Source organism: Channa argus, chromosome 24 (assembly GCF_033026475.1).
Source record: "Channa argus isolate prfri chromosome 24, Channa argus male v1.0, whole genome shotgun sequence".
NCBI classification, from domain to species: domain Eukaryota; kingdom Metazoa; phylum Chordata; class Actinopteri; order Anabantiformes; family Channidae; genus Channa; species Channa argus.
In genome coordinates, this window is record NC_090220.1 from 5,343,906 (window position 1) to 5,595,998 (window position 252,093).

General features: G+C 40.1%; 8 protein-coding genes across 21 annotated transcripts; 1 reads left to right on the top strand and 7 right to left on the bottom strand.

Annotated features, from left to right (window-relative positions):
* Positions 1-4,340: 4,340 nt before the first annotated feature.
* On the bottom strand, positions 4,341-7,989 carry hspb1 (heat shock protein, alpha-crystallin-related, 1). Its single transcript, XM_067494241.1, has 3 exons — positions 7,484-7,989; positions 5,526-5,589; positions 4,341-5,007 (listed from the first exon to the last, which is right to left on the bottom strand). Exons 1-3 carry the CDS (start codon positions 7,869-7,871, stop codon positions 4,851-4,853), a joined length of 609 nt encoding a protein of 202 aa, XP_067350342.1. The 5' UTR covers positions 7,872-7,989; the 3' UTR covers positions 4,341-4,850.
* A 1,834-nt stretch (positions 7,990-9,823) lies between these two features.
* srrm3 (serine/arginine repetitive matrix 3) lies at positions 9,824-82,226 on the bottom strand. 3 transcript variants are annotated; one of them, XR_010912267.1, is made up of 15 exons: positions 82,032-82,226; positions 43,261-43,557; positions 34,497-34,598; positions 29,601-29,702; positions 27,938-28,018; positions 27,338-27,406; positions 25,079-25,114; positions 24,751-24,801; positions 24,095-24,196; positions 22,766-22,928; positions 14,572-14,867; positions 14,179-14,430; positions 13,956-14,081; positions 12,663-12,812; positions 11,795-11,934 (listed from the first exon to the last, which is right to left on the bottom strand). XR_010912267.1 is itself a non-coding variant. In XM_067494451.1 (14 exons), exons 2-14 carry the CDS (start codon positions 43,545-43,547, stop codon positions 11,667-11,669), a joined length of 1,932 nt encoding a protein of 643 aa, XP_067350552.1. In that variant the 5' UTR covers positions 43,548-43,557; positions 82,032-82,225; the 3' UTR covers positions 9,824-11,666. The 3 variants fall into 3 exon arrangements, 2 of the variants coding, with proteins under 2 accessions (XP_067350552.1, XP_067350551.1); XM_067494451.1 differs by lacking the exon at positions 12,663-12,812 and having other exon boundaries at positions 9,824-11,934; positions 14,572-14,864; positions 82,032-82,225; XM_067494450.1 differs by lacking the exon at positions 12,663-12,812 and having other exon boundaries at positions 9,824-11,934; positions 82,032-82,224.
* A 372-nt stretch (positions 82,227-82,598) lies between these two features.
* LOC137109073 (carbohydrate-responsive element-binding protein-like) lies at positions 82,599-97,405 on the bottom strand. Of its 3 annotated transcripts, none has more exons than XM_067494449.1 (17): positions 96,893-97,405; positions 95,562-95,668; positions 95,311-95,393; positions 94,726-94,815; positions 94,129-94,170; positions 91,856-92,030; positions 91,028-91,108; positions 89,037-89,188; positions 88,333-88,945; positions 88,156-88,229; positions 87,138-87,396; positions 86,291-86,406; positions 86,009-86,131; positions 85,746-85,873; positions 85,421-85,544; positions 83,492-83,621; positions 82,599-83,384 (listed from the first exon to the last, which is right to left on the bottom strand). In XM_067494449.1, exons 1-17 carry the CDS (start codon positions 97,237-97,239, stop codon positions 83,221-83,223), a joined length of 2,808 nt encoding a protein of 935 aa, XP_067350550.1. In that variant the 5' UTR covers positions 97,240-97,405; the 3' UTR covers positions 82,599-83,220. The 3 variants fall into 3 exon arrangements, 2 of the variants coding, with proteins under 2 accessions (XP_067350550.1, XP_067350549.1); XM_067494448.1 differs by having other exon boundaries at positions 87,138-87,399; XR_010912266.1 differs by having other exon boundaries at positions 83,243-83,384; positions 83,492-83,616; positions 87,138-87,399.
* A 1,487-nt stretch (positions 97,406-98,892) lies between these two features.
* c1qbp (complement component 1, q subcomponent binding protein) lies at positions 98,893-101,914 on the bottom strand. Its single transcript, XM_067494732.1, has 6 exons — positions 101,515-101,914; positions 100,408-100,558; positions 100,211-100,301; positions 100,000-100,095; positions 99,746-99,871; positions 98,893-99,619 (listed from the first exon to the last, which is right to left on the bottom strand). Exons 1-6 carry the CDS (start codon positions 101,765-101,767, stop codon positions 99,470-99,472), a joined length of 867 nt encoding a protein of 288 aa, XP_067350833.1. The 5' UTR covers positions 101,768-101,914; the 3' UTR covers positions 98,893-99,469.
* Positions 101,915-104,076: 2,162 nt separating this feature from the next.
* On the bottom strand, positions 104,077-111,539 carry dhx33 (DEAH (Asp-Glu-Ala-His) box polypeptide 33). Of its 2 annotated transcripts, XM_067493960.1 has the most exons (12): positions 111,173-111,539; positions 110,798-110,958; positions 110,382-110,609; positions 110,076-110,246; positions 109,586-109,771; positions 109,213-109,324; positions 108,646-108,805; positions 108,426-108,514; positions 108,210-108,337; positions 107,900-108,103; positions 107,719-107,805; positions 104,077-106,345 (listed from the first exon to the last, which is right to left on the bottom strand). In XM_067493960.1, exons 1-12 carry the CDS (start codon positions 111,381-111,383, stop codon positions 106,037-106,039), a joined length of 2,046 nt encoding a protein of 681 aa, XP_067350061.1. In that variant the 5' UTR covers positions 111,384-111,539; the 3' UTR covers positions 104,077-106,036. The 2 variants fall into 2 exon arrangements, with proteins under 2 accessions (XP_067350061.1, XP_067350062.1); XM_067493961.1 differs by lacking the exon at positions 111,173-111,539 and having other exon boundaries at positions 110,781-110,929.
* A 3,631-nt stretch (positions 111,540-115,170) lies between these two features.
* Positions 115,171-125,737, top strand: p2rx1 (purinergic receptor P2X, ligand-gated ion channel, 1). Of its 7 annotated transcripts, none has more exons than XM_067493965.1 (14): positions 115,171-115,628; positions 118,383-118,527; positions 119,749-119,820; positions 120,139-120,208; positions 121,385-121,472; positions 121,594-121,674; positions 122,662-122,803; positions 122,961-123,106; positions 124,137-124,227; positions 124,309-124,374; positions 124,462-124,557; positions 124,908-124,991; positions 125,119-125,154; positions 125,257-125,737. In XM_067493965.1, the coding sequence occupies exons 1-14, from the start codon at positions 115,492-115,494 to the stop codon at positions 125,260-125,262; spliced, it is 1,260 nt and encodes a 419-aa protein (XP_067350066.1). In that variant the 5' UTR covers positions 115,171-115,491; the 3' UTR covers positions 125,263-125,737. The 7 variants fall into 7 exon arrangements, 6 of the variants coding, with proteins under 6 accessions (XP_067350066.1, XP_067350065.1, XP_067350067.1 ...); XM_067493964.1 differs by having other exon boundaries at positions 115,172-115,628; positions 125,119-125,163; XM_067493966.1 differs by having other exon boundaries at positions 115,173-115,628; positions 120,139-120,196; positions 125,119-125,163.
* An 804-nt stretch (positions 125,738-126,541) lies between these two features.
* Positions 126,542-178,614, bottom strand: camkk1a (calcium/calmodulin-dependent protein kinase kinase 1, alpha a). Of its 2 annotated transcripts, XM_067493962.1 has the most exons (17): positions 178,195-178,614; positions 158,841-159,294; positions 152,897-152,944; positions 151,030-151,083; positions 145,945-145,996; positions 143,833-143,966; positions 141,377-141,413; positions 140,997-141,018; positions 138,674-138,762; positions 136,747-136,946; positions 135,442-135,495; positions 135,063-135,136; positions 133,286-133,373; positions 131,988-132,116; positions 131,542-131,645; positions 129,655-129,702; positions 126,542-129,257 (listed from the first exon to the last, which is right to left on the bottom strand). In XM_067493962.1, exons 2-17 carry the CDS (start codon positions 159,171-159,173, stop codon positions 129,185-129,187), a joined length of 1,539 nt encoding a protein of 512 aa, XP_067350063.1. In that variant the 5' UTR covers positions 159,174-159,294; positions 178,195-178,614; the 3' UTR covers positions 126,542-129,184. The 2 variants fall into 2 exon arrangements, with proteins under 2 accessions (XP_067350063.1, XP_067350064.1); XM_067493963.1 differs by lacking the exon at positions 129,655-129,702.
* Positions 178,615-183,891: 5,277 nt separating this feature from the next.
* Positions 183,892-228,006, bottom strand: atp2a3 (ATPase sarcoplasmic/endoplasmic reticulum Ca2+ transporting 3). Of its 2 annotated transcripts, XM_067494313.1 has the most exons (22): positions 227,609-228,006; positions 216,873-216,890; positions 216,451-216,533; positions 212,550-212,654; positions 211,458-211,596; positions 205,809-205,889; positions 205,479-205,564; positions 204,755-205,219; positions 198,290-198,378; positions 197,560-197,662; positions 196,551-196,682; positions 193,943-194,059; positions 193,615-193,833; positions 192,704-193,039; positions 191,635-191,855; positions 191,314-191,516; positions 190,476-190,561; positions 189,728-189,861; positions 189,104-189,221; positions 188,249-188,366; positions 187,724-187,756; positions 183,892-187,615 (listed from the first exon to the last, which is right to left on the bottom strand). In XM_067494313.1, the coding sequence occupies exons 1-21, from the start codon at positions 227,724-227,726 to the stop codon at positions 187,752-187,754; spliced, it is 2,976 nt and encodes a 991-aa protein (XP_067350414.1). In that variant the 5' UTR covers positions 227,727-228,006; the 3' UTR covers positions 183,892-187,615; positions 187,724-187,751. The 2 variants fall into 2 exon arrangements, with proteins under 2 accessions (XP_067350414.1, XP_067350413.1); XM_067494312.1 differs by lacking the exon at positions 187,724-187,756 and having other exon boundaries at positions 227,609-228,005.
* Between the last annotated feature and the right edge of the window lie 24,087 nt (positions 228,007-252,093).

Sequence of the window (252,093 nt, forward strand, 5' to 3'; positions counted from 1 at the left end):
GTTTTTGTTCCTTTTGGTTGTGCTTTCAATAATTTCTGATAATCTGGACTAGACTTAATCATGTTATAGTGCAGTACTTGTGCTTTTGTTCCTTAAGTGCATGTTAGAGCTTGTACTTAGTGCTTTATGTTAAGTAAAAAAAAAAAAGCACCAATAATTCCTGAGTGCTGATTTTTTACTTTTTAAAAAACCTCACTTATTTACAACCAGTCTTATTTGTGACCACCAAGCAGCTCAATTGGAGCGAATGTGGATATGGACCAGAGCCACAGTTATGTTGATAGGGGAGGGGCAACACTTGTGTCCACTTTGAAGTCACATTTTCAACACACCTCTCATCTACAGTGACCATCTAGAGGGGATCATTTCAGAGCTGTATTCCTTCCATAGTGTCTGATTTGTTTGTTTCTCCATGTTGTTCAAACTTACAAACTAACTCTACATACTAATGCAAAAATATAGACAAATAAAAGAAACCAAATATAACCTAAAAATTTAAATGAAGATTTTTTGCGACTTGAAATAAGCAAAATACAAATTATTTCACATGTAGTCCATCTGCATGTTCCTGTCTACATCAGTGTCAGGGTTTGAGATTGGACCCAAGTTTAGACAACGTGAGATCGATTGTTGTATTAAAGCAGAACACAGAAAGAAAAGGAATAATCAACTAACTCAACTTAACAAGGACTAGGCTGACAAACTGTAGGTTCGGAAAAAAATATATACCTGAACTAAGGGAACCAAGCATAAAACATGAAAAAATATAAACAGAAAGCCTGGACTAGTGACGTTAGGGATCCGAACAAGATTAATGGAGATATTCCAGGGTGTCAAGGTTTTGGTTAAGGGAGGACCCAAGTGAGGAGACTGAGGGGAACTGCAAACAACGAGGGGCTTTTATTGACAAAGACTTAAATGGCGAACAGAAGTCGCTCCTAACAGAAGGATACTAGAAACCAGATTCAGAACAGACACAGACTAAGACAGCTACCCACAGGGCCAGCACACGAGGGGAGTAAACTTAATGGAATCTAAGATAACACAAACTAACGGAGACAACAAATGGGAACTTAATTTGCCCAAAATAAACAAAGACTCAGGGATAAATAAGACCGGGAAAATGACCGATTAAAACCTAAATGATCACACGGGAAGAGACTCAGATAACAAAACCTACTAAACAGGAGAGATAAACTAAAACAAATGACGCGTTTAACGATAACTACTTAACAGGTAAACACAAGGGGAAGTACATAAAGTAACACAGACTAAAAGAAAGGCAGACATGAACAAAAGGCACTGATAAATGAAGAATGCTAAAGTACAAAAACCAGGACTAAACAAGCAGAGAAAACTGGAGACTAAACCAGTGAATACAACAGAAGACAAACCTCAGACCAAAGATTACAGGTGCACAGAGTCCAGGATACAAGACTCCACAAAACAGGAGTCCAAGAAATTCAGGTTTTACCGTTCTGTCTACTGTGGGTTGGTGACGGTAACAACGGCGGAAATGACGACAAGGATCTGGCAGGGGAGTGAAGGAAGGACTGAACTTAAACAGAAGAGGGAACAGGTGCAAACAATGAGGGACAACGAGGGTAAAGCTGGGCAAAAGAACCAGGCACAGGAAGTAGGAAGAAGGGGCGACAAAATAAAAGTCCAAAAACAGGAAGTGCACTGGGACCATGACTAAGGGCCAGTGAAACTAAAAGTCGAAATATAAGTGTGAGATCTAAACTGATTTATTTATCTGTCAACGGAGGTAAACTAAAAATCACTCCAGAAAGGGGGACACACGCTGCCTTGAGGCTAGAGAGTTCCATTACAAATTGCGAGGAAAAAACACAAACCAGAAGGGAACTACACACAAGACGGGGGGGTCAGAATTACTGGGGTGGCGAACTCGAATCTGAGTTGGGACCCCTAAAGAATTAACATAAGAAAAGGGGGCAGAACACAAACAGACGGTAACAGTTTTAAACAAAGCCTACAGGTGGGCACCAACTGAGCAGGTATTAGACACGTGACATCCAGCTAACAGAGTTAAATAAAGAACCCAACAACTAAACCTCAGACCAAGATAAACAGGTAAGAGAGTCCAAATGACACGGGACAGGCAAACTGGAAGACCGGGCTTTGCATGTGGTAACGAAGACAAGGATCTGACAGGGAACTGTGGGGAGAGCTGGGTACAAGTAGCCAGAGGAACAGATGAAAACAACCGAGTGGTAAAGGAACCTTGGAGTTATTTTTGATCAGGATTTGTCCTTTAACTCACATATAAAACAAATCTCTAGAACAGCCTTCTTCCACCTATGGAACATTGCCAAAATTAGAAGCATCCTGTCTCAAAGTGATGCCGACAAACTGGTCCATGCATTTGTTACCTCTAGGTTGGACTACTGTAATTCCCTACTTTCAGGATGCCCCAGTAACTCCCTAAAGAGCCTGCTAACTAATCCAAAATGCTGCAGCAAGAGTGCTGACTGGAACTAGCAAGAGAGATCGTATTTGACATTCACTAGCTTCTCTCCAATGGCTTCCAATTAAATCTAGAATAGAATTTAAAACCCTGCTTCTTACATATAAAGCTCTGAATGGTCAGGCTCCATCATATATAGAAGACCTCATAGCACCATATCATCCCAGTAGACCACTTCACTCTCAGAATGTAGGCCTACTTGTGGTTCCCAGAATTTCCAAAGGTAGAATGGGAGGCAGAGCCTTTAGCTATCAAGCTCCTCTCTTGTGGAACCAGCTCCCAGTTCAAATTAGGGAGGCAGACACCCTCTCTACTTTTAAGTCTAGGCTTAAAACCGTCCTCTTTTATGAAGCTTATACTTAGTTATAGTTATGCTGCCATAGGCTTAGACTGCTGGGGGACCCACCCCCCGATGCACTGAGCTCCTTTCCTCCTTTTCACCCTCTCTCCCTCCTCTCACCCCGCAATTGTCACCACTGTATGTCATTAACTCTGTGTGTTCTCTCCCGTAGTTGTGTTTGTCCTTCTCTGTCCCCCTCTCTCTGTTCCTTTCTGCAGGTGTCCCTGGCTTTGAAGCTGTGTGTCTTCCAGCGTGCAGCTACAGGTCCTACCAATCTGCCCAATGTTTTGCTGTGGCTTTTTGTTGTTCTGTTCTTTTCTCTCTCCACTTTCCACTCACCCCAACCGGTCGAGGAAGATGGCCGTCCACCCAGAGCCTAGTTCTGCTGGAGGTTTCTTCCGTTAAAGGGAGTTTTTCCTCTCCATTGTTGCCTATGCCTTGCTCCAGGGGGAATTGTTGGATTCTCTTTATACATCTTTATAATCTTGACTTTATTCTATAAAGTGCCCTGAGATGACTTTGTTGTGAATTGGCGCTATATAAATAAAGTTGAATTAAATTGAATTAATGGAGATGATGGGAAAGAGTGACTCCAAAATAAGAGTCCAGAACAGGAAGTGAAGCTAGCAAAAAGCAAAACGAAGTCCAGGAGATGAACATAGAGGGATAAGAACTGATCACAGGTGTACATACAGTAGGGGAAAAAAACAGTTTGATACCAATGGAATTGCATTAACACATTTGCCTGAGAAGATTTCTGTTGTGCTAAGATGGTGATGATGAACGACAATTGGATCCCAGTGTCATTAAATGCATCTTAGCAGTTAAGAAAACTACTCTAACTTGACCACCCAGGTTAAATCCTTCAGTCCAGGGATTAAATCCGTCAACTTCTTCGTATCTCTACCACCTCTAATTATTCAGAAACGTTATAGACCAAAGGACTAACAAGGACCAACATGAGAGTCTACAGTTGTGCTGGCAGCTCTGTGAGACCCCACGCAGGAACCTCAGAGCTTTAAATACAGCATGAGCACACTACCATGTTCACAATGACAATATTAACATGACTTACCATTTTGTACTGATTGGCCTCACAGTGGCACTGTGATTAAATTTAATTAAGTGGCTTTGTTTAAGTAGTATTTTACACACTACTGAAATTTTATTGGAACCTGCTCCTGGCAGTGTGGAGGGACATTTAAAAACTAGGCTACCACTGGTAAAAGACAACAGCAATGAAGCCTCTTGCTGGGCATAGGCTGCCTGCTTTGCTCATGGGGGCTGACATGTTTCACTTGCTCCCTTTTGCATGACTGATTATTCGATGTATAATTTAGCATAAGATTAAGAAGCCCAACATTTCCACTTATCTTCCTGCTCCCAGACTTCTAACACACACAGGTCACATGGCTGCTTCAGGATGCTTTCTTCATGAAGAGGAAAACCACAGATGTCATGCCAACAGCATGCAAACAAACAGCATCTTAGAGAGGAAAAGGAGACTCAATATGTTGTTTATTCTTTATTCTCTGTTTGCAAGACGGAAGAGTTTGTTTCCAAAGGCAACTACAGATGAAACCAGTGCATTTTCAGTCCACAGGGACTTCAGTGTGATTGCTAACAGGCATTATTCTGCAAAAAGTGGTTTTACTCTCCTGGAACCTCGCTTTCCTATTTTAAAAGATCACTGCTATTACAGCCCAGGTTTTTGATCTTTAGTGTGTCTATAGAGGCAGCATAAAGCGATTTACTCAGTAGAAATGAGAAAGGTGTGTGTAAGCGAAGGCAAAGAAAGAAAGCTGTGAGCGGAGCTAAGCTGAGATTTACTTCATTCAGATCCAAATTGTAATTACAGGAGAAAGAACAGCTCTGTGTTTACACCGTGCACCCAGCTAGGATTGGGCCATTAGCAGAGACAGAGGGGAGAGAGAAGAGCTGTGGCAAGAATTCCCCTTTGTAGAAGCAGTTCTGTGAAATAAAGTGCTTTATTAAATTTGTGCCACTTTGCTATCCTTCTTCCTACTTCTTCACCACGCCACCTTTGTTGTCAACATGCACAGGTATTGTGGTCTCTGAGGACTCTATGACCGGTTTGATGAAAGGAGCCTCAACGGTCAGCACCCCCTCAGGAGACAGGGAGGACGTCACTTTTTCAACGTTGGCTGATGGGGGAAGGCTAGTGGGGAGAAATACAACTCAGTTAGGTTATGATTCTAAGGAAACACCCTAGAAAATGTACAAATAGCACCAGTCTTGATTAAAAAAATAATAAAATAAAAGGTTTCCTGTCTTTACCGACACACAAGCTCTGAATGGAGCAAAATCTGAGTGAAACCAGCTCACTTGGTCTGCTCAGTGTATGTTATGGCCACTAGATGGCAGCACAGGCCTATAAAGCTAAAAACTGCTGCTGCTTTTCAGAGCATGAAATCCAGCTGTTAGCAGCAGCCAGCCCTCTACTGGCCAAACCAAGCCCAAACTACAGGGACTCACAGCCGAAAGGCCATGATTAGAGAATCCCAGGAATCTCAGCCCAGGGTGACAAATGAATTTCCTCTGTGTACCATCACCACAAAGCCACAGTGTGTTTTCGACAGCTTCCTTTTGTTAACTCGGCTAAATTCATCTACTGCAAAGTGATCGACAACAAAGTCTACATTCTACGAATGACACCTACATGAATGAGCCACTTACGTATATTTCCTGGTAAAACTTCTGGACACAAAACCATGCTCGTCCTTCCTCTCCTCATGTTTGCCTGTAGACAAAACATCAGCACTAAAATTAAAGATGCATTTAAGTGTTATGGTCCACTGCTGGGGGATCAGAAGACACTTGGGTTGGGTTATAAAGGTCAGGTTTGGTTCACATTCAGGAAAACAAACTTTGACATAATGGAATTTGCCTTCTGCTCCCAGTCTGTGAAGGTAAGTATGGAGCTACAGGCAGCAGACAGTCACAGGAGCTCAGTGTTCAGACAAACATTACTGAAGATCAGTGGCAGACTGTCAGAGGGACAGAGGCCAAAACATCTAAAGGGCACCTGATATCAGCCCAGGATATTTCACTATCTCACATATGTTGCCCTGTGCAGCCACATTTTGGGGCACCCATACATGTTTTCTCTACTGCAAAGGAACTTTATCCTATTTGTGCTACTGTAGCTTTAAATTATTGAGCCTTTTGTGTTACGCTACTGTACTTACAGTGTAGGGATACAGATAAATGATGTTTTAGGAAATAAACGCAATTGAAATTTCTTGGCACGAGTTCGATCTCTTTCAAAACTACACTGAATATGAAGTTACTGCTCCATCGTAGAAGCACCGTTCCCTCGTCAGCTACATTCACCTGCTCGTCATGAAGTTTTTGTACAAATCAATAAATAAAATAAAAAATAAAATGTTAGTGATCTAATACTTGCCAAGAAAATATATTGGAAACTATATTTTCCCAGAATATTATGACGTGTTTGATTATTCAATATTATGGTAGATGTGTAGTAATACACATGACATTTCATAGAGAACAGTGACGTTTGGTGTTTGGAAAGGCTACAGAAGAACCCTCATCCTAATCACGTCTCTTCTCGGCACTGCAATGCCGGGCTCTACAGTGATATGTTTGTTATGACAACAAGCTGATAAAGGTCGCTTACCTTTGGGAGCTGTCCTCTTTTCAACAGGAGGACACTGTCTGTGTGAACTTGTGTCCGACTGGGACAAGCAGACAGTTTTTCAGCAGCTACATGAAGGATCATTAGCTCTGAATATGCATGAGAAGAGGGCTCCAGCATAAGGAGGCTGCATTCAAGTGTGTGTGTGTGTGTGTGTGTGTGTGTGTGTGTGTGTTGACATCATCTTTAAGCATATCCTTGTTCTCTGGTGACATATTAGAAACATGAGATGTGCATTGTTTATCTTTGTTGTTTCTGAATGTCCAGAATTTCACCAGTGGGACACTGGCTGTACTCAGCCCCTGGACCCTGGACTTGGACAAGAGCCAGCAGTCCATATAAAGTAGCAAACACAGCTGAGTCAGTTGTGTGAGTCACAGCTGAATCCCCTACTCTAAGAATATGATTCTTTGTAATGTGTCACACAAAGAGGCTGAGACTTACTGAGAGAAAGGGGGAGCTCAGGTGGTTCAGAGGCTAACGCGCTCCATGCAACACATTCTTGAGGTTTGCACATTTTGCTCGGATCTTTCACGAGCATGAAGGACAGACAGTGAAAACGTTTCACGCGAGAGTTGACTCCCACCTGTTCACTTGTGTGCTGTTGCTCTTTTAGCAGGAATGCATCCAGAGGCCCTACCCTCCTGCTTACTGGAACTCTGCACATTGTCTCATATTGTCTCATATTATGTAAGTCTGAGTTATGCAGCAAAACGTTTTCCTGCCTTTGTATCTTTGTGTTCAGTACTGTACTGCAGTTCCCTTTAACCTGAACACAGAACACCAAGCAAAGCATTGTGTTATATCTCTGCCGGTGCTCTGTTCTGCATATAAACATGTGAAGAGTTACATTGCTGCCAGATTGGAGTGGAAATTGCCTTCACCACCTCAGGTTTTAACCTATGAGGTTATGTCAGCACTCGGTACATAAGAGGACAGCACAAATGCCATCAGTGGAGGAGAAATGAGGACCTACCAGAGATTTCCACCACACCATCCTTGGTCTTCACCACCAGATCCTCAGGGGAGAAGTGGTTGACATCAAGAGACACCTTCCAGTTGTCTTGGGTCTGCTTGATCTCTGACATGCCGCTGCTCATCTGGCGGAACAGGGCAGCCTGTTGGGCCATCATGGCACCTGGGTACATGGTAGGAGTGTGGGGCACCATGGTGCCAAAGTCCGGGGCCAGGATGGAGGGCCGCAGGTACCCAGGCCAGTGGGTGCTAGGGAATGTGGCTAAGTCCTCAGGTAGGGCCGGCATTCCGAAGGCCTGGTCGAAGATGCGGCTGCTCTGGTGCCAGTCACGGAATGGGTCCCAGCTCGGGGTGCGGAGCAGGGTGAAAGGAATACGTCTCTCAGCCATAGTTGCTGTGTTTAGGCGGCAGAGGAGTGCTGCTGTAATGGACACCTGCTGGCTGCAGTTAAAGAGCCCTTTGGCCTCTCTAAAAGTGTTTTCCCAATGTGCTGTCTGTGTCTCAGCCGAGAGCTTTTATACACACTAACACCACCCCTGTCAGAAGAGCCCTCCCTTCTGACTCAAGCCCCCTGGGTCACACCCCCAACAAGTTTATGGAAAGCACTAGAATATCTATTTGTGGCAGACGTAACACTGGAATGGAATCCAACAGAAGGGCCCTTCCCATAGCAGCTGCCCAGTGCACTGTTAAACCTCCCCCCTCTTTTGCAGTGTGCAGTCCCCCCTCCCCTCTCTGGATGTCACAAAGAACCAGAAGAATCTAGGTGGCTGCTGAAAGTAAACCAGGCCTAGCAGAACCCATACAAACAGATGATAAGATTAATAAGCTATTTCTAACATCCGTATGGCTCCGTATGACGATAAACATTGCACACATATCTCTATAGGTGAGAGTGTCCAACTTCACCACAATTAAGATTCATCCTGTTGTCATTTGGGAAATGACACTAAGGAAGTGTAGTAATCTTCTCTCTCTCTATATATATATCTTTATATACACACACACGCATGTGTATATATATATATATATATATATATATATATATATATATATATATATATATATATATATATATATATGCGTGTGTGTGTGTGTGTGTGTATATATATATATAATAGTATATATATATATATATATATATATATATATATAGAGAGAGAGAGAGAGAGAGAGAGAGAGAGAGAGAGAGAGAGAGAGTGCACCTAAACGCAGCAACTATGGCTGAGAGACGTATTCCTTTCACCCTGCTGCTCTGCACCCCGAGCTGGGACCCATTCCGTGACTGGCATCAGAGCAGCCACATCTCCGACCAGGCCTTCGGAATGCCGGCCCTACCTACAGGCATCTGGTTTCATTGTATCTCACATAAATGCTGCATAAATGCTCTTAGCTTCTCACTGGCACTTTCCTAACGTGTATTTGTAAAAAGGCACTTCAGCACTTGTGTACAAAATTGAACTTGCTATTATGGTTTTAAATTAGGGTGAATGAATGGTAATAACGCTCCTTCTGACCTCCCTTATGTCTCTTTGCTGCAAGTTAAGATCATTTCATCTGGAGGAGTCATTTGATGCCTTTGCAGCAGTGGTCATTGTCTTGGCCAACCTATTATCCTCCAGAACTCCTCCATATGACATCATCTGAATTGTAAAGCTCCTCTAGATGACAATATCTGAAAGAAATGTTCAGCTACATGTTAGTAAAGGAAAACAAAGTTTAATACCATTCACATCTGAATCTTGTTTCACTTATCCAGCTTTGACAAGTCGAATTGTCTGCTGTAAAATGAGATTTATGCAAAACCATCAGTGGACACTTGTAACAGGGGTGTGTTTTAAACCTGAAAGTAAATAAGAAAGGAGCATTGAAAGTAGAGACTATTGCACTTAAATGGGGCAAACATGTATAATAGTCTTAAAGGTTTTACTTTTATGAGCATTTTATGTTTTGTTATGTATTAATTCACAGTCTTTTCAGCTATTTTTGATTCTGCAAAGTTTAACCTGAGAAATTATCACATATCATAAAACTGTGAGTGACCTTAATTTGTAAAGTGCCTTGAAATGACCTTGTTGTGATCAAGTGTTATTGAAATGCGAATATCTGCACAGGCCCTAACTCAGATCAACCTCCCCCCCTTTAGTCAGACCATTACTGTTTTGAGAAGAGGTTGCAGTAGTTCAAAAAAAGATGGAGAACATTCTAGTGCAATTTTGTGAGGTTTTCAGTCTTAGGTGCCAGGAACTGGAAGGTTCCCATCAGTGCCACCTGTAGGCAAATACACGCACTGGATGTGATTTAACCAGAGCACTCGATGGTAAAAGCAAGTACACATGTATCATTCTTCCCCCATTTGTTTCTGTTTATTGTCAGCTATAATAACTTGTACAATACAAAGAATGAATTGTAGAACCAAAGGGGCAATGCTATACTTGAATAAATTAACAGGTTTGCAGAGTATCATAGTTGGATTATGCCTGGTTACACTGGGAATGAGATTGGACAAATGGTAAGGAAGACTTAGGGTGATCCCTGATTGTATCGCCAGTTTGTTTACTGAACTACTAAAAATAGAGACAAGAGGAGGCATTACACAGCCTGCATGTGTCCCTGCTATGCTAACTTACATCACATACTTTATATCCTCCTTCTGAAGATGCTAAACAGTGGTGGTTGGAAACAGAGAGCAGTGAAGAGATGTTTTGGTTCTGTTCAAAGCTTATCACTTTCTCTTCAGTACAGACAGATGGCTTGCATTAAAATAGAATCTTTACAATATTCCGAGATGCCATGATGACAGTTGGGGAGTAACTGAGCAAAAATCAGTACCACTGGGTAAATTCCGAGCATCTTAAACATACAGCAGTGAGTCTATACACTGCTACAGGCCTTCCACACGATAAGAAATATTTTGTATAAAACGTTAAGATATCAAGCACATTTTTGAAAGGGATTGCAGTGATCTCACCTTCGAAACGTGTTCCAGCTGCTTTACAGCTCATTTTGAAATAATAAATAAACAACAACGATAATAAATAGCCAAATAAATAAACCAATAAATAGAGTAGATCCTTAAATAGTGGTGCTCAACACAATGTGCATGGAGATGTTTTGCAGAGTTATTCTGTACAGTACCTTACAGCAGCCCTGGATACAGGCTGCGGAGGACTTAAACAGTAAGCTCACTGCTGATTGCAGTGGAGGTACACACACACCCACACACACACAGACACTAACAAACATACAAACAAACACACACACATACACACACAGGATTAGCAGACTCAACATAATAATTTTAAGAGGGAATGGAGGAAAAGCACATAATACATAGTTCTTTACACGCCGCCCTGTTGACCCCTGTATGCAGGTCTTTGACATGCTGTACAGGTCAGGGGCTCCCTGACAGTACTTTCAGCCAGATACTCTCTTATGAGCAGCAAGTCTCTCCTGATGCATCATGCTAAACAAACCTCCTCACACTATATGGAATATACAGTGCATAGTTTACAAAGCCAGAACTTAAGAGTTTACATCTATACAGAGAAACCTATACAATACAGTTTTTAATCATATAAAAAGTTCCTTTCTTTTTGCTTCCTATTTCTTCTGTTTTACTTTTCTTTGTTCTTACTTCTGTTGATCTCTGCGCTCTGGTGAAATGATGTCTTTGGGAGATGAGTACATGATAAGGGAAAAAAAAAACATCTCTAAATGTACAGCAAGCCGTCAGTGTGTCCTCTCTTTGCCTTCTACTTAGCTCCTATATTTATGATATATATATATATATATATTTATATATAGTATATAGTTGTAATTATTTCCTTTTTGGTTGTTTTATGGAGGAAGAGAAAGTGCTAACATACAGCAAGATTTGATCTTTGAGCTCTGCCAAATTCATTCTTGACAAATGGTAACCCATTTCCTTGAATACCTTGGATATGTGAAGATATGAACGGTGACAGCCAATTTCATAATAATGTGCTATATCAAAATACATTTCTCCTCTTTGATCCAGGCTCTGTATTAGAGAGGGATAATGGTCACGGGTTGAAGAGTGTGAGCCCTGGACGGTACAGCAGTGTGGGAATTGTTGAAGGAGGTACATCATTCCTGAACTGATGCTCAGCAAATTTAACAGGACTTCTCCTCTGTTTTCCATCCAGTGCTGTCTGTTGTGTTCAGAAGCCAGGGCTGTCATAGCTGCTGTGGCTGTAGTAACTGTGGTGACTGCGGGAGCGGCTTCTGCTGCGGCTCCAGCTCTGGCTCTGGCTGCGGCTCCAGCTCCGGCTTCGATTGCGGCTCCTGCTGCGGCTCCGGCTGTGGCTTCTGCTGCGGCTGTAGCTGCTGTAGCTTCGGCTACGGCTGCGGCTGGACCGCGATGGGCTGCTGTCGTAGCTGGACGAGGAAGGACTGGGCCGGTAGTACGGAATAGGACGCTTCCGAGCGCTGGGCAGAGGAGAGAGAAGAGAATGGAGTATTAACAGTTACATAAAATAAATAGTTAACATCAGTAAGATTTTACACACATATGTTAAACTATTCACATTTGATGCTGATGTAAAACACATGATGTATTTAGACAAGAGAAAGTCAGTATAAGGTTACAGACGTGCTAGATTTGTGATCAGTACAGGATCTGAAAGAGAGCAGCTAGATGGGTAAAAAAAAACAATGCTGGTGAACCACACACACACACACACACTCTACAGTGCCGTTAGTTTAAGCTGAAGCGTAGATTGCCTTGTTAATAGCCACCCTGGAAGTATTTCCTGTAAGGTAATTAGCTGTTAGTTCCCAAAAGAACACCTTCTCAGTGGAGGCCAACACCAAGAAAAATCAAGAGTCAACAGTGCAGGGAGAGACAACCACTATCAAGGTATCCCCACTGCTGCAAGGTGGGTTTCACCTTGTCATTGGAGCTGTGTCGTAGATACTGTAACTATCTTAGCTTTGTTTAAGCTATCTGACATGGGAAGCCACAGTGAGTGCAATAGGGGGTATTTACTTATATGAACCTTGATAGTGTTTTAATCTCTTTATCCCTGTGTTGCAACATTAGTGCATAGCCTCAGTGGGGTGCGGTATTAAAGTTGGTGTGAGTTTCTTTGTGCACATTTCTGGAAGGAGAGGAAGGAGCAGTAAGCAGACAGAAAAGAACAGAAGGCCAGGTTTACTCAGGGGAGATCTGATGCTTTGCTGTTCAGCCGAGCTTCAGGAGTCAGACTAGCGGGGTCCTGCTGCACGGCAACTGTTACCAGGGTAACTAGCCTGCAGGCAGCTCAGTTCAGCAGCATCCCGTTGTCTTGGCATCACGACCTTTAGGACTGGAGTGAAAGATGACAAGATACACACGTTTCACGTTTTCTAATGTCTATTTACATTTGATTGAGAAGGTGCAGAGGTGACACCATAGAAACCTCTGTCACCCCTTTTTGCTTTATGTTTTAATGAGCAAATACAAAGCCATATGCCTCAAGAAGCTTTTGAGGGGAAAGAATAAATGAATGAAATGATAAATCTAACTCAAACATGGCTTCATTATCAGACAGAAAACAAAGTACAAATCTGTTCTCAGTATGAAGGAGCATTGTAAGCAATTACAAAGCAATTAACAGATTTGTGTTTATCTGAAAAATACTTACAGATACAGGAAATCACATAATTCACTGGAGATGGGGCTGGCAAATATTTCCATTCATCATTTACATCATACTTAATTTGTGTAATTTATGTTCTGTCTATATGCCGTAGCAAAAAGCTGTGAGGGCAACAGGAAGTGGCTTGCAGACTATTTCAGCCTGTTTCATCATAGCACTCGATGGTTTTGGGACTAAAAAAATTATGGACTAACTGACCTTCATGTCTTAAAGTAATGGCAAACTTTATACTTTGTTAAGCTGTTCTATGAATTCATACTATAGAAGAATAGTGCTATGTGCTCTATACCAACATCACCTGGGTGCAACACAACAGAATGTCTCAAACACATTAAAAAGACAAAAAAATTCCACCAGTTAAATTTTGACAAGTAAAACTTGTTAAGTGAAAACAATTTGAGGTGACTGCTCCATGACTTTACCAATCGATGTGAGGTCATCAAGGCAAACAGAGGACACTTTAGGGCATCGAAACTTTTAAATCCGTTTTGCTTGTTACATGATTCTGTGTGCGTTAAAGAGTGTTCACTTTTTGTGTTTTGTGTATTTCTTTCTTTATTAAGGATTCAAAGAGTCTGAATGCGATATTACATTTTGTGTTAAAAAGGAACAACTTCCCTAATATTTAGTCCTCTGACTTGTTGTTGTTATTTGCAGTGTGTCATGTTTTAATGCTGTTAAATCCAGACATATAAAAGCTGTAAATAAAATTCAAAGGGTTAACTGTCGCATTGGAGCCTGGATTGTTCTGGGGTATAAAAGTCCACACAGATAAGTTATAAATTATTCTGTGAAGCTGGATGCTGTTACCTGGTGATCCTCCGAGCTTCCATGAAGCTTGGTGAATCTCTTCTCCTTTTTCGAATGGGTGAGTAACTACGTGAGCGGCGGCGGGCTCGGCTGTCGGTATCAGAGCGGTTAGCACTGTCCTTCTCTCTGCGTGACACATAAAGTACAGGACAAAGCAACAACATGTGAGAATAAACTAAAACCATGAGCTGACAGAGAGGTGTTATAGAGGGCGACGTTTCACCTGGAGTTGTTCTGTCTGGTGTGTGGGGACTTGGCCTTACTGGGGCCTCTGTCTCTGGGGGCAGAGTGTGAGGATGAATGCCCGCTGCTCCAGGAGCTGCCGCGCTGTCTGACATTGGGTTTGTTTCGCGACTCCTCTTTCTTCCTGCCTGATGTGTGGGAGTGTCGTCCTGGGGTTGCTGATGGGCCCCGAGGGTGTGGTTGACCCCGACTGGAGCGATGGTGACGCTTGGAAGAGTGGCCACCTTTTGTCCTAGTGTAAATGGCAGTGCAATACAGAAAATGTGAGGTGATTGTCTCTCAATGGCAAAGCTAATGTCGAAGGTTCCAGCAGTGATGAGAGCCTGAAATGTTTGTTAAAGGTTCTACAGTGCGAGACAAATGGAAGGCTTACTTTCTCTGGTGACGAGAGGTCCTCCCTCTGTGAGCGTGGTTGTGCTGGGAGTGGTCTGAGTCGCTGCTGTTAGCAGGGGAGTGGGAGCTCTTGTTCTGGCCTCTGTGGCTATCTCTCCTCCCCGACGTGTGGGTGATGGTGTTACCTACAGCTGCGTTCCTGCCGTCCACACTCCCAGCCTCTCCTGCTGCACATATCAGTCCTGCCTGGCTCCTGCTGGGGGTGCTGTGGAGCTTGTGCTCTTTCAGCAGAGTGGATTGGATGCTTGCAGAGCTAGCAGTCAGCAGGTGGAGCTTCTGTGAAAAAAATGATGACCAACAAAGGAAAAAAAAGAAACAAAAAGAAAAGGACAAAAAAGAGCATTAGTGTGTTTTCAGGTTGGTGGTTAGGTGCTACGGTGTACTTGCCAAAAGAAGGTAAACATCTTAAAAGAAAAGATCTAGATTCTCTCCATATGGCTTATAGATAGTCCTCTATGGTGCAGCGCATGCAATACTTGGCATGCAAAACCATAATGAGTTGAAGAAATCATAATTGCAAAAACAAACAAACAAACAAAAAAAAATAGGAAGAGGAGGAAGAGAGGGGGAAAAAAATAAACAAAACTGTGAACCAAATAAGTTTAAGAGCAGAGGCAGAAAGTACAGAACTACAGATTTTGTAAAGTAGAAAAAGAGGACTTCTTCAGTAATTTTTTTAATGGTTAAAAAAATGAAACAAAACAGAAAGAGAAGACAACTTGACGGAACATCACAGAAATGGAAGGAACAAAATAAATATCACAATTATTGAATCAATTGAATCAGAAAACAAATCGTCTGCTACTCAATTTTCTCTTTCTGGATTTTTTTTTTTCCTGAGGACAATTGCTGAGATGTGAACAGCGACCCATTTTCTTTCTTTTTTTATGGTTACTCTTGTTTAACTCCCTTCTGGTTAACATCCACTTACCAATAAAGTGGTATTCCCTCCTTTAGTAGGTAAGGTATGAAGAAAAGGGAAAAGTGGGGCAACATAAGTGCATCATTAGATTCACAAAATGCAAGAGAAAAAGACACAAAACCCTTCCCTGCCAGTGACTCATGAGACAATGCATGGAAATCAATGGAAAAGAACTCAAAAGAGGAAAACCACAATGTGCAGGGAATCCCTCACACAGAGAGTAAATCCTCTGGGCCCAGTCACCATCCTAAACGTCGGAGAACAACTGGCTGGCGAGAGTTCAAGGTATTATCATTACCTTTTTCTCTCAACATACTGTGTCTGCATACCACAGGGAAGGTGTGCTTTTACTGCCTGACACGTTTCCAAGATAACTGCTTTCACTGCTTATAATCAGTGTTTGTATCCTTGTTAAAGGACACATATCACTAGTTATCACTAAAAGCATTTCTGTCAGTGTAGTTCCAGGGGTTGGTGCTACATTACACACACTATTATGTGTTTACTGAAACTAACTTGGCAACTTACTAATAGGACCTTTAATGAAAACCACCAGAAGCATTCAGTCATCGGAAGATTAGAGAATCATAAAACAATAAGCATTGAAGGAATTATTTAGGATTTTTACGTAAAGTACAGAATCAGCTCAAAGATAGTGCTTTACCAATATTCAAATACCACTGCAGTAAAGAAAAAGGCTGACAATGTATTTACAATATTGTCTATAAACCCAATGAAGCAGACCAAAATCTACAATGAATGACAAACCCACCATGGCGTTATGATATTATATTATTTCAGGTCTACGTTTGTCTGTCACTGACATATTCATTAGCATAAAGTGCCCCGTCGTTTTTGTTTTTTGTTTTTTTTGGCAGACATTCTTGTTTCCCAAACTGAATAATGATTTTGGTGCAGCACTGACTTTTCCTCTGGCACCACTGTGACATTCACTTTTTTTGTCATTCAGTCATGCACATGGTGAAATCCCCCTCAGAACAAATGCTAATTACACTGTCGTGGTTCCTTGACTTTGCATCAGCTGCCATCATCTGATCTAAATTGTACTTTTGTTGAACTTAGATCAAATTCCTGCATAACTGGTGACATTCCCTTTAGCCTCAGCTGTATATTGTGTTTGGTGTTAAGGCTACAAGAGTCACCTTATGCTACTGCAAGCGAGACTCCAAATAAACCTGCTCTTTTCAAGTAAAGAAATATTCAAGGTACATAATGTACTGTACCTTTAATTAGAACCTGTTAGCATGCTAGACCTAGATGAACACAGTAAACATTACATTTGCTGTACGTGAGCATGTTACCATGTCACCTTGAATATAGCTTTATGCTCACATTAGTATTTATCTCCTAGCATGACTTCCCCCTAGTAAGGAGGGGACAGCTGCCCCCTTGTAGATCCACCCGTGCAGGATAGGAAAGCCAGATGGTACCGACCAACTTAAACACTGTTGATTTAGGTCTTTGCATGGGATTTGATAGTAGAGTATGTCAGCCTTATCCTTAAGTGTGTACTGTGGAATGTGATTTAAAATATATTCCGAATCTCAACTTTAAACAGTCAACAAAAACAGAGGTTGAATAAGTAATTCAATGGGAGGTTTGGCAATGAAATTTGTGATGCACAGTTATACGCTGCTATTGCAAGCAGGTCATAAAAAGAGTGTAAATCCCCAAAGGTGTTTTGTACGAAATCAAATACAGCTGGCTCTTCTGCATGCATTATTGTGTGCTGTCTCAACTGCTACATAATCTAAGATACAGAAAAAGCACAGACTGATCTTTGCAGAAAGAAGAGCCATTCTCCACTAGAGAGAAGACAGCTAAGCCGTATAATAAGAAAACACACAACCACTGGTGCTTATGACAGTTGTTAGAAACAGGAAATCAATATGGTGGAAATCATAGGACGAATGTACTAATTCACCAACAAACAGAAAGATGCTGGACAAACAGGAATGCATTCTACCAAAACAGAAAATAAAGAGAAATGGAAAGAAATGGACCTGGAAGATAGAGCGGGATATTGGACTTCAGAATGAAGTTAAGGAGGAAAGAGAAAAACCAGAGCTCTATGTAATCCAATCTTTAAAATAGTCAAATCATAAGAGATGAAGTCAAATTAATTTGGTTAAATACCACTGGTAAACAACAGAAAGAGAGAAAGAGAAAGAGAGAGAGAAACATTGACGTCACTCAGGCTAGGGTGCTTGTCACATTCTCATCTGCATAAAGATCGTGCGTAGGCAAAGCATTACCTACCTTCCATTTCAATCAGTGACACGTATGCAATATCAACAAAAAAGGAAAGAAAGAAAAAAGAAAAAAGGGAGAAAGGAATGTTCTCCGCAGCGAAATGGGAAAAAGACAATGACCTCTTTTAGTATCAAAACTACATATTTAGTCCAGAGACTGAGGAGAAATGAACCAAAGTCAAAACAAAGATAGAGGGGAGAAAAGTAAAAAATAAAATCCAGATGGATTTCAAAATCAAACTGAAATTAGAAACAAAGGATGAAACTATATACTACGTGACTTGCTTTGTCTTTTTCGCTTGTACAAATGCAACCATATTTGTGTCAAACTGGAGTGGGGTGGGGACACAGGTGAGCGGATAGAGTTAATTGTCATATTAGTGGACATCCACGTAGCGTTGGGGAGCTGAAGGGAGGAAATGGGGATGGGGGGGAAGGAAGGGGAGCATGCAGAGCTGGCAGATGTGAAAGATATGTGGGAAGAAAAAATGCCAGGACACCAAGAGTGAAACGTGAGTCACACAGGACACAGATAAACAGGTAGGAGAGGAGGGAGGAGAAAGAAGAGTGTTGGGGGGACAGTCACTGCTAAGATGGACAACTAATAGATTCAGCACATTTGAAAGGGACCCCAGTCACATTTTGGCCTGGGTCTTCTTCAGCAGCAGCTTTCTGAGCATCCGCCCTACTTTTTGCCAGGCCAACATAGTTTTATTTATTAATAACCATAAACACAGGACTGGAGAGAGGGAGCCTTTTGTCAAACCTGCTATTTAAACTGCTAATGTGTTGAGGGAGTTTATGTTCAAAATGGCTTGGGTCCCTTTAAAATAACAATCACATTGATAAATGTGAGAGCTGTCCTAGATTTTTTTTCAAGAGCCCGTGTATTTGTGTTTGAAGTGTTTCAATATATCTATTAATAATGCGCCAGAGGACAAGCGGCCCCATTTGGGTCTATCTCAACAACTGTGTGGGAGACGCACTTTTTGATGCTTCCCAAAGAGAAACTGCTCTTCATCAGTGATGGGGAAGTAAAACAGAGCCGCATTTTCAAAACCCAACAGATAATCTTCATCCTTGAAGCTTCATTGTGTGGTTCCTCATCCCTGTTGTTGCCCATCCTCCTCCCTGGCTGCCGTTGAGATGCTCGTGATTGGAGAAGTGCCTAGTCTAACTCTCAAATGCAGGACTAGAAATCACACAGCCCACAGCACAACTTCTTATGCACTTATGTGCTGTGATTTGAAGCTGCTGCAATTTTGTGTAAGCAGATAACTGCAGTGTTTCTCACATGCACAATACTCTCTGCATAACCGATGTAATTTTGAGGCCCTCGTTTAGCTACCTGTGAACTGGGCCTGGTCCAGCTCACTGTAAAAACTACACTTACACAGCAATTTGATGTTGGATGATGGATCACTAGAGAGTGGGGGTGTTTGATTTATTTGTGTTTTGCTTTAAAAATGCAGAGTTTTCCTGCGGTGTTGCTTTCTTAGTTGGATAGTGCAACACCATGATTGTCTTTAAGGGGGAGAAAATCTAGTGTTACCACCATATTGTAATAAGCACTGTGTCTCCCCCTTCTTAATGATGGAGGTTTTCACTCTGACAGCATTGCAGTTTGGAACACATATAAATACTGGTGATTTCTGATGTCGTTGGACAACACATTTTATGTCCAGTCCTAACAGGTTGGTAAGGCAAACATGTCTGTTAAACTTTCCCACTTCTAATACATTGTGGCTAAAGCTTTTCTGTGGAAAGCATCCAGGACTGTCTCCGTTGTAGTGGATGAGACAGTCCCAACCAGGGCTCAAAGACAACTACAGGAACACAAACTGAGATTACAGTTAGAGAACCAGAGATGCTATATAGCACATTTGCTAAACCAAACAACAACTTCAGTAACATACATTTTAGTTAGATCCAGAATCTGTCGCACATAACCATCATCCTGCACAAAGATTTCAGTTTCAGGATTATTAGGAGCTATTTTAGCTTTTGGTGGAGATTAACAAGAGTGGCAACATCACCTTAGATTAAAATGGTGCCGCTTGAAAATGTGAGCCAATTAAATGAACCTCTTACACCACTAACTATCTGAATGGCTGCACAGTACAGGACCTAATAGACCCCCCTTGCCATTCTCCACTCCCCTGAACAGATTGAAACAAAACATCAGGGACGGAAGAGATACTGCCGCCTCGGGGCATCATGCACATCAATAAAGTAAAACAGTAGAGAAGCATGTGTTTAACCCCTGGTGCTTTGGCAGGAGCTGCTGGATGCCTGGAGGAGAAGAGGATCTATCACTGAGCAGAGCATATGCTTAAGAAGAAAGACAACGGTATTGACAAGTAGAAACTATTACACATACCCAGTTAACCTACTTGGTCCAGTTCCAAAGCATTTGAGTGCTTTTTATATAAATGAGACAGAAAAATTTGGGCATTTATTCATGGGAAAATACCACTTAAATTGATATGGTAAAAAAAGAAACAATAATGAAGGAAATAAGCAGAGACAGGACGAGATCAGATGGGACCTCATAGATACATGCAAGCTGGAGTAGAAAATAAGAGACATCAGCTCTCTGGAGGGAGTGTATGCAGCCCATTCACAGTACATCAGGAGAAGAGAGCTTCACAAACAATACTTTTGTCTTTTGTTTGACTCCAACATAATGACTGTTACCCTACCGCAGCTCTAATGAACCATTTACAGGATGGAAGAGGAAGCTTGGTTTGACAATGGCAAAATCCCATTTAAAAATCATCACAGATGGTGTCTTTAGTTAATCAGAGACTAACATTAATAGTTGTTTTCGAAGATGCCAGAACAAACGGGAGAGGTTCCAAATTGACCTGGTAGAAATGAAAATGTGGATGATTTTTAACACCCAGGGCTCTGCCAGTGTATTTTGGCCAGTTTTCATTGATAAAAATTACCTAAAGCGTCCATCCTGTGACACCTAATATGGATAGTGGAACTACAGAACTTAGGGACACTGCTCACTCCTATGGAAGACATTAAAGACCTAAAGAAAAGAGATCTAACAAAGGATAAGTTAAACTTTTACTGTAAGTATTTATAAATGTTGTACTGTAATTGTAAAACAAACACGACTGTTATTTATGTTTTACGATTGAATTCACCTCAGTTACATTTGATAGAGTGTGTACAGTAAATGTACTGTATATGCATTTTGACTTTCCAGTACAACACACAAAGACAAGTGGATATGATGAAGTGGTGTGCGTACGTTGTTCAGTGGTGATGTTTCTGACAACATGTCAAACTTACTAATATAAATCTCCACCATACGAATGTCTATTTCACTGCAGCAGGAAAAAAATGAACATAATACAAAAGCTGCATCCTTCATCAGTTTATGCTGCTTATTCAGATCAGGCAAAAGCAACAGCTGTGTTTTTAAAGCAGAGAATTTACAACCATATTCAGCTGCAGAGGAGACAAGTTTTAAACTATTAACAGAACTATTAAGCGCTACTTATAAGAAAAGGGCCATGACTCCAATTTAGCTTTTTATATATATTATTTTAATTTAAATGGTGTTAATTTTTTTAAATATTAATTATTATGAATAAAAATTCATAATAAGTAAGACGCTATTTTGTGTGTAGTATTTATTATGCATGATTGAGTTACATTACTACTTGAAGCACTGTTGGATTATTAAAACTATATATTTTTTTGTAGTTGTGACCTAAAAACTATTATATCTGTTAAAGGGGTGTTTGCAGTAATAATTTTTATAGACTCAATTCTCAGATTTGGCTTGGATCAGTGGAGCAACAGGCTACAATACATTATTTCCCACACATACAAGATTTTTCTTTGTGTGTGCCATAGTATATTTTGAATAATTACCAAATTATTAAATTTAACTTGAATGAAAACAACAAATGAATATAAAAGAATATACTGTAAGAGTATTGTGTGTATGCTGTACAATGCGAGTGGCTAGCTTTCCATTGTCTTTGTGATGGTCACTTTGGAGTGATCTAATCACCTCTGAAGCATAAAAAGCATCAATTTCATTGCATCTTTAAATTGAAAATATATATTACAATAAAGAAGAATTGATTAAAGACAAAAACCTAAGTAACAATTTTTTTCGTTTAATAAAATAAATATACAAAAGGAAATAAATCTTACGGTGTGTAATAATAAATGTTTAGCTTTATTTCTTTGTTTGATTTGTTTTCATTTAGGCATTTAAAATCTTCCATCGCCGACGGGATACAGCTGATACCTGGTACACGGAGCTGCACAATTCAGACTTTCCACTAAGTTAGTTCAAGAACCTGACCAGATTCTGGCAACACTGGCTCATAAAAACTTTATCTATAGAAATTTTCGTTTCTTTGACATTTCTTCATAGCTAGGGACATATTTTAAGGGAGCAAATGTTTCAAGTAGTTATACCTGTCCCTATTTTTTATTTGTATTATTCCTTAGCATCACCTGCTCAGAGAAAACAACGCATCTTTTTGCTGATTCAGTTGGAAACATTGTGTGCCACTGCTGTTCATTTTTCCATCTGAGATGCAGTATGCTGATGTTAAGCTCTCAGATGATGTGTGCTGAACAGAAACAATAGATCCTTTCCTAACTTTGCTCCCTCTTTCTTTTGCCGGCAAACAACAAGAACAAACAAAATAAAATAGATGGCAGAGGAGTTATAGAGAGCCAGAAACAAAGAAGCAGGAGCGGCAAGTTTTAGACAGGACAGGAAAGACTTTTACATGTCAAAAATAATAATATTAATATTAGTCTCTAAAATTATTGATAAAAGAATGAAAAATAAACTTTCAATATAAAAGGAGATGAGACTTTATGTGAACTAATACAAAGACCAAGACAAAAGTCATTTGTACAGACTGCAGTAGATACTGTTGCAGTTGGTGGAAAGAGGGTGGGGGTGTGGGAGCAAAATAGAGGAGATTACATACATCGTTCCCTTTCTCGCTCTCGGAGTGGTTCAGTCTGCCGGGCTTGCCATTGCGGCTTCGCTGGGTGCGGTCCCCGTTGTGCCATGTTGTGGGACTGGTGGGGCACGGGGACAGCAAAGGGCCGGATGCTTTTAGTCCATCTGTCTTGTGCTTAGAGTTCAATCTGGAAGAGCAGAGCCACACAGCAACACACTAAAGTAAAGGTAAAGTATAACTCAGCTTCATGGGGAATAACACTGTAAAAGCAGATTAGCAGTGACAAATAAATTATTGTCACACTCGTAAATTGTGACTTTGTTGATCGAATTAAAGGCCCAATTGCTAAAACTAAAGTAAACACTGCTCCAGTGGTCTGTAAAGCTGGTTAAGAGTAAACACTAGGTCAGACGTAGACTGCAATGCAGTAACAGAGTTGAACACACACCTTCTGAAACTTGTTTGAGTGATGCAAAAGGCTATTTTTCATGATGAAGAATAACTTCACTGAATCAATGGGTATAGTTCAGAATAGCCTCTTTGTATATGGCAGAATGTTACACTACCTTTTGCATTTATTAGGGAAGCAAGCTTCAGCCAAAGAGTTACGTTTCCCACCCTTTCCCGTGCATCTTGATTGTCCGATGTCTTTCTTTCCTGAAACGCTTTCGTTTTCTTTTGTTTCACCTCATTATTATTTCATCAGTATTTGTGTAGAAATTGTGTTGTTGATTTTCTTGCTAGTGGGAAGTTAAAAAGGTTTTCAGAAAAATATATTTTAAAAAGAATAATGGGATAAATCCTTCATTCTGCTATTTTTACTCTGCGTCATCACTTCAGATTTGCTCGTAAAGGCTAATCTTGGACTTTGCCATAAGTAAGAGTTATTCACTTGATAAATGTATTATTCTTTGGGCTTTGTGAAGAAAAGAAAGTAGTGTTGCAAGTAAGTTTTTTTTTTCATTATTGATTAATCAACAATTATTTTAATCATATTTTTATTATTTATCAGATTTTTAAAGGCCAACCACTGTGGCCTGTGCCCTAACTAAAAACAATGATAGAACACCCAAAACCAGAAAGCAGGACCTACCAGCTGATATACAGCATATTCAGCTTCAAAAGGAGAAAACTACATGAGTGCAGAGTGAGATATCGCATTCATTTAATGGGGTTATTGTGAGACATGCTGTGACGCCCCGTTTGTATCCTAATCTATTCCCCGAGGGCCATGAGCAAATGAGACAGAGACTGACAGTCACCAGGGAAACCATCAGTGGAGCATTATCATTGTGTAACAAAACAAATTGTATCTGTGAATGTGTGCGCAAGTGTGTGAGATGAGGGGCCTACCTGGTGGGAGAGGTGCTCCGAGTGGATGACAGTGAGGCGCTACGGGAGCTGAAGCAGCTGCCCTGACGCTGCGAACTCCTGCTGGGGGTCTCACCAGGGGACCTGATGGGTGACAACGAATGGGCGAACACACATCACACACACAAACATACATATACATACACAAAGCCATGTGTATGTATATATGATGGGGAAATACACATGCCACAGCAAGCTCAGTAGTCAGTCTCAATGTAAAACAGTTCATGCACTGCCAACTATTTTCAATATATATTCTAATCAAAAGACAGGATCCAATGCATGGTATGGAAATTGTGTTGAACTCATACTCACACATAATGCTTAGAAGTTACTCATTAACATTCTCTGTGAGTAAGAGCCTGAGATAATGGATGTAAAATACCAATATAAATTTATGAGACACTCAACTCAATCCCCATTGTTAAGGGCTGAGACTATTGTTCATTGTTTGTTTTACTTTGTGCCGAATACAAATTGTAGTAAAATTATCCTATACACACTGCATACTATATGTGTACATCCCATTTTACAGATAATGACATTTTACAAAAAAAAAAGCAGCCATACGCTGTAGGTGTTTCTGTCATCTCAACAAGAACATGCAAACAGTATTAGAGTGATTCTCTATGTCTCACCTCTTCTTCTGTTTATTCTTGTCTCTGTGTTTGCTCTTTGGGCTGCCCGATCTGAAACAAATATCACACGTGAGATAAGGAACCTGTATACAGTAAAACAATGGAAACACACCTTCCCTTTGTAAAACACAGAACTCACTTTACTGCTCATCCATATGGATTGCATTGTCTTTTGAACAAACAGTAATCAATAGGCAGAAACAACAACACACATAGTGAACGAGACAATTAATTTTCAACATATTGCTTAGATGCACACAGTCACAAACAAGATTGTTAACAATGGTGGTCATGTCATAATGGATTGGTTTCTTTCTTACATACACACCTGTATCTTCTCTTTTTTCTGGAGCCAGATGCAGATCTGACAAAAACAAAAACATAATATTTTTTATTTAAGATCGTATCACAATACTCAGTGGAATACTTCCTATACAATATGGTACAACTGTGGACCAGAGACCTGTACCAAGAAATAGGTGTATTTCAGACAAATGCTGGGGGCGTAACCCAAAATCTAACATGCACTCTCACTTATCAGTGCACTTTCATCTCATCATTGATGTTTTTCATCAGTTTTAACATTGTAACTCACACTGCACACATCTGAGCTCCGACCTTCCTCACAAATATATAGCACATTCATACTGTATCTGCAGAGAAGTCCCCTGAGACGCTTACTCTTGGTACTGTTCTCAATGTCACCAATATTTTATTCATTTATTTTGTTTAATTTCACATCTGCCTGTGTAAGATGCTGCTTCCTGCGATGCAGCAGGAATAAGAAACAGATTCAGTTTGACTTTAACCACATACTGAGTGTAATGAGAGTAAGCCGGCCATTCCTCAGTCCTCAGTGTTGGGATCACACATCACCTCAGTATCACTTTCACCCGCAATGTGGTTTCCATGGTGATTAGTCAGACTAGTCCATGAGAGTTGATGCTATTTTCCTGAAGAGCCCTACATCTCCCCTGCTGTTTTACACACCTTCAGCATGCAGCATGTGGAGTGGGAGGGGGGAGCAACAGGACAAAGTGTGTTGATTCACTGAAAGGGGAGTAATAAAACTGTCACAGTAATGTATGTGCCTGACATGTGATTCAGAGCTGTGGCCCAAGTAGCAGCCCACGTTTTCCCACTAGAGGGAATCAACTGGAGACAGAGCTGATATTTCAGAGAGCTCATTGCTCTTCTCTCACACACTCTGGTCACAGCCAAATCTCTCACCTTCTACAACAAAAGCATGGATATTATATGCCCCACAAATATGTATCCCAATGGAGAAGCCCAACGTGGAGCTATTATTTCAAAGTAAGCTGTATATTACAAACAACCAAGAGTGAATTTAGGCAGAAGAGAATGGGACTAATATCTCACCCTCTCCTCTTAAAGTGCACCTTAAAAAAGCAGCATTGGAGGAAGCTGACTCTTGGGAGGAACCCTGCATGTTGCGCCCCCCCTACCTCATCTTTACATTATTCATATATCAACAGCACCTGCAATGCAGCGCTGCTTTGGTGTGAGGCTGGGAGGGGTGTGTGGGGATGATTGGGTGGGGAGGGGGGACGACAAGGGGGACTCGAATGTCTGTGGATGGATGAGAGGTGGGAAACAAGAGCGGGGCAGTGCAGTGATGCTCAGCAATTTGGTGAGGTGCTCATTTTTCTTGTGTTGGGTGCCCACATACAGGCTGGGTTATTAGAGCAACACATTTAGTCCCGCTAGCCCTCGAGTCAGCGCAGAACGAGGAGGACACTCTGCAATTGCTTATTGTCGTTATGATATCCCAGGGCACTGCACAAGTATCTGTTGATGAGCTCTTACTCTTTTTCTAGCTTTACTTCCCTTCCATCTTTTGTGTTACTGTCTTTTCAATCTGCTCCTCTTCCCTCTCTTTCTTCCATTCGCTTTCATATTCTTCGTTCATCGTTCTTACTGAAATCTTTTCTTCCTTTTCCCAGCTTTCCTTCTTTTTACTCTTCTCTTACTGTAAAACGAATCTTTATTACTGTTTCACTAGTCCATCTTTTCTTTCTTCTCAACCTTTCTCTTCATTTGTTCCATCACAATAATATCCTGTCTTTCCAACTTACTTTTTTATTTCTTTTTCATCTTGTCTTTCCCTTTTTCATCGTTCACCAAATCCTGGAACCCAGTCTTTCTTATTTTCCTTGTTTCCTCTACTCTTTTCTTTCCATCTTTCCTCCATTTGTTCATTCTGTCATTCTTTCCTTTCTTAGTATATGTATTCTTCCTGTCCCTGGTTCTATCTTCTTGCACAGAAATGGTAAACTGCTGCACCAAGAGACAAATGCAAGTTACCAACATAGTGTAGAAAAAACATGAAATACTAGCCACAATAAAATAAAATAATGTTTATACGTCCCTCATTCTTTACTTTCTCTTCTTTATGTTTCCAGTAAGTGAAACTTCAAACAAGTAACTACATCCCTGAACACCCATCACTAACACCAACCGCTGACAAACCCGTGAAAAGCACAAGTCACATTCTTACGAGTCTCTTTCTTATGATGACATGTTGTTGATGATCCTCACACACACTATGCACAGTACACACACTCACCTTTCTCGCTTGTGTTTCTTCCCACTCTTTTTCTTCTTCTCTCTGCGTGTGGGTGAGGAGCTGCCAAACCTATCGATGGAGAGAATGGAAATATGTGTATGCCATGACTGCAAAATCAGCCTCAGATGCTAAAATCTGGCCTTTTCCTCATCATTGTGTTACACTGTATTAAACCTTAAAGAGGATCTTTGTTAACAAAGGTGTCATCCTTTACTAGCACAGCTGTTTTTTCTTACTGAGGGTCTCTTTGTCGTCAGCTCTATTCATCCCCCTGCCTCTCCTCTTTTTCTTGCTTCTCTTTCGCACCAATGCACTTTTTCCTTTGCACACTCTCTTTTGGTCTCACCCTCTCTTCTTCTTTTGCTGACCTTGTCAAAGGAAAATGGAAAATGAGACTGCCTTTTGCTAATCACTCGCTACAGATATTTTCCCCCAACTTCACAATTGCAGCATTCGATGGCTCGTTCACAGCATTCACACCAAAATAATTAGAATACCGTCTCAAAAATCCACTGTGTAATTATTCTGTCAATGAGGCTAGAAAAAAAGAAAATGGAGAAAAACGGAACCACTTCATCAGTGGAAATCACTTTCACTCACCGGCTCCTTCGACGACCAGATTTCTTCTTCTTCCTTTTCTTTGGACGGGGGGATGGAGAGCTGCTTGATTTTCTCTTCACCCTGAATTGGCCACAGAAAAAAAAGGATATGAAGAGTGAGAAAGGCAGAAGTAATTCACAAGTGATGTTATTATAATCATCACAAAGAATATTGTTCTGATTATAGTTATTTGCCTTGATAACAAGGCAATGTGGTTCTCTTTTATCATTTCCTCAATAAATTCTGTTATAAAACTCAATATTTCTGAAACTTAGCTGGTGTTGATTCAACTAGATGGTGATTTTGGAGGATGTGGTTATTGCTTCTGTTAAACTCTGATTATGCAGAGATGTGTTTCTATTTAGTGCAAAATAAATTCAGCAGCATCACAAGCTACAGGCTCCAAAATGATAATGAAGGTAATTTAAACAGCTTTAACAAAAATGTATATATACAAGTTTTAGTTTAATTTATCTTACAATGTACAGCGTTGGTCATGAATGAACTCCTGTTAGTTCACTCAGCTCATTAAACTCAATGTTTAGAGAGAAACCCATTTATGATGGAAACATGGTGTTGAAAATGTTAAATAAACTCATAATCATTTCTTTTTACAAAACCATAAACAAGATATTGCAAATGTTGGTACTGAATTCAAGCCCCTCTACACTCAGTTTTTAACAGTGGGAGAAGTGCATGTACAATTACTTTGACTCTTAAACTCAGAAAAATCAGTAAGATGATTATGTCATTTGGAAAAGTAACATTTTTGCTGATATTGTGCGAATATCAGTAAGTTGAACAATTGGTCCAGACCCTCCAGGATTTCACAATAGCAAAAACTAATGCCAAATTAACCAATCCTAATAAATAAACACTGTGCCACCCTTCAATTTACTTCAATCAATACAGCTTTTGGGCAAATTTGACAACACTCTGTATTGTCCCTGAACACATGAAAACAGAGCCAAATGGTTCACAGTGGACTTCCCGATTTCTCTGTAACAACACACATGGTCCTGTAAATTGGTCCAGTTCTCACAAGAGCTTACAATTGCAGAGATGCCATTTGCCTTATTACCTTATTAAGTCCTTGTACAATAAAAAACATTTAAATAACATTTAAAGTGGCACTTGGATTTTGTTTTTTTCTGGCACTTTTTCTTAAATATTGAGTTTACGTACTTCTACCACATATGGCAGTATGAGGTGTGAGGCTGAAGACTGCTCAGGGTGACCATGCTGACTCTTTGGCTGGTTGTGGTAATGTTGTGGCTGATTGGTGTATTATGGAGAGAACATCCAATTCCACGCAGAAAATAAATTAAAATAATTTACAGTGTTGACTGTCAAAATTAAATGACCATCTGAATTATGGTTCTGAAATATGAATAATTATCTGTTTCTCTTCAGGTACACACTGTTGCTGGGCAATGTGAGCTTTGCTGGTAAATCCGAAGAGCATGTTTTTACACTGAGATCATTTTTATGTTTATGGATAGCAAAGGAAACACCTAGAGGCCATGTGAAGGAGATAACAGATGGCTGATTTAATTCACCACTTGAGGGGTGAGAGCTGGTCAACATATCACAATTATGCAAATGGTTTGCTCAGTGTATGAATGTGTGTGTTTGTGTGTGTGCTGCAGAATGTGTATTTTACCTGTTGTCACTGTGGTAATCATGTTCATAGTCACCATCTTCATAGCCAACCAATGCAGGATCGTCTTCATACTCATCAGGCTGATAGTGCAGGTGGTTGCCCCTAAAGGTACAAGAGTCAAGGATTCAAATGGTGAAGAGTGTTTGTGACCAAGACGTGTAGGAAGTCTACAGATGTATGGCAACCCTTGGTTCAAAGCTATTTTCATAAATTGTGTTTCTTAGATTGGTATGTTGGGATGCTGACTACAGTATAGGTCGAAAAATGTCTTTGCAACCCAAAATCAGATCTGTTTTATCTTTTACCTTTTTTCTCCATTAAAAAGTACATGCTACTACTCTGTGGTGGAAAAAAAAGCAGAAAGAATTGTGGTCATTCAAAACATTAGTAATTCCCCAAGCCTAGAAGTAAGTGTCTCATTACCTCTCTGAATATCAGAGCTCAGCTTGCGGGATTCATATATGTATTTTCTGTTCAGATAGATGGCAGCAGTCGCCAGCTTAATCCTCCCTGTCCCAACATCCGCTAACCTCACATGTGTCTTCCTCTGATCAACCAGTTCTGACCTTGTTGGCTCCAAATGGGCTAAAAAAAACGACTGAACGACAGCACACTGATTTGTCTTGCATCATGCAGTCCCTTGTCATCTCCAGGCAGTAATACAAACCCAGTAGTTCATGATCTTTGCATTCTGGTGTCTTATCCATATTGTACATGTATTGTATACGGTATTATATGTGGAGATTATTAGGATTAAAGTAATAATGACAGGGGTATAACAATGATGACAAATCATGGAATGTCTATTAATCAGAGAGAGATGAAAACAGGCAGGAGTAATGAGACAGAGAGGGGGAGTTAACCCATGGAAAGAAATAATTAAAGAGAGGGATAGAGTACCACTAGTAAGGATATCAAATACAAATGGGTCACAAGACCAAGATGAGAAGGATGATGTGGAAAAACACACAAAAATAAGTATGTGGAAGGAGAGTGTAGACCAGATTTGAACAGGGCACGGGCCTGATGCTCTGTTAGTAGGAGATGAGGCAACAGAGCTCTTAATTGGCTGAGCACCACTAGGCACAGTGGGGATGCCAAGTGCCAGCACAATCACCCCTCTTCACAATGACAAACCTTTTTTCAAAAATTCACAGAAAAGGGTGTTTTAAGAGTCCCAGGATCACTCATGCAGTGCTTTCTCTAATGAATGAGCTTACAAAAATCATGTTAATTTAACCTTAAGTGACTAAAACAACAGAAGAAAACTGAATCAGTTGAGGAGACGAGTAAACAAGCGATGTGGCTATGGGCATTTTGTCACTGACTGTGACTGAATATTGAGGAGACATTTCAGATAAAGCATATTTTTCAATGCGATTCCACTCATTTCATCATTCCAAAACAGTGAGAACCCCTTACGTCTAAATCCTGAGACATCCTGCAAAACAAAATTCCATACTTGCTTCCATACTATTTCCTTTAAACTTACTTGAATCTAGACGAGACAACGGGGTAGCTTATCACACAGCTGTGACTGATTTGCCATGTTTTTTAAGAGCACATTCTTTTTTAAAAGAAAAACAAAAACAAACTAACATTCAATTTAATACTAATATGAAAAGGTAATAATACAAATGTCAGAATGGAAAATCCTAAAATGTGGTTTGAAGTACGATCTGGTGATAATATAGAAATGTACATTTCGAATTCTTATTAGATCATAAATAATTTGGATAAAATTACATAATATAATAACAATATTATCTGCTGACAGATGCAAGAAAATGATGTTTTTTGAGTTCTGACCCTCATGGTCCCCTAAAACCATAAGTTGGAAAATTCACAAGTGGGTTGTGATCTTAACATTTAAAATACCTATAGAATTAAAAGGTTTAAGTCTGAATTCTCCGTAGAGTAGGGAATGAAGCACACTGTTAAACAGAGCAATTCAGCAGTTCAGCAACGACTGAAACTATCTAATGGTCCCAACATTGAATCACTAGTGATAAATCAAATATCTCCCTATCCTGTCTCTAATCTTTTAATTAATGCCTTGCTCCAATATGTTGGAGATATCTGTCCAGCCTGGTCATGGTCAAAACAGTGTCCCCGTTAGTAGGATGAGTGAGTGTCACTGCACTTAATGGTGCCCTGGTGAGGCAAGAGGGTCCCTAATTCAGCTACTGTCCCTGGTACCTGACAGTGATGGACTGTGGCCAAGGCCCTGCTCGGGGCTATAGCTCAAAGTAGTGCAACTCATTCATATCCTTACTCAGACAGCCACTCTGCCAGTGAAGCATAGATTTCCTTTGGTGCAGACAGTTAAAGTTTGTTATTCTGGGGGTGTGTAGGAAGGATTGATTACTCCTCAGTACGAAGGTTGTGGCAGGTCTATAGCCTGCATTATGGTGCTCATATTAAGATAAAGGATAGACTGAGGTCGGGGGTTTAGGTGGATCAATTCTGTGATCATGTGGAAAAACCTTGCATACAGAATGGAGTAGATCTGCACTACAGTGAAATAGTAGATAGATTTTTTTTATTGAAATAAGATACAAAGTATATTTCTGTTTTCTAATCAAGTAAAATCTCTGATCAGACAGCAATACTGTGTAAGAGTGAATGTCTCTGAAAGGCTTAACACAATGCATTCCTTTTCTCACCCTATGATCCCATCCATGTTGCAGGAAATCAATGTGGGATATTGGTAAACAAAGTTATGAGTCTACACATCCATGCTTACCGCCTGCTGTTAATTTCTGTAGAATGTAAGAGTACTAGTCTACAGCTAAAAGGCCTAGTCTGTCAATAGTTCTATAGCACCTGTGAAAACAGTCAGAAGTCGATTAGAGGTCAGAATGGAGCCTCATTTAGAAAGAGTTTAGAGCTACACTTGAGTAATAATACCATGTTCCCAGTGTCAAAGCTAACATTTTTTTAAAGCTAACAAAATAAAATTATGCATTTTACATTTTATAACATCTGCACTAAACACAAACTTGGTTGAATGGAAAAAAATGAATTTAAAAATTGGGCATAAAGCAAAAGACTGGCCACCTACACACCAAGTATGCACCAAAGTTCACACGATGCTTTCTTAGGGGTGTGTACCAATTCAAGGACGTCTCAGTCAACAACTATTGATATGTGTTGATTAATTTGTCCTATAAATCTACAGATCTCAACCTTGAGTTGACAGTACACTAAAATCAGGGGATCACCAAAGATTGTGGAATTAATTCTCTGAGAATGTTAACAATGAATATCTATGCAAAGATACAGTATTATGTACTGGTGGTTGTGGAGATTTTGAAATAAAAGAAATGCAGAAAGATCTCCTCATGCATTACTTAACAATGCAGGGTTGATTGTTGATCTGCTTATTATTAGTGTCAGAAAGAATGTCAGGGCATTGTCAGTCACAGTAGGGCCTCCAGTCCAGTATTAAACTGTGTCCAAAACACGAGCAAGCCTTTAATCTTGTTAGGAATGCCAAAATGTCCTCACTTCATGGAAAGGTCCTAACTCAGTTAGGAAAAAAAATGTTTTGGCCCTAACTAGGTAACACAAATACAAGCACACACACACACACACACACACACACAAACAGGTTCAAACTGTGCTTCAGACAGAGGTTTGTAGCTCCCTTTGGTGTGTGTGTGTGTGTGTGTGTGTGTGTGTTTGTATAGGCCTGGGTGGGTGTAGAGTGTAAGGAGAAGTGGGGGGATAACCACCCTGCAAATTACAACCTTCTTCAATTTTGCACATCAAGGCCTTTCTGTAGAGGGAAAGATGCTGAATTTTAGGCAAGCTCTGCCATCCCAAACTGACCTGACTCTGAGGTACCGTTGAGAGTGAACAAATGCAAACAGCTAAGCAAAGAGAGATTTCTTTATCTTTATGGTCTACTTTCTGTCATATATTCATCCTACTGTAAATACAGTAACTGTCCTCCCTTTCTCAGCCTTCCTCTATGTGTCAGCAGTGTCCAATTAAATAACAAACACAGAGAAGGGAGAATTATTGGTCCTGTCCTGTGAGACAGGATGCATTAAGGTCATTAGCAGTCATTAGTTCACAGATACAGTACTGGTCTATGATGCCAGCGCCACACATTTTCTCGCTTAGTAATTCACACACAGAGTGCGATAAACTGACTCACGAGGGCCACTATCCCCACATCATCCTGTTGTCACTATTTATTGTGTTTTTATGGCTAAAGTACTATAGTAGCCTTTATGAATGTGTAAATTCTTTTTTATTTTGACCAAGACTATACACACATTCATGTGTTTTTATTCAATAAATTATATGTACACTATCCTCAAATAAGACATTTTCCCTCCCACCTCATGTGTAAAGCTACAACGTGGCTCAACACTAAACAAATTGACAATTATCATGCCAATCTTTGCCTCATTGGCTTCCAGCAGGGATATGAATAGAGTTGCTACTCATTTTTTTTTTCAAAGCCCTGGGCTTTACCAATCCTGTATATTTAGAGAAGGTCATTAGCAGTCAAAGCCAAGGCTTTGAATTAAAATGTATTGCACTTTTGCAATTACAGCTTTTGGAGCTGGCTGCCTGAAGACAATATTAGACTGACAGGCCATTTATCATAACCTCTTTTAAAATCAATTTCTGCTTACATTTGATGTGTATGGCTGTCTACTTTTATTAGATTCATTTGTTATAACATATTTGTGTTCATTTTGTTATTAATTTATTACTGAGGAAACTAAAGTCTGGAAGAAAAAAACTGTGTCAGAGTAAAGCAAGGTAAAGGTAAAGAACCACCCTCGTGCACTGCAACCTGGATTGGCTCTAAAAAGACTAAGATTATGGCTTTGTGTTACACACCCACGCTGTGTGCACAAATGCACAGTAACTTACACTGGTTGCGTGTGTGAGCCTTCCCTGGTGATGACTCCTTCTTTGTCCATCAACATTTGTCTGAACGTGCTCACTTTCTGTCGAATCTCTTCTTCTGTGTACCTGTGGATGGAAACAACACCGTAACACTTAGTATAGGAACCCACATAACTTGACTCAGTAGTGAGCAGACAAGAAGAAAGAAAATACTTTAACAGCATTTTAGTGAGGAACGGAAGATTTCACAAAGTGCAGCAACGTTCGAGTCAGTTAATCAAGTTAATCATCATCTGTCGTAACTGCCAGATGCTCGTGCTGGAGCCATGTCATCCCCTGCTATCATACAAATGTCATTCACTGTCTTATGACTGTGTTGTGACCAATAGCTACACTCAGCTGAATGATGTATATTCTGATGTCTCACTGTCAACCTCTCCCAACTCCAGCAGCTTGTTGTTCAAGACCTGGACTGCACGTCTTATTTTAGAGAGCACCATATAACTCAATCAGCTGAAAGGAACTGGTGGAGCAGCATAAAGCACTTTCAACAAGCTGACATGGACAGAAAACCATATCGCTGCAGTGGCACGTGAAGGAAAACAAGGCCTGTGTCACATTATAAATTTGTATTCAGATTTTGTCTAACTGAGAATGTCTGGCTGTTTTTACTTTAGGCACAGAGTATTGTGACTGTCAATTGGTGCAATGGTAAAACAGCTAAATGATCAGTTCTACTTTTATTTCACTGTGTTATTAATACATGTAAAATGGAATGAATAAAATCTTTTATGCATGAGGCTTTGCCCTATCCTACCAGTTTGTGAATGACACAAGAGCCTCTGACCACAGGCCTGCCGCTGTCAGAATAGTGACAGCTCAGCAAGGGAGACTGGGATAATTCAACTATTCTCTGAACAAGCCCTCTTCTATTGTAAAGATTCTTATAGAACCGCTATGCAAGCCTGTAACTTTGACAGTACAGGGCCTCTTCAACGCACTGAACACAGAGATGACATCCTGGTGTATTCACACCATCCCGCTCTCTGAAAATGAGCTGTAATGAGCTACAGAAGTAGAGAAGGGAGGGGAGCAGGGAGACAATTAATAAAGTTGTGAATGTCAGGCTTTGACTGGAAGCCTCTCCGCATTAAAAATATACTGTAACGGTCATATTAAAATCCATGACAGGACCATGTGTGAGGGTTGTCAGAGATAAAGCGCATAGAGATTCACTAATTATCCCACAGATGAATATGTAGGTGACCTGCATTCACAGTTAATGGCTAAAAGGAAAAAAATAAATCTATTAATTTCATGTTAAATGTAAACATCCAACATATGTGAAAATTGAGAGGCAGGGTAGGCATATTTTCCAAAACCTAGAACTACTCCTTTATATACCGCTTATGACAGGAAAAATAATTTGTACTTTGTGGTAAGATACACTTCCTACTGTACAGCCAACTGCTGTTGTCTGAATTTCGAAAACCACTGTTATAGCATTAACTTCTCTCTTAATTGGAACTAAGGGATTTGAGCCAAAAAGAGCTTCAAGATTCACAATATAGACCAAAAATACTCAAATGTATAAGGGAGCACCTACACTTCTAGCCGTGTAATTTATTCTTCTGTTTAACAAATGATGACTGGTGACATGTGAGCACCACTTAGTATGAGTAAAAGCAGTCTAGGGGGACTGTCCATCAGTCAGTGCTGAAAAACAGGCTTTTGTTCTAAATGCAGCTTATGGCAAGGCCTATTCTTTAAACTGGATTGTAAATAAACCAGTGGCTTATTTCAGAATGGAAATGGCAATAGGCTGAAGGGTGCTGCTTTCTCTGATTATATATAGCGGTTGATGTATCGGAGCCAGCGCTATCAGCAGTTTGACGGTGTGGAGAATGAGATTAGGACTACTGCTGAAGATGGTCCAAAAGAGAAGAAGCCAGCTGGTGTAACAGCATCACCAGGTCCCGCTGCACCACAATGTCTTAGCCCAGCAGCTGTCGGCTCAGCACAACAGAGACCGCAAACACACATTTCACTTCATTTCTAATATTTAGGACTTTCCACGCACAGCACAGAAGACCTCACCACAACATAACAACCCCCACGCTGCTTGTTTTAACTGGTCTTTTGTGAATCAAAAAAGGTGTTTCAGGCAGGATACTGGCTGTGAAAATGAATGCACTTGGCGTTGTTGTAGAGTTATTCTCCTTCTCACTGTGTTGATAATGACAAGGAGTATATCCCCAGCAGTGGTGCTGCTTCAAACAAACAACTTGGGGTTCAGTATAATCTATGAGAATTCTCCACAGCAGCTGAATGCCTGCTGGACCCTAATGAAAGGTTGCCAGGTTCAATAAAATCTACGAAGTTTAACACAATCATCAGTTTCACAATGGCCACACATTTGATATACATTTAAAATTCTGTTAGCTTAGAATCAATCTGTGTAAATGGTCACATATTGGTTTGTCAGAAACTATTAGAATGAGCAAACTAAAACAACACATCTCTCCTGCACATTTAACTAACACTTCTCACAGCTGAAGAGGTAGCTGATGTTTGCCTAACACACCATCTGTTCTGCCCCGAAACAGTCAGAGGGGAGACTGATTGGAGTGGTCACTCTCTGCTAGGCTGGGTAGTACTAAATTCGATTGAAAATCAATGTTAAACTGTGTGAGCCATTCTATTTCCATGTGTGTCAGTGTATACGTATGAGTCGGGACAGTACAGCGGCCAGAATTTGTCAAGTGGAGCCAAATGAAAGCCATTTAGTACAGGACCATTGGCTGCAGCATGCAAAGTCACAGTGATTTGGGTAGAGAGAGACAGGGGACATCGATCACAGTGAGGTGCTCCCCGCCACCCCATTCATGAAAAATCACCACAATTAAAGAAGTTGATTGGAGTAATTAGAGAGCTCAGAGCAATCACAGATTCTCCCATTAACTCGTGATGCTGGAAAATGAAAAGTTGTGTCCGCAAGACAATCCTTACACTGATGGTCATTGATTTGATAAGGATGCACCCACACGTCTTTATGTGTGTGTATTTGTGTGTGCAAGTTTGTGAATGTGTTTGTGCTTCCTCCAGTCTGCCAGTGATGTCTTTGCATTTGATGGCTAAAGAGCTTTTTTCCACAAGTTGTCCCCAGGTGCTGCTGTACACCTCTCAACTCTGCAGCCATCAATCCCGCTGCAAAGAGTACAGAGGCAACATGATGCCAAAGTATTTAGCAAGATTGAATGGTGCTGGGAACATGGCAAGGCAAACCTGAACACCCCCACATTTCTATTTCAGAGGCAGCATTTAAAGGACCTTTCGAGTGCCACAGTGAAACAGTGTAACTCTCGAGTGGAGAGGATTTTCAGATGATGCTTCCTACAGTCATAGGCTTTCTGGTTAGATAACACACTGGACAGATCAGACAGGATGTGGCAAAGAAACAGTCTACCTCTCGTTCGCTATATAAAGCTGCTCTTTCACATCTCCCACAATCTAAGCAGATCAATGGCTGAAGCTACACAATCTCCCTTTACTGGACATTCTGGCTGCTCATCTTCTTTAAAACCCTGTGTTACAACAGCATTTTAAAGGGTTTTTTTCTAGCATGGACTTTTTAAAAATGGCCTGGGGTCCTCCACTGACAATATATAAAATGGATCATTGTCCCTGAGATGCCTTCCACTCCAATTTTCAGTCTCATAGAAAAGGGGCTTATCGTCCTATGACTCAGACTTTGGTTTGCAGAAAAGCCTCCATCAGCGCAGAGATAGATGTTTACTCTGGCCTTACAACCTCTGGAGGCAGCTAATAAGATCCTAGGTAGTCACTTCTCTTGCAAATCTGAAAAAAGTGTTACTGTAGATGCTGCAAAAACAACACCACGGTATACTTTTATTTTCTATATAAACTCTACTGTCTTGAAATGTACAAAGTATTTGCCTGTATGCACTTATGCATATGTGAATGCACAAATGTATGCAGCACTATATTGTTGTCTTGTTTGCTTGTGTCAGGCTATGTATCTCTAAAATAACAGATACATTTTTCAATTCACACTTGCTCATTTAATTTTTTCTTCTCAGCGAAGCAGAAACAAAATATTCTCTCTTCCCTTTTGTTTTAAAAACTCATAGCATTTGTGACACAAATAGTTCTATGCACTTACTAGAAAGGCCAAGCACAAACTTTGTTGTTGAAAGGAAATATCCTCTTGTTGCCTTTCTAAAGATAACTAGTGTGTTTGTGTGTGTTAGTGTGTGCACGCGTACACTTATCCTGCAGATGTATACATGGGGTTTACTGTATGTGTTTAAAGGGAGCCCCCTGCAGTCAGCAGTTTAGACTGAGTGAGGCCCTGTAAGGAGAGCTCATTAAAGAGGTGGAAAAAGGCTCAGACTCCACAGGAGTTCGAATCATGCACAATAATTATGGCTCCATTAGCATGGAAAAACACCCATGAAAGAGTATAGACACCAGCATGCAGAGCTGCCCTAGTGCTCAAAATCAGTACCTGAGCAACAACATTATTAAGTACCCGATGTTTCCTAAAAGCAGACTTAGAATTTTTCAAAATGTTTAGGATGTTGACAGTTATGTATCATCTCCTCCAAGAGCTACTCCAAAAGATCATGCTTCCCACTCTTCCAGACACATGATATGTATAATTGACTGCCATTTGCAACGTTAGCCAAACTAATATAAATAAAACGGCAATGTTTCCTGCAGTGGCAGAGCACTCAATGCAGCAATGAATGGAGGACACTGCCAGGTCTTGGACAGCTAAATGAACAGACTCTTTTAATTGCTGAGTCTGTCTAATTGGCTCCCAGTGTGAGGCCATCATTCATGACAGACTATTTATCCCGGTCTTATCTCTGGAGAAGAGCATGACTAGATTGGGGGCCAGGGGGGTTGTGTTTCAAAGATGGGAAGAGAGTATCTGCTGGAGGGGTTAGAGAAGGAGGCAGGTGTCCAAGCTGCCCCTAAGCCTAATCCTTCACCAATGGCTCAGTCAGGACGGGGGCTCATGGGTGACGTAGAGGCTGAGCCTGCTGGCTTAAATCCACAACAAATGAAAACAGACACCAGCCACCATCTTAATTGTGTCTAATGCCTGGCATTGCTCTCTCTCTCTCTATCCCTGCTATATCCCCCGGTCTGTCCTCTAATCCTTCACACATGCACATACACTCTCTCATTTAAAGAGGCACATTAGAAATTGGAGAGGCAAGGGGACCTGTGCTGAGCCAAACAGGCAAATGAGATTCTCCTTTTATTGTAGCTCAACAAAAGCACTTGAGTCCATCCAGAACTTTAACACTCAGCTGAGTGGTCGGCTTCCTTCAAGCGCAGCTTTCTTCCAGCTGGGCCAAGGCAGTCTGATGAGTAGAGCTGATCATTGTGGGTGTCTGGTTTTTGTGTATTCTGTCATCATTACTCAAGACACCCCTTTATATTCTACTCTTCCACTAGACATGTGTGGTCTTTTACATTGCTCTGAGTCCGGGAGCACCTATGTCCACTCCAAACCACGAGATGAGATGACAGATAGCAACTGTGAACCCCTTCTTTCTTTTTTTGAGAAGTTCAGCAGTTCAGTTTCAGCTACATCAGTCTGCCACTGCTCCACCATTACCTTGCAGTCTTAATGAGGCCCTGGTGCCTGGCAAGCCCAGGCATGTTTAGGGAGGGAGGGAATAGCAAATGAATGAAAGAAAAAGGAAGTCTAATCCATCTCCATCTGTTCAAAAAAAAAAAAAAAAACTACAGGAAAATTGATTCCTCTCTATATTCTAAAATGGCACAATCAGCAGCAGACAGTTTAGTCAGTCACTGCTAGAGAGGAGAAATAAAACACACCCAATATTCTGACATTAAGGTAACCTCTTATAGCTAGATTTAAAAAATAAAAATATACTAATTAGCTTTAATTAAATCACCTACCCTAGTATATGATGGAATCACAGGCTTTCCATAAATAACAAATGTTACATCAATGCAAAGTCACCATGTGTCGTGAGAAAGTGAGTTTTCTCAGTACCTACACAGGATCACAGAGTATGTCATTAACTGGTCTTAGCCTGAAGTTTGCCTGCAAGCTGGGGTTATGCACGCAGCGGTGTATGTGCGTGGTGTGGTGTGTGTGTGTGTGTATGTGTGTGTGTGTGTAGAGGAGCCTGGGAGAAGCCCTGACACTGTGGCTCTCAGTCGACGGCAACCACTACAATTTCCATGGACACAGCAAATCAAGTTTGTGCTGGAGGACATGCTAATGAAACACACTACACTGATCTGGCCCATTCATTTGTTTATAAGGCCATTCAAGCAATGTTCAAATGTTCGCTGCATATATGCTATAGCATCAATCATGAGTAATGTTACATCTGTGATGTACACAATCTTGTGAAGTAAAAATGGCTGCAGCTTGAATTTCTATGTATCCACATGTTAGAACCTTAAAAGCTTTTTTCTTTGTTTGTTTCTCACATTTAAGGTAAGGTAAAATGTGGTTATTGCCCTGAAGCTAGATGGTACAGTGTTCGTTTTAGTTCAAAGCTACACACAAAAACACAATCTGTTTTCAAAAGATTGAATTCATGTACTGTATTTTTATTTATTTATTTTTTTGTTTAACCATATAATATTTATGACTTTAAAAAAATAATCTTTTCTTAGAATTTCGAAGCACTCTGCAGTTTCTGTCAGTTAGGTGGAAGTTTAGAAACTGGGTCCCCGCTCTTTTCTTTTTGCCCGACAGTAAGGAGCTTCACCGCCTCTCTGCTTCTTTACAGGAACCCAACCAGCAAACAGGGGTCACTACAGTGCAGGGACAAAGACATGATTCTTCATCGGGTTGCTAATTATGAACAGTGACAATTATGTTATCTGGGGCAGCTGGCTAAGCAGGAAGAACCCAGGTCCAAAATAGCCCTTGCAGACTCCTTAGCTTAATTCTGATCTGTTTCCTATTCTGGGAAACTGTTAGTTGAGGACTAAATCAATCTCCTACATGACATTAGGTGGCAGGTGTGTTCTGTGTCATTCTCTATACCACAAAATCCTCTGAATATAATACAAGGATGCTTAAGAAAAGATTTGACTAGTCTGTATAAATCACAGCTACTGATAGCCTGTTCATACCATGCTGCTAAAAATAAATATATATCCCTAAATACAGCTACTATGTACCAGTTCCTTTTGTTTGCTCCACTCCTCTGCAGGGGCTGTTTTTTCTGCCCAATACTTTGATGAAAAAGACTTTTGGCAGGTAACCCATTTTGAATGTTATGTTGTGGTGCAACTTGTGAACACAACAGCCCTACAGGTACATACCTGTCAATGCCAAGTTCTCTTCTACACACAGAATGTTTTAACGGCTTGCACTGCAACCAGCTCCCCAATAAGTGGATTGTAAAGAAAGGATAAACAGCTAGTGTTTCAATGAACAGTAATATCACTTGACATCAAATACCCAGTACAGCTGTAGTACTTGCTCCCTTGTTGAAACATTTATTCAGTGCTGTTTAAAGTTGTAGGCTTAGTACATGTTGGGCCTCGTGAAAGAATATTTTTATTATCTAACTTCTTTTGTGAGGTTCACCTGTATTAGTGTTCACCCAACTTCACAATATATCTGTAAATTGTCCCTTGTTTAACGCATGAATGAGTCTGGTCATTAGCATAACGAATATTTGTGGGCAAGTTTCATTCACAAACATGTCACCCATGATGAGACACCCTACTGTGGGTAATCAGCAGAAGAAAAGAAAACAGACATAAGAGTATCAGTACCCATATTATAGCATTTAAAAAGTTAACTAAATAAATACAGTTGTTAAAAATACAATGTTTCATCAGAGCAGCCCTGTACTATATAGAAAACAATACGTTTTTCAAATGAAGTTATACCAAATACTTAAAAGAGGCAGGGATATGAACAAGACAATATTATACTATAAGTGTTGTGAAATAATTATCTCCTAGACAAAAACCTGTGTAAGTTGTTGAGACACTGTTCTTAACAACCGCTGAGCTGTATGACAAATATAACAAGAACCAAGCCTTCATCAAACCTTGCAGTAAACTGTCACACTATTTTGATGATGATACCATGAAAATATTTTTGCATTAATTTCATTACATTTTTGTCATTTATTTCTATTCTGTGTGACTTTGATGTCGATTTTGGCTTTATTTCAGAGCAAGGCATCATTATATTAAAAGTTACCCGATCATTTGAAACAAGAAAAATCTCTATCATGAACTTTCAAACTATGTTTCTGATAAGGACTCACTACATTCACTCTGTTTACGCTCTGTTTAAGTCATTACTAAGTTACCTTTTCAGCTGCTAAAGTCTCCAGTAAATTGCTCGTTGGCAACTGTTGTTATGACCTCCTTGATAGTGAGCAGGTCACAACCACAGTTTTCAGTAGTTGAACAGGTTTTTTTAAAGGACTGTTGTGATATGAAATGGAGCCATACAGATTCCTATGCTTTTTTTTAATAAACTATAATGTGTTTTGCCTCAACCTGCTGGTTTTGTAGTGCATTTCTATTTCATAGTCATCTACAGTGCAGTATTTTTCTGCGCAGGACAGTGAAACTTATTTTCTTTTTTCAATACTGCCAACCTAACTCAGAATCACCTGTTCTGAGCCTTGGCCGAAGCTAACACCACAAGCAACTACTTTCACGTTGTCATTTCATAAATACTTATTGTATCAATATCACTTAACCAGTGAAATCTCATTCCATGTACAGTACTTACCCCTGCTCCTCCATCATCTCCTGGAGCTCCATACATTTGAGCTCTACTCTCCTCTTCCTCTCATGGTCCAGAATCTCTCTGTGTGGCTTCTTGACCAGTACAGGCTCTGTTTTGGGCTCCTCCTCTTCCTTTGTGCCTGGCTGTCCCTCCTCAGTTTTAGCTTGCAGGGTTGCAGGGTTGGGTCCTCCTGATCCAGCAGCTGTTCCAGCTCTTGCTCCGGGGACCACGGGCTGGGTCATCCCATTTGCACTATCCTTAGGTGATGCCACCTTTGCTGCATCGTACATGATTACGGAACTATGTGGAGACAAGAGTGGAAAATGGAGACAAAATGTCAGCTGAAACAAGAGAAGAGAGAAGCTGGCAGCTGAACACGGGATTCAACTGGATTTTAGAAGTTTTAGACTTATTTCATGTTAATGATTTTTCATTGAATCTTTCCCAGAACCCTAATTTCATTTACTACTGTACTGTGAATGAAGAGAAAGATATTCCTACTTTCCACAAGTCTCACAAAGAAATATTTATAGACCCCAACACCTGTTTAAAAACCACAAAGCTGCATCTGATATGTACACATATATTATAACAAATATTAAAAATGTGTCTGTATTTGGATTAATACTAAGCCAAAAACATTTGGACAAAGATTGGATGATATAAACCATTTGCAATTTTGAGTAATATCTCTCGAAAGGCTGCTGCACACGCTACAAAGTACTCTATGCGGATACACACACACACACACACACACACACACACACAAACAGATCTTGAGTCCATGTAGAAATGTCTTGGCAGCAACAGCACTGGCAGCAACTTGCTGCGGTAGGAGTCAACAACCTATTGGTGCCTGGAAGATGGCTGAGGGGTGGGGGAGTTGAATTGCTCTTTAAAACTATCTGCCACTATCACCAAATTGAAGCAGGAAGGAAGTTGATTTAAGGGGAAAGGCTAGGTTAAAAGACACTAAGAAGCTTCCATTGTTATAACTTGAATGATCTGAGCGTAACAAACATGAAGCCATTCTTAGTTTTTGACTCTTTTGACTTTTCAGATTCTGTCTCGTTTGCTCGTGAAACAATGAGGTTGTCATTTTGGTGAATAAAAAGTCATCTAGTATAAGTGCTGTGTAGACCGGGCTCTGATTAAGATGGATTGCCCTGTTAAGGCCAGCGTGCAACATGCGGAAACCAGGGAAGGCCTTCATGTACCCACAAGCCTTGGCTGCCCAGCACTGCTCCTCTGCAACTAATGGCTTCATTTTTCACTGAGGAGCCAAAAGAGACAGAGCGATACTCATGCTGGATGGACAAACATCCACAATTATAGTTACATCTTATCACTTTGTGTGAGCAGCTTGAGTCATCCATGCAGGCGGTTCTCTCCATCGAAACGGGTTCTGAGAGTCTTTGACTGGTTAATAGGGATGTGCTTGTTTTTGAAGCGCTGCGAGCTGGTAAACGAGCCGTGGATCTGTGCGCAGTGAAACGGCTCTTGGCTGAAAGAACAGGTGGCAGGACAGCAGGAGGTATCATCGCTGAATCTATTATACAGTAAATCAGCACTTGATATTCCATGACAGTGATCTCTCATCTACACATACTCGTCTGTAGGAGATTCAGGGAAGAGAGCTCAGATGTATCAAAAGGGATTTTTAAAAGACGTTCATGTAGACAGAAGCAAGATAAAGAAATAGAGGGCTAAAACTGAAGACTGTTTAGGAAATGATTAACGGATGCATGTCACAACATTAATACTTGCAGTCTTAATATAGTCATGGAGGACAAGGGTCAGGGTCACTCATGTACCCAAGTAAAAGCACTTCACTAACAAAACAATACATTTTAAACGATAATGATTATAGTAAACAATACATGCAATACATGCACAGGTGGAGCTGATTTTAACCACTTTATGTGGTGACAGATGGTTAACCCATAATGATACATCAGCATTTATTAGACACAATATTTTTTATAAAAAACATGCTATTTTTATATTAAATCCAGCAGATTGTGTTAATGTTGTAGATGATCAATGTAAATCAGCCACTAAAAAACAGAAAAAATAAATAATAAAAAAACTAAATGTAAATGTTAATAATGTAATCACAATTATTTCCAGGCCAATTTTCTACCCAAACACCCAAGAGATTTCCTGAGATTTTTCTAAGCAGAGACTTAAGGAGTTGTTAATGACAAATTCAACATTACAATCTAAAGTAAACTTGACTGCATTCACTATGCTTCATTTTACACATTGAAACCACTGATTCAACATTGAAGTCCTCCAACTTTATTACCCTCATGTGTCGTTTGAACCATTCTGATTACAATCCAGTAAACTGTTCATTGAAATAGCCCTACTACATATAGATTGTGTTGAAATGACACCTCTTTTTGCATCACACTAACAAAATGGCAGATACAATAACTTACAATGCAGCCAAAATGGTGCCCAGTTTCACTTAATTTCTTTGTCCTAACACTCTAAAACTTGGCATTTCAGCTCGCCACAAAGTGACTTAGTTAGGATTAGGCAAAACATTATCGGGGGTCGGTAAGGTTTGGGTAAGGCACTAAATGTTAAGGTTATAAATAAGTCACAATAACTTGGATAATAGCTTCTTCAAAGTCTAGTTCAAAATTACAACTAAGTAGAGAATTTATTCCAACAAATTTTTAAGAAATATTGTATTTATAATATGCCATACAGTGGTTTGCATGGAAGTCTTGCTTCTTTCTTGATAAATGCTTGTTGCCATTTAATTTTCATCACCCACTGATAATATCAAAATTACTGACATTATAGTAATACTGTATATTACAGTGGAAACTGATGGTTTCTCATCTCTCTTCTTGTCTGTCAGTTCGTTTTCATTAGTCTACACGGCTAGTATCTGTGAAGGCTTGAGCTGGACAGCTCACATCTGGATCCTGGGGGAGGACTATGGTGAATCCAATTATAGTGGACATCATGCCTTAGCCTCTGGTTCACTCCTGATAATAAACAATGATTTTCACTGAAATTAACATAAGAAGAAGCTGTAATAAGCGTAAATAAAATGAAAATATCATCTGAAAAATGTGCTAAAAAGGGACCCTCCCATTTCAAATGCAATTTTCTACAAAACTAGATGTGTGGAGTCAAAAGCCGTAGGCCAAGTGCCAGTCTTTGTAAACTAAGCTATACATCTGCAACCATCTCATTATACTAATGCATCATTCCACAGTCATGCCTATTGTTCCAAAGAGGGGGAGGGTAAAAAATTCTGTTCTCTTTCAAGTTAAAACAACTAAATCGTTTAATTGTGTAATAAAAAAGGAAACTTGTCAGTGAGCTGATAAGGGGAGCAGAGCACACAGTTCATTGTGTGTGAGTCCTCTACCGCGACCGAAGGTTATCTACAGCTACTGTATTAATGGTGGCACCAGCCTTCTCTGCTACATTGTGAGGGCATATAAGACTGTCACACCCTGACAAACACTGTTTGTACTGTAATGTGTCATTATGTTAAGTAAAGATGTTTCACCGACAGTAACTTCAGACCACAGAGAGATAATGTACTCTTAAATTTAATATTCCATTTTGGAGAAATGATTGCTGTTAGAAATGAAAGAACCACTAGCTCATGTCTCGAGAGAAAGAAGATGGTTCCTGCTGTCTGTTCTTAACCTTCGCCCGTGGTTTCCTATGATGTATGCTTGATTGGATGCTGGTGCTGCTGCTGCTGCTGTGCCGGCACTGCAACTTACACAACAAAAACAACCATGTGGCGTAAAATAACAGCCAATCGTAATGGATGTGCATGGTGTCGGTCCACACTAAATGTTGACAGGTTGCTGTCATTTTCATGCACACATCATGACCTCTCAATTACACAGTTGCTGGTGGGCCATGTGGGGCAGACTCATCTGCTACACACACCCAATTAATAAGAAAAACATTCTCTATGGCCACACAGAAAAATCTTAACTCATTAGCAGTTTAATGTTGCATTAGGCTAAAAAGACATTAGAGCGGGGACTGTCTGGTCTTAAACTGCAGTGTAATTATGATGTTTTTTTTCCATGGGGAATTTATGTAAACGTATCATTATCAAATAGTAAATCATATAATTTGTACATGCTCTAGAGTTCATGTGGCAAAAAACGTTACATACTGTAGATTTGAGTGTATTTCCATCCACCTCGTTTTATGAGCATTTAAAATATTAACATCAAACAATCTGAGTGCAACAGCTTTAAAATGAAAAAGAAAAGGGTTTTACAGTTGACTAAATTGATTAAGTTGATGTGTCAATAAAACTAAAATGCAACAAAGTTATAATATAAATCATGGCACATATATAAACCATGTGTGTTTCCAGATTAATGCCACCAACTCTCTGTCTTCATGAGCCAAACTTATATTTGTGAACCAATGACTTTTAAGCTTTTTGGAAATTTGGTTAAATCTGAGCTGCATTTCGATGGAAAGTTTACTGCAGGATGAAGAGTATTTTGAGTGTTTTTTAAATGGTATCTGTACACAGCAGGTCTTTCAGTACAGAACATATGTATGACCATCTGTATGTTTAGTCGTTGACAGATCTGTTGAAATATATATCGCAGATACGCTGTTGTTGCTCTATCACAACACAGAATCTAGAGATCAACTGTGCATTCATTTTTGTAAATTTATTTCTATCAATTTTTATCATCAGGAACTTTAGTGGATGACTAGAGTGCGAAGTCAGTCACAGTTTATTTTTATGCCATGGAAACACTGAAACATAATCAGTAAGAAAGGAAGAGGTAGATTTATGCTTCCGCACTGAATATACGCAGAGCCTACTATCTAAGTGGTATGTGCATCTGTATTTGTGTATTTGTGTCTGTGTCACCCTGCAAGTTTTTTGGTCTGCAAACAAAGGTGACAGTACTGTAAGCAGATCTTCTTGAAGGACAGTGTGAACTAATCACTGTTGTTGTCTGTGTTGCCTTTACTTGACATTACATTTCTGTCGAAATGCACATCAGGCTACAGTGTGTGGTCGGATACACAGTACCTATGACGTAGATTCAATGCAAAAGCACAAATTAAGTTTTAGAATCTCTTAAAGGTGTAGTCTTTGTTTCTGGAGTTGGTTTGTTGAGATTTGCAACAGCACCTAAACAAACCACTACTCATTGTTACTGACCTATGGAGCAGATACAGTGCATTTCCTCAATGCACTGAAAACATTTCTGTAGACGGAAACTATATTCTGCCATCAGGCTTGTTAAAGTGGATTCCATTTCACCTTCTACATCAGAAAGAAAACACAAGAGAGGTGGTGCTAGTCTCCTTGGGGCAAAGTTCCTTACTAAAACCTGACCTTCTATTTATTTCTAACCCTGTACTACTCTCACATATCACACTAGGTCACTATATGTTGTGCACAAAGGCTCTAGTGATTGGATCTTACTCAGTGCTGTCTGCACCTCTTCCATGATTGCAGAGTGGTGGTAACAGGGGGCCTGACCTTAACTGAGGCTAGCAGAGAGAAGCTGAGAAAACATTATGGGTGGCTAGCTCTCAAAAGTCCCCCTGTGGAAAGAGAAATATTCTGTAACAAGACGATAGGTGCTCCAGATATACTTTTTGTGCATGTCTTAAAATCTCCTCTCACCAACTTCTACTTCTCACTTTGCTTCCTACCTCCTGCTTTCCATCAAACCTTTCCTTCAAAATTATCTGCCCCTTGGCTGGAGGCTTGTGTTTTTGGTTTTAGCACTTTGGAACTCAAATGATGTGTTTAGCTCTCCCAAGGTCAGTTGTCTTCATTCCAGGCACGTTGGATTGCTTTTTGGTGCCGGGAAACAAGCAGCCTCAACATTTTTTTTTTCAATTGTAGTTGGATGGAAGGTGCATACAAAATGAGCAGCTGAGGTCTGAGGAATGGTAATAGAAAAGAAAGCAAAACTAGTTACAGGGTGGCCTTGTTTAAAGTTTAAATGAGGGATCAAAACTTCAGATACATGTAATTTCTTATTTATTTGTGTATTTACACAAGCTGTGCCATTTGTGCTCTTGCAATTTCACATGTCACAATGAAACCAGACTGAAGACTACAAGTGCTACAGTCACCAGCTGGCACATTTTCATCAAACAGCTGCTGTGATTTGTTAAATTCATGCTCAGGCACAGCCCACCACTCAGCTGACATTATTAAAGAAACATGAGGCAACACTGAGAATGAGATTTTGTGAAGAACTTCACTTACTTTTCTGACAGTGCTTTGAGCAGCAGCACAGAGTTAAATGATAGTGCATGTAGTTTAGAGATTTTTATTCTAGAGAGGGCTAAAGTAAAGAAGGCAATGGCTGCAGCAACATGGATAGTATTTATGTGCTCAAGAATTCCAGCATTTAGAAACTGCAAAGACTCCCCTCCTAAAATGCAAAAACTACACTTTTATAAGTAGAACTACTCATCTGGAGCTTAGCAGATATCATAAACAACATACAGTACTCTGAGTACTAATGAGTGAGTTCAGGTGAGAAGGTGGCTGCACATTTTTGGCCTTTAGTTGGGAAACATCCTTGGCAACTTCAGAGAAAGAGTGTGACCGAAATAAACGACCCCTGTCCTATTTTCAACACAGAGAGAATCATATGTGTCACCTCAAAGGGAGAAAGACATGCTCTCTGAAAGGTGACATCCTGACGTATAGTTCAGCTATGGGTTGACAGAAGTCTGCAAGAAGACAGACTTAACCTCAGGACAGGGCTTTGAATAGGTTTCTATTGTTTTCGCTTCAGGGATCAAGGGATCTTTTTTGTTTTATCTCCTCTCAACTCTTCACCAAACATAAAGTATATCTGCTGTTTCATGCCACAACTATATTCACACAGTAAAAACAGTGTGTTGCCAAGTGCAATTGTCTCAGGGGAGTAATGATTAACACAGGACCACTTCTGATGTGATTAGAGGGGTCACTGGCAGGAAAGAGATGGGCTGAGGTCTGTGTGCCTAAGTCAGCAAATCTTTTTCAATGTTTTCAATGTAAAAACTGAGCTGACTTTTAGGGAAGGACATGTAAAGTCAAGCTGCTGTGGGATTATTAAATCATTTGCAATAATCGCTCTGATCTCTTATGTTTGACAGAAACATAATCTTAGAAGTGCACTGACGAAGCTATGTAAAACTAATATGGATGGGACCATGTTCTGCACAGGGATCCAACTTTGGACAACATCACAGAAACCGTAATAAAAAAGGGTGCAAAATGCCAAACAAATGACGAACATTTGTGGCTTGTGACAGGTTTATCTTTTCAAATAACCTGTTAAGACATTTAGTAATTTGGCAGATGCTTTTATCCAAAGCAACTTACAAGTGAGGTACAACGCAAGCAGAAATCTAAGTCAAGCAGAAAACAATGAAGCAAAGTGCTATGAGATGCAAGTCCAAAAAAGAACACCGGATTGTTTTTTTTTTAAGATTTAGGTGCATAGTAGGTTTTGGAAAAGTTGTGGTTTCAGCAGTTTTTTTTAAATATTGGGAGTGAGGCAGCTGACCTTGCAGAGTTTGGTAGCTTGTTTCACCATAGTGGGACCACTGAACTGAGAAGTTTTGTTTGGGATCTTGTGTGTGGTGATGGGACCCCCGGACGCCATCAGCTGGCAGAGTGCAGTGGGAGGGAGGGATTGTACACCTGGATAAGGGAGCTGAGGTAGCCAGGTGCTGTTGAGATGACGACTCTCTAGGCAAGAATCTGAGCTTAGAACCTGAAGCGGGCAGTTACTGGAAGGGACGAGTTCTTTTTGGCTGATCAAAAATAAGATGTGCTACCACATTTTGGATCATCTGGATCCATCAGAGTATTGCAGTAATTGAGATGAGATATGACTAGCGTCTACAAAATGATTTGAGTTGGATATTCAGAAAAGATGTATTCAAAAAAGCATGGATGATCATCAGTGATGACTCTCAGATTACTGGCAGCCTCAGTGGGGAAAATTGCTGAAGACCAAATGTTGATGCTGATTTTCTGTTGTACTGAATGTCTGGTTGGGAAGACTAGAACTTCTGAAGATGTCTCTCTCTCATCTCAAATGCCCGACAGACGGTTGATAAGACAATGGAATCATCAGGTGGAAAGGACAGGAAGAGCTGTGTGTCATATGCATAGCAATGACAGGAAAAGGCATAAGATTGGACGATACAACCCATGTATGTATTATAGATAGAAAACAGAAAATCACCAAGAACTGAGCCCTGCAGCACATCGATAGAGGGGATGTGAGAGTTAGAAATGTGCCCCTGCCAAGATGCCTTAAAGGTTCAGCCAGTTTGCCATTTCTGTGGGGTGACTACTCCGGAAGCCAGACTGGTTGACATCAAGGAGATTTTACTGAGAAAGAAAATCTGATAGTTGATGGAAGTTCAAGGGTCTCGGCCAAAAATGGAAGATGTGAGATAGCTCTGTAATTCTCAACATGGGAGGGGTCAAGACAAGGCTTCTTAAGCAGTGGAGTAATCTGGGCCTGCTTTAATGAGTTAGGTAAAGTGCCTGTTGTGAGAGATGTATTAATGATTGTGTAATGGCTGGGATTCGTGTTGGTGTAACTGCTTGTCAAAAAGTAAAGGGAATGGGATCCAGAGAATAAGTGGTAGGGTGGTTAGAGATGAGCAGGTTGGATGTCATCCTCGGTTAGAGTAGAAAACAAGGACAGTGGTGCAGATGAAGTTGACGGCCGTAAAAAAGGTCGATGGGTAGAGAGCAGCTTATTTTCTGTCTTGTTCATATTCAGTTTTTGCCTTGGTGATTCTGTAAGAATAAGAACCATGCAGACTCTGCAAGAGCAGATGGAGTCTTTGGATTTGCGCCACTTCCTCTTAGCACTCCTGAGCATTGTGCATTGATCACTGATCCAGTCAGTGAGCCAGGGGCAAGGAGCTAAGGGACGACCAGGTCTGGAAGACAGGGGGAGAAGATTATCCAGACAGGTTGTGTTGTGTATGTAGCGGTGGAGAGGACCTGTGGTGGGGACAGGGTTGCAGACACCAGGGATTGAGAGACGTTAAGTTAAATGACAGCTTCATCTTTGGTCACACTCTTATATAGTGCTTCACCTCTTTTTCGAAGAATTTCTCTAACCCTGATGCTGTATACACTTTTAAAAAATGAATGAGCAGCCTACAAGTAATGCTACTTTATGATTTTGAGGAACGAGATCCTGGTCCTGGCCTTTAGTCAATGGTACTGTCTGCCTTGTCAAACGTGATCCAACTACTGTCCAAGACACATCTCCAGTCTACAGTATGTGATAAAAACAACCATGCATAGAATCCATGGGTTTTGTAATACCATTTCAATCTAGTCCACGTTGACTGTATATAGTGTGTGTCCTTGCTTACTCAGCAAATACAACTTAAGTTGCTTGTCAGGTTTTATTGTAATGGTTTTATAATGGTTTTGTTCCACTACAATAAGGCTTACTTCTCTTTTATCCAGCAAAGCACTTTTTGTGATACTGTTGCAGTGTGCTTTTGAGTGGGAATTGAAAATCTACTTTAACATACAGTAATACTGTTTGGTGTTAAAAGCCTCTTGCCAAACTCAAGTTGAAAACTTACTGCATTTTGTGAATGAGAAGCAAAGGGAGCTGAGGCAATAAATTACCATCTTTTTCTAAAGTGTAATTTAGTCTCAGAGAGTTAAAATGATGTTTAAAAAAACTTTCCCTGTGACTCCTTTTACTTTGAGGGCAGCGGAAATTGGACAGTGGAATTTAAGTAAAAAAAAATGCTCCTTCTTTTATCCGTAACTATAGATAAGAGCAACCTTCTCAATTCTTTTCCACTGTGTCTTTTCTTCATGCCGGTAATGCCACAAAGAGATTAACCTTCACTGTGCTCTGTCCAAACCAACCATCCATTATGGTACAGTATTTTTCAAATGTCCAGAAGGAATGTTGGGTCGAAATGAGCTTATTACCAAGTGTTCTCATGATTTGGTTCTTCACAATGATGGAAAGTAATTTCCAGAAATCATTATGTTAATTTTCAAGTATTTTCATCTGAATTAAAATGGTTACCAAATGGGTGAACTCATGACTTCAAAAATCCCATCACCTACAATTATTCATCTATAAATATTTGCATGAAATTATCATCATCCTGTATTATATTGATCAAAATTAACTGCAACATCTAGCTTGATAGAATGGTAACAACTTTCTAAATAGGTTTTTCAAAGAGGCAAACATGTTAACATACTTGTAAACTTAATGGAATGGACCACTTCAAAGAAAAATCTAATTTAAAAAGTTAGTAGGACCAGAGTGCTATGGTTGTAAAGCAGCTTAAAAGTAGCTGACGGCCCTGCTCAAAGGGTCACCAACGAGTCATCAGCGTTACAATATGAGCAGGAAAGTATACATTACAGAAGTTTGCAAGCTTCATAAGATAAGGCAAAGATACTGGAATCATGAGCTGAAAAGAGGCAGTTACTTTTAAACCTTTAGGATCTTGTTTCTGTAATCTGCACCAAACAGTGTACTGGTTGGAGTAATATCCATGATACTCTTTGATTCAGATTCAGAGTTAATCACGCTTGCTGGGACAATTCCAATTCCAAAGGAGGTGGGAAGATGTGCAAAACTTAAATAAAAACAGAATGCAATGATTTGCAAATTTCATCAACCCATATTTTATTCACAATAGAACATAAACAACAAATCAGAGGTTGAAACTGAGACTTTTTACAATTTCATGGAAAATATTAGCTAATTTTGAATATGATTAAAGTTAAAGCATGTTCACCTATAGCTGCTTCTTTGGATGATACAGCTTTAACTTACATTTGTGGATTGCACAGCAAACCATGTTCACAGACAGTGATTTCTGAAAGTGTTCCTGAGCCCATGCACTGATGTCCAGTAAAGAATCATACCTGTCTTTAATGCAGTGCTGCCAAAGATCACACACACACACACACACACACACACACACAAACACACACACACACACACACACACACACACACACACACACACACACACACACACACACACACACACACAAACACACACACACACACACAAACACACACACACACACACACACACACAGTTTTGACCTTCAGCTTTGTCCCTTGTCCACAGAGATTCCTCCTGATTCCCCTGAATCTTTTGATTATATTATATACTATATATAGTGGTATCTTCAAAGACTTTGGAATTTTATGTTGAGAAACTTCTTTATGAAATTGTTCCACAATTTTTAGACACAGTTTGTGGCAGATTGGTGAACCTCTGCCCTTCTTTACATTCAAGCTCTGCCTCTCTGAATTGCTACTTTTATACCCAGTCATGTTACTGACCTGTTGACAATTAACCTAATTAGTTGACAAATGCTCCTCCATTGCTTTTTGATTTACTTTTCTGATGTGTAGTTTATGTTAAATTGTTGGGGTTCAGTGTCTTGCTCAAGGACACTTCGACCTGTAACCGGAAAAGCCGGGGATCGAAACAACAACTGTGGGATTGATGGATGACCGCTCTACCTCCTGCATCACAGTCACCCCAAGTTTAGGTTCTTTTGTGAATAAAATACGGGTTGATGCGATGTGGAAATGATTGCATTCTGTTTTTATTCACGTTTTCACATCTTCCCAACCTTTTTTTTTTGGATTGGCGTTGTCATTTACTTGGCATACTTTTAATAGTGCCAAGCACTTTGGGGGGTGAATTGTATACATGTACTTTAAGTGTGGACAGATGAGACAAAAGTATAGATTTTTGGTAAAGGATATCATGGGACTGTTTCCAGAAAAAGAAATGAGGCCTTCAAAGAAAAGAACACAGTCCCTACACTCAAACATGGTGGAGGTTCAAATATATTTTGGGGTTGCTTTGCTGCTTCTGGCACTGGATGCCTTGACTGTGTGAACGGTATCAAGAAATCTGATGATTACCAAAGAATATCGGGGAGCAATGTAGTGTCCAGTGTCAGAAAGCTGCGTCTCCACTATAGGTCATGGTGATAAACAGCAAGCTACTCAAACAGATGATTTTATATTTCTTTGTACCTTTAACTTGTGATGATAGATGGTGTGAAATTTTCCTCTCTTTTGTTGTAACTGGTCTGTAACTGGACATTTTGTATAATAATAGGGATTTACATTAAAGAAACACTCCGTAGCATTGGCTGCGTCTTGCAGGCCAGGTAGCCTCAAAAAGGGGCTATGTATGCAGTGGTTGGGATTATTCATCCCAATAATCTCTTTCCAATTTTAAAGTATCTCCAAACTGTGGCCAGCAAAAATGCTGAGTGGCTAATATCCTTGTAAAACTACTGGCTACAGTGGCTGGTAAACAAAAAAGTCAATGTCAAGTCCTGTTGCCAAAATAAACAAATAAATATTGAATACTAGGCCTAAAAGATGAATCTTGGTGTATTCTGCTCATAGCTTAATGACTCCATTATATGTTCTGTTTGTATTTCCAGATTGTGGGAAAAGTAAAACCAAGCTGTTATTTCGATGTATAAATGTTACATTTGGGCTTTATTTCTGAAACACCCTCCTGTGTTCATTCATATACAGACTGCTGAAAACTAGCAGACAAAAAAATTCAATTTAAACTACACTTGTGTGGTGACAGGCCTGTGCCTTTGTTGTCTCATTTTATTAGTTTTGTCCACAATGTCAGACATGGAATGTACACTTAGCGTTCAGAAAATAAAAATGCATTTTTATCACAGCTGCTCTTTACTAGGGATATTCCATTTTACATTAAAGAAAGTTCACACTAATTCCCTTATTTAATCGGGTTTTAAGCTTTGACATGGTTTTGAAATGGATGAAATCTTTGTCTTGTCCACTAGTCGGCTGTGCATAGGTGATTGAGCCAGTCAAGGAGAGAAGTAGCTGAATAGAGTCTGTGCCTGCAGCAATCTGAAGCCAATCTCAAGAATGCTGCAGCACAGAAATGAGGCTGTCCTCTTTTCCACCTGCCTGCGCTGCGGATCACAGAGTGATCAGCTTCTCCATACAAAGTGATGCCTGTCAGTTAGAGGCAGACATTTCTTCCCTGACTGCAATCACCCAAGGACTGCAGAGACCTCCCTCTAAGACTTGTAAGAAAGCACATTCACTATTGCCTGAGCAGCAGCTGCTTTTATCCAACATGAAAACCACCTTCTGCCAGTGATAGCAAAACAACAAGGAAATTTCTTAAAATTTCAAGAAATGCCCAAACTCATTTCCCACTGAAATAAAATTTCAGAGTTAACAAGAGTTTGCAGAGATGTTGTTTTGCTCGATGCAGCCAAAATGCTGATTCTAAATGCTGCCTACACCTTTCCAGGATCCTAATCACCAGCGGCCAGGAGTCCTCGACTGCTGTCACACAGCTTTTGCATAACAAAAACCATGCAAGCTGATGAGTAATGAGCTCAAACCTCTGGTTAATTACACTGGGGACACAGGCTCTCTGTCACTTAGCTCCGGGTGAATGAACCGAATGATTTTGTTATTAGTTCCCAACCAGCTAATGCTAAATGTAGTTTGTTTTAGTTCAAATGCTTCAACACTCATGTTTTGAACTGATTAGTGAAAATGGAAAGAAAATGACTCATGACATCTCTCATTTATCAGTGCAACATTTGCACTTTGGAGCTGTAGTGATCAGCATGACAACCTGATCATCATCAGGTAGTTTCTTGTTTCAATTAAAATACTGTGTTTAAAGGAATTTGTTATCATCAGCTGCATTTCATTCTCCATTTGTGGTTTTAACAATCATAGTTTAGGGTAAATATAATTGTACATGGCACAAATTGCTGTATAACCTCATAATTCAAGTGAAGAACGAGCCCCCACACACTCGCACTGACACAAGAGAGGCGAGGACAGATGAGAACCCAGCCGTGTTTATTGGTTTTGCTTCTCTGGTACCTCAAAAAGCACTTCAGCATCTAACAGCTGGGGTGTAAAAGGACACTCCAAGGTGGTTTATTGACTCTCAAAGCTGTTTTATGTTGTATCATCTCTGTTTAGATTAAACACTCTGTGTACTGCAGTTTGTTGCACTGTTAAAATGTGAAGTATATCATTGAGAAAACAACAGACCCTGAAAACACATCCTACAGCCGTCGCCAAAACTATCAGCACCCTTGCAATTCTGTCAGAAAATACAACCCTTCTCTCAGAAAGTTGTTGCAGTTGCAAATTCTTTGGTATTCACATGCTTATTCTTTTATTGGCTTATTGTTTGAACTGGAACAACACAAAAAAACAGTGAAGAAAATTTAAATCTCATGCAATTCCACACAGAACCAGAAAAATGCACTGGATAGCTTAATATTTGGTATCACCTCCTTTGGAAAAAAATACTGAAATCCATCACCTCCTGTAACCATGAATGAGTTTCTTACACCTCTCTACTGGAATTCTGGATCCTCTTTTGCAAACCAGGTCATTCAGATTTGAAGGACGCCTTCTCCCAACTGCTGTTTTGAGGTCTGTCCACAGGTATTCTATGGGATTCAGCTCTGGACTCATTGCTGGCCATTTCAGAACTCTCAGCGCTTTGATTGTAACCATGTCTGAGTGCTTCTTGAAGTGTGTTGTGGGTGATTGTCCTGATGGAAGACCCATGAGCTCTGGTAGAGATGCAGCTTTCTGACACTGGACACTACATTGCTCCACAAAATTATTTGGTAATAATCAGATTTCATGATACCGTTCACACAGTCAAGGCATCCAGTGCCAGAAGCAGCAAAACAACCCCAAAATATATTCAACCTCCACCATGTTTGACTCTAGGGACTGTGTTATTTTCTTTAAAACTCTCATTTCTTTTTCTGGAAACAGGACCATGATGTCCTTTACTAAAACGCTCTACTTTTGTCTCATCTGTCCACAGAACATTCTCCCAGAAAGATTGTGGTTTTGTCACTTAAGTTTTGGCAAACTCCAGTCTTCCTTTTTATGCCTTTGTTCACCGTCGTTGTCCTTCTGAGTTTGCTACCAAAACATCCCATTTCATTCAGATGGCGACGGATAGTGTGAGCTGACACTGTTGTACCCTGTGTCTGAACATCAGGTTGAATTTGTTTGGAAGTTAATGACGGTTCTTTATCCACCATTCGAAAAATCCTTTGTTGTAATTTTTCTTATTAATGTTTGTCTTCTGTCCACGTCCAGGGAGGGTAGCTACAGTTCCATGGGCTGTAATCCTCTTGATGATATTGCGCACAGTGGAGACAGGAACATTAAGATCTATGCAGATGTACTTGTAGCCTTGAGATTTTCCATGTTTTTCCACAATTTTTTCTTTCAAATCCACGGACACCTCTTTCTTTTCTTCATGCTCAGTGTGATACACAACACAAAGGTTGAGTCAGCTTTTCTCAATTTTCACTGGTTGCAAGTGAGATTACCACGCCTGTTACTTGCCACAGGTGTGTCTAAATACAAATTACAGGAGCGTCACATGCTTGAAAAGCAATTATTTCTTACAATTTTGACAAGGTGCCAACAAGTTTGTCCAGTCCATTTTTGTCCAGTTCTGTGTGCATTTTTTATCAAGTTTGACTTTTCTTGTCTGTTTGTGTTGTTTCAGTGCAAACAACAAAATGAAGCACGTGAATACCAAAATTGGTGCAATTTTCTGAGAGAAGGGTTGCATTTTCAGAATTTACAGAATTGCAAGGGTACTGGTATTTTTGGCCATGACTGTATATAAACAGTGAGGAATATGAGATGCAATTACAGAAGGTTTACTGACATAGGTCAGGCAGTCTACTTAATCTTCCGGTATTAATGCTTTTGCTAATTCTAAAACACTACACTAACATTAATTTCCAACTGGCCTGTCAAACAACAAGCAAAACAAATATGCAATCTGAAATACTGACACTTTACGTGTTTGTGGTTACTGCCGTTCAATAACTATAGCAAGTGTTGTAAATAACAACAAAGCTCAAAGATATTTGTTAAATTTGTAACAAGCATATTTTCACGATACAAGCCTCATAAAGCCGATGTTCAAGGAAAGTTTTGGGTTTTTTGAAGCTAGTTTTATTACATATTGATAGAGTATATACACTCCCCTCCAAACGTATTGGAACAGTGAGGCCGAATCCTTTATTTTTGCTGTACACTGAAAATATTTGGGTCTGACATCAAAAGATGAATATGAGACAAGAGTTCAACATTTCAGCTTTTAGCTGTCTGGTAGGAATGCCATTTGCAATGGCAATGGACAGATTGACAGACAAGGTCAAACAAGAGTTAGATGACATTGTGATCTGTAGTGAAAGTAGGGAGCAGGCTGAGATAAACCTGGAAAGTGGAGGTACACACTCAAGAGAAGAGCAAAGAAAGTCAGAAGAAGCAGGACAGACTACACGTGCATAAACGAGAGAGAGGGTGTGACAGAAGTGGTGAAGGTGGGTGAGTTTCAATACCTAGGGTCACCTGTTCAAAGTAATGGGAAATGTGGCAGGGTGGAGTGGACAGAGAAGCGTGTCTAGAGAGGTATTTAAAGACACAGAGTGAAATAGAAACACATATTCCACCGTGGCAACAGCTAATGACAGCAGCCAAAAGAAAACGTTATATCAATAGGTGATGGTCACTGTTTGTTAGTCAACAGAAATGCCAAATACATAATTCATCTATCAACTCCAAACAGTCAAAAACAATAACAAATAGTTGAGTATGGGCCAGTGCCATCCCAGGGGACCCCTCTGGATCGGCCCCTTGCTACATCAGCCTGTTTGCATTGAAAATTCTGTATTAAGCTTAAGAAATTCCTTAAATGTACTGGTGATTAATTTTGACTTGATTAATGCAAAAAATAAAAACTCTGAGAATGAGCAACCATATTATAATTCATTCTGAGGTGAACATAAATATCTGCACCACATTTCATGAGGGTACATCCAATTGATCCTCCATGAGGCTTGATTTATGTATTCTGACAGGCAACTTCCCAGAAATTTAACTTCATGTTGTGACGACAAAGACAATTGTGGCTGAATGACAGAAACAACTGAAATGGGTCCACTCTGTCCCTCTGCCTGAATCAGTTCAGTGGTCACATCGACCATTTCACCCCTTGTCTCTTTTTTGTTTTACAGTAATTTTAGTAAAAGGAACTGTTCACTGCTGGTCACTCCAACTCCAACATGATCTGCTCAGCTTTCAGTCAGCATTGTTTGTTGTACACCAAAAAACAAATCACAGTGGCAAAAAAAATAATAATAAAAAATTCAACACAGAAACATAAATCTAACTGTAACCATACACCTCTAAGCCCCTTTCTGGGGTAATTTAACAAGAACCTGTTGATATATTTCACTCTGGCCTAAAGTGCAGACTGACTAACACTGCGATCCACAGAGCCACATCATTAGAATGGCGCCAAACAATAAGATGGACTTTGGGCATTGGTAAAGCCGTTTTCTGGCAAAGGCCCAGATGAAAGCTAAGGGTAAACTTGTATCCATTCATTACTAAAGCTTTTAAATAGAAGATAAACATTGAGATCAGGGTCTCTGTCTCTTACTCCCTGCCCCCAGTTGACAGAAGACACATTCAGTTCCAAGATTGTAATACTCCAGCAGCATCTGCTGCGGGAGAATAACATATGACTCCAAATGGAGCAGAGCCAACAATGCATTTCAGTTCTTAATAAATCTGGCATGTTGATGGAGACACCACATTCTTATTTATAGCTACAGCCTTATGTGCCATGTCCATGTGTACAAGTGTCTCCTGCATCAACTAATTAGATGGTTTCTTGGCCCTCTGACATGTTTAAAAGATTTATTAATATCCAGTAGAAATATTTTTGTCTTTCTTAGTGTATCGCTTGTAAGTTTACTATATGAACATACATACAAAAACAAAGAATAATATAATAACAGATCCATTTCTGTTGAAGGCTGCTGCGTAGTCTAGGCTGCATGGTCAAGAGAACTGGAACCTAACTAAATTAAAGCTAAGTAGAAAAATATATAATGTGCATGTTTCAGCACTAACTGCAACAACTCTCAATAAATTAATCTGATACTGAGGAAAACATGATGATTCTGTATTTCTCAAATTATGGATTGTCTTTATGGTTTCTAATTGTGTTTAAGAATTTTACCGCAGCCTACCGTGAAAGCCACACTGGTGGAAAGCAGGCCTAACTACAACAACTAACTCCTTTTTGGAAGAACAAGCCCCTGCCCTTCTCCCTTTCAGCTCAGTGTTTCCTTCTGCATCTTTGCTGCAAGCCTCAAGTGCACACCATACAATTTTAAACCTATTCAGGGGTTCCACATTAATGCTTGCCCATTTCCCAGAACTAGTAAACTCTATGTTCAGGGAATATAAGCATTGACTACCACATATTAACTTTCTATTTCTGTAACAAATTTAAATTGATCAAAATCTAATTTACTGTAGAGATGTTTGCAGTGTGTTTGATAATAAGTGTCCACAATCTCCCATTTCAGGTTAACCAGAGACTGGGTAATTTATTTTTCATTCGATGCCCCTACCTCCGCTTAATAACTTCACTATAACTTCACGAAGAAATAATATTAATGATTTGCACTACAAACGAAGTGTATGCCCTCTTTTCATTATCATACAGTATTAATACTCCTTACATCAGCCTTCTAAAGTCTCCTTTAACCTTTACAGACATAAGCTGCAGCCTGCCAGTCTAATTTATACGGTGTGAATGTGACAAATTATCTGTTTTTTTAACAAAGTGTTTAACATGTCAGTGGAGTAACTTTACATTTAGCTGATTGTTTAGTGCTAATCAATACCAATTCTGGTTAAAACACAACTGAAAAGTACGTCAACAAACACAGTTTTCAAGCCTCTTCCCTCTCAAAGACCAAACTATACCACAGTTAAAAGAAGATGCCTGAGTATTTTATAAGTTACAGGTTAGCAAGTATTAAACAACACCAACATGATTTCAAATATCGCCGATAAGCTAGCTAGTAAATTAAAGCACACTCATGATTTGGCAGTGATGTGAGGAGAAATGATGACCAAAGCACTGCACCTCTCCCAAATGTGATCTGTGTCAAATTCACCAAATTCTACTTAAAATCTCCAAAGCTTCACATAAAACTTCCATTAAGTATGGTATATTAACACTTTGACCAGATAGCTGAAAATCTTGCGATTGGATTTTTCAGGCAGTTACCATGTAGTTTACCATGCACAGTTTCATTTGACCAATATTCTGGGCTCAAATTTGCTTAAAAATTAATTTTGTGATTAATTTTGAACCAGCAATTTTTAAATCAAACCACCAAACCAATTTTGATTCAATAAAAGCAACAAAAGACAACAAAAATAAATAAGTGTGCAGGTGTTTCCAAACGTTTTCTTGCCAATAAGATAGAAATAGAAAAAGGGTTTGAGGTTAGACAAGGACAACTACCATGTAAAACCATTTATTAAAAGACATTCTCAGTGGTTGGTGCTGCTGTCTCAAAGTAAGAAGCTCTCCTGTTCAAATCTACCTGTCAGGTGCAACCTTTCTATGTGGGGTTTGCATGTTCTCCACATGCTTGTGTCAATTTCCTCTAGGTACTGATGTTTCCTCCCACAGTCCAAAGACATGCATTTTGGTTAATTAGTCACTGTAAATCTGTGTTGGCCCTAAGGCAACCTGTCCGGGATATCCTGCCTCTCACCCAGTGACAGCTGGGATAGGCTCCAGTCCCCTCCATCCTTAAAAAGAGGTTAAATATAATTGATGGATTACTGATATTTATAATATTAGCCATAACTATGCTTGTGTCTGCTGCTAGCTATTTATTTTCATAATGTGGTTTTATTAATGCTCAGAAATTAAACTTGTGTACTGGTTGCTATGGTAATAAAATTCTGAACGTTAATATGTCCTGTCTGCTAAGCACTACAAAAAATCTCAATATATCAAGGCTTTTATCTAATCACAGCCATGGATCGATCCAGCTTAATTCCACTTTCACATCAGCTTCTATTGAGATGGATTAAATCCCGGAATGCAGTAATTACTGTAATGTCATTAATTACATTACAGGCACATACAGATGCTCTGACGGCCATTGCTGCTCTATGCAGCAGGGTGAATCAGACTTTATAATAGGCATGAGTTGTTGGCTTGTCCTCTGAGTCATGGCATTCATAGCTGCCAGCCCAGGGCTCTACAGCCATGAGCCTGCATGCAAATCCGATGCATTTTTTTCTTCATCAGCGCTCATGTTAAGGCCCCAAAAGGAAATAGAGGCAGATAAAAGATTGTAAAAAAGTTAGGCCCGTATTGGGCGAGGATCAGTAGGCCTGCTGGCCAAAGATACAAAGTTGAACAAGTACAGTATACTGTGTATTATTGCTCTGTGGCTGTTATATACCAGGCTGCATCAGATAAAGAGAAAAAAAAATAATGGGGATGCATATGGTAGTTTGTGCAAAATGAGACATAAAATGAGAGAAGAATTTTTAAAAAATCGAAGGCGCACTAGTAACTGCTGAAACAAGATAGCTAACATGAACAAGCTACTATAGAAAGTATAGAAATGTTGCCAGTATCTAACAAGCTGAACTTGCATTTCTTCTTAATTAGACAGAAAAACCTCAGAGAGAGGTGAGATAAAGTACAGCAATGACCAACAACACGGCAACAATGAGCTAATTAGAATGATAGCTATATGATTTATTAGGCAGACCTCCTTGTTCACCACATTGGACTAGGCTAAACAAATTAACTACTGTGCATTCCTAGAAAAACACATGTTTGCAGCTTTTAGCTCTTTAACTGCAATGTATACTTTTTTATACATTTTTAATGCATTTTCCTACCACTGTATGTGGCTACTGGTTTCCAGTCATTCCAGTAAGAAAACGAATTATCAGAAACAGTAGAGGAACCTTGACCAAGATCAATGCAGATATAAAGGTTAATTTATTATACAACTGCACCAAGTGTCAAGATTTGTCATGTATGGAAATTAATACACACCATGCCTACAATGGTAGAAAAGATACATCAAAATACATTAAAACGGCTTGCAAATTGTCTAAAAACTATAAATGAGTGGGCATTCATGGCTGTGTGACTAATTTCTAGTGATGTTCTGCATGTGTGTGTGCACATTGAAGTGGATGCATAGTGTGACATGAGAGTGTTCTGTCGTGAAATATAGTATGTGTTGCAAATACACACAAAGTAGTGCTTTGCAAATCAATTGCAATGATAACCCCAAAGCATCTTCATATTTTCGACCCTCTTCAACACGACCCACAATAACATCACTATTACATTCCTAAAAACGCAGAGGCGGCCGTTCCTATGACAGCTCAGGTGAGTTACAGTGGTAAGCTTCCACCTCAGCGTGTCTCCAAGGCAACGCTGACATTCCATTTCAAATTAATTTGGACAGTGTGCTTTTATAAATCCAGCACATTGCAAAAGGTTTGTTCCATCTTGAAGGGGAAAAAAAGACAACGGCTATATATCTGTCTGCTAAACACTGTTCTCCACTGTGTGCCTCTTAAAATCATTTTGTGAGAAATGTATTTAATTGAGGTTGTTTAATTATGATTATAGTAAAAATGCTTTTTAGTATCTGTGCTTATGTTTTCTATTTCCGCAGCACAAGTCCCTCAGTATAAATCACTGTGGCTTGCCTGTGCATTTGTCAAAAACTGGGAATAAACACAGGATGTGGCCTGTCCATTGAAATTTTCTGGAGATGACCAGCTTGAAGTTTAAAGGTTCCTATTTCACAGCTGGCTGCTTGTGGATGTAATCATCTATACGAATAAACAGGGGCATCGTGTGCATGTGAGTTCCAATTAGAGATGTCGGCCGATGATATCTAGATTCGGGTCCCGCTGCTGGCTTCTGCTACAGTAATAGGCCAGACAAAGATATGCGCGAGGACAGGTGTCACTAGTGGAGGCTTTTCAGTGGGATTATACTGTGTTGCCTGTCATACACTGCCCTTCTCCTCACTAAGATAAGACACACATATACAAACATATTTTCACCTACTGCCACCTGATCTCTGAGCCCTCAAGGAGAGTGCATCCACCGCAGAGTGACAGAACTGTATTCTGCACTTTCCATCCTTATACTATGTACATTTACTGTATTTCTACCCCATTCTGTGTGTGTAAAAATTGTGAATCTAATCTAAAATCTGTGACGCTTGTTCTTTGGGACAAACTGGTGACAGATCAGGAAGACTGATGCTGCACTGCAAAAGAATGATTAGGGAAGGTTTTGACATTTTCCCTGACATTTTGGTGACTTGGTTGGTGCCCCCATCCCCCTTCCCCTCCACACAATCACCCACAGGTGTCCTGGCTGTCATGATAAGGAAGCATTTCTTCATATCAAGGAGACACACAGTGATTACCTAATGCTAGAGGAAAGATAGCTTCCACTGAATCAAGGTCAACCTGTCAAAAGCACTGTTTTGACAGGTAGTTTTCATTAATGGCTCTCACCAGAAATGCAAAACTCAAAATTGGATGCAGGCTTTCATCAGAAGAGAGAGGTGGAGAAGAGAAACGCTCAGAGGCATATCTTTATGCTGATGACTGATAATGTCCGATGACAGTGATGATGACCATCTGTCATTAGTTGCTCACACACCTCACTGCCCTGCAGTATGCAGAGGGGTGCACGCATGCCAAAATGTGCACACCCATCAACCCTAGAGCTTGAGAGAGTTTTAAAAAAACGTAGCAGCTCTGTCAATGATCAGTCACTCCTCCCTTCTCTGCTGTACCCATTGCTGTTACATCTCAATCTATGGTGCTGCTCTATCAGCGTCAATGTGCGAAGCAACTGGGCTGTGGCGAAAGGGAGATAACATGAGAAAAACCATAATGTCACGGTGGACATTCCGCCTGTCTGTGCTTCCACATCTCTTCTGGCCATCTGTCAAAAAAGAGCTGCATGCTAGTCACAGATATTCCAACACTAACAGAGGGTCCCCTGCACTGCCTCTGGAAGAGATACATGCCTGCATGTATGACTGCGGTGATCCTTTTAATATCACACGAGGGCTTTTTAGGGTCCAAAGCACATTCCGTGGGATAATCAGTGGTGAAATGTGTTTACATGCTAGAGGAAAGAGCTGATATTGAGTAAAATCTTCAAAAAGCAGAGGCTTCTAATCTGCAAGCTGGAAGCAGGATTAAGGCACCTTTCAGAGGAGGCATCCTGCTATAATCCTCAGCCTCTGTACAAACAACAGCAAAACAACAAATTGGAATGTGGAAGCAATCTGGGATCATTTCTGTCCATGAACTTAGCTGATCAGCAAGGCAAACTTATCAGTAAGGGGTAGTGGAAGTATCTCCTTGCCAGAAGTCATTTCAAAGTCATTTGAGAAACATTAAGGCTTTTTTTAAAGTAAAGTTAAGTGAGGTTAGAAAATTGGCTTTTTTTTTTCAAGAATATTCTAATCCATTTTAATTGGTCAATGATTGACTAAAGAATCTCCTCCCATTTCCAGCTCAGAGTTCCTATTAATACCAGCAAGAAGCGCATTCATGAAGGAGCCTGTGTCACTTGGAGGTGGTGTTCAGTTTAGGTGTTTCAATGCTGATGTGAAGACATATGCAGCTGATTAAAAACTGCTGTAGTAAAAATACACTTTTTATAGGTTTGATTGGATGTTAATTGTTACACACACTCAGAGCGACAGTGATATAAGAACAGACTAACAGAAAGGAGCGCCTGTCCTATTTGCAGTAAATGTATGTTTCTTCACTGCCTGTAAGTCAAGTTGCACTGTCTGCTCTTCCCTGCAGTCCATGTCTGCTGGCCTATACCTAGAGACAGACTGCGGAGCCAAGCCACCTCCCTGGGGAACCGAGAACAGTAGCAGATATAGCTTGTCAGCACTAGTCAGCGGGGGAGGAGGGGGAGGAGGGGGGGGGGGGGGGGGGGGGGGGGGTCTGTGAAAACACTCATAAAGGTCAGGTGAGCTGGCTGCTGTTGTTCTGGTGGATTAATACTTGGCGCCTCAAAGGTTAGACACAGCCCTTGGCCACACTGGAGGTGATGAATACAAGAAATGTCACAGAGACCAATAGAGCTCCAGACACAGTCGATACTTACACATCAGCAGCAGTAGCAGCTACACAGAAGGCTAGAGGCTTTGTTGGAAAACTATTTCAGAAAATGTGGTGGGTAAAATGTCCAGTAGAGGCTATAATAGAGAAATAACATCAGATTGGTGGGATTTCTTTCTGGTTTTGCCCCAGTCATAAGCATGGTCACCTGTTTGCCTATGCTCATGTGAAAATAACCTAAATGATGAACACTTGCGGTTTTAATATGAGCTTACTGGTCCAACACCCTCACTTTTGTCTAACTCTCTTCCTTTGCCCTCAATTACTCTACAGAGTGACTGGATTATAGCATCTTCAACAGTAACACAGTCTGCAAACACTGGAGAGCCAAAGCGAGACATTACAAAACAAAATGGCAAACCAGTTACAGTATCAACGCTCAGTACCACATCCCTTCTGTAGTTCCCCATATGGGCTGCAGCCATGATGGACTTATTATTCCCCTGGGAGACAGGGGACAGAGAATGAGTTTGTCCAGGCTTGCTGTAATATCCTCTGGCCAGGCACAGAGTCTATCTTTTCACCTCCCGCCCCCACTCCCTGTACCAATGCCATCTGTTTCCTGCACAGCTCTCTGGCTTAAGTCCCTGCTGAGCCTTAGTCTCTCTTACTCTTTTCACATAGAAAATGTGCCCCAATCAGCCATGATGACCTTTCAGACACCACACACTGGCTCTACACTCTATGTATAATCTACAGTCTAGAATATTAAACATACTGATAATAACAGTGCATCATTATGATTTAGATTATGTTAAAATACTGCCTGTAGACAGCTTTCTCAGTTGATTACACCGGGTTTGGGTTTCTGTGTAATGTCTATTATATTGGTTATACAATAATAGGAATTAAAATTCGAATTGAGTTTTACGATTTATTTTATGTTGATCGGGTCATAAGTGTTAAGAGTTTTGAACAATTTAGTCAAATATCTGGATTCCTCAATTGAAATCTTCAAAGAAAAACACACAACAAATGGGAATAGTTTTATTTTGATGTTGTTGGACTCAAACGACCAATTCTTGACATTTACAGGAAATATATTTACAAAAAGTATAAATGTTTTAGAAAATGGGTCATCTGTAAAAATGTGTAACTATGCTTTTTGATATCTACTGGGGCTTTTGCTGGGGTTTTGAATCCAGCATCACAAGGAGTCTGCTCTGGTCATTTCAGCTCCCTGACTCTAAAGCTAGCTCACTGCAGATCCTGTCATCTAAACGCTAGACTTTCTCTCTGCAATGAAGTACACATTTCAGTAAATAACTGGGTTCTTCTGGGAATGAACTGACAAACAAATGGTTGGTAGTTTTGTTGCCACTGGATTTAATGAGGCTGCTAGTTGAAATCCCTTCCAGAATTTAATTCAACAAAGTTTCTGGATTGCCTCAGATTAAATTATAAGAGTTTTAAGAGTTGTCACTGTGTTTGCCAAATTAAAAAATGATCAGAATGACTCCTTTAACATGATGTGTGTCACCTTAATCATTGTAGATTTAGGTAGAGTGACATTTTAACATACCAGTTAGCTTAGCATTAAGGCCAGAAACAGTTGCTCTGTTGGGTGCTAGTAAAATCTACCAGCACATTTAAAGCAAACTTACATGATATAGATAAATCTGTAATAAGAGTGTAAAACAATAATTTGGCATTTCACAGACGAGTGTTATGCCAGACTTCTTCTTGGCTGAGAGCAGAAACTTCTTGGAATCTCCACTGGTTGCTTGGCAACATCTCTTAGCAAAGAAACAGTCTAGCACATAACCCTCTGTAAAAAAAAAAAAAAGGTTATATTTACTCTACATGTTTTGGATGGATTAAATAAAGAAAATAATATAATTAGTAAGCTTTAGAGGTGTTAGTAAGTTAATTTATTTACCTTTTGGACACAGCCACACTTGCTGCTTCCTGTTTTTGTGCTATGCTAAGCTAATCCTCTGCTGGCTGTATCTTGAAAATTTATATAACATACATCTCATTTCAGCTACAATACTAAAACACCTTTCTATTGCTTTATGTTACTGACAGCTCTCTGTAACCAGAGTCTGAAGTAATGCAGGACGACTGGCAGTATGAATAGAAATTCTCTGTCAAATTCTAACACACTTATCCTTAAAATAACTAGATCACAGATCCATTTCTTTCTGAACATACTCACTCTAACCCTATTCATCTCTCACACTTCCTGCTTTTTGTTGGTAATTATTTTTGTTCCCACTGAATAAATGGCTAACATCCTTACAAACCCTATCCTTGTAACAACTGCACAGTTGCCAAAGCTATAAGGCTATGGACAATTGCCTTGACTGCTGTGTCCACCTACATGCCCTGTATATTCATCACTGGGCTGCAGAGGGGTTGAATATAGACCTTTGTGATGCTCTCTATCTGTCTTTAGTGAGCTGTATGACCTCCCATGCTTCCTAATTCATAACATGAGCTTTATAAGAGCCAGTAGGGTTCATGGTCCACAGCTTCTACCTGCATGTCCCCAGGGAGGTAGATTCTCCTGTTTCTCCTTAATGGAAAAGGCAACAGCCATGAAATTTCCCCTGACAGCTGACCCTGTTAAACCCAGCAAAAAAAAATCTGCTCTACACTGTGCTGGTAAACGATGGGGTTGAAGGATACAATAGTGATAAGAGTCAGATGTGTAGAAGAAGAAAGACACTTCTGTTTGACAAGGCTCTGAAAAACAGCAAAAGACTGCTATGCATAAGCCTTCTCCTTGCTTTATAGGCTGAGAGTAAAACTGCCATTGTGGAACAGGACAGCGTGCAGAACAGTTTGGCACTGGTCTTCATTTGCCCGCAGCCTGGCATCCACAGACCACCTGCCCTCACTGAGCAAGTAAAGAGCAGACACCTTTCCTGCAGTGTAGCTCTGGAGGAGGCAAGGGTCACTTAAACAACAAAGTTCACTAAAAGAGAACTTACACGGGGTGATGCTATGTGGAGCTGTGGTGTGTTGTATTTGTTGCTGAAATGCATTCTTCTGAAAAAACACGCAGGATTTTTTTTCTTCTCTATTTTACTTTTCAAAGGATCAAGCAGGTAAAGTGCTATGTAGAACTTCATGCTGGTCGAGCCAATTTCATGTCTGAAAAGATCTCCAGCTGGCACCCATTTCAACCAAACCCTTTCTGCCAGTTAGAAAGACAGTTCTTGAAATATACCCCATGCAGATCTGTCTTACTAACAAAGAACACCTTCATGTATGAAAAGGGCCATACAAACAAGCTGACTTGACTTGAAAGAAATTATTAATAGCCTAAAAAGAGTTTTTTAAGAGATAGATTTCTATTTAGTTTTGATCTTTCTTGTGAACTCTTTATATCACTCTTCTTATGAGCATGGCCACATATTCTCCCCGCTAAAAAACAATTAGAGTATCAAATAACTACTTTATAAGGCCTACACTGCTGATGTAAGAAGCCCATAAAGCCTGTAACTTCTTATTGCTAAGAAAGCTGGTCTTCACAATACCACTGTTCAAAATAGGAGTCGACAAAAGCTCTTTTATGGCCACTGGGAGCCTCAGACATAGAAAGGCTGTCAGTGCATCTCTTTTATCAGATTGTTTAATATAAGTGGGTCCCTGTGGTAAATAGCAGCGGTGTAATGCCAACAAGAAATGCTCTGACTCAAATAGAATAGCAATAGTAAAATGTCTTACTTTATCTCCATTTTCTTGCAGAAGCTCCTGCCTGCTATCACCACCTGAGTAACAAGGGCTTAGCAGCAGCCACGGAGGGGAGTCATGCCTCGACATCCTCTCACCCCATGCCTCATGCATCTGCTTCCAACAACAGGGTCCTCAGAGAGCAACAAAGCCAAATATTCTCCTAAAATGAAATTGTCAGCCAAGGTCCATAAATGTTCACAAGTGCTGAGCTCTGCTGGGTGAATTGTTCCACAGCACTGCTGGTGCTTGGCCTTTTTGAGCTCCACAACGGTTTTGTTTCACTGAATGTGCGTTCTCTATGGCAGTCTCTTGGTTTTATTGGCTCAATTGTTGGTTTGCTCATTATGAGTGTGCTTTTCGTTTTTCTCTTGAGCCTAATATTCATATGTATGTGCATAAAGCTGAACTTGTTTTATAGGAGTTCGACTGTGAAAATACAGAAGGGCTTACTGCCTTTCTGGCAGAAGCCACAACTGGAAGCTGATTTTATCTAGTCTAATCAGCCTATTAGCATAAAACACTGGAAAAGGCATAATTTTACTTAAGACTGAAGTGCAAATTCTACTGATTGCAGAAGTCTAAATTACTTATGAAATCAAGGGTGGGGGAACTTTCATAGTGAACCACTAAAAAAAACCCACCATAACAGAATTGCTACTGTGTGTACATGTGTAAATAAAGGAGGTAAACTGAAGAGAACAGCACCGACTCAAATGAAATATACACAATGTCTAGTGTGCAGTTATGCAGGTAAATTAAAACTAGTATTGGAGACAACACACATCTGCAAAGTATGATGACTGTACTCCCCCCTCCAGTGTTCCTAACATTATTATTTCTTATTTAAAACAGTGTAATTGTGAAAGACCCGATGAGTCTGCAGATAAATAATAAAATTGTAAAACAAACAACATACTCCTACTGAGTTTTAGCAGTCAAAGCCACCCCAGCTGAAAATGCTTTGGGCAGGTAGTGACTGGACATGGAAACAAAAATCGATTTGATTACAGAATGGAGTAGTTTTATTTTATGATATCATATAGGCAAAATGGGTCCAGAAAAAGTGTTTTTAATCTGCAAAAATAAGATATGTATTTGTGTTTTTTTAACTGATAAAACTACTCTGCAAGCACTGAGCTGAAATAACACAATTACTTATTTTATTTGTAAGAGAGCACAAGTGAGAAAAACAAGCAGAATACCGATACAGCAGGTGTTCAGATTAAATACATGTTCTGGTAATTTTTGGATTTTACTAAGTCTAGGACAAATCAAGCCCTTTCTAAAAGCCAATATAACAAAACCATACGTTCTGGTAATAAAACCAACAGAATACAACCTTAGCACAGTAATGCTGAAAAAAAGAAGTGAAGCTAACAAACTGCTACTATTATATTTACATTTATATTATATCCTATAATATTTCCCAATCAAAAATGATCCAGAGATCACCAGAAAATCGTAATGTACCAGTACATCTCTTTGCTAACACCTCACATACATTGGATTCCAAAGCAAGGGGGGACCTCTGGTTCCAACTGTAAATACAATAAATAGTATCTTTAAAACTTATCATGTATTTATATGTATCTAAACCTTTCAAGGAACTAGTAACTCTAATTAAATATAATGGAGTAGTTGTAGTAGTTGGATTTTTCCGTCTGTATTAAGAATTAAATGCTAAACAGCTATAAACTGTGTGAAAGACATGTAGTTCCAAACTGATTTCAAGTTAAGCACTAGAGGCAAAGCACTCAGTCACTGTCCAGCTTTATTTACTAGCGTAGACCAAATCAAATCACCACAACTAAACAGTTGATGAACAGGTCTCCCCATGCTGCCAATGCTTTCATTCTGTAAGCAGATACAATTAGTCTCAGCATTTGCTTGTGGTTGCTGGATCAAAGTGATGAAAGAAGTCTGGAAAAAATTAAAAAGGGACAAAAGGCTGTCCTGTGTTGAGAGCAGCGATGTTAGTTCACCTTGCCTGATGTAGTACTCAACCACAAAAGATCCTTCAACGTGTCTGCAGAAACCCCACATCCCATTTGACCTTCATCCAGCCAGATGGTCCCTGAATATACGCAGTCTCACACCATTTCGGTATACACCTAAACTAAGGGGCAATGACCAGTTTTTATAAATTAAAGGTTTATTTCTAAAGCGATGTTTTAATGCTGCCGAAGATTTCTATAGCATTTAACCATCTGTTCACACTGCTTATTCTTAGTTATATGGCAGTGAATCTTAGCACAGACAGGTTCTGCTGAGCAGCAGATTCAGAGCTTGGTATTAGCTGTCACCTGATATCTCTCCCTGCTTGCATATTGGTCCAATATCAGGTTTGAATTCACTGTCTGTGTCTGTGTCTGTGTCTGCCAGACACTGTCAAATGGAGCTCCTAAATAATTCACTATCCGCTATCCATATTCATTACCTGTACACTCTCTCTCAGTAGAGGAAGAGTTACCAATAGATACACACAACAGTTTGAACAGCACAACCCTCTCTGCAGTCTCTGCCTTTAAAAACTCACTGTATGTTATGGACATGATTTTACAAACAAGAGATGTTTCCTGTCCTGTATTCAGTTTGTTCCCATCCACTACAAGTGACTTATTTTTGCCCAATTTAAGTCATGCCTGCCGCCAATTTGTGTTTGCAAGAAAGTTGGTAGTACAGTGAGTACAATACCCAGACACAGCGGGGGGTCTCATTATTTAAAGGAACTGAGTGATGTTTTTTGAAAAACAACATAATCAAGCTTGTGTTAAGACTCAGAGAAATTTGTTGAACAAAATAATATACTGGTTCATTTTATTTTGTAACTGTTCTTTTTATAGTAACTGTAGAATCACAAAAAAAAAAAAAAAAAGTTTACCAGAAGCTTAGTCAAAGTACATACATATGCTGATGACTGGGTGTGTATTAATCAAACCACATGTTTATCTACTTATCTGGGACTGCAAATACATGTCAAGAACCATAATATCACTGTGATTATATTTTAATTATTAATATAATGAGAAAACAATAATCTTAAACTTATTTTATTTTATTTTATTTTATTTTATTTTACAGGCAAAAGAAATAAATAAAATAAGTAATAAATAAGATGACTAAAGTAACAAGGGTTTGCAACGACAAATGAACTGATGAGTAGTCCTGTGCTTTCACACACTCACCTATCCATCCAAAACAAAAACTTAGGTGGTTTTACATTACATCAGTGATTATGATATTCACTATGGGCACTGGATGTCTGTAACCTACCACATAACTCTGATAATAACTATGCCGCCATTAGTAGGCAACATACTAAACCATGACTATGGGCTACTTATGACTGATAACTCGCCATTTACTGGCATGAACACACTCTAATCAAGTCCTTTATAATAGTGTTTCAATGTGTCTAAACATAGCCTTTTATTGCTAAAGTCGCTTTATGCCATAAGATACCATCCAGGTAATGGTAAACAGGCAGTGAGCTAAGTTATGAGAAGAATCAAAGGGTAAAGTAAAAGTCAATCTGCAGGAGAAGTAGTTGTGACTGGTCTTTCTATTAAACACAGTATCATTTACTAGAGCCATTTACTCTTAAGACTGACTGTGGAGGAATCTGATGGATGATCATTCAACATACACTGAGCTCAAGAGGGAGTCATTCATCAGCCACCACACACACATTCACACTGCTTTACATAATCACAGAGAGAGAGCACAATTGATTTCTCACGTAACAGCTGTATGGCTAGGATGGAGGGAGGGAGGAGTGGGTTGATGGGTTGGTCTGAACACATCAGCTTGATTGTGACACACAAAGACTGTAATAAACTGAACACATGTACAGATTTTACACTTAGGTCAGTCTACCAGGGCACCAGCTCTGAGCTGATGATAAAGGGAACAAACTGTTATTTTAGGTCTGGCCTGTTTTAAATAGCAGAAGGCAGTGCTACGATTGCAGCGGGAATGGACCGATATGAATTCCCAGTATGCTCTGCGAATAAAAGATAGAAAAGGTCACTGCTGCATTCATCCTATCAGCACAGTTTTTTGCTCACAGCATCACCTTTTCCTGTTTTATTTATCAGTGTCCTTGGCTCCCCGCCCCATCTCTCCAGGGCATATAAATGGAATTCAGCCACACGTGCAGTACGGCGCAGCAATGATGACATTTTAGTCACAGTGAACCAATACAATACTGACATAGTCCAGAGCAATTAAAGTTATGTTTATTCCAAAGACTTAAGTGGTAAAACTCAGCATGATTTAAATAGACCAGAAAAGCTGCAAGCTGAGGCTAGACAGGGATTATATTAAACACTGTTTTAATGGGTGAGAGAGACCAAGAAGTTAGTAACTGACCCAAATAGCCACTATTAAGTCCTCGTCTCATTTCCCCATGTGAGAGAGGCTCCATAGGTTCTCATCTTGCCACCTCACCGACTCAGGATTATGACAGCTCTGGATGGGCTGAGGAGAGGATCATTTCTCCCACTCACTTTTTTTGGTTTTTTGTTTTATTGACAGTATCTGTCGCCGCTGCAGGATTTAGTAGGTTTTCCAAGGAATGCTGCAAAGCATAAACAATCATTTACTGCACAACAAACTCCTGCCGTTGGCTGCAAAGCTGTGTGTCATAAAGCATTATCATCAATAAAGCTTTTACTATATGTGGTTTCGTAAGTGTGCGTGTATAAATCTCCTGCAGCAGAGCTGATGAGCTCAAGTTTGGCTTTGTGGCTAATTTAAATTGCTTTTGGACAAAGCAAACTTCCTAATTAAAACTACTTCAGTCATTTATTCCACGCCTTTCGCACACTGGAAGTTAATTAGATTCATTTTCTATCTTTCCACAATATTGCAAAAATTAGGGGCACTGTTCTCCTGACTTCATATAAAAATTTATTGTGTTGCTGTTGCAAAATCTTCTGAAATCTTTAGATATTTTATACAAGCCCAATTTTATAGATGAAATATTAAACTTGTGTCAACTTAATAAAAAGATGTATTTGAGAATGAAAAATGCAAATAGAAAGAAAACAGACTGACAGATCTAATTGTATTCTTCTCTTTATTTTTAATGTTTGTGTTTGCTAAAGAAAAAATAGTGTGTGTGTGTGTGTGTGTTTCAGAGTCAGCATGGCAGATGGTTTTGTGTTAAGGGTGTGTTGGGGACAGCAGCTGTTCTCACTGTGCCTCTCTATTCTTCTCGCCCTTACACCCACCCACCCACACACATTACACACACACACACACACACACATACACACACGCTACTAAAAAGTACACCTGCATAGGCTGATGGAACTAGACACTGATCTCCTCTATTATTCATCAGTTGACCAAAAGCAGCTACATGACCGTCTTCATGCGCAGCAAATTTCTCACACACCGCTGTTCTGGCATCGACCATCTCTCTGAGTTTGTCACTATACAGACTGTGACATCACTTCCAAAATGAAAATATTTCCACTGCTCTCCCTCCACCCACTCTTTGTCTCAACACCTCCTTGCTCACTTCCCTCCCCTTCACCTCTCCTCTGAGAGGGAACTTCAAAGCAGCTCTGAAGTGAATGGGATAAAGGAAGGGGATCCCTAGGGGAGAGTACCACACACACACACACACACACACACCCCAAAGATGACTAACAAGCAGTCAAACAGTGCCCTTTGCGCAGTAACTGGGTGACAGCTTCAAAAGGTCCACTCGAAAAGAGTAAGGCTGTTCCTCATGACTGTACTGACTTCAATAACGCGGTATTGTGTGCCTGTTTTATCATGTACAGTCTTCTCTCTCTCATTCTCTTTCTCTCTGTCTCTCTCCCTCACACACACACAAACATCACATCTGATAGAGCACAGGTTTGGCTGGTGGGAAAATGGTTTTAATGCATATTAAAGCTAATATAAGTAATAATAGATCTGAGGAAACTTATGAATTAAACATTTGCTTATTTAACAATTACCATTCTGCAAAGGACAAAGTTCATAAGGAACAGCCCCCAAACCAGAAACCACGCATGCGTCCACACATTTGGTTTAATTATTCAGGTTTTAGTTCTTGATCTAATTTTTTTTCTAATGTTTTTCAGTTTTTGTGATGAGGATAAAATCTGAGGATAAGATTCCTTTGATCAGAGGGAGATATGGAGCGCATTATCTTGAAGTTGCTTTCGACAGTGAGGGGCTGATGTGGACCCTAAAGTTACAATACAGATTTCAAACACAACAAAAATCACTTTTAAATTTCAGGTGGAAATTAAAGAGGACATAAGAGATGGGCAGGCTCTACAAAGAAGACTTCATCAGGCTAATGTTCAACCCCATCCAAGAAAGATTCACAGTCTGACTTGGTATCAAGATGAATCATACTGAATGGTTACACCAGCCTGCTCAATGTATTGCTCCAGATGCAGTGCAAGCTTTAAAGTCACAGGGATGCAGAATGGAGGAAAAAAAATACACTCTTTCATGGAGGAATAAAAAAATCACACATGAGGAAAACTTTGCCCAGCTATAAGGTGGTGAGAAATGAAATGATGCATCAACCTCTGAGAAGAGTCAGTCACAGAGAGAGTGTTTACATATGTGTGTATACTCAAAGGATGAGGATTAAAATGGGAGTGCTTTAACATGGGAAGAGTCGTGTGCGTTTTTGTCAGCCTGAGCACTGTGACACAAGCCTTGCTGCTGTGATTAGGGCGGGGGGTGGAATTCATCTCAGGTAAGCTCAATGGAAGGGAGGGAAGGTGCTGCATTCTGCCTTGCGAGTTGGCTGCTGTGGGTTCTGATGACGGCAACAAAACAGCACAACAGCAACAGCAGCAACACAGAGTGTAGAATAGCCTCTCAAGGACTTCAGCCAGTGTTGAGCGTGCTGTGTATCAGACCAGCATCTTAAAGTAGCTGCTAATAATTCTCAACTACAAGACTGTGGAAGGTTAAAGCTTCAGGATATCTCCTATCTCCTGTCTGATAGAGTAGGAGGTGAAACAGTAAATATCCAGTTTCATCATCATGTATATATTAAGGGTTCAGTTTTCATGTCTGGGAGTATATCATCTTTGTCTTTTAAGCATCCATCCGTTATCTTTACCTATTATCCTGTTCCGGGTTGTGGGAGGGCTAGAGTCTATCCCAGCTGTCACTGAGCAAGAGGCTGGGACACCCCAGACAGGTCACCAGTCTATCCCAGGCCAACACACACAGGCAGACAACCATTCACACTCACATTTCACATCTACGCACTCAATGCCTTTGGACATTGGGAAGAACCAGAGTATCCAAAGTCACCAAACTCACACGTGCATTTGCTGCAAGAACAGGACGAACATGGAAACTTCACTCTCCACACTCAGGTTGATATGAACCAGGGACCTTAGGTGTGTATGATTTGTTTTTGGTAATAATTAAGTTTATACTTTTCTTATTATTGTATTATATCAGACTTTGAAAAGAGTGAATTTATTGTTTCGGCTACAGTGAAACAAGAACAATTTATCACTAAAGTGCAGTGGGAGTGAATAAAGAGAGCCCCATTTCTATGTAGATTTTCTAGTTTGTATTAACCAGATTGCTTCCTTTTCATGATTGATTGTCTGTACATCTGAATTTGTTCATTTTCTCTTTAACACAAAAATGAAGTGGAATACCAGGAATTCAGATGGTAAATAAATACATTTCTTTTGTTCATGCATCTGTGGCCATTTACAGCTACTCTCTATCACACTGTAACCATCAATCGTGAACACACTGACTAAATAATGACAAAAACAGCTACAAAACAGTGCAAGGATGAAGGATTAAAAAACATAATAATATTTCATAATATCAGTGCAGAGATAACTGATAAATAAAACTAATATTAATTTGACAAATTCTCCTATCACTGCGAAATGTGTAAAGACATGTGTATGTTTGTAATAAGTGCTGAGGGGGGTTCGGTTTCTTACCTACATCTCTATGGTGAAAAAAATTGGAACAAATCAAACAATTACCCAAGTGATACAGCAGTAAAACCTGACATGCAGTGAAGTTAACTTGATGACTCTAAATTGCCTGTAGGTGTGAATGTTAGTGTGAATAGTTGTCTGTATCAGCCCTGTGATAGAACGGTGATATAGGTGATAAAGGGATATAGCTAATAATTGGATGGATTGAAATTAAAATTAAACACAAATTGCCACCTGCAGTGAAACATGCAGCAAGGCTATGCTATGGTCCTCACCCTGCCAGTGCAAGTTTCAAGGAGAATCAGACAGTAATGTTTCAGGCGGATGTTTCTTTTTATTAATAACCTAATTCTATTTAGCAGAGACACCACTACTGAGTTCTAAGACTGCAGGACTTCCTTTTTTAAACACTCAAACCACATTGTGCCCCTTGGTGGCCTTTGAAGCCTCAAACACTTGAGTCTGATGAAAACTAGTTTTTCATGCACCCTCTGCCACCAGTTCAACTGTCCCTCTCTCTGTCCCGTCCCCCCACCTCCCCCATCGAGGTCTGACTGACATCGGTTTCACCCTTCAGGGGACCTGAAGCAGAAGCAAGTAGGACACGGAGGAGGAGCAGTGTGTGCCTGCCAACAGGATGAGAGGAGAGAAGAGGGGAGAGTGTAGGGAGGCATGCAGTGACAGTGGCTGCATGTGGCGAGTATAGGGGCAGCCAGGAGAACCACTGAAATCCTGCTTAGTGGGGAGGAGAGAGGAGAGTATCAGCTCAACTAGAAACAATGTGAATGTAAAGCAGGCAGGTGACAGATGCTTTGTACAGAGACACAGCCGGCAGAGGAAGATAGAGCAAGAGGGACTGGCACGTCTCTCACACCTCTATGAGCAGCCACATCCTTAATACTAGCTAATCCCATCTATCACGTTCTAACCTTAACTGGGCCTAGATATCCAACAGCAGAGCAGTGACACAAAATGGAAGACTGCTTTTCTTTCCAGTGTACACTCAGTAGTTTAGTTTGACCAGGGCATCACAGTGGTGCTCAGGTCTCACGCAGCTGAGTATTTGGTCAGCACTGTCACTGTCCTGTTACTCACACAGCTCCTGCTGACATTTCCTTTTTCCCCGAGCAGCATGTCACAAACTGAGCGCTGATTACTGATTCATGAGGTGTTCATAAGCACTGAGCCAAACAGACATTTGCTATGTTGGCCTGGACTGCAGAAGGCATTTGTGAATACTGTCACACAGCTGTGTGTCATGGTGCAATTTGAAGGAGCATAATATACTGTGCCTGAATTAGAACAGAATCTAATAGTTATTTTTATTATTGAATTATTTGCTGTTTATTTACCTAGTTAATCGGTGAATCACTTTGCTTGGACAGAAATGGACAGAAAATAATTAATTTCAAAATTTGACAAAGTCTTCAAAATTGCATGTTCTCTCTGACAAACCGTTCAAAACTGCAAAAACATATACAGTGATTTGAGTACATCACAGTACATTTGAGAAGATGGAAACATCCAACATGAAAAACGACTAAAATAAGTTTATTTATTATAGAGGATTAGCTGATTCATTCTTTAGCAGTCGACTAATAGATTAATAACCACTTGTTTCACCCGTATTAATATGTTGAATGTATTGGGAGTCAGGCCAGAGCTAGTCACAAGCACAACTGTTATATGCTGAATATAAATGGTGGTTAAATGTATTTTCATCATTTCTGCAATATTATAATAAAAAAGTATGTTGTTCTTATGAATCTGTTTTAACATTTGTTAGATTATTACAATTGTTAATTTTAAAGTAGCTGGAAAAACTGATTTAAATTAAAATGAACAATTTATTGATTAATGAAAAGAAAAGAGTGAAAAATGACTCTTGACGTCTTCTGCTGTCCAATTAATGGTCCAAACCCCAAATTAATTTGGGTTTCATCACGTATGACCAAAACATGTAACATCTGAGGTTTTTAATGGTTGGAAGCAGCCGAGGTTTGGCATTTCGTGATTTAAAATGACTAATATTATTCAATTACAAAAATAGTTGCAGATTATCTGATGATTGACCAATTAATCAGCTAAATGTTGCAGCTCTGCATGAATCCCTAAACCACAGTCGCTTCCCTTTTCTGCACAAATCAAAGCTCCTAAATTTAAAATCCAGAGCAACATTTTTTGTGCCTCGGGAGATATTTGGACACAATTTAGACTCTGGTTGATTCTGCGACCTGGTACTTATGCCAACCAGCGATGCATGAGCGGATCAACACAATGTTAAAAAAATGCCGCACGACAAACAGATCCAGTTATGAATATACATAATATCCAGATGAGGAAATAATGAGGCAATAAAAAGATATAAACTGAATGACATAATGGGCTAAAACAATACAGCTTCACTCAAATGACAAAACATCACATGACCAAATAGATACAGTTCGTTTGCCTCTTTCAGCAAATTCCTAGTTATTCACATCCACATATTCGAAACTGCTAAATAACCTAATAATGATCCTTTCGTATTTACTGTTCTGTGTCCAGCCTTAAACGCTGCTTCATTCTGCAAACGAACGCGCTTTGAGTGGAGGTTTAAGCACACAATACGCCCCTCAATTCATGAAAATAAGAGCAGCGCTCCACCAGGAGTGACATTAAACGTCCCACAGCTAGCACGGAGGGAAATAAAGAGGCAGCAGCTGGTCATAGTGCAGCAGCGGATACCGACGAGTTATAAAACACCAGCGTCTGCAAAGCGAGCGGGGGCTCAGCCCATTACTAAAGTGCTGTACTGCCTCTCCAACAAAGGAACCGTGGGATAAACATATGGGTTTCAAACACAACAAAAAGCTAATGCCAAAACCGCCTTTATACGCACATACAATATTTATGAACCAGGAAGGGAAGCGGAGCTTCCTCCGTGATGCCCGTTTTTATCCCTCTCTACACCAACTTGATCCTATTCGAGCTTCTTCGAAAACTCTCACCTTCTCTGCGGTCTTTTGTCTCGTTGATGTCGGCGTTTCTGGCGGATAACGGTGAGTATTTTTCTGTATTTTTTGTATGTGGGACTCTTGTCGCTGCTGGTGCTGATGTTGAGCCGTGGCTTCAGCTGCTCCTCTTCAGCGTTAGCTAGCCCGCTGCCTCCGCTCGGCTTGTGGTGCTGAAGTGGACAGCGCACTGAGGAGCTCTGGGAACAAAAACCCGAGTCTGCGTTTATCCGGCCCCGCCTGCGCCACACAGCGCCTCCTGTTGGAGCGGAGGAGCGTGTGCAGCACAGAGCGGCAGGGAGTTAAAGAGCACTGACACAGCGCCACCTAGCGTCGTTATCCTCCAAGTTTTTCTGTTTGTTTCCGTTTGTTTCAGTGTGGCGCAGTTCAATTTCCCTAAAAAAAATACGCACGTATATATTTATATGCCAATTTAGGGCCATTAAATTTAGCGACACATACTGCATACTGTGTTTTAATGTCGGTTATCAATCTGTCCTGGTCCAAAGGAACCCTGGGATTGTTTGTGTAAAACTGCACAACCTTAATACTGAAGTCTTTAATCACACCATCCTTTTACATTTTCATATATTCTCATTAATTTAACAATTTTTCATTTTTCACTGAACTCTATAGATTACTTGTAATGAACCCTGGTGGTCTGCAGACTTTGAGAACCAGAAAATTACACAACCCCTGTAAATTACTCACAAGACATGCACTGGTGTGAGTTGCAAATGTGCGCTGTGGTAGACGTTATTCCACTGAGTAAAGGTTAGTAATTGAGGGCAATAATAAATAAAACACAATAAACATAACTTGACATGTCAAAGGAACTGAGAATAATGAAGCGATCCATCATTGTCACGGTAACTGACGTCTCCTCACACTCATTCAAGCTTCTACTTTTGCAAAAAAAGTGACCAGTTTAAGTTTAAGTTTAAGGCTGGGGAATAACTACATGTGTATATTACAAATATATCATCAGAACAAATTCATATGTCAAATATAGTTCCTGTGATTTCTGGGTGCACTGGAACAGATTGTCTTTGTAGGTGGTGGGTTTTATTCAGATGCGATTATTGATTACGTATAGTCTCAAAGTTGAGTCCTGTGAGTTGTGTCTTTTTTTGGTCTCCTGTGCCTCAGGTTCCAGCTAAGTTTCCACTGAGCCTGATCTTCATGGTCACATGGGGTGTGTACTCTCCTGAGTGGGGGGCTGTGAGGAGTGGTCCAGTGTGGCAGCAAGGTCATCCTGAGTGACAGTGAGGGTGGCCTGCTCTGGTAGTAGACTAGGGTCCGTCAGGATGGATGTGGTGGTACTCAGAAGACGGAGTGATCTTAGAACCACTGAGTGGACACACATACAGAAAAAACACAGTAAAAGAACAACAAGAAATGCATGGAATGACAGCACCACTATCAAACTGCGGAAAAAACAGTTGTAGAGGACTTACTGGGTCTTAGGGCAGGCAAGGAGCAGTGCTGGTCCAGCCAGGACAGAGTGGACTGACACAGGTCCTCCACACTGGCGGTGGACACCATACCATTGTAGGACTCAAACAGAGGCTCAATGATAATACTGAACTAACAGTGAGCTGAGGAAAGTAGTCTGGCACAAGACTGTATGAATATAAGAGTCTTAATAAAAAGCATTTACTAAACTGTTTTAAGGCTGCTGATTATCAAGAAATGACTGTGTTTAAAAAGCACTGTCTGTGATGAGGTTAGAAAATGAATGGTCAAATTCCAGGTAAATGATGCCATCTTGACTTTGTAAAGACAAAAAAAGCCACTTGGAAGACTGACGTTTCCGAATTTAGAATATCGTCATACAGATTAAGACAAAATCACGGTCTGCAAGGGAACCATAGAAAACATCTTAATATTTATGGAGAGGAAACACCCTCGAGGTATTTTGTGCAACACACAAATATGATAAAATTGTAATTTAATCTTCTTATCTTGCCTGCGAGATAAGCAGGGCAGCAGTAATGGATTAGGTGATCGTTATGGAAAGAGTCACGGATCAAATTTACATATTTTGATGCAACACACATTTATTTTATCTTTCTAATTACAGTGAGGTGCGCCAGATGAATAATGTGTTTTTTATGAATTATAACTGCAGATTTATTCTTAAATCAGTCAAAGCCCAGATTACTTAATTTCTTACATGTACTGTACCAAGGAGTCCATTTCATGCAGCATTCTTCTCTCTATCTGTTCAGATTAGCATGACACTTTGGATAATTGGCTCACCGGGATTCAAAATTTCAATCCAAGGTTTCAAAACATAATCTCTAATCTCTAAAAAGTCAGTTTATTCTGCAGGTAACCACAACCCCAATTGCACAAAAGTTGGAAAATGTGAAAATGCAAATCAAAACAGAATGTAATGATTTGCAAATCTCATCAAACCATTTTTGTTCACAATAGAACATGAACAACATATCAGATGTTGAAACTGAGAAATTTTACGATTTCATGGAAAATATTTATTTTGAATTTGAGGGCAGCAACACATATCAAAAAAGTTAAAAGAGGGGCAAAAAAAGCCGGAAAAGTAATTGCCAACAAAAAAACAACTTCTTAGGTTAACTGGTAACAGATCACTAACATGACTGGGTATAAAGGAGCATTTCAGAGAGGCAGAGCCTCTCGAAAGTGGAGATGGGCAGAGTTTCACCGATCTGCCACAAACTGTGTCTAAAAATTGTGGAACATTTTCAGAAAAATGTTCCTCAACATTGAATAGCTATGACTTCAAATATAACACCTTCAACAGTATATAACATCAAAAAATGTAGAGAATCAGGAGGAATCTCTGTGCAGAAGGAACAAGGCTGAAGATCAAAACTGGATACGGTTGATCTTTGGGCCCTCAGGCAGCACTGCATTAAAAACAGGCATGATTCTTTACTAAACATCACTGCATGGGCTCAGGAAGACTTCCAGAAATAACTGTCTGTGAACACATGCATTATAAAACAAAAAAATCAACAACAAAGGCCCAGGACTGTTGAGCAGCTAGAATCCTGCATCAGACTTGAATGGGACAGCATTCGTCTCCTAAACTCCAGCAACTATTCTCCTCACTTTCCAGACAGTTGTTAAAAAAAAGAGGGCATGCAACACAATGGTAAACATCACCCTCTTCCAACTTTTTTGAGATGTGTTGCTGCCATGAAATTCAAAATAAGCTAATATTTTAAAAAAAAGTCCCAGTTTCAACATCTGATATGTTGTTTACGTTCTATTGCGAATAAAATATGGGTTGATGAAATTTGCAATTCATTGCATTCTGTTTCTATTCATGTTTACACATCCTCCCAACTTTTTGGGAATTGAGGTTGTACCTTACTGATTTACATTCATAAGGATACAATCCAGAACTTCCAGTTTTGCAGAGTCTGTGCTTGGACATAATCTCTGAACTTCTGCCTCATGTGGTCAAAGCGCTGCCGTGTGATGGGCACACCGGTGGCTGGTAACTGTTGCTGACATGCACTGTGTAGGAAGACATAGTGAGTCCACAAAGCCCTGCAGTGCATCTTCATATCAGCTGATAAAGATAAATATATACTGTTAAAGTTCACAAATTGTTAGTGCTAAACCCCAAGATGCACCTGGCCCTGGTGGGGATGCAAACACACTCATGTACACACATACATACAGTATATAGACGTAGAGCCTAACTAAAGGTCTCACTTGATGGCAGAGTTGAGAAGCTGGATCTCCTCTCTGAGTCTCTGAGCCTCCTCGTGCAGCTGAGTTCTCTCCTGTTGCATCTTACTGATGTACTCGGCCGTCTTCTGCAGTGTGGTGGCTTTACTGATCTGTGCCAGCAGAAGGGAATGACCACAGATATTCAACATTGCTGCAGTGACATTCTTAAAAAAAAGATGTTTCTTCATTCCATATAATTTCTTTCAACATTAAGATCATACCTCTGATGCAGCGGTTCACAGTACCTTTATGCTTGGCTGAGAGCTGAGTGTGGTCACGAGGTTATGTAAAGTGTCAAATCCCATTTTGATGTTGAAACGCCTCTTCTGCTCTGCCGAGATGTGAGTTACTCTCCGGGTCTGTGTTTGCTGCAGGTAAAAAAACAAAACAATAAATTAACACCATGTTAAGCAGACGCAACAATCGGTTTCTTAAGACTTTATTTTAAATATTCAGAGCCATGATGGACTATTTGAAAACACAGATCAGTAAATATCATGTAAATTAAATGAGACAATATATCCTACCTTACTCGATTCTATTTTTCCAAGTCCTGACAAGCTTGTGTGTGGGGACTCTGGGTTGGAGGCTTTTTCTAAAGGATTTGTTGGTGAAGTTTGATCTGAATGTCCAGGAAAATTGACTACAACAATGAAAAAGAAAAATACACTGTATATGCTATAGATAAATAGTATTCTATGTTCAATACTTACAATATGGTGAGGAAATACAAAGTTCATGCTGTCAGGCTATGCTGTTAAATATTCATTTAGGTGGTAAAAAAGATTTATTTTTTTTCACCACTAGTTGGCATTCATGTATTTTATTTATTGTTCTATTTATCTCTGACTTGCTCATTTTACTGTCAACTGTCTTATGTCTTATGCACTGATTTCACCTTTGATTTATGTATGTACTTAAAATTCTGAAACAAATCTCAAGATAAAAAAAAAAAAGTTTGAAGTTTTAAAAACAAATAAGTTAACACACGTCAAATGAAGAAAAAATAAATTGGCCATGTTAACTATTGTGTATGGAAGCTTGTTCAAGTAAATGCAGCCATTGTTCATCTGTTATAAAAATGCCTGAGCTTCAGGTTTCAGCTGAGCAAATAGCATTGAGGTAATAGAAAAAGTCAAATTGCTATTCTAAGCAAAGAGGGGCCCTCAAATTAAAATTGCACTACTGCATGAAAGCTTCTGGTAAGTAAGATTCAAATCAGCAAATTACTGTCAAAAGAAAATATTAGCATGGAGCCTCATATCTAATAGGGACATGTATCCTTTAGGTCTGTCGTTCTTGGCTGCTTAACTTATCAACATCCTACAGTATATGCTTAAACCAAGCGTGATTCATTGGTGCGTTATTACCCACCAGTCAAGCTGCTTCTGTCCATGCTGTAGAGCTGGACAGGGGATAGTTTTTCAGTTTTGGGGATGAGGAGGGTTGTGTCAGTGTGTGTGGAGCCCTGGCTGAGCATGGCAGACACGGCCGAGCCTCTGGCGGTGCTGTAGCTCGGTCCACTGTGACTGCTCTTGTTGTGCAAATGTGTCAAAACAGGGATCACAGCAGGCCATCCAGCTTCATGCTGCAGCTGCGAAGAAGTTCCTGCAACATGTGTGCTGCTGCTTGACTGCTAAATATAAACACACACACACACACACACACACACTCAATAGAAAAATAATCTACTGGTAGTGTGTTACAGAACCCTTCAGACTGGGTTCAACTAGACACACAAATGCAGATAACGTCATATTATTATGACCACAAAAAATGTTTGTCCACTGTTGTGCTGTTAAAAAAAGAACTGCTGGCTTGTCACAACTGTAATAAAGCAATAGTTGGTCGTTGTGGGAAATTCGGATTAGAGATAAATAAAAAGACTGACACCACTGAAGCTCCAGCCAGCAGCTGTTAGCTTCCCTTGGCATAAAGAACAAGGTTAAACAGCTGATGACTGTAGCTTCACAATTACGGCACAGATAGGAGAGTGATATGATGCGTGAAGTAGTTAATTAAAGTTAAAGTCTTTAAAGACTGAGTTAATTAGAGTAGTTAGTTAGATTATTAGTTGAAGAGATGCATTATATCTTCTTTACCACCACCACCAAAAACTCAACATGTCATTTTTATAGAATTTAATATATTAATTAGTCATTTTGTGGACCGTCGAGCTTTTTAACTGTATTTCGAGTCTTACTGCTAAGCTAACAGGCCACAGCTTCATATTAACCGTACAAACATGACAATTTCATCTTCTCACCTAACCCTTGGTAAAAAGCTAAAAGAAAAAAAAATCAAACTATTCCTTCATATTCTTTTTTAATCATTATTTGTTGAGATGCCGTCAGTTGCTGTATAAACATATGATGCTAAAGGACAGACTCACCAATGAGCTGGGAGATGTTGACCTCTGACCTTTGGCTGACACTGCAGGAGTATCAAATCCCAATGCTGGTTTCCCTGAAAGCACAACAAGGAATAGTTTGTTTTGTCTGACAGAAACAGTCAAATGTTCTTTTTGAAGCTGAAAGTAAGAACAGAACGAATGTAAGAAGTTATTCACGTTCACGGGCACTGGAAGAGAGCAGTTTAGCCAGGCAGCTTGTGGGTTTGACAGCGGTTGATGGGGGGCCAGACAAAGCCACCGTGGGCCCGACGGTTCTCACTCCTCCTGTCTTTTGCTTGTGCTTCCCTCTGACCCCTGTGGCAGCCACCTTTTCTGGCACTGAGAAGCAGTGGGCAGCAGTGACACAGGGCAGTGATGCATGGACTGGGTTGGACACAGCAGCGGGGTAGCTGAGAGAGTGGTGCGGCGTCTGGGGATATGTGTCTCGAGTGTTACCGTAGCCGCCAGCCTGTTGCAAAGGGCCCTGCTCCGCCACGCTGGACGCGGTGTGAGTGATTACAGTGGAGGTCATGCTGGTCGTTGTGTAGTAACCAAACTTGTGGCATGGGACCGGATACAAAAAAGGAACACTTGCAGTGGCAGGCTGCTCCAGGATGCTGGTGAATGCAACAGAAACAGGTGGATCAGGGTAAGACTGAGGTCCATATGGGATGACTGCTGGTATAATGCTGGATGTCTGGTATTCACTGCAGTCCTGGCGCGGTCTGGCCTGGTCTGATTGGGCATTGGACGAGGACGGCTGAGGGAAATCGTCACACGAAACACTGGGCTGGAAGAGAAAGATTCAGTCAATTAGTTTTTAATAAAATACTGCACTACTTTATCTCCCAAGCATTACAAGGTGTTAACAGCTGCACTACCTGAGCCAGCTGGGGGTCGATGAGAAGCTGAGGAGTTGGTTCCACAGGGGAGGGAACTGGAGCGAACGCTGTGCTGGAGGAGGTCTCAAAACAGCCACAGTCAGCAAGACCAGTGTGCTCACTGGGCTGGCCCCTGTAGTTCATAAAGATATCTGAGAAAACCACACACATGCTGTTAATCAATCAGTCAGTCATAAAGAGATACTGAGAACTGACACACCTGGAAGAATAAAAAGGTTTTCAACACAAACTTCTGAAATTAAACTCAACAATATGCAGTCACCTCTGACCAGACACTACTGCAAAAAAACAAAACCAGCCCAAATTTTAATCTAATAAAAATTTGTTGTGTGCAGCTGAACTCTAACAGAAGTAAAATACATACAATAGAAGACGTATTTAACATTTGTTTTGTCAGCAATCTGTGCAACGTAACAGCAAATATGAGAACTGAACTTAAACATCACAACAACTCACTATCCACAATACTTGTGAAGCTCCCTGTACGTGGTGTTCACTTCGAAAATGCCAGGTTACATATTTTGGGAGCTGTGCTGGCAAATGGCTGTGGCGAGCTGCCATCTGTGATTAAAAGCATTTTCTTTGCATCCGACGCTTCTCAAATCGTCAAGTCTTGACGAGTTTAGGAGACTAATTTGAATTCCTAATTCAGCAGCTGTGATTAACATGTATTCCAAACCAGCATGATACAAGCGTTGTAAACAATCTGAGAATGCAGTACATACCAGTGCATCTGTGTTTTCATCCTGATAAGGACAAACTACTGGAGTGGCATGTTGCCTCACAAAACTGATCTGTTTTTAAATTAAGTGGAGCTCTGAGGAAGACTTTGTAGAAAATGAAATTCATGGCAGAGTGCGCTTGTGTGTGTGTGCGTGCGCAGTGTGTTGGACATTCACTAACACACAGGACCTTGTGACAAAAAGAGAGACAGACAGCTGATCCCTCAGGACACTGCCAATGCTGTGTCCTGAAGCCACATGCACGCACACACACACACACACACACACACACACACACACACACACACACACACACACACACACACACATGTGCGCACATACAGAGACACACACCAGCAGTGGGCAGCAGGTTGTTTGAGGATTACAAAGGCTGACTTACAGCCAAAGGGCTGCTGGATTGCTTCACTCAAATAGCATAAAGGCCAAAACAACCAGAGCCATGTTGGCCATGAGCAAGGAACTGAACTCCAACCTGCTTCTTTCTCCCCACATGAAGCTCTGCTGTGTCTTTCTGTGTCTAGCTGTGGGGTAGCTGTTTGTTCTCAAGTGGCTCAAGGGACCTTTCCTGCCTCTTACACTCTAATCATTATATGTAAGTATTATAAAGGACTAAGTAATCAGGTCTTTAAAGACTGCTTTAAACAATAAAGCGCTTAGGATAACTGTTGCATGACATACTGTATTGTTATCACTTTACTTTAAGATGCTTACTTAACCCTTACAGATCCCCCAGAGTCAAGTATTAAGACCTTTACAGTTACTCTGCTTTGAATAATAAACTGTGTATATGCATAAGCCTGTATACCCCACTTCTTCTACCCCACTGATCAGCCTCTACATTAACACTGGTGGTCTTAATAGTGCCATGCATGACCACTCTCTCTCTGCAGCTACAAAGCAAAAACCCATACACAGCTAAATGTGCCAGGCTGTGTGCAGAGGTGGATTGTGATATCTTCATCCCTGCTCTGTCGACGTTGTTGGTGACCTCATTCACTGTTATTGTGGGGGTTTTTTTTTCACAGTTCTCACAACGTTTCCCTCAACGGCTTGCTGTCATCTTCCTTAGTACACCGGCAGTTTCCTTCTTCTCCCAGCTCAACCAAATAACTTCCAGTATCACAAACATAGCACATAAACAAAGCAGTGGTGCTATGAACCTGAGAATTATTGATCTGCTGCCTTTCTGCGAAGATCCCAAACAGAAACACAGAGGGTGAAGAGTACCTGGTATATCCATGAAATCTTCCAAGTTGGGCTGCAATGGAGTCAGGCCTGGCTGGATTATATCAGCATTGCTCGTGTATGCTGAAGAGGAAGGGGATGCAATGTTAACCATATGAGAGAGAAAGAACTGCATGTGAATGTATCTGCCAATGTGTGTGTGTGTGTGTGTGTGTGTGTGTGAGACACGATGCTGTAGGATACCTTGGAAATCTTGGGACTTATGTTTGGTTTCGTTGCTTTACAAGCCTTTATGCTAAGCCAAGTTATAAGAGTGGTACCTCCTCCTCTTACACCAAGAAAGCAAATCAGTTCATTTGGTAAAATGTCTTTCTTTGACAAGTCATGATCAAATGCTTTGATGGCTTCAAGGACAGGTGACATAAGCAACTTCAGCTCTGTCTTCAGATTCTGTTAAAAATATCGTACAGTAGGTTTTGCAATGTATTTTATGTTTTTAAATGAGCTCAGCTCACTTTAAATCAGTGAGAAGACAAAATACAAAAATCTCTCATGAAAAAACTAAACTCTTCAAACTTTGGCAGAACATTTTGTATTTCTGTGAGACTCCCTCACCCACAGTGAGAAGCTTTTTTTAAGCATTTTTAAGCATGAAATGACAGATTGCAAAAGACTGGATTTTCACATCCCACTATACTGTATGATATTGCGTGTTGGTTTATGCTGCGCTAATCGGTCTCTCGTAAAGTTCAGTTTGGTCAGTTATTTAGCTAAAAATGTACATCAGGTAAAGAAGTAGGAGCAAAACTGAGAGATCCATAATCAAAATAATTATTCCTTCTTACTATGAACCACTTTCAGTCTACTCACCGTTGTGTTGGTCACCAGCCCAGGGACATGGCTTTTGTGTCATGGTGAAAAGGGTGTCAGAGATGTCAGACAAGAGACAGTCCAGGTCGAACATGTGGGCCTCCACCGGTGCAGGCTCAGGCTGCTGGTACATCTGACTGGACCATTTCTCCAGCTTGGCCTGGCAGATCTGACCCTGAAACAAATCGGCCAAAGAGAAAACAAAACTCTCAGTTTCTGTGACAATCTTTAATCTATCCATTAGAGGGCTCCCTACAGGTAGGACTGAAAAGCCAAATGATGCACTGAATGCATGTGGGTCACTGCTCCTGTGCACATTCAGCATTTGGTAGAGAAATGCATGCAACACCATATGTTAAGATATTCCTTGTTGAATACATTTTCAGTTAAAAAAAACAACAACACGTGAAAACCCACAGAAAATCAATCCTTAGATCTGATCTTTTCTCTGCGTTGGAAAAGCTTTTCTTCAGCTTGATTTTCTTGCCATTATCCTGCACTTCTAAGTCTGAAGCCACATTTATAGGGAAGCCCAGACAGGGCCGGAAACGAGTTTGATTACGTCGAAACACACAACATCCCCACTTATAATTTATTTGCCTACTGATTTGTTTTCTTTCACAGCGAATATAGAATAAAGTAGAAATAAGGTAATGCGTGCATATGCATGTGTGTTTGTGTGTATATATACGGTGCATGATGAAAAGCATTTTTTGACACATTGTTGAAAAACACTAGCCCCTTACAGCCTATCATTATGTCAGCTTTGTTCATTTCTTTATTCTGACATCTCGTTGCTTCAATAAGAGCAGCAGCCTTTTGTCCCTGACCTAATTCACACATTCACGTGCAGACAAACAGTAGGACCCAAAGCCCCTAACAACACAAACTGCTGTGTCTGCAAGAAGGAAGAAAATATAAGGACACAACATGAGCACCTGAAAATGTAGAACTTCCAATAGATATTAATTACACTTTTTACATTACATTATATTAATAACAAGAGTTGTATCAGGTCATCAAATAACTGTATGATCCATTCTCCAGCCACCATATGTTTCAAATGTAAATCCAGTTTGCATAGAGTACGTAGCAGTACAATCAGTGGCCACTTTTTTAGGTACACCTGCACAATCTAAAGGCTACTTTTATGAAGCTTATAAGGTTGACTATTTATTACTGACAATTTATACTATTTATTGACGTTGTGATGGTGTCTATCCAATTGAATGTTTGAACACTGAGATCATAGAGACTGGCTTATGTCTAGATTGTTTCTAACATTCTACAGTATTTCATGAAATGTAATGTGTATCAAATCATCTTGTTTAAGAGTTTATGAGAAAAGACTGAGGCTAAAATTACACCACCAATTAAAAACGTTGGAGACTGTTATGACATAAACATGGTAAAAACAACCCTGGGGTTTTACTCAGGTGTTTTTCATGGCCACAACTTGTAATCTGTTGAAAGGAGGGCGAGATAAGACTTTAGGAATGTAGAGCATAAAAACATGGTTTATTGATCTTTGGCCTCATGCTGATTGTGTTGTCTTTTGATATGTGCCGCAATACATGACAGATCCAGCAATATTATTACAGTTGACTTAACTTTGACCCTAAATGAGGACGTCCATGGACACAAAATCTAAAGGGTAATAATGACGACAAAAGTTGAAAAAGGGAATAGTGGGAAGGCAAGAACTTGGCAGGACACATGTCCCATTCTAATCAGAATACAATAAATGAGGTGCTACCCCAGAGTCTCTCGCTTTCTTTGCCATATTTAACTAGTTTTTTACTGATATGTTGTTTGGGTCTGCCACTGTGACGTCGCTCATAAACTTGTTGCCCCTCTGCTGCTCAACTTTTACAAAACGCCGCTGGAAGTGGGTCACGTTTGATTAAAAGACATTACATTTTGCAGCTATTACACTTGAATAAAGAAAAGCCTGAAGGTGTGTTAGAGGTATTGTCGCTGTGCTGGTCATCAACGTGCACTAGAACGAATGTCAGACCATGACGCAGGTTGTTTTGCACAGTTCTGTATCTTTTTTTCCATCCTCTTTTTTTTCTCTCAAGTTAACTGAGGGGAAGACTAAATCCACAGACTAAAAATAGCCAAACAGAAGATTTAATGATTGAACGTTAAGCTCCAACTGCAGTGAAAAGCAAATAATGCAGGTCATCAACTCACACGCTGAAGGCTGGCTAAGTCTGCAAAATTTGTGTTTGTCAAAAAAAAATAAACTAAAAGGGAGTCTTTTGTCATACCTCGTGTAGCATTGACAGAATATCATCCTTCTTTTTCTGAAGCTGCAAAAAGGAAAAAACAGACTGTGTAAGTTTCTTGTGGGAATAAACTGAATCACGCTAAGGAACAGGTGATGTTAACCATATTTAATATATGGCGTTTTAACATAGAGTGCAGCTGAGGCTCATGATGATAATAGTTTTGCAGGTGTTTCGCCAAAAACCAAAGTACTGGACAAATTACACTTTAAGCTAAAATGGTGAAAGTGAGTCCAAATTTCACATCGATCTATCTAAAGTGAAAGTAAGTGCTGAGACAATGCACTCATCACCCCAAATGCGAACTTTATTTCAACTCTACACGAAAAGAAAGGGGGCCATTAAGGAATATATTATCTGGAAAAGTGTTTGTGTGTTTATTTATCCAGTGGAAAAATTGATCTGTTTATGGCAAATTTGGACAAGTCAGTAGTTTTATCCTCTGGTAACCAGGAATATATTACATTTAATGTCAATGCAAGCAACGGTTGCTGAGCTACTTCAGTGCAGACCAGTCCACAGACAGACACTGACATGCTGCTACAAATACAAGAAATACAGAGAAAAAGGGGTTCTCACTCTCTTCTTATAGTAAATCCTCCACTTGTGATACTCCCTGATCACCACCTCAATGCGCTGCTTCCAGTAGCTGCCCTCTAATACAATTGCCTGTTGACATGAAGCAGAGACACTGAGCCTGAGACTTTGTTTGCATCACACTACATTACACATAACCAACCTTAGCAATGGAAAACATAAAAAACAGCAGGCACTAAGGAACCTCCAATGGGCACTACAGGAACATATCTCACCTCATTAAATTGCACAGTGTACAGTGTATTATTATTATTATTATTATTGTTATCATTATTACAATCTGCCTTGTTTAGCACTTTGAAATGCCAACAAATGTAAAGTGCTTTATAAATAAAATGAAAATCATTATTTTTTTATTGTTTAACATTATTGATGTCTTATTCCTTCCTATATATGTGCAACAGCTACTGCAACACAAACAATTATTTAACTATCTAAATGTATTTATCGATCTATAAATCCAATCACTGTTTAATTAACAATCATGTTTGAAATAATGTGCATTTAATCAGTAAAAAAAAACTTTATGTAATAGAAAAACATTCTTCAACAACACAAATCACTCACTTCAGGCTTTCGATGTGCATCGGCCTCAGAGCCCTCCAGGGGGGTGACAAACCCACACACTGGGTTCTTCCTCTTCTCCACATCTACACACAGGAGTTACAGAACAAAGGAATCAACACATTTATCTGCACAGCGAGTTAACGCTTGTCACTGGGCCTTAAATAATACAGCTAGAAAAAGTACATTCATGTTCTGCTCCTTGTGTTTTGCAGTAATGTTATTCTTCATTGTGCGGAGACATGAGGACTCACACTGAATGAACCAAGCTCTCCAGATGGCATTATTCAGACGGATCTTATCCCTCCACAGCAGCCGCAGACCCTTAAAAGACTTCCACTTTGGTGAGACTATCTTACCACTGCAAAAGAAAATGCTATTTTTATATTAAATAGTTTTTTAAAAATTTAAAAATATTAAATTTGTTTATGAAGAAGTGGCAACATGTAATGCACTGCTTTTCCCCCCTATAACGTTGAAAAAGAGCAAAAATGACAAGATGCCCATTAGAAGAAAAATGGACTCTGCTGGAAACCTGTCCTGATTTTGACTAATAGTTCCAATCAGCTAATTCATGAGTACACTGCCAGGCTGTTTGCATGTTTTTCCAGTGTCCCACAGCCTGCTGAGTGCTAAGAAGAGGCATACTAATGTAAGGTGCTCAGGGAGTTGCTGGGAAGCGAAGGTGAACCATTTTCAACATGCTTGAAATGGAGTGACAGCAGTACATGTCACACACACCAAAAACAGCAGACACAGCAAGAAAAAACCTATTAGGAAAAGTAACCGTCTGGTTAATGACGACTTGTCTGCACAAATAACATCTACCTGCTCTGCATTCTACTGTGTATACATTTATGTTTATCATGTCCTTAATGTGTCAGTTTTATGGTCTGTTTTCACTGTTAGCCATCTTTTATTTATTGTGCAACTGTCATAAAGTTATAAAAATACTAAATTGGTGCAAAGGGACTGTAAGGGAAACACTATGTTATTTGGGGCAAAGGTTGATGGCAGTTCTTGATGGTAAGATGGTAACACAGCACAAATATTTTCTAAAGCACAGAAGAAGATGTTCCAATAAGAGTGTTGACTTCTTGCCAAGGTTCCTCCCACTTAATTGTCCCTTTTGTCTGGTGACAAAGCAACACAAGGAGCTACAAACTTGGAACCGAGTGAGGTCGAACTCAAGTGTTTCATCAGCTCACTTTACCTTCAATAAGCTTGGTGGGGGGAAAAGGCTACTTTAAAGTGGCATCCTTTCTCCTTTCCCTCAGTTACACTCTAATCTCTTCAGTGCTGCCAGCCTGATTCAAAGTCCAGTTCAGTCAAGACTTTGCAAAGAGTTGCACAAGAGACTGCAAAAATCGCTCTTTAAGCACATGCAAACACAACCACGATGCAACTCAGCCTCAGTGACTGGAAAGGGAAAGTCTGATGTAAAACATTTTCTGTGCATTGCCTACGTTTGTACAGGCCTGGCTCTAAAAAGCACATACTCCCATCAGTTATAACACGCACTTCTTTCTGGGCTTCAAATCTTTTTCTGCATTTTAAAGGAAGAAATAACACGCAACGGACAAACCTGTAGGCCAGGGACATGCACTCAAACAGCCGGGTCAGAGTGGGGTCGATGCTCAGGCTTCCAGAGCTGAACGGACCGTACCGGTACGTTTGGCACCACGTCCTGTTCACAGTGTCAAAGTCATATCTCAGAGATCCGCCGCTTTTCCTCCTGCGCGGTGCAGAGTCGCTGTGAGGCGAAGACACCATGAAGTGTCCGCTGTGGATGACCTGTGTGCGGCCGAAGACGCTGGTGGACGATCCGGTACCGGCCACTGGAGCAGGTTCCCCCTCCGGCTCAGACTCGGAGTCTGAGGAGGCCTGGAGCTGACTGTCTCCGGCTGAACAAACTCTCCCTTTGCCCGCCATGGTGTGTTTTCAGTACAGATTCATCGGCCAAACTGTGAACTTTATCCTCAGCTGATCCCCCCTCGCCTCCTCCTGCTCCCTTCACATTTTCTAACAGGCCCTTTGCTTCAGAGCAGTGGCCCACAGCAGTGAGGGCCCTCATCTGTGCGCAGAGAAACTGCGGGGATGTGCGTGAGCTGTTGTGTAAGAGCACGGTAATTATTAATAGACCTGCCCTGACAGGAAATAACAAATAAATATTAATATTCACTTTATGCAGACTGTCATGTTTGAAGTTGGCCTATTTCAATCTCCATTCAGATATTCTTAACTGCACCATGGATCCAGCTGCTCAGACATATGGTAACAGGCTGCAGGCTTATAGCCAAGGACTGACTGGAAGTATTACTTTATGCACTAGGTAACATTACTAGAATATTTCTATAACAGATTTGTGTGGACCTGGAACACTGAGTCGCTTCAAAAGGCAAACTTTGTTACAGTGTTTCTGGAAATGTTTGCAAATGTATTAAAGAATAATCACTTACAAAAGTATTCAGAGCCCTCCTGTCCTCTACCAGCTCTGCATGCCTGGATTGGGCCATTCTTCTGGACAGATCTTCCCCAGCAAAGACTGGATAGGAAGCACTGACAAATGGTGAGACAATAACCCCATCCAAAAATTGAAAGACCCACCAAACAAACGATTGTCTAATTTTGTATATCCTTAGTATCAGCTTTTACATCTTTTCAGGACAAGATTTTGTCTTTTTGCCATTCATGTTATTTTGAAAAGTAGTTGTTAGTCTCTTTGTGGCCTGTGTCCAGCCGACTCATTAGTAATGTGAATGGGCCATGATGGAAAGCATCTTTGAACTGTCATCCTCAGGTCTCTGTACAGATGTCCTTAGGGGTTTAAGTCTGGACTCTGGCTGAGCCACAAAAGGGCAGTCTGATTTGTCCCAAAGGTTGGCTGGGGACACTTCCCCACATGGACAGGGTGGAAGTTGGTTGCAACAGGTAAAGAACAGCCCGTTGTCTTGGCGTGACTCTCTTTGTGACAACGTGATACCCTAGTGCAAGGCCATTAATCTCAACTGCTCCAGTGAAGCTGTTAAGACTTTGGCCACTTAGGACGCTGCTAAAACATTGAGGCCATTACCCTAAATACTGTATATATTTGCAACAATTGAAGAGTGTCAGGGTCTTCCAGAGGCCACTTTTTCATTTCTGCACTTGGGTATATTGGAGTTTAAGCACCCTAAATTATACTGTTTATTTTTATTTTAAGTAGGACCTATACAGAACCTCCAGCTCGCCCTTTTAACTTACTCACAGATTACTGGATTCAATTTTATTTTTATTTTACTGAAAAGGCAGCAATGAAAGAATTTTTTTCCAGTAACTTTTATCCTGATTTGCCCATTACTACCTACCTTACCTTACAGAACAATTACCTTTTTTTTTTTTTTTTACCTCTGTTCCTGGAGATTATTTTATCATGTCTGGTGCACTGTAGGGACAAGTTATATGGCAAGCTTTACATCATTTTCTTCAACAATCAAATAAAATCTAGATTGTTACAAAGATCCACATTTTGCAGTTCAATCAGTAACACTCATAATCTGAAGTACTTGGTATTATTAAAAAAAATAATAATAAAGAAAGAATCCATTAATATCAAATAGTTTTATTGGACACACAAATTCCATCATTTGAATTCAATTCGATAAATTTAGACCTCATGTATAATGGTCTAAAAGAGTGAAGTGCAGCCTTAGTCCACATTATTTCTCCTACAGATCCAGCTGGTAGTATGATTTCCAGAAGCTGTCAGGAAGATTTAACGACAGGCTTATTTTGAACCGTTTTGGGGTGTTTTGATTTTGACTACACATCTTGACAATATCTGCCTTTATTGGTTTGATAGAAGCTTAACGTTCACAGACACTGACTGGATCATTAAAGACAGGAACTGAGATAACTTTCTTAGTGATGATTTCCACACATTTTGATGATCTGCATTATTTGTGGCCTTCATATATTAATTTAAACTAACTGACCTTTAAGTTACGGGGAAAAAAAAAAATAATGTCACATTTTAACTAAGCAGGTAAGTCTGCTGGTAACAAGCTTTCTGTCACAGATGCGATCATCAGTCTCTTTAGAGTTCACTTCAGTGCTTCAGTCTTACCTCCAACTTCTCTTTACTACACATCCTGGCAAAGTGAAATTTTATTTAAATCTAGCATTAGTTACATTTGACAAAGCTCTGAAGGTCTTCCAGGAACTTTATGTACTCCTGATGTTCAATGGCGGTGCTCAGCTCCATCAGTTCATCTACAAAGGTGTTGTCGACCCCGCGGTCCGCCAGGAAGTCCATCATGTGATCATACAGGGCCTTAAAAACACGGAAGCAATAGATACATCATTAGTTGAAATTACTCCTGATAAACACAGCTATCAGTTCTCTCCTTAATGTTATGTGTCTTATATAACCACCATGGTTTACTGTGCCAAATCTTACCCAGTCCAGAGAGTCTGTGTTGAGCGTATAGCTCGTTTCCTTCCACTCTGAATCTCCCTCGGGCTGGAAACTGACCTCGCGAATGGCAAAGATGTCGCTCTCCTCTTCTCCTTCACCGTGAGCCATCTACAAATGGCAAATCAATGTTTTCCATTTAAGTTAACTAGCTGACAGGAAAATCACAGGCATGCTGCTGTTGACAATATTATACACCTGATGTTGATTTGTGTAAAAAGAATATAGCCTCTGCTTACCTCATCTTCAGGAAAATGGCAGTCGAACACCAGGGAATGTTTTGCAGACTGTTTTGTCACTTCAACAACAAAGTTGGGTGTTGATACAATTTCTGGCTGTAGGGAAAAAATGGGAATTGTATTTAGTTTTAAATCAACACATTTGTTTATTTTTTTATGTTATACATTTTACTTAAACAACCAGGTGGCAGCCATGTTTGCTGTTACTTACTTCTTCTTCTGCTGGCTTCTGCTGTCCTGGTTCTATCTCTTCCTCAAAGTTTGGAGGAATGCTGTTATTGACATTGAACGTGACAGTGATTCTGTAGAAAAAAAAAAAAGAGGAAAAAAAAATACAGTTTCATTTGTGTACCACCGTCTACAACAGTTGTATAATTGTGGAATGAGGAACTGCTCCACCAGCCTTACTTTTCTCCTGAAACAGTTTTTGTCAGTTTAGCTTCTGTGCCATTCATCTCCAGTTCCCATCCTCCAGACATTTTTGGAAGAGTTTTGCTTTTCTGGACCTTCTTTTCTTCTCCGATTTCATCAGACAGGAAATCACCAAATGCTTTGTCGCCTGATAGGAATAATAACAGGATACACGATGAGATGAAAACTCAATCTTTCTTAACCTGCAGTAAATACAGTACAAGTTTCATTATGTCTGATAATTGCTGGTTCCAGAAAGCTTCAAATGCTACATTTCTTCTCAGTCTCCAGCAGAACAAATTTGAAAACTGGGCTACATTGTCATGTGGAGTGTTTGGATTTTCCCACAGCACAGTGTAGTGCAGTTTAAAATAAAGTGCAGTGTACTTACACTGCACTTTATTTTAAATTCTCCTTTTGGCAGCATGTGAAATCAAGCTTCTTCGGTTTATCATAGGTTGAAACCACACATTAACGTAGAGTTACTGTATTTTAGACATCACAGTATTCCGGAAAATTTCATATTTAAATGTATTTTTGTTTTCTAAATACCTCAAGACACTTGCTCACCGGACACAGTGTCCAGTATTTTCACACTTTTTCGTCAATTGTTGGTCTAAATATCTGAATCAAGCATGTTTAGATTTGTAAGACTCTCCACTAGAGACCAAGCAGTTAGTCACACTCGTGTCTACAAGTATTACCACAGTAAATTTACGGCAGTAAGTGTTCGTAATACACAGACTGTGTTACACTAAAATTCGGTCTAATGAAATATTTTTTACGCACATCTAAAGAAATGCAATGTTAACATATAACATACAGGCTGGTAATTAACTGAATTAGCTTGATACCATTTTTCTTTCAAGGTGAATACTAACATTAGCTAGCTAGCGAACTGTTTATGCTCCTACCGACTTCAATTACGAAAGGTTACACACTCGGCTGTGCCTGAGGCTGGTTAAATGTTTTATGAATGAAAAACTGTTATATTTAATTGAGCTAACGCTATGCTGTAAAGTCTTGCTCTACTGTAGCTGTACACCAAAGCTTCAATACTGCCTTATACTAACGTCAGCTAGCAAGAGCTAAAGCGAACGTTACCTTCTGTGTGCAGTCCTCCACATCCACATGATACAGAGGGATTCAACACTTTTGAACTAAGCAATTTTAGCCTGTACGTCGATGAAGCTCCGTTGTTATTCAGCATCCAAAGAGACCGGGTGAAGGGCCGCGTTGTTGCCGCACTTGGAGAGCAAACCGTCGGGCAGCTAAGCGGCAGAGCTCGGGCTGTGGACGTGGTGGCTGAAGAAATGCGGACAGCGACTCCCACGGCGCGGACAACTGACTTTAGCATGACTGTACGGGAATATTAAGGCGGCTAATAACAAATGAATTAGTCTGCTACCAAATAATGAAAGTCCACCCGTCCGTTTCTGCGTCTTCTGGAAGATCAGGAAAAAACACGTGTGGAAGGACACATTGACCTAGCAGAACTTTGACCTTTCCACCGGAAGTAATACTTTAAATGTCAACCAATGTGCAACTGAATTGATGTTTTTATTTTTTTACATTTCTTTAAAACAAAGCATATTCCATAAAAAACGTAACTAAACACTAAAAGAGAAAAAATAATAGTTTTTAAAAGTATGCTATTCCTACACAAAACCACCCACGTGCCATGATTACTGCACGGCAAGTTCCAGGCAGATTTTCTGCCCTAGGTATTGACTGGAAGGTCCTTATTTCCATGTACCACTGATAACCCACAGGATCGGCGCTTCAATAACACAAAATCTCTTTCTGGATTTAGTAGATTTAGACTTCCTTAAGAAGAAGGATCAATTGCATCCCTCAAAAGAAAGGTGTTTTTCTCGGCGACGAGGAGATACCGTTGAAATACTTAGCAAAGGAGCCTTGCTAAACAAACGTGGACGTGTTTTCCGAAAAGTCAGAGCGTAACTGTGCATAATGTTATAAGAGAAAACTGCCTCCCGGTTAAAATGTGAAAGAGCTCACATTTTAAAACTAGTTTGAAAGTCAATCATGTATCAGTTGTTAATGATGTCCACAAGGATCAACTTTACAGGAAATTACGATTAAGTACATATACATACGGTATATATTATAAATATGGAAACATGGATTTTATCCTAGATAGTAGGTGTGCATTTTACAACATGACAGGTAAAGATCCAATTCAGATTTAAAATTTAAATCCCTGATTGCTCTCTTTAATATAGAGAAAGCTGCATTGAGCAATTGAAAATGCATTTTACTGGCAATCAATGTTGGCAGTACAGTAGTATTATTCTTTTTTTAGTAAAGAGTAATAACACATGTCAGCAGAGTGAGCAGAGCCTTAAGGCCTCCTTTATAGGAATATCAGCCCAGTTGACACAGGTGTGCTGCATGTCTTAAACTTAGCTCCACCCCCTAACTATATGTAAGACAAGGAAAACACACAAAAGACAGCCAAACACACATGGACAAAGTCAAAACCCAGATCTGGTCACACTCAACCCCCATAAGACAGGGTTCCTACCCAGTAGGTACTACTACTGTACCTTTAACTGCAACCAATTAACAGATCAACTGAGTACTCTGGCATTAATCAGGTACATACACTCAGGGCAATTTAACCCAGGAATTGATAGAACTTACCCAAGACAATCTTCCCACACACACACACCAACAACGCACAGCTCCTCATTCTAAAGAGTCACCTTTAGAATCCCACTTTAGCAACCCTGGCACCTGGGAGCATCTCAAGAGGATGGGAACAGACTACAAAGAACCAGGGAAAAGGTTTTACAAATATGAATGAATGATTGAAAACATTATATAGGTGCACGGGAAAGAGCATCTGCCATCTGATTAACGCCAGAGTACTCAGTTGATCTGTTAATTGGTTGCAGTTAAAGGTACAGTAGTAGTACCTACTGGGTAGGAACCCTGTCTTATGGGGGTAGAATGTGACCAGATCTGGGTTTTGACTTTGTCCATCTGCCATGATGTTATCTTTACCCTTTATATGTTTGATAATCAGGTTATCACCCTGCAAAAACAGAGCCCAATGCACAAGCTGCTGATTGGAATTCTGAAGAGAGTTCAAGAAGGTAAGTGGGTTATAGTCAGTATGTAGCCTCTGAGACCCCAATCCCAAACAATAATTTACAAAACCAATCAATCACACACAGCACTTTATTCCCTACATGATTTGATCTGTCCTAGGTAGGGTCTTTTCCAAACTGTGAGTGCAGCCAAGTTCCTGTTGGCTACTAGCAAAAAGGTGAAAAGAGGAATAGAAAATCTTCATTTTGACTTGCAACAAACATTATTTGCAAAATCTACAAAACATCTGGTTTTGGTGCCACAGGGCTACAATGGCATGTAAAAAAAGGAGGCAAGCAAGACTAGACTGGGTGGAAATAAAACTAATTCATTCATGCTATGGACTGGTCAGCAAAGTCGTAGCTGCTTAAACAGACAAGGATTGAAATTGACCACACCATGCAGGAGCAGTCCATGGTCACAAAGCTGCAGTACTGGACATCCTGTAGGGACAACTGCTCCTATGGGATGCTGCCATTGACCCTCAAAGCCTCCATGGCCACAAACACTTTGACAGACAAGTAAAGATGTGTTAAAGTGCACTCGGTTGAATGAATGTAAACAATTTTATTTATGCATCACACACCTAAAGGTCCCCAGCCGACATGGGCTTACAAGAGTCTGGTTACATTACACGTAGAGGCAAAGGTACATGAGGTGAATCCCAAGACAAAGTACTATACTGTAAAATGCATTATAAACATACTTTCAGATTTCATCCAAATCACACAAAAGACCCTTTTAATCCTCCTCTGGAACTGAATGTAAGCATCCGGTGCATAAGGCCAAAGGCAGATACCAAATTTTAGTTTAGCAAACCTCTGGACCCCAGTCAGGTTAAGAGTCACATCTTGCTCAGGATAACATGTTTACCTAATCACACAAAGTGTTCTTAGTCATGGTTAGTATTTCTTCTGTCTTTGTCCAAAACTGCTGGTGACACATTTGAATCAGCAGTTACTTAGCAAATGCTAAGTAGTTTCTTAGTGTAAATCATCACATTTTCTGTTGCTTACTAATAATATATGTCAAACTTAAAATGACTATAATTCTATCTGGTCTGAATGGTGCAGCAAAAATACAATCACAAACCTACAGGATGATTAGCCTACTATACCAAAGCCAAACTAGAAAATTCCCATTTGCTCTCCACATAGACTCGTGCTCTGGATTTGTTATTAAAAATACCAACCACTGTTATGCAAGTAAATAAATCATTTTACACATACTAAGCTCAAGGAAGGCATGCATTGAATCCAATGAGCCTTATAATTGTGCATGCAAATCTTAAATGCTCCACTTTCCCTTTTGTGGCTTAAACAATCTTATAAACCAAATGATGTGAAAAAGATTTAACCACCAAACATAGAAAGTCTTAACACAGTCTGATGATTCTCTACACCAACATCATATGCATTTGATGTTTAATATTTAGTAATTAGAAACAGAAGTATACATCATACAATCCTGAGTCCTGGTGTTAAAAAAATAAAATAAAGAGGAGCATCCACCCTATTCCTCAACATGGTGCGATTTACATTCTACAAAGTATGAAAGACCTGAGGGATCAGATCACTGACTATAATCTTCATGCATAGCATAGACCTGTGTTTAGTCTGTGTAGAGGCTGAGCAAGGATCTGTGCAACATACATCAGCAAAGAGTAGAACCTGGAGAAAAAGGCATGCTACTTCTCCTAACGTGCATTTATTTGGGAGTGTGGCGATGGATGTATAAAAAAAAAAAAGGCATACACCAACAAGACAAGTGGTGCTTGTAGATCCATTGATATGTCAGTGTGACATGCTGAAAATAACCTTGGTATTTTTCAAGTTTGTTTGTTGTTAGATAACATACAGATTAAGACAAACTCTACTGTTATTGCATATACAAAATACTTTAAGACACACTGTATAATGACAAAACTCTTAAGTCTTAAGATTGAACCTCTTAGCATGTGAAAAGCAAACATTTTTTAGACAGACATCAGATGGTGATCAATATTTTTTAGAATTAACACAGACTAACAAACCAGTTTATAATAGCTTTCTGAAAATACTTGATGGGAAAGTATTTAAGTATTTAATAAAACAATATATTGTGAAATTAACACATAGAGAGTAGCATTTCAACTTTAGTCTGGTTTGATTTTGAATAAAGAATGATGAAATAAATCGTGTCATTGTTAAGCAGGAACTGTGCTCCAGTGAGGTCGCCTGTGTTGCTAAAATGCATGCAAATGTTGAAAATTTCCAACATTTGGTTAAATTGCAAGATGGAACACTTTGATAGAGAAGAGACATTGTTTATAAAATCTGAATTACAGTCTGGAGGAGGTTGAAGCTGTGTGGCCTCAGGATGCAGACTTGCGCTGCAGTGGCACATGTCAGCTTGTCAACTGAGAGGTAGTGATATTCAGAGAAGATTTATTTATCCAAATTCAGTTCTTTGAGAATATAGTTTTCCAGTCTTCCTGTCACTGATGAGATTTACAGTTGTGTTTCTCGGTTGGTTAGCTCTTGGAAGAGTGAAGTTTATTGCCGAAGTACTCTGGTGCTGCATCCAGCAGCCAGTCAGCATCAACCAAACAGAGGTCTCTCATGTAGCAGCGAGACGTGTGGAGCAGCTCATTGAACACCACATATGCTGGCTTGGCTTGGAAAAGGACAGAAGAGGGGTGGATGGCCACAGGCTGGTGGGTGTCCAGAGCCAAGTAGCTGCCATCAAGCTGCAGCTCTGCAGCATTTATAAACAACCCATGGGCAAGGCAACGGCGGACATTCCCCGTGTCAGCCCCACATGATTCCAGCTTCAAATTCAGCTGGGGAAACAACACATATTCAGTTATGAATATGGAAAATGGTTTTAATTCAATCCTTAGTACACACTAATAAAATGTGAGTGTACTATGCCGAATATGTCTAGTTTTTCACAAAATACATAGTGCTGCCCCTCAAGAGTACAGATTTGGTTAAACAGCACCCAAGTCTGGTGACAGAGGTTTAACACAACATTAGCTGCACAGCTTCTGTTACCAACGGTGGTTAATGGGTTAACACAGAGGTCCACGAATTAGCATTAAACCCTGTTGGACTCATAATGAACAGTTTTTAAAAGATTAATTGCATTAATATTGACATAGCAGAATCAGAGATCAACCTTTTGGAAGTACTGCAGTGGCAGTACTCCCAGAAAAAAAAACTCTGACTTGCAAAACTCAGTTCCCCTTACAGAAAGTATTAGGGCCATTTCTGATGGTTGATTCAAGATTCAAGATTCAAAGTGTTTATTGTCATATGCACAGACAGAAAGCATGTTTCCCTGCACAATGAAATTCTTACTTTGCCTTCCACTGTAAATGTCATACACTAAGTAAAATGAGAATAGGACTTTCAACTCCTAGTTGTTCAGATTTCTTAAAATCCATCACACAAACAACCCAGTCTTCCCCCTTGTCTTCATGTAGGCTGATTCGGGAGTTTCTAACATAAAATTTACATTATTCTCTTCTGATCTAGTAACTTACTTTGCGCAATGTGTTTAATCAAGAAATAATCAGAAAAGTGAGAGTGTGGCGATCATCTCCTACTTTTTGTTTAAAATTAATTTATGCTGGGCGATGAACTCATTGCCTTTCAGCTGGGATCAAAGTGCTACCAATTGGTTCTCGCCTGGCTGTCCCTGACATCCATAAATAAGATCTACATAAGGTTCAGATTTCTTCAGCTTTTCATGTCGTGTTAAGAGGGTCCTTTTGTGTGCGCTTTACAAAATAAGGTGTACTGAGCGACTGCGCTAAACTTCATTGACAATGAATGGTAACTTTAGCCAGTCAAAAGAACTGTTGCAGCTAGTGTGAATGCACTGTCAGCATTGATTTGGGCAGGGGCGGGTTTGTCCCCGGTGTCATATCATAGTGGAAGCGGCTTTAACAGCGCTTGTGCTCCAGGTGGGTGGAGGCACCTTATTCCACAGCAAAACTAAGCATTTTAAGATGCTGACCCTGAACTACAATATTCTAAACTCTGTGGCTGGGACCTCTCCCCTGTGCTTCCTAACCAGGGTCTGGAGGCTGAAACAGATTGTTGATGCTATGATCATGTGAAATGGATTTCATGAGATAAAGTCCAGCTGTAAAAAGAACGTTCCCTTTCACACGATACAGACAGGGATCACAGGGATTTACATGTGTACCTTAAGGCAGATTTCTTTGAGTTGCCCCTGGACCTCCTTCACCAGACCCATGTTCCTGCTATTGACGAAGTTCTCCCGACACCACTCCTTTAACAGTAGACATAAGATATCTCAGCAACATCATCTCAATTCTGAAGATTGCTTCACCACATACCTGTTCTACTCATCCAGCTGCACTCACCTTATTACCGCTGACTCTTTTAAATGCTCGGTAAATATTGAGTAGGGTCATGTGGTCTCCTTCACTAGAGGTGAACTTCTTGCGTGCTGCAAGCACCTCATCGCGGCGGGCTGGAGGGTTATAAAGTACGCTGTCCACTGACAGCAGAGACACGATGCTCAAAATCTCCTCAGAACAGGAGTAGCCAGGAGACAACAGGATGGTCTGTGAGAAGGTGCAACCAAGGCAGAAAGTGTCACTTTGTCTTCTTACAGAAGCCCTGTATTTACAATACCTTTCACAGTATCTGTCTGTGTTCAGTGCATTTTACCTTGGCATATCTAGGCTCTAACGGGAAGCTTGCCATCTTCTTTCCCAGAGCAGTGAGGAAAACCTGGCTCTCCCTTCTCTCCACAGCTCCCAGCAGTTCTAAATGCTCCACAGCAGCACAAACAGCCTCTGGGATAAACATAACAGGTTACTACTTCCTGCAAACCCTCCTGGTTGTCCTGAGGTGCAAAGGGACTTATGATCAGTAGCAACTTACCTGGAGAAGGCTTGGACATGAAATCAAAATTCATCACATCTGGAATCCCCAGAGCCAAGAGCTGCAGCATCACACTGGCTAAGTTACACCTGCAGCATGCGCAAACACACACACACACGCGCAGGAATGGGCCATTTAATCACAGTGACCTAAATAAATCCACATGTAGGAAAATGCAGCAAATGTTACTACAGTGTATGAAGAAAACACAGCATCGTACCTCTGGATCTCAGGCACTGTCATGGGGATGAGGTTTTCAAATTCCTGCTCCGTGTAGAGACGGTAGCAGGAGCCAGAATCCTCCCTGCCAGCCCGACCTGCTCGTTGCCATGCCTGGGCTTTAGAAACTCGCTGTACTGCCAGCACCTCCAGACCGCTGTCTGAGAGTCACAACAACAAGAGAGCCAAAGGACTCAAGGAATTAAGAAAATTATAATACTAAAAAAACAAACAAACAAACAAAAAAAAAAGAAGTAATATCCCTATATAAACGAAGTACTAAAACAACCCTAGTATTGATATATTTGAGACTGAATGAAGTGAGGGGATGGAAACATGCATTTCTAATCATCAACATCATTCTAGACTAATGGATTCTTTACAAATTTAGCAAAAAAGTTATCTGGTAAAGATTTCTGTATTTTGACTACTAAAAACGTATGGCTACTTTAATTTTTTATATTTTATAATGGATTGTATAATACTTATCTTAAAGGTAACTTTTTTCTATTGCCATCAGATAAATGTAGTGGATATGAGTGTGAGTGCAAAGATGGTATCATCTCACCAGGATTGAAACGTTTGGCCTTCACCATTCCTGTGTCTATGACATATTTGATCCCAGAGATTGTAACTGATGTCTCAGCAATGTTGGTTGAGAGAATAACCTTCCTACAACCCTGGGGAAAAAACAAAACAACAACAACATATTACGCATGAGGTACACAGTAATACTTTGACAATGTAACATAGGTGTTTTTATTGTGTAGCACCTCTGCCTTCAGTAAAGCTCAAACACCACCAAAGTATCATGAACAGATATCTTGTTGAGAACAGCCCTGGACAGATTTCAGACTTTCTGTAACTATTGTTCTAATAAACATGTGCTTTCATCTACACTGCTCTGTGGAACGGCTGCTGAAAATCATTGCTGCCTTTACCTTAGGAGCTGGGTGAAAGACCCTGAGCTGCTGCGCTTGGGGCAGCGAAGCGTACAATGGGATAACTACCATGGGACCACAGCCTTCAGGCAGATGCTTGGCAATGTCCCGACAAGTCTTCGCCAGAGCCTCAATTTCCTCCTGGCCTGTCATGAAGACTAAGATGTCATGGGACAGAGGTGCCTCCTGCATGCAAACAACAAGCCCATGTTTTGTGCCAGTGTCAAAATGAATCATCACATTAGGTAAACATGCGCTCAGGTGAATGTTTACTCACGAGTGTGTACTCTGGAGAATATTATAAGGAGAGAGTTTCGCTTGGTTTGTGCATTGATTTAAACTACAAAACACAACTGAGTACATACACAGCTTGAGTGTCAAAGTAAAAAAAAAATCATATTTTCCTTCAATACTATAATAATAAATTAATTACTAATACAGTGAATTAAATAACACAAGTCTCTCTACATTTGAGGGCAAAGAACACTACCTGATGGATCTGGAAAACAGAGACAAGTGCAGCCTGCAGGTAATCTGACTGGGGCTGTTTGGTGTAGTAGATCTGAATAGGATGTTGCCTCCCCTCCAGGTACAGTACAGGTGACTTGTTGAAGTACTCTGAGAACAAATCCACATCCATAGTGGCCGACATCACTATAACCTGTCCAGGGTTAGAAAAATAAAACAGACATGCTTAACTAGATCAGTAAAGCAGAACCTGACGTTGTAGAAATTAACTTTGAGCAACCACTGTATTTAGGGATTTTCTATGAAATGTGTTGTTGAAGACTCCTACCTTCAGAGGAATCTTATTAAGTTCTCTACGCCTGCGCTGTGCAGTCTTAACCACGCCAAACAGCACATCAGTGTGCACAGTGCGCTCATGGGCTTCGTCCAGGATGACCACAGTGTAGCGCAGCAGTAAGGGGTCTCCAATGGCCTCGCGCAGAAGCATGCCATCTGTCATGAACTTCAGCTTGGTCTCAGAAGAGGTGACATCCTCAAAACGCACTGTGTAACCAACCTGACAAAACGTTTTATGATTTACTTATAGAATTCATATATTTCTTACAGGACTGCTGACAGGAAAAAGAAATCAATACATAAATGCTCGTGGCACTACAGAAAAAAAAAATAACACTTATAACATACCTCCAATGAGAATAGTAATTAATATGCAGTTGAATAGGTCTACCTTTCTATTGTCCATACCAACTTTCCAAGCTGAGTCCTCTTCTCCTCTGCCACCCTTCCTGCCAGTGAGATTGCAGCAACTCTGCGGGGCTGAGTGATGGCAACGATGCCCTGTCGTCCAATGCCGGCTTCATATAGATACTGAGGGATCTGAGTGGTCTTCCCAGAGCCTGTCTCACCTGATGTAGTTAGGAAGAATAAGTATAATCAGTACTACACTACCAGTTGAAAGAGCTTTACTATGGAGAAATCTTGATGCATTTCAAATCATGAATATAAAATGAAGTGCACAATTTCAGAGCTAACATCCTGTTTCATAGGGGACTAGGACTGTGCCTTTAACTTGAGTCTCACACAGAAGCTAACGTAGCAGTGTTGGCTAACTGTAGTTACCTATCACAATTGCATTGTGAAGCTGTCTCAGTTGGGTCAGCAGCTGTGGTTTCGCCTGGTAAATCGGAAGCTGTTTCCTCTGGACGTCTATCGGAATAGTTGCATTTCCCTTTCTAGGCAGCAGCATTCCAGGTTTATTCTTTTCGAGACGAAAAAAAACTGACCCCGGCTTGAACTTTTTAGCCGGAGGAGGGTCGGGGTCGAAGGGCATCGTCTATAAAAAGTGATCCTGATAACAAAGTCTTTGCACCTTTTTGCCTAAATTCGTTTATTATGGAAAAGAAACAAAAAAGATGTTAAAGCTCACTGACAAGAGTCACCCCGGATGTTTGCCACCCTTCACGTGGTAAATACCGGCGCATATTGTTGACGTCATTCTGATTGTGTAAAGTGGGACCAGAGTGAGGACTGCAGGCATATGGAGTTTAAGGTACATGTGAGTACTACTGAGGGAGAACAAAATTTGAGCATTTTTACACACTTTTAAGAAACCTAAATTACATTTATTAACAGTCTGCAGTGACCACATCCAAGAACTTCCCATTAGTTAGGTTTTCAGCAGCTTAATCCGTCTCTGTGCCATGAAAAATTTAGATCACAATGACCAACATTGATTCAGTTATTCCAGGTTACACTGCCTAACCTTGCTTTAATGTTTTTACATCTCTTTCCTCATTTAACTAATGACTAAATGAATGTAATGCATACACATTCATGAAGCAGCCACCTGGGGGCAACATGGGACTTTATCCCACAGTGAGACAGATTGAGTGCAGTTTATTAGGATTCTGGATAAGCCTTTGATGCTGGATTTAGCCTTCAGTACTACTACGCATAATAATGAACCCTAATCTACGACATACATTTGCAAAAATGACATATCACATAACCACTGTGATCCCACTAAAATTCATTATGTAAAATCACCAACACATGGGGGGAAAAAAATCTTTAATACTCCATGTTTCCCCTGATCAGTTTGTGAACATTTCTGATTTTAAGCAACAACATATACTGCCTAAAGCCAAGGTTTGAGTGGAACTGTCAAAAAGCATAAACACATTTAATGATGCATGATTTCTAAAGACTTGCAATCATTCTGAAAAAAAAAAAAAATACAAGGCTGCAGTACTCAAACTTGAGGAAACAGTTAAACAATTTTCTCTTGGGAGATGGACAAGTAATTTAGTAATACATGGGAAATTGTGCAATTGATTCTTTGTAACTTGCAGCAAACTGTTTCAAGGGACTTGTGATTCATGAGTGAGATGCGATCAACATATGTTGGCTTAGTCCCAACAGGTGAAGCAAGTCCTAACTTGCCTGGGGCTGAACAAAGACAGTATTCAGCTACATGATCACAGCTGAAGTCACATTAGCAACATTATAAGAAACAACTCAGACATTTGGGTTATTTTGGGTTAATAGCATCTCATCTTATGGTGCTTCCTTTTGTTTCGTACAGTTTTGCATGAGACAAAAAAGGTTCTGCATGATAGTTTGTTGTCTTGTGGTATTGCGAGGGCAATACCACAAGACAACAACAACAAAAAAAAAAAAAAGAAGAAAAAGGCCATGGCAGAAAGGTAAGGTATACCGTTTATTCCCACAGTGTTGAAAAAAATAAAATAAATAAAACAACTACAAAAAAACACAACTGAAGACAATAGTGGGGAAGTACAGGTCTAGGAGTTTATGCCAACACAAAGAAATTAATAAAACAAAGCAGGGCCCATCTGTTCTTGCGTACATCGTGAGTGAGGAAACAAAACTCAAAACAAAAGTCTTGCTGTCTAGGCCACAAACCGCTTTCATTTAAAATGTACAATGACGCACCAACCTCTACCTATTGTGTCTAACAAGGTCTTTACTATGTGTTGCACATGTACCTACATCCAGCCTCCCACCACATTATAATCAAAAATACAGAGCAAAACATGGCAAGGCCCAGGCAAGAAGCTGAAAACAACAACACCAAAAAGGATCAGGCAAAGGCCCTGCCCTTTTTGTAATGCAGATTAGCAGCAGATTGGTTCAGGACAGCCAATGTGGACTAATTAATTTCAAATATGCCAGTGAAGCCTCAGCACCTGAAAAGATAAGATAAAAACCCTCACAGTACCACCCACCCTGGCACGTAACACCCCCAGCCATTAAAAACCACCCATAGGGTTTGGTATAGTAGCATTTCACCACTACTAGTTACCAATACGGGATAGAGCATCTGCTAAGAAATTCTCAGACCCCCTTATATGACCAATGTCCAGGACATCGTTTTGAATAATGAGCGACCCACGCATAAGCAATTGGTTGTGATTATACATCCTGCATAGGATCACTGAGGGGTTGTGATCAGTGAAAGCTTTCCTGGTTTAGTATTTGACCCAAAGGAAACTTCAAAGTGCTGTAAAGCTCATAGTAAAGCAAGTGTTCCTTTATAAGAGTACTTGAGTTGATGTGGACCAAACTTGTGGGAGAGACAACTTACAGGATGGTCAATGCCCAGATTGTCCTCCTGGAGAAGTATTGTTCAGGGCACACCTTCCCTACCACCTACCAACCTGCTGAAAACAGTACCGCTACCAAACTCACATTTGGCAGCGTTAAGGATGCGGTTGGTAGACTGAGTTGACCAGCCATTACTATACACCATTATATCATCCAAGTAAGCCCTGCAGTTGGGGACATCTCCCAATATCTGATCATCTTTGGAAGGTAGCAGGAGCATTACACATGCCAAAGGGCTTAACTGTATATTAAAGAAAATGGTCAGGAGTTAGGCAGAGACCTCAAATGCTTCTGGTGTTAAAAAGTACCTTAGGGATATGTCGCAGGTCCACTTTTATTGACGCAGGCGTAAATATGAGGCACGGGATGTGCATCCAAAACAGTGACAGGATTTATCTTTCAAAAGTCAGTGCAGAATAAAGGGCTTCCATCCAGTTTTGTGTATAGAAGGCAAGGTGAACTCCTGGGGCTGAAACTGGGAACAGCAAATCAATTTTGAACAAGGTAATGTGAACAAGGCAAGAAGCTCACACAAAAAAAAAACAATCAGGCAAAGGAGCTGCCCTTTTTTTGTAAAGCAGATTAGCAGCAGTTTGGTTTAGTACAGCCAATGTGTGTGGACCAATTAGGTTCAAATATGCCAATCAGTGAAGCCTCAGCACCTGGAAAGAAGACAAGAGTAGAAAAAAAAACAGAAAATAGACAGAAAACCCACAGTGTCACCTACCCTGGCATGTAACAGTGACTCTTTTGCTTTTCTCCTCCACTGGCCAAATGTCACTGTTGTGACCTAAATCCTGAAATTCTTTGATGTTTCTTTTTCTTCATGTGGTTAACCAGACGCTACAGTTCCCACTGTTGCAGCCTCAGTAGCGTTTGGTTTTTCCTAAGGGATAAAAATTTATTTAGATTTGGATTTTAAACATGATTCCAAAATAAGATGTTCCATTCACTAATCTCTGGAGATTATAAAGCAGTGCACACAAGTGAGAAAAACATTTTCCTGTTGGGAAACATTTTACGTAATATTCTTAATATTTCATACTGGAACTGAATGGTTTACTTTCGTGATTATTATGCCGTTGCTACTTCTGTTCCTCTAAGAATGAAGCTAAGAAATGCAAAGCACCACACAGTGAATAAAAAGAGAGACCGTGAATTGCTGAGTGGGGGGGAAAAACCCAAAGCATTTGTCTGTGTAGCCCCCACATAAAATTATGATAAAACTTAAGAAGGCTTAACGTCTGCAAATGTGGCTTCTATCTCTGCCTAGCAGACAGGAAGAGAGTGTCAGTGGAGACGATAAGGTTTGTTTGCATTAAGAGAGTGGGAGGTCCAATACTTGCGTGGCAACTGCTGACTTATTTGAACTTGCAACTTAGGCCGAGACTGAATTCCAGCATAACTCGGTACTAATTTATTGCTCTGTATTTGTAACAAAACAAACAAACTATAAAGACAAGAGATGCAATGAAATCCAGTACATGCAGTGATGAGGTGAATGGGAAGATGCACAAATATGAAGAGAGAGATGGTAACCCTGTGAGGAGTGAGAGAGAGTGAGAGAGAGAGAGAGAGAGAGTGGCGTTGGAGGGAGGAAGTTGGGAGGAAGTCCAACACTTCTCACAGGACTCTTCATGAAGCGTGTCAGACATTACTTATGAGAGGAGCCAGAGGATCTTCGTCACTTGTGAGAAACTAGGCACAGCAGACAAGGAAGACGTGGAGTTTACATGTTTGTATGACAGCTGTTTATATGAAAGTGGGGTGAAAAGAGACCCTCATCTCTGTGGGTCAGCCGATGACAGAAGATGAAGAACCAAATCTCCGGTGCCCTTTCCAACTTCTTCTTTGAGTATGAGACCCCACGGCAGGTGCTGGTGAGGAACAGGAGGGTGGGAGTGGTGTGCCGTCTGATCCAGCTAGGGGTCCTGGTTTACATCATCGGGTAAGTTTTTGCCTTTCTTGCTGTTTAGAGGAGCAATGGGCAGACTTGAAAGAAGCATGTTTCAGCTTGCTGGGAATGCACAGTGTGGCGTAGAATGACCCTGCGCATTCCTTTGTTTTACTGGAGTTGGAATTTTTTTTAATATTGACGTAATTCTGATGGGATTGATTTAGGACTGCATGATAAAAACAAGCATCCTGTACTGTTTTCCTATAACATTTCTGTAAGCTCCCACCATGTCATAAACTCTACAGAAGCAACTTGTCATGTACTTCCCAAACAGGAAGTGCAGATAAACTGATGAGGGATTGAGTGATGGCTGAGTGGGCAAGGACATCATATCAGAAGACAGACAAGTTTTATTATCAAGTTGCGGCACAAATGACAGCATTCTGCATACCGATGCACTCACACACCTGCTTTGACATGTTGGAGTCATTCACTGCAAATGGGGTTTCTGTTGTCGTTGCTTTGATCTTACTCGTGGGTTTTTGTGGCATGTGGACAAATGCGTGCTTGTGCATGTGTTGGTTTCAACTGTGTCTTTGCAACCTGAAGCGGAGTGTGTGATGAACACGCTGAGGCATATGATAACACAGGTAACAATCAACCGCTGCCCAGTTCACAGCCAAATGGAGGCAGAGAAGTGTTATCTTGGGTTGTTTTTACCTGCAGCCTGCAGAATGAAATAGACTGGAAAGGACGGTTTCCTTTTGTGGTTCCTATCTTGTTACAGTGTTTTAATCTTGACAATCTCCCAGGAACAGTTCGTGTTGATCATGTCTTTAATTTTTTTTGCTGAGGGACAGAAACTGTGTGTTTAAAAAATTGGGCCTCATTACGTATCAAGACGAGAATCAGATCTTCCTCGACCTCTTTCCCTCCTGTCACCTGGCATTTGCAGGCATCAGGACACAGTGATGGGCATGAGAGGGAATGTGATTATAAAACTGCCCAGATTTGTCTCTTCAGGGTTCAAGCAGCCGACTGACAAGTTGGAGCAGAAGTCAGTCTGTGCCTGTGCACCAGTGAACTGATGATTCACTGATTGCCCAGCCAAAATTTTTGGGTTGGATTTTATCAAGAGACTTGCCACAAATATACGCATTCTTTTGCTATTAATTTATTCGTTTTTCTGGCTAATGAAGTTGGTTATGGGTAAACTAACTTAACTAAACTAACTTCCATGCTTTCACTCTCTCAGTTGCATATAAAACGATTGCAACCCTTAACAAACACACAGTTTGGAAAAATTATATATTCTAATTATTTTATAAATAAATTGAAAGCAAATAGCAAATAGCAAATAGTAACTTGACAGAGAAAAGCAGCTTTAACAAACCATGATTATTCTTTTAATTAATTCTAACTTGCCACTTTTAAGATGACAAAACTATTTTTCATTTCACAAAATGCGAAGGCTAATCAGGGCAACAGCAGGTCATAAAGAAGAAGCCCTCCCCACATCACCTGTGGTCAGAGCACATGCACATGTCAGTTAGACAGACATTATGGAAGACGTTTCCATTATTTCATGCTCATTGGTTTCTTTATTCTGGAAATGTTCTCTATTTTCTCCCCACTTCTTCTTTCACGTAACTTCCAACTTACTTAATTTGATTTGCAGAACTGATAGAAGCTGTACCTTTCCGCTCAGTGTGCAGGTTGATATTTCTGTTCCTCTGTTGCTGTAAGACGCTTTCATTGTGCACAGATAAATGAACAGGACCTGAATGTGTGTCGCCCTGTCGGCTTTCTCCCATAGGATAATTGCTTTTTACACCCTGTATAAAATAGCTCTGCATGTGTGTGTGTGCGTGTGTACACAGTACACACCAGCTGTTAACCATACCACACAGATAGTACGGTGAAAGGAAACCCAAAGTTACTGCAGCCAACCAGGAAGCTTTTTTTACTTGATGGAAATTCTTTTATGTGATAAAGGATTCATGCTTTTTATTCACATTTTAATTTAGTCAACATAGCATAACTGGAATATTTAACATCAGTCCGTCAGGCACTCAGACATTTAGGCAGACGTAAAAGCAAAAAAACAATTATGTAAATAAAAGTCTTGCATTTAAGATCTTTTATATGACATTATTAGAGTATACAAATGCACAGAGATACATTAATGTGTAGGCAGTATTGTACTTTTTGTGCTGGTCCAGTTGAAGCTATTCACAGTAGTTAAGTCCAGTGGTCTTCAAACGGGGGGTTGGGCAGAGACCCAACAGAGAAAAAGGGCTCTGTTTGTGTCCTTTTTTCTTTGTTTCTTTTTTTCAGAATTTGAAATGAAATGAAATATAACATTATTTGAAGTCTTCGTGCCTGTGACAGTTATTTCATTTAAACAATCTAAGAAATTTAAATGGAAATCGCTTCTGTGGTGAAACATTATAGACATCTGAAACCTGGCAACAATCCAAACAAGTTAGAACAAAGTTTAATGGTTTAATATTTAGTAACATGTTGTGTTACTTGTGGCTTCTTTTCAATGTACAATCTTCAGTGAACGCACTTTAAAAATACTGTAGGATTCAAGCTTGTGTTACAACCATCATGACATTGGAAAACCACAAACACTTGCACTTGTGTCCTGGTGAAGTCTGCTGCTGCGTTGTGGAATAGCAGGATGTCGACATCACCCGTATGCAGGCCTTGGCCTGTGGGCTTAGGCAAAGGGGTTTAGCAGAGTGTGAGTCTGACAAAGTGCTGACAGGCCTGACAGGATGCATTCTGTGACTCATACAGGTGGGTTTTCATCTATGAGAAAGGCTACCAGTCCACAGACACAGCAGTCAGCTCCGTCTTCACGAAAATGAAAGGTGTGGGTTACACCAATGAGAGTGGAAAGGAGAGAGTCTGGGATGTGTCCGACTACGTCTTCCCTTCGCAGGTTGGTGTCGCATTGTCATGGGTTTACATCTTTCAGGTGATATGATCAGGTTGAGTCAGAGAAGCAACAATAAAATGATTTGCCCCTGAGGAAAGTGTGTCACAATTGACAATGTTTATAAGGTTTGATCACAGATTTAACTCACGTCACTAGGTTTGAATCATACTTACGTCCACAGAGAATTGGTAGTTGGACTCCGATGATAATCTGGCTTAGTCAACATCATGGTGCTTTTGTGCTTCCCAAAAGTCATTGTGTGCATCCTGTAAAGAACTGAGCAAACACCCATCCAAAAGGGACACTGATCAAATATATATCTTTTATTACTTACAGTAAAAAGTTCTGGCTCCTGGTATCTATGAGAAAAAGAAATTAAGACGAAACAATGACAGGAAGTTTTGAGGCATAGGTGTGTGCCTATCTTAATTCAGACAGGATTTCCCAACTCTAAATACTGAATCTAATTTTATTATAACTTTGATGAGGTTGATTTCAACTGCCAGTTAATCTTTATTCCAGAAATCCAGCGCTTTGTTTGTGAGCTGTTAGTTCTTGTGTAGTCCAGGGAAAGTTTGAGAGAAACTTTAATAGGCTCTGCTTTATGATCTGAATATATCCTCTGTATAAACACCAAAGAAGCATATTCCAATTTCCAGCAAATCCACTGAGAGACAATTCCCACCAACCCCCCCCCCCCCCCCCCCCCCCCTAAATCAGGGGGAACAGCTTGTCTGACTCTGGCCAAAAGTAACAAAATATGCCCAGCTGCACCTCTAACTGTGTTCAGACAAGGCATGAAGTCAGTTTTAGAGGCGCATAAACGCACAATTAAACCCAAATTATCCGGAAAAGTGTGAAATTGATGGAAAGATGAGATAGAAAAAGTAAAAAAAGGAGAGAGCAAAATCTGCTTCTGACTTCAGTAAAACACTTAATTCACTTAAACGACATAAAGCGATAAACAAAATGTGTGTAAAACTCTACTGAAAACTCACCAATTTACAATTGGTTTTGTGTGAAGGGAATCTTCACATGTACACTTCGGATTTTGAACAGATATGACCTAATGTGAATATTGACTTTCTAGTAGTACGTTAGATGAAAACACCATTTCTTACTGGTTAATGTTTTGGGGGGATAGAAAAGAGTTAATTTAGAGGTGTTTTGTATGAGAAGAAACAATAATTCTGATAGTAATCATTTTTAATTCTAAACACAAAGGGAGACTCATCTTTTGTGGTGATGACAAACTACATCTTAACTGAGGGTCAGCAGATGGGAAAGTGTCCAGAGGTAGGTAAAACTTCTCCTTGTTGTTTTGGTTTTGTCCTCCCTGACTTTCTCTTCCTCTCTGTTTTCTCCTTCTTCATCGGACTTATACACTTCCATATATAGCAAAATGAAACGGAAATTGTTTCTCATTCCAAGACTGTTTGTGTAATTGGCCAGTAGTGTAGTTGTACAACTTTAAAATGCACCAGATCCAAGATGACACAGACCATTAAAAGAAAACTAACTCTTTATTTTTCATTTTAATGTCTTTTAAAGGACTGGTTTCTTCCCACATTGTGTGCACTTACTGACCTACTGACAATCTCTTGATTCTAACAGCTCGAAGGCAGGCACAGCTGCGAGTCGAATGCCGACTGTGAAGGAGGGAGTTTCAAACGTACGGGACATGGTAAATTCTGATGGCCTGACAGTGTGTGACCTCTGCCGTCCTCACTGAGTAACCGTCTGTGGCCAAACTCAGATCAGTCCAGATCTTTTTCTCATTTTTTCTGAGCTTCAATGAAGATAAAAGCCTTCTTAAGCCAGTGCACTGAGACAGACAGAGGGTAATATCAGGTGGTGGAGCAGTGTATTTGTAAAATGGGTTGTGGCTCTTGAGAACTGCCATACAATGGGCTCAGGCAGTAAAAACTAAAATACACCACATGTTACGTGTCACTGTCGCTGCTAAGGTAAACAGTTGGACTCATCTCACACTTTGCCACAGTCTAGTTCTGGAAAAAAAAAACAGACAAACAAAACATTAACAATCTACATCTTGGTAACCAAATATTTAGTGTGCGTGTTCCCATTTTGGCCTGTTGATCACTGGAAAACCTGCCTTGAGCAAGTAAACAGGCCGACCCATGTAAGCACAAGCACAGATGCTACAGTGCGAGCTGATGTTCAAATCAAACAATCAGTCAGGGACACATTTTAATTGTCCAAAACCTATAACCCCGTGTCAATTGCAAGATCAAAGAACAGTTACATAAATGTATTGCCTTCCATCTGTCTCAGGGTTCATTTTTGAGCCTTTCAAGTTTTCTGTGTACCACACGGACTTAATAAAGAGCAATGTTAGCCACGTTTTTAATTCACCTTGAGGCGCCAGTGCGCCGTTTAGAGGCAGCGTCCTGTACTGTGTCTAGGCCTATAGACAAGTAAACATGGCAGGGCAACCCTGTAGCCAAACACACTGATGGGCTTCAGTGAAAGGTCACAGGGTGAAGCTGAGAGACAAAACGGTTGAAAGATTGCAGTCTGTGAACTAATTTCACACATGATCAGAGATACTGATAGCAGCAAAGCCAATCACAAGTGGTGAACTGATAGGTTGTGATCAGGCCAAGATAAAGGAAATAGCAATTTCAGCGTTTGCTTTGCTTCTCTTTTATATCTTGCCTGCTGCTGCTGATGCTAATTCAAGATAAGTTAAAAAGTGGAGGCAGAAAACGATTAGAACAGCTTTCATGTTTAAGCCCACATCTTTCTTTTTTTAAATTTTGCTGCACATGTACTTTTGCTTAATGCTTATACTTTTGAGTTTTCTATCTTTTGAATTGTAGTCTGTTTCTGTATTAAGGACAAATGACAGGAGTCTGTGTGAACACCACTAAGACCTGTGAGGTGTTGGCTTGGTGCCCTGTTGAGGATGATCACACCATACCGAAGTACGTAGAAACACTGAAGTATTCATACCATTATGCATTGTGTATCATTTGGTATGATTTACTCTGTATACTTGTATGAAGCCGCTCAACTCACTGTTTCTGTTTCTCTTTTCTATTTTAGTCCCGCTCTGTTAATGTCTGCAGAGAACTACACTCTGTTCATCAAAAATTCTGTAACCTTTCCCATATTTGGTGTCACAAGGTGATAAACTTCATCTATGACAAATGTTATTTGGCTGAGCAGATATTACAAATGTTAGCAATTGCAGATACAGTACATACATACAAATTGTTTATGGTAGACGGTGTGTTGCTACTTCTCTGTGAAATGAATTGTGAAACAGTTGAACTGTGAAACAGTTGTGTGGTGTGGCTCTGGAAGACTTTTCCAAATGAACCATGATGATACATTAGGCATGAGACTGACAGAAAACTAAAGATAGGGGTATTTGTGAGGCAGAGAAGATCTAAGAAAGATTTTATTCAATGTCATTGGTGGAATTGTAGGGAATTGTGCTGCTAAAAGTAATTTTCTCTTGGCTTCTGCTGCTCTGATACTGACTTGCCTCTCGCAAGCATGAACAGGATACTGAGGGAGCCTGCAGTAGTTACTGCTTACTGTGTATATTTCTCATTTATAGGGGCTCAGTGAAAGACAGAAAATGATGACAATGCTAAGCACAGCAGCCACAAAAAGATGCAAATTACATGATGAAAAATGACCTGCAACTATCTGAAAGAGGTGTAAAATGACCATAATCAGACAGGAAATGACCTAAAACAAAGTAAACACAACATGACCACGAACAAATTATCCAAAAATGGACATGACTAGAAACAGAGACCAAATGACCAAAAAGAAAAGGGGGGGGGGGGGCATTTCCCAAATCTGTGCGCAGGGATCCACTCATGCTCACAGGTCCTCCATCTTTATCAAGAGTGATACAAAATCCTTTCTCTTTAAGTACAAGGAAATGTCAATTTGAATTAGAATTAGAATTATTAATTAGAATTATTAATCTGTGACCTCTTTTTAATAACTGAGAGTAGCTTTCATGGCTTTAAGAGGAGAATTATAAAAATAATCTGTAGTACCTACACAGGGGTTTGTCCTTTTATTCATTATATGCACATTAGAAGTCAGGATGTTTCCTTCGAGTTTGCTTTATAACACCCACTGTGTTTTCAGGAGTAACCTGGTGGAGGGTATCGATGCCGGGTACATCAGCAAATGCCTCTACGATCCAGACACAGCTCCGCTGTGTCCCATATTCAGACTGGGAGACATAGTTAGCCTGTCTGGTTTCAATTTTGGCAAAATAGCCCACGAGGTAAGTTTTCTACACGAGGCTTTTATTGGATCCAAGTGAAAGACTTACATTTAGTTTAATAACAGCAGCTCATGTAGTTTCTTTTGATGTGTGTTGTCTTCTTTCTCATGTGGTAACACAGACATGTATGGTGCGGTATGTACTTGTGTCTTGACAGGGCGGGGCCATTGGTATTGTGGTTGACTGGACATGTAACTTTGATTTGGATTTAAAATATTGCATACCACAGTACAACTTCCACGGTTTGTATGGAAACCCCGATGAGACGGACCAAACCAGAGCATCAATGGGCTACAACTTCAGGTGTGTATCCGTGTAGTTACAACTAGTGCAGACTAAACCTACACGACGGTGATGATGTTCAAGTTTTGTGTTACAGTGGTTTTGATTCAAATGTCTGATCATTTTGAAGATGTCATTTTTGTTTGTGCTGATGAATTGTGCTGCAGATGAATGGACAAAATAATAGAAACACCTGTCAGTTTAAAGGGATGTAATTCCCACATATTAGAATTCAGCAGATATTACCTTTGGACACAGCCTTGTCTCAAGATAAGCAATCCTGACGCAACCCTCCCCAATTTCTACTGGGCTTGGGCCGGCATTGCACAGCTGGGGATGGGAATGGGCTGTTAGTGGTTCAGTGTCTTGCCCAGAGACACTTTGATATATAGCCGGGACCGGGGATCAAGCCACTGACCCTGTGGTCCGTGGACAACTGCCTCACCAACTGAGCTTCAGCCGCCCCCTCCAGAGTTTTTGGTCTAAATCCGCTGTCTGACAAAATACTGTTGGTAGAAATAGAAATATTGTTTCCTATTTAGTAGTTACTATTTTTGTTTTCCATTCATTTTCAGTGGACCAGAATGGCCTCACTAATCGTTCCTGATGTGTGTATGATGTTTGCTTGTCCCCAGTAAAACAGATCCGTGTAGCTCTCTGAGATTTGTTACTATCCGTGTAGCTCTCTGACATTTGTTATTATTATTACTGTCGAATTGTCATTCGACAGTAATAATAATGACTAGTTTTTCTATTAATGTGCATTGATGACTGCTCCGCTCTCTCTACACACATACTGTGAGCACATCATTAGTTGGCTATTATACAATGACAGTGTTAACTGATTCAATGCTTATAACATTTTTTTAATATAAATAATACTTGTGCTTAGATTTTTTAAATACAGAGACGTCAGTGTTGCACAGTGGTTTATTATGTGGAGGATACCGTGTGTACAGGTTCCTAAGCAATGCATTTTCAAATGGATGATGAGTAAATATTTGCCAAATTATTTGTCAAATGAACAAATTGTGATCATGCTTGTTTGTAGGTATGCAAAGCATTATTTGGAGAACAGTATTCCAAAAAGAACCCTTCTCAAAGTATTTGGGATCAGAATCGATATCATTGTGCAGTCAATGGTAAGTGGTATAACAGAATATGTTTATTTCTATGAATTTATGAATATTGATTTTAAGTCAATAGCACTTTGTTTTTCACAGGCAAGAAAGTTTGATATCATCCCAACACTGACAGCTATAGGCTCTGGAGTGGGCATTTTTGGAGTGGTATGTTGTACCTGCAATTAACATCTATTGTCTGTGGAAAACTTTTTACCTAAATTCATATTTTTGATGTTTAAAAATTATTTTCAGGCAACAGTAGTATGTGACTTGGTGCTGCTCTATTTGCTGCCAAAAAGAGAATTTTACAAGAACATGAAATTCAAATACACAGATACACAAGTACAGGTAAGCTCTACTTTGTGTGTAAACTGATAATCTAATGTCAATTCTGCTTTGATCAGTTAGAACACAAGGTGGCAGCAAAAGCACATGTGACAGAGACATCTTCATCTGAACATGGTTTAAATGTATTTCTGCAACATATAGGACTAGAAAGCACCACAGCACCAGCACAGAACAACAAACATGAGCAACGGAGACACGTGTGTATTACTATAACATCTGTGACCAGTGCAGAACTATCTCTGAACAGCACAGTACAACCATGTATCTATTAGAAGATATCATCTCCTACTATTGCACCCAGACCCTTTCCTTCTTTAACTGAAACAGGCAGAACATTTTTTGATTTACAGCATGACAGCGAAACGCTTGGTTTAGACAAAAGCATCAATTACACCTTTGAAGCAAATGCAAGACAAGTCCAAGGCCAGTCCAATGTGAGTTCATGTAGAAGTCTAGAAAGTAGATTAGATCCGTTTTTTGTATTCTGTAATGTGAGGATGAGGAGAAGCCTTTTACCTGTAAGGTCTAAATGGCTCCTGTTTTGTGGCTTTTATTCTACAGGACCCTGATTCAGAGGCAGGGAGTATAGAGACTGAGGTATCTAAAGTAAGATATTTGAACATTTCTGACAAGAATAAAGCACATTTGATATGACTTTGGTGATGCTTAATGTCTTATTTATTGGTTATTCCTATGTAGAAATGACCTAGGAAAAAAAACCTGGAGGTCAAAGGCTTTAAGGATTACTGCACTGGAACCCTGCAATAGAGCTGGCAAGACAACACTCACTCTAAAATGGACTCAAAAGAGACCAGGACTGAAAAAGTGAAAATGAAATGAAACTGCTCCACGTGTCCTTTTTATATCATCCATCAGCATCATCTTACATTCATCCCGTGTGTCTATGACTCTTGCTGTTGTACAATATGTTGGGCCACAGATGGTGTAACTATAGTAGTATGTGTACTTTTTTGGGTGTAGCTCAGTTTGCTTTTGTTCTTTCTTTGGGTGTAACCTCCACCTCTAAGCCACCTCCATAACCGTGCAACTCGACAAAAAAAATAAAAAAATTTCTGGAACGCCATCACGCCTTTGTGTAAACAACTCATCCAATAAATCTTCCATTACCTGCTGCCTTCTTTGTCAAAGGAGGGAAATACATAGGCATGGATGTGCAACTGTCAGTGATTCGTTCTTTGTGTGCACCTTGTGACCTACAATTACATTCAGTAAAAGATGTACAGTAATATTCCTGCTGTTTTCTTTTGTCAGAGTGCAAGCCGTCGAACAGGAATACAGGCAGGAATACTGAATGGTTTCCTTTATTGTTTGGGATTATGTTTAGGTGTACAAAAAGCATGCAAAAATAGCTTCTTTATACATATAGGTACATATTTACATTGTAATAACTGCATTCCATAGGGCTGTGCCATGCTTCTGTTTTGATAGGAGCAACTTATGCAGGTGAGCGAGTACATTCAGGAAAATCCACGACACAACACAAGACTGACATCGAGAAACGCAGGGACAGCAGGCACCTTCAACCCGAGATGGTTTTCATTAGCCATACGGTAGGGATCCAAACAAACCAGCCTCATTTTATGTACACCCTCACAATCCTCCTTCTTTGGATATAATTAGGACATGAGATCATGAGAAATGAGTTCTGCCACTTACTTCCTGTGCAGTGACTTTTCTTTGTTTCACTGCTGTATCAACATTAACATAAAAAAAAGAAGCTGCACAACCCAGTACATTTGTATTAAAAAAGTCTGGATCATGTGTAGCGATCAAGATCTGGAACAAAGGGGAAACCGCTCACTTTTATCTAAAATGTGAAAGTATTAGGGTTGTCTACAAGAACACAGTGTACAGCATCATAAAGGTGGTGTCTTATGCCCCCACCCACTAGCAGATTTCTTAACAATCTAATCAAGCTGGTTTCTTTTACATTTGTGTTTAGAAACTCACTCAATTTAATGAAAATTGTCAAAATTTTAATTAAAAAAAAACACACACATACATAAAGTACTCTGCAAATGATGGTTAAACTTCTATAATAACCCATTGTCAAAATGTTCACAAAATGTATTCCTGATCCGTTAAGGTAAAAGGTAAAAAAAAACAAAAAACTGTTAAATAAATACACATTGGCTGGGTGCATTAAAAGTGAAAGAAAACAAACAAACAAAATAAAATAAAATAACCCTTTTCATGACAAATTTACGTGTAAAACTGACATGTTTCAGTTTGTGGCCTTGATCATGATGAAGGCCACAAACTGAAACATGTTGGTCTGACAATACATTGGTTCTTTAAACTACAAGGGGTTGATGAAGTTTTCAGTTTTCTAGATGGAAGGTCGGCTGGTGATTATCCATCTCTGTGTCTCTCTAGATGATCCTTAATGTCTGCATGACACAAAGCTGCCACTTGAAGCTTCTCCTATGAATCCAGCTTATCCTTACGCATCATTTCAGCAGTAAAACCCAGACGTCCCTCACCATTCCCTCATTACTGTATATGCAAATGCACAACAGCAGCTATTTCAAAAACCAATCTTGTTGCCACAGATGTTACCGCATTTTGACAGAGACAGGATAATGTAAACATATTTGGGTTTCATTTGTAAAAACTCACAAAGCACAAAAGCTGTGACATGAACAGTTGTGAAGAGTTATGCATCAAAAGCACAGAAGGCAGTGAGAATATACAGTAAATAAGGTCTTTTACAGGTAAACCACAGTTTTCCTCTTGATCATTAACTGGCAATTACCAGTAGTAAATAAGTTTAATATGCATTTGAAAATAAAAAAAGTGCAAATATTCAAATAAAAAGCAGTGTTTTAGCTTAACTTGTATGAAGGACAGCTAAAATTCACATTAAAGGTGGACTGGCCTGAGTGCTCATACAGCAGGGGAATGAGCCAATAATGCACATATGATTAAGAAACAAACTATATTGCACCTCTGACAACGACAACATCTTTTGAAACACAAATGTAAATCTGGCAACACCTAGATTATGTTGTGACTATTAAACAGTTTTTACAAACAAAATAAAATAGCTTAAATCACTTCATATTTTTTGGTTCAAGCAGAACTTCACAGAAGGTTACACTCCAAACAAACTTTCACTTACATTACCCTCAGAGGAGAGAAGGAAATAACTAAAGAAAGCATCAACAAATGAATGTTCAAACTGCATCAAATCATTCTCCTGTACCCACATGATGATACAGTGGACTTTGAATGATTTTTATGCATATGCATAGTCCTTGACAACATGCCAGGCTAGCAAAAGAGGAGGAAAGAAATCAAAATGAAGTTATGTAAGCATTTATCTGAGGCAGAGCTGACGTGGAGGCGGAAATGTTCTCAATGATTTGAGTCGGCAGAGACAAACAACCCACAGACATTTTATAAAATGGTAAAGGACTCAAATCACACAAAAAAGTCAAATTTATTTTCAGCCATGAATCCTGAATATATGCTAATTAGGGATTATATAAAAACCCTTTAACATGGACAGGTTTGCTGTCCTTTGCACAGGATAAAGCACATCTTTAAGACCTACTCTGCACACCAGACCAATTATTTGTGAATATCTGACTATTTCTTTAAAGAAAATATAAAACAAACCCTAACTGCTTCTACCAAAAGAGTCGGAAAACCCTCCCCTCAACAAAAAGAAAGCATCCATTAGTTTCAGTCACAAAAGCTTCACGTCAAATCAGTACAGTAACATGAGACAGTGTTTATGAAGAAAAATAATCAAATAATCAGGTAGGATTACACATTATACTGGGAGGAAAGTCACCTTGTAGCGTGTTTGTAGCCTAGCCTAAGCCGCTGCCCTTTCTGTTTGATCACCCCGAGAGCTGACACAGGACTGTGAAAGCAGCACAGCAAGGACTTCGGTTTTTAAATCCTTGCTTCAAAATAAAGGCTACCGATGTCACATATACAGTACGATAGGGGGGTGAGACATTAACACTGGAGGAACCTCAAGAAAACTATGTATAACGGTAAAATGACTGATCACTGCTCAGAAATTAAAAGCCCTGTAGTTTAGTGAAGTGAGAATATAGTGTCATGCTCTAGTCTGTGATGTTTGTTTCTCTCTGTCCTGCTGGCTATGACTGTGACAGGTGGCTGTAGACAGTTTGATGATGAGACATAACTATAAACCATGCATTTGAGTAAAAAAAAAAACAAATCTTAATTTTAACTGTTTTTTTCACAGTGTAAATCCAACTGACAAGCAAGTTCTCTACTTTTCTTGCTACTGTTAAGAATCCAGAGAATTTGAAAAGTTCCTCTTATCAGTTTACTGATGCACATCACAACTGTACCCGGTTGAGCAACACCGCAGATCAAACTTAATGCTTAGAAAGCCCTCAGGGGACAGGAACACTGGGGTGAGGGCGGATAGACTGAAAGCAAACACAAAAGCAGGCCTGAGCATGGAATTGTAAATGTGTTGATTTGAAATCTTAAATATTTTCTCACAAAAAGCCTGTAGTGCGTTAATGATTTGAAGGAAATGTGTGGATGAGGTGTATGCACAGTCGTTTGACGACGTAAAGAGGTTGGAGTTTAAGACAAAGCTCTGTTATTTGGACACTCAAGAGGAAGGCTCGTCTTCATGCAGGTCCTCCAGCTCTCCTTCTCTGGGTCCATCGCCTGTGCTGCTCTTTCTGAAAAAGCAAATAAAAGAAAAAGAGAGAAGCAAGTCAGAGGCAAAACCTTTGTTAAAAGTCTGAAACTGGAGAGGAATCTTATTGATCACAGTATTGAGCGTATGCCTAATACTGTGACCAATAAGATCTGTGCAACTGTAGCAGTGCCCCCAGAGAAGGTCTTTTTCCTTATTGATGAATAGGACAAACAAAAATGCACAATATCAATGTAACACTGCATTGAATGACAGCAGCAGGGAGATGAGAAAACTCTAAGGTGACAACTGGGGAAGGGCTACTTCATCACTTCCTATGATGGGGATATGCAAGAATTAAGGAACCTAAGATGACGATGGGCGCAGTGGCTGGTAGATGTTGGACAGACAGCGAGGCAAGATTGTATTGCAAGTGTTACCTGAGTGAGGGGTGAAGTTTTAAAGTGGGCCGGAAGGGCCACGAGTCCCTGCAGCAGAGTGGAAGAAAAGTCACAGGAGAGAGGGCAAAGGTCACCTAAGGAAATCAAACACATGGTCGCTGGTGGAGATAACCTGCCCTATATACTCCACCAACAATGATCATTTTGATAACTGATTAAAGGCTCAGCTCAACTTACTGTTACTGTTTCTACCTGTGAAGGATTCATCCATTTCTCTCCTTATGTAAACTGAATATTGCAGGATTCTATACTTTTTACTAAAAGATTTAATTAAACTACTCTTTTAAACAATGTCTAACGATCACACAAAATTGAGACTGGGAAGTACAATCACACTCTGAGAAATTCTTCGTGCACCATTTTGGTTTAAGCCAAATAATATTAAAGGTATCCAGTTGATCCTTTGCAACCACCAAAGTAGGCAGAGAGCTCACAAGATGGCGCCCAGACACCCAGCAGTTAACATGGCATAACACATCTCCGCATTCTGTATACTGCTCAGTTTATCTATCATGTCTTCTGTGGATCTGGAGGATTTTATTCACGTCTCAGAAAATAATCCTGGTGATGTCACAGTGATATCATTAAGCCTAACGCAGCCCGAAAAACTACTAATGTGAGATGAAAAGCTACAAAAAATAATAACATACATTGTGAAGCAGGAAAAGTTTAACGAGTCTATCAAGTTGTATTATGAGAACAGTGGGATCCAGTGTGAACCTCCATAAACGTCAAATTATATTATCCTTCTTATGTTTTGGACCAAGTTGTGATATATTTGCATTCGTTAAAAGACCGGTCAGGGTGACCTGTAGATTCCATCTTACAGTAGCATTTTTCCACACGTATCCGTCCATTTTCATTGTATCTTTATGGGGAAGAAAATTATTGTTGCTGTTGTTTTTCCTGGTTAAATACACTGGGAAAATTAGCAACATGTCAAAAAACAAACAAGTTAAAATGCTAAATTTTTATGACCTTTTCTTACAAATATTCTATTACCTAATAGGTTTATGTTTGAAGATGAGATGTGCCGATCCTCCGACAATATCTATACAGACCCAACATTCTGGCTTAAGGCTTTTTGGTAATTATGCTATTGTTAGTCTTAGATGTACAATCTTATTTTATCAGTTGGGGGCAGTATTGCTTAGGCAACATGTCCTCTGAAAACACCTTCACCTTAGAAAGCAGCTCTTAGCTCTGACAGCCTGGAGTTTAACAAGGTAAACCTTGGCCTAGATAGACGAAATCAGCTAAACACCTTTCACAATAGGAGATTAGAGTCTGCTCCACATTGAGCGGCACACTGGTTCATCTTTGTGACAATGTCTGCTGAACATATAACATAGATTACTGTCCCAAGGGCACCTGTAGTACAGTAAGAAACAGCTCTCGATGCTCCAATTTGCCCTTGGCTGTATATGTTGAAATTGACTGTGAGACAGGATGATTTCAGGACTATTTCCCCAGTGATGCTTTCAATCCATGTAACACAAAATCCAAGGACAGCCTGAGGCACTGGATCTGTGTCATTCTTTGTCACACTGAACCTTTCTACCTTTGAAAGCAATGCACAAAGACACACTTATAAAAGATGTAAGCTCCACTGCATACAATGAAAGAGTGAATGATGGTGCTATGGCAACACAAAGCAGCAGCGGCTGCAGCGGGAATCAGTGCTAGTTAACCTGATACAAGTGAAAGGGGAGACAGTTGTGAAGTACCAATCTGTGACAGACAGCAAAGTCAACAGCAAAATTGTGCCTATGTGGTTTTAGTTACGTTTTTTGGACATGATGGACAATATTGCTAGTTTTATGTGTGCAATGGAGGTCTGAACATGGCCAGACTGTGCGTGCTTACATAAGCAGGCTGCCAGGTGCAGACATGGACCTCTCCTCTCTCCTGCTTGGACACTCAAAGGGGTTACTGAAGGAGCGCTTCCTCAGCATGGCTTTTACCAAGATCTGAAACATTCACAGACACTGGTTAGTTACAAAACATGAAAAAGTAATATTATTGGAAGATGTCCTATAAACTATGCACATCTGAAAAGTGTCCCCAAAAAAGGACAGCTCTCAATTAGCTGATAAATAACTCCATGATGTAGCTAGAATTTGGTAAGCTTTTACTAATAATTTAATTATTGGCCACTTGGAAACTTGGTTTCAAAGTGCTTTTTATCAGTTTGATCACGAAACAATGATTAGACGCAATCCTGTCCTAAAACAGAGGCCCGCTGTTGTTAAATTGCTGCTATTCTTTGCGCCATTGAACATGGTGAATGGAGCACACTCTATATTTCTTACCACTGCAGAGAGACTCGGAACAAATTTGACTGAGTTCTTGATGTCTTCCTCGGTCACCTCAACTGCAGAGCAGTGCTCCTCCTCTAGAGGCAGAGGGTCAGTGCCTCCTCGGGTCACCCACTGGTCCTCCTAAAACAAAGGGGCACAAATAGAAAAAGTATAACTCAATGCAGTTTTTTTTATCTATTTTGAGAATTATATTTTAATTTCATTTTCTATTTCTTGACAATTTGATACTCTTATGTTGTATTGACAGGAATAGTCCAGCGTCCATGTTTATAATTATAATGATGGAATATAATAAAATGGCATTTTGTTGAAAATAGAAATAAACTATACATCTTAACGTACATGAGACATTTTTGTTCATAGGCTTGAAAAAACAAAAAACAAAAGCAAATACAGCTTCTTATAATGCACTCAAAGCCCAGATCATAAATGACATCATAAATGCTTGACTACTCTACTCTCCTTTCGGCTTATCCCGAGAGTTCAGGGTCGCCACAGCGGATCATTGTCTGCATGTTGATTTGGCACAGTTTTTACGGCGGATGCCCTTCCTGACGCAACCCTCCCCAATTTCTACCGGGCTTGGACCGGCACAGCACAGCTGGGGAGGGGAATGGACTGTTAGGGGTTCAGTGACTTGCCCAGGGACACTTCGACATATAGCCAGGGCCGGGGATCAAACCACTCACCCTGTGGTCCGTAAGCAACTGCCTTTACCGACTGAGCTATAGCCGCCCCTCTGTCATAAATGCTTGACAATGTTTAAAATTTTTTATAACCAAGGAAGGTGCTAGTCACCCTAAATTACTCATTATTATCTGATTTCAAAGGGTTTTTCTTAAAACTTGTGTCAGTTACAAATATGTTTGTGTTGCTTGCGCACAAGTACATGCATGACGCCTGAAAGCCTAATTATCTCGTGTTTCCATAGACACAAACAGAATCTCTGGTGACAAAATGACTCACTGACACATGATTAGATTGTGTCATGGCAACTCAGTGGGGAGTGGGAAAGTCATCTGTCCATGGCTGGTTCTGGACTTCCCTGCCCTTCTAGTACCGACTTGCTCGATTTTAGTTCAGAACTCCAAAAGGGACAAACAGGGTTCATCATGTTCTGCAATATCACACACACTAGCATACATGCATGCACTGTACCACACTGAGGTCAGAGTTGTATGAGCCAGTCACTGAAACCATTTTTTTATGGTCATGTTCAAGTTAGCCACTTGTGATCCTGAAAAATTAGTGACTAAGTCTTTCTACATCATCCCTGTTCTCTGCCTTACCTTGATTTCAGGGATTGTGATCCTGGTGTCTGGGTTCTTGTCCAGCATCCGCAAGATCAGAGTTTGGAGCTCTTCACTGATCTTTGGTCTGCATGAAACAAATGTGCACATATATGACAGAGAACATATTTTGCAGCTTTTTTTAGGATGCTGAGGTAATGCGTGTCAGGGTATTTTTAAACCAATGCATGTTGTGACAATTCCATAGAAATAACATACAAGACAGGCTGGGTGCTCATTAAAGAATGGGTTTACACATTTTTAAGTTTGTCTTAAAACAATAGTCAGGTGCCAATATGAAGAGTCAAACAGGTTTCACTTGCTGTAATATTTCCTGAAAAAGTAATCGGAAAAGGCGAAAGAACCACACCAAAGACAACAACTTCATCAACATTAATCCTCAAATAACAAAACACCCTTTACATCCATCACTAAGGATAAAGAAATAATTCAATAAAACCTATAGGTAATAAAATGTACAGTCCTTAATCCATACAAAATGGTAATGTTGTATATGTAATATATAGTATCTTTTATAGCTGTAGTATAGTCTATAGTTTATCTGAAGACAATTTTGGCCTTTACCTTCCAATATATTAAGTTATTTACATAAACTGCAGCCTTTTTTGTACAAAATAGCCTCTTTTTTTTGGTATGCTTCCATTTCAACTTAATGGGGAAACCCGGTCCAGGGAAACACAAAGAGGGAATCATTTCAGCTTTAGATACACACTTGAATACCTTGCACATAACCTGCACAGAACTATGGATTTTAAAGCATTTTGTGTTTCTACGGACAATGTTTCCATGTGGGGTTGCAGTAAAAAAAAAATTACATAAAATAAAAAAAGTTAAAATTAGCACTTAAATAAATAAAAGAAAAGAATAATCATATGCTAGAATTCTTCGATACAGAGCTGCAATAATTGCTACACAATAAACATAAATACTTTAACATGCTACAGTGAGATAAAGCTTGTTTACAGCAGTTTACAGCATTTATAAAGATTCTATTTCACTGACACTGAAAAAACATTAGGAACAAATATATGATTGCAGGTCCATGGTAGTATTTTTTAAATGAGAACTCAGACACTGGTCATGATGACAGCAGCAACGTTACTGCTCCAACAGTATAATGGCTTTATCAGAGCTGAGGGCAAGTCTTTTAATGAACAAGCTTCCTGCACAGCCATGGAGTCTCAAGGGCTTGCTATGGTGGGGGTGAGGATGTGGGGGGGTAGACACTTATCATTACACAGTATGACACTCTGCACTGACACACAGGATACTACAACTGCCGCTCATAGCGTCATTCACATTTGGTGTGTTTATACTTTTTCAGTGTACTCCTTTAGTCTACAACCGGCTCTTTTTCTTTTCCCTTTTCTTGTTCTCCCTCTCTTTCTCTTCAGCGTTTCCGACACAAAAAGACCTCCCTGTTTCTCTGTAACCTTTTCAACTAAGGAAAGATGGTAGGAGCACAGCAGCCTGTGTGTGTGTTCAATCTACAGATGCCCCTTGTTTCAATTTTTCCTTTTCAGTGGTTGTTTCCATTACATGCAGGTGACATTTACTGTGCGCTGCCTGGTACTGATTGCTGTGTCAAACTATTCATATTTTTGTGAAGGCAATTTGTGACAGAAAACAAGAATAAAATGGTTTTCTAACTGAGATGCAGATAAGAAGATAGCAACAACAGCTGCGGACAGTAGGTGGCTGAAGTATTACTGCTGTCTTTTCTAATGAAGAAGGGAAAAGAAAAGGAAGGCCTTACGTTTCCGAGAAATCAACAGGTTTGGTCCTTATCTTGTTGTGCAAGGCCAATATGTAGTCATCAATAAAGGGGCACTGCAGGGCGAGCATAGGAAAGAGTGAAAAACACAAGGAAGATAAAATGAATCCTTCCTGTGTCAGAGAAATTCTCTGTCCCTGAAGAAAAACAAGTAGAATAAGAACATCTAGTATTCATTAAAATGAATGATGCCACTAGATGGCTGCAGTATCAAACATAATAGATAGCTGCTGAAGTGTCCATGGGTGCTGTTAACAAGCACTTGAGTGTGTGAAATGAACACTTATCCATCACTTTAGTGTTACCTTTTGTGGACCAGATTTTGATAAGTTACTGAGAGACGGAGAATGTGCAGACTTACCTTCCCAAAGACGAAACAGTAGAGGGTAACCCCCATGGCCCACACATCTAGTGCCTGTAAGAAAGTGGCCATAGTGACATTAAATGCAACATAATAACAAGGAGACATTTAGAAATGCATGGAAATGATCCGAACACCTGCTTTCACAAACCAACTCAGTGACCTAAATCTATACAGACCCCTTACCGTGAATTGTGAAACATCTGAAACATATTAATATCGATGTGAACCATCAAAAAACTTGGACAGAGAAATGTGTGTGATAAGGTAACAGGCACTAAAAACATCCATCAAACCATTTGTCTTCCTCTCAGCCTCCTCTTCCTGTGAGCTACATGACTCTTCTAATGGCCTGATGTAGTGCCTGGGACTAACTAAGGGCTTAAGTGGCATATGAGTGTCAAACATAAAATATGTCACCACTGACTTAAACCAATGTCTATCATGTTGGTGCATAAAGGACACACAGCTCTCTTGAAAAAAATCAAATCAGGAGGAACTCAGGGCTAATCAGTGAAAAAAGCATACTTAATCTGCATACATTTCATGAAAGCTCAAGGAAACAGCAGCGTGAGGCACTTGAAGGGCTCTTAAATCCTCATTGCTTTTTGCCTGCAATCAAATAGTCTATTTTGGTCTCTCTTTTGTGGACATGCAAGGTCTTTCCTTGAGCAAATCCAGCAGTCTGCCCATGGTGATTAACACTGGAGAAAGAAACACAGCCAGTATAATGATGTGGGATGTGAATTGGATGTCAGGGATGAGACCTGAGTGGGGAATAAGAGGCTTCTTTGTTGCTTATTGTTAGTTATTTATCAGCAGCTAGGGTTGGTTCAAATGCCTAAAAACAACACTCATACTGCAAAAATGTAATTAAAAGTTGCAATAAAAAAGCTTTGTTATGAACTGGTTTGCAAATAATCTAGATTAAGTGTGAAGACAGGTGGTAATCAATCCCATCTTTATGAAAAGTGGCAGTTATGGCACTGATCATTGCTTGGCTGAAACACTACCAACAGTGCTGTATAATGCAGTTCAAAATGTCCCAAATCAATAAAGCTGATTCCACTTCTTGACTCTGGTACTGCTTTAATTTGCAGTAGCATCCTATTTACAGTAGCAACACCAGCTACAACACAGGAGCCATCTGGATTTTCAGGCCAGCAAAGCTCTATAACTCAGTGTAATGGTTCTCATTTTCAAACCATGAGGGTAAAGTCTGTTCCCTGCAGCTGTTGTAACAAGTTCAAACTTAACCACACACACCAAATATGAAACTAGCACAAAAAAAAAAAAGAAGCTTACTTTTCCACTAAAGCTCTTTCGCTTATCAGACAGGGTCTCTGGTGCCATAAAGGCAGGGGTGCCAGCTGTGCTCGACAACAAAGCATCGTTGCCCTCAAACTGGTTGCTCACTCCAAAGTCTGCAATCTTCACATGGCCATCATCCCCAAGTAACAAGTTAGAAGGCTTGATGTCGCGGTGAACAATCTTTTGGTAGTGCACTGACAATACAAAAAAAAGGAGTAAATTGTCAGGAAGCAGGCTTCCTAATAATATGAAAACAGGGCTATTTACTGTTGATTCATCTCTAAAGTTGTCATTAGCTAGTTCTCATTTAAATGCAGTGTCATAAAAAGTACAATGTTGCCACTAGAAGTTCAGTGTAGTATTATTAGAGAAGAAAGCAATTCTTCAAACAATTCTTTTGTAATAAATACCATAGTAATTAGAATGACATTTATTTCCGTTATAATCATATTGAACCTAATTTTAAATAAGCCAAATAGGTTGTGTGTTTTCTTTCTCCAAACAAAGCAGAGTATCTGTGTTTTCTTTCTTTCTGATGAAAAAGGTATGATGGATTTTTTTCAAAATGACATGTACAATACAGAAATCGGGATTGTGGCTGTAAAGAAATGATTGCTTTGACCTTGATGTGATTGCTGCAGTGGAAGAATGATGGGAATACTGTGAAGTTCATCTTAGACTGCATGTTAAGTACATCCATAAGCCTCACCACTTAACACTTGTCTGGAGCATAAGCTCCGGACACTTCACTGATTGGATAAGTGGTCCCTTTTTGTCTGAGGAGGCCTTATTAAAACATGAGGGAGATGACTTATTAAAGGCCTTGGCAATTAAACAACATTAGCTCTAATAATTCTCAAATTAAAATCATGTCAATGACCTGCAGAGTCAGTACATATATTTATAATTTAACATAATTTAGCATTTGTTGATCAAGAGAAAATCATGCACTATCTATTTTATGATCTTATGATCTTATTTTTAAGATTAAGATCTTATTTATGATCTTTTATGATCTATTTTATGATCTTACTATTTAGCCTTTAAACATTCAATATGAGATAAATAAGCACTTGTTCATTTTTTTTATAATAATCAGTTAAAATAATGATTTTCACTTATTTGAAATATTTTTTATATCAATATATTTATGTGTTTCATAATGTATTTTTATTTTACATTGAACAGTTTGAGGGACAACAGTCACCACAATTTTAACTGACCAAACAAAGAAAACTACCTATACTGTACTGTTTAGATGAAAATATTCCTTATGGAATAAGTTCATGGTTATATTTTTCAAGAAGGTGAGAAGTACAAGTCAAGTGGAAAGAAAAGTGTTTGCAATCAGAGAAACATGGCTGTGCTCCTTTAGCGTCCTTGAGCAGGAAAAGCAGATGAGCCTCCACTAGTACCTATGACTCATGAGGTGTTGAAATCTCAAAAAAGAATGTGAAAATACAAAAAGTGTACAGTGTCATTATTTGCTTTATACAAGGCTGAGAAAGAGACATGACCAATCCCTAATCATTAGACTCTGTCCTGCTGAAACAGATCTAGGCAACAGTGAGGAGGACACAGCTTGAAAAAAGCCTTTGACTGAACAGAGGCTTGATACTGATGAGGTGGACAGTTGCCAACTGCAGCCACACCCCCGGGCCATGGAAATGGAGGGTCAGGAACACTGTGTTCCATAAGATAAAAAGCAAAACACAATGATATCATTCTTTTTTTAAGACCAGGGAGGGAGCTTATGCTGTAGGAATGACACAGCAATCCACATGTTTCTACATTTGCACTACAATATCACAGTGGGTATCAAATGGTATGAGGCATTTTTAGAAACGGAAAACACAATGCTTTCCTGGACACTACAAACACATTGAAAAGCCCTTTTATAATGCCTCAATAGTATACTTACAGTACTCTATGCCCAGGATGATGTCTCTGAAGTATAACCTCGCCTGCTCCTCTGACAAAGGATTATCTGTGGGCACTTCCATCACTGGACTATTACCGACGCAGGCAGACAGGCAGTGTAGAAAAGAAACAGGAAAGCAGATGAATCCACAGTTTATGTGTATCAGATGTTTCACTGTTAGCACTGGAAGATGACACACATGTAAACATGTAAAATTAAACTCTTACAGTAAAGACCATCTTTGTCTTTTTGTTTTTAATAGATCCCAAACTCTTAAAATGTGTGGTCATTATGCACAGGACAGATATTAACAACTTAACTACATTATTTCTATAAAGTTCTAACCATCTTGTAACATTCCATCTTTATTAAAGATCAGCGTATTGTGAATCTGTAGCCCAGTCCTCTGCTTTAGATCGTGCTTAAAAAGAAATGATATATGGCTTCAGCAAAATTCACCTTTACCTTACTGAGTATTAACCTAAGGGGGTCGTTTAAAGCACAGATAAGATGCCATTAGATCAGTCTGTGCTTTGACAACCTGGATGTAGTCCAACCAGGGCCACAATAACCTTTAAGGGCACCCAGGAGCAAAAATGTGTTCTGCTGTTAAAGGGAGATCTTCCTCTCCACTGGTGCTTGTACAGGATTGTCAAGTTTTTCTATGTAAATCTGCAAGTGGTTGTTAATTGGTGCTATATAAATCAAGTTGCATTTAATCAAATTTAAAAACCTAAAGCTAAAACTACCTTGGTATTGGGGGCCTGGTGGATCAGTGGTAGTCTCCCCGTCCAGCCACCAAGCGCCACCATGGTGCTGGTCCCAAGCCTACTTCTGGTAGCTTTATGGTAAGTTCCACATTGTTGAGCTCATAGATTTAGAACAAAGTTTTGAATGGAAACTCATGACTGCTTTTAACTATAATCTATCCCTAAAATTTCACTTTCATTAGGTGAAAAGGATGTAAGGAGAGCATTTGGGAGCCTGTATGAAAATATTAAATGGGCATGTTGTGGGAGAATTTTCATACATCGAAGCCGTGGGGAATTTTTTTTAAATCTAAGAAAAATGTAGCGCAGCAATTAAGTCGTGTGCATGATGAGAAAATGAGCAGTTTGTTTCAAATTGCTGGGGAGGTTTTAACACACAGCACTACGATCAGTGTAAAAAGAATAGCATGTACTAACATGAAAACATCATCCCAACTTTTAAGTATGGTGGCGGAAGATTTGGGGCATAATGTTTTGAGGCTGCTTTGCTGCCTCAGGACCTGCACCACTTGCTATTGTGTAGGGGGCAATGCATTCCCAAGTTTATTAAGGTATCCTACAGGATAACATCAGGGTGGCTGTCTGCAAACAACCACCCTAGACATCAAAGTAAATATACTACAAAACGGCTTCAGAGACCCAAAATCCACCGTTTGGAGGGGCCTAGTCAGGGCCCAGACATCAACCCAATAAAGATGCTGAGAAATGCGCTCAAGAGAACTGTTTACACCAGACGTCCTAAGATTATGACAAAGCTGAACAAGTTCTGTAAGGAACAATAGTTCATAATTCCTCCTGAGCTTTGTGCAGGTCTAACACAGAGCTACTGGCAGCACTTGCTTGAGGTTATCACTGCCAAAGGTCATTCAACCAGCTATTAAATCACTGCTCCCATTACCTTTTCTACTATCACTTTGTATAAAGTGATGGTGCTTTAGCAGCTTAAAAGGATTGTACTGTTTGTTGATATTTGTGACTTTGGTGAAGATCCGATGACATTTCATAACCAATTTATGCAGAAAATCAGGTAATTGCAAAGAGTGACATTATTTATTTTCTTGCAAATGCATTTAATAAAGCAGAGATGACTGGTGGATTAATCATCAGGAGATTGGCCGTAATTATTAGATTATTTAAAGCTACAATACACAAGTGCTAAAAATCAGGTAAATATCAGTAAATAGACAATAGACAAGAAATAATAAAAGCTACGTCCTCCCATCTCTGTTAACTTTATTAATCAATCACCAAAGTTCTGCTCGGGTCACAGATCATCACAAATTTTTAGTTGTGTTTGGGATGAAACTCATCATGCATTAGGATGTGAAACGTTTACAGGGCTGACTACCACTGGTAATAACTGTGAAGAACATTATGAATCCTTTTGAAGCCTGAAATGGAACAAACACCCAGACTGCGTCAGCTTTGAGTAATGAAGGAGAACACTGCAGAGACCAAGGCAGGGATGGAGGGATGACGAAATGAGCAGGTGAAGGTAGAGGAACAGAGGGCATGAGCCTTAAATTATTTTAAAAAATATTCTCTATACTCACCCTTTACGCATCAGCTCAAACACTGTCAGAGAAAAAGAGAGGGACAGGAAATAGGAACACTTAAGCACAAATCAATTTATGCCAGTTGCTTGACCACTGCTGTCACTGAGGCAACACCCCAGCATCACATTATTCATCCTCAAGAGCACTAAATGAGCTGAATGTGCCACATTAAGCACATAAAGAATCTGATATTTCACATGAATAGGTGTCCTAACTGTGACCTGGCACTCCTGATGGAAGATGTCTGCATAATGTGCCAGCCCTGAGGACACAATCTGAATTGTGAATAACTTCTAAAAACACTTTTTGGTGGCATATTGTATGTCTTAAGGGCCAAAAAAAACAGGATTTAGACAAGGAACATATGGTCTGCCTACCCATGTGAAGGTTGTCCTCTGCAGGATCATCCAGCACCTGCAACGTGAACACATTTATCATTTACATTTAGTCATTTAGCAGACTCACTTATAAGTGAGGTACAAGGCAAGCAAAAATCGAGTCAAGGACAGAACATCAAAGCGAAGTCCTATCGGAAAAGTGTTTACATTTCATGAGATGCAAGTGCAAGAAAGAGCAGAAAGCAGAACTTTTTTTATTTTTAATAGATTCAGTAGAGACTTTCCCATTGAAAACCTCTGGGTTCTCACTACAGGCAGGTGAGAACAATGGCGTATGTTATGATATGCAGTATGTTAATACTTCATGGGAACATTTTAAATACCTGCAAACTAAAATACTGCAGTTTAACCTCCTATTTCCTTTATGAGAAGCGATTATGATGGCAGCACAAAGTAAAAAACAAATTAAATTATTTTAAATGTTTGTGTTGCCTTTTCTTTGTGCTCATATGAAAGTTGCTTGTAATTCTGCTTTGCATAGTTTGTCTGCATTTTAATTTCTGCTGCGTGGCCCTGGGGCAACAGTGAACTGTTGAGGCCATTTTAGCCCCCGATGCTCTTATTGTTATTACAGTATAAAAGAAAACTACTTGCCTCCAGAATTTCTGTGTGATAATTTGATTAAACACATTCATTTTGGGAACTGCTGCCTCTTGGGGTTGTTCTGTGGGTAATGTTTTCACAAGTATAAAGAATGTGTGCAATAAAAAGAAGAATGGATGGACTGCAATGCTACATTTTTGCAGTACACTCAAAAACAAGACCTGCATCGAAGCCCGTCCTGTAAATTAGCCGGGACTGGTTGGTGAATGTCCGCAACCAATACTGCAGAGTTGGTTAATGTAAACAGGTGTCCCCACAAGACTACTATTTTCCTTCTGCACACCATAGGCCATGCAACAGCTCACACCCCCTGCGAACCACAGGACACGCAGTATATCTGCAGCATCTGTGTAAATTAAACATGCTGGGGAATTTAAGTGACTACACTAAAGACAAACGTCTGGCAAAGACACACAGTACAGGAAAAACAAGAGTAGGAAATTGCTTCTGTAGGAGGCAATTTTACCAGACCATGAAACAGTCAGGTGAATGTTTGCTCATACCGTCTCATATTAACTTAAACATTTACTTAATTTGATGCACATTTCTTTTAAGTCTCTGTTCCAAATAAAAGTACAAGCTACAAACCGTCAGCACCTAGCATTTTATTTGTAGCTGTTGACTAATGTACTGAATGAGATGCATTAAAATGGCATCTTACTTTTTAAAATGACATGACTTACGCATAAATTTTAATAAAAGTGTCTGCTCTCATAAAAACTGCACGCCTTGGTGAGAATGAGGCCGGTTTTACTGTTGCTTGCCAACCATCTATGACAAATGACCATATCATTTTCATCGGTTTTAATGTGTTCCACTCAGCGTGGGCTTTAATGTTTCAAAACGACAGAAAAAGTCTATTCATAATTAGATGGATTGGACTGCAGTCTCACAGGAATCAGCTGGATATCCATAATGGATGTGATCCTGACCCGAGCACAGCCCATTTAAATGGATGAACAGAGAGACATAAGAGATGGAGAGCAGGTTTTCCTCATGCACACAAATGCCCCTCATCAGAGTGAGGGTGGACAAAGAATGGAAGAGATATGTGTGTGTGTGTGTGCCTTTTTTGCTGGAGTGAGCAGATAGGAACTCAACTTTTGCTTAAAAACTCTATTTCTGGCACACTGTACACCCGAATGAGCCAAACAGCTTTTCTACTGACTGGCTCTGTGAGCTTAACTCCCGACCACAGCGACGGTGCCCCCGCCATCTGGCCAAGATCGAAAAACACTCTGATGATATCCCAAGGGAGCGGCGGGCATCTCGAATCATGTCTTCAAAATCTGCTATCATAGAAACGGAAAGTCGATCCAGCTTTTCTAAAATCCATTTTAGAGTGTTGGGAATGTAGGAATCGACTCGGTGAGATTTTGAAGAATACATCACAAAGTATAATAATTATGCTGGAGAGTAAAACGGTCTCATATTCTCCACCTGTTTTCTGAATTTTAAGAAGATTACTCAACAGTTTAGTTTTTAGTATGTGAAAAACTCCAACTCCCATAAAATAAAACTACAAGTGCAGCAGAGCACGTAAGTCCGCACCATTAAAACACATCACTCTCACACACTCTCTTCTAAACTCATTCTTTTGAACAATCTCTCTATAGCTTATTCACACTCTCTCTGATTGTGCATAAGTTATTACTGAAACTTTATCATTTGAGATTTTTTCTCAGTAACTTTACTACTAACAATCTTCTGCTTTAATGCATCTGTAAACTTAAATGCAGCAGAACGGATGTGTTGTTAGGTTTCTAATTTCTAATGCAAAAACAGAATCTATTAACTGTTTAACAACAACCAAAAAACGTGGACACTCTCACCTCCACCAACTTGACAATGTTGACATGGTCCAGTTTTTTAAGAATGGCAATCTCTTGGTAAACCCTCTCCAGAGGTCCTAAGATTTTGGGCTGCTCTCCTTGAGCTGCCTTGGGTCCTCTAGGCGGTGGACGACCTGCAGACCCCCACAAGAACCACACACAACATTACTGCATGTTCTTCCTGTCTTGATCAATCTCTGCTCTAACACAGTAGAGAAACATTTCTCTGGTTTGTGACAAGAAAATTTCAAGAAGATTTTTTTTTTTTTTTTTTTTTTGTTCATTTGATTTTCTCTTAACTGCAAAATTAATTGATTTTTCAGACAAACTCTACAGTGCCAGAGACACTAATCTGACAAGTTCAAACAGGTGAAAATTATTCCTTTCCGTGTCAGGGATGAAGAGAATTAATTTGAACCCCCTGTGTCAGGGACACTGCGAATGCAGCTCTGGAGGAAGCTTTCTTATGTCTGAGGAGTTTGAAAGACACAAATAGTCTAATAAAAGAGACTAGTGAAGTGAATCACAGGTAAAATGAATGCAATGTTAGGGGGTCTAATCCACACTTACGAGGACAAGTCGGAAAATGATTGTCTCTGCTGCTTTTTTTTGGACCATTTTATCTCTAATTTATGGAACTACAATATTAAACAATTATGATCATTTTTCCCATTTATCTCACAAAACTAACTTATCTTTTTAAAACAAACTCTTCTCGTAACATCACAAAAAGGCGTGTTAGTATAGTTTTACAAGTGGCTTTAAAGATCTAAAAAGTTAATAATTGCCAGAAAAGATATTATAACATATGGGAATCACACTGAATATATTAACTCATAGCCATAGTGTAAATTAAGATGCCCTTTGCTTTGAGTTATCACAGTGTATCTAATTGCTGTTAGTTATAGTTTCAGTGTTAGCAAAGTGTTAGCAATCTGCAGCACAGATGTACCGACCTTAACATGGCCCCAGCCACAATTGAGGTCTCGAAGGTCTGTACTTCTGAGGTACATATAATACAATACAGTCAATAAAATAACTCTACTAAAATAACCACTGTCAGGATAATAAAATAATCACTGTGGGATGTCTCATGTGATGATGTTATCGAGATGTTATGAGAATGATTATTTTATTAAAGGTGAGCTTTGGAAAGTGAAGAGATAGGGGTCAAGATGAGGAGACTAAGAGAAAGAGAGAAGCTGATGGAGATAAGAGAAGATTAACATTATGTCCTGTTCATGTTATAGATATAATTAATACAGTGGAACCTTTAGTCTTAATATAACACAAACCTAATATAATCATGTTGTAGCAGCTTTGTTGAAACTGTCAGAAAGGTCATTTTTTAGCTATGAGTTTACAACAGGGTCATAGTGATTGGTGAATTTATACTGGAGTGGATTAAATTAGGATTAGGATAAGGTTCTAATGTTTTACCCCCCCCCCATTTAAAATTAATCTAGGGGGCAAAACATTGGCACCACCTCTAAATTGGGAATTATAACTTTATAAAAGTAGATGTCATAGCAGAGCTGCTGTTTTGGACTGCATTAGATTGTACAGGTGGACCTAATGTTGCCCATTATGGTAACGCTTCCTGTTGCTCCTCTTTCTCTGGAAAATGCGACTGTTCTTGTTTGTCGATTGGCATTTGCTTTTTTTCGGGGTAAACAAATAATCTTGCAAAGCACCTCCAATCCGGTGCAGTTCATTCCCCTCTTTAAAATTCTGTTTGTTGACTCATGGTGCTTTAGAAAACAATTTAAATAAAAATCACATCCACGTGGCTGCTTGTCAGATTCAGGCATTCAGTCTGATGTGACGCACCTTCATACAGTGGCTCTATTTGGAACTGGGATTGTGTTCATTCTGAATTAACAAAGCATTTTTTTGTTCATTCATGTAGAAAGTCTCCTCCATGGTCCCCACGCTGCTATCAGAGAACACAAAGTGGCGTTCATCTGAAGGAAATTCTGAAGGATGACCTGTGGGTTTGTCTGGTATTAGATGGAAGTATTGATGAAGCCCTTACTGCCGTCTTAATATGGAGATTATTCCTTCATCTTTAATATTACCTGCTTTGTTACAATAGAATAAAATCGGACTTACGTGGAAAACCAAACTGCTTCATTAACTTCTTCTTGGACACCAGCTTCATGGCCTAGGAAGGTGAAAAAGGATTTAAATAAATTGATGCAATGCAATCGCATACTGTGGTGTTAATTGGAAGCCAAAATAATTCACTGATCCAGAATAAGTCGCATGCCAACTAAATCTTAATGTGTACCAAAACATAGATGTGAAGACGCATTAAATCTCATAGGCTCCCTCAAGAATATGATAATGGCTGACACAACCTTCAGCAGGCTCCTAATATGCACATAAATTACTAGTTCGAGCAAATACAATAAATCTGAGGCAACATAATTTTTTTTAGGAAAAACAGCATCTGTTTTCTTAAGGACAACTGTGTGGGTCTGTATGTGTGTGTATGTGTGTGTAAGTGAGAGAGAGAGAGAAAAGAAAAAGGGAAAAACTCTTAAGTCACAGTGACATCTTGTTGCAAGTATTTAGTTATGCAATGGAAAAAAAATAGAAATAAATATCAATCACCACATGCTGTAGAACACTGTACCATCATGTTGTCAGAGAGTCATTTATAATCTCACAAATCACTAAATTATGGTAAGGTAGAACATTTTCTACTACTGCAACAGAACATCACACTATACTTGGTATATTCACATGCTTGGTAATTTCCTTCTGGTCGTCATGGCTATGAGTGAACAGAAACCAGGTTTGGCAAGAAAGCAGAGCCTCCCATGTACACAGTTTCCATGGTGTGCTGTGTACGTATGTGTGCGTGTGTGTGTGTGTGTGTGTGTGTGTGCTCATGTAGACTTGTGGGAGGGTAGTTAATGTGGGGAAAAAAAGCATTTCTCAAACACATTGTCATTAAACAGTTAAAATGTGTCTAGGAACATTCTGAATTACTGCAGCATTTGGCTGCGGAGCTCGTCTCCACAGAGGCACTTGACAATTACATTAATCATGACCATACTCTGTTCAGACTTCATTATACAATCCGGGATGGATGGTGAGGCCCGAGTAAATAGCTTCCTTCTCTTAAGCTAAACTCAAACTGTTGAGGTAGGTGCGTCATCCGTTTTAATCATAGTAAATGTATTTTTACCAAATGTAACAGTAGTAAGGCTACATTTTAATTTTCAAAAAATGAAAACATGCTTTAAAAGGACACCATGAATAAGTATTGTCTGTTCAGTTATTGACCTTTTGTTTTCTGATTATGTATTGAAGACAGACTAGTGAGTACTGTGTGTGGTATGCTGTTTCCTCACACGTGGAACCTCTAAGTAAAATCCCAGAGGGTCTATGTAAGAAATGTTGGACTCAATTTGATCTGGGAACAGTTGTGGGTACTGGTGATGTGTTATTGCCCATTTAAAAATATTTTTTTATCCACAAAAAAAAAATAAAAAAAAAAGAGAGAGAAAGGATTGTCACAGCTGTTTTGTTGACATCTCTGTGATAAATACAGCCCAATTCCTAAGAGTGCTTTCACACCCACTGAACAATTTAAATGTGATGCAGCAGCAGCAGCAGGAAGTAGGTTCTGTGGCTGTAAAGTAGTGAATGGTAAACAGTGAGGCTGATGTCAGTAAAATAAAATGATCAACAGGAACCCTGCATCACATGCTGCGGTACTTCCAGTGAATTATTTGTGTGGGGCAGCAGTTTGAATCCAGCTGGGAGGCAGACTCTGCCAATATCAGTGCAAAACCAGGGTTTGGATTCATGAGATTCTTAAGGATTATACCTATAACGCCCTTACGGATTCAGTTTACAGTAATTTGTGATTTATCGGTTCTTTTTACTTACTAATTCATTTATTTGGTTGACCTTCCCCGTCTTCTTATGGTGGGAATCCAGCACTGGTTACCAAAGCAATAAAGACAAATATTTTGGGGAGTTTTTGGGGGTGTGTGTGTGTCAGCACTGGGTTCAGGTGTCCTCAGACTTCTCCTGGAAGTGATTTGGAGAGACAGCCTCTCATTTATCAAGTCTGTTCCCGCAAGTACTTGCTAATAATTAGCTCTTTAAATTTATCTCTGCCAATCTGAAATTAGTTGAGTAAATGTGCATGAATTTGGTTTACTTTAGCCTCCTGAGGCTGATAAATGGCATCATCACCATTGGATGTGTGCCAATCAAGGTGTGAGCATTATATTTACATGATAAAAGACTCTCCAACAAATGGATGCAGGATTCAAAGACCTTCAGTTATCTGCTTTTCAACCTGGTTTCCATCACTCATTTTGAAAAGATCTTTGTGATAATACATAACACTCCGTGGAATTAGTCATCATGTTATTTTAATTTGATCCAAGCTTGTCAAGTCAAAATCTGTTTCATACATTTTAAGACTGACCACTGCAGCTTTATCAACGTTAATATTCCATAATGTTTTATCTTACTATGAGAAATGAATTAATTTGTTTACTAGTAACTAATATTAAAGTAGAACTTTATAGTATTTCACAAATGTTCACTGCCTGATTTAAATTTCATTGACCTATATAAAGTAAGGTATGGTGCTGTGAAAAATTATTAAACCCCTTTCTGTTTTCCCTTTAGTGTATATCTTTTACTTTATAGGCCAAAGTCTATACAAAATCTATAATTGGGTTTAGTATGTCTCAGACAAGTACATACAAAGTAAACTGAAAGATATTCGATGATGGGTGTGATTTGCATTCCCCTACACTGAAATTACATGTAAACATTAACCCAAACCTAATATAATAACATTGCACATTCAGCTAGAAGAAATGTTCATTCGTCAAAAGAAGAAATGTATAAAAAATTTCTGCACCCAACTGTAGTTATTGGGGCGACTGTGGTGCAGGAAGGTAGAGCGGTTGTCCACCAATCTCATAGTTGTTGGTTCAATCCGGCTCGTCCGGTCACATGTCAAAGTGTTGAGCAAGACCCTGAACCCCAACTTAGTTGTTCCCAGTGAGTGTTGGCCAGCTGCATAGCAGCTCCCCCATCAGTGTGTGAGTGTGTGTGTGATTGTGAGTGTGTGTGGTTGTGAGTGTGAATGGGTGAATAAGAAGCAGTGTAAAGCGCTTTGAGTGCCAATAGGTAGGAAAGCGCTACAGTGCAGACCATTTACTTGAGGTATACTTTTATAAACTAAAAAGTGTACTATTTTTAATAATAAATTTATAGTATATATTTAAGTAAACTACAAAGTGGGCCAATACACTTAAAAGTATACTATGGTAAATTGACATTAGTAAACCTACTACATAAAGTATACTAGGTAAATGTAAATAATTGTTATCCAAGTTTAGTTTCTAAAATTATTTTCAGATATCCTTCTTCTTTCATAAGAGCAATAAACAGTCTGTAGCCACTGCAGTGTCTCTGACTCCACACCTGGGTTTAGCTTATTCATCTGGGCCATGATCCTCAATTATTGTACAAAAACTAAAAACACATCAGTGGGCAACACCACTTCAATCGTCTTAGCTCTGAAGGCTAACAGCAATCACTGTTTACAGTTTTTCAAGGAAGAGTTTAAATAAAAAAATGTAATATTTGGTTTCAAGTCCCTTATATTTAATTAGTATAAGGAGCTCGTGACTCACTGACATCAGCAAATTTTCGATTTGCTTTACCTGGGTTTTCTGCAGCCTCATTCAGTTGATATCCGTTTTGCAGGGGCTGCCCGTTTAACCTCCTCTTTAGCTGGTGAAATGGTTGCCTGGTGATTGATTTGGTCTAAAACATTCTAGTCTTGTTGCATCATGAAGCATCTACCAGTTAGCTGTGTGGCATTTCACTGTAAATTGGCAGTAATTTCCTTCTGAATTCATTCTGCTGATACCATCATGGGTTATATCATCATAGGATCATTAAGTCTGTTGCAGAAGCAGTTTTAGGGTTTTTTTCTTCGCAGCTCTCACAATGCTTTGGTCATCAGCTGTTTTATTTTGCCCACATGTTCTGTGTGTGTTGCTCAGTACACCAGTGGTTTCTTTTTTTCACGACATTCCAAACTGTTGTATTGACTTTGCTTAATTTTCCTAATAGTTTTCCCTATTACAAAATACAAAAGGTGTTCATTTATTTCACTTATTCAGGTGTAAATGCCATTAAATAAAAGTGAGATTCAAAAGTTTCATCTGATATCCAATGTTTGATCTTGAGCCAAAATGTTTTCAGTGTACAGCAAAACCAGATTAGCAACACAGTATCTGGGGATGCTTTAAAAATACAGTAATAAAAATACAGAACATTACCTTATAATTCAAAGGTCTACTTTAGCATTTCCATCCAGCTGGGGTACCACCTGATTTCCAAAAACACTATAGCCTACACAGTGTACAGACATACTGCTGAATGTCTGTTAAAGCTGCTTTTCATTATTCATTATTCTACTCCAGATGGAAAGTTTATATAAGCACTCCTTGGTTTATTAGTTCACTCATATATTGAAGATTTGGTCTGTCATTGCATAAATTCCTGTTGTTTGCCAATTTTGCATCAACCTATTTATAAGCTCCCATTTTAATATCAAGTTGTGTTTGGCACCGAGCTGCTACAGGCTCCAGTTCAAAAGTAGATCTTAAACCTATCCAGAGTTGGCAGCCAAGTCGACATGACTCATCCAAACACTTTTATTGTTGTTACTTTACAGGGCTGCTTACTCATGTTAAAACATGAAGCTTTACCATTACCAAGCAATTTACCATTTACTTACACAGGAATAAATCACCTTCAAGGAACCTAAAATGACCTTATGTCACCATGCTGCCTTTTAAAAAGCAGAATTGACACATAAGTTTTTAAAAGCAGCAGAGAAACTGCTTTGAAGAAAGGTAATAAAGTCTTGGATGCACCTTAAGTGGCACCAGAGGGCCCTTTCATTTCCAAGTTTCCTCCAAGCTAACTGATGCAATTTGAAGGAATGGAGAGGTAATCAAGATGGTGGAAATGGAAAAAAAAAAAAATCAATAGCACTGGTGAAATCCTGTAGGGCTCCTCTGTCTAGACAATAGATGCTAGTGGGCGAAAACTCAGAAGAGCAGTAGCTGTGCTGCAGATGGACTGACTTTCAGATGATAATTGGAAAAGTTAATCTAGTAAATGATTGCTTTGACTTACATAATATTTGTCATCATCCTCATTGTAGGCGAGTTTGACCACACCATAGGAGCCCTGGAATCCAACAAAAAAGACATTTATTATCAGTATGGACTTACTTGTTTATAGCAACTCATGCTGCTGTGAAATCCATCTATTTGGAATTGAGCAATGAGAAGTATCTTTAGAAAAAGTCAAACAGTAATATCTTGCTCATACTCATGCTTTATTACCACTTAGTCCAACCTGTGAGCCAGTGTTAACAATGTTAGTCAACTGCTGTTAACCTGTTGCTCTCCACAGCTTTTTGACAGACACTAATGTCCAATCAGTCTAATCTTGCATCTATTCTGATGAAGTCTTCTCTTGATTGTTGATTTTGACACATAGGTTTTTCTTCCCCAGTGAAATAATTGTCATCCACCGCAGTTTGTTTCCATGGCTTTCCAGATGTTCCTAATCTCAAAAAGTGCATTGTTCCCTTATAAAGAGTTTTCGTATTCACAGTTACACCATTCTAAACCCAAATGCCACACTCAAAATAAACTCTAAACCTCTAATCTGCTTAATTGTAAATGAACCATCAGGAGGAATAACACACACCTGCCCATTGAACAGCTGAGCAGCCAACTGTCCAAATATCTTTATGTCATTAAACTGGATGTGTATGAATATAAATTTCTTTCATTCGTATGCAGTCTCCTTTCAATTGTGCTGGTGTACAGAGGAAATATGATGAAGATTATGTCAATGTCCAAAATCTTATGAACCTGTATGTATAGTTCAACAATTTAGGAGTTCCATGCACAAAGTAGTGCACACAACTGGTGTTAAGCTTCCTAAAGCATCACTTTAAAAACAGATGGCAATGCCATACTGACAGAATGTTTTGAAGACAGCACTGTTTCCATTCAAAAACAACATTTTTATTCTTTGACAGCACAGAATGGTTCCTCCCACACACACATTGCCACAAGATGTGTGTTTACCATCATAGTCCTTTCCCTCTTGTTTTTACATAACTGCTTCAACAGTGGAAAAATTATTCACATTAACTTTTTAAAGTTATTAACATTACATCTGACACTTAGACAGCTAGAAGTGCCAGCTGGCTGGCCACAAATGACCAACAAAGAATTCATCCTGAGAAGATGAATTCTTTCTTTATCTCATGGAAAGACTGAAGTCTAATTGTGGGATTTATTTAGCACATGGTCAGAGTGTGAATTCTTCCATCACCTAGCTTTCTCTATGTTTCCTAATAGAAATGGTTTTAATCCTCTGTCTAATTTAATATCTGACCATATCACTTATCTGACACAAAATGTTCCTTACATGAGATAAGCATTTTACATATTTTTTCCTGTTCATAGCCTTGAGCACTTTCCAGTTTCGAATTGTGTAACACTTTAGTCCAAACTAAACGGCTGGCCAAAACAGACTGTGCCCATATAGAATGTCACAGAATTGCTAAGTGTGGCTTGTTTGAAAGTATAATATTAGCATGATTTTAGAAAGCGAGACCTTGAGGTTCTACAGTCAGATGTGGCCAATACTGTACCATATTAAATTACATTGCAGAACATGTTTGAGCAATGTAGAAGTCAAGTGTGTATAACAACTATACAGAGGCATGATAGCTGGAGCTCATCGGAATCATCCAAACAGTCCTACATGATATGATATTTTACCTAGAAAATTCAAGAATGTGCAAGCCACATAAAAACAACTTTCAACTTTTAGTGTGCAAAAGGTGGGAATGATGCTGTGCCCCCTTTTCACATTCAAAAGCTAAACTGAGCAGTCAGTGTGCCCTTAGTTGCAGCCATTTTCCAAAACTACTTGAAATTGAAGAGAATGGCAAATGGCAGAAAGCCAATGGACTCACCTTTCCAATGTCACTCTTCAGCTTATACTGGTTCAACTGGATACAGTCCTGTCAATTGGAAGAGAAAAGGCAGAACATACAGTAAGGATCTAAATCATCAACATAATCATCAACGTGATCAGAGTGAACGCTTTTTAATATCGAAAGCAAAGAGAAACTTTGTATCTTTGATACAGGTACAAAATGTTCACTGTGTGTGTGTGTGTGTGTTTGTTGAAAGTCATTTTATTCCTGAGATGAAGGTAGCCATGTGGTCTGTAGTTTCTGTTTACTGTCTGCAAATCCATTAGGGGGCCACTGCTTAAATGGCTGATTTGCAGTTCCATAGAAACCACTGATACAGCACAGAGGCAGCCAGGCGCACGTCAGTAGAAAGCGGGACAGAGAGGAGGTTGGAGAGAGAGGTGAGGAGGGGATGCACCAACAGCAAAGTGGGGGGGGGGGGGTGGATGGGGCTATGGAGCTGTGGTGAAAATGGATTGGAAGCATGTCTCTCATTACAGCTTGGGGGAGGCTTATTGTGAACCACACCATTGCCTGAAGCTTGATACTGGAACATGTTTACAGGATGTGAGGAGGTAGGAATACACTGATGAAACAACACAGACTTGTGTGGCAGAACTGAAAATACAGCTTCAACTCATGGTGTTTCAAAAAATACGACTTTATATAGTGAGTTACATAATATGCAGCGTACAGCTTATGTAGCTTGTATTAAACATAACTGTTGGTGCTGTAGGGTATGATGCTGTAAAATACTGTGGGCAGGGATTATGACAAAGAGTGAGAGACTGAAGAGAAGATGGGGTTGTGCAACTGTGCAACTCTTAACGACTCGCTTTGATTGGTTGAAGAGAGATAAAGTGAAGAAAATAGGGCAGTGAAGGATAAAAGGAAAGACAAATGAGGAGAATCCAAAGAAAAGAGCAGTAGGAGGGATTGCCTGAGAGGACTTCCACTGAGTTCACAGTTTGCCGGCACATGCTCAGTGGGCACTGCACTGCAGTTAATACTCGGTCAGCGTTGATGGATAACGAGTGCCATGCGGACAGCTTTAAACACATCTGCCACACGATGCACACACACATAAATTAAACTCAAATTCTCAACTGAGCCACAATAAGTCTTTCCAGGGCTTTTCTGTCATGCTGTCATGTCAGACTATCGCTTTTTGTACAAACAGCTGCACTGTATTCCCTCAAGGGTCTCTCCCAATCTCTGCACATCTCAGTACCAAACAACGGATCAATATTACGGCAAATCAAAGAGATCACCACCACTGATGACCATGCATTTCATTCTTGTGATATATAAATACACACCTTAGGATGTAATTAATAGAAACAGACTTGTTTTATTTAAGGCCTGAAAGTGTAAAATTATTTCCCCATCCTGTCATTTTGATAGAATGATAAACTGCCTGGGGATAATGAGGCCATTGCAGAGGAAGCTGCCTCATTCTGCAGCTTCCTATTCTGCGTGTCCTTGTGCAAATGGCAGACATTTGCATAACTAACAGCACAAAAACAATGCAGCATCAAATAAAGACCAGAATAGAGTGAATCACATCATTTACTGTACTAATGAACTGTGACCATGAATCCATAGTAACAGTGTTTATTGCTCTAGGAGTTGCTAAAGTTACTGATTTTGAAATGTCTTCTGCTGGCTTAACATACATTTAGTGAAAATAAAACTTCCAAAAAAAAAAACAGATCTGTAATTGCCAAAACAGATAATAGTAGCTGACATCTAATCAATCATACTAATCAATGAGTTTGCTGAGTTGAGACGATATCTGTTGCATTTTCTCTGCAAATGCTCCAGGTAACTACATGAGCTTCATATTTCATTGACTCAAACTTTAATTAGTGTAACTAGCCCGAAGCACATCTCAAGTGTGTGTAGAAACAAAAATCAGAGTACCTGGAGCCTCAGTCAAAGAGAAGCAACATTATTATTGATGGGATCCCTGAAGAAATGAGTGGAACATGACAAGTCACGGAAGCCATCTCACGCAACTGCCAGTTGATAAATAGAACTCCCTCTCAAGACTAGTTATTTAGTGTTCTGCTCTATGTTCTTTAAGATACCTAAGTGGTAATGTCATCAAATGCAAACTAAAATGTTGAACCTTTTTGGTTCATATCTATCCTCTGAGCCAAAATCGTAATTGCTGTACAGCCAATATATTCATCCCACCCCCCAACAGCTGGGGATAAATACGTGTATGTGTGAACCATGTGTACATAACAGCAGGTAAAACCATAACAAATTTGAGGAGAGTTTGATGCATCTTAATAGAAGGACAAAGAGAGAAAGATTGTATTGATGATTTATTGTGGGACCCTGTAAATGTTCTATGGACATTTTTGTCATCTTAAATGAGGGCAGGGATAAATAGATGATATAATAAATACAATTAAATAACATGACATTTCTGAGCACTTGCCCAGACTGCAGAGAGAGACAAACTGAAGTTCCACAAGGACAAATAAAAGAAGTGAAAAAAAAAAAAAAAACCCTCACTAGTCATCGGATGGTATGTATTCCTCTCCGCTTTAAGAAATGCTCCTCTGTCTCTCTGCTCTGTCACACTGTGGACCCAGGGAGAGCAGGGAAATACGAGCAACATGAGTCCTTTTTATGGTTCAGTGCAAGAGCTGCAACTCCATTTTCAGATAGGAAAGGACACAATGACAGGTCTGTGAGTCTGTGGCAGGAGTCTGTTAAACTCAGAGGGGTTCCCTATCCTGGCAGATGTCATGAATTTTTAATATTTGCTCTGAATTGACTATAAAAAATCATATGAAAATGGATTTCAGGACTTGCCTACAGCCATAGGCTACTTTAACCAATATCCATTGGTTAGCAAGTGCATGTTTTCTATATGATAAATTAATGACGTGTATAATTACTGCAAAAGTTTTGACGAGAGCTCAACATTTTGGGAAAGCTTACATAAAATTCTCCACTGATAACACTCTACAACTAATGTCTGTGGACTGTACAGGACACAAAGCCACTGCCAGCAGGTGTTTAGATTAGTCTAACAAAGAGCACACAGGGAGAAACAGCGAGTCTGGCTGGATTAAAAAGGAACACAATCAGCCTGCAAGTCCATTTCAAACCCACTAATTTACCTACTAAATCTGCAGAACCATCAGTCGTGCCATGACCACCTTAGCAAGTGTCAAGCATGTTTAAAGGGACACAGAGCTGCTCTACCAAAGTAAGGCTTTCCACCAGCTGCTGCTGTCTAACCCCTTACAAGCCTTTGGAGACTTGCTTAGCCCTTGGACTTGGAAAGATGCATGGACACCTTTGACTGTATTACCTTTGGACAGGGGATGGTAAGCTTTTGTGCTAAGCCTAACTAACCTGTCTGCTGGGTCTAGTTTTATATTTAGCATAAAGACATGTGAGTGGTCTCATTTTTCAAGTCTTTCTCTGAACAACACACCAAATATGCATATTTGCAAAAAATGATGAACCATTAATTTGTAGCTAGGGACAAGACTTTCAAAGACTGGACAGTTCACACTTACAGACTTAGAGTTTGCCTCAAGTGTCAAACATTACTAGTCTTTGACAGTCTGGAAGAAGCACTCACCTGAAGACTGAGTGAATATAGTAAACAACTTGTTGGCAAATAAACCTACAAATCCTTCAAGACAGAAAATTCCTGTCTACTTGTACCAAAAGTAGCAAAGACAAAATGGACCTTAAATAGTGGAGTGGTGGCAATATATCTTTGTAAAATGAAGCTCTGTTCAGGTAAAGCTGAATCAGGTCCAACAAGGTTTCATGACCAAATCACTCATAATTGTCTCTATAGTCATTAGGGTATGATAACTAAATGCAAAAGCTGCTTACTTTAAAACGATATTTAAGAGAATCATAGAATTATAAAAAGCTAACACAATATAGATCAGCACACACCCAATCATTAGTCACAGTAAGCATCAAATAATGGTCAAGCAGCCTTGAGTGGCTGTAATTGGTAAAATGTCTATGGATGCTCCACCTTCAATGTATCCACAGTGAATGTGTCAGAGTTGAAGGCTACAGCCTTCTACAGCACCTCCACTTCTTATCTAGTGAGTGCACTGCATTGGGTTTTGTCAACTCACTGAAAGCTTGGACAGCAGTTCACGAGGAAGGTAGTTTTAGAGGTTTGACGATGTGAATTTCTTTTCTGGATGCCAGAAATGCAGCGGGCATGTGAAGTTTTCAGCATAACAACCGGTAAGGGAATGATTTTACTAGGCCTGGGTATAAGAGCTCTAACAACCTAGATTTTAATGTGATTTTAATGTGACCACGCTGTCTAAGATACAATAGGGAAGGTATTAACTGTCACAGCATCTATACACACACACACCTCACTTTTTCTATAGTGTATCCAGCAGCACAATACTGGCCAGAAACCATTTCTGTTCTTGTCAAAGACAGCAAAACACAATCCTTTACGATGTCATTACAACACACTTCTGCCACTGTGTAGAGAATGGACTAATGCAAAGGCTGCACATTCATCACAGAAGCGAGAATCATTATGCATTAATATAAATTAACTGACACCAAAAGGTGTGTTTCTATGTTAATGACGGCTATTGACAGACTAGTAAACACACCTTCTCACAATTCTTATTGACATGTTCTCCACTGACTGATCACCTCTTTCTTGGCTGATAATCCAGATTCACTGGCCAGTTTATTAGGTTCCCCTGTTCAACTGGTAATTTCTAATTAGCCAATCACACATCAGCATTTCTACAGGCACTTAGACATGAGGACATGCTCAATATGATCTGATGTTCAAACCGAGCAGCAGAATGGGGAAGAAAGGTGATTTAAGTGACTTCAAATATGGAATCAGTGTTCGTCTGAGGATTTCAGAAACTCCTGATCTAATAACATTTTCACACACAACCATCTCTAGGGTTTACAGAGTATGGTCTGAAAAAGAACAAATATTCTGTGAGCAGCAGTTCTCTGGGTGAAAATGCCTTATTGATGCCAAAGGTCAGAGGAGAATGGCCTGTCTAGTTTAGGCTGATAGAAAAGCAAGAGTAGCTCAAATAACAGATCATTACAACCGAGGTATGCAGAAGAGCATTTCTGAGAGCAGAACATTTCGAAGCTTAAAGCAAATGGGCTACTGCATCAGAAGCCCACACCAAGTGCCATTCCTGTCAGCTGAGAAATAGAAACCGAGGCAAGAATTAACAAGGGCTCAGTTAAATTGGACAACAGAAGATTGTGCCAACATTGTCTTGTTTGATGAACCTCAGCTTCTGCTGTAACATTGAGATGCAACCTTCGGGTCAGAACTTGGTGTTAACAACATGAAAACATGGATCCATCCTGCTTTCGATCAATGGTTCAGGCTGGTGGTGCTGGTGTAATGGTGCAATATTATTTGCTTGGCTAATTTTTGTGCTCCTTAGTTGATCATAGTCTAAATGACACAGTGTACCTGAGCATTGTTACTAACCTCATCCATACCTTTATGACCACGATGTACATGTGATGGCTATTTCCAGCAGGATAATGCATCATGTCACAAAGTTGAAACCATCTCAAACTGGTTTCTTAAAAATCACAATGAGTACAGTTCATTGTACTCTATCCAACTGAGCACGTTTGGGATGTGTTGAAATGGGAGATTTACATTATGGATGTGCAGCTGACAAATCTGTAGCAACTGTGTGATGCTGTCTTGTTATGGACCAAAACCTCAAAGAATTGTTTCCAACACCTTGTTGAATCTATGCCAAGAATTAAGATGTGAAGGCAGTAAGGGGTCCGACTAGGTATTAGCAAAGTGTACCTACCAAACTGGCTGCTGAGTCTATATTGAGCTACATGCTGCTTGGGTCTAAACATAACAACTGATTTGAAAAGGAAAACTAAAATTTGAAAATAAAGGTTTCCCTACCTGAGTGTCTGATATTGACACACGTTTAGACTCCACTGTAGGCCTGCCAGTCACGCGAGGGGAGATGTGCGTGTAGCCTCCTCCAGGACATGATGACAGGTAAGTACCTCTTTCTTGCAGTGACAGCTTCCTTCCAGTCAGGCGAGGCGCCAATGGACGAGTCCTCTTGGCCTGAGCACCATCCTGTTGCACCCCACCACTCCTCATGCCATTTGCAGCTGAACTGTCTGACTCTTTTGTCGTTATGGCAGCCATGGCTTCGGTGAGACTGCTGGTCTGTTTGTCAGCGTCCTCATCCAGCCTCTCACAGCAAGGGTCAGTGCTCGTAGCCATGACTGGTAGGGAGGTGGCAGCGGCCCAGGAGCAGGTGGCAGGGAGAGTACTGGGGAATGCCCACCAGCATCAAAGTGAGCTGGTCCAGCCTGGGGTCACAATGTCCAGGTTCTCACCAAAGCTGAAAGACACAGGAAGGGGGTGTGAGCTCTATATCAACATTTGGATCAAGAGAAATTCTAGATTCTCTGTCATCGTATTCTCTAAAGGGTTATTTCTTTGCATCTTGGAAGTTTTTAACTTCTCTGGCAAGGCTTCTTCACTTCCAACCTGTATGCATTTAAATACGGATGAAAGCCAGGCATAGCATTCATCATACCATCATCTTAAACAAAATCCAGTTAAAACTTATACATTTTTTTCTGGTCATATCTGGCAGCAGGAACAGTAGTGAGACCTATGCAAGCAAAAAGGAAGAAGAGAAAATGTCACCTCTTTCTGTGGGTGGTCAGATGGGCCAACCTACTGTAGACATCCACTGATAAAACCCGACCGAAATACTGCAAAATTAATTATGACTTGTACCTCTGCTCCCTGTCTCCCCATCAAATGCTTGTGAGTGAACTAACACCACGAAATGCACACATACTATATGTGTGTGTGTAGTATATACACTCAATTAGCTTTTTTTTTGTACTGTGCTTTTGCTCTTTCGTCTGCACAGAAAAAGTCAGGAGTTTATCACATATCAAAGCTCTTTCATGCACCTGCCTCAGTTTTTGTTCTGCAGGTGGCAGAGCACAGATACTGAACGCAAATTAAACCAAGCAGAGCTGTCTAAGAAAAAGGGGCACTTGAATTCCAAATCCTCAAAAAGTATCCATCTATTTAAAGACAATAGAAAGACGTGTGGTGGTTGTTTTCATCCTAAAAAGGACTCACTTGGGTCGGTGCATGTGGGATGAAAAGACACAAGCTGATCAGAAGCAACGGAGCCAAATCCAAGTCAAAGTCACTTCTGTGGACGGACAGAAGGTGTTCAGTAAATAGGCCATGTTACACTATTTCTGAAATGTGTCAGGAAGGTAGAGCTTCATTTTCAAAAATAACCCTGTTCCACTTTGTCCAGGTGGGTCACACTCAATCAGGCATTTGCACAATTGCTCAAAACCAACTGTAGTGTATCACATATTCAGCCAAGCTACTGTAGCCGCATGGTAAATATTTAATCACACTGAGGGTAATGGTAAGTCCAGACTGAAATATTTGATCATATTTTAAATAGTGGATTGAGTGAAATGCCACATTATTACAGTATTTACCTCTTCCAAACCTTTCATGGCGCTGTACTAAAGCTTAGTTAACATTGTGTAACATCGTTGTCCATGTGTTCAATGATGTACTTTTGGCTGGTCAGTTTTGGTGCATGCAGCAGGAAGCTTGAAATGGACAAGCTGGAAGCAATTTTCAGTTTTCACAAAATGACAAAAATGACAAAAAGACAAAAATGGAAAAATGGCACTGTTCACATGCACATGGATCAAAGCATCAGGCATAACCACAGCTTAAATAGTGCCACCTTACCGAGTGAAATTTTAACTTTACAGCGAAGGCCAGCTAAATGTAAGGGGGAACATACAAGGAGACGAACACATGCACGTGTGCCATGGGCCACACAACACAGATGCAACCCTGGAAGCTATAAAACTTTTTGACTTATGCACCAGGCAGTGCAGTTGTATAAAGTGCAATTTTATCATGAATGTCTACTGAGCCTTGTATATTATAAGAGGAGGCAGGGAAACCAATTGCCCATCATGACACTCATCATTTGCCCACTTTCATTTGCATATTTCTGATGACTGTTATTCAAACTATGTAAATCCAGAGTGCAGGAAAAAGCTTTTAACTGTCAGCAGCAAGGGGAAATGCATTGTTAGACTCCTGACTCTATTGAGCACAAACAAAAACTAACTGTCGTATTTTGTTAATTCTTATCACAACTAGTGATTATCTGCCGCTTGAAACGAGGTTTCCCTGTACTGCAGCACTATTTAGGCTGCTCCCTGTGTGACCAATACCCTGACAGAAGCACTAGTGGTCTGGTTTTCTAGACCAGTTTAAAAAAATCCTGTAACCACACTTTCAATTTTAAAGACTATTCTCATTTGGTGCACCCCCTCCCCCCTTCCCCTCTCAGTGTTTACTCATACATATTTTCTCTGTTTTATTTGTGACACAGCATTTTCTTTATTGAGCATATTCTCTACTGAGCAGGTGTTACTAAGGATCCAGGATGTGAGAATTTTTGTGTGTGTTTGGAGCTTATTATGTTTTTGTCAGGGCCTAAAGAAAACTGGTGTGATATTAGTATGCCTGTATGTGTGTGTGTGTGTGTGTGTGTGTGTGTGTGTGTGTGTGTGTGTGTGTTTTGCCCTAACCATTTACCCAATACAAAGTAAAAACTTTGTATTACTTTTATGCTGTGACCAAGCAGTATAGTTCAGTATACATTCGTTTGGTCATTGTCTTGTTGTATGTGATATTGAGATTTAGAGGCTTCATAGATGGAATTTAAAAAAAAAAAATAGATAAACATTTAGATACACAAAGATGAAATACAACTTATTTGCAACTGCTCAGCATGATGTTGTCAGTGGAATAAATTAAGAGAAAAGTTAAAGGTGCAGTGACAAATTTCAAAAAGTCAGAGCTCATATATTGTGCAACATCATCTTATTAAATAGGTAAATAAACAAAGGACACGAGTGAAACCAGTGACAACCTAGAGAACATCATCTGAAGTGCTTTATAGCTGCCATCTTTTAACAAGTTTAGATGGAAAGAAGCTTCAGTAGAGCAAATTGCAGTGAGAGCAAGAGAGCTGCCTGTAGATGCAGCAAATGAATCCATTTGCTTCCATTAATAAACTATGTTCATCTTTAACCTGCTTCCGTTTGTCTCTCCTGATGTTTTGTTGTGTGCAGACCACAAATAGAGACATCCAAGGCCCAAATCAAAATGTGATCCTTGATTGGCGCAAAAGAAAAACAGAGAGACTCTAAAACAAACCTGACTAATGCACCCAAAGAAAATCATTCATCAGGTGGATGTTCATTTGTCTTGAGTATGTCAATGTTAATTTAGATGTTTCTTTACCTACCTTGGCAAAGTGCATGCACAGAATCAACAGTTTGAGGGCAGAAAGGTTTGTGATTTGACCTTGCAGTGATTTATTGTATGTTTTCTAGAAAATACAGTCTTTATCCATGTAACTGAAGTATTGAGGGAGACTTTGAGAGGAGACGACATGGTGGTATGTTGAAAGGATACGTTTGGTGTTTCTTCTCTTTAATGGGAGGCAGACAATTTCTTCTCTAGTCATAAACTGTGAAATTGAATATTTAAAGTGATGTGTAGCCTATTGCCTTATTCCAAAGGATCAAAAGCAATCAACTTTTGTGATTGTTCACTGGTTACAATGGGATAGGAGTAATGCAAAGCAAAGGTGAATTTTTATGGGGCATTTGTAAAATGCAGGATGTCAGGTTCTCTATGTTCTGCGTTGTAAGATCCTGATCTTGATGGACAAGATACTGTGGCCTACAATGACTCCCTGGTAAGAATTAACCTTAGCAGAGATCTGACATGGTGCGATACCTGAAGGAATCCACAGGCGACATTCACACTAACATCTTCTTTATATTGTGTGGTGACACAAAATTATTTCAGCAGTATGGGAGGGTCTAAACCTGAATAATCTGGATAACCTTCTCTAGACACTAGGGTCCACATTTTATAGAATCTATTAATCTTCTCACAAGAGTAGACCATTACTTACTTGCTTTCTCTGTGAAAAGAACCAAAGTACAGTGCATTAGTTAGATACAACATCACAGCTGGACGTAATAACTGAATAATCATTTACATCATTTTCCATTGACCAAGTTTGCAATTGTGTTTAACAGCATAGTAAAAATAAATCTGTGTCTGTTCAGGTATTTTGGCTAAATATTGGGTGCACTTGTAGGGTGCCTGTCTTGTTTCTGTGAGACGTCATGCTGTGTGTAAGTGATGGAGTGAGAGAGACTGATTCTGTGAAAGGCTTGTGATCTTTATGGTGCACTACTATTACACACAGATCTATAAAACATTCTTACACACTTACGGTATTACAGTAAATTTAAGCTGATCAATAGAAATGACAGTTGAAAGTACAAGCTAAATGTTCAAGCTTTGATCTCTCGTGTGCCTCACATTTTTACTAGCGCTGAGGCTGCCTGGGAGTCTGCTGGATGCTATATGTTTATCCCGATGTAAAACCGATATCCAGGCCAGAAGAACCATTAGCAAAGACTCACCTGCAGTATACATTGCTTTGTTTCAACTGTTATTTCTCCAGCATTAAAAAAAAAAATCAAAGAACAAAAATCTGTATGTGTAATTATCCAGCACTGTAGTCAAATTCATTAAAACTGTAGTACGTATTTGAGCCCTTAAGGGTCATAGTTTGATCAGTACAATTTTTTAAAATGAGACCACCAGTGCAGATGTTATGCTGAACCTAAACAGAGTATTTATATGTCACTAATCTTTCCATATGCAATATTTTAATGTCAAGCCTGTTACAAAACAATAAGAATTCAGGGCTCCCCATCCATTATTCGGAGTCCGGGCTAGGAGGGAACAGCATTTATGAGGTTAGGTGGTAATACAAATCTCTACTGATCAAATTATTTTAGGCTTAGCTTCTGAATAAAAGGCAACACAGAAAACACAACTGTAAAATCCTGAAGGGTTTTCAAAGAATACACACACTATACTCAACTCATAAAAGGCCACATCAGCTCAGACCAATACTGTACAACAATCTAATGGTGCTTAATATCAAATACGTGGGGCCACTATCCTTGGGTTGATCATACCTTCTCTCCTGTTGTCCTCTCCTTTCACCTGATGGATGATAGAGTGAGCCTAGGGAACACATTAGATTTGCATGGTGTGCACACACACACACACACACACACACACACACACACACACACACACACACACACACACACACACACACACACACACACACACACACACACACACACACACACACAGAACAAGTAATCATAGCACAAGCATAACCACAATAAAGTCTTAACAAAGACCTTTCATCCGCCCCATACACATGCACACTAAAGGCAGCTCTTCCCCATGTTCCTGCTGCTGTTTCACAAACAGTTGGCAGTGATTATGCCTCAGCATCTCCGACTGGTTGAGCTTCATTCATATGGAGCAGACTGCGCAGGATCTTAAGGGCCTCTGATAACAGTGAGAGAGCATAGAAATCAGCTATTAACTGTGATCTCAGTTCCACTAATGTTTGTGAATATATTTAATGTTAAGGATAACGAATTCTTTGAGGCACCAACAGATGCACAATTACACGTTAGTTTCCAAAATGCTTCACCAGAGACAGTTGTAGTCACTGCATCACACCAGCAGCTGTGCAAAGTAGACACCAACAGCCAGAGCCCAATTCACTCTGTAAAAGCATCTTCCTCAAGAGTCTTTTGAGGCTTTATTGAATTAGCCCATGTACCAAGCAACAGTTATTTACTTTTGCACTAATTTAATTTTCATTATTTTTCTATACATTTTTATACAGTCCTTGATGATAGAAGAATGTGTATACCATCTAAATGTGTGTTAATATTATATTACGGTTAAGTTATGCAATGCCTTATACATCGAAACTGCATGTAGCAGGATGCAAACCTGACCCTAAACCTAGCACAATAGCAATATGCTATAAAGTAACACAGAAGTTTGCATCCCACTTAATAAATACAAAATTTACTTTAAGTTCTGATCAACGAACATTTGTTCTAACTAATTTTGCAATACATAAAAAGATAAAAAATACAAAGTAAATCATAAAACTTGTTTAGTTTATGCTATTTCAAAATAAGGGGATGCAAACAACGGTACAATTTTCTGCAGCCGATATCATTACCTCTGTCATTTTTTTATTCATAAAAATCTAAAATACCCTTTCATAAAAGCAAGTGAAAGGACATAATTTACTGCTGCCTTTTTGTTAGAAACTAGAAAACAATTGTTGTAACAAGAATGTCTGTGATTGTGGTTAAAGAGTAAAAATTACAATATTTCCATCGGAATCGTAGTGGAATAAAAAATAACTACAATAAAATTTAAATTCTTCAGTAAAGTACAAGTAACTCAAAACTGTAGTAAAGTACAGTACCTGAGTAAATGTACTTAGTTACTTGCCACCTCTGAGACGCACACCCTGGGGCTGATCAACATATTGAAACTACTGTACACTGGAATATAAGTATAATTCTACAAATATAATAAAAATACTTTTGCGGTTAAAACATTTATGTTTAAATGAAAACATTTGATTTGTGCGGTAAACTAAAGTGTTTCACTTTCACTTTGCCAAAATGTCAATTTCTTTTCAAGGGAAGTCTGTGTGAACGTTTACACACAATTATAGTTCCATTCATTAAGAAATTACATACTTCAACTTCTTAAAAGAACCATGAAGTAGTTGCATCTCTTTGGTGCAATTACTATCAACATTCACTTTCTAGGCTAAGCATGAAAACATGAATCTGAAAGGGTGAAAATCAACAACCTAACACAAAGACATTTAAAACACCAGCAAACCATCACCACAAAATCTAGCTTTTAAAACACAAAAACAAATTCCATGATTGCAGTACTTTCCAGAAGAAAACACGTTCATGTGTTTTCACTTGTCACAGACTAATCCCTGGAACATTTAAATTCAATTCACAGGATTCGCAAACAGCTGTACGAGACAATTTACCCTTAACTACTTAACTAACACCTTCTTGTGTAGCCCGACAATGTGATGTGCTGGAGAAAACAGATAGCTTTGCTCCCTAACCTAGACAGAGGTTTCACGAGCAGCAATAAATTTGACTGGACAGAAATACCCCCTGGGACAATCCCAACCAAATCCAGGGCCACCCTCTCCAGGGTCAGCTGCCTCAGGCAATAATAAGCCTGGGATTACACGGGATATAAGTGTACAAACTGGCAAGTCGGATGAGCCAATTATTTATCCTCTACTCACACTGACAATGAGCCTGCAGTTTGCAGACTGCTTGCAGCATGGTTGACCTTCCTGGAATATTTAGATATGTCACCTAACAACGGGCCCTCCAGGCCTGGATCCCTGGGCCTCCAGCTACAACACAGAAGGTAACTGGTCTGCAGATTGGTGATATACACTAGAGGACTCACTATTTTTTAAGGTGGGGCGGAACCTGATATTGGCTCCACCCTCTGTCCTTGCGATACCACTCGGGAATTTTGTGTGCTGAACGTATTACTAGTTGATCATCTATTATTAGTTGGCACCAGTAGCACTGGGCCAGAAGGGGACAGCAAGAGAGGTTGGGAGAGTCAATATAGAAGAGAAACAAAATGCATCCTTCAACTGCTCCATACAAAGCTATCACAGTGCTGGAAATCTGTAATAATGTGATCTAGCAAAGGATTAATATGTTGCTGTGGAAAATGTGAAGCTATCCATTTTTTCCTATGGGCTTTGTTATTCAGTGCCCTCTAAATCCCTGAGAGAGGCACAACATCCCAGTGATCTCTATCCTTTCTCACCGCTGTTAGAAACCTGTGGTCAGGTGGTGGGCAGCCTGCCAGGTGAGCCCTGATGCACAGAGGCGGGTGCTCCCTGCAGGTTACTCTCATCTAACCAATGCCGCATCTAGCAAAATTTTGAGCTGCAGCCAGAAAACAAGCCCAGCTTTTATGGCTCATTACAGGCTGAGCAATAAAACAACATTCTGCAGTATACAAAAAAAAAAACGTCAGCAAATGGGATTATTCACATTTGTAACAACTCACAAAAATTTCAGCCCCAGCCACCTCAGGCCACCCTTATAGCTCTGCCATTTTTTTGCAAAGGAACAAAATAAAAAAATTAAAAAAAATCTTTTCTGCTTTTTCTGGCACTTGCATCTCATGAAACAGAAACATTGGATTTTTGCTCGCCTTGTACCTCACGCGTCGGTTTGGATAAAAGCGTCAAAAGTAAATGCATATTATTTTTACATTGAAGTGGCCATGGCAGTCAATAACAGAAGAAGCAGTGACTATGCACAAAAAACTGGCACCGTGCAAAATTTGTTATTTACTAATAGAATCTTTTGCAGAGATGGATGTTTCAGTGAAGGATCTGACAGTGTGAAGGCAACTTCTACAGACTTCAGTAAGTAGAAAATCACTGATCACAAAACAAATAAAAACAACACAATGTTTGCCAAGGAACAAAATAAAGAAGCCTGATAGATGCTGGCAGTACATTCTTTGGTCAGATGAAAAGCAAAATAAATTTATTTGGATTAGAAAATTCCAACATTATTACCATGGACCTGGCCAGGGATCCCACAGTCAGAGAAGTGTGCCAACGTGGAGGTGGAAGTGTGTGATTAAGGGGCCGCTTGAGTGCCAAAAGTATAGGGTAAATGACTTGAGGATGAATCCTTACACAGCCCCACTGGATAATGTATGTGTGGTTTTATGCTCTTAAAAATATGGCCACACGACCAACAAGATGATTCAATGCCTCTGCCTGTGGATAATGCTCTAATGAACACTATTAGTCAATTAGTCTAAGTACACTCATGTTATGGCCAGTTTTTCTGCAGTCAACAGTAATTTCACTTAAGTAGCCATTTCCTCTCTGACCTGGTTAGAGCCTTGATGTTAGTAACATGCAATCATCACTATTCTCTGTGAGCTTCATCCTCCATGGCAGAGCTATGGGGTGGCCTGAGGCGGCTGGGGCTGAAATCTAGCCGCTACACAGGGACCCACGTTTCACATTGCTTCTTTAAATTTTGTTTCCATTTATTTTATTTTATTTTTTATGAAATAATCAGCAGCTCATTTGGGATCAACTCCACTTATTTCTTTTGCCCCTAAGCCTTGGTTTTGCACATTCATGTGTAGAGTAAGGTTGTCATCACAGTTCACCCAATGTCAATAAGCCAGTTTGTGAACTAATATCTATTGTTAACTAATGAAATGACTGAGTCCTAGATGGTTCTGCTTTTTAAAATTCATATTTCCAAATCAATTGTATCCCTCTTGGTGATTGTGTCACTCCACTAAAAGTAGTGCAGATGGGCAGACTGAAAGAATAGATGTTATTAATGTTATTTACTAGTGTAACATTACTGTATTGTAATTGTAGGTAGTTACATTGGCAAGTGTGCACCGAAAATGTTAACGTTACAGAAGCGTCCCCATGTATTTATCGGGCACCCCTCAGCCATTAAAACCACCAATTTGGCTCTGATGACATATAGTGGTCTTGGACACTGTCCCATTGTGTAGGGAGAAATTTAAACCACTAACCCAATACTTCAGTTTTAGGGGAGAACTTAAAAATGAGAGAGCGCTTGAAAACAAATGGGAGAGATGACTCTGGTTTAGTTGGTAGAGCAGCCGTCCACAAACCATAGGGTAATTGGTTCTATTCACGGTCCTCCAGGGGCAAGACACTGACCCCCAAAGTTGTCCCTAGTGTCTGCTACCTGTAAGCCACTTTGGATAAAAGCGTCTCCTAAATGACTCTTACATTTGCTGCAAAACAGCATACGTTCTTTAAGCCGAAGGTGTTGCGGGTCGGGGTTGCTGATTTGTTGTGTATTTAGCGTAACTCTTTGTTTGATAGCATGAAAAATTAATCGTATTGTCATCAGCAAGAAAGATTTTGAAAATAATAAAAATAACTGTCCCTTGACAGTATTTCAGACAACAACCACTGCAAAAGAACCAGAACAGCACATTTTCCAAGCTAATCTGTCTGTTCCACATTTTTTAAACATCAAAACTAGATGGCACCTTCTTCTGAGCTCTTATCTCTTTGGAACAGGTTTTTGAATGTGTGTTTGATTGTTTAAAAAAAAAAAACAAAGAAAAAAAACCATTTAAACAAAATCAGATTGGAGGTTGTGATTTTCGTTTGGGGAAAGGTCACAGGCACTGGGCTACAGAGGCAGCAAGCTGCTGGTATCACAGATACAGCAAATGTTGAGACCCACAGCCCTTGGATTAATCATCCTAATAATGTTACTCCCTAAAGACACAGGATCTTAAATTTATGTGCATATTTTATAGCACATTCCATTAAAAATTTGCTCTAACATGTTTCATTATGAAGTTGAGAAGTATTTGAGTTTTACTGATATTCATGTAATGAACCAGTTGTGTTTGTCTTCCTACAGCTTTACTCTTATACAAGATTTTCACTCCCCTGAGCTGTAAGCCTTTTTCTCTCTTCATCAATAATGTTACCGGCAGCATTGAAGGGTTTCTTATTCTCCACCCTGGTGTAAGCTACAAAGAAAAATATAGATGCAGGAGCCAGGAGAGAGGAGCTGAGGTCGGTCGATTCTCCAGAACTAGAATGGATTTGAGGAACGGTTCACTGCCTAAAATAGGCTGCTCTCTCAAAAGGAGAGCGCTGCTGTCAGCTGGCCCAGGGTCAGATTCTGCTTCTCCCTCCTCCAGGATTTCATCAAAAACAATTCAAGCTCCTCTCTTTCATGTAATTCCATCATCCACACAGATGGATATTTCTATATTGCCAAGACGACCTGAGCTGAAATAGTAGACATGTCACAGAGAGAAGCTGAAGAGAGGAGTACTGTCAGCAGAGATCTTAGTGGGGGCTTAAGCTCCTTCTTCTTAGAAATCTCAAACCCGTCTTTGGAGGCATGAGAGACAATCTGCCAGATCATCCCCTCAACAACACTGCACACATAATTTATAGAAGCACCTCGTTAGTGCGTTAACTTGTGATTTTATGTTATCAAGCTGTGATGGAACTATACACACACCCATTTTAAAAGAATCTGTACAAAACTTCAAATAAAGAGATACATATTTACTATTTTAAACTATGTATTGTTCAAGCCTAAATTAATATTTTACATGTTGTCAACTCTTATGAGAAGAAAACCAAATGATGTTCAAGTGTGTAACAGAGGGTACAGGAGACAGAACTTTGGCTTTTCAGCAGTACACCGACAGGAATTCACTATGACAAGTGGCCACAGAGGAAACGTTGGTGTCAGGGTTTGTGGATGAGTTTTGGACAGCACAGCAAGTCTCTAGAGGACACACACACACACACACACACACACACACACACACACACACACACACACACACACACACACACACACACACACACACACACACACACACACACACACACACACACACACACACACACACACACACACACACACACACACCATCAGTTATTTCAATTCACCTACCGGCCACATGGAGAAAAACAGCTCTGGGGAAACATATTGAGCTACTACAACGCTGACATGTAAGAAAATCAGAAACAGAGTTTAATAGTAAAACATTTCCTAAGACATATACTGCACACTGTATGCAAATTGCCACCACACGACCAAAAGCTCGAAACTGCCAAATTCAGAGGGTGAGACTGATGTTAACAATATCACATTGAAGTGCCAAAAAAAGAAAAAAAAAGAAAAAAGAAGACCTTAACGATTTCTTATTAAATGTGTGTAGTGTTATTACTAACCCTGACCTTTCACGTAAAACTCAATCAGGAAAAGGGAAAATGTTAATGAACACTTCAGCTCCTCATTCTTACAGCTTAGCAATGCTTGTTTAATAAAAATGTTCTGATAAAAGAATTAAATGGTTTAGTTTCCCAGTGGGAACCTCATCCATTCTGGTGCCTCTCGTACAACAGCTAATGAGAAGTGGGGAGAAGTGCAGGCAGGGTGGAGTGCAGGCTAACACTTGGATGAGGCTAACGAAGAGATCTGAGAACCCCTGGAGTCCTTACAGGTCGTGCTTTGAATAATGGAGGCTGATAGTCGGATGTGGATGCACACGCCTGCCACTGATTGATCTAATGAGGACTTGTAAATGCGTTTTCACTCTCCACAAAACACAGCCAAAAAACAAATAAATAAAATAAATTGAAAAAAAGTGTAACTTGGTGAAGAGAAATCTCATCCTTATAGCATGTTTGACATCTGAATCATAGTTGGAAAGTGCAGCAAAACTGCAATTGTGAAATGTAATATTTAGTTTCTGCAATGTGGCCCTTTAAATCCAAAGCCACAGCTGCAGCTCTGTGAGATTGTTGTGTGCTAAATGTTACCATCGGTGTCCAAGCACCACACAGTCACAGCATACTGTATGTATTATCTTTCATGGCAACACATCCAATAGTTGTTAACATATTTCACTCAGAACCAAAATAACGTCCTTGTGGGGTCACTGGGATAAACTCCATAAATGTCTAGAAACATTGGGGCCAGTCCATCTAGCATATGTCAAACTTATTTCACAGAAAATTGAAGCTCACCAAAACCTGTATTTGCTGTTTTGTACTGTACTGTCAGGATATTTGAATCTGAATAACAAACATCAATGACAAACATCCTTGTTGCCCAGGGTGTAAAAATGAAAGTGCAGTTGAATAAAACCTTTTTCACACTTCTGCATTTCTCAACTGGAAGCAGCCGAGAACTGGCTGCTTAACTTCTGTTTTGTTTCATTAGATAGGAACAATTACAGAATCTAAAAACTCGGACTTTTGTAGCACAGCCGGTGCAAAAAACAGACAAAGTTGTTCTTTCGCTCAATTCCATAATGTTCCAAAATTTTAAAGAAGATGGGTGCAGGTGATAAGGTGAGACGAACTACAAAGTTTTAAAGTGCAAAGAGGTGGCGCATACGTTTGTAGTCAGCACTTCACTGTGGATCATTATATTTAAGCAGGCAGCACTTGGCTCATAAATGGAATTGTCCCAAGCTGCTTTTGTCGCACCACAGAAAAGGGGGAGAATGTCTAAGAAAGGTAAAGTAAACATTTAGCTGCGGAGGAAATGGTGTGAAAGCTGCCACTGATGCTTCTCAACTGGACCACGATGTTTCCCACCTACCTCAGATAAGAAAGATTGACATTAATGATGTCTATTGTTAGTTTGGATGTAATATAAATGGCTGTTAAGGTGGAATTTTAACCTGTTTTCAGTTTCAGTCTGTTTTCTTGGCTCTAACTCAGAGCTAGTTAGAGTCACATACTTCTACACAAACTATTGCTCATAGCAGTAAACTCTGTTTACATGTGTAAGGTGACACATAACGTTAAAAACATGTTTGTCTGAATACATCTGTGTACAAGAGAAATATAAGTAATAAAAGTGGTGTTTGTCTTTACAGTGAGACATTAAATTGGGCATTATCACAATAATCAAGTATGTCACATGAAAATATTCTGTACATACAGTAACCCGGCTAAATGTCCTGCTTTATGAATGTATGTAATACAGCAATTGTATTTGTTGAAAGAGAAGTTGAAAACATTACTGCAATCCATTGTAACCCTGTCACTGCGTTGCACAGCATAAAGCAGAAATAGGGTTACCCGCTTGCTAAGTACTCTGAGTATTTGTGAAAAAGGCCTATAGCAAGGCAACAGCTTTGCAGACATTTCCTTCCCATATTTTACCAATGTGTGCTCACTATTACATGTACAGAAGACAAGTCTGAAGAAACTTGTTCCAGTTTGAGAAATTCTGACATGCATTAGCATTATTTGATCAGCTAGTTTCAAATCCTCAGCCCCCTGACTCCACCAGTGATAACCAGCCAAGACAGTACCAGTGTGGACCTCGGTGTGTCCTCACCACAATACGAACAGGACCCTGAGGTTGTTTGGACTCGATCTCCAGCGTCTCCCAGTCCAGCCAATCCCTCCTCAGCATTCCTATGTTTCCCACCTTCTCTCTGGCTGTCGACCGATGTCACAGCTCTCACAAGTCTCTTCTCCCTCTGCAACTGGACTGTTCATTTTTGCTCTAATGCTCTTACACAGCCGTGTCGACTAAACATTTGTTTGGACACAGTCTAAAAGAGTCCAGAGTAAAACCTTCTGTCTCTGCAGCTGGACCTGACCTTTTCCAACCACGATCCTTTCCAACTATGTGGTTATCTATGAGAGTAATGAAAAATGTGTTTTTTAACTTACTTGCGCTAACGCTAGCAGCTCAGCTGGATGTTGAGTTTATATACCTTGACAGAAATAGGTTCATAATTTAGACCACATGCAAAAAGTAAAGCGGGCATATTCTCTACCCTACACTTACTTAAAATTCCATGTCATGTAAAATAATAGGATTGTTTATATCAGATGCATTATTACAGGAAAGAATTTTTAAAAAATAACAGTAAAATTGAAATGAGCTGTAAATGTGCAGTCATGAAAACAAAGATGTTACAGTTAAGCAACAATGACGAGTCTGTATATTTACAGCCTTTAGTGCACAGCATAAGCACAGAGCAGTCACAACCTGATTGAGACGGATTCCTAAAAGAAGCCTCGATGGGTTAGTCATTAGTGAAAAGATGCAATGCGTGTTTGTGAGATGTTTCAATAACTACTGGGAATTAATTTAGGACTTCATACAATTACGGAATTCGGTTTTATTTTCACTCTGTGGATGTGTGATACTGTAACAGCCAGAAGTCAAGTAAAGTCAAGGCCTGACTGTCTACATTCTGTAGACAGAATGGGAGCATGAGATGCCTTCAAGTTAGAATGCAAGCCCTGTAAAAAGGCTTAATGCCACAATTTATTATCTCACACAGAGTAAATCCAGTTTCAGTTTGGTTACTGCTATTTTGGCGTGGTGCCAAAACACAATAATTATTTTTGTCTTTCTCATGGGTCAAGATCTCAAACCTCTGGATTCTACACTTCCCATAATGCAACTGAAAATATTCTTTGGTAAGAATGGTAATGTCTACACTCTATGCCACCGATTTGTAACTTTCTGAGAAAACCTACAGTAGGTGTGGTGTCATCACCACGAGAAAAATGTAAAAATGCAGCATGCCGAGGCGTTGCTCTCTTAGATGGCACTGGATCAAGATAACACACCAAACACCAAAGCCACACACTTTAGCTCACTGGTGGGATGAATCAGCGCCATTTTGCTGTCACAGTACTGTACGGCAGGTGCATCCGCAGGAATGTGAAACAACTTATAAAACAGAGTAGTTTGAGTTCTACCTGACACAAAATGATGGAAGAAAACACTCCTCACACACCCCAACTGTTAACCTGGTCTTCACCCGGGAACACAGTGCAAGCAGTAACAATGGAGCTCCACAAACACACCTTGGTGAGCTTCCAGGTATTGGCAGCTGAAGCAACAGAGGACGTGGTGTATGCAGTGCTATTACTACAAGCTTTGTAACAGAAAACACTACAGCAGGTACAGCTGCTACTCTTTTTCTCGCAGCTGTAACGTGAAAGCTTGTCAGGCATCAAATAGAGAGCACTTCACTTTCAGCACTGTGGGTTCCACAGGGCCTTAACACTCCAAAATGGAAAACACAATTTGGTCGCACATTATAAGTTGTCTTGACATCTGAGAGAAAGTATTCTGTGTTTCCTGCAAATGGTTTTTCAAAATGACTCATTAAAAGATGGCTGTCTAAAAAAAAAACAGTATGGGACTGATGCAATTAAGCTCCTCTTTCTGTTTTAATTACAGGCTGTCTTGTAGTGGAGCAGTGAAAGTGTAATTCATACCTTTTAGTTTTAAACCATATCGATGCTTAACACCACTATGTCAAGGTTATGTGCGATTTCCTTTTTACTTACCGTTTTTGAGAGGCTGTTAATTTGTCTCCATGGCCACACAAAGACATGCAAAGACACATTACAAGGGTGCAGCCTTGCTATTCGTTTGAATGTATCAAAAATGCAAATTGTATGTGGCTCTATAGTGATTTAGTGATCACATTCAAATGGTATGATGGCTATTCTTTTTTTTTTTGTTGTTGCAACACGCAGGAGGGAAGAAAAGTGCTTACAAACCAGCACAGACCGGTCACAGAGCTGAAAATGCTCCCTGTTTATTCTCTGATTCTAAGAGTGAAGCTGTGCTTGACATACTACAGATGAATGATGTCCAGGCCTCCATTTACTGTAAAACCGTCATTTAATAAAGACACTAATATAGAAATAACAACATACACATGCGCACAATCACACAAGGGTGCACACACATAAACACACACACACAATGTTGATTTCTTTCTCTTCATGCCAGGTTCATGTGATTTCCCAGAGGGGCTGAAGGTGCTGGGAGCTGTTGACACATCCTCTTTTTTAGTAGCTGGGCCTCAGCTCGGCTCTGATTACCAAAGCTCACGAGAGCAGAAAGGTGTTAAGGGGATTACAGCCATCAGCACTCTCAGCATCAAAAAGTCTTCATAAGCAGGAAGAGAGATACTGCTATTATTTATGTGAAAGAGTTTTTAAAACATGGAAATATATGTCAAAAGGACTGGAGACATTAGGTCAATGTAAGCCTTTTTTAATCAGAACACACACAGAGATACTTTAATTTGTAAAGGATTCATCACAAACCAGATATTAAAAATATAGTTCAAGTGTCTGAGCACAGCGGACGCAAATTTGCACAGGTACAACAGGACCAGGTGAAAGCTAGCATGAGGGGGGTTATTAAATTTAAATAACCTCTTAATCCCAAAAAAAAAAAAAGTTACAGAGATAAACTCAACTGCTCAACATTAAAACTGACACAGCCTCCAATTATTCAGCAGAGCTCATCTTAAACATTAACAATGGGAACGTCTCAGTCATCACAATGTCAACAAACCAAAACGATAACTGGTTTTATCTTTGCTGAGCAAACACTGCGCGGACTCTGCTAATTCATTAGCCAGGCTGAGGAACAAAAGTGGAGACACTGCAATAATTTGTTGCATATTCAGGTACTTGCTGATTGGTTTCAATTGAATTCAATAGGAAGGATTCAGCCATGTGCCTCAAAGCAACACGAAAGCCGGAAAGAGGGTAAAATGAGAACCACTTCAGGTCGAGATGAAGCTATTGTTTTAATCAGACTTTAACTCAAATTGAAAGAGAAAATACTTTATAGGGAACTGAATGGGACCATTTCACAAAATAAGTCCCAAAATCACAGCTATAGTACAATATGGTCTACATGCAAAAATATCAGATACAATAGTAACAAGATGCAAATCCTCCCATTTGAGAAACTGGGGCCAGCAAATGTCTCTTGATAAACGACTTAAATTATTAATCAGTAGTCAGAAGTGTTGTTGTAGGTTACTCTTCTGTTCATTGACCGATCAATTTATCTTTTCAAGACTCAACTTTACAAGTGTAGGCCTGTGGTATTGGGTCATAAGAGGTAACATGGGATCAAAGCAGGGACCCTGGTATATAATTAGACTAATGAAGCAAAAGTAAAGAGAAACCACAAGGGGCACAATCCAGTGTCTTCTTGTGCCAGTCCCAAGTCTGGATAAATGCATAGAGTTGTGTCAGGAAGGGCATCCGTCGTAAAACACATGCCAAATCTAACATGCGAGTCATGACTTCCAAAGTAGCAGATTAGAGTAGATTAATGAAAATGTATAGAATTTAAAAAACTGTAGTTTCAGGCTCCAAAAAGTGGTTTTAAAAAGTGGTCTGAATACTTTCTCAATGCACTGTATCTGGGATTAAGATCAAACACACCAGAGGAAAGTTCTGAATTTCAATTTTATTTGATGGTATTTACACCTGGATAAGTTACACATTGGAAACAATGTGCAACAGATCATCTAGTTTTAGTCTCTTCTCATGTGGGACCATGTGACCGACAGGTGTTTTTTTTTGTTATCAGGCTGTGTCCTGTGAGGTTGATTTTCAAACAATAATATTTCTTTGATTGAGCCTTAGGTTTTACCTGTGAGGACTGTATTTGTTGTTAAAAAGGGTAAATCAACATGAATATGAGACTTTAAAAAAAAGCAGCCATTTTAAATCTGAGAAAAGAGGGAAAACAATGAGAGGCATTTACTGCGTTCATGAGCAAACCAAGCCACAAAATTTGTGGAACAAATGTGTATAGACTGATGGGACAGAGATGAACTTCTACCGCAGTGATGGGAAAGCTAGTGTGGAGGAAGAAAGGATGTGCTCATGATCCAAACCACACAAGCTCATCTGTGGAGCACAGTAAAGTTACTGTAGCGTAATTGTTTGGGCTCCATGGCTCCTACATCATGGTTTGAGCCATGATCAAACCATGATCCAAATCAAGGTGCACACTCCAACAAAAGACTTCATCAGAGTGAAAAAAAACACTGAAGCTTTTCAGTGAACATGTATTTTACCTGCAGAAGAGAAGGTTAGAGGGATAACCCCTCAAAACAAAAAAAACCTGAAGGATGCTGCATTAAAAGCCGGGCAAAGTAAATCCAAACAAGAAGCCATTTGTTGATGTCAGTGAGGCAAAGGCTCTGTGTACTTATCGCAAATAAGGAATGTGCAACTAAATATTACGTTTTATTTACATACATTTACTTTAAACCCATCTGTTACAAATTTTGGAACAACTAAAATGTGGGTGATCTGTTACAAAAGGTGCCATCTTCAATATTGTTGTACAAAGGTGTAAAAATCATCAACTGAAAGAGGCAATTTCCAACTTTCATCTGATATTTTTCAATATTAAACCCAAATATCCAGCAAAATAATTGAAAGCAAAATATTGTTTCCTTTCCAGTACTTTTGGAGGGGACCTGTGTGTCCCAAATGGGACTCTGGACCCTAGTTTGCACAGTGAAATCCCTGACTGTAGCCTGTGAGGCAACATTATTTAATGACAATTGCATGACAGGGATAAAGACCCAGCACTGCTGCGACTGAATGCTGCGTTGGTGTGTGTGTGTGTGTGTGTGTGTAGACAGATAAAAACACCAGTGCAACAAACTGCAGTGGAACCAGCATCTGGATGTGTGAGCAGTTCAGTGAGCAACAATAAAATACGGCGGGGAAACACGTGCAGTCAGATCCATGGACACTGCACAGGAGCCCTTTAGCTTTACTTCCCCATGTGTCCACAACGGCGACACAAACATGTCCAACAACGGAGGGGATCTTAAAAGTTTCACCTACCCAAATGAGAGCTGGGGCGTGTTACAGCAGCTCTGCTACGAGTTCCAGTCAAAACGATCCACGGGGATGTCCCGCTCACTGTGTCCCTATGATCCACTCTATTCACAGCAGGTCATTCACCCAGACTATAACGGAGACGCATCCACTCCGGGTTCCTCTGTCAGACGTGTGGCAGAATCAGCCGCTGTCCTACAGTGAGATGTGTCCCATGTTTCACGCCCTCTCTTCCGGAAAACACGGACAGTCAGACCAGCCCACAGTAGCCTCTCTTGTCTACAGAGGAAGCAGAGTGAAGACACCCAGCGGCTGCAGCTGGCTGCTGCTGCACCACTGCAATGTGCAGAGTGTGTGCACAGAGCAGCAGCTTCGCGGGCCACAAACAGCCCGAAACACGCTGACTGACTGCTTTGTCTCACGTCAACAACACACATAAAGCCAACTTTTATTAATCAGCCACTACTGGCTTCCAAAGGTCCTAAAATCCGCCCTATTCCTGCACCATGACCAGGAACCGGAGATCACTGATCCACACTGATCACAAGTTCTAATTTCTTTGTAAAGTATAATTAATACGCGCAGTGTATTAGATTTTATGTTTTATAACCACAAATGCCACATGGGAATTCTTCCACTGCTCCTCCATTAGAAACTGGATTAAACGCTGCAAAAGTGTAGCTGGCGCCTCTAGTGGCTTCATTCATACATCATCATCCAAGTGACAAATGAAAAGAAATTCCAATTAGCGTCTCGGTAATTAGTGAAGACCAGCAGGCTGCGTCTCTAGTGTCGATTACTGAACTTGATGTAAGCAATAACCTCATCAACTATGGCCTTCACAATCACTTTAATCCCCATCGTACGTCTGAGCCGTTTCTGCAAGAAATGTTTGCTGAGCAGTGGTCCTACTACACCCACCAGTGTGACTAACATATCAGCTCGTTTAAACATCAATTACTTTTGTCATGAATAGCCATAATTACAGATATTTGAAATTATATTTTGACTGGTCAGATTACAGTTTGGATATGCAAAAATGTACCTTTATATTAAAACAAGGCCTATTCATCCCTTTACAAGATGTCTTCGCTGTTCGGTAATTTTGACTATTACAAAACTTTAATGTATCTAAGATGCATTTTTGACCAGTCCAAACTAAAATTTCAGATATCTGCAATTCATTTTCAACCAGTAATGTCTTAGATATAAAAAAGATAGTTAAGAGATCTTTTACTTTGTGCCAAAGTAAAGCTATGGTCAAGTGAAAATTCCAATAAATATATCTGTAATTCAAATATCTTAAATCAGCTTTCCCATTCAAGTTAATGAGGGCTTAGTTCTCAAAATGTTGAAGCTAATCCATAATACAAAATTTAAACCACAATCATAATATAAGTGCAGACACCTTAAAAATATATCCAGATCCCCACAGACGGAGGCCTTCCTCTCATTTTATGTAATATTACAGTGTAATGGGGGTGGGGACCTTAAAAATGTCATTTCCATGTCCCCACCAAACTGTTGCATTTAGCAGTAGATTTTTGAGGTGTCATGGCTTAATCTGAAGATAGTGGACCCAGCGCCAAGGCGTCAGCATGTAATGGTGTAGAGGGGGTCACGATGTGCCTCATACCCTGCAAGCTCATCTATACACAGTTACAGAACGAACTCATCCATTCCCAAGCAACCAATATATATGGAGATGAGATGGGAATTGTGTTAAGATTTAAGGTGCACACTCTGTCTAGATGACAACAGCCTTCTGGTGCCAAACTGTGCATGATACACGATACATCATTGTGTACAGTAAAATATCTAAGTGAAGTAACAATGAACTCAACACATTTTTTCTCAATGCAGGTTTAAAAACATGCACAAAGGTGCAGACCCAGCATTACTGTCTACCATCAAGTGCAAGTTCATTTCCAGCTACTGAGAAGAAACTAGTTGTGTTCATTCTTGAATCGAAAGTTGAGCATCCTTTTTACTGTGTGTTCTTCTTTACATATTAGTGGATCTTTTCCAACCTGGAAAGAGAGATGAGTTGACACATAGCAACCGCACAGAGTGAGGACGACTGTAATGATGGTGATTTTGAAACATCCAGAGTCTCCTCGATATAAACTAGCGTGAGGATGGATTAGATGTTAGTAGGCTAACACATGCTGACACTTCCAGCAGGCTAGTGGCAGCATGAGTCAGTCTCTCTGAATAAAATATGTTTTGTAATGGCACGGAACCCTCTATTCTTTTTTTTTGGACCATTTTAATTATTCCGTTTGTGTTTATTTCCATTGTTTTTTGTTTTTTTTCGTGCTACCCCAGAGCTCGGAGTAACTAAAGCTGCCAAATGGAAATATAGTGGATAATGAAGTGACATGACAAGTAAGTACAAATAACTCAATTTTGCATCTAAGTACAGTGTCTGAGTTAATGTACAGCACATTTCACAAAACTGCACAGGATATTAGAGCATTTACTAGCTATTGAACGTTAGTAACTAAGCACACAGAGTGTGCAGTCACCTTTTGAGAGTACCTACTCTTCCCAGTCACAGCCGTGGGGGAAGTTCATAGCAAGTTCATTTAGTTTCTTGGCAACAGCTTGAGCCTCACGGCACAACACAGTCTGACACCATGGGATAAGGGGCAGCATGTCCTCCCTTACAGCACAACCACCCCACAAATTTCCAAATTTTCCCAGCCTTCTAAGTCTCAAGGCGCTTCTCTACAAGTGTGTCCTCACAGAGCCTGCTGCACAGCAAGCAGCCACGGCTTGTTCTCACATGAGTCACAGAGTGCAAATCAGCCCCAGCATGGCCTTGTATGTGCATGGCCAGACCGGCCACATCAAGCATGACCAGATCATTATCGAAGATCTGGGATGCCTGCTCGTGTTAGAGCTGTATCCTGGTTCAACAGTGTGGGCTTCTACAATAAAAACAAGCGAGTTATTCTTTTTTTTCTAATTGTTATTTGCTCATTCTTTAATCATTCAACTGTTTGGAATTTTTGCATTGATTTAGTGTGAAATGTGTTGCTGCACAAGTCACTGTGGATAAATGTATAGCTATAGAAAACAATAGTCATTAACAAATATTGTTTATCACAGGTTGGTTTTTTTTTTTTGCTCGGGGCTTTTGGAGAGCCACCATCCTTGTGACTGTGGCAGAGCGCCGAGTTCAAAGCCGAGGATAGGAACACCTTATGAATATATTATTATCAGGTAGCTGAAAAAACAGAAAGAAACAAAGAATCCATATATTGGTTACATTTACTGTAGACAGAAAAAAAACTATTCTGTCCGAGAACTTTTATCCCCGTGTGAGACCTTTCCGTTGGTTTATTATTACATCACGTTTTCTCAGCTGCTATCTCTGCCTTGTGTGTTTGTGTGCGTTTCACTGGGACACTGCCCCTGCTGACTTTCTCTATCCTGCATCTCTCTGAGGCTCAGGGTGGAAATAACGGCCTATTACTAATGAGATCCCCTTCTGTTTTCCCCACGGCCCTTGTGATCCCACCTTCCCTCCAGGAACCTCCCCTGAAGAGGGTGTGTGTCATTCTCCCCTGTGAGATGTGAGGAAGCATGAGCTACATTTATGCTTTAGCTGCATGACTCTGTGGTAAATGGTTTTCAGACTAGCAAGTGTGGTTCTGTGTAAACATGTTCAAGATGCAGCCAGTTTAAAAAAAAATCTAAAAGGTTGAGGGCAGTTCCACAGTTTTGATTCTCAGTTTCACGGAGGAGTCCCAGAAAAAAACCTCCCTCTTCAGCTGATCTGTTCAGGTCTGATGGAGGAACGTCATTTCCTCCACTTCAGCACAGATGAAGCAGATCTAAAGATTCAAGGCCAATCACCATAGAAAACACATGGATTGTGGTATAGATCTCCCCCTGCTGGTCCAAAACATTCAATGCAAGAATATGTCTTGCGTTCATTCACTATGACAAACCTTTGGTATCACAATGTAGTACTCACTTAACTTTCCAAATACTCTCAGAGGTGCTTGGTTCTTTGTTTACACAGCCATCAAGAGGAAAAAAAAGATCTGCAACAAGTGCAGGCTCTGAGTGAGCGGTTTCCTGCTCAATTCAATTCATTTTATTTATATATAGCACCAATCCACAACAAAGTCATCTAAAAGCAATTTACAGTGTGAGGTCAAGACCCTAAAAATTTATAAAGAAGCCAAACAACTCCACCTTGTAGTAAATATTCTTTGTTGTTGTTGTTGTTGTTGTTGTTATTGTTCCCAGTGGAGATTTTTGTTTCACTCTACTAAACCTTAATCTAAAGTCTATAATCAACTTGAATTGAAGTGTATTCAATTAGAGTATCAAGTGGAACCAAGAGTGAGAGTAAAATTAGCTGGTCTCTGCCAAAAATGAATTAATCAAAGTGAAGGCAGACTCAGGACACAAGTCACTGTCAAACAATTGTGATGTGTCAAATTACTGCCTTTTGTCAGGTGATTTATCTTAGAGCAAGAAAATAGGAATACAGTCATTAGCATGACTGAAAATGAATTGAGATGACATTGTGGTTCTTATGTGTCAGAAATACTGTTTAAAAAATTTGACATCTTTCTAGTCTAAATAAAATCATGTGTGACTTAAATACAGTGTAGATACTTGTGTTCAATCTGAGATGAGCTGCGAACTGATTATTCAGAGGGAGGGTTGGATCCGAGTGAACAGAATGAGGCTAAAACAGGCAGCTTTGAGTTTCAGTCAGGCAGAATGACAACACCACTCATTAAGCCTGAGGTGAAGCTTTACAAACCTGAATTTCTTGAAATTAACCAGACTTCTCAAAATGAGATTGAGATTATCTAGATTATCCAGCATGATAGTTGTTCCCTGCTACAATGGTCATAACATTTAGCTTCACACTGGAAGAAACTTCAGGACAAGTGGCTCATTAGTTTGAAGCTACAACTCCTAAGTAAGAAGCTGGCACCTTAATGTACATGTAGTTATGGTTATTTTTGAAATAATTGCGCTATTGTAAATGTTTTAATTTTGCATTTTACACACTTAGAATGTTTGTTAAAATGACAGTAAAGTCAACTGAAATCTCAACTTACCTGATGAGAAATTATGTTACAATATGAGATGTGGTCTGGTGACAATTAAATTAAAAGAAATTTAATAGAATGCAGGCTGCATGAAATACTGCAATTGTTCTTTTAGTTTTTTAATGTTTGCAGAACGCGAATATGATGGATTCCTCCATCCCGTTTTGAACAGAGGGTGTTTTTTTGTTGCGTTTTCCATTTTCATAGACTGGACATGTTTTGTGACGTGTCTATGTCTCTATATCAGTCATTCTGCTTTGTGATGTCTGCTTGACAATGCCTCTATCTATTATATGGAGATTATTTCTGAATTTTGCCTTAAATTTGTGTTTATATACAGCATCTGAACTTTTATCCCCCTTATTTTTACCTGGTTTCCACACTCTGTTATGAATAATTCCGAGAACATCCTGTTTTTAGGGGGCATGTGCGCTTGCAGTATCTGCAAATGAAAATACTTTTGTTTTTGTTCTAGGCCTTTTAGGTCCTTTAGTAAAATATTTTCTTACACCAGAATATTGGGGGGGAAAAAAAACTTGGTTTCTTATTAAAAGAATAACAAAATATATATCTGCCTGTAGAAATGGTGTATAGAAAAAGAACACAAACTATGAATAAATAACAAGATAAATACTCTTTATTTCCACTTCTTTGTCATTTATAAAATTATGTGTCCACAATTAATATTAACAAGGCAATACAGAGAATCCTTTGAATTACTTAGGTGGAACACAGGCTCTAGAGACTATGAAGACAAAGAAAAAGGTGGTTAGATGTTATTGAAGCGAACCTGATCTCCCTCACTCTTAGTAAGGGAGGTTAATCTAAAATATATGCAAAGTACATATATGCTGGAAGAGTTGTGGTAGTTCCTAAATGTCAGACCCAATAGGATTGTTACATGTCTCTAGAGCCTGCATCGCCACCAAACCCTTCACTATACAGTCAGAAACTTCATAAGCCAGGATTCATCAGGTTTATCGCTCAGTGTAAACCAGACACAGTTCATTCGCGAATTCTTAACATTCTCACACTGGATAACTACCACTGAAACGATCAGCATCATCATCATTAACTAGCGTAAGCATGGTTCTTGTCTATCTTTAACATGAAAACGTCATATTCTTTTCCCTACAGTAAAAGACACGAAACCCTGGCAACTGTTAAAACCAAACAAGAATAGGAAGGAAGAAACAAATAAACAAACAAACAAATAAAAAAATCCTAAGATACCTTGTGCTCAAAATAAAAATAAAAAAAATTCTCGCAAGTCTGCCTGTTGTTGTTAAGTAGGATTCATTGATGTAAGTTATCAAAAAATTAAATATTATATATACTGTATAGGTTATTATTACAGTAACAAGGTTCCATGCGATCATATTCTCACCTTCTGTACAGAGTTGAGGATTCAGTAGTAAATAACAAGGCTATACAAATCAATAGTGCCTGGTGGCCAGAGAGCCGGCGTGTTACAGGGCCTCGGCGACCTGAGACAGGGACAGGTAGTCTGGACAGAGGCAAATTCTCATGGTGGTGAAAACAACAAAAACAAGTAGTGAAGAAATCCGCAAACTGTTTTACGTCAACTGCAAAATAAATACATTGCATTGAAACTGTCCACTCTTACATCTACTCACATTATTTTTCTTTGTGATTAATAGCTGTTTTAACTCTTTAGTGTATGTCCCTTTATTTATCCTTACCGACGTCTGTTCAAGTGAGGGGGTTTTCTAATGTTCATTTCTAAGAACAGCCCAAGAGAGCACCGGAAAGAAAAACTAAAAAATAAATCCGGAATCAATGACGTCATGCAACCCAAGTTTGGTTAGTCATTGCCTTGGCTTAAAAAACAAACAAAAAAAAAAAAACACCCACCCACACCGAGCAATATACTAGATGAAAACAGCAACAAGATAATAAAACAGACTGGACACTAATTTTGGAAGATAGATTTGCCTTTTGATTCTAAACCATGTTGCACTGCAGAAATAAAGTCTGGAAGAACGAAAGGGGAGAAATGTAATAAAGATCTGCACATCCTCTCAATAACTCCCAGATCTGGATCAGACAGTTGTACTGAATCATAACGCCAACTAATACATATTTCGACTAATTTAATTATTTATGCCTTGAGGAGATAATGACATCAATAAATGTCTTACTTTGTTTGACTAACATACAGTACTAAAACAGATTTAATTTACTTTGCCATAAGATGAAGAAAGAGTAGCAAATTGTCACATTTGTCATTTTGGCTTTATTACTCGAAATAGATGCAACATTTTGATGTCTATAAAATCTCAGCAGCTCAACTTTGAAGATCTTGAGCAAAATGTTTAAATATTAAATTTATTAAAAGCAGTTGATACCGTGCAGACACTAATCCTATTTTTGATCCTTTACAAAGTTTGTTTTTGAATGTGCACACTGTCCTCTACAAGAGACCCCTGAAACGGTCCACAGAGCACCAGGGCCCAACACAAACCCCAAAATTAAGACTAAGAGACAAAATCCAAACCCCCCAAGGGTTTATTCAGTCAAATACATTATTATTTAGTCATTATAAAACAATACCCAAGTGAGTCGCTAAAGCATTGAGAGAGCAGGAGGAGCTGAGGGAGCACCACACAAAGTACAACGAAAACATTTTCCTCTTGCCCCACACCAGGTGGACATTCAGAGTCTGTGAGACCTCGAGTGATCAGAATTAGTTATGTATGAGTGAGACTGATGGTGGAGAGTTCAAAGGTCATTAAAGGCTAGCAGAAACACATTCATTTGGACCACATATTTAATGTGGAAGTGCAGTGGGCTGTCTAAGGCATGGACGATAAATGTGTTTTAATATAGCAATATTTTCTGAGTGAGTGAAACAATCGAGCTGTTTTATTGTCACTTCTTAACTTACTTTGACTACATCTTTTGTGAGATTTAACAACTGAAAAGCATGTCAAATTGGATGAATTAAGTCAATTAAGGCTATATGTGCGGAAACACACACACACACAAACACACCCACCCACTTATTAAAAACAGATAAATAAATGAGAAGTTAGACCAACAAGAAGATGGAACATCATCATCATCTTGTTCTGAAGTAATTTAGATATTTGACAGCTAAAATTTTAACAACACAGCAGATGGACATTAAAGAGGCTAAACAGGACCAGCTGGGTGGACTGTCTGACAACTACACTACTGTTTTGCTGGTTTGGTTGCTGTTTGACATTTTATACGTTTATTTTCATTGTTTTTAAGTCTGTGAGCTGACCTCAGCTCCTCGAATTAAGAGCTGAGGGAAGTGGCCAAGCAGCATAAAGCTATTCACACCTTTAGGTGGAGAAACACCTCCACACACACACACACACACACACACACGCAAACACACACACACACACACACACAATTTAAAGAGCCCAATGATGTCACAACCCCGGGCCCTGCAGCTGCCTCCTCCACAGAGAGTGAGAAAAAGAGGTGGAGAGAGAGTGAGACAAGTTAAAAGACAGTGGAACATGACCAAGGAGAGTTGCATGTGGTGGTGAGAGCAAAGACAAAGAGCGATGAAAGAGCAGTGGTGTGAAAAAAAGGCCAGAGATAGGATTTTGTAGGGTTCAGAAGGCTGTGCTCTGGAGAGCTGACTGGAATTGGCTGAGGGTAGTGTAGATGGCAGAAGCCTGGGCAATACCTTAAGATCATGCAATTGTGGACACACATGTAACAGAGGCTCTGTGCACTGGTGTAACACACACGCCACCTCGAGAGCCGGATCTTTTCACCTTCTATGTTCTTGCTGTGTACCCTGGTCTCATCTCCACTGCAGGCTTCACCTCTCAATCTCTCTTTCTGTCTCTGTGCTAATGGCAAACCCACCCCCCTTCCCACCATCTCAACTTATTATCAACCTCTATTCCCCCTGTCTTCCCTCCCCTTTCCTCCCCCAAAGTCCAGTTACTGAACCACTATGTTTATAATATACAGTCAAAAACAAAAAAACTGAAATCTTTAAGAAGCAGAGCTCTGGGCAGATTTGTCTTTTTGTCTGTCCACACGCTCACACACATTCAGTGTTCATGTACTCACATACTCGTACAAAGCCATGCTCGCCAAAACACACACATGCTCTCTTCCTTTGCACATTTGTTTTTATGCAAGCCCTGCTTTTTTTCTAGTGGTAGTTTGTTGGACATGCAGGAGTGGGAAAAAAGGAGAGGAGAGAGTAAAGGTTCCTACAGTAGCTCATACAGGGGCAGAGGGTAGGCATGTGTCAAACTGAGTGAGTGTGTTGAGGGAGAGGTCTTAGTCCAGCTGCCATCTCCTCCGATATTTCTTCTCATCATCATCTGCCAGTGGGTGGAAAAAACAGGAAGTTAGGAAACACTGAAACTACATTGATTAGTCTACAGGTTTCTACTGGAGAGAGAAGGCATGCAGAGGTTGCATTAGTGTACCTTTTCACAGAAGGTGACATTAAAGAATTTAAGCTGAATTTGAAATGCAAGAGAAAAAAAGAGCAGGAGATGCTTGTTAGTAAAACCTCATTTTCAACATTTCAACTCAAACATATTGACTGTAATAAACCGAAAGTTACAGTGGGCAACATTTCTCAAATATTTGTAAAAAGAATTGTGCTCCAATCCTTGTATTAATGTGTCCAATAACACAGACTAACAGAGTGAGGCTTGCCTTTCTATCAATTAGAGAAGAACAACGACTTCTGCTTGATTAGTACGTTTAGCATTCTCCTTTATTGTAATTTATTAACTGTGACTATCTGAAGGGCTGTGCAGAGCGTGTCAGAGCATAAAGACCCAAGAGCTGGAAGGGAGAGCTGGACAGAGAAGAGAGGACTGATACAGAGTCTGACATTAGCTCTAGTTGCACACTGTAGCTTTATCCAAATTTTAGTATTTCAAACCAGTCAACAATATGAGTGGATACTTTGTAAATACATAGAACAAAAAGGCTTAACGTACCTTCTAGATGATTCCTGGAGATATATTTTAGTGCTTCATCCAGGAGGATGACTGGGATGGAAATCTTCAAGACCACGATCCACTGGGACCAGCAAAGAGGGGTCACCTGGAATATCAACTGAAGGACAACGCTCATCAAATATTGCATTGGGCAGCAGAAACAGCTATAGTAGATATAATAAAAACATATAATAAAATATTACATAAAAACAAAATGTATAATTAAAACTATTATTGTGTCCTGTTCATGCAGAACACAATGGACGTGAGTCACAAAGCATCCCACATATCAACGCAACACTAGAAAGTGACATGTGGAAACATTTGTTGTGTCTGCTGAAACTACCTGTCTACCCTTCAAATCCACAGGCTGATCGTGGTGGACTGCACTGTTTGAAGGTTCTTGTAAGACCCCATGTGCTTCCATGAAAATGGACTGTAATTTCTGATACTGTATTTTGTTTCATTTTTCAGAAACATTACCAGTATTTTCTGGTTCTTAACAGTTCTGATGCGTATCTGCAGGTCTGCTCCATTACATACAGTAGTAGCAATAACATAGTGTCAAAAAGCTTTACTGAGGATCCTCCCACCAAGAATGGGCTAAAAGCTCATGTTTACGCATGCAGTCATGCAGATTATAATAAATACACAATGTTTAAACTAAGTCTGCAAGTATAAGGAAGTCCTGATATTTGTATTTACTCATGTTCTGACTTTGAAACAACTTTTGTGTCAACCCAATCAAGAAGCTTCGTCCTCAAATAACATAACGTCACACATTCAGACCATGATATGTAGGCTCACCGACAGCGTCTCCTCAGTATACAGTATACTACTGTCATGTGTACTCACCGGCAGAGGCTCAACGTAGAGGATTAAGAAGTGGAGGGAGAGAGACAGGATGATTGCACCCAGCAGCCAAATATTGACCCAGGGAGGCATCCTGATCAGGGACTGGTTCTCAGACAAACTGTTAGAGAGATGTTTTGATAGATCAGTTTAACTTGACATTAGGAATTAAAAATACATTGTTCTATCATGTTACAAAGCACAAGTGATTTATTTAATAACAATCAATGCATCAAAACAATTAGTCTCCTTCCATATATGGGTGTGCGATTTCATTGCTCTGACAACGCATTATTTTAACAGTCCTTTCTCAAATTCTTTCCTAAATAAAACATTGGCATTTGTTTCTATAGGGAGTTACTTACAGACTTGCTCCATGAGCAATCCTGGCAAAAATACAGGGAGTTTTCACTTCATACCACAGTTCCCTTTATTTTCTGCATTCCAAATAAAGCCTTATTCCATTTCTTAAGATGTGTGGCTAAAGGCTGATTTATCAGCCACAATCACCAAATGCTGAATAATACAAATATGGACATTATAATGGGTAACAAGTCCTTTATCAGTCAGTAGAGTTGATGTTCATGATGAATGTGTTTTTCTGTCTAATTATGTTGCATGAATCACCTGTTGAGCGAATTGAACATTTCGATGGTGACCAGCACAGACAGGGCCATGGTTGTGGGGTAGCGTGATTCGAACACCTCGCAGTCTATGCCCTGGAACATGGGGTTGTCCTCAGTACACTGCATGAAGTGCCTCTGTAGAGAGAGGCCGACAAGAGTCAGTGTCTGTGTGCGTTTACGTTTGTCTGGTGCACACACGTTTTTGGTGTGTGAGTCAGCCGTGGGATTCAATAAATACAAAAATGTTATTATTTCGTATTTTAAATTCATTTTTAATGATTCCAAATTAAAACTATTGGACAAAGGGTAAACACAGGCACCAGTTTGCAGGATATTTTTCTAACATTCTAACATTCTTTATCTAACATTTGTAGCTTCCAGATTCTATTCTTGCTTGTACTGACATACGTAACCAGATAACCTGATCTAGCAGAAGGTCCAGCATTACTCATTTAATCTTGATTCTTTTAAGCAACATGCAACAAATGGGGCCCAGAACCCCAGTGACCTGTTGTGATGGAGCTCAGATCTGATAGTGGGAACAGCTTTAAAAGCTAGTGGCCTCTTTCTCGCCCTGTGTGCAATCAAATGACATGGGTCTTTACTTCCCCTTCTTAAGGTGTACACTTCTCGGATCACTGAGCTATGTCATGAAATCTGAATCCGTCAGTAAACAGCAACAATGCTCCTGCTCTCTAACTGTCCTGAGAAGGACAAATTACTGGGAAGGACAATGATTTGTAACTTACCAGCTGATAGAATGACACTTGTGGGCCTTCTTCATCAAACAGGTACCACCATGTGGCAGCACTCACTGTTCCAAGACCCACATATCCTACAGGGAAAAGAGTCAGAGACAGATTATACAAAGGTCAAATATTATTGTAAGTTGTATGACAGATATATTTTCTATGGGCTCAATCAGATTTTGTACTATATCAGTGTGATAGTGTATATAGGACTTAAACATTGAACGTGAACACTTTTCCATATCCCTTCCTGTTATCTTAAAGTGCAGAATTAGCTATAGTTTGTATAGAAAAAAGTGATGTGTATTCTGATGTGTGTGTAGGTTTCAGTGAGTGGCAAAAAGGTGGGTCTGAATGGAAAATGCATCAACTTACTTATAATTTAAATAAAAGGTGTATTTTTAGTGTCTTGCACAGCTGATACATAATAATCTGCTGTCTGGTTTAATGGAAAATAGCAGGAAGTTCAATCATTCAAGTGTAGGTAATATCCAGAATAAATCTATTTTTGTGCTGCTAATTTGTATAGAAAGGTAAGAACACAGAAACACATTTTCCATTTACTTCATGAAGTTACTTTTAAAACATAACATAACTTGTATAAAGGGGAGTCTGTGTTGCAGCAATAGAAGGTGTAGGTGTTGTATGCAGATTCATATCTAAACAGAAACTTTCGAGGTTTCCAGAGAGATGATGTGACAATAGAAGCAGTCATAGCACTGGGGCAAACTGTTACCTGTCAATTTCACATCAACAATTCAAAACACGAACTTCATCTTTACTCTGATATACGCACACTAATAAACAGTTAGCGTATTCAGATCCGAGCTAATACTACCTCCAATGGCCAGGTATCTGAAGAAGAGCCAGCCGGAGATGAGAGGCTCCTTAGGGTTGCGGGGAGGTTTGTCCATGATGTCCAGGTCTGGGGGATTAAAGCCCAGGGCGGTGGCAGGTAGACCATCGGTCACTAGATTTACCCACAGCAGCTGGACTGGAATCAAAGCCTCAGGAAGCCCCAAGATAGCTGTCAGGAAGATGCTGCAGAGAGAAAGCAAAAAGACAAACATAAATAAATAAAGAAAGAAAGAAAAAAACATTAGCTGACTGCAGGAGAAGATCTATGCTGGCCACATGTCACCACATTTCTCCTCCTCACCAGACAACTTCTCCTACATTAGAGGAGATGAGGTATCTGATAAACTGCTTCATGTTGTTGTAAATGGCTCTGCCCTCCTCCACGGCAGCCACTATGGTGGAGAAGTTATCATCGGACAGCACCATCTCAGATGCCGACTTGGCCACTGCAGTTCCAGAGCCCATGGCAATGCCAATCTCTGCTTTCTTCAGGGCAGGTGCATCATTCACACCATCTCCTGTCTGGGACAAGAAAACATTTCATTGACACAAGAGATTGTGTTAAAATTTCTGCATCAAAAGTTTACAATTTTAATTCTAAAGTACATTAACTGTAGCAAGGATCTAGTTTGAAACGACAAAGCAATATTTTCAGAAATCTGAATGAACCTCTGAAGACAAAAGATCAAATAATTTCATTGCTTTTCATGTTTTGTGTGATGCATTAAACATGTCAAAAATCGGAAACTGTTATCACTCTTACTAGCAATTTGAGTTCATCTACGCGGAAATATTTTATTCACATTACATTTTTACATTTAAATAATGATGGCTCACAAACTAACGATGATTGAAAAGGAACTCTCTCACCATGCAAAATCTTATTATCGTTTCAGATCCAGACAGGATTAAGCTAAAGCTGAGCAAGTGAGATATTTATCTGTCATAGCAAGGCCTAAAGCAGCTTTATACTGAGGTGGAGTCACTCTGACAGGCAAATGGTGATATTGTTGTCTCCCTCCTTCCTATCTTCCCCCTCGAATATACCCCTCCTCAGAGACGTGTGTCAGATAGGAAGCAGCCGAGCGGGCCAGAGATGACAGCTTCAGATAGTGCTGTCTGATAGAGCAGCCTCAGAGAGACCTGAAACATGTCACGCCTCACTAGCCTCTTCTCATGCATCCTCGACAAGTCATTTACATAACGCATAGCTAAAGGGAGGAGAAAGTGCATTCTTGCCTTGCTACAGACACATAAAAAAATGTATGTGACAAGGTTCATAGGCAATGTGTTGATTTGAAGTGGGTGGGTGGCAGTGCCAGTAAGAGTCATTAGAGCTGGGAGCAACTTGAATTATCCCTCCTCCTCACCATTGCAGTAATCTCGTCAAATGACTGCAAGTACCCGACGATCTTAGACTTGTGAGCTGGCTCGACGCGGGCGAAGCATCGTGCCCGTTTGACGGCTTCTCTCTGCGCCTCGGGCAGGAGGTCGTCAAACTCACGGCCTGTGTAGGCCTTTCCTGTCACATCCTCATCCTCCCCGAAGATGCCAATTCGTCTGCAGATGGCCACAGCTGTGCCCTTGTTGTCTCCTGTGATCATGATAACACGGATACCAGCCTCGTTGCACAGTTTCACTGAACCGATCACCTCCTTCCTGGGCGGGTCAAGCATCCCCACACAGCCAACAAACGTGAGACCCATCTAAAAGGGGAATAATGCAGTGAGAGGAAGAGAATGAGGAGGGATTACGTCGCACAGGACTGTATCTGAAAACAGGATCTTACTCCAATTCCACTGAGATGGAATTTACCACATGCTATTGTTGTACTGGTATTGAAAACATCCACCAGATTACTTTCTGTTTCAAGTTAAAGAACCAAGTGAAAGCTTCAAGCTTTGTGCAGATAAAGGCTCAATGGCTACCGTGAACCTGAAAAGATGACCCATATTTTAGAAGAGATTTGAGTTTATTAGGTTACTAATCAACCAGGTCATCTGTGGAGAAGTGGTGTCTTCTCCTATTGTGGATCAAATCTTGGCTTTTCAAGTGCTGGTAGGTCACTTTTGAATCAAGGGAAGCTGGTTCCCCCGTTTCTAGTTTTTATTATAAGCAAACTTTTTGCTGCTGTAGCCACACACGATTAATCTTTCCATTTAACTCTCAGTACAAAAGCAGATAAGCATGTTTCTAATATAATAATGTTTAGCTGTTCGCATGAGTCACAGTTACAAAAGGAAGACGAAATTAAACCTCAGATGTTACTGGGCTCATCTACCTCATACTCTACAAACTTGTTGGAATTCTCCAAGTCCATGCTTTCTTTGCGGGGTGGGATGTCATGAGTGGCCAGAGCCAGGCAGCGCAGGGTGTCTCTGCCTGTCCCCCAGTCCCTGATCTTAGACATCAGCTGGTCACGCAGGGCAGTTGTCATTGTCACCTTCGCTGTTCCCACCCGCAGGTACTGACACCGCTCAATCACACTCTCGGGAGCACCCTGAGGGGACAGATTGTAATCGATACAATAAGAAGTTAGGGAATGAATACATGAATGAGGAGATATACGTCTGTTTCTGTGTGTAGTTGTGACTAGCAGTAATTCATGCCTTGATGAACATCTTGCTCTGGGAGCCCGGCTTGATGGGGGTACAGTAGACAGACATGGACTTGCGGTCACGAGAGAACTCTAAGGTGAACTCCTTCTTCATCAACTGCTTGATCACCTGATGGTTGAGAATGAAGAAGAAGAACAATAAGAAGACAGAGGAGAATGAGCTGAGGATCTGATGGGTGAATGAGAGTTTTGGCTGAGATGCTGACAGCTGAAGTATGACTCTTCAGGCTGAGCACTCAACTACTCTGACTGTGAGTCTGGCTGCTGTGTACAACCGCACATGATTTCATTTTAGGTCAGCAATATCAATGAAAGGTAAATGAAAAAGATCAGCTACATTCCAACAGGAAGGAAGAACAAAACGCTGTAGATCAATAGTGTACAAACACAAATATGAGCCTGAATTCAGCCTTATTTCTTCAATAATGTTTTATCCACATTTAGTGTCAAGTCTTGATTTACCAATAGGTGTCTCACTAGTTCAGAGGGTGTCATGATCCCTGTACACATGAAAGGCTGAAGGGTTTACACTGCTAAATCTCTCTGTCAAGCCAGATGTACACAGCCTGTCAGGGGACTTCATATATCTGACGGATATCCTGAAATCTGCCATTGTGGCAAACTTTTCCTATATCAGACAGAGGAAGCAATGCGTGTTCTCCAATGTGTTCTTGTTTATTTTCGATTTTAAGGACAACATTTGAAAGATTAAAAAAAGACTACACAGATGATGCATATTGCTGTTAGGTACTGGCTCACAGTTGTCCATGTATATCCTAAGCAGGTGCACTGGCCTATTCATTTGAACTAAAACCAGAAAACATTTAGTGAGACCCCTGCCACTACAAATCTCACCTCATTTGAGATGTGAAAAGCTTTGTGCTCCCTAAAGTGAGACCAACAGCCATTTTCATGGCCTTTATCTACAGTGGAGTGAGAGGCTTACAAACAGAGGTAACTGAGTTCAGTATAAGGACACGACACTGAAACACCAGCATCAGCTTAGTGATCTCATTGGCTGTTAACACACACTACAATTGGGCACAGGCCACGCTTAAGACTGGAAACCTTTCAAAAGAGAACAAGCACTTCATTTGTGATAAGGAGCAGAACTGTCAAGTCAGATTAATGCTTGCAGTCTGTACAGCAGTTATAAATGATGTTTAAATATAGTTATTGGTGACATTTTTATCTCGTAACCAAACAATCACAGGCTCACACCCTCAAGTCAAACATAGAGTAAGTGTAGTCATCAAAAACTGTTTGCTTCATTACAGTCCTTGACACTAAATCCCAAACCATGAGGTTCTGACTAGTCACTAAAAGGCACAAAAATGCCTAAATGCTACATATAATATTGTTTAAATGAGTATAAAAGGGGGCAAACTGGATCATTATGTCACCTCCTGTGCAGTGCACTAACAAGCCAGTTACACTATGGTATAATGAGGGGAGCAATTACACTGTCATCGACATACTCATGCCGGGAAGCCTGCAGCAGATACTATGTGCCAGTTAGTGAAGTAAACAATGTTGTCACTGTAGCTGAATGAATAAACATTTCAACTGGTTTTTAAGGCTCCATGTTGCACTGACAGGGCACTAAAAGAGCTTGTTTAACTGATTTAACATCATAGTTCTGTAATATTTTGGGCTCTGACAGGCATTATAGTAATTGCAGCAGCACCAGATTTACTGTCTTTTTTTATTCTGCACATGCTGTTCTTCCTGATCGAAGCCTGAGACATACTGTACATTACCCACAATTGAACTTCAATGCACCGACAGTTCAGTTGGAGATTCAGATGTCTTATACTGGTAGGTTTTGTAGCGTCAAGCAGAAATATGCTGCAAATAATTATCTCTGATAATCTTGCTTCGCGTTTTTTCCTTTCTCAAACGTGTACTATTCAGCTTCAACTGAGGTAGAGGCAGATGACATTAGGTGCTTCATAGCTATGCTATAATTACTCAATTCGGTTTTTATTTAGATTTTTTTTGTCAAATTTGATCATCTTCAGGTTAATAAGTTACATGTATCCAGCTCCAGTGTGACACGCATGCACAAACTGAACTGAAATCTGACCCACATGCGTTCAGAAACATTAACTGTGTTATTATGTGTCGAATTGCACAGTTTTCTCAAAAACTGTTTAGTTCTATTATTTTCCTTCCAGTCTGGTTCGAAAAGAAGCCTCTACATAAATGTATAACAAACAAACTCCCTCATCTCTTTATTGACCTCTGTCTCTGTTGTTGATCTTCTCTATTTTTATTTTTAGCGGACTGTGAGACAACAATGTGCACATGCACACACGAGGTGAAATGCATGAATTCGGATCTGACTGTTTGTAGATCACATATGATCAGATCTAGCACCACATGCAAAAGTGGCCCAGAACTGATTTGAAAAAATCCAATTTAGTTTGTCCACACCTTGGTGGAGATAGTGGATCTGAACCACTCCAGCACGTACAGTAATGTTAACATAGCTGAAGAGAAACAGCTCCTTCCGGAGCCACAAAAGACTGTATACAGCTTTTTACATTTGCAGTACTGCCAACAATCCCAAGGTCACACACTGCTCACATGTAGCTTACCCCATTGCAGGCCCCTGCACGTTCCACCTTGGAGAGTGCACTTAGGTCAGTCTTGAAGACGTTCATCTTCTCCACCAAAGTGGTGAGAGCTGTCTCTGTGGCTTCACCCACCTTCTCATAAACCCCTTTGGCCTGTAAGGGAACAAAAATCCATCAAAACTTTCTGCTGATTAATAAAGTATTTAATACAGGCAGAATAACATAAGAATTTAAATAGTGTTTCATTAAATAAATACAGACAATTTTTGCAAGGACATATTTTAGCTTAACAGCATTACACTACACAGCATAACCCACTTGAACATGACAAGAATGACTCGGACCAAACGCGCTGTGTACAGTACAAACGTGTACGTCGCTCACCTCTGCCTCCACAAACTTTGAGTCATACTGCACTACATGCAAAGTGGTTTCAAATGTGTGCCCTTGCCCACTGAGAAGCGGAGTAGGTGGGATAAAGCAGTAATTGCATACCACACATCAGTTGTTTGTGTGGCGGGGCACAGACAGCAATAAAACACTTCGCTTCTCCCAGTTTAACACCCTTTGATTTCAAGCTCAGGCTCTTCAATCAAAGAATGTGCAAAACTGTTGGCAAAATCCATTTTAGGTGAATCCATTTACAAAGACCATTAACAAGAACAGAAACAGTCTAATCTAAGGAGGATACATGGGAGCTGAGAAGTGCCATCTCCCTGGCCTCTCTCCTCAGAATGGTTACCATGATAACATAGTGATAACAAAGAGGTGAGAAAAAGCAATCCAAACCAAAGTAAAAGAGTAAAAAAAAAAGAGTAAAATTAGCACAGCTGAAGAAAGGAGGACAAGGTTTTCACTAGTGTGTGCGTATTTCAAGGCTACGCTTCATAGAGTCACTACATTTACATTACATGCCTTGTAGGTGTACAAAAATACTGCAAAACATTTGAAGGTTACCTGATCTACTTAATGTTGTATAGAAACAGTTTTTATTCATTTTTCTCTGCGTGCGAGAGTGTGTGGTACTGACCTCATTGTAGTCCAGTGAAGAGTCATTGCACATAGAGCACACAGTGGCCAACTCCAGAAGTCCATCATAGTCTCCACACTGGACGGGCCTATCTCCTTTCAGTCTACAAAGAACACACACACACCCACAAATGTCACTCAAATGCAACATGGGAAAAATACTTCACAGATCACTAGACTTCAGACACAGTAAACTCATCCATATTTATAAGGGGAAGACATTCACTTATTTAGCATTCCAAAAGTCGACTGGAGAAACAGTGGTTGTACAGTAGTAAACACTCTGTGTGTGTGTGTGTGTGTGTGTGTGTGTGTGTGTGTGTGTGTGTGTGTTTGTGTGTGAGTGAATGTGTGTGCATTTTCCTGACAAGCAGTGCTGACTGCATGACAACCATGGATCTCTTCCCAGTAGAGACTGCAGCGTTGCTAGCGAAGCTCCCACACAATAACCCACACTCTGCTGTTATGAAATCAACAGGTTCATGCAGAGTCAGAATGCTGTAGTCACCAAACAGCCAAATAAACAACACGCATACAAAATGAACTGAAGAAATCCTTCTTCTACATAATGACTAGCCACCTACTTATATTCCTCCACAAATGCATATTTATTGAAAACAAAATCTAAATGACCACACAACTATTACTCTGACACTTGAGAAAGTGGGAAACTCAATAAAAATACAGCACAGCTGAGGATAACATTAAAATGTTTGAACAGTGATACTCACATTTGTCCCTCAGGAGCGTATGTAGAACCAGTTATAGAGAACTCGTGAATGGTGCAGCTCGAATCTTCCACTTTTTCTGCAATGAACATCTGGAGAAGAGAAAGGCAAACACAAACGGAGGCGGGATGTTTAGCCAATTAGTCAGAACTGTAGTGGGTTCTTGCGTGGTGTGGCTGCCCACTGCTGTTAAACATGGGGTCACATAAAAAGATGTACCACTCACTATTACTGTTTTAATGTCCACAATGATACTTGACACTGCTTTATTACAAAAGTATTGGTCATATTCTCGCAAATATATTTTTTGCTTGGGTTTGTATCCTTAGGTAAAACTTTTCCACACTGCTACGATTACATTTATGTAAAAAATGTTTATCAGAAGTAGGCACCAGCTCTGACAACAGTGTGAGTCAGTGTTTGAAAGCTGGTGTGAGCAACAAATCAGATGATTGTTACCAGAGTCACGGTGTGACATGTGGACAAAAGACTCTTTGGAAAATTCTGGGCTTTTTTAAAAGGTGTTTTAATGTTTAATCCAGTCAGAGATTTTATTATTTTGAGTTTTAAGTGAACGAACATTAAGGTCAAAGGTCAAAGTAGAACCTCCAATCTGTCTATTTTTGACAATCCAATATCACAAGATTGACTTGAGGGAATTTCTTTAAATTTGGCACAAACATCCAAAGAAGACCAGAATTGACCCATTTGATTTTGGTCAAAGGTCAATGTCAAACCTTATGTCCATCCATTCTTGTGAACGCAATTATCTCAGGACAGGCAAGAAGCAATTTATCCAAATTTGCCATGAACGTCCACTTGGACTCAGCAATAAACTGATACATTGCCCTGTGGCACCTTGTCCTTTATATATTTGCATTTGCAAAAGATACAAGAACACCTTGAGGGACTTTCTTCAAATCTGTGAACACAATATCACAGAAATAACAAAAAAATAAATAAATAAAAATTTTAATTTTGAAACAAGGAGCCACTTGGACTTAAGGATGAAATTCTAAGGTTTTGGATGTCAAAGCCCAAAGTACTGTGAACTTTGTCCATCATATTCTTGTCAATGCTTTATCTCAAAAATGCTTAGCTCATCCACGAGTCCAACTGTATGTTGGACTCGTGGATAAGCTAATTATAATGTGAACCTGGACAAACATTCAGATAAACTGCAACATGTATAAATGATGCATGATATCTGTAATACTTAGATATGGTTCACCTTTATCAACAAGATCATGGAAATGTTGCTGGGATCACACAAGTAACCATTATGGAGTAATGGAAACTGTTAAAACAGTGTCAGATGTTGTGAGTTTTCCAACATTAGTCACCATAAGCTGCTCATCATACCAGACCAAGTAAGGGTGTAGCAGGCTGTTGTGTTTTGTTTTCCCATTTTTCAAAAGAAAGATCCTATTTTGTTTGTGTAAATTTTGTAAAAGTTACATAATCATGTTTTAAAAGGACTTTGAAGCTGAAAACAATGTTTTAAAAGGTTAATTCTAAAATGTTTCATTTTCTAAAAACCAGTCTTAATAGGGAGCCCTGAAGTGCGGGCATGTTCCTGTGTTGGACCTTGGTTGCCACAATAACCCAAAATGCTCTTATGATGCTTATTGACTGCCAAGTGATCCAATGCCTCTGCAGCATCAGCTTTCAATTTACACATGATTTCAAAACACACTTAAAATCAACAGTGAAGTTTGCATCCTGTGTCAAGACAGGGAAACAGGATGCTGTTAACAAAGACTGAATATCCTTATCTTGCGCTAGATAAATAAAAAAAGTTATAAATCATTCTGAAAATTAAATAGCGACTGTAAATAGAACTTCTCTGCAGGCTGGAAAAAATGGTCACTGGATAAGTGGAGTTAGGAACCAATAACAAGAACCCCACATCCCAAGGCCTAAAGTCTTTTCCATTCACTGACAACCAGTTTTTGCTGGAGTTGCTGTACTGTCCTCTATTTCCCACATTCTTTCGATCTTTAGTGTTGCCAAACACGTAGGCAACACGGGAGTTGCACTGCTTACATCTTGATGTAAAGCTTCATCAGTGGCTCAGGCTGACATACAGGCTCCAGTCAACCAGTAGAAAACAAAGACTAAGCCAGAGAAAATAAAGGATAGAGCTGGATTCCCAGAGCTGTTCAAGAATTTGCTTTGTTGGCAAATCTTTTTTGTGAAATTCCCTCAGGAAAGGCGGTTCACAATGTACTGGTAATACTAATATACTGATGAAAACAAGCAGGGTGTGTTGTGGCTGGTGGTCAATAAGAATGAGATACAACACCATTCACAGAACCTGTCTCTGCGAGGCGTCCCTCTGTCTCTAAACACCAGATCAAAATAAAATTCATAATCCATCATAGGCAGACTGGCCTTGATCTCCACTCATCTATTATTCAATTCTTCTTAATAATACGACAGTTTTAGTAAAGGGTAAACACACACAGACGCACATAGGGGCAAAGCACCATACAATCTAGCTTTAGTCTGTGTGAGACTCCACCTGATTGAAGAATTAATGAAGCAGCTATTTGGGTTAACTTGATTTCCTTCTCGATTCTTCTGCTCTGTGTGTGTGTGTGTGTGTGTGTGTGTGTCAGAGCCAATCAGTCTAAAAAGGAAAGCAAAATCGATGGTAGACTTAAGATGTGAGGGAGCTGTTGTTCTTTTAGCAAATGAGCCTAAAAGGTATGTTTTAGCCATTTAATGGAGTAATTACTCTCTAACAACTCTCTGTGGCAACAGGGTTACTACTTTTTAGTCTAGCGATCTCGTCTACTCTGGACAAGATCTAATACACGTATTAATAAATGTCATGCTGAATCATGATTATAGCCTCTGAGACATTATAGCTTTTGTAGAACATTCAATTGTTCTACATTTGTAATTTTTGACATCAATAATGTTGACATCCTCCTTCATTTACTCTAATAAGTGGGGAGCGACAGAAGGAGATTTAAAGTTGTTGGAACAGAAGTTCATATTTTTGATTTCAACAGTCATAATGCTTAGGTGTTTTGGTTCAACTTAAGCTCTACAGATCAAGTGCAACAGTCACTCAATGCACTGACGTACTGTACAGTAGTATTTCATGGGGGTGGTGGGGTCTGCTTTTCGGACATATCTACCTCATCACAGGAGGTACTGGTCATCTTGTCCTAACACACTTTTAGAGCTGTACTATGTCATCTTCTCCTAAGGCTGCTAGTCAAGTCTGGATTGCCAAATTGACCTGATTTCAATACCTTTATTTCAGTTAATATTATGCTTAGATAGTGCATATTCTTACATGTGTGGGCAAAGGATTGCAAGTGGAGTCCAGAGGTCCTTTTACTGTGCCGCGCTGCTGTGTGGGATCTACCCACACCACGTGAAGCATGAAATTGGATCGTAGTTGCAGCAGTTAGAGTCCAGTCAAATTATGTGCTTACCAACAACTGTTTTTTTAAGTCTGACACCTCACTTTCAATACCACCACTATCAGTATGTGTCACCAAATCCACCAGGAAGCCATGTTTTGTTCTGTGACTCTTATGTGCAATCCTTGTGATCACTGCCATTTGTGGGTTAATACTGTATGTGTTTCTGTGTGCAGATGTCTGGGATTTGGTTAACAGGAAAAAAATCTAACTTGTGCAAGATGTGTATTATTCCTACAGCCCATGGAAAACCTTGAAAAATAGAAAAAGCATTATTAAACACTAGTAAATTACCATTGTTATCTACCTTTTAGGTTTTTGTTAATTTGTCTCTGCCTTCTATTAAACAGCCAGAGGTTAGAAAAAGGAATCGGGCCTGGGTACCAATGTTTTAATAAATCTTTCTTGCAATGTTTCCCCCATAATTATGTTTACACATTTCATTTCATAAAGAGATATACTCTTTCTAAAAGTATCTTTTACAAAAGTCAGACTCACGGCTTTGTTCGATAATAAATAAATTCGATAACAAATCAAACAGTTAGAGACCCTGTAACTTCTACAAAGCACAGATCCCATACAGAGTAGGGCTAAAAAAAAAAAAAAGGTTCTGTTCTTCCAATCATGGCCAGTTTTTCTAACTGTCTGATCTGCTATGGTCTCCAAGGAAACAAGGCATGGTGTGAGCTATGAGAATCAGTGATAGTGAAGTTTAAATTCTACCACTCACTTCCTCTTAGCTTGTGTGGAGATGAATAGTAAGTAATCTTTGTGTGTGTGTGTGTGTGTGTGTGTGTGTGTGTGTGTGTGTGTGTGTGTGTGTGTGTGTGTGTGTGTGTTAGAAAAAAGGGAAGTATGGTGTCAGGATATGAAGGGGAATCCCTGAACTTCCTGCCAGTATGAGGATCCCCCCTGAGGCACACAGCTCTTTTAGGGCCTCTGGCTGGAGACCAAACCAAGCAAAGAGAAGCACAGATAGATAGGCCTGGACGAAACACTCAACCTCCACGCTCAGAAACCTTAAAAACACAGCAGAGCAGTCCAACAAAGAAGATGAAGAAGGACAAGTTCAACAGCTATATAGATTACAATCTTTAGAAAACACCTCCCCAAAATACTGTATTAAAAAATGCAAAGAGGAAGTTTAACTCATCTCTGTGAGAGAAAGAGTGTGTTTTTGCCCTCTGATCTGCCAACAGAGAGCACAGAGCAGCAGGATGGGGAGTATGGGTGGAAGCAAAAGGTCACCATTCACCAACGTCAGCCTGTCTCACTCCTCCTTCTGTCTGGGTGAGATCACTCCTCCATGTTGTTCTTACAAGTGGGAACTCCCTGCCACTACCAATTAAATCACAGATACTTCATGTCATCTGACGGAGAAAGTGGATGCAAGGAGGAATGGAAGGGTGTTTCTAAGATATAACGATGGTGTGATGCCCAGAAATGAACAATGCAAACTGAGACTGAGAAAATATTATAGTAGTCAATGTATCATGGATTTCCTAACCCCACTAAGCAAGATCTTAGATTTTTGTGCACAAATATTAAATTGTTGGTCCCTCTGTCTGGCTCAGAATATTTTAGCTGGTTCATCAGGTGTAAATATACCTAATTTTACCTCCACACATACAACAATATTATCATACCACTGTCTGACCACAGATGTTTTTTAATTGGTAGAGGATTATGCTGCTGGTGTTCTTTTTCTGTTAAGGCAGAGGGGGGTCACCACATTCTTGATCAGGTCTAACTATCCTCCTGAAGGCATGGTCTGTTTTTTAAGTTGGGGTTGGGAATACATCGCTACGTTTGAGATACTTCAAAGACCTCTACTCAAGACTTCAAAATGATACCAAAGCAAGGTTTATGTTCTAAAACTGAATACTGTTGTAAATTATTGTAAAACCATATGGATCCATGGTGATTCTCAATTTTTTTTATAGAAATTAGTGATAGAGACTGTCCTATTAGACTGTCCTCCACTGGCTGAGGTGAGAGGTGAGATGGAGGACAAAAAGTGTTAACTGAGACTGTGTGTATGTGTGTAACTAGAGGCCTCGACAGGAGCCAAGACAAACAGCAGTGTTGGCATTTACTTGGAGCACAGACTAGCAAGCAACGCACACACACACACACACACACACACACACACACACACACACACACACACACACACACACACACACACACACACACACACACACACACACACACACACACACACACACACACACACACACACACACACACACACACACACACACACACACACACACACACACACACACACACACACACACACACACACACACACACACACACACACACACACACACACACACAGGAAAGGGTGAGGCTGTGTGTTACATAATACTCAGGAATAGTTGTGGATAATATTTGTGTTTGTTGTCTAATGTAATTAAATATGCACCATTTAGAGACTGAAACCTTACATACTGTATTCAGCATGATTCACCATATTGTGTTTATTTAGGCCATTTGGGAAACCTTCTGTGTGTGTGTGTGTGTGTGTGTGTGTGTGTGTGCACGCTGATCTGGTCATAGACTGTAGTGCTGTTAATGCTGCTGGGTCATGCTGGCCTGTCTTACTCTACCAACAGTGATCTCATACTTGCCCAGTGGAAGCAAATATTACCATAGCACCATAAGGATTTTCCGTTCTTTTTTAAAAGATCATGGACAACACACATGGGGGGAAAAAAAGAAGACTGTCAAACATGGACGGACTGCAGAGGTCAGCATCGATTTTGAACAACAATCTCATGTGGAATTCCCCACTAGGTCTTATCTCAAAAGGAATTCCCAGAAGCTTTTTTGGATCTGTCAATCAAAGGTTGGGGTGTGGAAACAATTACTCTTAAGTTTCCACTCAGAGCACAGAGCAATTTCAGATGTGGTAAAAACAATAAATAAAATGAATGCAGCAATACAACATGGCCTAAACTGTATTGTCAACAGTTAAATCCTGATTCAAACAATAACCATTAGTTTCCTGGTTGTCACTTACCCTGCAAACAGACATCTGGTTGGTAGTGAGGGTGCCCGTCTTGTCAGAGCAGATAACAGAGGTACAGCCCAGGGTCTCGACAGAGGGAAGGCTGCGAACAATGGCATTCTTCTTGGCCATACGTCGAGTGCCGAGAGCGAGGCACGTGGTGATGACAGCAGGTAGACCCTCAGGGATGGCAGCCACAGCCAGGGCCACAGCAATCTTAAAGTAGTAGATAGCGCCTCGGACCCAGGACCCCCCATGGACCGGATCACCAAAGTGGCCGATGTTGATAACCCAAACAGCCACGCAGATCAGGGAGATGACCTTGGAGAGCTGCTGACCGAACTCATCTAGCTTCTGCTGCAGTGGCGTCTTCTCTTGCTCCGTAGAAGCCATTTGATTACGGATTTTACCGATCTCTGTGGAAACGCCTGTAGCTACAACAACACCTATGGCACGGCCTGCAGCAATGTTGGTACCCTAAGAAAAAAAGACCTAAAAGCTAGATTTTTTGTCTCTCTGACAAGATTTTAAAAAGTCGCTTTGACGATTGCAAAAGTTCATTCCCGAGCATATAAACATTAGCTTGCATTTATATTTAGTACAGAAGGAATCAAAGGTTTGTTAATATTGCAATAACCACAATCAACACTTGCTCAACTCAGTGTTTTGTTTGGATGTGATGACATGAATTTCTAATACAAAAGTTGAAGATTCACTGAGTTGCAAAAGTGCTTACGGAAAACAGCATGTTCTTTTTGTCCTGGTTGACAGCTCGGGGATCAGGAACAGGGTCAGTGTGTTTGATCACAGACACAGACTCTCCTTAAGAAAAGGAAAGGAGACAGTTGTACAAGATTAGACCTGCCAGAGCGACAGGTGATCATTAGACCAACAGTGGGATGTTTTGACAGTGACAGCGCAAACAAAGTTACACTCTCAGACTGAAGGGGTGGAAAGGACTATCAGAGACAACATCAACAAATGATCTGTGATGAAGATCTAAAGTTCATGCAATAAAGAGAGGGTACGCTATTTAAATTATATAAAAGCCTTGAAGCAGGATTACCTGTGAGGATTGACTGGTCCACTCGCAGGGTGGTGGACTTTATAGAGGTCACTCTGATATCAGCAGGCACCTTGTCACCAACTGACCAAAAAACAAACAAAATAAAAAACAATCAGAATAAATTGATGGAAAAACTGATTGAAAAATATTTTCTCTCTGAGGCTGAGGTAAATCCCTACAGTGGCAATGCTTACATAGTCATGCTCAATAAGTCTTATGTTGACCATGTTCATTTAGCTTTCTCTGGGGTTTTCAGTTCATCATCAACTTATTACAGCTACCTGTAGGGCCCTAAATTTAGCAAATTTCACAGTGATCTACGATTTCACTCAAAATATATGTCAGAGAATCTTAGAAATTCTCATATCTCATATGAAAAGCATAGATGTGTGTACAAAAGGTTGTGCCAATCTATCTCATACTGTAGATGCCAAGCTATTTTAATAAGTAAGTGAAATCCTTGACCTACTGGAGTCAGAGTCAGAAGATCCCCAAAGTCATTAGAATTTATCCTCTAGACGTCTTAGATATCAGTAATATATTTTGAGGCAGTTCATCTAACACTTCTCAAGATATTTTCCTCTGAACCCCAAATGTCAACCTGCTCGCAGCACTAGAGGAAAGGTCAGGTGATCACCAAAGTAATTAGACATCCTCTGGGGAACACGAATCTTTCTGCAAAATTTCATTGTAATCCATAAAACAGCGTTTGAAATCTTTAAGTCAGGATAACATTGATGGAGTGAAGGTCCAAACTAATAGATCCCTTCCCATGTAGCTGCAGGTAAACACTTACTTCCACCCTATCAAGTATCTCTGTTCAGACACAAGATCTGTGCCGGATCTGCAGGTAAATAGTAAGTTACAACCTTGATGGATTGTTGTTTTAAAACTGAGTTATTTTATCTTGCATTTGTTCTCTTTTTAACCATTATGTCTGTTCCACTGATCCATCACTTACTCACATACACGTCAGACATAAACGACAGATTAAACCTGCATTAGATCGGAATTTCATCTTCCCCACCACAGTCAGCTTATTAAGCCCATATTAAACTCGTATTTCTTAGCTACAGCTAAGTATCTAATGCCCCAAAACAAAGCAATTATTGCTTCCTCTTTGTAAGAGCCTGACAATGAACATTTAATACAAATATTTTCATAATAGTAGGTCAGAGCGGGCTTGTGAAAAGGGGATGATTTGAAGTAGTCGATGACAATAATCGTGGAGGAGAAGAGAGGGGAGAACTTCAGACAGATGTAACAGTCTTCTCTGGTGTCTTTCCAGCCTGATAGATAAGACAAAATACCTAAGCATTAGGTTCTGTAATAGGCCTCTCTTTAATGCCAACCCAGTCCTGAGCTAGCAGTGCTTTTCTACTTTTATAAATTCTTGATACACGTATTATTGTTTATGTGGCTCCACATTGAGCTTTTTATTATAGTTGATATCCCTTCCCTAGTCTTTTACATTACTCCAATGGATTCTCTGAGGGAAATCGACCCTATATTAGACAGTTACCACTGTACATGTGAAAGGTTGATATATATATATTTTTCTGTGTTGTTGCAGACTTTATACTAATTTACATTTGGCCTCCAATTATTGGGAGAATTGAGCAGGTGACGTATTTACTATAAAAGTGATGAGTGAACAAAATTGCATCAATTGAGGTTTAGTATTTTTTCTTGTTTGCTGCTTGGATTTATTAAATTATAATAATGGGAAATGCTGCAGCAATTCAGTGTGTGCAGGTGTCACATCCTGCCCACCTGTATCATATTCTCAGACTGCACCAGCAGCTCACCCAGGAATGCTAGACTGGACCAAGCTACTGTATGCAGTTTCAGACTATGGCTGTAGGAGTTCAGACAACATACGGAGATGGAAAATAATATGATAATAGCGATTCGTGTAACAACATTTGGGAAGAAACCTAAACTGAAAATATACGTTAAAGTGCATCACAAAGAAAATGACGTAACCTCATGTTAAGATGTTGAATGGCATTGCATTACTTTCGAAACTACATTAAGCCACCTACTTAAGGCAGTGGGGTTATCTTATGTTAAGCATAAGCATCTGAGACTCATTATTTTTCGTTAATTCCTCTTTAAACTTTTTGCTGAAGTCTGACAAGGATTCTCATTCTTGGTCTTAAATAAAACCAAACCAAACCGAATGTTCAGAGTCTTTCAACTAATCATCTGATGACTAAAAATGTGTTTTTTTTGTTGGTGAAAACCAGACTAAAACTAACTGGCTTTTGTTCTCAGGACTAAGATTAAATCTAAAAAAAAACTATGCACTTCCAGTGAATTTCCTGACTTTAACACAAAAAGCTTGGGTATTGTGTTCAATTTCTGATTTTCCTCACTCATGCTCTGAAAGACACACAACAGGCAGCATATCTTCTGTACACACACACTTCACGGAGAAAACTTTTCAAAGTGGTCTCATGCTGATACGTTTCTGAGTGTTCATTTCTTGATCTTTCTCCATTTCTCTCTGAGCTCCATCATCTCCTCTTGACATTTGCTCAATGTGCTGAGTCTCCAGGGGTATTTTTCACAGTCTTTTGTCCTGTAGGGACAGAGATGGTGTGTGTGTGTGTGTGTGTGTGTGTGTGTGTGTGTGTGTGTGTGTGTGTGTGTGTGTGTGCGAGAGAGAGACAGAGAGAAAGAGAGAGATAGATGAAGAGGCCATACTGTGCAACTGTGCATTGCCGAATAGCCTGTACTTCCATTTCGGTATTTCTCTTCATTTCTATGAGTGACACTCATGAGTTGTGAGAGAAACCAGTTGGAGAGTTGGAGTGGGGGGGGGTGTGTGCATCGTGTCTGTGTGGGAGATGGCTGGGGGCAACAGGTTCACTGTAGCAGGACAGGCCAAGGGCAGAAAAGAGAGGCTCTTTAAACGCCTACCCACAGACGCCTGCTCCCCTATAAGACCTTCATTTTCTGCCACAGCTTCCCACAGACGCTCTCAGTTCAGATAAGCAGTCTTAAATATTAAAAATATCAGAAATGTATATGGCATAGTTGGTGGTTCAAATATTTAAAAAAAAGAGCGATACAAATGTTTTAAATTTTCATTGTACCCGGTCTTCATTATTACATTTGAATCTAACACATGCATATCTGATCGAAACAAATAAGGACATTTGGAGTTTTCTTTCCATTTTAAACTGGACTCCAAACTGAATCTGACCATCTTGCATAACAGCCTGGCAAAGAGGTCCTAATACACGTGCAGGACAACCGTGACTCGCTGCTGGGAATAGCCTGGTGTAGGTTTCCATCTCTTCAGGTCCTGTGTAAACTCTAGGAGTTCCTGACATCCTGACCACTGCAGTCACTCCATTTCAAAAAGTTCCAGTGGAGGCACACACCACAACTGTGCCGTAATCGCGGCTGGCATCGATGGAGTCTACCTACAAGAAGGCAAACGGGCAGCACCGCTGGAAACTTGAGTAAATATATTCTTTTCACTCTTCAAAAGGTGGTCAACAGGGTCCTTTTCCAATGCCTCCTTGCAGTTTATGTTACTGCCTAACAGTTAATCTAAAGTACAGCGAAGCCTGGGAAATCCACGGAGGAAAGGAAAATATTAATTTGTTTCCTTTTGCACAATATTCCTACATATTTCAGCAAGATGGGTGTTTTTAAAGATCCCTGACACAGACGTTTTCGCAGCGAGACGAGCGTGTGCTGAAGTCCGTACTTCAACTGTTTACCCCTGTTTAAAACTGCTTAGCAACAATGAAGAACAACGTGCTGAATATATGACTGTGTATATTTAACAAAAATACACCAGTGTGCATTACAGTTATTTATGCTCTTCTACCAGTCAACTTTGATGGTCAACACATTCTGTATTTAAAGTGAAATTACAGCTTTGACGAGCGCCCCGTCTTCTGCAGATCTAGTCATCTCTCGTGGCTGCAAAACACATTCTCAGCTTCTTCTCCACATGCAAGGAAACCGGCTATGGACACCCGCAATGGAAACGAAGATAACGCCTTAAATTTCTTCAGGAGACTATGAGTTTATCAAAAATCATAAGACACATAAACTGAGCTGACAGTATGTGGGTTTACAATTTAAGGTTTAGTTTATTTTACCTGGTTAGTTGTGCTCATTGATCCACAGAAGAAGAGTTAGCTTTAAAATCTATATTATCCACTGTTCGTGGCAAACTATTAAAAATATCATCCAAAAAATGAGCAGAAATGCTGAAAATAAAAGTCACCAACATAGAACCAACAATAATATTACACCCCTGGTTCAAACAGGAGGTGGGTTACTTAAACCCACATCTGTCTCCTGTCCCCTGTCATCACAGGTGCCGTTCCACCTTGACCCCTGCTGAACTTCAAGAGCAAAATGAGCGTAGCGTGGAGCGCACAGTGGGAAAGGATCCAGTTACAACATAAAGACAGGACATGGCCCCTCCAACTACCATCTTATGTGAAACATTTAATCAGCAGTTTGATTATTGTAGCGTGCCAATTTGCATGCATCACATAAGCTTGGTGAAACGGTCGGCATTGAGAATGATGGCGGTGGATTCTGGTGCTTGCTACGTGTGGGGGCTTGTCTGCGTCTAGGCTGTGTTCACACATACGTGATTGAGGACACCGGCTGTAACAAGCCCAAATACCAAGGGTGCTATCTTCCACATAAACACACACAAAAGCGGTTCCATGCAAGTCATGTAAACTCAACTCTGTGAAAACTATTTGGTGAATTTGATTAATCTTTAAAAAAAAATGTCTGTTAGCTGGGGTCTGTCTGAGAACTCAGTGATAGTTACTTGGATGGATAACCTAATTTTCATTTTTGAAACCCAAAGGCTTCACTGTAGCCAACGCAGCATGTATAATCTCTCTTCTTGCCTTTCCGTGCTGGGATTATGAATGAGTTCTGTGATCTCTCACACACATCCTGAGCTCTGCCTCCTTTCCCACACATCCCTCCGAGCTTTCTGAGACAAATCACCGGCTATGCAAAGCCAAGGATTACATTCCCAAAACTGGTCAAGTTGATGTTGAAGTGATATCCCCCAATGCTCATTGCATGTGTGTGTGTGTGTGTGTGTGTGTGTGCACGCGCACATGCTGTTTCACATTAACTCTGGCATACACAGATGTTCTAGAACCACAGTGACAACAAGACTATTTTTAGCTGAGGCTGCCCACACATGGGTGAGTTTACAGCAGGGGAATTGTGTGTCTGTGCATGTAACGTGGGGGAGTGTGTGAGTGTGGAGCTGAAAAACATCCAGCAGTGTCCAGGTGGTGAGACTGAGAGCATGGAAAGCAAAAGGGACGATGAAAGCTGTGGAAAATTAAACTAGGCCTTAAATACAACGGGTGACCACAGCCACTTACACAGAACCTTACACACACACACACACACACCTATAAAGCGGCCCTGGAACTTGCACATATACTTATGTAATCTAGTTTGAGATATTCCAATAGTATTTCCAGACTCATGAAATTTTGGTTAAGTATGTGTGAGTGTGTGTGGTAGCTGTAGCATACAGCCAGGTGACAGCAGTAAGAGTCTTCTGGAAGTAGACAAGGCATAAATTAGTCTCAGTGAGTGACAGGAAGAGTTTGGCTAGGTGGAGCTGCAGCTTACCTGCCACCTCCACTATGTCTCCCGGGACGATGTCTCGGGCTTTGATCCTCTGGACAGCCTTGCGGTTCATGCGGTACACCTTTCCCATCTCAGGTTCATACTCCTTCAGAGCCTCAATGGCATTCTCAGCATTCCGCTCCTATGCAGAGAAATGTGCAAGAAAATAGCACAAAAAAATAAAAACATGACCATATTAACATGCTGTACTTAGGGGTGAGGGGTGTTTTTTTTCCATCTCCCCAACTCTTTAATTGTTTATGGCTACTTGGAGTTACAGTACTGAACAGTTTATAAACACACTATAAGCCTGTCAATAAACCATTTATTATTTCCAAAGAGGCTTTTTAAATTTGAATTTAAATCATTTCCAAAATGCGCCACCCTTTTTTGAGTGTGTGCCCAAGTTTGGCCACTCCACTAAATAATTTATACATCTGCTCCTGGACACTGGACAGTGTTTCTTTAATGTAAACCCAATGCACGAAGGGAAATGATCCAGTTAAAACAATAGGAGAGGAAATGTCCTGAGTTTAACATACAAAGCGTTGGGCTTAAGGTGCTCCACAAAAAAAAATTGACGTCAACAAAAATTATCATTAGACAATAACAGAATTATCGTGACAAGCCTGTCTCTACCTAATTAAACCATAACTGTGGGTTTTTAAGATAAACTACTCTTTTGTTAAAAATGGATTCACAAAGTATTTTTGGTACTCCCACATTATATGGCATGAACATTTAAACATCAAAGGTAATCTCCTAACATCAAGCACGAATAAAGTCTTGATGGACACCTTGCCCTTTTTTGACACCTGATATTCCCGCTTCCTATCACACACAAATAAACTCAGAGAGCATTTTGCATGTGCTTGGTGGTTTGTTTAGGTTTTGACTTGATGCGGCTGTTCTAGCGTCAGCAGACTCGTCCATCTGCAACCTGCTTTGTAGACATATGAATGTTAGCGCACGGTATTAGCCTGAACACAGTACATGGACAATAGGACACCAAAGATGAAGGTCCAACTGGAAGCAAACAGTACACACGTGCTTAAATACTTTACACAGAGAAATAGGATGAAGGGTGTATCTCACCTGCCAGACCCCGATAACAGCATTGGCGATGAGGATAAGAAGAATTACAACAGGCTCCACAAAGGCGGTGGTTGTTTCCTCTCCCTCTTCAAACAGAGCCAACACCTATATGAACATACAGCACACACAACCTTAGCAGGCAGGCAGATTCTACTGCAGATATTTCGTAAAAAAAAAAGCTTGCACTGAAACAAGCTTGGGAGAGAGTAAAAAAAAAAAAATTGCATCTATATGAAATGGTGTTTGGACAGAGGCGGCTCAGTTCCTGTAAGAGTGTGTCGCAACCTTTTTTGTTGTGATGGCCTGTCAGATGAATTCAAGTACCCACGTAGTCCTTTTCTAAACATTATTTATGGTGCAAAAGTGGATATTGTTGCATACGTGTTTGTGTGGTTAGTTTCCATTCATACTACGACAGACACAGCACAGTTTAACCGGTTACCCAAAACAATTTGTTCTAATTCAATTTAGTTGAATTTCTTTTTTCCACATTTGTTGAACTACTCAACAATCTTTACATATACCTTCAACTGCATATTTTCCCCTCAGAGATACAAGTAACTCTTGTTGGGAATTACTGAGCTCCAATGACTGCAGTAACCCTCTGGCCTCCTCAACTAGAGGAAAGTGATAAACAGTGGTTAGGAGAGTTAGGAGTGGTCCTCAGTTAGGAATCTGAGGTTAGGAGAGATCCACTCATGGCGCGCTCTGCTCATAAACTTATTACTTGAAACAAAAAGGCTGGGAAGTGACCTGAGGCTGCGGCCCTAAAACAAATTCAGCTCGGAGGTAATATCAAGTGCAAGATGCAGCAGAGCACAGTGCAGACACAAGAAGCAGCTTTTAACAGGGGCTGTGTCCATTTAAAAGAAAATATAAAATACTTTGGACCAATTACTATAATATGCATTTCTCTATCTACTCAACAGACTGTGTTCTTTTAGTCTATAAGCTTTACATTCATAGCGTACTTATTCATAAAATGGTCTACCTAAATTTTGTTTGATTTTCAAAATTCATTTAGTAAATTCCACAAAAATAGTCATAACAAAAATTCAAAAAAAAATGTTGGATTACTTAGAGCTAAGTGACAAAAATGGCAAGGGCAATAAAAAGAAATCAAATCCTGCAGGATGTTACATGGCTGGGGAAATGGCATCACTGAGATTACACTGAATGAACTCGGCTAATTTATTACACCGACATTCTTAAAATCTGACAGAAATTAACATTTACATAAGGATTTTATGGGATTTACTGTACGTCTGCCTGTGTACCCAACTATGAGCCATGAGTGGTTTGAATTGTGGGACAGTCAGCAGCTCAAGTAGTGAGACTGACGTGTTTTAATCACAACCTCCAGTATGCTGATTAGCCTACGGGATGCAGACAGGCATTTACAATGTCTGCCAAATATTAAAATGCTAATGAGTCAAATATCCTTGCAAATTTAGAATAACTTTGTAAAGGACCTTCACATTATCATGCAGTTAACATCGCTGCCTTGAGAGATGAGATGAGGTACAGTTGATATCTGATGATGCAAAAAGCACATGTGACAATGCCGCAGACTAAATGTGGAGATACTGAAAGCTAATTGCTGTCTAACCTTGTCAAGAGTCTTTTCTAGCACAAGTTGCTCTTTTGATTCTTATCTAATCAGTTTGTTCAAGTGATCTTAAATCATCCCAATGAATGTATTCAGTTCAGCTCCCAATCGTGAAGTAGGCTATTTGTTCCTTTTTTAATTCTACAATTCTACAACAGCTTTTGACAACTATTTGACTGTTCATAGACACAAAGCACAACAGCTCTATTTTTATTTTCTATTCTCAACACAGAAACAACTTTACGCTTATGCTTCCATTATTTTATCAATGTCAAGTATAGAATGTAAAATTACTGCACAACAAAAGCAGCCACAGAGAAAAAGCTATAAAGAGAGATAAAGTGGATCTACATTGCAATGATCTGGTGACACTTATCAAATAATAAAAGAGTATCTCTGCAGAGTATTGAGCACCAGAGTGTACGTCACGGAGGCCTGAGCCTGGTCGATAGCTCATCATTCCCCATCATTTGAGATGGTAAGTCTCCCTTCTGACTGAACTGAGGTTGGACTGCAACACCGAGTAAGAATGATTCAGACGCCACAACACACAATCAGCACACATTCAGAGAGTGCTCTGAATACCTAACTCCTACTTTCAAGCTGAATAGGTGTTCGAATGCAGAGATAAGTAGGATTTCTTTTGGGTTCCTGGTGTTTGCAAGCCAATCTGAGACACAATGGAGCTGAGATTCAGAGTTGGGTTTGGAAGTCAACACTTCATCACCAATCTAAATCACTTTTTACAGCTTTCATCATCACACTTTACCAAATGTATAACTGAATACTGAGACGCATGCAGACAAATGACACAATAAATCTGAATGTGTTTCGGGACATTGCACAGTGCTCAGCTGGATGGCAAGCCATGTTTTATTCCTATCAATTTGATATGGGTCATAACGACACCTATCAAAAACGGTTAGGAAACAAAGGAGGTTTGCAAACCAATTCAACTGTCACTTTACTTTTTAAGTCTTCTCCTGTGCTCCACCAAACTCACCAACATTAACTGAGCTTTATGTACTGTGGTGGAGTGGAAAGACAAATGAAAATATCAGCCCTCATTCTTCCTTGTACTGTAAAAGGAGCACATGCATGGATTGTATCAGGTGGCTAGTGTGGCTGTCTGCTCTATTAAACTCTACCAAAGAGTTTATGAATTCATTATATATTTAATAACTAATAATATAAAATCAATCTATCTCTCTCTCTCTGCCAACGCGCCAACTCGGATCTGTTTTTGTCTAATCAGAAGCTTCATTCTGCTGCCATGAAAAGGATGCAGGGAAGTGTAATTAACATATTTTGAATATGTTTACAATAATAGCCAAATGTGTACCAAGGTTTAACTTCCAGTCCAGTTTACGCAGGTGTAGTCACTCCCTGATTATACATATTGCAGAAACGGTCAACAAAATTGAAATCTTTGTTATAGAATATAGAAGTTAGAATAATTTTCTATAATTTATCAACACGTCACCTATTGATTTTGTGTGAACGTTGATCTGTAGTGTAATATATGTTTAATTTAAAGTTAGATCAGGTCACAAAATGGGGCTTCAGTGACTGAAAGCACCACAGGTAACGATGACATTGTAAAGCATTAGGGTCTGTGCCGCAGCTGAACAGGGGCCGTGTTCCACTATAAACAGGTTTTGAAAGTAAGAAAAGCCTTATTACATGGGGAAAAATAAGAGCACACTCCAAAGTCCTACAGTTACAGCCCACGTATGCACTCGGAGCCTCTCACCAACATGGGGAAAGAAGATATGTTCTGTCATGTACAAATTTAGAGCAATTTTCCTATTTTCAGAAATAGTAACAGCAGTTCCATCCCAAGACACCGAGAACATGCTGTAATATATGGAAAAAAGTTATTATGCACTCCGGATTCCCCCACTCCACCCCTCTCGTACCTTCACCACCCTCGGACTGTAACCAGGGGTCACAGTTTGAGGCGTTGTGGCAAAGGCAGTTTTGATTAATAGTTTTGTTTCCAGTTGGGCTAAAGTGCTCTGCCTATTCCCTTTACTGAAACCATATCAACACTGGATGGAAATGCCAGTAATGCACAAGTTTCCACATGAAAAGGGACCACAAACTAGGCCGAGCAACGTTCCAACAGGGGAATAAAGCTGCCTAAAGCTAATGGAGCAGTCAGGCAATTTCCTGGCTGATGTCCAATTTGGGTCTTAAATCCCATAAGGGTACATTTAGAATCAAGACTGTGAACAAATATATTTGAGAGCCACTGGCATATTTAGCCAGCTTTAGTTGGGCCATACTTACAAATGAGACACAGGCAGCTAGCAGCAAGATCCTGACCAGGAGGTCTTCAAACTGCTCCACCACCAGCTCCCACAGGGACTTGCCTGAAATATGCATAAGCAAATACATCACACACCTTTACAGGTCAAACTTAATTTTAATTCTCCAGTTTAAAGGGTGTGTCCGTATACATAATGCTGAAAAGGATCTGTATGATTTATGAAGATTGCGTTTTTACTATCGATGAACAGATGTAAAGCAAGACAATCCAAGTATTTACAGAAGAGCAGCGGTGTGTGTTCAAGGGTGGAAAGCTTCAGTACTGTACACTCCCAAAGTTTACCTCAAGTCTACAAAAAACTAAAAATCCTATAGCTTAAGACACTTAATCAGGTAGTAAAAAGGGAGGAGGATCACAGCTCGCTGGAAAAATCAATATTTACCTTCTTCAGCTGGGAGCTCTGTGGATGTAGAACCACGGCAGTTGCAGAGGAATCGAATTGGTGGAGCCGGAAAGAGTGGAGAGACCAGCGAGAGTGGGAATGGGGGATAGGAGTGGAAAGACAAAGAGCAGTTAACAGATTTGATTAACTCACCTCGACTTTGTGATGCATGAACACACACAGATTAGTCTGCAGAGTCGTTCTGCTTGGTTATGATGATAAAACACTGCATGCGGGAAGGCAGCAGCGAAGGAAACACAGTAACACTTGTTTTTCAACTCGAGGATTACTGTCTGCAGTCATGTTAATAACTGCCAATCCAACTCTAGGACATGCTACTGAGAGAAATAATCTTTTATGAATTCTAAACTCTGGATGTTTTCATACCAAGCTTTAAGCTTCCAGCTGCATAATGACTGTCAGAAGACATTAACAAACTGCTTCATAAAAACTAACCAAAGCAGGTGGTAACAATATGATTCTTCATCTTCTACTCTGGTAAAGGTCAGTGATGCCCATATGGTTTCAAAGCTCCAGTAAGAGAAAAACACATTAAAGCAGATAGGGTGCATCTTCCTGCAAAGGTCTCTCTCACGTGTCGAAACGAGCCCCAGTTTGCTCAAAGTATGAATATTTCTTTGTAACACAAAATGTTGGAGCTTTTCAGGGATTTTATTATTTTATTATTTACTCAACTGAGCATTTGGTCCTTTAAATGTCAGGTTTCCATCATACATTCCCAAAGTCACGTTGGCATATTAGATAATAATATATTAAATTCAGACTCGACAGAATGAATTACCTACGTTCTGTATTTACTGTACATTCAGTTTTGATATTCTGTATATGTAGATTACTTCAGCACCAACTCTATTTTCTATTACTTGTCATTGCATATTTACTATATAATATTTAGTTTATAATTACAACCAGCCCCATCTTTAGCTGTAAAGTTAGACTGATGTGCACATAAATGCATCTGTGATTATAATCAAAATACAGATTATCCTGAACAAGTCCTTTTGAACTCTACTATTATGTTTGATACTTACAGCACATGTTAATACTGGTTATGCTGCTGCTATGTTAATAAAGGTTTTATTAGATTTTTGGTATTTAACCACAGTGTACAAACAGTGCAGCCAAAATCATAGATCAATTGATCATTATGAGCAAAAGCAAACTAATCAGCAACCATTCCTATAATTAACGAGATGAAATTATTTACCAATAAAGATGTGATGGTTCCAGCTTCTCAAATAAGAGAATGCGCTGATTTTTGTCTCCCATTTTTATATCAGTAAAAATATAATTAATTTGGGTTTGAGCTGTTAGTCGCACAAATGAAACAATTTGTAGAGCTCAATTTGAGCTCTGGAAACTTGTTCTTGGGTGTTTGGAGTTCGGAGTGTTTGGAGCTCTATCTGAAATGGCGTTCAGAGTAAAGTTCACCTTTGTTAGCTTGCCCAGGCAAAACTCTTCCTTAATCAGAACTGTGCTGAGGTTGGCATTCATGCTGAAGACTCATACTGCCGGTGTTTAAAATTCCCAGTTGCAGTGGTCACTGCACAGGCTGCATCCTGGACTAACCTCCATTTTTGGCATTAGTATGTGGGTAAGTTCCCACGAAAATAAACCCAAGAATAAAAACAAGTTGCTCTTTTCTTTTACATCGTCCTCTTCCTATTTTCCATTTGTTTTTTGAAGGTAGAAAAAAAAACAGCTCCTTTTAATTATGGGACATTATGAGATAGTCTGAGCATCCTAACCACTATGAGTATCCGAGTCACTGGCATGAGTGGAAAACACATCAGTCATGTTCTAAAAACTTTCATATTGACAAATACTGTTGATCTATTGCAACAAACAGAATCCATCAAGGGGGTAAATGGTGACACCATGGTGATAACATGATTGGCTTATTTTCTCCTTGATTTCTGGGCCTTTTTCTGGCATTGGATCTTTGTTTTGTTATGATTTCTGTTTGGAAAAGTGTATTTTCATAAATTCAAATTAAAATATCCATCTTAACCACGGACGATGCCTGCATTGTTATAATTTTTCCAAAAAAGACTAGGCGAAAGCAGCTATATTTAGAAGGCAGTGGGCCGTAACCCGAAATGACAGCACCCTCCTTTGAACAGTGGAAACCTCGTGTTTCTCTTCGTGTTTTCCCCAGACTGCACTACAGGAGGAGAAAACGTGACCCTGTGCAGAGTGAGACTGGATGGAGATTATGATGTGAACCCACATTCTCCTCCCAAAGACACAAAACCTTCCAGTCACTTCCATTACACATGCTGTGGACAGAAGAAGAAATTATTTCAAGAGAATAGCAACCAGAATCACTGAAAATCAAATGTGTTTTGCAGTGGTTTAAAGAAATGTTAGAGTTTTTAGAGTTTTTAGAAGTTCCACCCAAGGAGAGTTTTATGGGTGGCTGTAGCTCAGTTGGTGAGGCAGTCGTCCACAGTCGATACTTTTAAATGGAAGAGCTTTGTCAACCTTGTCTGTAATAACAAGGAGTGAAATAGTTTTTTGCTGTTCAGCCTTGGAAAATCTATTAGAAAACAAAACTCCTGGGAAGCCTGGCTCTTGTGCACACATTGTCTGTCCATGAATGATAATCCTCGGCCTGTGTAATAAAGGCTGAAGAGTCAAGGTGAACAAACTTAGACTCAGTTCAGGTTGGACCCCAGCTAAACTCGCAGGGGATTTTCAGCTGCACTCTGCTAGCTACAGCTGCAAGTTGTGCAGAAGTGCATTCTGCTGTCTGCTATGCTCCACCAGTCTGACATATGCTTGTTTCCCCGTTACTGTGCCTCCCTGGTTGTATAATGTTTTTATGGCAGACAGACTGGCTACGACTTAGGGGCTGGAGACAAAAACAGCCAGACTGAAAGGACAAGGCAAACTAAAGGGGAAAAAAGAAGCGAGGGAGGGAGGGGAAGAGCTGGAGGTGTTGAACGGGGTTCCCCGGCTTCCCTCTGCCAAGGATTCCCTCACAGTCATCTGGGCTGTGTCAACCCGAGGCTTGCCCAGACACATTCCTGAATACTGACTTCACCTCCCTCTCTCTCTCTCTCTCTCTCTCTCTCTCTCCGTCCCCACAGCCGCTCCCCACCTCCACCCTCCACCCTCCACCCTCCTCCCTCCTGCCTCTTAACCCAGACAATGAATAAAAGAGCTTGTTTACAGGCAGGAGAAAAGCGAGCAGTGCCGAGCAGAGGGGAGACACTTCCTGGAGACAGTTGCCAACAACAGCGGGGAACTGGTTTCTCTGTCAAGAGACTCAGGAAACAAAGCAGGAAACTGGCCATGTATTTATCTGCGCTGCAAACCATGTGCAGATAAAGAAGTTTTGACTGCAAGCTTCTCAAATTACCGCTCCAGTTTGTGAATATCACATCTGAGTGTGGTTAAGAAGTATTAACAATCTAGAGTTCATGATGGAGTGTGTGTAAACTACAAACATCAGTACGTTTTCAACAGTTACCATGGCAACTTGGCTCACGAAGGCTCCTAGAAAACAAGTATTTCACGAGGTACTGTGCCAGAGTCTGTCCAAATTTACCAAGAATAACTGTTATGCAATCAGCGTGGCCTTGCTACAGCATGCTCTGACTACAGGCATCATAAAGCCCACACATTCTAATGTGAACACACTCATTTCTGACCACCGCAGGCTGCTAATACACACTTCGCATGAGTGGTAGCATGCAGGCAAGCAGATGCAACTCAAAATAAACAGTCTGCAGCCAGCTAGGAGGCATAGGAAAAGGGTGCATGGAGGCCGAGTTGTGCTGCTTAAGTAAATGGCTCCAAAATCCATGATGCCATTCCAGCCACTAACCATAAGGATCTAAAACCTGTAGGACTATAAATACCATGACGGTAACCCCTAATGACATAGGCTATTACAGCTTCCTATATCCGTTCACTTTCCTAATGTACTCCCCTACCGGAAAAAGTCTCAATGCATTAACTATATCAAATGTGAATTATAGAAGTGCCCATTCTCTTCTCTAATCTTATTATCTTTGCTACACAGAGGGCATCTAAAGGAAGAGCCATCCACAGTCTGACAAACGTCTGACTGACACTGTCAGTCAGAGCGGCAACTGGTATACTCTTTAGTCATTATCAGTCCAAACAAGTCTCCTGCTGGATTAAAGCCACTGTAGACAAACAACATGGCAACACGCTATTGAGCTTTTGTTCTCAGACCAACAGTTACTGTACTTACAATGGTTTCAACAGCAGACTAAAGTGTTATGAGCCACATTACATTTGCTCTAATCAGTTCAACAAGATGAGTCTTAAGCTACAGAAACATTTTCTGAACCAACTTCAAGCAACCTGCTGACACATGCTGACTCCGAGCTGAAATTAGACTCTGACTTTTGCTGTGTACAAAGGAAGAACATAGAGGTTTAATTTTAGTGAGAGACAAATTACCTTAACATGAACAACAGAGGAAAAGAACAATAGTGGAGAGGAATGGGATGTAACTCTCAATACAATTATTATTTAGCTGCTATATTAACTGATCAACCTGCGATGCTCTTCATGCCAGGAACACAAAGAGGAATTACCATCGGCTGCTAAAGCTCCATGGAGATAAGTTCATTTATGAAGCTCATTGCTGAAACTAAGCCATAGTCAGAAAATGAGAATTAGTTTCAAAGTGCAGATTTTAGCTTTTACAGCCAATTACGACAGCAAACGACACAAGAATGAGCTCTGTCACTCCTGCAGCCGCCAAATAGTAAGTTTTGACAAATTGATTGTTACATTTCGGCCAGTCATATTGGAAAACAGCTTGCAACAAACATTTGCAGGCACATAGATGATCAGAGCTGTGCAGTGTGACTGCTGATGATAGTTAAAGATAAGACATCTGTGTTTGTGCATTTATGACTGTGCATAGATCTGGTCTCTATCTTCACACATGTACTGTTTGCTATGTATTACATTTTGATATATATATATATATATATATATATATATATAAAGTTCCTTGCTCCACATTTTATTCACTTACACTACTGTATAATAACCTCTACTGGTAAGTAAAAAGGAAAAGGAAAAGGGCCTGTCAACTGAGCAGGACATGCATGAGGTGATTAGCACAGAGCTGATATCTCATCAGGGCTCAAAGCTTCCTCTTTAAGGTCACAGCTGTGCAGAGAACCATTTTTTGAACATCCCAACAGGCTGCTGAGGAAGATGGCACTCAGTCTCCCAGTAGGCCACTGTAGAAGCTTTATGCTGTCATAAATAGTCAGCAATCCCCCCAATGGCTGATTGAAATATCTGTGTTAACACCATGCTATTTATAGGGTTTATTCTAGGTTTAGAAATCAGAGCGACACTTCTATCCAATCAAATGTCTGCTACAGTACAACTTTACTGATGCGAGTCCTGGAGCACTGGAGGCTGCTCAAGCTACTGAAAAAGTAGCATTTTCCATTTCAACATATTCCCAGCAATGGGAATGTGTTAAAAAGTATATATGACCTGCTAAAACTGGATGAATTACATGCATTACATTTCTTTGATGTGCTAAAGTAATATTGAGGGATAAGTCTGATGATATTTTACAGTCGTCAACAAATCTGATGCAAAGTTCAAAACAGCTTTTATTTAAAGTTATTAACAAGTAGTGCTTACGCAGCCACGGTCTGATCCTAAAGCTTGTGCCACTGAGCTCCACTGCTGCCCAGATTAAAACTATTAAAAGTACTTCCATCCAACACTTTTGCACTGGGTAACACGATCTACTACTTCAACAAACCTGGGCACTGCAGTTTATTCAGAGTCAGTTCCACACATACTCATTAGTGCATAGCTGAAAATGGTCCAATAAATGCTCATTTTACTCCTAATTGAAAACCACATGCTGAAACAATAGAAACCAGAAAAGTATTGGGGGTTTTTCTTCAAATGGATAAATATATTAACCTACTTTTGAGGAATTACATCTTCAGCTGGGGACAATAGGGTGTAGAGCGGCCTCCAGTGAAGGAAAGTTAGAAAGTATCAAAATATATATTATTTTATTATTATGATCATCTTATGGAATTTGTTCATACTAACAAAAATACTGATCCTTGGAATGTCCTTGGAAGCTTGAGGTCTTAAATACTGCTACTTTAAAAAATGAGAATTTCTCTGTAATTAGGAACTCCCAGCTGGGATCCTAGCGGTAAATCCTTTAAGGTAAAGGCACAACTTGACAGCACTCTGAGGCTGTCTTTGCCTGTGAAAGCTCTCATAATGAGAAGTGGAAGTGGAGCTGTTGAAAAGTACAAAACTTTATGTAACAGATACTGTATCTGTTTAGTCTAAATAAAAAGCCCTGAGATGAAAACCAGCAGGATGTCTGAAAAAGAATTGCACACACCTGTCCATGTGAAATAAAACAGGTTGATGCATCAGATCCAAACACATGACTTTTTTATGTTTTATTTGTTTGTCTGAACACTAAAAAGCTCATTACACTGTGCACACAGTTCATCTCTGTCTGAGTGTCTTTAGTTGACCTCCCTGTCACTTTATGGTATGTCCTGAAGGCAGACACATACTGCACACCATATGCTGTGGGTACACACAGCCCACTCCTTGAAATGCAAACACTTTAAGAGTACACGTCTCATCAGTGCGCAGGAGCAGGCTGTAGCAGAGTGTCCGTGCAGCAGACGGCAGTGGCATTGCATTAGGAGGCCGGTGACCTCATTTTACCATAACGGGATGATGGTGACTGACAGATGCAGAGGTGGGAGAGAAGAAGGCAAGACAAGTGATAAGCTAGAACAGGATCACAGCTCCTTTGGAGGCAGCTGAGCAGGCACACACAGAGCCAACTAGAACAGAAAGTGACTCAACACCAAGGACTTGTAACAACTTTTCTACAACAGAGTTGCCACAAGTTAACTCTCAACTGGGCAAGTTTCAGATCAAGTGACAGTGAAGTGGAAGCTGACAACTTCTGACAGAGAAGTGCATCGTAAAGTGCCGCCACAAGTGTTTCGGTGTGCAGGAGGAGGAGCAGGAAACAGCAGAATCTCTCGTATTTCAAACAGACCACTTTTATGTTAAGTTGCAGAACAGGAAGAGAACAAAAACTGTGGGTGAGATCCTACTAGAAGAAGTTTTAATTATTCTTCGTGGCACAAATTAAACGGAGAAAAGTGCCCCACCGTTGCCTTTGTTAGCAAGGATTGTGTAATGGCAACGTCAGACATCCCTGGAATTGCATCATCAGTGACAGCACGCAAACAGATTTTACACTCATTGGTCACCCTACTACATCCACCTGTACAACCAAATGCAATCCAGTACAGCAGCTCTGCCATGATTTCTACTTTTATAAGGGGATAATTTCTTATCTTTTAGGTTGAGCTGCTGCATTGGATTGAACTGTACAGGTGTACATAACAAAATGCCAGTGAGGTTATGGCATTTCTAGTTTTAGAAAACAACCGTATGTAGCAATTGAGCCAAGAACAGGAATTCAAAACACGTCTGTGAAATTAGCAGAACTTGTGTACCGAGACATGAAAAACCTGGTATGTTTATCTTTACTGCAATCACTTGATGTTTGGCAGATGTTGACATGAAAACTCTATTATATTCCAGCAGTAAGTCGCCATGTGTATCTAACATTGGATAGAGTAAAATGATGGTGCACAGACATGTACAGGTAGCTTGTTAAACCTGAATATGTTGCGCAATTGTTCTCTTCTTTAGAGGGAGTGTCGAGAAAGAAAGCTAAAGTGGCTCTTTAGCTGTGCAGGGTAATATAAAGAGTAATTATTTAAGGTGCTTTCATTAACAATGCCTCTTCACTCAACTACTCTTTATTATTCTGAAGGACTTCGGCTTTGAAATGAGTGAGATTATAAAGCATAAAATCCTTCTACAGTTAGGAAAAAAAGAGGAATCAATAAATTAACACCTGTGGACAAAGCCTTTCTTCCCTGGATACTCCTTGACCTGAGCGTTAGCTCTTGTGAAAAATTGGTGTCTAGGCCGGCCACCATACTTGAAAAAAAAAAGAAAAAAGAAAAAAGTTTATTGCTCATGGGGACAATGTGCCCTTTTACTGACACTTTTTAAAAATGAACACACTGAGCCTTTGAAATCGGGGTTGTGAGTGCACAGAACACAATCATCGAGCACCGCAAGCTGTAACAGCACAAACATTCTTTGTGCACCCACACACACAGAGCATGTGTGTGTGTGTGTGTGTGTGTGTGTGTGTGTGTGTGTGTGTGTGTGTATGTGTGTGAAAGAGAGAGATAGAAAGAGAGAGAAGTATCTGACTTCCCCTACTACATCTAAACCAACTATTTCACAATGAAAGTAATAAACTGTCTTGCAAATTGATGTGCTTGATGTTCTCAACTATAAATTAAGGAGGTTCTGGTGTAAAGTATGTCTCTGTGAATGAACTTGCAAATAATGGAGCTGTTAGTGAACCATAAATGGAAGGTGTGAATAAAAGGTCCCCTGCCTTTCTTTCTGTTGCACAGACTGCTTTGGTGAAGGCTGTGCAGATGTGGTGGGTAAGCTAATTTTCCAGCATCTCAGAAAGGGATCAGAAATTGTGACGCTGCTCAGAGGGAGATTCTCTGTCAGAACACATGAAAGCGCTGACATAAAGCCAGTCTAACCTTCCTTTACTCACCGTACAGTGTGCTCAGGTGTATTGCTGAAACATCCCAAAAAGCATCACAAAAAAACAAAACAAATAAAAACATGATCAAACCAGTTATTGGAGCCTGCTCTCTCTAGCAAGACAATGGTACTGATTTTTGATACGTTCAGCCAAGAGTTAAATAAAAGGCAAAGGCACACTTTGAATCAATGTTACACTAAGACAAAGAAACAAACCATAACTACTCTAAATTTATAGGTTCACAATGTGGATTCATCGCATTTTTGACACCTAACATAAGATGTTCCACAAAACCAGCAGTGCTCATCCTTCCCCAGAAATCTAGAGGCCGATCTAGTGCGCGAAACCTCTCAAACATGCCAAACATGTCACAGCATCCTCCGTGCATGTCACTGCCTTCTCCTACAGACACTTGAAGCAGTGTGTTCCTAGTGAAATTGTGCAAGTGTCATTTTCATCCCTTTCACCCTCTCATTTCCAAACGACGACTGTGTGAACTCAGTTGCACAGTGCAGATTCGCCTGTGGACAGGCTGATTTAGGGTAATGGTTCTCCTGATCCTGCTAACCATTACATGTAGTGAAACACAGCACATGCATGTCGGTGGGAGCAAAAGGTAATTGTACCACCTGCAAACAGCTTTGAACAAACACTCCCTGGAAGAAAACACAGAGGCTCACACAGAGTCCTTGCAACTACAACTACAAAGTTTGTGGTTTGTGAGCAGAGAGGAAGGAGCTGCTCAGCAGCAGTACATCAGTCTGCAATGACATGCACTAAAATAGTATATACCCCAAAGCCAATTTCAATCTGCTTTTCCCCTTTTTTGGCTTGTGGAGGATCAGCTCCAGTGGCTAACCCCTGTACAGTAAGCCCCATAAGGGAAAAAGGGTATTCCCTCGCTCCAGCATCTGTCTGAGACACACTCACACAAGGCAGGAAGTTCACAGCTAAAAACGAAAGAGATGTTATCTGTGGTAAGACGTTGCTTTTTTTCCATGAAGTCATCGCGCTGAGTAGACCCTGAGTAGAGTGGCTGGCTGGAACAAAAGGGCTACTGTTTGAGTGGCACAATGTGCCGCTCTGCTCCACAGCTTGGCCACATATGCAAATGACAAACCAAGAGAGAAAGGTGTGTTGAAGTCAGGTCCGTGCTCAACATGAAAGTCTAACACCATCTGAGTCTGAAAGATCATAATTGAATTTGGGGGCCTTGGGTGAGAGCTGCTGCATTTTTTACTCTGACACAAACTATTTTTATCTAATAAAAGGCTGTTTGGCCGCCACTGTTACGGTTCTGACAGCAGAAACTAAGTGTTTTGGGGGTCTTGATCTTTCTAAACTGTATTTTTAAAATGACTTTACATATCCACTTCACTTTTGTGATCTCGTAATTTGAACTGGGAAGTATACAACCATGTGGCAAACTAGTGTTGAAAGTGAAAACAGGTTGTTCAAGATTTTCTGTTTCATTATATTCACCACCTCAGCTCCTTCCACTCCAGTTTGCCTGCCTGTTTTCTACTTCCTTATCCCTGCATGACAGCCAGGGATGTCTGTCTTCATGCACAAACACACACACACACACACACACACACACACACACACACACACACGTGGAGCAACACAGACTGTGCCACTACGTGGTAAAGGAGGGCTGCAGGTTCGTAATTGATCGGAATAAAGCTGCCTTTGGAAACTGGATTTGACATATTTTTAATGCGGATGCATCGACTTGTGAGGAGTACATGAATGAAAGGTTGCTCTGGATAAATGTTTTTTTTTTTTTATAGTTTTATTGAAATATTTTCAGTCCAGATGAGTCCGTACACTGTGTATTAAGTTTAAGTAGTGTGATGGGTGCTGAATGATTTTAACACACATGTGCATCAGTGAAATTTCCACTGAATGTGCGTCAAAGGGAAGGTTTTTTTACGCGCACCTTTTGAAATAACCTGAACCATAGCATCAGATGGAGAATTTCACAAATGAAGGTGTTGCAATAAGCACCAGATATGAACTGCAATTTTTCAAAAATCGATAATGTACTCACCGTTCGGTCCATATCTCTCCAAATTGGCTTTGACCTGTTCCAAAGTCAGCCCAGTGTTTTCATTCACGCCGAAGTTGTCTAAAACTTCAGTCGCTGATTTAGTGTGCGCATTTTCCATCTTGGAGAACCGGGATTAGATGATCGGTGCAAAATGCATGTAGTTGAGTAACATCTATTGTGGTAATCGAGTGGTGTGCGGCGGCGGGGGGGGTGGTGGTGGTGGTGGTGAAACAGCACTAGTTTTTCCACCGACGGACGTCCAAGCGGCTTGAGGCTCGGTCGGGCTGCTCGTGTCACCTGTCCCCCCTGAAGAAATCCTCGATACAGTCGCTGTCGTCGCTCTGTTGATCGACTGCCGTTGCTACTTCATCTCCATCTGAAGGTGTGCTGTGTCTGTGCCGGGGCGGACCCGCCTCCTCGCTGTTGGTCACTCCCTCCTGCGCTCCCATTGGCTGCGCGTACCTGAGCGGAGGGTTCAGCTGCCGCATGCAAACACTTCAAACTTCTTCCTCTTAAACAGGATACGTAAAGATCTGTCAGCGCTCGTGTGTTACAGTGCAGGTTAATAGTTAATGCTGCCATATTCAGCGCTCTGTATTGGGACATTGTGTTTTTGCTGAACACTTCCCCTACTGCTCTCGACGTGACACCGGTGCAGAGTTGCACGGTGTCAAACCCCCACAGCAGCCCCCTGGCACCAGGTGCTCAAAGATTACCGTAATCTGCTCAGGTAGATCAGCTTTGCTTTGGTGCTGAAACTAGTCCAAGCAGTGTGTGTGCCATCCAAGAGAAAGGCAGCAGAACTATTAGATTTGCCAGTGTTTGTTTTTGGACTCCTGCTCATTAACTGCAGGGCCCAGATATTTGTATAGAGGAGGCCTGTAGACAGCTGTAAAGATCAGAGGAAGTAACATTTTCTGTTCTGTTTTGTCGCAGTTTCCTTGAGGTCATAGGCATCAAAACAGTACTTATAAATTGACTAGTGTTTTGTTATACATATTCACAGGGTACAGCACTTTCACAAACGTGCAACACTTGGCGGGCTTAGGAAATAAAGCAGTTGAATAAGCAATTAAAACAACAAAATAAATGTAGTATAAACTCAATCAAATGTGATGCTGTTGTGTAAAATGTGTTGAGGTTGCGTCACTTGACATTAGCATCTAAACAGAACATCTCAAACTCTGGCGGCGTCATCCTTGCACTCGGGCCAGAGTGTTCTCTGAAAGACAGTTGGAAAGCGTATCCTTCCATTTTTGGTTATCCTGGCATTGCGAAACCCCCTCGCAGTCCTTCAGAGGATGCTTGCAAACACAGGGTCTGTCCCCACAACAATCCAGCTGGAGCAGAGTCAATTTTAAGTGATAATGGAATACAACAGGGCTTTTAATGCTATAAAAATACCCCTAAAGAATATACTGTACATCACAACACAGGAAGTGGCTTCCAGGTATATCTACAATAATAGAAGCGTAACATGCATGTCTTAATCCAATGGTTACCAGTCTAATGGTTGAGCTCCTCCAAAAGATTACAAGATAAATCTGACCGGCCATGAAACAAGTTGAAGACTGATAGGTCCAACTGCAAATAGACTGCAAGTACAAGCTCAAAAGTGTAGTTAAGTAAGGACGGCTGTGCCTTAGTTTGTAGACACCTGGGCAAAGCTCTAGACCCAAGTTGCCCTTGATGTGTGCTCCTCACTTGTTAATCGCTTTGGATAAAAAGATGTGTATGTCTTTGGACTGTGGAAGGAAACCAGGTTATTAGAAGACACACATGCAAAAACAGGGAGAACACAGGAAGCCAGCTCCACGCAGAAGGACCGCATAAGCAAGTAGATCAAAACCTGCATTCAGGGACCTTCTAGCTATAAGGTGACAGTGCTAACCATTAAACCACCATGGTCCCCATTAGAAACATGTTATTTCTAAAGTAGGGAAATTTTATACCTCACACTATTCTTTAACACTTGTCAATTCATACTGCAAAAAGCCTCAAGATTATTATAATAATACATTATTTCTTTTATCACAGTCAGTCACGCAAGGAGGAGGAGTAAGGAGGATCATAACAATTCAACCCCAAATTCTCAAGTGGACGATAAGAAACAACACTTCAAGCATTCCTCTTTTCTTACAAGACACGGGAAATCTACAGTCGTGCCCGAAGCAATTTAAGATTTTAACTCTTCAATACATTTTCCTTTTCCTTAGACATATGATATTGACCGTGGTTCCAACACATGAATAGATTTCTGAAAATGCCCCTGAGAGGAACAATAGAAGAACAATACCTTATTGATCCTTTGGTGGAAATTGTGTGGTAACAGTAGTCTACTAGGAACAAAAAGCAACAGCGAATGACCAAAATGGAAAAAAAAAGTGGTAGTGGTTTTATTTCTCTTTCAGTCTGTAGTGCTACATACAGCTGCAGTGGTGGGAGGCCTTTTACCTATATGTACCAAGGGGCCAATTTTCTTAGAATGCAGCTATAGTCCAACACCCACACTTTCCTCATTCTAACAACTTGTTTCAATCAGAAACACAGTTACAGGAACATCAAGTCAAAAAGTAAATTTCTCTTGATTCCCAGCATGCCAGTTTGGCATCACTAAGATTGGGATAGAAACTTCCTGGAAAAGTGTCACTTTCTGAAAAACAGTACACGTGACCCTGTGCAGTAGCTTTATTCTAAACCAATAAAACCAGGAGATGTTTGTGGACAATCCCGCACTTCTGTGACTGCTATCAAAACCAAATCATACATCCTTCCTTTTTATAACTGCTTTGCAATTGGTTGAAACGTCTCAATGGTGCCTCACTTTGCTTTTTCCTGCATGGCCACTTGTGGGGCTGCACACTGCATTAAGGGGAGAAAGTTGCCCTTTCTTAATGTTGTGGATGAAATGTAGAGAATTTCCCCACTCACTGTTAACTGGGAAACAATCAGCTAACTAAAAGCAAGCAGCGGAATCAGTGTCCCAGATTTCCCTTGCGTCACTTTATCCTCAGTGTAAGGTTACTGCAGCACAATTTCCCCACAGTATGCAGACATTGAAATGGGTCTACTGTTGGAGATCACTGGCGCTGGACTGGGACTTCATTGGGCACAAAGTATAAAAGGAACAAGGTGCTCTAATTCTGTCCTCGCTCACAGCTGGCCTCCCCTTTCAAAGTGAAAAAAAAAAGTGCGTATTTATATCTGGAGCTTATGTAACTTCCAGAACTACTGTCTGGAGGATGGTAGGTGGCTACATGAAGTTCTTGGATGCTAAGTGCCTACATGTGCCCTCTCACTTGCTTTAGAGGGTCTGTCTTTGCTTCTGCTTTAATATTCAGATCCAAAGCTTTCTATTTTAGAAACCAGACCTCACTAGAGCTATCCACAGATCCCCAGCAGACACACGGGCTACAATCACTAGCCTCACTTATTCTGCTCACTGCCCACTCACGCGAACAGTCGGTTAGATTATCGTTAGTCATCAGAGGTATCAACGTATGGTCTTGAAGTTTTCTTTAAACTTGTATTAAGTGTCTATATGTGTTAGCTGAGGCCCTTGCATCTACCACCACAGGGAAATACATTTCGAGAGATCCTCTTTGATGCCAAAGCTCTTATGGAAAGGAAATCCCTACCCTGACCCCCCCCTTCCCATGGCTCGTTCCCTCTTTCCCTTCAGTGGCACACACTGGGGGACTGTGCTAGTCTCAGCACCAGGCATACAACATTTTCCACACAGCGCTGTCAGCCTTCCAATAGAATTTGCCTTGCCCCTTTTTGCTCGCAGCTTTCATTTGCATCAGGGAAATGAGCCGTGGCCTCCAAAGCATGAAAAACGATATGTCCCTCCACCTTGCATGCGATAGATCATAAACCTACAACACTGTACCTCCCTCACTTAGAGACAAGCCTTGACATTCCCTGTGCTCCTGAACCTGAGAACAAGATTATTTAGAATTGCACTTTGCGCCACCTGTGATGTTCTCCCCTTATAAGAGCATGTTTAAAGTCTTGGTAAAAAAGATTGTTATGTTGGGCACAAACAGCAGCTGCTGCACTTGACATTGGATCAAGGAAATGTGATGTCACTCAAAAAAAAAAGTCTGGGACAGCTGTATTTGACAGGGAGCCCAAGTGGCAATTCCCCCCCCACCCCCCCCCACCCCTCCCCCCCCCCCCATCTGCCCCTACATTAATAAACCTTTCCCTTCTTATCCGCTTTCTCCTTCGCCTTTACTCTGCACATCTGTTAGAAAGTCATCACTTCACAGTCTGGTGCAGCCGGATGCCACACAGCATGTCAGCCCCAGGCAGAGACAAGGAGAGTTAAATGTCAGGGAAATACTGTTTGTTTTACATGGTTTTCCACGGTGCCAACTTGATATTTAACAGTAATGGATAGATGCATATTTGGGAGATTAACCATATCTGCTCTCTCATGCAAAAAAATAGCACCCACTGTCTGTTTTGTGCTGGGAAGAAATCATAGTTTCCCCAAAATGTGACCTTCTGACATTGTGTGTGCTGAAAAAGTTGTTTGGGGGGTGGGGGTTAATTATCTTTCAATTTCAACTTACTTCTTTTGGCTCTAATTTGGGTAGAACATAAACATAATTATCATTATAATCCCCTTTGAATTCTCTATATTAGAATATTTCTCTACTTCTAGCTGAAAATACCTCCAGATGACATCACTTGGAGGAACCTTTGCTTCAGATTATGTTATCTTGATGCTCGCACTATGGAGTTTGTACTCACAGGGAACCTACTCCCCTAGATGACATCATCTGAACTCCTAATGAAGAAAATCTCCTTCGGGTGATGTCATCTGGAGGAGTTTTTCAGCTAGAACCAGATAAATATTTTATTGTAGGGAAGTTTAAAAGCCTTAATGTACATTTACACCCTAAATTAAAGCCATAGAAAGCGAGATAGAAATTGCTGAAGTCGCCCTTTAATGTAGCTTTAATGTAGCAATGGTTTTTAACGTGAAAGAATTTAACACATTCATTTATTCTTCTTTGTCAAATTTTCATTCCTACATTACCCACAAGTCTTCTCAAGTGCTGACAGCAGACAGAAAGTGTGTGTTAGTGTGTTATGCTACGACACCAACGTATCTTGGAAGCAGCTAGCCTTAAGCACAGATGAAAAGTGGGCTACAGAGGTCTGTTAGGGTCCCTTCTTTCTAACTCCACACCCCCAGATGATTATTATTTTTATTTTTAGACTTGTATTCCTTAGATTACTCAAGTCACATCCTTTGAAGCAATTTATCTGGCTTTGCAACGGATAAGTTGCACCAGTACTCTAGTACTTCCCAATATGTAAAAACAGATGAGATTGATTGATTAGATTATTTAACCAGATTTGTTTGAGAAAAAAAACTTGCACTTGTTGTTTTGAGGGCAGTTACAGTAAAGAATGTAAACTCTCACCCAAGGTGAACATTAACATCAGAGATTTGAATACAGTTGTTTTGGTCCTTTATTCTTTCTCCCACCAATATCACTCGAATCAACCACATGAATTAATCAAAGCTTGATCTTGATTAATGCTGTTATTTGTGTGTGGTGTGATTAAACTGTACGAACTTTGACAGCCCACTTTCTACACTTGTCACTATTCATTTTCAATTCTCCTCAAAGCCAACACATTAATTCAGAATAGGCAAGTCAGGCTACACACACACACACACACACACACCCATGCAAGGCAGAGTGACTGTTTTCTACTCAATCATTTTTCTGCAGGATGAGTCACTGTGCGATGACGAGGCTTATCCTGTCAATCAGTCCATCTGTAATAGAATCAAATGCTGCATATGAAGCAATTACCCGAGTCACCAATGATGTGTGTTTAAAAGGCAGCCCAGTGCAGATCTGGGCTGAATGCATCGTCCCCAACACACATCAGATCTTGGAAGTACTGGAAAAACTATGCTCATGAATTATCAGTATAAACTAAAACTTACTAATTGCTAGTTGTGGCAAATAAAAGTGTGCATTCTCTCAAGCAGCTTCATGAGAGTTTTCAGTTTTCAGTTTTTCAGCATCATAGTTGGTTTAGGTTAGGTGATTGTGGAGACCATGTAGCACTTATCACTCTCTTTCCTCTTCAAATAGACTTTAAATAACCTGGAGGTGTGTTCGATGTAAACAGCAAACAGGCAAAGTTAATGACTATTGTGTACATTTCTGCAGATGTAAAGGGCTTTGGTAAGTTTCAATGCACTATTATTTTTACTTTTACAAACCTAACAAACTTAAAGCCGTATGTAAGTTTTTTCTAAAGGGTTATTGCAAAAAATATGCCCCCAGAGTTATCTTAATGCAAAGACATGTTCACTTCTAAACATTTTTGAACGAGACTCAGGCAATATTGAGTAGTGATTTTTTGGGGCATGTGTTTTTGTAATTTTGTTAAAAAAACTACCTGAAGCACAGGGCAGAAATCGTGAGACTGGATCCGTGGATGGGGTTGGACCGAGCAGACTGGATTGATTGTTACAGTGGTTTAAGTTGGCTGTTGCATAATGAGTAATAATTCATTATGCTTAAGCTGAATAATGAATGCAACCGCAAGGGGGCACAAGCCAGTGTCTTCTTGTGCCAGTCCCAAGTCTGGATAAATGCAGAGGGTTGTGGCAGGAAGGGCATCCGACGTAAAACACATGCCAAATCAAACATGCGAATCGTGACAAAGACTTCCATACTGGATCGGTCGGGGCCCGGGTTAACAACGACCGCCACCGGTGCTGTTGACCTACAGGGTACCGGTGGAAATTGGACTACTGTTGGTCGAAGACGAAGAAGAAGAGGAGGAAGGTGTGTTCGTAGGCAGAGAGAGAAGAGGAAAGCTAAGAATGTAGGACTGACAGTAGGGACTTTGAATGTTGGTACTATGACAGGGAAGGCTAGGGAGTTGATCGACATGATGCAGAGAAGGAAGGTGGACATACTGTGTGTCCAGGAGACCAGGTGGAAAGGTAGCAAGGCTAGAAGCTTAGGAGCAGGGTTCAAGTTGTTTTACCATGGGTCAGATAGGAAGAGAAATGGAGTAGGAGTTATATTGAAAGAGGATTTTGTGAGGAATGTTCTAGAGGTGAAAAGAGTATCAGACAGGTTGATGAGTCTGAAGCTGGAAGTTGAAGAGGTGATGTTCAATGTTGTGAGTGGTTATGCCCTACAGGTAGGATGTGAGTTAGAAGAGAAGGAGAAATTCTGGAGTGAGTTAGATGAAGTGATGCAGAGCATCCCCAGAGGTGAGAGAGTTGTCATTGGTGCAGATTTCAATGGGCATGTAGGTGAAGGGAACAGAGGTGATGAGACTGTTATGGGCAAGTTTGGTGTTCAGGAAAGTAATGCAGAAGGACAGATGGTGGTTGACTTTGCAAAGAGGATGGAAATGGCTGTAGTAAACACTTTCTTTCAGAAGAGGCAGGAACATAGGGTGACGTACAAGAGCGGAGGGAGAAGCACTCAGGTAGACTACATCCTGTGTAGACGTTGTAATCTGAAAGAGATCAGTGACTGTAAAGCATTGGTAGGGGAGAGTGTAGCCAGACAACACAGGATGGTGGTGTGTAAAATGATGCTGGTGGTGAGGAAGATAAGGAGGACTAAGGCAGAGCAGAGGACGAAGTGGTGGAAGTTGAAAAAGGAAGAATGTCTTTTAGTTTTCAGGGAGGAGCTGAGACAGACTCTTGGTGGTTTGGAGGTGCTTCCAGATGACTGGACTACTACAGCTAATTTGATCAGGGAGACAGGTAGGAGGGTACTCGGTGTGTCATCTGGAAAGAGGAAAGCGGACAAGGAGACTTGGTGGTGGAACGAGGAAGTTCAGGAGTGTATACAGAGAAAGAGGTTAGCTAAGAAGAAGTGGGACACTGAGAGGACTGAAGAGAGTAGACAGGAGTACAGGGAGATACAGCGTAAGGTGAAGATAGAGGTGGCAAAGGCCAAACAAAGAGCATATGAGGACTTGTATGCTAGGTTGGACACTAAAGAGGGAGAGGTGGATTTGTACAGGTTGGCCAGACAAAGAGATAGAGATGGAAAGGATGTGCAGCAGGTTAGTGTGATTAAAGATAAGGATGGAAATGTATTGACAGGTGCCAGGAGTGTGATGGGAAGATGGAAGGAGTACTTTGAAGATTTGATGAACGAGGAAAATGAAAGGGAACGAAGAGTAGAAGAGGTGACTGTTGTGAAGCAGGAAGTAGCAAAGATTAGTAAGAGTGAAGTGAGGAGGACATTGAAGAGGATGAAGAGTGGAAAGGCAGTTGGTCCTGATGACATACCTGTGGAGGTATGGAAGTGTCTAGGAGAGGTGGCAGTAGAGTTTTTGACTAGTTTGTTTAACAAGATCTTGGAGAGTGAGAGGATGCCAGAGGACTGGAGGAAAAGTGTACTGGTACCAATTTTTAAGAACAAGGGAGATGTGCAGAGCTGTGGCAACTACAGAGGAATAAAGCTGATGAGTCACACAATGAAGTTGTGGGAAAGAGTAGTGGAAGCTCGGCTAAGGGCAGAGGTGAACATTTGTGAGCAGCAATATGGTTTCATGCCTAGAAAGAGTACAACAGATGCAGTATTTGCTTTGAGGACGCTGATGGAGAAGTACAGAGAGGGTCATAGGGAGTTGCATTGTGTCTTCGTAGATTTAGAAAAAGCGTATGACAGGGTGCCGAGAGAGGAGCTGTGGTATTGTATGAGGACGTCTGGAGTGGCAGAGAAGTATGTTAGAGTGGTGCAGGACATGTATGAGAGCTGTAAGACAGTGGTGAGGTGCTGTAGGTGTGACAGAGGAGTTCAAGGTGGAGGTGGGTCTGCATCAAGGATCGGCTTTGAGCCCCTTCTTGTTTGCTCTGGTGATGGACAGACTGACAGATGAGGTTAGACAAGAATCTCCCTGGACTATGATGTTTGCAGATGACATTGTTATTTGTAGTGAGAGCAGGGAGCAGGTGGAGGAAAATCTAGAGAGGTGGAGGTCTGCTCTGGAAAACAGAGGAATGAAGCTTAGCCGCAGCAAGACAGAATACATGTGTGTCAATGAGAGGGACCCAGGTGGAATGGTGAGGTTACAGGGAGCAGAGGTGAAGAAGGTGCAGGACTTTAAGTATTTAGGGTCAACGGTTCAGAGCAACGGTGAGTGTGGAAAAGAGGTGAAGAGGCGAGTGCAGGCAGGTTGGAACGGGTGGAGAAAAGTGTCAGGTGTGTTGTGTGATAAAAGAGTATCAGCGAGAATGAAAGGAAAGGTGTTCAAGACGGTGGTGAGACCAGCAATGTTGTTCGGCTTAGAGACTGTTGCACTGAAGAAAAGACAGGAGGCAGAGCTGGAGGTAGCAGAGCTTAAGATGTTGAGGTTCTCTTTGGGAGTGACGAGGATGGACAGGATCAGGAATGAGTACATCAGAGGGACAGCTCATGTTAGATGTTTTGGAGATAAAGTCAGAGAGGCCAGATTGAGGTGGTTTGGACATGTTCAGAGGAGAAACTGTGAATATATCGGTAGAAGGATGCTGAGGTTGGAGCTGCCAGGCAGGAGGTCTAGAGGAAGAGCAAAGAGGAGATTTATGGATGTAGTGAGAGAGGACATGAAGTTAGTTGGTGTAAGAAAAGAGGATGCAGAGGATAGAGTTAGATGGAGGCACATGATTCGCTGTGGCGACCCCTGAAAGGGAGCAGCCGAAAGGAAAAGAAGAAGAAGATGCTTAAGCTGAATAATGAATAAATAACAAATTGCTAAACAACAACATTCGTAAAAATGCATTCATTCAAATTATGCCTCACCTTTGTAGACATGTTTGACTGTAATGGTAAATGGTAAATTTTCTTCACATACATAGCGCTTTTCTACCTTATTGGTACCTAAAGTGCTTTAGACTGCTTCTCGTTCACCCACTGAACACACAATCACACGCACATACAATCACACACACTGATGGGGGAGGTTCTATGCAGCTGGTCTGCACTCACTGGGATCAGTTAAGTTAGTTCAGTGTCTTGCTCTGAGACACTCAAACATGAAACAGGAGAAGCTGGGAATTGAACCAACAACCCTGGGATTGGAGTTTTTATGTGGGGTTATCACATTTACTGACACACTACTGATGCTTTGACAGTAGTGCAGACACCCCTTCCTGAACCTGCTAATTGATTTTTCCATCTCATGTTTTTCTGAACGAAACCTGTTGTTTCTTTGGACACCTCAGTGATTTTGTGTACTAACATCCTTTCAATTCTGCTCTACACTGAGTACTTGAGACATTAGAGAAACGATTAACTGAGACAAAACAGTTTAATCAGTAACTATGAATCTGAGCAGCTTCTTCTTTCAGTTAGAAGAATGAAATAATCTTATGTCAGAAAGACATAGACTTACATCTGATCCTGATAATGACTTTGTGCATATAAACTTTAAAATGTACTTGGTTTTTGTGGCAATAATAACCAATCTGAACCAAAAAAGAAACACAACAAGTGCTGAACTGTCCTCAGACAAAGAGAGAATGCAGAATAGTAAATGTTGATGCTGTTCCTCGGTCCAGATGATGGATTGAATTTTTTTTCAGCTTTTGCTCGCTCAGACTAATGCTATTAATAGCAGTGATGATCAACCTCTGAAGGCTCCCTCTATCTGCTCCTGAGCTCCTCAGCATTAGCCAGAGGCTGCTCATTTGACAGTTCATCTACACCAATTAACTCCAGCACGAAAAGCTGTCAACAAGTGCAGAGGTTTCAAAACCTTGAACTCTAGCATGACATTACAGCTGCTGATATAAATACACTGACCGAACGGTGATGAGCAAACTCACAAGTCAGGCTGTTTCCTTGCTGTGATTAAAATTGGCAGAATTCCCACTAATGTTTGGTTATAAGACTAAAGAATGAAAAGTTTTTCTACAAATTTAAGAAGTGATGGTTTGAAGGATTAAACTTATTCATGCAAAAATAATTGCTTCTTGAAAGTCACTTCTGCTCCTGTGTGATTCCCCTGCCTTTTCTAATCGTTTCTCCACTGTAATCATCACCAGTGACAGACTGAGCCATTAAAGAGGATCAAATGCCAGGTCGCTCATTCCCCCAAGATGTTTTATGTAAATTACCAATGAACACGCTTGTCCACATCACAACAGACAGAGCACAACAACAGTGGAGACTGTCACTTGCTGTCAGACTGCTGTCTGCTGTCTCCAATTACCAATCAGTGACCTGGGAAATAGACAGCGCGATTGAGGGAGGGGGGCAGTTAGAGAGTAGCAGGTGATGCACAAGATTCAAATGAGGAAGAGTGCAGGGAGATACTGTCAATTTGTTGCACGAGATTCTTTGAAAGTGGGGTTTGGGTTTGCTCTCCATGCTCTCCTGGTGGTTTAGAAGAGAGAAAGTTTACTTCTTCTCATATTTTTCCCCATTTAACTGTTAGCTTCGATTAGCATTCAAACTGTAGATACTGCAAATGGTCCATTCAATAATTTTGTGATTTGGTGTTGGGCAGTGAAGGTGAGTATTGAGCGCTTTCTTTCTTTCATGCGGTTTAATAAGATACAGATGAGGCCTAAGCAGGATGCAAATTGCGCCTATTTAGTCCTTTAAGAGGCTTTTGGACATCTCCTGATGTGCATGGATCAAGCTTCCTAACAAGAAAGTAATTGTTATTAGTCTTTGAGCACCTAAAGTTACCATGGCAGACGAGGAGTCATCCCAGGAGAGGTTTTCCTCTCACTCTATGTTTGTGTGTGTGTGTGCTGCATGTACGTATACTTGTCTGTGTCCACTGGGGACATGGCTCTCTCCTCCCTCTGTTTTTAATACTCCTCACTGTCAGCACCTCTTCCATTCGCCATCTCTTCATTGGTCCACAGTGCCACAATGCAAAGCAAGCAGAGCATTGGCAGCTTAAGGATGACTCGTCATATAGGGACTTCCTTCCCCAGAGAAAGTAAAGTGTTGATGTTTAATTAGTACTCGGACATGAGTCAGGTTTTTGGAACATAACAAACAGTGTGAAATAGTTGGGTGAGGATTGTAACTCACCAGTTTGAATATCAACACTTCCCCTTTCAGAATAAATGTGTTACCTTATTCAAATAATCAGAGAGAATCTCACTTCCTCTCTTTGAGTCCTGCCTAGGCATCACTCGAGTGCGACTGAAAGTGCAGAGTGACTCTGGGAGAAGTTTCATTCCAGTCTGACACCAGCAACGCCATATTTTATGACTTTGTCTCCTGGGCTTTAATTGGGTTTGTGCAACACTGTAAGAACAAGTTTTTCATGTTTTACCCATTACGTACTAAACACTGATGAGGGAAAGTCTTCTTTTCTTTTAAACCAACTAGGAGTTGTCTAATTAAATAACCCATGGTTTGATATAAAGCAATAAAATAAATTATTTGAAGTTGTGTTCCTGGCCTGTTGTCTATCCTCACTCTGCTTTTAGCTGACTTGTTTGCCTTTGGCTTCTTCTGTGCAAACTATCTGGCTCTTTTTAGCAACTAAGGTTCAATAGCTAGTCACCTAATCTGAGTCACACTGTGGGCCAGGAAACAATGAGCTAAAAGCCACTAATAAAACCCCTCCAAATGAGGGGAACCTCCGGGACATGGTTAATAAAAATCATACTTCTTACTAAAGGTATATGTTCTAACATTTATTCGTAAAACCAACTTTTCAACCACCTGTGCCTGAAGGATCAAAGAACCAAGATGCTGCCAATGGCTACAATAAATTCTCTCTATCAGCTTCTCTGTTAACAGTGAAAATATGGTTCATCTGTATGACGACATCTTAAAATGCAGTGTTTATTGTCAGGTGAAACATGGTAATACAGTAGCCTACAGTCATACCCATCACCTGGCTCTAAAGCTACAGTTAAGGCAATCAGTACCAAATGGAGCCACATGTAAATGCACTGTGCCTTCACACAGAGAAAACAACCTCATGAACAAAAATAAACCTTCCAGGACAAACATGCAAATCAAACTGGCAACAGGCCGCTCCCATGTTACCCTACAGCAGAGAGCTCAATCAGATTTAACATAACACAAACAGGCCCATAACAAAGGAAAACAAGTTTTGACACGATATCGTGAAGCAAATATAAAAATGATTTGAATGTTTATAACAAAGAGCAGACAAACAGTTCGGCTCTCACACATGAATTTTAATACAATGTTCTTTAGCTTTGCCGCTAACCGGGGTTTGCTTGTCGCTTGCTTGTGTGGGACACGGTTTAGGTTTGGGAGAGAGTTAATTTCACATAAAGGCTGGAATATAGAGAAAGGAATCACCTGTCAGGGTGATTTTATAGCTGCACAGTCTCATAGCCACTGCACTCATTTACATTAATTCTGGGATTCACACGCAGCAGCATTCAGCCAACTCCTGAAACATTTTACTGTGCGTTCATAAATGTAAATATAACTAAAAGACAGTAAAGACAATTTCTTCTAAAACTGATTCAGAAAGTCCGAGTTTCTATAAAACTGTGGGCTGGAAATGGATTATCTGCTTGTCATCCACAAAAATCCCCATTAACGCCACTAAAGCTACAGTTCAGACAGAGAGAAACAGAGAGCAAACATCACTGCTTTAGGCAACTACACAACTGATGGAGAAGCCATAATGTTGTGAATGGTAAAATGTGCTGCATGAATTTTAGAAAACCTGGTTTATATTTTTGTAAACATCCAAAGTAAATTACTTTAAATCATCTTTCTTCTTACATTTTTGAAGCAATTGAAAGGTGTTTCTCATTTTAGCTGGATCTTTCATAGATAATTCTTTCTGGATTTTTGGGATATTATTTTGCAGCCCCCTCAGTCAGTACCTAACAGAAGCAAAAGCCTTTCTTCCGCCGATGTTTTTCTTTCCATTTATGCTGCTACTCTCATAATTTTCTTCTCCAAACTATAGTTCACTTCCTCAACTTTGCTTTTACTATGTGTGAAAAGAAAGTTTTCATTACATAGTCATACCCCTGTGTTGCTGTTTTGTCCTCACTGCACACTGATGTAGCACCCTCTGGAGCTGCTCCACTTAAAATGACAAGGACACTAACTTCATAAACACATTACAAGAGTAATTCAACTATAAATCAGTCATTAATTTATGGCGGTGCTGTCCTTTCCAAACCATAAACTACAGACCTTTTACATCAAGTGCTTTTCCAGTCATCTTTACCATCAGCTGTAAGTGAAATCACGACTCAGTGGAAAAACAATCCTCTCTTGTCTTATTTTCTCCGGAATAACCAAAGCATGATTCAGTCGTTAATGGGAGTTTGTACCCGCTTGGTTTCTTGGTGGTGCCTGTCTGGATGTTTCCCTTCATCAGTGGCAGTTACTACATGTATTTTAACAGAGGGGGACAGAGGGTATCATTTCAGTCTTGTTAAGCTTTAATGAGCTGTTATATCATCACCGTAAGACAGATAATTAGTCCTGATTATTTGTCATGTCATAATATCACTGGAAGGTTCAGTCTGCCTCTCTTTTGACTCTGACATCAACAAGTCTCCTGGCTGCAGGTACAAGCAGGGGAAAAGGAGTGATTGTGACAGAGGTCGGGGATTTGCAGCGGATGTTGATACCTCACAGAGTGCTTGTCCTCTGGGAAGTTTCATTCTTTTTATAGTCTCACTAGTCAGGCTAGAAAAGCCCCTGAGATCTGACACCTCATTTCTTTTCTCATTTCTCTATCTATCCATCTTTTTCCCTTGGACAGAATCCCAACTTAATGCTAACGTCTGCTATTTAAAGTACTAAGAACTGCCCGTGACTTTCCTCTATAGTAGACAGGTCGTTCAAATAAACACTACACATGTACTGGCCCTCAATCATTGGAAGAGGCAGCTTGGAAGAGCCACTGTTTACTTTAGTGTTATCTGACATAAACGGTATTCATGACGCATCACTTGAGATTTATGCAGCGACGACTATCAAGAGAAAGACTACAAGAGGAGATACATGCAGACATTGTTATATATAGAAATTCACAACATTTAATGTGAGAAAAAGTAGCAAGAACACCCAGAAGCACCCATGTGAACTGTACGTGTATACACACACACACACGCACACACACACACACACACACATGCACAGGCACAGAGCCACATAAGCTAGGAGAATGGTGCATCTTGTCTGTGGGTGGGACAAGATGAGCAGACAGCCCAGCTTAACAAGGTGTGAGCTGAGCTGGAGCACTTTGGGCTGAAGAGTGGGGAACAACATGGAAACAAAGACACACACTCCCCCTTACATTTTGGTTTTATAGATTTCCTTGTGTTCTTCTATCTATCATTCTCTCTCATAAACACAGTGGGTTTCCATTAAATTAAATGTCATTCTCCACTTATTTGGCCAAATATTATGGTTCCAAATTAAGAGTCACAAGTTTTATTGCTAGGGACTCATGAACATGATGAACCGGACCGCTTGTTTTTGCTCATGTGTCCTCTTTTATGAGCTCCATTATTATGGGTAAGCTCATCAGGGGGGGGAATTTAAATACTGCACTTGAACTACAGTAACTTGAGTTTGCTGTACTTGAATATTAAACTATTGATTTTTGTATGCTGAATATTGTACCTAGTTACATTAAAATAAATATAGAATTATTTAAGCATATATAAAATGAAATACTGAACTATTTAAAAAAAAAACGTTCAAGGAGGCATAATTATTCAGCACAGGAACAGATACAGAAAGAAAGATTTGTGATCAGTTGCCCATATGAAGCCACAAGATTTAATACTTACCGTAGATACTAATACATTAATAATAACAATCCACTGATATGAAATACCATTCAAATACCTAGTATGTGATACCAGGAAATAAATAAAAAAACTGAAAAGTTGTTCTCGGTGATTCCTCACTTTAGTTAGTAATTGCGCCAAGCACTTCAGTGTCCAGCACGATTAAGGTAAAAAGAATTTTTACTGCAGTGGAGGTAAAAAAAAAAAATTATGTGTAGAAAGAAAACACTGGATTTAATAAACATGTTAATTCATTTCTTATAACCATGATCTGCAGCACAGGAAATTAAAATGAGAAGTATACATGTTCTTCTATGGTTCGTGTGTGTTGCTATAATGAGAACACACAGCTTTTATACTCACCTTTTGCAGGGAAGAATGAATAGCGACAGAGGAGTTTGACAACTGTAGTTTTGGTTATTGGTAAGGGATTGTTTTTGTCCTTGCACAAGTGCAGCCGCGTTCAGCAGTGTTTTCCGACATCAGCTCTTCAAATCAAAATGCTGTATTTGTACTTGAAGGTGAAAACTAAAGCAAATTTGGAGTACGGATGATAATAAAAGACAGGGTAGCAGTGCACGGACGAGTTTGATTGCTGTTGGAATCAGCTTGAGAAACAGTCAGTGCAGAAATAGTGTGGAGTATATCCTGGCACTGTGAGGCCAGCGCTTCGCTGATGGCAGCATTAACAAGCAGAACACCAGCAGGTTTATTCCTCCAGATGGGAAATAGCTCAGGAAGCAGTGGTGTGTCTGATAAGGGGAGAAATTAGTCATCAGCGTGCCTGACAGTCATTTGGAGTCTGAGGCAGGTTCACCCTCCACTTGCTCTAAAACTGCTGAAAAAAATATCTTGAAAGTTTACACTCTCCCTTACATTTTAAGTTCCATTAAGTTATTACTTTCACTTTATTTATGCATGTTTACAATGGCGTTGTCAACTAGGCGTAGGCCCAGGATGACAACTTATGTAACACCATAACAAGAAGACATTAAAATATTCTTAGGAAAGTGTTGTGTAATCAGAAGGGCTTTTTAATAACTCTTTAACTCCTTCGCTAGTTACTGCTGAAGACCAGTGTTTGGTCCCCCATTCTCGCAGATTATACATTAAACGTCTAACATTTCCCACACTTCCTCCTTCTGCCCCTCTGTTTTATACCTGAATGGCCAACTGCTCTGTGTATGTGTGATGCTGCAAAGTAGAGGCTCTGCAAAGACTTCTAACACCCTAACACCTTTACAAATCTAGCACGCCGGCAATCGGGGCTGTGTTTCTAAGTGTCTTTATATGAAACAACAAACCACGTGTCCATGTTAAAAAACCTGAAAATCAATTTACACAATCAGCTTCTTCTTCTTTGTGATGTGACCAGTGTCTTTTTCTAACCCTAACCACTCAACCTTATTGCCTAGCTCCAATCAGCTTTTCCCTAACATCCATCTTGTGCTGAGATGTAAAGCTTCATCTGCCATCTTTGTCTGTAGGCAGGTTTTCTTGATCAGATTTGATGATTTTTAGGTGATTTTTTTTGGGCTGTCACACACCAAGATAACAAGAACAAGAACTAGCCGTGACCAAAACCAACACAAACTGCATACAAAGCAGCCTCTGCTTATCATTTTCACACCACTCTCGCTCACCACAGACAGTTTCTAGCTAGTTGAGGATGTCTAGTTGGAGGACGTCTCTTACCAACAGGACCAACACATATCCAACATTTAACATGTTGGATTGGCTGAAAAGCAGCAGATGGGGTTCCCTCTAGACACAAAAAGTACACAGATGGACACTTCCTGGCAGCCCAACGTTGGACAGCAACTGACCGTGGTGTGTCACAGCCCTAAGACTAACACTTGAAAACACTGAGCAGTAGTTTATCAGTAGTAAAGTACATTATACAGTATGGCTGCTTATACATTCAGCGAGTCTTCAGTTAGGGGCTTTGTGGAAATATTATTTGTGCAGAACCTCCTTTGCTACACCCACCTTCCACTGAATTTATGAATCATTGCATTTTGCTTGGTGAGTTTCTACGGCAGTTTGTAGCTTTCAGTGTTGCAGCTGTTGTACTGAACCAAATGTACTTTTTGTTGGTGTTGCTATTACGGCTGCAGAGCCTCCATCACCTACCGAAACATACAAATAACTTGTCATGCTTTTACAAGCACGACAACAACCACTTTTCCACCCACATCTTTACAGCACAGCTGAAACACACAAAGTCAGTGAGTTTGCACACTCAGACATACGTGACTGAGGGAGAAAACAGATGTATTCCTCTCCCACCTGAAACTTCTCCATCCCTGCATTGTCAATTTTAATGCTGCAAAGAAACCATCACACACTCTGAGGAAGCTGCAATCCAGCTTCAGATATCACCAGATCTGAAGTTCACTTAGAAAGTGGCTGAGGTGTTAAAAGTTAGTAGTAGGAGGTCTGATCACCTCTATGAGAGCTTTGCTGTGAAGCATCGAAGCCCCTGGGGATTGCTGCTGCCCACGTTACAGTCTTTAAATAAAACACTGCCCTGATTACACTGCTCTCTTCCCGGCTCCGAGTGCAGATTCAGACACATGCAGCAGAACACAGCTTCCCTACGTAGGGCAGATGCAAAGCCCCTTTCAGTACAGTACAGCTCAGAACAACCCGAGGCAGGACAGGATGCTAAGTGTCTAAAACATGGCAGAAACTACAAAAACATGCCAAGACAGTATTTCCAAGGCAAATCAAAGCTTTAAAAGTTCTTGACTAAAGTAAATAAACAACTTTTTTGTTTTACATAAAACAGGGAAAACTGCACCACAATTAAACAAAACAGATTAAACTATTGGAAGATTCTTTTCTCCTCTTGGACTGAGAAAAACCTATTTGTAAAAATGGACTTCATAGGTTTTACACAGACAGCTTTCTCATCACAAGTAATGTCCTCTGTGGTTTTGCTTGGTCAAGCCTGGGAAAATACTCCCATTATGATGTCATCTGTTTATTCAGAAAAGGCTGAGTTGCATGCTAAGAGTGTAGATTTGGCCTTTTCATTCTGTGTTCTTCTTTGTATAAATTCAGCTTCTTGCCAAGGTCACATGACCAGAAGTGTTAGAGCCACCTCCGCTTTAGCACGTATACACTACAGGAGCTGGGTAAATGTGCTGCAAAACATGTGCTTTGAACTTTCCAGAGGGTCAGATTGGCAACGTCATGGTCATCCTGGAAAGAAGTGTTTTATCTCTACAAGCCCTCTGGTCATTTTCCGAAGAAACTGCCGACTTCCTTGCATAAAGTTTGGTCTCAAGGTAAAAACACTCATCATTAAAATTACTTTATCTGAGGTTGAGGTCATATTTTTATTGGACCATTTAATGTGTGTGTGTGTGTTTGTGTGTGTAGGGGGGGGGGGGGGGTGCGTGTAAATGTCCAATAAAAAGAGTTGTATTATGATGTTTGTACATGTTGTTCTTTTGGAACTTTACATGTGCCGTGTAAATATTTATGTATTGATTCATACTCAATAGTGAGCTTTCTCTTAAGTCCCAGTCTTTCTGAAAGTGAAGCATAATGTAAAAATGTGTAATCATTTTTTTAAATGTAGGATCCCCTTTAATATGAAACCAGAAGAATCCTGATAGCAGGCCCAGTGAAAGACATTAGCTGAAGTCTGGCCAAGCTGAAGCATGTAGGATATTTGCCTAACAAATAATGGCGAGCAGGGATGGACACTGGATGCAAAGAGGGCTGAGATAATAGAGACTGGTTTCTGTGTGTCACACACACTGTTAGTGTGTGTAATTTGGTTGTTACCTTAGAAGGAAAAGAAGGGCAGCTATTATCCTTTAGGATAAATACAAGATTAATGTAGTTGATTTGCTGCTCAGGGAATGACTTTGATGGATGCTTTATGAAGACACCAATGACACATACTTTATAGGACACAACTCGGACTTCTAGATATGTGTGTTTAAGTTAATTGTTTCTGTTATGCAAAGTCACAAAACCCCTTCTCTATTGTTCAGTTATCTCCAACCAACATAAGGATATTAGAAAAGTATAAGAACGCATGTAGTCATCAGACTCTAATTTAGATGGTAATGAGCAAGTCAACTAGTTCCAATATATGGTTAGTCCTCAGATGAGGCAAAGCTATTGATGTAAACTTGTCTTACATGCAGCATTAGTGCTATAAATCCACCTTTGCAGTCGGGCATAAATGTTCGCGTGTGTGTGTTAGTGCTCGCTGAAAAAAAACGACTGAGTTGGAACCAATAACTTTAAAGGTGTTCAGGTGTGTTAAAAGCAAAGTTCACTATAAGGATGTGTTTAAAGAAGGCTCCACATCTGCACCGCTTATTCCTGGACTCTATTACAGTGTGTGTAATGGAAAATGTTACGGTTTATGTGCAGGGTCTAACACAGGTGGCTGAGACACCCATGTCTAAAATGCAGGGACAAAGCAGCTGTCTGTGACAGACAGCCAGAAAGCTGTTTACAGTGTGAGTACAATATCTCCATGCCTCTCCTTCTACGCCTTCCTCGCTCTCTCAGCAGAAAAAGGTGGCAATTTGCACAAGGGAAATCCCAACTACATGATGGTCTGGTTTTATTTTTCCTTTTAGTTTTTTAATGATTTGTTTTCCAGAGTCATTCCCGCTGACATTAAAATTTCCTACAATTTTCAGCCATTAGAGAAACATTAATTTAAGACCATTTCCTTTGGTGATCTGCAAATAAAAAGGTTTCACTCAGCAAAAACACTAAAGCACATAGATGCAAAAACATAGGCCAAGGGCTCTGCTGCTCTAAGTTCAAGTAATAATGGGGACGGCCATTAAGTATTAATGGCCAGCTCCTGTTCACTTATGCTGAGGCTTCTGTGTCTGTTAAGGCCAGGAGGGCTCAATAAAAATGTAGGAATTAAGATATCATCTTTCACCGCTATGACTCCACTGGACCATTGTCGACATTGAACCTGATAGAGTTCTACTACAGTCAACACTCAAAAAGAAAAACACATTGTGTAGCAGGGCAACGAGTTAATGATAGAGTTACAAGTAGACCACTGCAGCACATTGCTGTGCATCAAAGTGTGACCTGAATCCGGGGTGAGGGGATGTCTGGTAGCAGTAGGGAGGGATGAATTGCAGGAGGCTCTTAACAGTTTGTCAGGTTTCGTGGCTTCATTATTCATATAGGGCAGATACATGTGTGAGCTGGATGTGTGTATGGGTTGTAGATTACTGCAGCTGTGCTTCTACACACGTGGTCTGACCTTTCCCTTGAAACCAAGGTCACCTGAGCTAAAATAAGTCAATGCAGGCAGAAAGTGACACACTTCTCCTTCTTGCATAGGCTCAAACTTGTGCATGCGTGGTACTTTTTTCCCATAAAATACTCTTTTAATAAAACAAGGCAGATGAGCCTAGGTCACTGAAGATGTGCACAGCTTATTAACTTCATTAGCTGAATGACCTGCGCTATAACTACACTATCATAAACAAAAGTACTTGTCGCATGGTTTGGATCATAACTTGCCAGTTTGTCCTTCCTGAAAACAGGACTTAGACAGCTGAGGGTGTTGCAGTTGAACAGTGTTTTATGAATGTGGGTTCAAATTCCGGTGGAGTTACAGCTTTTGTACAGCCTTGCGTAGCAGAACTGGAGATTCTTTGCTGCGTGATGCATTCTGTTGCTCATCCCCATCATCCCTTCCTGTCCCCATCCTTCTCGCTTATCTAACACCTTCATGAGGCCCAGTGTGTGGATTTGAGGGGTAAGGAACATCGTGCCAATCCCCTGCAGGAGACAGATCTCCAACAGAATGTTTACTCAAAAACACCTGTATGAAATTACACAGTGTGAGTTGTGTATTTTGTTGTATAAGCTGATCAAGGTGGTGCTGATTCAACCTTTTTCTGCCCAGTGTCAGAGAAGCCGAATATGTGAAGACCTTTACATGTTGAACAGGTAGTTCTGTTTGTAAATTATCGCAAGTGACCATTTTTCAGTACAATGAGAATATTTCAAGCCTTAACACAAGTCAGCACAAATGTTTGAACTCTTGAAATTAGAAAATTCACAATTCAAAAACGGGGTTGAAAAGGTGATAAAACACTGATATTCTTATTCAGTTAATTAACAAAGCTACAGGATCAACAGTTGTATATTTCCCCATGAATAACTGTATAAAATGTCTCATGACTGCAGCCAGAACTTGTTTATTTGAACTCATGAGAACAGTGAAAAACACAGACAAAGGATGAATAGTAGAGCAGAAGACGAAGGCAGGGAGAAAAGAAAGAGAGGGCAGCATCTCAAAAAATAAAAAAGAGATACTGCCATCCTCCAGGCATACAGGTTGGTAGGTTCACCTGGCGTGGGCATCCGCTTCTACAGCATGGAGACGTGCAGCTGGGACTAATGGAGGCTTTATGACTCTCTATGAACATTCAGCCCTTTCTCGCCACCTGACAACCACCTACCAGAAATGACATCACAACAAGTGAACCTCCTGTGTCACACGTGAGCAGTGAAAAGCAAAGCTTGCAAACACTACACAGCTGATGGCACTTTATCACAACAGCATCTCTTCTTTGATCTGTGCTTGTTACAAGCCTTGAGATGTTTTCCACCAAGAATGAAAGAAACAAAACCCAGAAGCTCCACAGTGATTGATATCTGTTTGAGAAACAAAAGGCAATGCCACTGACAGCCCACTTGAAGTTTAAGAGTCACTGATTTCTTCTGTTTATGCTGTAACTGCAGAAAGACTCAACACTGTAGGAGTCTGAAGGTGGCTAAATAACATTTGGTTGTGCTGGTAAAATATGAATAAAAACATGCGCTGGTCTCGCGCAAGCTTAAAAGTATCGTTTGACAATTTGGGAAATACAATATCAGCAGAAAGAGTGGATCCCATTCTCGTCTCTGGAAAAGCTCAGCTTAGTATAAAGTTCGGAAACAGACCTTTGACCATCGACATCTGAGTCAATCTTTAAAGGTTTTGTCTATGATCTCTCATGCCCATTCACAACTTATTCAAAGTACATCAAACAACATCCACCACATCTATTCTCTTGCACTACAACATACAAGTACAGCTTTGTTGAACTTTTGATGGTTGTGTTTAAGCACTAACAGACAAGCTTTAATCAATACCAAAGTCTTTGAGTTGTCATTGGTCAGCAACAACACTGAGCTTTATAGACCAACCATCCAGCCAAACCACCTTCCTACAACTGGCAAAATCATGTACTTATTATAAATGTGAGCCTGTTTGGAGTTTAGTTGCACAAGAACACAATTATTAAGAGACAAGGTTGTTTCTTTTGCTGTTCTGTCACTGTTTCCAAAAAACATTTTTGATTACATGACATAAGTTATTCGACCTGGACTGTAGTACATGAATGGATCAAGATTAAGAGACTAAATGGTGTTTAGGTGCTGTTAGAACTAAAATAGTGAATATTTGTTTAAAATGTATATCACAGAGTCCAATCTCTGGTTTGTCCCTTACACACTAGCACTGATCTGGAGTCAGTCAGCCAGCCTGTCATCAAGCTAATTTGGCTTTTGGTGACCACTGATTACCCGGGTCAGGAATGAACATGTGCCCTTTCACTGGAAACAATCTCAGGCCACGGCACAGCAGTCCATTTCCTCTCCTCCCCATCACATTAGAGCCACTATCTTCTTATAGTCCCACACAACCTTGCTCTTAATGATCCATATTAGCTAACAGGCTCTGCAGCAGGGCTGTCATGTTGGAAGCCCCAGCTATCCATTATAGTCCACCTTCTCCCCGTGCCACAGGTGGCTGTTCCAATAAAAGCCCACCTCTAACCCAGATAGGAGACAGGTGAGAAATTAGATCAAAAACAGCAAGCTTCTCTCCCAGTTCAATCAGAAAAAGCATGTGATGTGCTGCTAAATATGGCTGTAGGCTTTTGGTGCATCTTTGTCTCATTGGACTGCGTAAATTACCCAATTATTCCTGAGCCCCAGGAGAGGTGACCCACACTGGCCTCCTGTCTCATGAGGGTGACAGGAAGTAGGTCTCATTATGAGAAGGTGGAGGTGGAATTTCCTCCAGCTTGGTAGCAGCTTTATCAGCATCATATTATAGGTTATGATGGGTTCAAAGGTTCACAAGAAAAAGCTTGCAAACTGGTCATTTTAAAGTGGAAATCCAATTTGCAGTTTTCCTGAATGTGATTTTTTTCCCCAAAAATCTTTTATTTAGAATTTAAAAAGGCTCTTTAGTCACAGTAGAATTCAATTTGTAATAAATCAGCTTTTTCATGTTTAGATAATTTGTCAAATGTGAAACCTGTTCACTGCTCTGCAAAATTCTACTGGGACAGACACTTTTAATTAAGCTATTTATATTACACATCTTGAATTAACTCCCAGAGAATGGAGAACTGCCAAACAGGAGTGGAGCTTCAAGGCTGAGCTTTTTTGCACTGGTGACAGCTTCGCGACAGACACAATTTGAAATCAAAACAAGTGGCCACATGTGAGGAAGCATTTATTGCATACCTCCAAAATTGATGCAAATAACACACTTAGCATATGTCTGGTGACAGCAAAGATCTCCCCACAGGAGGGAGGAGGAGGGAAGATCCACAGCAGGATGGAGAAAAGATGATTCAAATAGGCTACTTCCCCCTCGGATGACCTTCATAATGGGAGTCGAACTGCAGATGCCTAATTTGTCTGA

Coding starts and splice junctions, on each gene's coding strand:
- hspb1 (XM_067494241.1), bottom strand. CDS start 7,871: ATGGCTGAGAGACGTATTCCTTTCACCCTGCTCCGCACCCCGAGCTGG. Junction 5,590..7,483: donor TGGTGTGGTGGAAATCTCTG/GTAGGTCCTCAT, acceptor TTTTGTCTACAG/GCAAACATGAGGAGAGGAAG. Junction 5,008..5,525: donor AGTTTTACCAGGAAATATAC/GTAAGTGGCTCA, acceptor TCTCCCCACTAG/CCTTCCCCCATCAGCCAACG.
- srrm3 (XM_067494450.1), bottom strand. CDS start 43,547: ATGTACGATGCAGCAAAGGTGGCATCACCTAAGGATAGTGCAAATGGG. Junction 29,703..34,496: donor GGCTCACACACGCAACCAGT/GTAAGTTACTGT, acceptor TTGTACCTTTAG/GGGCAACCACCTGCACTATC. Junction 11,935..13,955: donor GAAGCTCGGAGGATCACCAG/GTAACAGCATCC, acceptor TCCTCTGCCCAG/CGCTCGGAAGCGTCCTATTC.
- LOC137109073 (XM_067494448.1), bottom strand. CDS start 97,239: ATGGCGGGCAAAGGGAGAGTTTGTTCAGCCGGAGACAGTCAGCTCCAG. Junction 88,946..89,036: donor TCGACCCCCAGCTGGCTCAG/GTAGTGCAGCTG, acceptor TTTCTCTTCCAG/CCCAGTGTTTCGTGTGACGA. Junction 87,400..88,155: donor CAACATCTCCCAGCTCATTG/GTGAGTCTGTCC, acceptor GTTTATATTTAG/CAGTCAAGCAGCAGCACACA.
- c1qbp (XM_067494732.1), bottom strand. CDS start 101,767: ATGCTAAAGTCAGTTGTCCGCGCCGTGGGAGTCGCTGTCCGCATTTCT. Junction 100,559..101,514: donor TGGAGGACTGCACACAGAAG/GTAACGTTCGCT, acceptor TATTCCTATCAG/GCGACAAAGCATTTGGTGAT. Junction 99,620..99,745: donor ACACAGACTCTCTGGACTGG/GTAAGATTTGGC, acceptor CGTGTTTTTAAG/GCCCTGTATGATCACATGAT.
- dhx33 (XM_067493960.1), bottom strand. CDS start 111,383: ATGCCCTTCGACCCCGACCCTCCTCCGGCTAAAAAGTTCAAGCCGGGG. Junction 110,959..111,172: donor TCACAATGCAATTGTGATAG/GTAACTACAGTT, acceptor TAACTACATCAG/GTGAGACAGGCTCTGGGAAG. Junction 109,325..109,585: donor TCTTTCACCCAGCTCCTAAG/GTAAAGGCAGCA, acceptor TTTTTTCCCCAG/GGTTGTAGGAAGGTTATTCT.
- p2rx1 (XM_067493964.1), top strand. CDS start 115,492: ATGAAGAACCAAATCTCCGGTGCCCTTTCCAACTTCTTCTTTGAGTAT. Junction 121,473..121,593: donor GATGATCACACCATACCGAA/GTACGTAGAAAC, acceptor TTTCTATTTTAG/TCCCGCTCTGTTAATGTCTG. Junction 121,675..122,661: donor CCCATATTTGGTGTCACAAG/GTGATAAACTTC, acceptor CTGTGTTTTCAG/GAGTAACCTGGTGGAGGGTA.
- camkk1a (XM_067493962.1), bottom strand. CDS start 159,173: ATGGCTACGAGCACTGACCCTTGCTGTGAGAGGCTGGATGAGGACGCT. Junction 152,945..158,840: donor TGTCAATATCAGACACTCAG/GTAGGGAAACCT, acceptor TCCAATTGACAG/GACTGTATCCAGTTGAACCA. Junction 129,703..131,541: donor GCACCTGGCAGCCTGCTTAT/GTAAGCACGCAC, acceptor ACTCTGCTGCAG/GGACTCGTGGCCCTTCCGGC.
- atp2a3 (XM_067494312.1), bottom strand. CDS start 227,726: ATGGAAAATGCGCACACTAAATCAGCGACTGAAGTTTTAGACAACTTC. Junction 205,565..205,808: donor GGACCAGTCAATCCTCACAG/GTAATCCTGCTT, acceptor CCTTTTCTTAAG/GAGAGTCTGTGTCTGTGATC. Junction 196,683..197,559: donor CTTCACTGGACTACAATGAG/GTCAGTACCACA, acceptor GTTCCCTTACAG/GCCAAAGGGGTTTATGAGAA.